The sequence below is a fragment of the Nycticebus coucang genome, chromosome 12 (genome assembly GCF_027406575.1).
Source record: "Nycticebus coucang isolate mNycCou1 chromosome 12, mNycCou1.pri, whole genome shotgun sequence".
Lineage (NCBI taxonomy): Eukaryota > Metazoa > Chordata > Mammalia > Primates > Lorisidae > Nycticebus > Nycticebus coucang.
In genome coordinates, this window is record NC_069791.1 from 43,352,827 (window position 1) to 43,641,184 (window position 288,358).

Consider the following 288,358-nt stretch of genomic DNA (forward strand, 5'->3'; position numbering starts at 1 on the left):
TTCATTGGTGATGTTGCAAAGAAACTGGCAGAGATATGGGATGACACTGCTGCGATGACAAGCAGCCTTGTGAAAAGAAGGCTGCAAAGCTGAAGGGAAACTACAAAAAGGATATTGCTACATGCCAAGCTAAAGGAAAGCCTCATGCAGATAAAAAGGAAGTTGTCAAGGCTGAAAACAGCAAGAAAAAGGAGGAAGAGGAGGAGGAGGAAAAAATGATGATAATGTATAAGCTGGTTCTAGTGCAGTTTTGTTTGTTTGTTTGGGGGATTGCCTATAAAGCATTTAACTGCCTTATATACAAAGAGGGTCACAAGAATTTTCAGGAAGAGTAAGCTGACAAGGAAAGAAGCAGAAATTAGCTGTCCTGGCCCATGAACTTGCACAAAGAGATTGGAGCAGAAAATTGAATTATAGCTTGAGGGTTTAGTTGATGTATAATTTGCTACAAAGTTGAAAATTAGAAGTCCATGGACCACATTCAATCTGAAAACGTTTTATTTTCATTTTCTGCTTTGGTCTAGAGCAATATTTCTCAACCTTTTTATCTCACAGCACATTTAAATTATGTTGATCATAAAAAGAAGAGTAAAACGAATATAGTTACTGTGCTTTAAACTTCTTTCAAAATTAATTCAATTAATGATCTTCAAAAATTTTTCTGGGCGCACATAAGATCCTCTCACAGCACAACAGCGTGCCACAACACACTGGTTGAAAATCACTGGTCTATAGATTGATAAATTTAGGTGACATATTTTTGGCAAGAATACTTCATAGAAGGGTATTCGACCAGGACATCTGTCCAATACACTTTCACGTCCATTCTTTTCATGCAACTTCCTTCCCAATTCTCTGTGGCCAACCCCAAGAAGAACAAGAGTTACACCCCTGGGGAACTAAAGGCGTTAACAGGAAATACGGAGGAAGGAAAGCTTGTCCTAACACACATGGCTTAGCTAGCCATAGCATCATTTTCAATGATCTTATTTTCCCTGACCCTTATTATTGGCTAATATGATCTGAATGTTTATGTGCCCTTGAAATTAATATGTTGAAATTATAACCTCCAAGGTGATGGCTTTAGAAAGCCAGACCTTTAGGAGGAGATTATATCACACGAGTGGAACCCTCAGGAATGTGATTATTGTCCTTTTTATAAAAGAAACTGCAGAGAGCTCTTTCACTCCTTCCACCCTAAGAAGGCATAGCGTGAAGCTCACATCTGTGACCCAGGCAGTACACCTTCGCTGGACACCAAGTCTGTTTGCACTTTGATCTAGGACACTCCTGTCTCCAGAACTGTGAGAAATAAGTTTTCATTGTTTTAAGCATGTAGTTACAGCAGGCAGAAAGACTAAGACAGGGACAGGAAGGACTCTAGAGCTCCACATAAGGACAATCTACTCATCTTTTTTTTATAGAGAGGAAAACAAGCTTATTTTTATAGTTACATTTATTAAAGACAAATGTCACCTTCAGTGCATTTCCTGCCTATTGGTGTCACAAAATGTAGGAAAAAATTAAAGAATTAATAAGGAGACAATGATATTAGAGAAGTGGTTCTCACACTTTTCACTTGGTGGTGACTCACAACCCACCTCCATACCACCACAGAAGAAACCCTGACATTTTATATCCAAGTGCATGCCATAAAAAGAGAAAGAAAAGAATCTGTGTTTTATTCACAACATTTCTGTAATCCCCAATAGTTCATGACCTGGAATTGGGGGGAAAGTGCATTAGACTAGCTAGACTAAGGGTTTAACAAGAAATTAAGGAGATGGAGTAATAATGATCACATACCTTGGTTGAGAATTACTTTTTATGTTTAAATCCAAACCAGTTTTTTCCTTCAGCTATAGCATCACATAAAGGTAATTGGAATCAAAAGACTTGAGTTTTAATTCCCTCTTAACCACTTTCAACTAAAAGACCATGGCCGTGTCCCTAGTCTTTTCTGCGACTCCTCTATGAAACAGGGACAATGCCACTAAGTTCGCAGAGTTGCTACAGAGGTCACAGGAGCAAAGGAATGTGAAAGTTCTTGGTATTAAATAAGCAAATGCTTGTTTTAGGTTCCAGGGGGGTGTGCTCTAAAGCCCTTTTGCCTGAAGAAATCAAAGTAAACTCGAGCAGTTTTCTCAGTCACTTTAGTGTGTGCACCATCCCCTGACAAATTCCCGCTTCTGGTGTTGCAGGCAGTCTGGTGGGACTATGAGAAGTACTAGGCAAAAACATTCTCAGTGTGAATCTCAGTCCTCTCAGAGTGAGATGATTCTTGGATAAAGAAACTGTGGAAATTGACACAAATGACCAGGTCAGATTATATAAATTTCCTGCCTTACAAAGAGTAACTGAAAACCAGTAAAATGGTTTAAGTTTTCACTGGTTTATTCCTCTGAGTGGATGCATCTCACTTATCATTTGTTTTAATTATTCCTGATGTGTTGCCTATCACATCACAAGCTTCTTCAAAGGGAAAGGAATAAGCAGTTGTCATAACAACAAAGCTCTTCATTACCCTGGGAACCTTCGACAGCTTTATTTAAAATGAAGGAGAAAAAAGAACCCTAACCAATTAGCTTTATCAGTCTGATTCATGTTCTTCTTAAACTGATAACTGTTTCCTGAAGAACTTACAATTTGATGGGGAATGTGTCATGAATATTTATGTTAACATAAAACTCGGAGAAAAATTGGCAAGCTAATTATCACTTGGAAGGTGTTTCTGGTCAAATTTCTGCCCAGTGATCCATTTGATTTTTTTTAATGACTTTTATTAAACAAATCAAAGAATTAGTGGGACTTTTGCCAACATCTATCCATTGGTTCAAGAACAGCAATGAGATCTATCTAGGTTTAAACTTTAAAGCCAAGGTTTTACCCTCACTAATTTGATTTGTGTTAACTTTTCTTTCAGTTAAACCGGAAATGTGCCTGCCTGCCTTCCACCCTTCCTTCTCTGTGCCAGAGATACAGTGGCGGTCCCTGGACAGTTTTAATTCTGCCCTTCTCTGCAGAATTAAAAAAGCAGATGTTTTCTTCTGGCTGAAGGAGATAAGACTGAGAAGTAATTATTGTTCAGGTCCCAAATCCCACAGGTGTTTTCATTCCTGCCGTGTGACCACAGGAAAAATAAATAGTAAATCTGAGAGGGTCTGGTTGGGGTGCTCTTCAAGTTCAGATTTAACACCAAATGACTGAATATCTCCTGCAAGTGAAAAATTATGGAAGAGACAGCAAACTTTTTCTGTAAAAATCCAGATATTAAATATTTTTTACTTTGTAGGAGATAAGGTCTCTGTTGAACCTCCTCACCTCATTGTTGACTGAAGCAGCCAAATCAATCTGTAAACCAAAAGACCTGACCAAGTTCTTGTTCAACCATAGTTTGCTCACCCTAAAGGGTTCCTAAGAAATTAGATACCCACTACATAAATTGTTTAAATAAATACTAATGAACACTTGGATAGCATGTTCACAAAGGATTTTCACATGTATTATTTCATTTAATCCTGAAATGGGGATTAATCTAAGAGGTAAGCATTACCATTTTCTTATCTTACACACAAGAAAATTAGACTTAAGGTGTTCAGATAATTCCTTTGGTTTTCAAGAGGAAAGAGCTGATCTCCTGATTTCAGGTTCAATGCCCATTCCACCACAAACCCAGCTGCCCATAAACAATGTTCATTATACAGATCAAAATGAAATAAACATAAATGATAATTTCTATAGGTATAGTGAGTGGTCAGAAAAGTGAAAAGAAGAAAAATCCATCAACACTCTTCAAGCTCCGTTGAGTCCCCCCATGACATTAACTCAAGCATTAGACTAAGCTATAAGTAACCAGAAAGCCAGAAAATTCTGTCTCCTGGGTCCCAGGGTTGCTTCAAGAATTAACCTTAGAGGCCTAGTTCACTCTCAACTGTCTGTGTTCCTAAACTGAAAGCAACAAAGACTTCAGCAATTGTTTGGGGTCAAAGAAGGAAATCACCTAGAAAGGATCTGCTCTGAAATGGATTCAGGAGCGGTTATGGATCAGGCTTGGAACATACCTAGACTCTACATATAGGTGAGATTCCTCCATTACCAAAAAAAAAAAAAAAATGTGCAGGCAACACTCACTTAATTATGACAACTCTACACAATCAGAATATTGCATTAGGAAACACAGATGCACCATCTGTTAAAGAAACACAATTTAGCTGATTTTTTTTTCATTAGGCTTTATTTAGCCTTGCAAATATTAACTCTATATTGTTTGACTCAAATAAAAGTATCAAAAAATATTGTTGATAAGGCATGTGTAAATGATATCATCCACCTGTAATTCAATTTACTCTACAAGCATTCTACTAAGTGACTCCTAAGTGTCAGGCATAACTCTGCTTTCAATGAGCTAATACTTCTAGCAAATAAGAATAAAACACCCATATAAGTGAATGTGATACAAGGTAGAATTAATTTGGGAAAGGACTTAGTATTACCTGGATACAGAGATAGAAGAGAAAGACAATGGAGGTTTCCTGAAGAAAGGTGCCTTAGTCTCTTGGAATGTTATAAAAATGCCATAGATTGGGTGACTTACAAACAACAGAAATGTATTTCTGATAATTCTAGAAAGTCTAAGATTAAAGCATCAGCAGAGTCAATATCTGGTAAGAGCCTACATCCTCATAAACAACCATCTTCTCACTGTAACCTTACAGATGGAAGGGATGCCAGGACTTTCTGGTGTCTCTATTATAAGGGCACTAATCCCATTCCTGAAGGCTCCACCCTCATGATCTAATAATCTTCAAAGATTTCACCTCCTAATGCAATCACCTTGGGAGTTAAGATTTCAGCATATGAATTTGAGGAGGACAGAAACATTCAGACCATAGCAAAGAGGGTCATAAGAATTTTCAGGAAGAGTAAGTTGACAGGAAAAGAAGCAGAAATTAGCTGTCCTGGCCCATGAACTTGCACAGATTGGAACAGAAAATTGAATTATAGCTTGAGGGTTTAGCTGATGTATAGTTTGCCACAAAATTTAAAATTAAAAGTCCATGGACCACATTCAGTCTGAAAACTTTTTATTTTCTTTTTCTGTTTGAAGTTAAAAAAAGAAAAAAACTATGTAATCAATTGCCAACATTAAAAAGATTTTTACCTGAGAGTTAGATTTATAACTCCTCTTAAAGAACTGAATGATCTAGCAACCAGGTCTGCCATTGTCACATCAATAAGGGCTGTGTAGAGGTCATAGGAAAGAAAAAATGGGCTATTTTTCTGGCCCCTTCAGACCTATTATGCCTATTTATGTTACCTACATGACCTCTGTAGGCATTTGAGTTTGTAACAATTAATTCAAAAGAAATACATGAAGCCGGGCGTTGTGGCGGGCGCCTGTGGTCCCAGCTACTCGGGAGGCTGAGGCAAGAGAATCGCTTAAGCCCAGGAATTGGAGGTTGCTGTGAGCTGTGTGAGGCCATGGCACTCTACCGAGGGCCATAAAGTGAGACTCTGTCTCTAAAAAAAAAAAAGAAAAGAAATACATGAGATATCTCCTAAGATAAGGTAAGAGAGCTTGAAACAATTTCAATATGATTAGGAGGGTCCTGACAATTGTCCTACTTTAAAAATAAGTGACCAATTATTAAGTAATAAGCCATGAATTACTAAAACTGGAAAAGTAGATCGAATCACCTATGCTGTGGAGAAGATAATTGAGTTGCCTGGAAGCCAAAAATTATGAATTTGATTCAGTAAACAATGGTGAGCAATCAATGGTTTTTGCACAGAAAAGTAATATAACTGGAGCTAATTTTGGCTTTTTAAAAAAAGTTAATTCTGACTAAAATAAATTGTAAAACGTATATGCTTTGTTTCAGCAAGTAAACAGGTTCTTTTATGAACTATGTTGGAACTAAATGTACCATAAAGTACATTTATATTTTGATCTATAACTTGGATGACTTCAATTTGAATCATTTGTCCCATAACTTTCTTTTTTCAGTTTTCTGCATGAATTTCAAAACCCTTCCCATAAGCTCAAGCATAAATATATGTGGAACCACAGTCATTAAAATATTCCAGTTATATAAGTTTTATGTTTGACTATAACTTTGCTTTTCTTTACGTCATTTAAATGCAATTATTTTCAAATGGAAAATAATTCATGTTGAATATATTCTAAATCTCATTTATAAACAAAACACGATCATTTCAGAACACTTACATTCAAAAATTTTACTCATTTGCTGTTGACTTTCTTGAACTTCACTGTAAAATGCCAAAATGCCAGTTGATCACATTAAGGAATTTAAAGTTTTTTCTTACATAACATTTATATATGCATAGTCAGCCTTTTGAGTAAATAGTATGTTTAGTGAAGACTATTTTTATACTATATTTAAAGCATTTACATTTCTTTTATATATTCATATAACAATTTCACTGATATATGGCTTGTAACAAATAGTTATCTTTTTCCAAAGTGAAAAAGGTAATTTTAAGGGTCCTCCTGATGATAAATTAGTCCAAGATCTAATTTCATTTCTAAGAAACAATGTCACTGGATGAGCACAACTCACCCTTTAGCTATTTTTTTTTAATTCCTTTTTCCATTCTATTACCTTTCTCTCCTAAGGTTATTAGTCACCTCTCCATTTAAGATATTAGCATATTTATAAAAATTATAAGCCCTGAACTTGGGCTATTGGCCAAGAATAAATCCAGCAACAACTACTAGTTAGCTATCAGCAAGGGATATTTTTCATTTCTATTAGTCTTATATTGCCACTAAAACCATTTGTTTTTAGAACTATAGTCTACTTAGTTTATTACAAATGAGCTTGAATTTGATGATTGTATGAGAATTGCACTTAGTACTATTTCCTTGATAGGACTTGCCTGATGACAAATTTTAAAATAATCTCTTTAAAATGATCTTACTTAAGCCAACAAATGCTTCTCCTTCATGATAGGATTACAAAGAAAACTATAATTATTTTAATAGCCTTTGGGTTTATGTAAGAATATTCCCATATATGCATGTATTTAGGTGGTGATTGTACCACTCATATCTCACAAGCCAATCTGGCAGGTAATTACGTTGACTTGTGCTTTTGTGTTTGAAACTCTGTTGTTTTTCAATATCTTGATTGCATTGAAATCTTGAGATTGCATGTTTCATTGAAGAGCTATCAACAGACTTGCTTATATTCTTCCAGATACGCAGTGTGATTTTTTTGTTCTGTTTTCTACCTAAAGTCATATTACTGTAGTAACCAACCCAGCAAAAGGACCCCTAAAGGCCACTAACTGTCTCAACACTCCCCCCACTTGGGTTAATTCCTCAAACAGGTTTCAGAACAGAACAAGGAAGTTCCCTGAGTTCCCAAGAACTCCTAGCAACAGGGAACAATGGTAGAACTTATCCCAACCCCCTAGCAATGATTGAACAATGGTGAAAAAATTACCTACACAAAGTTCCCAGGCTACTGTATCTCCCAAATTTGTCCCCATGCCAGCTGCCACGATACAACCCCCTGACTCGCTGCAACCAGTACCAAGCCCTCCCCCCCCACCCCCCAGCCAATTCTGTAACCCCATGCCTGGGCTAACTAACTGCCACGTCTTTTGTTTTTGCTTGCTTGCATGGCAACAAAAAAGGTATAAAAGGCAACCTGCTTTTCTCTTCAGGGGCCGTTCGCCTTTGGGCAGCGACCCACCTGCGCAGGTGCAATAAATCACCATCTGATTTATCCTAAAGTGGGGTCCGAGTTTTTCTTTCCAGGTGGCAAGCACTTACAACATTATCCCCTCACATTATATGTTCATCTGAATTTGTTGCCCATTTTCATTCTCATCCATTTAGCACTACTCATTTCCAAGTTTTCCCTTCTCTATGAATGTCTGTGTTTTATATTCACTCCTTTTTATCAAACAAATAAAACTTGTTTTATTCATGATTTTGAATAATCCTTTCTGTATCTTTAGTCAGCAAATTTTCTTTTCACATTTTGTGCTCAAACACACACAACAGAAATTTGGTGATGAGTTTTGAACATTCCTCTAACAAAGCATTGAGTCAAATTCCAAATATGTTACTGATACTGTATTTTTCCTATGTAGTCACTTCTATCTCTAATTCTTGATCAAGGTGTTAAGTTCCTCTGGCAACTTGGGAATTAGGTGATTTCTACATCTGCATTATCTAGAGAGTAAAGCTATCTCTACATGAAAGAAAAAAATAGAAAGCCCTGAATTATTCACAGCATAATAGTTGATAGTGTGATATGCTAAATTTATAAAGAAATACCATTGATCACATATCATCAACAGCCTTGGTACACATCTTTGGTACCCACTCAACTACTATATGTAAGATTTTATGCCTTCTCTCCTCAAATAGACTCTAAATGCTTGAGAATGTGGTGTGTGTGTGTGCGTGTGCACGCACATGCACACTTCTTGGAATTTTCTACAGCTTCTCATACCACACAGTGTACATAATAGAAGCTTAGAAATATGTGGAAAAGAAAATATGGATATACACTGAGGCAGGAGGATTGCTCAAGCTTAGTAGTTCGAGGCCACCCTGAGCAAGTGTGAGACCCTGTCTCTACAAAAAGAAAGTAGAGCAGGAAAAGAGGAAGAAATAGGCAATAGGAAAAAGAGCCCTTGAACAACACCAGGATAAAAAAAGCAGGGATCCAGACTTTCTAATCAGCCCAATAATTCACTTGTCACTACAAAGGAAGGGGAGGGTAGTAGGAGAGGTAGGATGATCATACTATCCAATGCTTTTTGGAAGAAAAATCAGTGCTATTGCAGAAAAAAGAAAATTATCAGCTTTTAGAGGCTGAGATAAACATAAAATATAAAGTATAGTTAGAGATAGCTGATGTTGGATATTCAGCACATTTTTCATAGTCAAAACACAGCAGGGACTCAACACCCATTTGCAGAATCTGTTGATAGCAATATCTCATAATTTGAATGAACTTGATCATTTGTCTATCACTGTGCAGAGGGCTTTGTGGACTGCCTAGTTTGAAAAACTCATTAAATTTGCACGTACATAGGTGAGTAATCATTCATTTTATAGGAATACTTATTTAACGTATGTGATCACCTCATTAAGTTCTTGCTATGTGATAAGTAATATTTTATTCCCCATCTACGCATTTATACAGATAAAGAAACTTAGGCAAAAAATGATGAGTAACTAAGCCATGATCTTACACTACCTAAGTGGCTGGGCAGAATTCAAAGCCAGGCATTCTAACCACAAAGCCTGCATTTAGGCCCTGCTCCAGAATCCCACAGACTCAGCTGCATAAGTACTATGCTTTATTAAGACAGAAATATGAAATTCTGTTTGCTTGCTCTGGTCCATGCTAGGCACCAGAATGTTAACTAAGAGTTGAGCTCCGTACAATATAACAATAGCCAAAAGAATGATGTGACTTTAGAGCTTCATGAAGAGATTCCTGGGAAATACCTGAATCCATACATAAGAAAAATAGCTATGTACATTGTACTGTTCCTAGGCCTAGAGACAGTGGTGATTACATACCAATCCCTCCTTGGAATTTAAGCCAGGTGAACAAAAGAAACGCTCTCTCTCTCTCTCTGTTTTGTCCTGGTCTCTGTTTTTCCACATGCTCTCCTGGTTCTACATTCCTGCACTCTAAGATGCTCTCTTTTTTTGTTTGTTTTTGAAAAGGACAAATTCTTGGTCTTTTCATTGACAAGTGTCCATAGTTGACTTTGGGTAACCCCTTTGTAAGTTTCCTTGGGGCTTTCCTCCTCTCAGACAATGCAAAGAGCTCTAGGTGCCTGCCTTCCTCACCTGTTCAGAGCAATCTGTCCTGCTAGAACCCTCTCTGCCAATTACTATCTCTTTGGCAGATAGGATCAAAGTGTAGATTTTAGAGTCCACACTCCCTTGCAATAAGAACAATTTCCTAGCTGGACAGCTCACACCTACCCTGTTTTCCCGAAAATAAGACATCCTCCAAAAATAAGACCTACTCACAGGAAAGATAAGATGTCCCCTGAAAATAAGACCTAGCACATCTTTGGGAGCACACCTTAAAATAAGACACTGTCTTATTTTCGGGGAAACAGGGTAGAATCCCAGTACTCTGGGAGGCCAAGGCAGGAGGATTGCTTGAGATCCGGAGTTTAAGACCAGCCTGAGCAAGTGTGAGACCCTGTCTCTACAGAAAGTAGAAAAATTAGCCAGGCGTGGTGACATGCACCCGTAGTCCCAGCTACTGGATAAGCTGAAGTAGAAGGATCACTTGAACCCAAAAGTTGGAGGTTGTAGTGAATTATAAGTTATGATGATGATGACCCTACTGCAATCTACTAGGGGCAAGAGAGTGACACTATGTCTAAAAAAAGCCCTAGCTTTTTAGCTTCCCATTTTGAAAATACATTTCCCAGTGTCTTGAGCCATGATACCCTCTGTCAGTCTATACCACATCCTACTGGAAACAGTGGTTCAGAGACATTGAGGTCTAATTATTTCATGCCCAGTACTGTGTGAGCTCTACTTTGGAATCCAGTTTTCCCATGGCCTTTAACACAAGCCTATGTTATTGTCTTTTTCCATCATTTTAGATTTCTCAGTATTGTGGTCCTGGGCCAGAGGTGTGGGGGGGAACCTAAGATAAATCAAAATTCTAAAATGAGGTACATAATACTATCAATCTCAGATGTGAATAATTTGGTGGATCTGCAGTGGTTCCAATCCTTTCATTCCTGAGACCATCCTTGATTACTCTTTGGGTTTTATAAAAATATGATGTCCTCCAAACACTTCGTTCTGAAATGAGTGAAGATCTCTGTGATCTGAACTAGAGAAGCTATTAACTTCATCCACAACAAAATTCTAAAACAACTTTTATGTTTTAGATTAGAAATGGTAGTGAACAAGATAGGCAACGAATGGCTCTTGCTGTCACGGAATTCACCTACGACTTTGTCACTAGTTAATATTAACTAACTATATTTGACAGGAAAAACATATGTTAGTTGTTTGGGGGAGGCCAATAAATTACATTCCTGTTTCCCAGTTGAATTAACAACACATTAGAGACAGAAAAGACAGACAGATGGAGATCAAACCAACAGCTTTAGTACTGTTAAAGCTAATCGGAGAATGTGGCTTTAGAACTGCCTTTATCACAGAATTTGAGAGACTTGTTTTCTTATTCACTGGTAAGGCTTGACAGCTACAGGCCATTCCCACTACAAACAGAGCCCCCTTTCGAACATGGCAGAGGGCTGATGAGATGCATGAATTCTGCGGACATGATCATTCCAAAAAAGAAAAGCTCAGAAGGGGCTCAGTCCAGCATGCTCAGTTTCTTCTCTTGAACTTACAAATCAGATAGCTGACATCAGAAGCTAGGAGTATTATTCCAGCAGAAATCTCATCATATGGGAATATGAGGCCACAGTAAGTATAAATTAAAATCGGAAAACAAATATAGAGTCAGGAAAAATGCATTTGTCTTTGGAAGACTAAAATTTATTGAGACTTTCACATACTTCTTTGTCGACAGGTTAATTAACACAGATTTCAAGAGTTTGCTGCATGCAATGGTTTCTGTAAATGGTCATAATACTAATGGCGACTTTCAGAAAGCAAAAATTGCAGAAGAAGCAAAGATATGTAGATTAGGAGACCCAAGCTTTCCATTCACATCTGAGTTAAAATAAATAGCAATTTAAAATACAGTCTGTGTAACAGTAAAGAGTAATTATGACAGTAATTGAGGGAAATAGTTTTAATGAAGCATTACATGTAGAGACAAGTTGTTTGAATAAGCCTATCATTGAAAATACAGTATCACCTTCTTGCAGGTTTGGGTTTATTAAGCCATTTTTGAATATAATCTAAGGAGAAACAAATGGCTTTCAACCATAACAACTAGAGTAATCATCAATAAGACCTCAAGTAACGCTGGAAGCTGACTCCCTCACTCGGGAAGCTGCCGCATATTCCAGCAAGTTACTCATATTCTAAAGCTGTTGCTTGTTAAAGAGATCAAGTCATACCATTGAGTCCCCCAATTTATTTAAATCTGTTATTTTATTTCAAGTGCTAATTGTCTCTCACAACAAACAGAGACTCCTCTCAGCTGCAATTATTGGCATTACAATAGATAATCAACAGGAAAGCCTGAAAGCGGAGAAGAGTTACCTTGGTTACAAACCTGAGATGCTTTTGATATTAGAGTTCTAGCCGTGTTTCTAAATTTCCTAAAATAATGCAAGAGCAAAGTGTTATGTTATTTTTTTTTTCTTTGTGGCCTATCCAAGTTACTTTTAACCAATACAGAGGCCTAGTCTTCTATGGATAGTTTTACAAGGTTTCTTCAATAAATAACCCTGCAAAGCAGAGCTTTCATTGAGAACATTTGTATATACATGTTCATGGACTTTCAGAATAATGAGAAGGAATCAGAGTTATTGTTTTGTGCTAGAGTAGCATATTATTATATTTGGTCCCTCCACGGTCATACGATGTAGCCATTACTCTACATTATACTCTCATCTCCCCTTTCTTAAAAGCAAATGGAAAAACAAATGACTTTATGGCCTATCACTATTTCAGTCCCCAAATGGCATATTCCCTCTTGAGTGCAGATTGAGTAGGGTTAGTCAGGCAGGCCAAAATGTAGACCTCTATAACAGGGCTCTGTTGGTAATTGTTTTGTTGCCTCCCCCATCTATTTAATAAATTGAAGTTTTAAAAAAAAACTAGGATGGTTATTCAGATAAGGATCCATTAATATAACTAGCAAGGTAGAAAGCACATAAGCAAATCCATGCTATACTTCACAGAACATCTCATTGTTTATCAGTATTAGTGGCCATAGGATCTTGACTCCTTCACTCATTGATTTTGGTTAGGGGAGATTCTTTGGCTTACTTTTGAAGTATCATGTTGCACCCCCAAATAACTTACATTTTGACTATGATCAGTGAAGATATCAGAAGTAGAAATGATAACTACGATTTATTAGGGCCTTAATGAACAACAAATTCTGTATTACAACTTTTTACAAATACTTAGTTCCCTTATTTACAACCTACAACATTCCAATGTCATATCTACAATGTATAACAATCCTGTCTTGTGGGGATTGTTATCCTTATTTTACAAATAAGGAAACTAAGTTTTACAATATGACTTGAAGGGATTTTGTAATGCAAAGGTTTTTACAAACAATGTAAATTTAAGAGCCAGAACACCTGAATTAAAATCCTAACTCTGCCGCTTAGGCCTGCATGATTATTGTCAAGTTACTTAACCTCTCTCTGTCAGTCTTTTTATCTATAAAATGAAGAAAATAAATAGGATTACAGTAAAAACTATGTGAATTAATATAGAGAGAGCATTTTAAACAGTGCAAGGCACATGGTAATTATCTAATGCTGATTCTTTAAATATTTGGAATACTGTATAATTTCTCTGAGTGATTATATTTTAATATCTTAATGTTTTGATTCTATTACTATAGTTATTTCTTGTATCTATAATAAGCTTAATAATTTTTATCAGAGCAATTGAAGATTATAAGTATGGGTATAAAGTATTTCTGTATAATGCTTGGCATAGTTGGATAGGCAATACAGATTATTAAATGTAGATGTGTATGATTGTGTTATTTGCGTACCTATTAACATTTGCAAATGGTTGTAGCCTTTCATTGTTAACATTGTTATCCAAAGCCATGAAGTATCTCAGTCAAAAGCTAATGCTATGCAAAGTGATGACAGGAATCCCTTCCCTTCTGTTGTCCCCTCTCCTATATTTTCCTCCCCGTGCCTCTCTGATTCCATTAGAATCCCCTTCCCTAAGTTTTCTTCTCTATAAAACATATTGTCAAATCTTTCCATTCATAATATATGTGCTGGTTAGTAAGCCACTGTCTTTCAGGTTGATATCCATCTCTTCCTACTCTAATGAGAGAGCTAGAAGCAAGACAAAAGTGTTTCTCCTCTATGAGGCACAAGCAACAGAGGAAAATATATAGAGAGAATAGGAACTTGCTTTTTATATGCAGTTGTTCAAAAATTGCCAGTAATAGCCTAGTGGTGGCAGTGATCCAGGTTCCCATTTTGTTTATTATTCCTTAGAGGCATCAGATGGGAGGGCTCTCTCATCTGCGCTCTGAGTCCTAATTTTCCTGGGGCTATTCCTCTGACTTTGGATATCAGAAGCAGCTGAACAACTCCCCCTATGGGGACGTCTGCATTCGAACTCTGTACAGACTCCTTCCAAACTTCTAGGTTCCGGTAACTCCAACCTCTTCCTTCTATTCCCCAGGCCCTGAGTGGTGCCTACTTCCTATAATTGCTATCTCTGTGCTACCTAAATGTTCACTTTTTCCTTTTTTCACTCTTCTAACACTTGTTTAACCAACTTTTTCTATTTTTTTAATTTCCTCTAGGTATTGCAATACCTAAGGAGGATTCTGATTTCTTATCTGACAAAAAACAGATCCAAAAATGCTATAAATAACTGTTTAAAAAATTATATTCTTAGAACATTTGCAAATATGTCAAGAAAAAGAGAATGAATGGGGAATTTTAGGTAACTTTCAAGAGATAGACAAGGGTTTGCAGGGGGTAGAAATAGTTTTCTCTGCACCCCATCCCACCCTCCCAAAATTTATACTCTACTTTGGGAGCCAGCTCTGCCCACAGCTTAAGATCCAACATTTCTTCTTACTTATCTTATGGAAGAATAATTAATAACCTTATTAATTAGGGGTTTATTGTATATTTATTGTAAAGAATTAGCCAGTTTCAAGTGATATGGTTTTAATGATTATATATGTAAACGTTTACAGTTTGTGGGTTTTATCTATTGCCCACCAGATTGAGTCAATACATTTATTTTCTGGCAACTCCCATATTCACTATCTAAGCTGTCTTACTTCGTTTTGGGTTGTGTTGCTGTAAAGGATTACCTAAGACTAGTTAATTTATAAAGAAAAGAGGTTTATTTGACTCACAGTTCTGCAGGCTGTATAAGATGCAAGGTGTCAGCATCTGCTTCTGGTGAGGGGTTCAGGGAGCTTCCACTGAGCCTGAGACCACAGGGAGCTGGTGTGTACAGAGATCACATGGTAAGAGAGAGAAGGGTGAGGTGTCAGGCTTTTTTTAACAACCAGCTCTTGCAGGAACTAATAGCATGAGAACTCACTTGATATGCCCCAACTCCCTATTGCCGAGAGCTTTCAATACTCCCTCTTTAAGACAGGAAGCTCAGCTGAAAGAGTTCAGTGCTAACTGCAAAATCCCAGCTTCTCCTTGTAAGGACTCCCCTTACCAGGTGTTGGCTCTTGTCAAGTTCCATTTTGCATTAAGGATTCCCTCACTTGTACTGCAAGCCCCTTATAAAAGGTTTCCACCCCTGCTTCTAGAGGTTGAGAGACTTTGAGGTGTGGGTCCACTCTTGACTGGCTAATCAATAAAGGACCCTTGCTTAATTTGGACTCAGTGTGCTGGCGTTTCTCTATTCCACTCACTTCAGGTATGACATTTGGAGGCCCCAGCAAGATTCGCCAGCCAGAGGGTCAGCCTCTCTGTGTAGCCCCCTGGAGAGGACAGGAATTATAGCGGAGGTGCCCCCTGGGACATTCCAGGGCTCCATTATTTCCTGAACTCCTCCTGATGGCTTCAGATGGACTCCTTCCAACTCCTTACCCATATTCAGGTCTTTCAACTTACTCTCAAGAGGTAATTGTCTGTGATGTTTGTTTGAGTCTGTGGGGTCTGTTTGAAATTGGTTTTTTTGGGGGGGGCCTTAGGGACCTCTGAGGGGGGACCACTAAACAGGAGCCTCAAGGGTTGGCCTGGCCTGGCCCTGGCCTGTCAGAGACCCTAGGATGCTAATGCCATCTAGACACAGGTGCTTTGGTCTTTGGGCCTCAGGGAAGTTTGGATGCAGAGGTGCAGGTGAAAGGGGAGCCTCAGGGGTTGGCTCTGAGGACAGGCCTGTAAACCTGTCCTCAGAGGCCTGTAAGATAGGTGCCTCAAGGAACCTGGCCTGTCTGTTAAGGCAGAAGCCTCAGGGGAGACTGGCCTGTCAGTACTCTCAGAGACATGTGTGTCGGTAGTACAACCCATCCTTAGAAACACTAGGACGCTGGTGGGGAACCTTGGTCTCAGATGCGCATTTGAGTTTGTTTCTTTTGTTTGGAATTGTGTGTGGTGTTTGTTTGAGGGACCTCTGAGGGCAGGCCACTGGACAGGAACCTTAGGAAATCTGGCCTAAGGCAGGAGCCTCAGGGGACCCTGGCCTGTCAGCTTGGTCTTTTTGGCCTTGGGAAGAGGCATAAATGAAAAGGGGTAGTCCATAAACCTGTAAGACTTGGCCTGTCTATCAAGGCAGGAACCTCAGCCTCAGATGCACACTTTAGATTTATATATATGTTTGTTCATAGTAACCATTGTTTCTTGGGAATTGGTGATGTGCCCATTTTTGTTTATTTGTCAAATCATGGGAACTTGACAAAGTATGTCTTTAACACCTCTACAGTGTATGCTGAAGAATTTTACAGCCAGCTTCTCAGATGACTAGGGAATTTGATTCTCCAAGAACTGACTCAAAGTCCTCTGTGAAGTTGAGTGGCCAAGCTTTAATATACAGTGGTGGTCAACAGGCTCCCGAGACCCAGCCTTGGTGACCACAGTACATCAGATGGTCACAGGAAAACCAGGTCATGCAGACCAATTCCCCTATATAGACCAGTGGTTGATTTGAGTCTGTAATCCCCCTCCCTGTTTGTAAGCGTACACAGTGGAATCTCTTTCTGTGGTCCTTCTCACCTGTCCCTGACCCCAAAAGGGTCAGCAGACCCTATTAGTCCTTGCCCTATCACGGGAAGAGGATTTGCCACCTCCTTACAATATAGGAGGGCTATCCTCTCCCACAGTCTCCTCAATGGGAGAAACTCCCTCAGCACTCCCACTGGAGTGCTCCTTCTGCTCCCCAGCTCTCACCCCTGGCATCTAACCTCAGGTCTCGCACAAACCCTGAGTCTAAAGGAGAGGCCTGGATCTTCCCCCTTTGGGAGCCACCTCACGGGAGGGAGCAGGAAGAAGACATTTGCCCCTTTCTTGTCTATGTCCCTTTTTCAACAGGGTTCAAACAGAAGCTAGAAAAGCCTTCTTGGCCAGTTTTGGGAATACTGGAGAGGAAGGTCAAAGGGAATTTAACAGAGTTTTTCTGGCAGAACAGCCAGATTGGGACCCCAATACCTTAGCAGGATCCCAGGCTCTAGAAGCTTTTTACCAGTCTCTTTTAATTGGCCTACGGGCAGCAGCCTGAAAACCTATAAATCTGCCAAAAACAACTGAGGTGGTCCAGGGCCCAGAGGAGTCACCTAGGACATATTTGGAGCCACTCAGAGAGTTCTTCCGAATCTACACCCTGTTTGACCCCTCAGTTCCAGAAAATGCCAGGGCCGTGAATTTAGCTTTTGTCTCTCAGTTAGCCCCAGATACCAGGAAGAAATTAAAGCTGGAAGAATTTGCTGGGATGGACTAAGAGTGAAGGACAGGAGAAAATGAGCAACTCCCTTGCCTGAGAAGATTGAAGCTAGAAAGAGACCAATGTGACTATTGCAGAAAGAGAGGCCATTGGAGAATTGAATGCCCAGAGCTTGGTGCTGACAGTAAGCCCATACAGAGGCAGAGACTCGGAATGAAGGGGCCAGGGCTCTCTTCCTTTAGGCCCCCAAGAGCCCATGGTGCAAGCCAAAGTGTGGGGGCCACTAAATTCCTGATGGATACATGGAGGGGTGGAGTGGTCTGTTTTACAGGAGCCAATGGGAGCTTTATCTGATGAGAAGATTCCCATCCAAGGAGCCACTGGGATCACCCATATGTGTCGGGTCACTCAACATCAAATGCAAGTGACCCACATGTTCCTGGTAATCCCACATTGCCCTTACCCCCTCATGGGCAGAGAAACTCTGGGCCACTATTTCATTCTCCCCAGAGGGAAGTGACATATTATTAGACCCAGGCCCCACTCCAATGCCTGAGTCCCCTCTCTACCAGTTACATTTCTCTTGTCCACTCCTTTATTAGAAGAGTACCTCCTACTAAATATTAATGGAAATGTGGCCAAAGCAGAAGCCACAGCCCTTGCACTATTAGCCCAACTACAAGCAGACTTTCCTCAAGTATGGGCAGAACCCAACTCCCACTAGACTGGCTGCCCATCATCCTACAACAAAACAGCAAGTCCAGGAATTCCTGGGGACAGTGGGTTACTGCCATTTATGGATCCAGGGTTTTGTTGAAATCACAAAGCCCTTGTATGCTGCCATTGCAGGCGATAGGCCCCTCCAATGGACTGACCAAGAGGATCAGGCATTTAAAGCTCTAAAGCAGGTGCTTGTAAAAGCCCCAGCTTTGGCTTTACTGGACGTCACTAAGCCATTCCACCTGTTTGTCCATGAAATCAGAGGCATTGCAAAAGGAGTGTTAATGCCGAATCTCAGATTGTGGAAATGTCCAATGGCTTATCTGTCTAAGCACCTTGGCCCAGTCGCTGCTGGGTGGCCAGGCTGCTCATGAACAATCACAGCCATAGCCCTGCTGGTGTGGGAGGTAGACAGATTGACTCTGGGATAGGACTTGATTTTGACAGTCCCTCACACAGTAGAGACCCTTCTTTAAGGGGCTTCAGGTCACTGGATGTCAAATACTGGACTGGCCCAATACCAGAGCCTACTGCTTGATCTGCCATGACTGAAATTTGCCCAGGCACAAAAAACAAATGATTATTTCTAAATATGGGCTACCTCTTTCAATTGGTTCACATAATGGGCTGGCTTTTGTTTCTACTTTGACCCAAGCAATTAGTAAAGCCCTAAGTATACAGTGGAACCTCCACTCTGCCTACTGGCCTCAAAGCTCAGGACAAGTAGAAAGAATGAATTTACCAAACTCATTAATGAGACTGGCGGAGAGTAAACAGAGCTCCTGCCCTTAGTAACTCTCAGAGCAAGGTATACTCCATGAAGAGCAGGTTTTAGTCCTTATGAAATCATGTATAAGAGACCACCTCTTCTGTGCCTCTCAAGAGACATAACTAACCATACTCTTTTAAAGTATCTCCAGTCCCTTTCCCAGATCCAGAGGGACATCCACCCCCATATTTGAGATACTTGGACTCCAGAGGGACCGAAAAGGACTCTGAAAGTGCTTTTCAGTCGGAAGATCAAGTTTATGTTAAATCATTCCAGAAAAAAGGCCTCACCCCAAAGTGGAAGGGTCCCTTCACCAGCATCCTCAGCACCCCCATGGCTGTGACAGTCCATGGTTTGTCAGCATGGGTATACCGCATCCAGGTGAAGAAGACCAAAGAACACAGCAGAGCTCAGTGGACAGCGGTCCCAGGAGAAAACCCTCTCAAGCTAAGACTGTTAAAATCTTGATTTCTTCCTGTACATGCTGGCCCAATATAGTTAATTATGCTGCCCAGGAGCCCCCTAAGACCAGTGGGGCCACTTGTACAATTGAACAACCCACTGTAACACCTCTGCCTTCTATTCTGTTAAGTATGTTAAATGGTATGCATCATCTTTAAATGAAACTTAACTAGATTTACCTTTTTTTCTTTTCTTAAATCATAGCTGTGTACATTAATGTGATCATGGGGCAACATACACTGGTTTTATAGACCATTTTACATATTTTCATTACACTGGTTAACATAGCCTTCCTGGCATTTTCTTAGTTATTGTGTTAAGACATTTATCTTCTACATTTGCTAAGTTTCACATGTACCCTTGCAAGATGCGCCGCAGGTGTAATCCCACCAATCACCCTCCCTCTGCGCATCCTCCCCCTCCCTCCCCTCCCATTCCCCCTTCCCTATATTCTTAGGTTATAACTGGGTTATAGCTTTCATATGAAAGCTATAAATTAGTTTCATAGTAGGCTGAGTACATTGGATACTTTTTCTTCCATTCTTGAGATACTTTACTAAGAAGAATATGTTCCAGCTTCATCCATGTAAACATGAAACAAGTAAAGTCTCCATCTTTCTTTAAGGCTGCATAATATTCCATGGTGTACATATACCACAATTTATTAATCCATTCGTGGATCAATGAGCACTTGGGCTTTTTCCAGGACTTAGCAATTATGAACTGGGCTGCAATAAACACTCTGGTACAAGTATCTTTGTTATAATGTGATTTTTGGTCTTCTGGGTATATACTTAGTAGAGGAATTATAGGATTGAATGGCAGGTCTATTTTTAGATCTCTAAGTGTTCTCCAAACATCTTTCCAAAAGGAATGTATTCATTTGCATTCCCACCAGCAGTGTAGAAGTGTTCCCTTTTCTCCACATCAACACCAACATCTCTGGTCTTGGGATTTTGTGATATGGGCTAAGATTATGGGAGTTAGATGATATCTCAGAGTAGCTTTAATTTGCATTTCTCTGATGATTAAGGATGATGAACATTTCTTCATATGTCTGTAGGCCATGCACCTGTCTTCTTCAGAAAAGTTTCTCTTCAAGTCCCTTGCCTAGCCTGCGATGGGATGACTTGTTCTTTTCTTGCTTATACGTTTGAATTCTCTGTGGATTCTGGTTATTAAACCTTTGTCGGAGACATAACCTGCAAATATCTTCTCCCATTCTGAGGGTTGTCTGCTTGCTTTACTTACTGTATTCTTGGCTGTGCAGAAGCTTTTTAGTTTGATCAGGTCCCAGTAGTGTATTTTTGAAGCTGCTTCAATTGCCCGGGGGGTCCTCCTCATAAAATATTTGCCCAGACTGATTTCTTCAAGAGTTTTCCCTGCACTCTCTTCTAGTACTTTTATAGTTTCACGTCTGAAGTTTAAATCTTTAATCCAGTGAGAGTGTATCTTAGTTAATGGTGAAAGGTGTGGGTCCAGTTTCAGTCTTCTACAGGTTGCCAGCCAGTTCACCCAGCACCATTTGTTAAATAGGGAATCTTTTCCCCACTGAATGTTTTTAATTGGCTTGTCAAAGATCAAATAAGGGTAAGTAGCTGGTTTCATCTCTTGGTTCTCTGTTTTGTTCCAGTCATCTACTGCTCTGTTTTTGTGCCAGTACCATGCTGTTTTGAACACTATCGATTTATAGTATAGTCTGAAGTCTGGTAGTGTGATTCCTCTTGCTTTGTTTTTATTTCTGAGTAATGTCTTGGCTATTCGAGGTTTTTTTCTGTTTCCATATAAAACAAAGTATTATTTTTTCGAGATCTTTAAAGTATGACAGTGGAGCTTTAATAGGGATTGCACTAAAATTGTATATTGCTTTGGATAATATGGACATTTTAACAATGTTGATTCTTCCCAGCCATGAGCATGGTATGTTTTTCCATTTGTTAACATTTTCAGCTTTCAGTCAGCATAAGGTTATTTAACGTCCATGTTTTTGTATGAGCATGCAGATTCCTGTTGTTACTGAGTCCAAATTTTATTCCATGGTGGTCCAAGAAGATGCAAGGAATAATTTCTATTCCTTTAAATTTACTGAGGTTAGACTTGTGACCTAAGATGTGTTTCTTGTAATATTCATTAAAGATTTTTTTTTAATTTCTGAGGAGTCTGTTGTTATTTTGTCCTTGTCATTTCTGATTGATGAAATTAGAGATTTTAATATTTTTTGACTGGTTAGGTTAGCCAAAGGTTTATCTATTTTATTGACCTTTTCAGAAAACCAACTTTTTGATTTATTCATCTGTCGTATAATTCCTTTGTTTTCAATTTAATTTAATTCTGCTCTAATTTTGGTTATTTCTTTTCTTCTACCGGATTTGGGGTTGGAATGTTCTTCCTTTTCCAGTTGCTTAAGATGACCTATGAACTTGTTAACTTCCTCTCTTTCCATTCTCTTGAGGAAGACTTGCAGTGCTATAAATTTCCCTCTTAGGACTGTCTTTGCAGTATCCCAGAGGTTCTGACAATTCGTGTCTTCATTGTCATTTTGTTATAAAAATTTGGCAGTTTCCTTCTTGATCTCATCTATAACCCAGCTATCATTCAGCATAAGGTTATTTAACTTCCATGTTTTTGTATGAGTATGCAGATTCCTGTTTTTACTGAGTTCAACTTTTATTCCATGGTGGTCTGAGAAGATGCAAGGAATAATTTCTATTCTTTTAAATTTACTGAGGTTAGACTTGTGACCTGAGATGTCATCGATTTTGGAGTATGTTCTGTGGGGTGATAAGAAGTATGTGTATTCAGTTTTGTTGGGATGACATGTTCTGTAGATGTCTGCTAAATCCAAATGTTGGGTGGTTAGGTTTTAATCTAAAATTTCTTTGCTCAGCTTCTTTTTTTTTTTTTTGTAGAGACAAAGTCTCACTCTATGGCCCTCGGTAGAGTGCCATGGCCTCACACAGCTCACAGCAACCTCCAACTCCTGGGCTTCAGCGATTCTCTTGCCTCAGCCTCCCAAGTAGCTGGGACTACAGGCACCCACCACAACGCCCGGCTATCTTTTGGTTGCAGTTTGGCCGGGGCTGGGTTTGAATCCGCCACCCTCGGCATATGGGGCCGGCACCCTACTGACTAAGCCACAGGCGCTGCCCATGCTCAGCTTCTTATTGGAGGATTGATCCAACACTGCCAAAGGAGTGTTGAAATCTCCGACTATTATGGAGCTGGAGGAAATCAAGTTTCTCATGTCTGTTAGAGTTTCTCTTATAAATTGAGGTGCATTCTGGTTGGGTGCATAGATACAAATAATTGAAATCTCATCATATTGAGTATTACCCTTAACAAATATGAAGTGACCATTCTTATCCTTCCTTAGTTTAGTTGGTTTAAAGCCTATGTGTCAGCAAATAGAATTGCAACGCCTGCTTTTTTCTGCCTACCGTTTGCCTGAAATATGGACGACCATCCTTTCACCCTGAGCCTATATTTATCTTTTAAGGTAAGATGTGACTCTTGTATGCAGCAATAATCTGGCCTGAGTTTTTGTATCCAGTCCGCTAACCTGTGCCTCTTTAGAGGACAGTTTAAGCCATTCACATTAATAGAGAATATTGATAAGTCTGGTAAAATTTTGGGTATCAAGTTTTTCAAAAGTCCAGTAGACATTTTTAATCCTTTCGCCACTGTGGAAATTGAAGTTTGATCAAAAGTTTCTGAGTGAGATTACTTTTGTGGTAGAGGATTGGGCTGGTCATTATGGAGGATAGGTCTGAGAATATCCTGAAGAGCTGGTTTGGTTATGGCAAATTTCTTCAACATATGAATGTCATTAAAGTATTTAATTTCTCCATCATAAATGAAACTCAGTTTAGCTGTATACAGGATCCGGGGTTGAAAGTTATTTTGTTTTAGGAGATTAAAAGTCAATGACCACCCTCTTCTGGGGTGAAAATTTTCAGCAGAGAGATCTGCAGTCATTCTAATAGTCTTCCCTTTATAGGTAATAGTTTTCTTATGTCTGGCAGCTTTGAGGATTTTCTCCTTCATATGAACTTTAGTGAAGTTAATTATTATGTACCTGTGGGAATCTCTTATTCGGGTTGAGTTGTGCTGGGGTTCTGAAGCTGTCTGCTATCTGAATTTCAGAATCTCTTGGCTTGTCTGAAAAATTATCTTTCATAATTTCATGGAGAAGGGGCCTCTGTGCCTTGCAAAGCCACTTCATTGCTTTCAGGGATTCCAATGAGGCAGATATTAGCCTTCTTGAATTATCCCAGAGCTCTCTGAGAGAATGATCCATTTTCGCTCTCCATTTCTCTTCCTTTTGAGAGTTTGGGAGCGTTCAAAAGCTCAATGTCAGAAATCCTTTCTTCTGCTTGCTCCACCCTGTTACTGAGGGATTCTACTGTATTTTTCAGATTTGAGGACTGCAAATTCTTGCTTCATTGTGTCAAAATCTTTGGTGGTTTTGTCTTTAAATTTGTTGAATTCTTGAGACAACTTTTGAATTTCTCCTCAAATTTCTAATTCCAACTTTTGTATTGCTCCTCAAATTTCTAATTCCAAATTATTCTCTATTCTATTAATCTTGTTTGCAATCCAAATTCTGAATCTGATTTCTGACATCTCGGCCATCTGTTTTTGAATGGGATCTTCAGTTACATCTGCCATATCTTTCCTTGGGGGGGGGGTGATCTATTCTGGTTATTCATGTTACCAGAGTTTTTCCACTGATTCCACCCCATGATTATTTATACTATTTGACTTTTCCCCTAGAGCTTTGTCAAGGACTCATACAGTGCTATGGCCTGAGAAACTGGGGACCTGTTTGGTGTGGTGGGGCTAAGTGGCTCTGTCTTGTTTTTAGCTGGTCTCTGTCTGACCCTAGTGAAACAGTTACTCTGGATTGAAGTCTCAGCTGTGAAGAAATACCAGCAATTAAGTCACCCTGCCCCCCACAGGCAACAATTGGAAAAGGAAAATCAAACCTTTCTACAACCACACACCCAGGGCACCACTTGGATAGTCCTTGGGTGATTGGCTCAGTTCAAAAGGTCCAAATCAATTGATTCAGTCAGCACCTGTCTCAGGTGGCAGAGTTTAAAAGGTCACTGGCAACTAGATCACAGTGGTCTGTTGATAACTCAAATATGACTTGCTCTGGTGCTCCGTGAGGTCAGGAGGACCCACCCAGCAAATAGATTAGTCTGGGAAGGTTGATGCCTCCTTCCCCACCTTGCACCTCTGTCACACCCAGTCACTGGTAACCCTGCAGGGCTGTGACCCAGTTGCTTCCAATGAGCAGATACTCCAGGAGTTTGCACCTGCCTGAATCACAAGGAAATCTATGTCTCCTCAGCCAGGCCACTGCTCTCTGCCTCTATCCGGCAGGAAGAGGTGAGGCCTGATAACCTCGGGTGCTTGATGGAGGCTGGGGGTGGGGATATGTGTATTCACTCAGTTCCAGCCCCACCCCTGATTGATGTTACTGACAGAACAGAACAACTTTGCAGATTTTGTTTCTGTCCCGGCTAAATTCCCCTGCAGAAGTGAAGCTGTGTTGAGTTCACAGAACCTGCAACTCAGGCCCTGTCTTTGCTGCTACAGGTTTGTATTCACAGCATGGTTAGCTGTCAGTTCTAGCCTCTTGCCTTCCTTTGCGTTGGCTAATTATCCCCTGGGGGCCGCGGACATCTTAGGCTCAGTAAAGCGGTCCTGGGAGTCATTTGGCACTGTGTGTGCATTTTCTAGTCCTGGTTTCCACCCAGGCCAGTACCTCCTCAGGCAAACCCTTTATTCATGGGGCCTGCATTTGCATCCCAGATCTGTTCTGCCAGTGGTTGCCACCTGAGAAGATGCCCAGCGTCCTCTGGTTGCCCAGAGACACAGGGGTGTGACTCCAGAATATCCAGGGGTGAGCCCTATTATTGCCAAAAACCACTGCTGCTCTGCCCCTCAGGGCACCATCGCTCTGGCGTGGTTCCCTCTCAGCCGACCGTCCTCTCCTCACTCTCATGCTGAAGAATCAGCACTGACCAGCTGCAGTCCAGGCCCTATCCACACCCCTCGAAAAATCACCCAAGAATCTGGACTCCTGGGAGACAGGCCTCCAGACCTCAGAGTGGAGGGGAGTGCTGGCAGCTCAGAACTGCAGGTAGAGAATATATACAGTTTTACACAGCTTTATGCCTGGTGTCATGGCACCCTAGTAAGGGAAGTAGGTCCAGTTTTTAGAGGGTCTCTCCCATGTAGTATAATGGGAGGACTTTTGGACTCTGCTCATTTGTTTATGGGGTACTCCGAACCATTCTCATGGGGTAGGGGACTCCTGTCTGCTTGGCGATGAATTTTGTACCTTTCATTTGTATCCTTGGGGTCACAGCTCACCTCAGCAGGGTTGATGTGTGTTCTTCAACCTTCTCTCTTGGCGCAGCTCTAATCTGCCAGGTTACTTGCTAAATTTCTGTCCTTTAGCTCTCTTTCTGGATGGGAGCCTCTGTGGAAAGCTGGCTTCCGTCAGCCATCTTGTCAAGATTCTAGATTTAGCTTTTGATTGTTGGTTATGTCTACAGCCCCAACCCCCATATAAAGTAGGGGTGGGCAAGCAAGACTCAGACCAAGAGTCCAGGGTTTGACTCAGACATAAGACCATGAGGGAATGTTATGCCACAACTCCATCTTGCTGGGTGATTTCAACACTCCCCCTTTAAGATAGGAAGCTCAGCTGAAAGAGTTTAGTAGTAACTGCAAAACCCCAGCTTCCCCTGGTAAGGATTCCCTTTACTGGGTGTTGGCTCTTGTCAAGTTCAGCTTGCATTAAGGATTCCCCCACCCCTACCGAAAGCCCCTTATAAAAGGTTTCCACCCATGCTTCTAGGGATTGAGAGATTTTGAGGCGTGAGCCACTCTTGGCCTGGCCAATTAATAAAGGACCCTTGCTTAATTTGGACTCAGTGTGCTAGCATTTCTCTATTCTACTCACTTCTGGTGTAACACACTCACTACCAAAGAATGGGCCCAAGCCATTTGTGAGTGCTACAACCCCATGACTCAAACACCTCCCACTAGGCCCACCTCTCAACACTGGGGATCAAATTTCAGCATGAGGTTTAGAGAGGACAAATACCCAAACTATAGCCTTTCAGTTAAGAAATCATCTCTGGTTATTTGTTTTACAAGTCCAACAATCATTACTAGCGGCAGTTTTGTGGACATTCCTGTCTATATGGAATCTCAAGCTGTGTTCCCATTCTACTCAGTTTCACCTCCATCTCTTGCTCTCATATCTACCTCACACTCCAGACACCAGGGCTACTTTCCCGGATGAGATTTCTTTATCACATTTTCTCCCTTTTGGGAGCCCTTAGACATTAGGATTTGCCCCTCTGCCCATGACCTTTAATATCATTTATGTATTCTCCAAGTTCTTTCCTCACAATCCTCCATTTGAGTCTACAGATTTCTGAACGATAGTCTGCCCACACCTCCTGATATGCACACCCTTGTATAATCTCCTTTCCTGGACTCTTCACTGGCCTTGTGTCTCATAGGTAATAAAACATAACAAGAAGTGACTCTTCTTAAGGTTTAAGCCTGTTCTCAGCCTAAACCTTAAGGAGGGCTGACAGCTTTCAGTCTTGCCCTGAGATGACATAAAGAGGGATGAAAGTCGACTGCCCCAGCTGAACCCAGCTTCCAGACATTCTGCCAGCTGAGTACTGCCACACAAGTAACCACTGGCAAGAATGGTGGGCAACCATCCAGGTAAGGCTAGCCCAACTTGCAAAATCATGAACACATAAAATTGTTTTATATTAAGCCACTAAGTTTGGGAATAACATCTCACAATAGCAATAAGTCACAGAAACATACACTAACTGACCCCAGATTTGGGCCTGCTTCCCCTAACATATGAGGCAACGAGCTTAGTCCTGCCATTCGAATCTGACCTGACCCACTAATATCTACAGCCTGTTATTGACACCACACATAGATACTGCTCTCCTACTTTTTTCGTCAATACATAGTGACTAATTTTGCCCCTTGGAATTTTGTATTTTGCTGTATATCCATTGCTATTTGTCAATTTTGTTACCAGTGTGAGATTTCCATCATCCTCGTTTAACGCATTTGTCTGGTCAGTTTTCCTCCCTCCCTGTATTTGTTAGTATTCTCTAGGGAAATACACCAATTAGATGTATATAGGCTTTGGAAAATGTTGTATAATATAGGTACTAGTTCCTCTTGAAAGGTTTGATAGAATTCAGATGTGAAGCCATCTGGTCCTGGACTTTTTTTTTTAGGGAGATTTCATATTGTTGATGCTATTTCAGTGGTTGATATAGGTCTATTCAAGGTTTCTAATTCTTTCTGGTTGAGTCTAAGAAGGTGGTGTACTTCCAGGTATTGGTCCATTTCCTTCAGATTTTCTTGTTTCTGGAAATAGAGATTTTTGTAGTAATCATTGAGGATTTTTTGAATTTCTGAAGTGTCTGGTATTTCTCCTTCATCTTTTCTGATAGACAATATTAGAGATTTTACTTTTCTGTTTCTGGTTAGGTTGGTAAAAGGTTTATCAATTTTGTTAATCTTTTAAAAAAACTAACTTTGTGTTTTGTTGATCTTCTGAATGATTCTTTTGTTCAATTTCATTTAATTCTGCCCTAATTTTGGTTATTTCTTTTCTTCAACTGGATTTGGGGTTGCACTGTTCTTATTTTTCCAGTTGCTTGAGATGATCCATTAATTTGGCTTCCTCTCTTTCTTTTTTCTTGATGAAGGCTTCCAATGCTATAAATTTCCCTCTTGGGACTGCCTTTGAGTATCCCACAGGTTTTGATAATTTGTGTCTTCATTGTCATTTTGTTCCAAAAATTTGGTGAGTTCCTTCTTAATCTCATCTTTGACCCAGCTATCATTCAGCCTAAGATTATTTAGCTTCCATGACTTTGTTTGAGTATGAAGAGTCATGTCACCCTGATCCCCAAACCAGGAAAGGATCCAACAAAGAAAGAAAATTATAGACTTATATCATTAATGAATATCAATGCAAAAATATTGAATAAGATTTTAGCAAATAGAATTCAACAACATCAAAAAAATTATACACTATGATCAAGTTGGTTTTAACAGGGATTGTTCAATATATGCAAATCAATAAATATAATACATCACATCAATAAAATAAAAAACAAAGACCATATGATTCTCTCAATTGACCCACAAAAAGCCTTTGATAATATTCAGCATCCTTTCATCATCAGAATTCTTAAGAAAATAGGCATAGAAGGAACATTACTTAAACTAATAGAGGCCATCTACAGCAAACCCACAGCCAATATCATATTGAATAGTGTAAAATTGAAAACATTTCCACTCTGATCAGGAACGAGGCAAGGATGCCCACTGTCTCCACTGTTATTCAACATAGTAATGAAAGTCTTAGACATCACAATCAGGCAAGAGAAGGTGATAAAGTGTATCCAAATAGGGTCAGAGGAGATCAAACTCTCACTCTTTGCTGATGATATGATACTACACCTGGAAAATCCCAGGGACTCAACTTCAAAACTCTTAGAAGTGATCAAGGAATACAGCAGCATCTCAGTATACAAAATCAAGACTTACAAGTCAGTAGCTTTTATATACGCCAACAATAGTCAAGCTAAAAAAACAATCAAGGACTCTATTCCTTTTACAATAGTGCCAAAGAAGATAAAATATTTGGGAATTTACCTAACAAAGGACATGAAAGACCTTTATGAGGAGAACTATGAAACTCTGAGAAAAGAAATAGCTGAAAATGTTAACAAATGGAAAAACATACCATGCGCATGGCTGGGAAGAATCGACATTGTTAAAATGTCCATACTACCCAGAGCAATTTACAGATTTAATGCAATCCCTATTAAAGCTCCACTGTCCTAAATAATACTTCATTTTATACAGAATCATAAAAAAACCTCAAATAGCCAAGACATTACTCAGAAATAAGAACAAATCAGGAGGTATCACATTACCAGACTTTAGGCTATACTATAAATCTACAGTGATTAAAACAGCATGGTACTGACACAAAAACAGAGCAGTAGATTTATGGAACAGAATAGAGAACCAAGAGATGAACCCCGCTACTTATCTCCATTTGATCTTTGACAAGCCTATCAAAAATATTCAGTGAGGGAAAGACTTCCTATTTAACAAATTGTGTTGGGTGAACTGGATGGCAAGCTGTAGAAGACTAAAACTGGACCCCCACCTTTCACCATTAACAAAAATTGATTCTCACTGGATAAAAGATTTAAACGTAAGACAAGAAACTATAAAAATACTAGAAGAGAGTACAAGGAAAACACCTGAAGAAATCAGCCTGGGAGAATATTTTATGAGGAGGACCCCCTGGGCAATTGAAGCAACACCAAAAATACATTACTGGGATCTGATCAAACTAAAAAGCTTTTGCACAGCCAAGAGCACAGTAAGTAAAATAAACAGACAACCTTCAGAATGGGAGAAGATTTTTGCAGGTTATGCTTCTAACAAAGGTCTGATAACTAGAATTTACAGAGAACTCAAACTAATCAATAAGAAAAGAATAAATAATCCTATTTCTATTTAGGCAAGAGACTTGAACAGAAACTTCTCTGATGAAGACAGGCGCATGGCCTATAAACACGTGAAAAAATGCTCATCATCCTTAATCATCAGAGAAATGCAAATCAAAACCACTTTGAGATATCATCTAACTCCAGTGAGATTAGCCTACATCAAAAAATCCCAAAACTACAGATGTTGGCAAGGATGCGGAGAGAAGGGAATGCTTCTACTCTGCTGGTAGGAATGCAAGCTAATACAACCTTTTTGCAAAGAAGTTTGGAGAACACTCAAGGAACTAAAAGTAGACCTATTTTTCGATCCTGCAATTCCTCTACTAGGTATATATCCAGATGATCAAAAATCATTTTACGACAAAGAAATTTGCACCAAAATGTTTATTGCAGCCCAATTCATAATAGCCAAGGCATGGAAACAGCCCAAATGCCCATCAACCCATGAATGGATTAACAAATTGTGGCATATGTACACCATGGAATACTATGCAGCCATAAAAAAGAAGACTTCACATCTTTTATGTTTACCTGGATGGAGCTGGAACATATTTTTCTTAGTAAAGTATCTCAAGAATGGGGAAAAAAGTATCCAATGTACTCAATACTACTATGAAATCAATATATAACCACCTACATACTCATACAAATGGCAAAACATAACTATAGTCCAAAAAGTAGAGGGGAAAAGGAGACAGAGGGGAGCCGAGGGGGGATATGGAAGGAGAGAGGGTATTCGGGGGCACCTCACCTAATATGCATGATGCAATGGTACATTTCAAAATTATTAAGAAAGGAGTATAATTGTGATGGATGTGTTACTTAGTTCAATGTAAGCATTTCACATTGTATATAGAAGCAGTACCCTGAACCCCATAAATGTATCAATGTACAAAGTTACGATTTAATTAAAAAACAATTTTTTAAAAAAGAAGTATATAGGCAACATATTATATGTTTTTTGTATATATAATATTATGTTCTGTTTCTCTGGAGAACCCTGACAAATACAGCAAGGAAAGAAAGAATATGTTGGTGGTTTATTATAAGGAACTGGCTCATCCTATTATGGAAGCTGACAAGTCCCAAAATCCACAGGGTGAGTATACAAGCTGGAGGCTCTGGAAGAACTAACGCTTCAGTTCAAGCCAGAAGATAGGAAAAGTGTCTCAGGCAGTCAGGCAGAGTTGTTCTCTCTCACTCCAAGGAGAGTCAGACTTTTTGTTCTATTCAAGACTTCACTGATTGAATGAGGCCCACTCTCATCAAGGAGGGCAATCTTCTTTACTCAGTCTCAGATTTAAAAGTTGATTTCATTTAAAAATGCCTTCACAGAAATACCCAGAATATTTGGCAGCCCGTGGTCTAGTCAAGTTGATACACAATTGATAAAATTAAACATCACACTTGCCAACAAGCTAAGTGATCAGTCAAAACCTCGTCCATGGTCAACTCAAATAGGTGTAATTGAGGAAGAGGACTTTGTGGTAACACAGGCTTCTATCAGAGCTCTGTCCTGCCTTGTGAGCTCCATTGCGTCTTTTCTACATGGGAGTTTTGTCCATCTGCTACCAGTTGCTGTGTCTTTCTGTGTTACTGGAATAGCTTCTTAGTCCCCAGGCCTCTGGGGAGTACAAGTCAGTAGCAAAGTACTGAGAAAACTTATAGGGAACTGGGAAATGTCTGAAGAAGAGTGGGCTAAGTAAGGAGGTACAAGGTAATCTTAATATGTGTGTTTTCCATATTTTTAAAAATGGACAGTGGCTTGGGCAGCACCTGCAGCTCAAAGGAGTAGGGCACCAGCCCCATATATCGGAGGTGGTGGGTTCAAACCTGGCCCCGGCCCAAACACCGCAAAAAAAATAAAAATAAAAAGGACAGTGGCTTTCTGTAAAAGTGTATGATTTTCCGGGGCGGCGCCTGTGGCTCAGTCGGTAGGGCGCCGGACCCATATGCCGAGGGTGGCGGGTTCAAACCCAGCCCTGGCCAAACTGCAACCAAAAAATAGCCGGGCGTTGTGGCAGGCGCCTGTAGTCCCAGCTACTCGGGAGGCTGAGGCAAGAGAATCGCTTAAGCCCAGGAGTTGGAGGTTGCTGTGAGCTGTGTGATGCCATGGCACTCTACTGAGGGCCATAAAGTGAGACTCCGTCTCTACAAAAAAAAAAGTGTATGATTTTCCCCCCAAGAGCTATACTAATTCAGCTGGGATACTTCTGGAAAAACTTAGATCACAAATCAGCAACATGGACTTCCTTTTCAGTAAGAGTTTTTTGATAATTCTTCCCTTTGTTATCTGAGTCCTGTCGATACTAAGTAAAATGTGGGGTCTAGTAGTACATAAAATTTTAAATTATTCAGGTTTGTCAATTATTGTATCTCCTTTCAAATCTCTTACCTTCCATACCCACTAACATCTCCGTCAAGAGTGTAGCTTTGAAAAGCGGAATTCCTAACGTGGGTGGGATCTTTTTAATCTTAAGGAGACATAGAAGCTAGGCTTAGCTGTGTGGTCAGCCAGTTGTTCTAAGAAGGGAAAGTAAATTGCCAGGCAAGTGAATGAGTCAGGGGAAGAGATGAAAACTAGGCAATTTTTTACTTGTAAGCTAACTTGCTTATACCTCTCTGGTGCTTCCAGAAAAGAATATGACAATAGTAATAAAAGTAAGGTTGGGGGATCATATAAGGATTTTAATTTTCTGTCCTACTCCTTCTATGGAAAATTGGAAGTTGACTTTAATGGATTGCTTGGTTCCTGAAGGAGGCAGATAATGTTTTCCAATCCAGTGTACAAATCTAACTGATCTCTCTTTATATGTTCTGTTCTCCTTTGCCTTTGAAAATGCTAATGTTGACAACATCATTTCCTTGTATATAGCTGAAAAGACAGAATTAAACAACTTTATCTGACCTGCCACAGGTGACACATATATGAGATGCCCTTTCAGAGTGATAGTGTCTCTTGACTCAAGTGCTGTCATGGATAGGAGGGGATATCACTAAGTCTGTCGTTGACCAGAGGCTGTAAAACACCCACAGTAAGACAAGCCAGGATAACTGCAGAAATGTGGAACATGACCTCTCAGTCCACATGGACCCTGCCCCTTACACTCCAAATATGTGTAGGAAGAAGGGAACTATAGAAAGTAAGGAGCAGAAGGCAGGAGATACACACTGAAGGCATTGACTCAGCACCCCACTAAGAAGAGCTGGAAATTAACACTGCATTAGGTACACTGAATTTGGGTGGCTTCCTTTTGAGATGCCAGAACTAAGGACCATTATTTGTCCGAGACTACCCATATCCTCTTAAAAAAATGCCAAACAAGCTCCTTTATGACTCCAGCTTTGACAGTTGATGTAGCCTTACAGGATTATTTCTCACTGCATTCACCTAACACCATCTTCCTCCTTCAGGGTTGCCTTATAGGATTATTTCTCATGGCATTCACCTAACACCATCTTCCCCTTCAAAACCCTGACTCCTACAACAAAGTGATGCATAAGAACTTTCCTGTACTCTTTCACCTTCTCATACCTTTGCACATGCTGATGCCTTTGTTTAGAACGTCCTTCTCTACTACTTTGCTCTTTTAAACTCAGACTGCCAGACTCACTGCCAATGCTCTGCTGCAGAAAGCCTGCCTCTCTCCAGTTTGTTCATGGGGTCTATGGTAGTCATTGCAATGGTTCCCAATGATCCTTGCCTCCTAATGTTTACACTGTTGTGGTCTCTGCTCACAGTGAATAAAGCTAACACCTGTGTAATCTATGGGAAATTATCAAATGTATGACTTTTGAGACCAGGTCACAATATAAGTAGCAAGTCTTAGCTTGCTCTCTCTTCAGTCACTTGCTTTGGGGGAAGCCAACTATCACTCTTGATACTATTCAATCATCCTTAAGGGAAGGGTCAACAACTGGCATCAACTTGCCAGCCACATGAGTGAGCCACCTTAGAAGCAAAAGCTCCAGCCCCAGTCAAGCCTTCAGATGATGGCACACCCAGCTGACAAGTTAATTGTACTCTCAGGAGAGATCACAAGCCAAAATTATTCAGCTAAGCTGCCCCTTCATTTCTGATTCACAGAAACTGTGTAAGATAATGTTTTTATCTGTTTTGTGTTGCTAATAGAATACCTGAGATGGGGTAATTTTGAAAGAAGAAGGATTTATTCAGTTCATGATTGCAATTGGGCACCTGCATCTGATGAGAGCCTCAGGCTGCTCCTACTTATGGTAGAAGGCAAAGGGGAGCCAGTTTGTACAGAGATCACATTCAAAAGAGGAAGCAAGACAGACAGGAGGGAGATGCCGGCTTGTATTTTAACAACTAGCTCTTGTAGGAACCAATAGAGTAAGTTCACACCCCTGAAGGAGGACATTAATCTATTCATAAAAGATTCTCTCTCGAGGCCCAAACACTTCCCATTAGGCCCCCCACCTTCAACATTGGGAATCAAATGCCAGCATGAGGTTGGAGAGGTCAAATACCAAACCAAAGCATATAATAAATATCTATTATTGTTTTAAGCTTCTAGGTTTTGGAGTAATTTGTCATGCAGCAATAGGTAGATACAGGGTCTGTCCTATATTTTCCTATAATACCCTATGTTTCCCTCTATGAAAACCTATTTTCATTGTTTGTTCTCTTGTTTGTCTCCACGAACCTAAGATTTTCTTGAGAGCAAAGACAGGTCAATTCATCTTAGAATTTATAGAGCTTCAGTGGTCCAGAGAAGCACTGTTCCTAATGGCTGTACAAGCTTCACACCTCCCCCAAAGGTGCCTGCCCAATGTACTGAAGCAAATAGAGGCTGAAATCCCAGATCTCAACTCAACAAAATTGAAGGCCTTGGTGAGAGATGCTGTCACAGGGAGAGAGAAGCACTCGTTTTGGGTTTTTTTTGTTTTTTTACACAAAAAACTTTACTCACTAAATTTTGTTAAATGGGCACCACCCTAATTGATTCACTATGTCAAGTCAAGGTTCACTCAGGAGACAGATCCATAAATAATAGAATAATTAATAATACCAGGGAATTGGAGGAACAGAGGGTTAGCTACTAAGAATAAAGGGAATTCTAAAAAATACAGGGCTAATAGACATAGGGAGCAGCCACTACCTGTAGGACTGAGGCAAAGACCCAAATAAAGATTAAATTAGACAGAAGATCTCTGCCTACCTTGACACAGGCTTTGTTGGGGGAAGAATGGCAGGATCCACTGAACGTCAGAGAAGTTTGCTAAGCTGAAGCTATAGCATAATTTTCTGGGAACCCTTTGGAGAGCCGGGGGAGATGCCAAAAGAGAAGTGCAAAAAGATAGCACACAGTAGGGCAGGAAGAGGGTCTGCCTTCTTCCCTCTGTGTTCCTTTCTCACCCTCTATTGACAAGCTCCACTTAGTGCCAATTGGTGAGGGGAACCTGCACCAGTATCTTTACCTGGACAATGAAGAGGGGATTTGCAGTTGAATGGATTGATAACTGTTAAAACATATAGCCATTAGCACTTTTACCAAGGCATTCTATGGCCCTGGTGGCTTTTTTTTTTTTTTTTTTGAGAAAATCATGAACACATAATTTGGTGGGTACCCGATGCTCAAGGGCTGTTCTTAGTCTACTTTGCTTGCTCTTGGCAACTGCTCAGCTCAGATGGCTGCTTTGCAGAGACAATTTGTGTTAGTATGATTTCTTAGTGATTTCTATTGACTGTGACCTGAAATTGAACTCCGTGGCCACTTGGCACGCCTGCTGTGTCTCACCTCAGAAGGATTTAACCTACATGGCAACTGTAGGTTAAATTAACATATTTATGTGTGTGTTTCTGTGAGGATTATGTGATTCACATGACATAGTTAGAATGTAATACATTTTACCTTATTATTGTTGTTTGTTGTTATTTTCTGAAGCCAGTTCCTGATGCCTGTAGGTTCAAGAACATAGACTGTCTGAAAAACGTCAATGCCATTCAGTATACTTCCTTATTTTATTAGATATTTCTCATTTTCTACATTAAAAATCTAGATATAGAATTCCATAGTTTTAGGGATAAAACTACTTAAATATTCCAGAATGAAAAAAATAGGAAGTTCAACTCTCTTAAGGAAACATCATTTTAGGCCACTCACATTAGTTCTGTACACTCTAGGAATAAATAAAAATTCTTTTGTGGTTGAAGAACAATGGAAAGTTTTTGGATTCCAAGGAAGAATGCAGAAAAATGAGACTTGGGCAATGGTCCTTAGGGCAATTGGCAGAACTGCTGTAGTGGAACTGGTCCATCAATTAGCTCCAGCAACCAGTTTCACTGGCTTTTCCATGTAATTGACTGGTTACTTGACCGTTGAGAAACGTTCTGGAATGTGGGCATTATTGAACAGAGCTAAACAATGTGCCCCATTAAAATGGATTGTTCGAAAGAAACAAGGCTCTGCCAGGAACTGGTTTTAAATAAATTGCCCCGTTTTGAATAGCAGAAGCTTTCTTCTCAAGTCTTCATTATTTGGAGTTATTTTACCATTTCTGAGATAGATATAATTGTCACCATTCTTTATCCCCGAAACAATTCTCTCGTCCATTTCTAAGCTTCTGTGTTGCATAGTTGACAATTATTCTAATTCTAGTCTGTCTCTTAATTCTTATTCTTCCTCTGAAATCTGACATTATACACTCTGTTTTAAAAATTTAGAAATTCCCCAGTTTGTCCTATAGAAGGGGAAACTGCATCTTTCCCTTTTTTGCTGGATTCGTGTCTCTACCCATCCACCTCCCTGGATTAACTTATCATTCACTTTGTACTGCCTTCTCCCTGTCAAGAAAAAAAAAAGCTATTTTTTTAGTCCTTTTTCTCTGTACTGTCACTTCAGATTCACAGTTGCTAAGTATTCCAGGAGCCCACCAGAGGGACTTTCTCATGGTGTGATTTGCAAACTTTGAAATAACACCCACCAGCAGAAGCACCATATGCTATGGAGTTACACAGTAAACTGACAGGAGCATCTCATTTGTCATTTGAAAATCATAAAATGTCAGTGATTTTCATACCCAGCAATTGCCTAAATGCCTCTCTGGTTAGCAGGGAGTAACATTTATGATAAATGCACATGAAAATATGAAATTTCATATTGTAATTCTGGAGGAATAATAATAGGAGAGCCAGTATTAAGATCTTCACAACTCCTTGAGCATATGGACAGACATATCAAGTTTCTATACTTACTTTATACCCTACATGTACATCTGTAGGGAATGGCTCTATCCATAAGGTTTATGGCATTTGGACTATTTGCATTCTAGAACACTGGTGATTCAAATGTACCTTTATATGATAAAATATAATACCAAAGAATATTTTTTAATCCAAGGCAAATTTAACATAAAACACAAGCTGTTTCCTTTGTGATTAATTTTTATTCAGCTGCACTTAGCTACAACCAAGCCAAGAGAGAAAACTACTTGGCAATTCTTCCTAATTAAAGGATGTTAATTGCTGCTAAATACTATCCACTTTCTATGTTATAAAGGTTCATCTAAATCAATGTTATTACAGTACTAAAGAAATTAATAATGATTTCTAATCTAGTAAGTGTGGCCAAACTACCCATTAGTTCATGCTTTAAAATGATGTCACAATGAAATCTCTGAATCGGCATTGTAGGAAGCCTGGAATCCTCAAGGCCTGCCTGGCGCACTTAGCACATCTTTCATGCATCAGACATAGACCCTGATGGTGTCTGTTCTCCGTAACTAAATGTGGATGATGTTATAGAAAGAGAAGCGGATATTATGTGAAGACCAAGAATGGAATATGCCAAGACTTTTCCTTTACTCTGAATTTTTCTTTGGCCAGTGTGGTCTCTCTGAATAGAGGGTGTTAAACTTGGTTGTGCACTATCTGTATTGCCAGTAAATCATGACCCATAGGGACAGGGAAACTAACATTTACTGACCCCCAGGTATTTTCCCATTCGATACAACATCCCTTCAAAGTTAAGCATAAATACCCCTTTTAAGACATGAGGATGCTGAGGTTAAGGGAAAATCACCAAGTTTACCCAGTAAATAAGTGGCAGAACTATACTAAAACATCATCTCTCTGCCTCCAGTGCATAAGTGCATTCCACTTGATGATGTTTCCTGTTTCATAAAGGAAATCAGGAAACCTCATTTTGCTTTATGATCCAATATTCTTCCTTCACTTATCACTTGTCCGCAAGTTCTGCTATGTGGACAGAGCCAATTTTGGTTGTCCACAGTCAATTTTGGCTCAAAAGGTGACGTGTCTCATAGTCCGTTTGTGCTGTTAAAACAAAATGTCTGAAACTGGGTCATTTATGAATAATAGAAATGTATTTCTCACAGTTCTAGAGACTGGGAAGTCCAAGATCAAGGTGCAGCCTTGTGTGTTCAGTAGCACCAGCTCTCTCTGCTTCTAAGACATTGCCTTGGGCTGTGTCCTCATGTGGTAGAAGGCAAAGGGCAAAAGGGGCCAACAGCTCCCTCACATCTCTTTCCTAAGGCTGTGCCCTCATGACTTAGTCACTTTCTTAAAGATCGCCACTCTTAATGTTATCACGTTGTTGATTAAGTTTCAACATATGAATTTTGGGGGACACATTAAGACCAGAGCATTTATAAAGGGAAGAGCTCTTAGCTTTTAGCTCTGCTATTGAAGGAAAGAGTAACCTGGGGAAGTCACTTCATGCCTCTGAACTTCAATTTCCTCATCTACAAAATGAATAATGACCCTAAGGGTCTCTTAAGATTATGGTGATCAAATGAGATCAAATGTGGTAGGAAAGAAGGTATTTAGAAAAACATAAATTGCAATTCAAGGCAAGATACTGTGGTCAAGTGCTGCACAGGTGAATGACTAGAGAGGGAGAGAAACTTGAACTCTTTATAATTCACAGATTGATGCTTATTCTTAGGTTTTTAAAATCTACCAATGGTATGGACAGTTGCATGATTGAGTATTTACAGTACTGAATACTTAAGAGTATGAACCCTGGGTTCAGACAGACAGACCAGAATTCAAATCTAGGCTCCTCCAGTTTCTGTTTGTTTGATCCTAAGTTACTTTGCCTGGCTTACCACCAGCATTTCATCTGAACATGAAGATTAAAGCACTAACCTTCTCGTATCCAGGGTGGGCTTCACAGACATGCAGCCTGTGCAGAAATACAAGTCCCTGTGCTCAGACAAGCATTACTCTAGTTGAATGCCCTGATTGAAATCTTAATAATTTTATCTTTGAACTTGTGTTTTGTAAATGAAGTTCAGTGTGAAAATGGGGCATGCACTGTGCATAGGGAGATGCAGTGTGGTCTGCCTTCATTCACTGTTACTCCACTAACACAGCATTGGGATGCCCATGAACAAGAACTCCAGCAGATCCACCATGAGTGGGAGGTCAGTGAGAGTCAAAGCAAGTTCCAGTTAAGCATGATACATCTGTAACTGCAATGAGGATTGACAGCCCGATGGTTCACTTTTTCCCTATAATCCAGAACTTATTCCAAATCAAGAAGGAAGTTAGTTGTATTCACAGAAACAAAAAAATACAAAGCACTCAATCAGATCCTTTACTACTTTTGTTACTTATGCTGGAAATGATGATATTGAAGGAAAGGGAAAGATAAGGAAACACATGGTTTCTCTTCTTTTCAGTTCTTCCTTACTCATTGGTAAATCAAAGGCAGAGGGCATTGGTAGAGAGTGTACCTCTCCAAAAGCTAAACAAAAGCTGGGCGGGATGGCTCACACCTTTAAACCTAGCACTCTGGAAGGCCAACGTGGGTGGATTACTAGAGCTCAGTCTGAGCAAGAGCAAGACCCCATCTCCACTAAAAAAATAGCTGGGCAGGCATTATTCGAGGATTACCCGAACCCAGGAGTTTGAGGTCTCTGTGAGCTATGATGTCCTGGCACTCTACCCAGGGCAACAGAATAAGACTCTGTCTCAAAAAAAAAAAAAAAAAGAAGGAGGAGGAGAAGGAGAAGAAGAAGTCGTTAAACAAAAATACTTGAGTGAGTTCTGTGCAGGACCTGGTAAAAGTGAGCCACTATTGTTGACTGTTTCTGAAGTTGTGTGCCATTGAAGTATTAAAAAGATGCAGTGGAGGGCAGAGGTAAAGAATACATGCTCTGGAATAAGACTGCTTGTATTCTGGTTTAAATGCACATCATTCCTTCTAACTGTCTGATCTTAGGCAGGTCATTGAACTATTCTGAATCCCAGAAAAATCACAGGGCAGTCATCATGGGATTGTTGTGGAGAAGCAGTGACTCGATGGGCCCAGACTAAATGACTATAGGATATGTAAATACTCATTAAATTTTTGCAACTATTAATTGTGTTGTTTTTATTGTTGGCATACAGATGAAATGAATTATAGCTCGGAGAAAGCAAGGAAGACTTTATAGAGGTAACGTTTGAGCTGTCTTTTACAAACTTCATGTTCATAAGTTGATAGAAATGAAAAGTCAGCCAAGCCATACAAGTGTCTTGAAAATACAGGTACCATTTACCAACTTTGACAGCCAGCCACACTTACCAGAACCATCTCCAGATTTCAAATAACTTTGACAGAATTATTTAGGCTAGGACGCTATTCTCTTTACATGTTGATTTATGCTCTTAGGAAGACCGTTATAAGAAAAAATAAAACTCTTTAAAAACACATAGTTGTCAGAAAGAATCCAAGATTCTCTCACTGGAAGTCTGCATAAGAGAACCTCTTAGCAAAATAAAATTGCCCCTAATGCGTGGGCACACACAGGAATCAATCAGCCCTTTCCTGCAGCTCTTGTCTGTTCATTTTATATAGTTGCCCGGTTTGACGAGAAATCCAGAGAAGGGTTGAGAACTGTTGTCAGCATAAAGATGGGAGAGAAGTGATGTACTAGGCTAATAAAAGGACTCACAAAGGTCCCTGAAGTCATAAATCCTTCCTGTAGCTTCTAAAATCTGTTTCTTTTGTAGGATTGCTATGATGGATCTTTGACAGAGTGCCCTTTCTTTCCTCTCCTCTGCATGTTGGAAACCCCGAGCTAAGTGCGTGGAGGGAAGACAAAATGCAACTTAACTCCTGCCTTAGTTGTTCTCCTCTTCCTTCAATGTGGTGATGTTCCAGCCTTGTCGATGGAGAAAAGGGCTCTGCTGCCTGGCCTCCCCACAGCCCTCGCCTGCCCAGGCTCACTTGCCCTCCCCATCCATTCTGGTGATTACCTCCTTTCCATACGCTAGGAGAACTACTTGATTCTCTTAGTATTAAGTAGATGGATTTCTTTTTTTCTTTCTTTCTTTCTTTTTTTTTTTAATTCAAGTTCTTCAGATAAATATGGCCTGGGAAATGTTGCAAATGATGCAGTGGGTTTTTGATTTACAACAATAGAGGACCCGGATCAGGGATTCCATAGAAAGGTCATCTTTGAGCATAAGTGATGTCCTTACACAGTGAGCTTCTGAATTTCCATGTTTGGGATAATCTGCTTTCCCACGCTTGGGAAATAGAAATTCATTTTTATATCAATTCAGGAAAAATACAATTAGGAAAATCAATTGATAAATGCCACTATAAAAATGTACTATTCAAAAGGAAATACCAATGTATTTTACTTATTGCTGTTTTTATTTAGCCATCTGTTACTGTTCCTTATACAGTCTCAATATGTCAAAGTTGTTGGTGATACAGAAGAACATAAGTGCTCTCCACTTAATAAAGATGTTTAAAACAAAAATTTTGCTGAAACAATTACATGATAAATCTATATTGTTTTCCCTTCAACTATCTATGGCAAGCTGTGTACTTATTCGCACTCTCCCATCCGTGCCCCCAAATGTTTGGGAGAATGTGGGTCCCTGCGTGTCATTTTCCTCTATCAGGACAGGGCCCAGAGTGAAAATTAAAAATTACATGGAGCAGAGCCATGGCTGACCTGCAGGCAGTGGGCACCTTCATTGCATGGGAAAGACTCATTCCCTAGGCCCCAAGAGTGAGGCAGGGCAGCCTTCAGAGCCTTTGGATAAACACAGTCTCATTACTTTACAGCATTTTTTCATCTTTTGTTTTCCTTACACAGTTGAGTCAACAGGTTATTCACCACATTTGGTACCAAACGATTCTGACAGTTTCAACAAATTAATTTTGCTCTCAGGGCATGACGATGACCACCACTGAGTCTTTGCCAGTGTTTCTGGGGCTGGTGGGACCCAGTGGGTATGTGGTGGAGGGATAGAATCAGGATAATTCTTCCAGGTTTCACGCTGCCCCAAGAGGGTTTTTACCTAGAGCTGCCTGAAGCACTTTAGGCAGAAGACAAATCAGGATTGTGGTCAAGAAGAGAAGCAAAGATTGCAGCCAAAATGGTGGTGCTAATGGCCAATGTCAGAATTATAAGATGCAAATAGTGGATTAAACAATTATGGAATTAAAAATTAGGGGGATCAGAATTGGGTAGAGACACTGAGTAAGAAGAGACTCAGAATTTGGAGCCTAAGACTGAAGGAAATTTACTGGTGAGAGAACATTTGAAGCATCCTTTTATTTTTTAATGGAGCCACAGAAGCCTGAAAATATTCTAAAAAAGTTCCTAAGGCTCTGGAGGAAGTTCCAAAATAGCAATTCCAAAAATGTTTGTATCAGTGACAAAGTGACATTGAAGTAAGTATATAACATCCCACGATGCCTCTTTGAGGAAAAAAAAGCACCTATTTGGGTGTGTGGATTGTGGCATATTTGTTAAACATCAGACATGTTACTTCTGAGTGACTCTTTAAATATGCAATATGTTCAGAAACAGGAAAAACCAACCTGGAGCACCTATGTGTTTTATTTCTTTGTTGCTAAAGGTCTTACGCTTTTCTTTGTTGTTTTTTTATCAAAACCCAGCATCTTCGTATTTGAAAATATTTATGTGTGTCTGAGAGGACAGCAGACTTGTGCATTGTCCTTTGAAATTTGTTTTCTATATTATTGCATTCTCACACATCTTTTTCCATGGGGCACAATGGCTCTGTTTTTCTTTATAACCATCAGTTCGCAAATCCACAGGGACTCTACATGGCCCGGCACATGAAACTTTTCTAGTTCTGAGTGATCTGAGGGGGGAAAAACTGTGTTAGCTTTATATCAGCAGACGAAACCATTGACTTTATTTGAAACTTTCTCAGTTCGACCCCACTAGGAGCGGTACCTCGGTTTGGTAGGTTACGGTAGGTGTGGTGACACATCTGATGGCTGTGATTCAAGTGACAGTCTAAGTTTCACCAGATAACTTTGAGATTTGGGCTAAGTTGTGCTGCCTTGTGGAATTTCAGTTTCTTCTCCCAGCGCTTCCTATGCACTTCACAAAGATGCGAATATTAACATCAAAGGGCTTTGAGCACTCCTGAAGAAAGACATGCCTCAAATACAAGGCATTAACTAACCTGAAAGGCTCCACTTCATGATTATCATATAAATTATCAGGAGGGTTTTACCAAGAGAGTAGTTACTTTGTACTAAATCCGGCTAAATGATGGAGAGGAAATGCACAGAAGAGACAGGAACTAACACAATGTCCTAAAGGTTTATCTACAGTAGCACTTCAACAGGGTGGGAATAAAGGTAGATCAATAAGTGAAGTGTGCAGAGCAGGTACTTTGCACTGTTGATGTGCTTCCTTTTAAGTTGCAGCATTTCTCATTTGATCATGGGCGTAGAGTTAAGTACAGAATACAAAAATTGATGGCAAAATGCTCAGTGTCGTTCTTTATCAGAAAAATGCAGATTAGAAATGCAATGAGATATCTACCCACCTAGCTGAATGGATAACATTTTAAAAGATTGGTATCACCAAAGGTTGGTGACTACATCTTCAATGAGAACACAAACAAATTGCTGACAGAAATTGTACAACTACTCTGGAAACCAGCATGGTAGTTCCTCATAAAGTTAAACATAACCTATGCAACGACTCTGGAATTCCATTTCAAGATGTTCGCTGAAAAAAAAAAATGAAAACAAAAATCCACAAAAAGTCTTGTAGAAGAATGGTCTTAGCAGATTTATTCATAATAGTCCTAGACTGGAAATAACCAAATAGCCAGCAACAGGTGAATAGATAAACAAACTGTGATATATTCATACAATAGAATACTGCTCAGCAAATATAAAAAAGAGAAAATTCCTGACATAGAAAAAATATAGACACATCTCACAGGCACTTTTTTTTTCTTTTCACTTCCTTTTTTTTTTTTTCAGCTCAATGTGAAGGTATTCACACAATATTCGAATCCATTAGGTAGAGCTCCCCCACCCCTTGTAGTTGTGTCCTATGCTCTAAAGGTGTGCCACCACCACCCCCCACCTCATGCCCATTAAGTGGAAGAACACCATTCTCCTCCTGCTCCCCTCTTCCTCATTTCCCCTCTCCACAACTTGAAGTGAATTGAGTTTTTCTCCTATGTGGGCCTATTTTACATCATCTACTGGCTTCATATTACCCTGTTTCCCCGAAAATAAGACCTACTTAAGGAAAGATAAGACATCCCCTGAAAATAAGACCTAGCGCATCTTTGGCAGCACACCTTAAAATAAGACACTGTCAGGGAAACAGGGTAGTATTGAATACATTGGGTATTTGTTTTTCCTTTCTTGCGATACTTTACTAAGAAGAATGTGTTTCAACTCCATTGAGGTTGATACACAAAATATAAAGTCTCCATCTTTTTGTGGTTGAATAGTATTCCACAGTATACATATACCACAGCTTGTTAATCCATGCTTGGGTTGGTGGGCATTTACATTGTTTCCACATCTTGGCAATTGTATATGGAGCTGCAATAAATAGTCTAGTGCAAATGTCTTTATGATAAAATGCTTTTTTTCTTCCATGTAGATGCCTAATAGTGGGATTGTAGGGTCAAATGAGAGATGTAATTTGAGTTCTTGAGGATTCTCCATATTTCTTTCCAAAGCAGTTGTATTAGTTTGCAGTCCCATCAACAGTGTAAAAGTGTTCCTCTCTCTTCACATCTGCACCAGCATCTGCAACTTGAGGACTTTGTGATGTGGGCAAATCTTATTGGGATTACTGATATCTCAGGGTTTTTTTGATTTGCATTTCTCTGACGATTAGGGACAATGAGCATTTTTTCATGTTTTTGCTAGCCATTCATCTGTCTTTCTCAGAGAATAGTCTATTCATGTCTCTTGCCCAGTGATAGATGGGTTTACTCTTTTTTCAATGATTAATTCGAGTTCTCTATCGATGCTAATTATCAAGTCTTTGTCAGATTCATAACATACAAATATCTTTTCCATTCTGAAGATTGTCTATTTGCTCTAATTGTTGTATCCTTAGTTGTGCAGAAGCTTTTCGTTTTATTTAAGTCTCATTTGTTTATTTTTGTTGTTGCAATTGCCACTGAAGTCTTCATAAAATCTTTTCCCAGGCTGACATCCTCAAGAGTTTTTTCTATACTTTCTTCTAGGATTTTTACCATTTCATGTCTTAAATTTAAATCTTTTATCCATCTTGAGTCAATTTTTGCAAGTGGTAAAAGGTATGGGTCCAGTTTCATTGTTTTACATGTGTTCTCCCAGCACCATTTATTGAATAGGGATTCTTTTCCCTAGTGTATGCCTTTGTTTGGTTTATCAAAGATCAGATACCAATAAGAGACTGGTTTCATCTCTTTGTTTTCTATTCAGTTCCATATGTCTATATCTCTATTTTTGTGTCAATACCATGATGTTTTGATCATTGTGGACTTACAATATAACCTAAGTTTTGGTAGAGTGATGCCCTTGGCTTTGTTTTAATACTAAGAATTGCCTTGGTTATTCAGGTTTTTTCTGGTTCCATACAAAATGAAGAACTCTTTTTCCAATTCTTCAAAGTATGATGTTGGTATTTTAATGGGGATTGCATTGAATCTGTAGATTGCTTTGAGTAGTATAGACATTTTGGAAATATTTATTCTTCTCAGCCAAAAGCATGATTTATTCTTCCACCTTTAATGTCTTCTGTTACTTCTTTTCTTAGGGTTTCATAATTCTCTTTGTAGAGGTCCTCCACCTCTTTTGTCAGGTATGTTCATTTACTTTGAAGCAACTGTGAAGGGCTTTATGTCTTTGATTAGCTTCTGAACTTGGCTGTTATTGGCATATATAAACACTACTGATTTGTGGACATTGATTTTATACCCTGAGATGTTATTGTATTTCTTGATTACTTCTAGGAGTCTTGTTGTTTAGTCTCTGGGGTTCTCTAAGTATAAGATCATATCATCAACAAAGAGTGAGAATTAAAAGTAAGTAATATCTCAATTAGAAATTCTCCCTCAGTCCTCTCTCTGAATTGTTTTTTGGGAAATTCATGACCAGTGGTCTCTGAATCATAAGGCAGTTCCAGTAGGGTATTTTTTATTTGGATTGGGACTTTTTGTCTGAATCTTATATATATACAAATAAAAATCTCCCAGCAAGGAATCAACTTCTCCATCACTGATGAGAATCTCATTTTGAGAAAGTTTAATGCAAAGAATATGTGAGAATATGAATGATACTAACAGGAAAGAGAAAGGGAAAATGAAAAGTTGGTATAGGTGGGGAAAGATAAGAGGGGGGAAAAAAATCCCTATTTGTGGTGATAGGCTTCTGGTTAGAAACGGATTAGGGAACTGGTAATTTATCTTTGCATGGAATTTGTACTGACTTTTTAATATTAATTTTTATTCAAAGATATGTGACAAAAGGCAAAGGTCTGAAAAAGGGCAGTTAAATATTTTACAGGTTGTCTAATACTGCCCCTTTTTGGGAAATAAAATCTGCATTCCTTCCCCAAGGCCAGTAACTGAAGTCACGAGAAAACGTTCTTTGCTATTTGTTTTATAGTTATCTTCAACTACAGAAGATGGCCCAACAGAATTGTCTGGATGAGGGTCTCAAGATCATCACTGCCAGAGATAAGGTCAATCAAAAACACCAGTGATAGTTAACAATAGCACAAAGTCATAACATGTGACATTGGCCAGGTAGACTGAGCCCAACCACCAAAACCCGCCTTTTAAAAAGCCCCATTTTTCTGCTTAAAGGCAGGATGGTGGTCTTTTGAAATGCTAGTATGCCTCCTCCTAATCTGCCCACAAATTAATAAACTTCTCTTCCCTTTTCCTCAAACCACTTGTCCTCATTCTTTGTTCCACTGATTTGGTCTCAGGGACAAGTACAGACTTTCTATACCATATATCAACCACAATTTATGCTGCTATTAGAAGAATTTAAAAATATAAACATAATATGCCTATATAAATGAGTAATATCATGTCCTCAAAATATAGAAAAATAAATGAAAAAATAAGAGTTATTATCTCCACAAAATTGTCTAAAGTTTATTGGCAGGAAAGAACCCAAACTCTGTAAAAATAACTTAAAGAGTTTTATTTTGAGCTGAATATGTGTGACAATGGTCCTGACAGCTATGGCCAAGAAGCCTTGAACAAGTGCTCTCTGTGGTTGGGTTACAGTTTGGTTTTTCACAAGATCTAACAACTAAGTTTGTGAACTCATCCTAGGAAAAGAGCAACATAACTCATTGTTGAATATCACTACAGTCACTTCAAAGTACTCCCCTGGGGAAGCTATGAACTAATGCCAAGGGCTAGTCCACCCTTCAAGCAATTTTGGAACTCTTTCTAGAATGGTCATCAGAGGTATTGTCATATTACCCTTGATGTCATGAATGTCATAAAAATGTCTTCCTTTCAATATTTCCTTTATCTTTGGGTAAAGAAAAATGTCCTTGGGGTCCAGATCAGGTGAGTAGGGAAAGTGTTCCAATGCAGTTATTTGTTTACTGGCCAAAAAGTCCCTTAGACAGTGCCATGCGAACTGGTGTGTTATCGTGATGGAAGAGCCACACTTTTCTCATGCCAAGATTTTCATGTAAGATATTCCTAGCTGTTTCTCTATCAATGTTTACTTGGTTTTTATGCTTCTCACAGTCAGCTGATAATTTTGACACACAATTTGATGAGTTTTTCCAATGTCTTCATCATTTCTGCTCATTACTGGCCTCCCTGACCTCTCTATATCAGTGACACTTTCTCTCCCCTCAGAAAATAATTTAATCTATTTGTACAATGCATTTTCTTCATGATATTATCCCATAAACTTGCACTAACATGTCCCTGATTTGATTTCCACTCTTGCCAAGTTTAACAAGAAACTTAATGCTTGTTTGTTGCTCTAATTCAAGCTCCAACAGTCTCAAGGTAGCACACTAAAATACACAACAACAATAATGAACAACACTCAGCAAGACATCACCACACATTAACATGAACATAGCTGTGAGACACTGATATATAAAGGTTATGAAATCTTATTGAGTTGTTTGTACAGTGTTGCCAACGTAAGTGCCATGGATAAGCTCTCTTAACACTGCTGTCTCCTGAGCCCTTGGGAAACAATACCAGTTGCAGATGTCTGGACCTTTTGGATTTTAGACTCTTACCTTCAGATATATGGCTGAAAGCTGTTCAGGCAAGTGTGCAATATTATTTGTGTGCCAAATTTGATAGAAAATAAAGGGCACATTGATTCTTTGATCAGCTTCCATCTCTCGAAATGCTGAACTCTCCATCTCATTGTAATTAAAAGTATAGAGGTTCAGTCTGGCCCCAGGCATTGGAGTGATTACCAAAACTGGCAAAACCAAAAACATGGGTATTTAGGTTGTTATCTATTGTTAAATCATTATAAACAATACCATAATAAGTCTTCATATACATTATTTATATCTTTAATATCCATTTGGTTATTTCCTTAGGATAAATTCCTACCACATGCAAGTAGACTTTGGGGCCAAAAGATGGGGTATTTGAAGGTTTTCTGTATATATTGCCTAAAGGCCCTCCTTAAAGTTTCTATCAATTTATGTTTTTACCATAAGAATGTTCATTCCCCACATTTGCCAACACTGAAAATGGCATACTGTTCTTTGTAACTTATGAAGAATTACATCTCTAGTGTGAATTGTAAGGATTCCCTGCTATAAAAACTCTAAAGGCTCTGCGTTATCTATAGCCACCATGCTCAAACATTTTGGTACCAGAACCCTTCAGGGTTTTAACAATTATTAAAGGCCCTAGGAAGCGAAAGAGCTTTTTTTTGTGGGTTATATTCAGTTCTCCCCCCGCAAAAAAAAACACCCAAAACTGCTAGTAAGACATGACATTGCTTTACATTTTTACAAAACTCTTTAATGACTGGCTTAAAAGGACACATTCTATTATAGTAGAAGCTGAAATATCGTATTTGCATCTGCATTTGATAAGTCACAGTCATTGACTCAAGAAAACTTAACTGCATACTCAGAACAATAGCACAGAAGTAAACAATTACTTAGTAATATTTGAATATAATTCTGGCTACCCCTGGAAGGTTGTTGAGGATGCCTAGAGAGGTCCAAACTATACTTTGAGAACCATAAAGCCCCCAAAATGAAGTCTAACTCTTTAGCGTGTCATGTATAATCCTTTCTTGATTCAACCTTAAACCTTCGATAATTATCTTCTCTGCCATGCTCCTTAAAACTATATGGAATTCTGACTGCTTCCCAAACATATCCTGTATTTTCAGTTCCATATGCTTTTGCACTTAACTATTTCTTTTTCGTAAGAATGTCTGCCCCTGGCTTCTATATAACTAATAAATAATAATCTTCTGCAAATTCTGAATAAATTGAGACAAAACAAAAAGGCAAACAGATAAAGAGAACCAAGTATCATCTTTATTATCATTAGAGCTGATTTTGAAGAATGTAGCTTACTACATAGGCAACAATGGTCTTCCTGATATTCTACCCTCATAACTTTACAAACCTCCCACCTAGTTTCAGGAAGTTTCAGACAGTTGCAATCCTCCCCAAATAGAGTCCCTTGGCCAATTATTAAATAAAATTTGTTTTTGAGACAGAGTCATATTCTGTCACCCTGGGTGGAATGCAGTGGTATCATCATGGCTCACAGCAACCTCAAACTGTTGGGCTAAAGAGATCCTACTGCCTCAGCCTCCTGATTAGCTGGGAGTACAGGCACCTGCCACAATGCCCAGCAAGATTTTTTTCTATTTTTATTAGAGACAGGATCTTACTCGTGCTCAGGCTGGTCTTGAACTCCTGAGTTCAAGCAATCCACTTGCCTCAGCCTCCCAGAGTACTAGCATTATAGGTGTGAGCCAAAATGCCAGGTGCATTTATTAAATTTTGATAGTGGAGAAAAGGCTCACTACCAAGAAGAGGGAGAAAGAAAAGACTTGAGCCACATACAAATTGCCCACTTCCTTATCCCTAGCCAACAAAGGACATCACTACATCTTCCCTGGGGAGGGGAGACAGGAATGGTATGCTAGTGGCCTCCCTTCATAGGTATGAAGCATATCTCCCACCCAAGCCCGTCCCCCATAGCACAACCAATATTCTCCCACCCAAAACCCTCCCCCCACAGCATAACCAATCAATATTCTTCACCTACAAAAATTCTTAGTCATACTGAAGAATTACCTGGTGTAGTATGAAACTTTAACTTTCTGATATATTCTCCCCTCTGTCCACATAGCATTTTTATATATAAATAAATTCAAATGTTATTAAGACTATTACATGCAAGGCACCAGGGATATAAATACAAACGAGATACTATTAATATTTCTGCTTTCAAAAACTTGGGGAAATGATATCTATGACAGCATCTCTGGTACAGCTCTCAGACTTTTAGTCCCTACATTTATTTTTTCAACAAATTTAGAAGTACCAAGTACACAGGTACCCTTATTCTTCCAGATAATTTATGCATGTCATAGCTCACTGCGACTTCAAACCTCTGGGCTCGAGTTCCTTGTGCCTCAGCCTTTACAGTAAGGACTACAGGCACACAGGATAATTTTTAAATTTTTTTTTCTCCTGGCCTCAAGGGCTCCTCCTGCCTCTATCTCCCAGAGTGCTAGAATTATAGGCATGAGCCACTGTGCCCAGTCTTCTACTCAACTTTCACCCTGCTCCTGAAATCTTTCTAAACTACTCTCATTTCCTATCAAGATCTAGACAGGCCAAACTTACTAGTAATTATCCCCTAAACCAAACAATTCATTTTTTATCCTTCCTATTTCTATAGTAATTTTATACCTGGGTAGATGCCTTTGAGACTTTGTGTGTTTTGTATTTATAGCTATAATGGTAGAAACCTGCAGTATCACAGCTCATTATATGAGGATTTGGAATAACATGGGCCGAATCCCAGACCCTAAAACCCAGCAGTAAATATAATAAAAGTCTGATAGAACATGTTTAACCTAGAAGGAGGGCATTGTTTCTGTCCCTTAACAGCTCATTATCAAGATTCTCCTTCATTGCTATTTCTTCCCCTGTCCACGGCAGCCTACAGATTTCTTGAGAACATGATCATTGGCTAGATGGTTAGATTAAACGACTTTTGGGGGTATGTTTTTACCCCCTGGAATTCTCTAATTCTGCTGAGTTTCCTTTTCTTAGAAGTATGGCACAAAGGCATCATCTCACCACAGTGCCCAGCTCATAGTTGGTCACAGTAGTTAAAGCACAGACACAAGAGCCTAGAATAGCCTGCCTCAAATCCTGACTATATATGTAACCTTAAGACAAATTAATTTCTTTATGCTTCCAACAACTCACCAGCAAAATAATGATAATCATACCTAACTCACAGGCTTGTTGTGAAGACCAAATAGTTAATATATAAAGAACTCAGAACAGTGCCCATGACATATAAAATGTACAATAAATTATCAATAACTAGTTGGGAAATACATGTCCAAGGAATTCTGCAATCCCATGAACTCTCAGTAACTTACAATACACATTTAATAGGCACTCAGGAAATGCAGGAAACTGTTCTTGCGTCTGAATTTTATAGATCTTATCCAAACCTTTTCAATACTTGTCTTAGCAAAATAAAAAGGGTTTTTAAATTAGAAAGGCAGTTAGTCTTTTTTGAGTACTAATTCTTAGCATAAATATCAGGTATATACATGTTGAATTTACCAACTGAAATCCTGTTGTAAGACCATGTTTGCATAATTATATATTTGAAAATATTCATATCCATTTTTTTGAAGCTCAAATCAAGCATTTATATAACTGTAATATCTATTCTTTGCAAAACCTTGCTCTAGGTGTGTCAAATGTTCTAATCAGTACACCAGATATAGACACTGACTACAGGTTAAAAGACATAATCTAATAACATATTAAGTAATTCCATAAACCCTGGAAAGGGAAATTTTCAATAATAGAATGTCTTAAGCAGTGGGTAAATTTGGCACATTTGATATTAAGTCAGTTTAAAAGCATTAAAACACATTTCAAAGATTTCAAACATGCAATTTTTTTTTGCGCCACTCAGAACACAAACAACTCTTACAAAAAAGATATATATGTTTTTAATCTATCAAAACATGCAGTTTAATGAATAAAGATGGTTTTCTCAAACCATTTTCCATACATTTGTAACTCATCCAGCAAGTTTTAGAAGTCTGAAATTAGAAAAGCCATTGATAAAATATACCATTCCTCACTCCACAAATTAAAATGTATCAAACTTCAGGTGTGTTTATTTATGAAAACTCCTCTAAAAATACGTTTCACATATTTACTTTGGAAGTTTATTCACTAATAAAGCTGTACTTTCGTCTACCTGGATGGCACTGATCTTTATGTATCATCTGAATTGGTCTCATTTTACAATCAGACCTCCTCTGTATCCAAAGGAATAATTATTGTTTAAATTAACTTAACACATAAACCTGAAGCACCCACTCTTTGTAAGATACAGATAATCTGCTGGGTATAGATGACCTGACAAGGTTCTGCACTTACAAATGGACTCCCAAGGCTCCTTACGAGGAATATTTATAATTAACTAAATTAATAATTCAGGAACTAATTTCTTCTGCCCATGTAAACAAGCCCACATAGCAGAAGCGGTTGGTTGGCACAGTGTGTTTACACTCATGGCTTGTGTCATTGTCTATATGGTCACTTATGCTCAGCATTACTTTTTTTTTTTTTTTGCAGTTTTTGGTTGGGGCTGGATTTGAACCCGTCACCTCCGGCATATGGGGCCGGTGCCCTACTCCTTTGAGCCACATGCACCACCCCGCTCAGCATCACTTTTGTCTTAACTTTTTTATTCGATATTGTGAGTCTGTGTGTACCCTTATGACCATGCTTCTACAAGCAAAGTCCCCTGCAAGTCTAGGAACCTACAGCAGAGAGAAAGGTGATCACAATGGAAATCAAAGTAGAAATAAGTGTTTAGAGAAAGGCTAGTTGCCACCATTCATTGAGAAAGCATTAGGCTTTAGTCACTCAACTGTTGGAACATTATAAAGGGTAAAGTGAGAATACTGGATCATGTGAAAGGCAGTGCTTCAATGAAAGCATCAATTATTACTAAGCAGTGTAGTGGATTAATTACTAAACTGGAAAAGCTGTAACTGTTGGTTTGGTTAGAAGATCACAATAAGCATAATATTCCTATTAGCCTAGAGTTGTTGCAACATTAGGTGTTAGTTAACCTTTGCTATTCTTTTTTAAATTTCTCCTATCTCCTATCTAAACTATTGCATGAGTTTGTTTTTTGTGTACTGTTTATTTGAATTTTTAAAAAGAGTACAAGTTTCTATAGCTTATTGTTACAGTACAGAGGTATTATTATTACAGTATTTATACTGCTATTACCTTATACGCACTGTTCATCAGGGATCTGAGTTACATAAAAAAATGACTTAAATATGGTCTCAGGAGCTTAACTCATCCATAACATGGGACCACCTGTAGCTGGCAGCTTTAAGAGGTACAAAGCTGGTTACGATAGGCTCACCCCTCAGAGTTCCCACTCAGGGTGGGCAGGAAGGCAATGCAGATGAATACTGAGTACAGGACTATCTGCTCTGCCTCCAAACAAATAACAGACCTAGTGTGCCATAATGATGGAGTAAGAACACGCAGGCAACCAGACCTTGTCCCAGGCCACCCGCACCTGAAGTGTTTGCTACTGACCCACAATTCCTTATTCTGCACTCTCCTAATGAAAAACCTGGCTATCCACCCCAGGCTTATGCCTTTGTTGACCCAGTTGGAGACTCTCACTCAGATTTTTCTCGACTGGACTACCAGACTTGCCGAATTCCAGGTTAGCAACCCTTCTGCCAGCTCTTCCAGCTCTGCTTCTGTAAGACAGACACTACTGATCTCAGATCCTTCCCACCCTGTTTCCCCCTGCCCTCCACCAAAGGGGAATCAGAAAAAGACACAAGGCAATCATTTTATTATAAAAATGATAGAAATAATGATAGAAACCAGTTGTCATAGTTAAATCAGCAAAGCGAGAAATGGCATCTGATTTTGAATCTTCTTTTCTAATATTGCATAGTGACAAGCTTAAAGGATACCTGGTAGGTAAAACTGGAGAAGAATGTTTATACAGATGAAAAGATTATGTTTATATTACCAAAATAGTGTGACTTTCCACTTACTTTATAGTGTCATCATGGTGGTAGAGAGAATAACAGGAATTGTTAGGACAGCTTCTACATGGCAGGCTCTTTCCAAATCCAGCTTTATTATTCCCCTCCACATTCTAAAGGGGAAGATAAGTTTTATCTAAGGGAGTGGTGCTGAATAATAACAGATGCCTCAGGCACTGCAGCTTCACCTCCCCATTTTTTAGCACTTTAGGTTTTAGAACTGCTGTTGCTTTTACTGTTTCAAAGTGAATCAGAATTTATATTCATTCCAAACATAACTCTTCCTATTCAAATGTAACATTATACAAATTCTAACTCCTTGGCCTCAAAAAAAGGCAGATCAAAGTAGGTGGCATACCACTGGAAGACAAGCCCAGAACTATGGATCAATGGGGATAGGTACATAAGCTGGCAGCAGAAGTGTCCCTGAATCTAGTCTAGCTTCAAAGGGAAACAGGAGAAGTGAGGCTGAAAGAAAAATTGTACAGCAACCCAATATTTTCAGGAAACAGCCTGTCATTGAAACAAGGGCAGAAAATAGGAAAGCATTGTGAGTAGTCCTAAAGGTACTTATCTCTGGTAGTTAGGGAGAATTGATGTCAAAAGAATTCAGTCAAACACAAAATCCTGTGTCATAAAGAACTTATGTGTCTGTGAACAACAAGAATTCCTACTAGCCTAGAACAGGAACAGAAGTGCACTTATTCCTCACATAGTTCTTTGACAGTAGCTGATCTAGAAAAAACTTATCTCATTGAAAAATGAATATCCATGCTAAACTACTAAGAGAAAATAAAAGAGGAGTTAAATAGGGTGAAAAAATGGAAGACAAAGAGTATTCACCAGGAAATATGTTTCCACAAAGCAGATAAAACTTTGGGCCAAACATAAGGCCATAAACTTAAACAACCTAAACAATGCTACTATATCTATAAAACAAGAGTTCACATCAAATATACAAGAGCTCAAAGAAGATAATGCCAGACAACAGGAAAGAAAATATGATTTGGTAGAGCCCAGAAAACAAACATTTCATTAACAGCAACTAGATTGTGCTGAAAACATGGAAAGAAACAAGGATGATAGGAATGGAAAAGAGTGCAAAATGGGCCTCTTTGCCTACTTGCTCTGGCAATGGAGGTCCCTTCACTATGATGAACGCATCTGCATCCTGCTTTGTAAACATTCTTTCTCTGTAAATCTACCTTTCTCTTCCTCAATAAATTTTGTTCCATGCTTGCCTTAAAAAAAAAAGAAAGAAAGAAAGAAAAGAGTGCAAAATGAAGAAGAAAAAAATATAGCTAGGCAGGACACATAAAAACACTATAATATATGCAATAGCTGGCTTCCTAAAAGAGGTTAAAACATAGTAATAAAAAAGAAAGGTAAAGATACATTCCAAAATAACTTTCAGAAATATGTTATGAGTCTATAGACTGAGAGGGCTCACTGAACCCCAGAAAAACTGACACAAAATATTCAGCCCTGAATCATGTCACTGGAAGGTCACTGGAATTGAAAAAAAAAGTTCTGTTGTGCATTGAGGCAAAAAGCTTGAGTTAGAATGCTACTTCTCATAGCAATGTTCGATGTTAGAAGCAGAGGTGCTCATAGCAACGTTCAATGTTAGAAGCAGAGGTGTCTGATCCAACAACTGTACAAAGCCAAATAATCACTAAGGTGTAAAGATAATAAACATTTTTGTACTTGAAAAAACTCAAGGAATATAGTCCCAAAGCTCTTCTTGAGGAAACTATTAGAGGCCTAATTTATTTATTTATTTATTTTGAGACATTGTCTCATTATGTTGCCCTCGGTAGAGTGCCGTGGCATCACAGCAACCTCAAACTCTTGGGCTTAAGCAATCTCTTGCCTTAGTCTCCCAAGTAGCTGGAACTATAGGTGCCCACCACAACACTTGGCTATTGGAGGCCAAATCTTGAAAGGAGATAAATGGTGTCATGAGTATTGACTCCATCTAACTTTAGGACTAAAACAATTGTGGAGATTATGGTCACAACAGAAAAATGTTATAAATTCCAATGATGTACAAACAATATAGAAAAGGTTTGGAAGTGAAATGGTACAGCAGGGAATAGAAAAATCATTAAAGCTGATAAATCATGTAATAGAGCTGTAAGTACATTACAAAGTCTAAAGAATATAAAAATTATATCACCATCAAGAATCAGGTGAACTTGGAAGATGAAAGGGAGAATGTATTAATCTCTTCATACTCTCAGTAGGAATTCAATAGATAGCTGTTTAGAAGTTTATGTATTGGGGAGAAAGGACATAGTCATACATTGCTGATCCAAGTAAAATCCTCTTTAAACAGCACTCTGTAAGACTTCTCTGGACCTGCTATATGGGACCAAGAAGGAAGGGAAACTGCAGAGTTCTGCTTTAGAGATTAACTGCAAATGGAAATCCAACGAGGATTTCCATTATCACCCATTATCTTTTGACTACTATGTGCCCCCCTCAAAAAACAGAGCCACAACCTGCTTTCCCAACTTCCTTTGTAATTAGAGTACATGTTATGTGACTGAGGTTCTACCAATTAGAAACAACCACACAGGAATTTGATACCCAGGAGAGCAATGTGAAGAATCCATCTTTGGCCACAGTGATTAATCCACCTTCCAAGGACAGCAAAGATAAAGGAATGAAATGCCCAGAGGCATAACCAGTGAGTTTTCACTAGACCAGTTCTAGAGTGGCCTGGGCATTCTTCTTAGCTGGCTGCCTCTATTTCTGACTACCTGGTCTTTTTTCTTTTTTATTTTTTTGTGGTTTTTGGCCGGGGCTGGGTTTGAACCCACACCTGGTCCTTTTGTAAGACATCTGATATGCTTACTAAATATCTTTTCTGCTTTAACAAGGTAGAAGACAGTTCTGTTGCTTGCAAATCAAAGCCATGTCTATGTACAGGGTAGTCCTGGTAATGCAAACACTTAAAAACCAGTAAAACAAATTCCAGGCATCCTTCAGTGTCAAGACACTGTTCACATAATACCTTTAAAATAAGAAGCCAAGTAGTTGTGAACCATGCCTTCCCTTAGAACATCTTTTCTAAATGTAAGTTTTTAAGAATGGGCTCTGTTAAAATATGTCTTGGTTTTAAGTAGACATCATTATATCTGAATCGCCAAAAGTTAAAGCAGTCCAAACTGGAAAAATTAAATACAGCTGACTCTTACTATCTCGGCTTGCCGAAATCCTTTGGAGATTTTATGGATAATGATTCTAAACTCGTCCAAAATGTTTACTCTAGGCTCCAAAGCTTCCTTTTAAGCCCAGAGTGAAACCAAGTTCATCACCTACTGTGACAAGATTAAAGGGTAATGTCATTTCTATTGTTTCCAGTCCTGTTCTTGGCTATGAAAAGCAGCAAAATACACATTCATCCTGGAGATTCATGATAAAGAACTGCAGCGGGTAGATTTTACTGCTTAGTGACTGCATTAACTTTGAATGTAGGTATTGAGTACAGGGTTTTTCTCTGCAGTGGTTCCCAAAGTGTGGTTCCCGAATCATAGCATCAGCCTCACCCGGGAATTTGTTGGATATACAAATTCTTGGGCTCTACCAAGCTATTGAATGGGAAACTCTGGGGGTGGGACTCAGAATTCTATTTTATAGAACTCTCCTAGTGAGTCTGATATATCGGAAAGTTTGAGAACCACTTTCTTTGGTGGTACAACCAACCACTCCAATCAAAAGAGGATCTACTTCTGAGAAGGAATCAGGAAGACAGACCTTCTTTTTTTTTTTTTTTTTTTTTTAACTGTCGCCCTGGGTAGAGTGCCCTGGCATCACAGCCCATAGCAACCTCCAACTCCTGGGCTCAAGCGATTCTCTTGCCTCTGCCTTCCAAGTAGCTGGGACTACAGGTACCCACCACAATGCCTGGCTATTTTTTGGTTGCAGCCATCATTGTTGTTTGGCAGGCCCAGGCTGGATTCGAACCCACCAGCTCAGGTGTATGGGGCTGGCGCCTTAGCCACTTGAGCCACAGGCATCGAGCCCAGACCTTCTTAATAACACACTCTAGAACATTAAGGGTGTCCCTCCTTAGAACTACCCTAACTTCACCTGCAGGATAAATTCATTTCTTCTTCCACAGAGGAGATACAGGACTCTGGGTACTAAAATCTAACATAGAAATAACTTTTCCTGGGATTGTCAGACATTATGTACCTTTCAATCTCCTCCTCAGGATAGATAACCCCAGGTCCTTTTATCTTTATTTATAATCACTCTTAAAACTCTTCATCATCCTTGCTAACCTCCCAAATAAAATATTAACCATATTTTACTGTTCAAATAAATCAAAAACTTTCTCTGTCCTTGAACCATAGAAATGAATGCCACACAATATAGAGTTCTTATATACTATCTTTTACAATATAAGATGTACTTCTAACAAAACCCTAAATTTTAGTCCTGTCCTTCCTAGATATTCTGATTCTACCTCCTTACCTCTGTTCTTTATCTTAAAAAAAAGTTTTAGTTCATTGTAAGGTCACTAAGTATTTCACATATATTGAATTAAACATTCTGATCCTCCTTTGCCCTATTAAGTATGAATTGACCAGATGGATATTCCTCTGACTCTCTTTTGAGCAGGTTTTGGTTAATTAAAAATGATTATTTTTATTACATATTTTATATATCAGCCAGATGTTACCTGTGGTCATTTCTAAAAAGGATCATTTGGTGGTGGTTATAAAATACATATTTTCCGTGGGAGGCAAAACCCCTGAGTGCAATCACAAAAATAAATGGAGAAGTGATTTCACCTCATACCTTTTTCCTAGTACTAAATGGGCATAGCATTTCATTTCCTTTGAAGGTAGAATTTATTCAAATTCTGTCTTCTTTATATCTATGCACCCTGGACATATATATGTTATGTAAAAAAAAAAATTTTGTCAGGTTGATGGATGGAAAAATATTGTTGGTTTCCCTCTGTATTAGAAGCGTGAGTTAATTTTTCCAAAGAAACTGATTAGGTTTCTCTAGCTTGGATTTACATAAGATGCATATGGATGACATAGCAAATTGTTCTGCTCAATCAGGACTGAGGCTGTATCATACTGCTCTGAGGATACACTTGCAGGTATCTGTAATAGTCCCCACTTTTTCACAGGTGTCCTTTGAAGATACTTTTCATGTGAACAAATTTGTCTGAATTTTCCATTAACGGTGAAATAATCCAGAATGGAGTAAAAATACTGTAATTATGACACGGTTTTGCGATTACACAAGTTATTTTCTCTCCATGTATACACAAATTAGAATTCAAACAAAAAAAAATTCCATTCTAAAGGTCACTCCAAATTCTAACAGATGAAATAAACCATATACCACACTTCACTTAGGCTGGATTGAGATGGCTGGTCTCAACACACACTAATTAGAAGACTCTTAGAGACAAAAGTGAATCTCAAGTTCGCATGCTGACAAACATAATTAGGTATGGCAAAGTGCAAAAACAAGCAAGAAATATTCAGTTTGGAAGACCTGGCTGTGTTTTGTAAAATATTTCATTATATGGTGGGGATATGAATTCTGGCCTCAGCCCTGACTTTCTATGTGACCTTGTACAAGTCACTTCTCCACATTGAGTTTCCTTTATCATGTAAAAGAAAGATAGGATTGAACTAGATATCCTCTAAAACCTCTTTATGCCCTTCTATCCCATGATTGTTTTTAAAATAACTTTAAGGCCTAATATGTTTCACTGAACAACTACAACAACTGGGGGAAAAGGGAGGTTGCTTTTATTAACTTAAAAGCTTTAAACACAGAACACAGCAACTCATTTTCTGATTGTATAAAGCATCTGCTCCCAATGTTCTGAAGTACACAAATTTGCTTGTAGGGAATCAGTCACCTCAGAAATGACCCCTTCCTCTTATGTTTTCATAGCAATCAACATTAACGCAAGTGCTCTTATTAAAGTCATCTGGGTTACATTTGATTTCAAGAGCCAGGTGAGGAGGAGCAGACATTCTTGATGAAGAGCCCCACAGTCCTTGGAATAAATTGTCTCCCAAAATATAGCATTACTTACCTTTAGATCAGGCCACGCTCATCAGTCCCTAACAGATTTGAGGGACTCACCAGTTTTAATTTCCTATGTGAATTTATAATTGTCCGCAGAGGTCAATTTCAGTGGATGCTTCATATAAATTAAAATTGAAGATAATGATGCCTGTTCACTTGATCAACTAAAATGACCAGCTGGGTTTAATGGGAGGAAAACAGAAATCCCTGTGAAATTGGAAGAGCTTCAAAGGTGATAGAACGTAATTATTTTTCTGCAATGTTTCTTCTCCAGAGGTGACTGGCCACTATCCTGAGGTGGGCACCTGGGCCACCATATTATGAAGTTGGATAAAACATTCAGAGCCACTGACCATATCCAAAGGCACAAGTCAACCTCAGCATTCTGCTAAAGGATTTGGGGAAAATGCAGTATTTCTTTTCCATTTTTATTTTAATCATTTCATTCATAGTAAAAGAAGTGCTCTGAGGAACTTGCTGAATTGAATTCCAAGAGGCAAGTTCTGATTTAGCTTGGTACAAAGTTTTGTTTTCTCTTTTTTGCCATAAAACACTTGCTTGAAGTTGTTCTAATTATCCTTAGGGTAATGTAAATTTAGGTCTGAAAAGGATCTTTTTATTTTTTTTTAAGAGTCTCACTCTGTTGCCCTGTCGTCCTGTGGCATCATCATAGCTCACAGCAACCTCAAACTTTTGGGCTCAAGAGATCCTCTTGTCCCAGTCTCCCCAGATGATGGGACTACAGGCATGCACCACCACACTGGGCTAATTTTTGTATTTTTAGTAGAGATGGGGGTTTTGCCTTTGTTCAGGCTCGTCTCGAACCCTTGAGCTCAAGCAACCCACCTGCCTTGCCTTCCAGAGTGTTAGGATTACAGGTGTGAGCCACTACTCTCAGCCTAGGTCTCAAAATCTTCCTATCACCAACCCCTTCATTTACAGATAAAGAAACTAAGGTCAAGAGACGTCAACTGACTGGACCACGGAGTCAAAGTCAGAGGAGAAAAAGACAGAGGGTGGGCTGGAATTTAGCAGATGAGAAGATGAAACCAAATTGATGCTGAGTCCAGGGTTTTTGCTTATGAGTAAATGGCGAGTCATGTGGAGTGGGGGTTGGGGTGAGGTAACAATAGGAACAAAAAAGACTGTCAATGAAAATTGCCATTTAAGCAAACATAGGATTTATAATGAGGTAGAGGAGCTAGTAAGCAAAAAAGCTGGAGGAGGTAGGCTGGGAGAGATGGAGCAGAGGCAGGAGCAGACCACAGGCAGATGACTATCCCCCCAGCCACCAGTGAGCTGTTTATGTGCGCCTGTGTGTGCTGAGGGGCAGCTGTACACAGGCATCACTGCACAGGCATGATGTACAGAGGTGCTTTATTTGGGATAAATACCCAAGGAATCTACTAGAGAGAGTCAGAAAGTCATGGATTTAAAACCTCTTTTTATGTTTAATGAAAGAATTTTTCAAAATGTATTGTTAAAATTTAAAGTGTTTTTTTAAAAATATAAACAACCACAAGGACTTTATTTTTAAAATTCCAAGTTTCATGTAACTAAGTCAGAACTTTCATTAGTGAAACAATTAATAGAAGAACATATCCATTGCAAAAATAAAAGATGAATTTCATGGTAGGAAATTAGTGCTGAATCAGTGACTTCTGAAGTCGTTAGAGCAGCAGTTCAGGAGATGTTGCATTTTCTCTGCTACGACACGCTATGTGGGCAGTCTAACATTTTTCCCCCTTAGAATTTGATGTTGTTAAAGTTGCCATTAACATTTTACTCAGTTTCTTGGAAAAACCTTCACAACGTTAATAGTGCAGTTCTCATAATCAAGACCATTCCAGATATGCCTGAAGTGGGCAGCACGTGTGGATTACCTTAAGGTTTTTTCTTTCATTCTTTAAGTTCAATGGCAGTTTTAAAGGAGAAAATGTCAGTTACCTATTCCCCTCTTTTTAAATTAAATAATCTTAGCAGTCATGTAGCGAAATAATTTCTAAACGTTGTTACAAAGGGCTTTTCTGGAACTGGCTGCTAACTTAAGACATTGGAAGATCATGATAAGCCGCGTATCTTCCAGTCACATGGTGGTAAATCTGTAAGAAAAATCAGAGTTTAGTTAATAATTATTCTATAATTACACATATCAGTTAATAATTATACTACCACATAATAATTAATAATTGTAATGAACATTTTAGCAAAAAGCCTCACTGGAATGCACGGTGGAGGTCTACTTAAAGGAAGGCAGAGGGTCGGGTAGAATGAGGTCAATCAGATTTTTCAATTTCTTTCCCCAAAACACTTGTCAATTTCTTCCAAAGAACCCGATTATGGCTCACCTGCCTCTCGATGTCTGAAAGCAGAGTGCTGGCACCTATTCGAAAGAGTTCTGGCTTCAGCCACTCATCCCCCAGTTCCTCCTTTACAAGAGACAGCCAAGCCAGGGAATCCTTGGCAGTGCGGATGCCACCTGCTGGTTTAAAACCTACCTAAAAGGGAAAGTAGAGAACAGAATAATCTTCATTGTCATTAGATTGCTTTCAAAAAAATGGTACCATGTTTATACAGACTCTCTTTTCTAAACTTCAACAAGCAAAAGAGCTTAGATCAGTGACGCACATACCTTCACACTACAAAATAACTTTACAAGATGTCTGGAAGAATAACCCTTATCAACATTTCTCTTACTGGAAGGTCATGAGCCTCAACCACTCTAGACTATAGCTGTGAACCTGGAATAAATAGGAAAGCAGATCACAAAAGCCCTTTCATTCTACATTTCTATAAGTAAGCCAGCATGGCCATCTTTCAGCCTTTATCCTGCAGTTCAAGACAAAAGAGTACATGTATATTCAAGGTAAGAGGACAGATTCAGTGAGGCCATAGGTCACCTCAACCAAACAGGCAGGGATCCAGCAAGGAGAGTTGACAGTTGTTTTAATCAACTGCAGGGACTTTTTTCTTAAGTTCTAGGCGCACAGTCTAACAGAGCAGTCAGACCAATTACATAAGGATGGTAGAAAAAGAGCAGAAGGGCTCTTCATACTCTAGTAGTCTATATGGGTTGACCACGACATAGCCCAATTGAGCCAATATCCGATGTTTATGAATGATGCCCCCGGATCCATTAGGAAAGAAAAAATAGGTACTACATATAGTAAAGCCCTGATTATCTAGACTCACATGTTTCAGGAATTTGACTACTCAATAGAGAATCTGTAAGTAAGAGTGGTCTAAACAACATTCCAAACCCCAGCATTCGCATTTTATCACTTAGAGCTATTCATTTGGCTATACCAGCAGGAGGTGATTGCTAACAGAACATCAGAGAAGGGAGACAATAAATGAATAGTCTTATTATCATGAATAATCCGAACTCTGCCATTCCCTGCTCATGTCACAGCTGCTCAATGGTCAAGTCCTGCCAATCCCCTCTCCTTAACTTATGGTCTCTCATAGGAACACTTTCTACATACATTTTGGTTTTCTTTTGAGACAGAGTCTTGCTCTGTCACACAGCTAGACTGCAGTGGTGTCATCACAGCTCAATACCACCTCAAATTCCTTGGATCAAGCAATCCTCTTGCCTTGGTCTCTCAGTAGATAGGACTGCAGGTTCCACCATACCAGGCTAATTTTTCTATTTTTTTACAGAGATAAGATCTTGCTCTTGCTGAGGCTAGTCTTAAACTCCTAGCCTTAAGCAGTCCTCACATCTCGGCCTCTCGAAGTGCGTGGATTACAGGTGTGAGCCACTGTACCTGGCCTACTTTTACTTCTGTTTCAGTTCATAGGAGCATTTCTGTCAATTAAGTAATGTTTCGAATAGATTTTCTATATAGTTCAGTTTATGTCAGCATGTCTATTTGACAATGTTTCCAAAGAGAGGTTTTAGTATCTTTTTTTTTTTTAAGAGAGAGAATATGGAAAACATAAATCTGCAATGAAATCAGTTATGAAATATTAAATCTCTGCTTCTCAGGAGTGACACTAATCATGATCTGGAAGGCAGCCTATCACATTTTAAAACACCCTTAATCAATGATATAGAAACTTTACAGGCTAAGGGCTGTCCAGGCAACTTGTCAATAACCCAAAAATCCGTACCTGTTTTGCAGATATACACACAGATCCTCCTTGTTTGAAGTCTAAGCATGATTAAATGAGTATGATTTCACTTGTACCCATCTTTTTCTTAAGAAGACTAGGATGGACTTATTTATTAGCCGAGGAAAGAGTCAATACAATTGAAAAGAAAGGACTGAAAGATGCAGAATGTGCCCCTTTCTGTTCTCTGGTCTGGAACATTGAGCACTTTAAACTTTCACTTAAATTCTTTGCCTGTCATTTTAAGAACTCTTCTGGGAAGGCACTTGCTCATTTTAGTACTCCTAGCATTTAACATAGGTTAACATGGCATCTGGTTAAGTACTCAATAAATGTTTGCTGAGAACAAAACAGAATTGGCTCCCCAATGGTGAGTGTGAACCTGACAATAGAGTTGATGAAACACAGATGCCTGAAGACAACCTCAGATGCGGAACAGCCAGGGATGGGACCTGGACATCTGTTAAGTACAAAAGGTTTACATCTGATTTCAACATTCTTTGAGGGGGAGAACCAGGGTCTAATGAACAGTTATAGTCTCAATCAAGGCCCACAGATAAATTTCTCATTTTTACAGCTTTATATAAAAAAAAATGTTTTCTAAACTTATTTGGAATATTGCAGAAAGTCTATCAAGTAGAGAGCTTGCTCAACTTGGATCACTTGCCATGTGTAGGTCATAGAAGATATTTATCCTATCTGTAGTTAAGATGAGAAGTTATTCTAAGAAAGACAATTCTGGATGGAGTTTATTTCTTCTCATAAACCAGGTTATTCCCAAAGGTCTCTTAATTCAAAATAAACTGAGGCTACAGTCACATATACAATCATCACACCCTTGGCAAAGGATTAAAGGTCTTTTGGGGGGTATCTATTCAGCAAAAATCAAAAGATGAGTTTTAAAAGATGCCCCTCAAAAAGGGAAAGTGTCATTAAACACACAAATCCATGCACGACTTTTCTCTCTAATGATGTAAAAAAATCCTTTGAGATAATTTGCAGCTAAACAAGCAACTTGAAGTGAAAAGGAAAATCCAAACTCATTTTTAAAAAAGCACCTCATACACATTTTTCCTTTTAACTTCATGTTTCGAAAATATGTATTATTTTTCAAAAAGCTGACAAAATCTAGCATATACCCTCCTCAGCTTAACAGTCTTCCAAAGAGCACATCCAGCTGCCATAAAACGCAAAAATGGATATTTAATTCAAGAGCTATATAACGTCTAGCTACCTTTTCCCTGCTGTTTCACAGCATTTCATTATTTTGTTTAATAAGTTCATCTCCTCGAGAATTTTCTCTTCACCTCATATTATTAAAAGTAATAAGTTTTTCTGGACTGGGGGTTTCCCAACAGAAAAACCAATTTATGTGTGTCCTTCAATAATGACAGGAAAAGATTATTTCCCATTATATTGCATACTTTTCATATCACCACCACAGCTTATCATTCAATAAATGTTACTCTGCAATTCTTTCCATTTCTCAAGGAAGTTTAATTTCTGCATTAACCTGTTTTCACTGGCCAATGCCTTGCCAGAAAGCCTCTGTGTTACAGCAGAATTAGTTCGTTAAAGAACCCATTTAGGAATCTCTTGTCAGTGATAAAATTGTCTTCGGTTAATAAAAGGACATAAGGCAAGTTTACATCTTGATCATACATACTCACTCCGACACTCACACTCACTTTCTGCTAATCGCACATTTTTCTCCATAAATGTGTTCTTCTATAATGAAAGGCAAATGAAACATTTATCTTAATAAAGGTAACGCATTCACACCTTCTGCATATAAAGACAGTTATCGTGGCTGTAACTAGTATTATAAATAACATTATCTTTACCCTGAAGAAAGATTTGCTGGAAATAATATACCTTGTTTCCAGTTTTCCAGAAGAAATCTCTAATGGCCCGTAGCATTACTATAGCTACCGGGAAGGTGGCATTTACTGTTTCTTTTCCAGTAGAGGTCTTAATAAAATCTGATCCTAAAACAAAAGAAAGAAAAACTCTGTGTTAATTAAAAATTTATTTTTTATACTTTTGAGTCAGTGGTAGAAGTGAGTTGTGTACATGTTTTTCCCGAGGAACATAGCCTTACTTTTCATTAATTATTTGAAAAACTAGAACTCAAATCTCCCTTTAAAATAATTCTGTCCACACATTTTCCCCCTTACTATCAGATGAATTATATTAGGTACCAAATATATTCTCACTGACCTCTGGTACTCTCGCCTCCAAATTTCCACACTGCCAATTAAAATCAACTTGGTTTATTTGCTGTATAACTATGCCCCGTGCTTAATATTATATATCATGACACTTTACTAAAAACTGCCTACTCATTTTCTCCACACTTTCTCAGGTTTTATAAAAAGTATACAGAACAGTTGCAACAAAACAAGAATCACCATTAGCTGATTTCTATTGCACTGATCATTATTAAAAAAGCACTGTCTTTCATCTACATTAGGATTTTTATGAAAGACACCCATGCTATTTTATATCTCACAAATATTTTAAATGGTCTTCCCTTGAATATATCTTAAACCTATTAATGTAGTTTAACAGAATAGCACAAAGAGACAAAGAAATGGTATTAATAGTTGAGATTCATTAAGTGCTATGCAGTATAAACCTAGGTACATTACAAGTTATTAATTCAATCAATCCTTACAACAACTGTCTGAGTTAAGCACCAATATGGTCTCTATTTTAATTTCAAAGTATTAAGGGGGTACAAATGTTTTGCAATCAATCTGTGAAGCTCGAGTCACAGCTGGAAGCGTGCTCATCACACAAATAGTGTTCACTGTACCCATCAGAAAGGTTTTTCCCACCCCTCCTCCCCTTCCCCCCTGCTTGATCTCCACTAAGTTTTACATTCTTCTATGCACATCTACGCTCACTGTTACCTCCAGTTTAGTGATCTCCATTTTTAAAGAGAGAAACTGAGGCACAGAAAAGTTAAGTGACTTTTCTGGAGGTCACAAAGTAAGTGGGGGAGATAGAATTTTAACCAAAGCAATCTTGTTTAACCCATATGTTATAGTGATTCTAAGAAACTTACCTAGGGTCACACAGTCAGTCATATAGCCAAATAGAAAAACCATCCTAGGTACATGGTTACCCAGTCCTGAAATATTTAAAGTGTGGACCATGCACAAATAGAATTGGCATTGCAAAGGAGTTTGTTAAAAATGTAAACATGGCCAGGAGCAATGGCTCATACCTATAATCCCTTTTGAAGGCCACGACAGGACGATCACTTGAGGCCAGGAGTTTAAGACCAGCCTGGGCAATATAGCAAGACCTCTTCTCCACAAAAAATAAATTAGCCAGGTGTGCTGGTATGTGCCTGTAGTGCTCACTACTTAGAAGGCTGAAACAGGAGGATCGCTTGGGTCCAGGAGTTGGAGGGTGCAGTGACCTACAATGCTGCACTCTAGCTTGGGTGACAAAGTGAGATCCTATCTCTTAAACCATTTTTTTTAAAAAAAATGCAGACTTGCAGGCCCTACAGCAGACCAACTGAATTAGAATCTAACATAAGCAAAGGCATATGCTAAGTTCGTTAATAAATGAATGAATAAATGAACTGTAGAACTGATGCTTGCCACCTGCAAAATCAGAAATAAGACAAAGAAAAGAGATTAAATCCTCCATACAGAAGTAAGAAGGTAAGGGAAACATCCCAAAAGAATTCATGAGACCAAGAGGTGTTTTCCTAATATGAGACATCTTTCAAGTCATTAGAAGGCTTTTAGGATATCGTCTAAATTATTTTAAGCATTTTGAAAAAGAAGATCGTTAAGACAGAGGACCAAGACCACATTTGGAGATCAAGAAGAAAAGGCATGGTCACTTTAAAAAATTACACCACAGCCAAACTCTTTTGGATGAGATTTAAAGGATGGAGACTCTCCTCCTAATGCACATGTATCTGGGAGAGTAGAGCAGAAATACCTGCCATGATAGCAAAGTGGCCCATATGTTATTTGTTTTCTTGTCTAACTGTATTGTTTATGGGCATGTGCTTTCTCTTTCTTATACACTTCATTATCCCCAAGCATGACACACAGGAGAAACTCAACAAATTATTTTTGATGGCTGGTCACAGCTATCAAGAAAAAGCAAACTACAATATTTTCCAACTTTAGTTGACTAATGAGGAACAGAAAACAATTTTGCATCTCATTACAGTCCCAGTAAAATACTGGGCAGGTGACGGGTGGCTCAGAACAAAATACTGTTTTATTTATTTATTTTGAAATAAAATTTTTAGAACAGATTTAGGTTTATAGAAAAATTGCACAGAAAATACAGTTTCCATATGCCCCATACCCAGTTTTCTCTATTATTACCAATTTACATGAGTATGGTACATTTGTTACAATTAAGGAACCAATGCTGATATATTATTATTAACCAAAGTCTATACTTTATCTAGATTTCCTTAGGTTTACTCAGTATCTAATCCCATCCAGGATTACAATTATCATGTCTCCATAGATTCTTCTCAGGTGTGACAGCTTCTCAGATTTTCCTTATTTTGATGACCTTGACAGTTTTCAAAGTACTGACCTGGTATTTTGTGGAATGTCCCTCAACTGGGATTTGTCAAAAATTTTTCTCGTTACTAGACTGAGGTTTTGGGCTTTGGGAGGAAAATCAGAGAGGTAATGTGCATTTAGGGCCCATCTAGATAATCCGGAGTAATCAACTGATTCTAATATCCTTAACAATTACATCTGTAATGATGTAATTTTTTCCAAATAAGATAACATTCACAGGTTCCAGAGATTAGGATGGGAATCTATCTTTGGGAGTCATTATCGGCCATTATTGGAACACCACACTTCCCTGTCTGTACCATTTATTTCCTTGTCTAGCTAAGAATTTCAGTACATGTTGGAGAGCAGTGGTAAGAGAGAACCTTGTTTTGTTCTTAAAGGGATCTCAGGGGAAAAGCATTCAGTTTTTCACCATTAAGTATGTTAGCTGAACTATTTTTTGCAGATATTCTTTATTAAGTTGACATTCCCCTCTCTTCCTAGTTTGCTGAGAATCTTTATTATGAATGGATCTCACTTAGTTGTGACATAATTCTTTTTATACATTGTTGAACTCATTCTGCTAATGTTTTATTAAGCACTTTTCCATCTGTGCTCATGAAAAATGTTGGTCTATAAGTTTTCTTTCTTGCAGTGTTGTTATCTGACTTTGAAATTAGAGTAAGGGCAGCCTCAAAAAAACAAACCTTTTCTCTCTTACTTTCTCCACAGAAACTGTGGAGAATTGGTATTAGTTCTTTCTTAAATGTTTTGCGAAATTCAATGAAATCATCTAGAGCTGATGATTCCTTTTCAAAGGTGTCATTTTCTTTAATTATTTGTTAAATTACTAAATAAAGAATAAAGTACTTTATGTTTTAAAATTAATATATTTTATAAAACACATAAATGTATATTTACTTAATTTGTAGAAATATATTACATACATAAAATAATCACATAAAATACTTTATATTAATAAAGAAAATTAAACTTAAAACGATTTCTCTAATAGATACAGGGCTATTCAGACTATTTCTCTTTTTAAGTTTTGGCTGTTTATGTCTTTCAAGGAATTGATCCATTTCATCTAAGTTATCAAACGTGTGGGCATGGAGTTGTTCCTATACACCTTTATTATTCTTTTAATATCCATGGGAACAGTAGGTGACCTTTTTTTTCATTTCTGATGTGGATGATTTGTGTCTTCTCTCTTTTATTCTGAGTTAGCCTCACTAGAGATTTGGCAACTGTATTGATCTTTTCAAAGCCACAGCTTTTAGCATATTAAATTTCTTTTCTCTATTTCTTTTTCGTTTTCAATTTCATTAATTCTGTTCTACTTTCTATTTTTTTCCTTTGGTTTGTTGTACGCTTAAATTGCTCTTCTTTTTCTGCTTTCCTAAAGTGAAAGCTGATATTTAGATGATTCTTTTCTAACATGTGTATCACTGCTATACCTTTCCTTCTAAGCACTGGTTTCTCAGCATCCTACAAATTTTGATGTTGTACTTTTATCCTTATTTAATTCAAAGTATTTTTTAAATTTCTCACGAGACTCTTTGACCCATGTGTCATTTAGAGTGTGTTGTTTAATTTCTACACACTTCGGGGTCTTTCTGCTATTGATTTCTAGTTTAGTTTCATTGTCCTGAGAATTATACTTTCTATAATTTCTTATCTGTTAAATTTATTAAGGTGTGTTTTATGGACCACCAGTGGCGTATGTTGGTTAATATTCCACATAAACTTGAATATGTATTCTGCTATTGTTGGATGTGAACTAGATCATGTTGAATGATAGTGCTGTTTAAATCAACTATATTTTTACTGGTATTCTGTCTACTCAGTTATCAACTCCTAAAAGAGGGGTTTTGGAATTTCCAGCTATAACAGATTTGTCTATTTCTCTTTTCAGCTCTGTCAAATTTTGATGCTGTATTGCTAGGTGCATGCGTATTCAGGAGCTTTTTGTCTTCTTAGAGAAATGACCTCTTTATATATTATTCTTTTTTCTGAACAATGTTCTTTTTTTCTAAAGTCTGTTTTGTCTGAAATTAGTACAGCTACCCTGGCTTTATTTTGATTTCTCTTAGCATAGTGTATCTTTCTCTATGCTTTTACTTTCAACCTTCTGAGTAGTGTCAGTTTTTTATAGACAACAGACAGTAGAATCTTGTTTTTAATAATCTCTATCATTTAATCGGTATATTTAGACTATTACATTAAAGGTGATTATCAATTTAGTTGGATTCATGTCTAGCATTTTTGTAACTTGTATTAGCTGCATTTTTTCCTTAATTGTTATACCCTTTTCTGCCTTCTCTTACTTTTATGATCATTTTCTATGATTTTATCTCATCATATCAATTATCCTTATTTTGCATAATTTTTAGTGATTGCACTGGAGTGTTCAATACACAATTTTAACTAATCTAAGTCCACCTTCAAATAACACTATGCCAGTACACAGGTAACTGCGAGAACCTTTTTAAAAAGTATTCCTAATTCCTTACTTCTGTCCCTTATATTTTTGTCATTCATTTCATTTATTTATATGGTGTAATCACCCAATAACCTGTTTTATTATTACTTTAAACTGGTATCTTTTAGATCAATTAAGAAAGAAAAATAATTTATTGTTACTCTTCATTTATTCCTTTTCTGAGGCTCTTCCTTTTTCTATGTAGGTCAAAGCTTCTAATCTATATCATTTACCTTCTTCCTGAAGAACTTCCTTTAACTTTTTCTCTTTTTTTGAGTCAGAGTCTCTCACTCAATCACCCTGGGATTGAGTGTTATGGTGGCATAGCTCACAGCAACCTCAAACTCTTGGGCTCAAGTGATCCTCTTGCCTCAGCCTCCTGAGTAGCTGGGACTACAGGTGCATGTAGAGATGGGGTCTCGCTTTGCTCAGGCTGGTCTCAAACTCCTGAGTTCAGGTAATCCACTGCCTCGGCCTCCCAGAGTGCTAGAATTATAGGCATGAACCACCATGCCCGGCTCCTTTAGCATTTCTTATAGACCAGATATTCTGGCAATGATGTCCCTCAGTTTTTCAAATTTCAAGGCTACTTTCACTGGATATATAATTCTACATTGTTGGTTTTGATCCTTAAACACATATTTTTCTCCACTCATTTCTTGCTAACATGGTTTCTGATGAGAAGTCCATGGTAATTATTTTCTTTTTCTTCTATACGTCAGGTGTTTTGTTTTGTTTTTTTGGAGCTAGAGTTTCACTCTCACTGTGTTGCCCAGGCTAGAAGGCTATGGCCTCAGCCTAGCTCACAGCAACCTCAAATTGTTGGCATAGACTCTCTCCAAGAAGGCATTTTAGGATAGTCAAGAGTAAACTTGGAAGACAAAAACAAGGATACTATAGAAATTTAAGGACCGTGACACCTATAGCTATAGCAAACATCAAACACAGCTCAACTCCAAGCCAGATTAACATAAAACCTCACAAGGAAGGCCTGTTTCTTTCAGTTCATGTTACCCAATATTTTGGGGCGGGGGGAGACAGAGTCTCACTTTGTTACCCTTAGTAGAGTGCCATGGCATCATAGCTTACAGCAACCTCAAACTCTTGGGTTCAAGTGAACCTCTTGCCTCAGCCTCCAGAGTAATTAGGACCATAGGTCCTACCACTACTGACGCTAAATTTTTTATTTTTAGTAGAGATAAGGTCTCATTCTTGCTCAGACTGATCTTGAAATCCTGAGCTCAAAGTATCCTCCCACTTTGGCCCCCCAGAGTGCTAGGATCACAGGTGGTAATAGTATGGTGGTGCCCAGCCTTTGGTGTAGGTTTTCTATGTATTTACCCTACTTGGTATTCTCTGATCTTCCTGGATCTGCAGCTTGGTGTTAATTTTGAAAATTCTTGGCCATTCAAATATGTTGTCTGCTCTATTCTCTCTTTCTTCTTCTTCTAATATTCCAATCATACACGTGTGACATCTTTTGAAATGGTCCCAGGGTTTATGGACATTCCAGTGGGATTTGTTTGTTTCCTCTCTACATTTCAGTTTAGGAAGTTTCTATTAATCCATCTTCATGCTGACTGGTTTCTTTCTTTCTCTTTTTTTTTTTGCAGTTTTTGGCTGGGGCTGGGTTTGAACCCGCCACCTCCGGCATATGGGGCCGGCACCCTACCCCTTTGACCCCCTGACTGGTTTCTTTTCCCTCTTGTGTATCCATGGTCCCATCAACTGATTTATTTAAATCACTTATTTAAAATTCTCTGCTGCGGGTGGCGCCTGTGGCTCAAGGAGTAGGGCACCGGTCCCATATGCCGGACGTGGCAGGTTCAAACCCAGCCCCGGCCAAAAAAAAAAACCACACACACACAAAAAAAATTCTCTGCCAGATAAATTCAGTACCTATGTCATGTTTGAATTTGGTTCTGATGCTTACTTTCTTTATATACACTTTTTTTGTTGTTGATGTTTTCTTTCCTCTTAACATCCACTGTAATTTTTTGTTAAAAACCACTCATGAAGGCCAGGTGTGGTGGCTCTCGCCTGTAATCCCAGCACTCTGGGAGGCTGAGGTGGGTGCATTGCCTGAGCCAGATTGAGACCCTGTCTCTAAAAAATAGCTGGACATTGTGGCAGGAGCCTGTAGTCCCAGCTACTTGGGAGGCTGAGGCAAGAGAATCGCTTGAGCCCAAGAGTTTGAGGTTGCTGTGAGCTATGACGCCAGAGCACTCTACTGAGGGTGACAAAGTAAGACTGTCTCCAAAAAAAAAAAAAGAAAAAAAGAAAAGAAAAGAAAACCACTCATGATATATTGGGTAACACGAACTGAAATAAACAGGCCTTCCTTGTGAGGTTTTATGTTAATCTGGTTCAGAGTTGAACTGTGTTTAATGTTTGCTGTAGCTATAGGTGTCAAAGTCATTAAATTTCTATAGTATCCTTGTTTTTGTCTCCCAAGTTTATTCTTGACTATCCTAAAATGCCTTCTTAGAGACAGCTTATGTCTTTTAGTTCTGTCAGCTGTAACCCACAGTTATCATCCTGAAGCCATGTTAGTATGGTGGTAACAGACAAGGGAGGAGAAGTATTTTACAATCTCATTCCATCATCTTGTGATTAAATCTTAAATCTTTTACCAGGCCTATGTCCCTGGGCATAACCTTCACAAATGCTTCTTAGCTTTTCTGCCCCACTTTGGTGAGACAGGAAGACTAGAGGGAAAATGCCTTTCTCCCAAGTGGAGTAAGACTCTGGTAAAGTCTTTTGCCCTGGAGAGTAGGCTTTGTTTTAGAGAACACTCTGGGCAAATTATTATCTTTCCCTGCCTCTGCCAGAGGCAGGAAAAGACTTTCCTTAGCTCTTTAGTGTGATAACCTGGTGGGTGGAGTTCCCGGAAGTAAACCAAAAATTATAGGAACCACTCTCAGCCTCCAGTCATTTGTGAAAATTACCATTTAAGTGTTCCCACTTGGTTTTTTTCTTTCAGAGGCTGGGGTGGGGTGGGGAAGCTCCAGGTAAGCAGATCTCAGTTGTGACTTTCAGGATTCAAATGTCTCCAGATTTGAAGGTCAAAGTTTGCTTTGTGACCTCAGTTACTGGATAGGCCTAAGAAAAGTCACTGATTTTTAGTTTATTCAGCTTTTTCTAAGGACAGGCGCAACAACTTTCAGCATCATTACATGTCCAAGTTGAAACTAGAAGTCTTTAAATATTAAGCCAAGCCTGTATTATTTAGAAATCAGGAGTGGAAATAAGAATACATGTATGTTTAAGGTGTTTTGGATGTATGTAAATATCCCTCAGGAAACCATCATAGAGGGTTTGAACCTGTGACTGTGACTGTAACTATCCCTCAGGAAACCATCATAGAGAGTTTGAACCTACAAACGTTGTCTGGGCACTGTCCTTTAGACAACATGAGGTCTGTGTTGTAAGACACTGAGCAAGTGTTGTAAGATGCCAGAGTTAGTGTCTGTTTTGAATGTGTTGAGGAAGAACAATTAAGAATCAGAGATCATATAAAAGATGGATCAAGCATGCAGGCACTAGTTATTTCTTTAAATTCAAGAATAAGATCTAGCTTTGATTATACAAAATAGTTTAGAAAGAACATTAGTACTTGACTTCTGTGAATAGAGCAATGGATTTTCCAATGGGACGAAGTAGGCACACACTTTTGTTTTACTTCTCGTTTTAATATTGTTTCCTTGCCCTTCTGCTAAAACAAAATTACCTTTGAGAAATAAATACTGGGCGGTGCCTGTGGCTCAAGGAGTAGGGCGCCAGTCCCATATGCCAGAGGTGGCAGGTTCAAACCCAGCCCCGGCCAAAAAAAAAACAAAAAACCACACACACACACAAAAAGAGAGAAATAAATACTACATTTCAAATTACCAACACCACAGAGCACTATTGAGTCTTCTCATAGCTCATGTAAATCCAACATTAACCAAGCTTACCTCTGCTCAGCTTGGGGGAAAAAAACCTTATGAGAAAATACCTCAAATTAACACAGCTATCCACACAGATGCTCCTTCATCAGTGTCCACAATTTCAATGAAAACGACTAAACTAGGAGATGAAAGACCTGAAGAAGTCAAAGTAACACATTAAATAGACTAATATTCAACTGATTAGTAGAAATTATAATTAATAATAAATTTATAGCATTATATTAAATTGTATTTTTTTTTAATTTTCCTAATTTGAAATCTTTAGCACAATACTTTTTTTGTGGTCTAAACCAACTCAAAGCTTTCCTAAGGCCTATAATTACAAGTCTCCATGGTACAGTTTCATTAAAAACTTTCATTAAACAACAGCTGCCCTTGTATATGGTCTTCTAATCAATTTGGTCAAACAGAATGACTTCTAATCAGCTGTTGATAAAAATAGAAGATGAAATTTTAATTCTAATAGATTAACCACAAACTCAAGACAGTCTTCAAAATCCATCTAGCTCTATTCTCCAGTGGATTTAATGACTATTCAGCAACTCATTACTAAATAGAACAAGATGAACATTTTCCAGTTCATTAAAGAAATGTACTATGTATTTTTGCATTGTCCTTATGATTCGTTACAGGGAGTCTTAATTACAAGATAATGGATAATGGTTATTAAATGCAGACTGCAGTAATGAAGCTCTATTCATTTGCGAACCTCAGAGACTGCAAAGAGAGGAAAATAAAATTACTAGCTTCAAAAGATTAACGGATCAAATTATTATTCAATTTTGAAAATCTCATTCAGACTTCATAGAAACAAGAAGAGATTAAAAACTAGTATTAAGACCAAAGTAGCACATTTAAAAAAATAATAATATCTTAAGGCTATTACTGCATAATAAGCTTCAAATGTGATTATTAGAAAAACACACAGGCAACAATGGGAAAACATACATTTTTATTTCTTGAACAAATCTTATTTATGATATAAATAAGTCACTGTTAAGATCTTAAAAAGGGTCCCGGTGAACATGGAAGATATATGCTACTGTACTAGGAGAGGGCAGCACATGGAAGGTATTATTAACATTTTATACCTCACTAATGAAAAATAGGATTTAAAATCAACTGCTGCTTGAGAAAGCTTGTCAGTAAGTGGAATTCACGCCAATCCTATAATAAGAGCTTCTGGGCACATTATTCATTACCACCATGTTTTCTATTGCTCTCTAAGAAATTACCAATTAAAGTTAGCAAGAGAACTTTGTGTGGTGATTCTGACACGAATTCATACCTGCAATCTGCACTGGGACGCTTTTAAAAAAAAATAGAGTGTATAAAATTAGGAAGCCTCAAATTAAAACAGAGTCTTCAGTATTACATTCTTTTGCTTAAAATAGGCTTGAAAATAATTTGGGGGGAAATAATAAAGATCCAGTGTTATGGTTGAAGAACTGGCCACAATAAAGAAGGAAACAGGAAGTCCCTTTGGAAGAATCGGTGTGGTGCTAATGCTCAACCTGGAGACAATTATTCCACAAAGACACGCTTACATGATCCACGAGTGATAGCTCTGCATGTGAAAAGAGGGGAAAGAGGAAGAAAGGAAAACATCAGAAGGAAAGAAAAACAGGAAAAAAAATGATAATAAAAACTCCTGCTCCCAGTTCTTTTGTTCAATCTGAGCTACAGAAATCTTCTCTGTCAGTCTAGTCCAGGCGTCCTCAAACTGAGGCCTGCGGGCCACATGAAGTGGTGTGAATTGTATCTGTTCCTGTTTTGTTTTTTACTTCAAAATGAGATATGTGCAGTGTGCACAGGAATTTGTTCATAGTTTTTTTTTTTTTTTTTAACTATAGTCCGGCCCTCCAACGGTCTGAGGGACAGTGAACTGGCCTCCTGTTTAAAAAGTTTGAGGACGCCTGCTCTAGTCCATGGTGTTAGTAGGGCAACAGAGTATCATCATTAAGCAATGAGACACGTTCAGTTCCAATGGCAATCAGAAAGCAATCACAATTTCAGGGGTCAGAAAATATCTCCAGTCCCTCAAGAGTAAGATTAGCTCATGACAACCACATTCCTTGAAGTTGCCTTCCCCTCAATAAAAATAAAAACATGACCATTTAAATTCATGTAAAATGGTGTGACTCAAATGGAATTCAAGGTGAGGACCTGGACTACATAATCCTTGGTTATTGACAGTAATGTCTCCGGGAGAACATTCTCAACAATTATGCTAACCACTCAAACATATGTGGTAGAATTACTGGATACAAACAAGAGTCCTTGAGTTATATCAATATGTCACAAGTTCTCTTTTACTTTTAAAAACTTAGATTATTCAAAATGTATTTCAGATCTGTAGTAATGCTGGAAATGAGTTAAGAATCAAAACAACTTCTATCTTAGAGTAGATTTAAACTGTTAATCACTCAAATAACTCTAATTTGTTGTGAGTTCTTTTAAAAAAATTTGGAAAGAAGAAAAGGATTATTTAATCCAAATATTTCTAAGGCCATGTGGTCAGCATTTTGAACTAAGAGGCAAACTGAGAAACACAATGTCTCCTAAATCTGTATCTTCACTAATGTGTGATACTGTATTAGTTTTCCCCAGGATGTCTGCAGATATCTACATGGAGTTAATAGCCCAAATATGAGCACTCAGAAACAATGCTACACTGCTTAGTTCTCACCTCCACCCTCTCTTCAAGGAAGGCTTATGGAAAGAGAATTATGGGTGAGTGAGCCTAGAAGATGTGTAATCAAAGCAAAGGGCTCTGCAATCCCCCAGTTGGTGATGGCTGCATAACTTTGTGGGTTTGCTGAAAACCCCTGAACTGTACCCTTTAAAGTGGTAACTTTATTGTACATGAATCATATCTCAATTTAAAAACAAAAGGAAGCGAGTTCATGAGGGAGAAAGGAGAAGAAAAAGAAAAACTACCTACCATTTAGTAAAAGTAACTTTTAAATTATCAATTAGCTATCAAATGACAAGTGTTGTACCTTTACCCGCTTTCCTGAACTCACATTTTAAGGCTATTCCTAGTCATCTCTGTAAATATTTTCCCATTAGCTTCCAAACATGACATCCATCCTCTAGGCCTCTTTTTTTTTTTTTTTTTTAAGTTTTTGGCAGTGGCTGGGTTTGAACCCACCACCTCCGGTATATGGGGCCAGTGCCATAGGCACCGACCCCGGGCCTCTTCTCTAACTATCTAAATGTAGCTGATCATTGGTCTAAAAACAGCTGTGGTTACCCACCGACGAAGCTTCACTTGGTAAAGAAGGTTGACCAAATGAACAACATTCATATTGAAGAATTAAACTACCTAAAGGATTAATTTTGAAGAAAAACACTTTACGACATTTATAATAATAGTTCCTTAAAGAGATTTTTAAACAGTGGGAACCAGGTCAATGACACCAGCTGGTACTCACTGACTCTGCCCTGTGAAGAGCGTAGGGCTGCACTGCACTGTCCACTTATGCATGTGGCCGCTGAGGGCCTTGGAATGTGGTTAGTCCAAACTGAGCCCTGCTATCTGAGTGTGAAATACACACAGGGTTTGGAAGTCTTAGTACAAAAAGAGAGAATGTAAAACAATCCAATAATTTTAATATTACACATTGAAATGACATATTATAGATTTATTGGGTTAAATAAAATATATTATTAAAATTACTATTTCATCTGTCTCTCTTTTTTTTTTTTTTTGTGGTTTTTGGCCGGGGCTGGGTTTGAACCCGCCACCTCCGGCATATGGGACCGGCGCCCTACTCCTTGAGCCATAGGCGCTGCCTCATCTGTCTCTTTTTACTTGATTAATGTGGCTACTACAAAATTTTAAGTTACGTATCTCAACTAGAAAGCACTGGTCTAGGGCTTCAATGAGACACCAAAATATGTAATCACTCTTGCGTAGGCTAATGATTTGACACCCTTTTACACCACTATCCTTTAAAATGGTGGCTTGAAACTTGAGAAAAAAAGGCTAATTCTGCTTAAAAGTAGAGCAGAGTAAGAAGATCCCAAGTGACAGCACTTGACTATTTTCTCTTGTCCAAATAATTCAGCTCTGCTCCCATATTGGAATACTTCACTCGGCAAAATAAAAGCTCTATAATTAACTCAACCTATCCTCCTTAGAAAGCAGAGAATACCTGTTTAGGGAACTTGAGAGTATATCCCTGGAATGCCTTACATCTAATCCCTAGTGACAGACAGCAGAGGAATTTCAGTAAATACAATTTTTTCCCTGTCTTGAACATGTTCATGGTTTCAATGCCTCTTGGAGATTAGCACACTGGGAAACTGCCCAGTTAGCTGGCCCCTTAATCCTGTTCTGGAACTGGCCTTGCTTTCAGCTCTCAAACTTACAGGGATAACTCTAAAACTACACTTATAAACTCATGACTGTGTATGACTTGTGCTCACATCTGAGTGCTCAACCCCACCACCCTCCTTCCAAGCCTACAACCTCCATTCAGGTAATATTTACTGGGCACCTCCTACGTGCCAGTACTGTTCTAGAACCTGGGGACCCAGGAGTGCACAAGACAAGGCTAAAGGTAGGAAACTCTGCACCTTTAGGGGAAATATCGACTCAAAGTTATACGTGTTTTCTCTTGGTCTGACCACCCAATTTATAAAAAATCTTTTTCTCTCACCATCTGTATTACCCTCTCATTTTCAGAAAGCCAGTGGCACTGCTGAGAAGGAAAAAAAAATGAGATTCATGGCAAGTACTCTATACTGAAAAAATGCCAGAAATACCCACCAGCATTATTTTTATACACATAAAATCATTTGGATAAAATGTCAAAGTGTGTTAAACTTAATATAAAATGAAAACATCTATCTATAAATCTAATTACTGATGCCAAATGCCTCAAAATCAAAATGCTTCTCCTTATTGGACAACCCCTAACCCAGAACTAATTAATGTAGGCATTTACTGCTGGGCAGATGTTCTCTCATTAATATCATTGTTTTCAAGTCATATTATCTTAAAATGACACAACTGTATATAACACCTTCTTTTGCTTTTGCCGTGAAGGAAGAGGGAGACAGAATCTCAATATAAAGTACATGTTGAGCCTCATATCTGAAGATCTGAAATCTGAAACTTTTTGAGTGTTGACATAACTTCCAAAAGAAATGTTCGTGGGAGCATTTTGGGGTTCACATTTTCACATCTGGGATGTTCAACCGGGTATAAGGCAAATATTCCCAAATTCAAAAAAAACATCCAAAGTCCAAAACATTTCTGGTCCCAAGCATTTCAGATAAGGGTTATACAATCTGTTAAATATGATTTGGTATCACTCTACTTTGGCAAAGAGGAGGAAAATGAAGAAATATTTCAACAAAATAACAAGCTAGATATGCTTTAAACAACTGATTTCATTTTGATTGTACTTTCTATTGTCACCAGCCAGTTTGGAATATATAGTATATATTATAGTATATAGTAACATTAAAAGTCAGGTGGAATCTATTAACTTGAGAGAAAATTACTCAAATTGAAGAAATAGCTGCTTAAAATGGATTTAGAAATACATTTTACTGAACAAAGCAAGCTAGAAAATTAGGCTACTTTATCAGGATTAGAAAGTGCTATGAATTTTAAACACAAAGCTTTTAAAAACAATGCAGAACATATTTGAGATTATCATACCTCAATGTCATCATAAATCTTTTTTTTCAACAATTGATAAGTATGTAGAGTTTCTCTCTACAGTGACCTGCCTTTCATAAAAGAAGTTGTGTTAATTTTTCTGCAGGGAGTTTTATCTCCAGGTGATTATTTCACTGTACTTGGAGACTCACATGCTTCCCATTAGCAGATCTATAGATGGGTGAACTTTGCAAAGGCTCTGAATGGAAAGCACTTACCATGTGGAGCTGGGGTTGGCCATCTGGGTTACTACAGTTACCACTTACCAACCACTTACAAAGACAATACTGGCTCTCTCCTTCTGTTCACAAACAATTTTCAAGTTAAAATTCAGTCTCTATTTTTCAACTAGTCACACCTGCATTTTTATCTTTATTCCTTGTCACTCAGACACCCCGGAGACCTTGATTCCTCACCAAAAGAGATATACGCTGACAAAGGAGAAAGCTACAGAGCCCAGAAAACCTCATTTGTGTGTAAAGGTACAATCAGAAAAGGTCACCATGAACTTTTGCCAGGTCATGTTGTATATCACTGGGATATTAGAATTGTTCACAGATTCCCGAAGACACGCGAAGCAAGGAGAAGGCAGGGGAAAGAGGTTTATGAACTGGGTAGGAGAAACGGTCCTGACCTAGACTCTGCAAAAATCATGGACTAATACTGAACGTACCTGCAAGCTGGATCCATTTTGCATGTTCACTAAAAAGCATTGAGAATCTCCCTAGATGTTACCCACATTTTTTTCAAGGCATTGCCTTGCCCATGACTATCTATGCACATATGCTATATTTCTGTCACAGAAGAGGGCTATGGGTTCTTTTTCTAAAACTCTTAAAAGAAATTACATACAACCATATGGCAATCATGTACATTTCAGACGAATAGGATACGCTACATACTTAACACGGAGGTTTTATCTGTCTCTCACAGAACTTCCTATTACAAAACTAATAGGTCTGATTCATTTTTAGATTTCTTCCCAGCAGAAAATGGAATATAAATAGTATCTTAACATGTATACTGTCAAAGTTAGGCTTTTTTGCCTACCTTTACCCTCCCTTTAAACTGGAATTTTAAATTTTGGATACACAGTTGATGTTTTTAATGCTCCACCTGTATAATTGCTTTGAATATGGCATTTATTTTCTCCCCTAAAGAACATCTTAGAGTCCCCAATGTTGTAGATATGATTTCTCCCATATATTTCTGGGGCGTTATTAAATGTCAAAATCAAAATGAATACATGGGTAACTTAAAAATATAAAACCTTAGTGAAGAAAAAAATTCAGCTGTTAAATTTATTATCAAAATGGAAACTTCACAATGATAACTTACAAAGTAAAAAGGTATTTGAAAAACTGGGCTAGGACAGTTAACAGTTCCATCTCATGCAGGAGATCTGTTTACTTGGGCCTTTGTCACAAAAAACACAAATTTATACAAGAAGAAGGTTTTCTGGGTTGACACGGCCTAATTTCTTATATTTAGTGCATGGAAAGTAGACAAGAAGATTTTTACGTACGAGGATCTAAAACGCAGTGTATGTTAATATGGGATGAACAGACAGGGCTGGTATGAGCGTGCCACTTGGCATCACTAAACCTGCTGAAAATGTAAAACCATTGGATTTCCACTCTCTGGGATGTGAACTTACCCTAGTATTTCATTGTTTTCTTCCGCTACTCACCTAAAGCACCTTACTCACCTTAATTCTGATGGTGCTGCGTGTCCAACAGTAAGAGAAGGAGGAGGAATAGAATAGGCCCTACACACCTCCCACGCCTACCTCCATTTAATCCTCACATAATCCTCTTATTCTCTCCATTCACCAAAGAAGAAACTGGGGTTTAGACAGACTGAGAAATGCTTCTAACACCATAGCTTGTATGTGTCAAGAATGGAATCTAGATACATTTTTCTAACTCAAAGCATAGGCTTTTAACCACTACACATTTCTGCTTCTTAAACTAGACTAGTTATTGTTTTGCAGAAATACTCTCTTACCTTATCAACTTCATAGTACTCTGTACTTTCTCTCCCTGCAAAATTTGACTTAGCCCAGTTCAACTGTTTCCTTCAGTATGAAATGGCACGGTCATTGCTTTTTTCCTGCTTTGAATATAAATGTGATGACCGTGGCCGGAGCTGTAGCAGCCAACTTCTGACCACAAGAGAAATGAATGCCAAGAGAGTAACAGAGACACCAATCCTGACACTGATGAAGAACCAACAGCAGTGACTGGCTATGCCTCCAGACTTCTTCTTATATAACGAAAAAAACAATTAAGCCACTCATGTCAAGTTCTGTGCCACCTGGAGCAACACTCAATCCTGACCAATGCACAGTCCCCAGTTTGTTTATTTTTGCCCTGCTGATCCAGAAATCCAATGATGCGTGGCATTAGTTTATCAGGGACTTTGATCACACTTTACAACCATGGACACAAAGTTAGCGTGCGCGCACAAACACACACACTAGCTGAGACCCCTACAGCACCCCTAGCTCTGCCTATCGGGGCCCCTAATTCTTCACGCCATTTACACTGGGCAATCAGACAGGAGTCAAAGTCCAACTAAATCAGATGTGGAAAGAAAAGTAGCAGGTGAGAAGGGATTTGAGAAAACAGTTAGGATTTCTTAGGAGAAGCTAAAAGTCAAGAGTGGTAGGATTTTGTTGGAGAGGCAACCATCTAAAGACTAAAGAATGAAGCATCTATACACCAATCTGTCTGAACATGTTACTGAAGAAACAGAGAAAAAGGAGCTTTGTCAGCAATGAACAGAGAATATAAGCAGCTCTAACAATAACAGAAAACACAGGAAGTGAATTGGAGAAGATACTTGACCTGGATAAGCTCAGAAATTTTTCTACGTGCCTGCCCCTCAGTCCCCACCATAGTGAGCTCTCTGGTTACAAACATTCTCTGAGGGCTGTGCCTGCCTCACTCACCATCTTCATTTTGACCATACAGCCTGCACAGTGCTCTGTGGATAGGATAAACTCAATAAACACTTACAAAATCCAAATGAATTCTGTATTAGGCAGGCTTTAATAATAAATAATGTCCACAAAGAACATCACAAAAATTCTTTGATGCTTCTACAGCTGCAGTTGCCTACCTGTATAAATAAATGGGTTCATTTAATTATTTTCTCTAATAATCACTTATCCAGCACTTACCATGTGTCAGGCGCTATTCTAAGAGCTTTATAAATAAACTGACAAATCTTAAAAAATAAAAGTAGTAATGGGCGGTGCCTGTGGCTCAGTGGGTAGGGCGTTGGCCCCATATACAGGTGGTGGCGGGTTCAAACCTGGCCCTGGCCAAACTGCAACAAAAAAATAGCTGGGCATTGTGGCGGGCGCCTGTAGTCCCAGCTACTCGGGAGGCTGAGGCAAGAGAATTGCCTAAGTCCAGGAGTTGGAGGTTGCTGTGAGCTGTGATGCTACAGCACTCCAGCAAAGGTGATAAAGTGAGATTCTGTCTCTAAAACAAACAAATAAATAAATAAATAAAATAAAAGCAGTGACATGACACTTCAGGCTCTTAGGAAGACATCCTGTTGAGAAAGCCGGGGAGTAAAGGGGGCAAAGACATACTTTCAAGGCTAAAGTAGTCAAGAAGGAATATCCAGAAATTCCCCAGTTCTGAGGACCTTTCCTTGACCTATTCTGTCCCCCTGGAGACATCTGTGAATAACTGCTATATTCTGGGCTGTGTGCCCAGCAATGATAAAAGCCTCAGTCTCTGGCTGGATGCTGCTCCATTCTGAGAGATGGTCCAAAGTGCCTCAGTGGAGGGGGTCGGCGAAGAGGTACGGTCAGGATGCAGTGACAGGCTCGGAATCCCTGCGGGGTATCACGTGAGGAAGGGACCGAGGTTTCATCTCCAGATGGCAGAGCTAAGGAGCCCAGCATGGAGAAAGGGCAGTTTACTTCCAGCACACGCTAGATGAGGGCTGCTCACCAGCTGACTGGTAACCTTCAGGTTTTGTTTTCTGGATTTCAGCCTTAGGTTCAGTCAGTTTAATTGAACAAATGTGTACTAAATTTTTTCTGCTCTCTTCTTTTTCAGCTATTTACTCAGAACACTAACACAAACTCTCCCAAATGGCAACACATTTTTCAGACTAAAGAGACATTTTCTTTTTCCTTGAGGAATTTCTGATTTTAGCTGGACAGATGTCCTGACTTCCTTCCATGGGGTGGGGGAAAGGGGACAGGGTGAGGAGGAGACTGCAAACTCTGATCTCAACTCAATGGAGTTTTTTTCTTTCTTAATTGAATATATTCACCAAGTCTACATTTAGTTCTCTTTATCTATCAACCAGTATTCCACAAATATTGTTACTTTGCCATACTTGAAATGAGTATGGTGTTATGCACTTAAACAAAAATATACATGCAAGCTTTCAGGGTCTTATAAATGCGTGTGCACTGTGGATGGCTTACGGGGGTATACATCATGCAGTATTCCCCAAAGTTGTATGACCCCTTTGTCAGAGTTCTCACTGAAATTCTGGTTAACAGAACATGACTCAGAAATCACAGTTTTAGCTGAAAACAGTTCCAAAACACACTATCTTTCATCATTGATTTGGTTGAAGGCAAGGCTGGTCTTTAGAAAAACCTTTTCAATTCTAACACTACATTTCTAGTATTGCAAATCATTCAAGGGCATGTGCCGTCGAGTGCATTATGTTGACTAGTTTTGAAGTAGACTGCATGAAGAGAAAGAAAACTTAATCTTTTAAACTTCTAAACTGCCTTTTAGCAAAATTTAATTGGAACTCTATAGGGCAGAAAACCAAATCCTCAGTTATTCTGTTTTTTCCTTAGTTATTCATAGATTCTAGTTCTTAAAATACATTCATAAATCCCATTAATATATCAAAAGTTTTCTAACTCCTTGCACTAAGAAACACACATACACAGGTGATCATTATAAATCAATGGTTCCTATCCTTGATTTTAGAAACACCCAAGGCACCTCTAATTTATAGTAGGATTTTAATTCTTAAAAAAACTTACTAATAAACACAATCTTAGTTAAAGAATGTAACAAAGAATTGAACTCCATTAGTCATTTGTCATCACTGTAGAAAAAAGTACATCTACAAACATGCTCTTGCTCTTAAGACAATATACCATTTAATAGGTTAAACTGATTACTCATAGAAACTCAGGAAGGTGGCCAGTCCTCTTCTTTCTTATGATAATACTGGGATCATCTTTTCCTCATTAGTTTCAACTTTTTTCAGTGCATTAACAAAAATTGAGAATTGTGGCATTTAAAAGTAATCTTTTATTAAGGATTCCAGAAAGCATGAGATTTCCAGATTTATAAATCAAAGGAAAAAAAAAAACAACAAGATTTAGTGGAGGACTATGGTTACTAGGGAGTGGTTAGGGTTTGGTGTGGTTTTGCTACTGCAGTGGTGCCCTTTGCCTTATGGGGGAATTATGTGTGCTTTTAATTTTTTCTTTGTATATATTTGTATCTGGAGGATTTGTTTGCAAATCTGGAAATCTGGATTGAAATCATCTGCATATATGAAACGGCTATTTCACAGCTGACTACAAAGATGAACTGACGTTATTCTCTACCTTTAATTATTAAATTAAGCAGTTTAATAATGTAATTCTCTAACTCAGAAATAGACTGCATTCCAAAAGTTTGTAAATTCCTGGCTGGTTGGAAATCAGAAAATACTTATCCAGTATGGATTTCCAACCAGCCAAGAATTTGCATCTGACGAGGGTACATGTGAAATTTACTAAATGTAGAATATAAATGTCTTAACACAGTAACTAAAAAAATGCCGTGAAGGCTCTGTTAACCAATTTGATGAAAATATTTCAAATTGTATATAAAACCAAGACATTGTACCCCATGATTGCATTAATGTACACAGCTATGATTTAATTAAAAAAAAAAAAAAAAGAAAAAATATTTATCCAGACTCCTTGTGGTAGTAAATCTCAGGCCAGACCAGAGTAGCACGTACCCTAACTGAACCCAATGTATAGCCCTCCCAGCCTCTCCTGAGCATTCTGCTTAATTGCGTTTTCTTAGGAAATAGGAGGAGGCCAGGACACATCTGACTGTCCATCTCTACAGCCTCTATCACCTGCCAGGTTGGAGATGGACTTGCTCTGGTCTTTAAATCATCAAAGGAGTTTAAATCGGAATAAGGATTCTCAAGATGGCAAAGAAAGGCTAGGTAACCATGGGGGGGAGAGGAGTGATGGAAGCTGGGAGCTCCCTGGGCACTTTTTATTCATGAGCCAGTGACACTCTTCTACCTGGCACTCCCACCAACCACACACTCTTCTGGGTTTCTTCCAACAGCCCTACAGTCTGCTTCCTCTGCACTGCCACTGAGCAGTTGTTTTCAGCTGCCTCCAATAGCAGACAAATAAAATCTTACAGCTTTCCTCCTCTGTAAGACACTCAGCCCTTAGGCACGGGAGCAAAGTGTCTCTTCCTAAAGTCTAGCTTTGCTTTCCTCATTTAGAACTCATTAGTTGTGGGTGGAACTGGATTCCCCTCAAATTCATATACTGAAGTCTGAATCTCCAGTACGTCGGACTGTAACCCTATTTGGAAACACGGTTGGTTGCTGCAGATGTAATTAGTCAAGACGAGGTCACACTGGAGTTGAGTAGGTCCCTAATCTGACTAGCGTCCCTATTAAAAGAACACTATGTGAAAATGAAGGCAGAGATTGGGTGATGCTTCCACCAGCCAAGAAATATCAAAGATTGCCAGCAATCCTCCGGGGAGAAGCATGGAACTTCTTCCTCACAGCCCTCAGAAGGAGCTAACTCTGCTGACACCCAGGGCTCAGATTTCTAGCCTGCAGAACTCTGGGACAATACATTTCTGTTGTTTCAGCCACCTAGTTTGTGGTAATAAGGGGCAAGGGATAAGGGGTGGGTCTGGAAGAGGTCAGGTCATTTGTATGTCAGAACGTTTCCAAATTCAACTCTTCATGGCATTTTAGCATAGAGCTGGGACAAGGTAGGGGACTGAAAGAGATGAGAGGAGGGGCTCAGTGTCCATAGCACAGTGGTTACAGCGCCAGCCACATACACTGAGGCTGGCGGGTCCAAACCCAGCCCTGGCCTGCTAAACAACAATGACAACTGCAACAAAAAATAGTCAGGTATTGTGGCGGGTGTCTGTAGTCCCAGCTACTTCAGAGGCTGAGGCAAGAAAATCGCTTAAGCTCAAGAGTTTGAGGTTGCTGTTAGCTGTGACAACACAGCACTCTATTGAGGGCAACAAAGTGAGACTCTGCCTCCCCCAAACCCCCCCAAAAAAAAGAGACGAGAGGAGGAAGCAAGATGCAGCCAAGAAACTGGCACTAGGCCTGTAAGAGCCACATTGTAGAGCAGAATTCTTCAACCTTTTTCATCTCACAGCACACTTGAACCTACAGTAAAACTTCCACAGCACACTTAAATTATGTTGATCAAAACAAAAAAAGAATAAAGAATATACTTACTATGGTGGCGCCCGTAGCTCACTGAGTAGGGTGCAGGCCACATACACTGAGGCCAGCAGGTTCAAGCCCGGCCCCTGGCCAGCTAAACAACAACAAAAATAGCCAGGCCTTGTGGTGGACACCTGTAGTCCCAGCTACTCAGGAGGCTGAGGCTAGAGAATCGCTTAAGCCCAAGAGTTGGAGGTTGCTGTGAGGACAGCACTCTACTGAGGGTGACATAGTGAGACTCTGCCTCAAAGAAAAGAACAAATATATATTTACTATGCTTTGAACTTCTTTTGAAAATAATTTAATTAATGATCTTTAAAAAATGTTGCAGCCCACCTAAGACCCTCTCATAGCACACCAGTGTGCCGCAGCACAGTTGTTGAAAATCACTGTTGCAGAGGAAGGGAAGAACAGCAGTCCAGCTCTATCAAAGGGATAGTTCAGGAGAGAGTGAGGGAAAAGTCAGAGACGCAGGTAGCAACTTAGCTAAGAAAATAACCAGAGATGTGCAGCGTGGTAACCACAGTTAGCACCACTGTAATCACTATACTATTTACTTGGAGTTTGCTGAAAGTGGATCTCAAATGCTCTCACCACAAAGAACAAACAGAAGGTACTAGGCGAGGAGACATATGTTGATTAGCTTGACTGTAGTAATCATCTCACAATGTACATCAGTGGCTCACCCCTGTAATACTAGAACTTTGGGAGGCTGAGGTGGGAGGATCTCTTGGTCAGGAGTTCAAGATCAGGCTGGAAAAGATAGCAGGGTCCCATCTCTACAAAAAATTAAAATAAAAAATATTTTAAAAAATTAGCCAGGTGTGTGGGCAGCGCCTGTGGCTCAAAGGAGCAGGGCACAGGCCTCATATACCAGAGGTGGCGGGTTCAAACCCGCCCTGGCCAAAAACTGCAAAAAAAAAAAAATGGAAAAAAGAAAATTAGCCAGGTGTTGTGGTACATACCTTAGTCTCGGCTACTTGAGAGCTGAGGCAGGAGAACTGCCTGAGCCCAGGAGTTTGTGGTTGCTGTGAGCTATGATGATGCAACTATACTCTAGCCTGAGCAACAGTGTGAAATCTTGCCTCAAAAAACCCCACAAAAGACAAAGAATACATTGTATATAATTCTTATTAATAAAAATTAAAACTTTAAAAAATAAAGAAGGAAAGAAAGAAAAAAATCCCACAGGGCAACTCAGAGGAGCTCTGAGTTCTCTGTCAAAGTTCTAATTAGTTCCTGTTCACATATAAAAGGTGCATCTAACTGAAGGTTATGTATATTTTGGCTTCTACCTGGTTTTTCTTTATCCTAATTTCTCTAGCAAACAACTTAGAGTTGAAGAATAGCCTTGCTGTTACAGAGTGCCTGGTAACCATTATCCTAATTTTATTTGATTGGACCTTATTTAGGGCACTAAGGAAAGCAATATTTTATCTGAAAAGTCCACACCGAGGTTTCCTTTCTAAGCTCTCAGAACACTTGAACTTTCAACGAAGTCTCTTCTGGCTCTGGCGAGTGGGAGATGGAGTGTTCATTCAGGCCTTGGCACTTTCCCAACTCATTATCTCATGTTCCTCAGCAAATTTTTCCTCTGATATCATTTGCTCTATTCTTATCCTTCTTCAGGTGCACTTTCCCTCAACGTACAAACACTGTTACTATCATCTAATAGTTATAAACTCAGGGAGGCCGTTCAGAAATTGGCAGGTTCCAGTAATCCCAGATATGTCTGGAGTATAGACAGGGCATATACAACATGTGCAGAACATGTCACACAAGTCAGCAAAATTACAGCTCCACAAAAGTCTGTGTTTTTCTGTCTTTGTTACTGAGCACAAATGTCTTTCTGGTCTCTGTGTGAGTGACTCTCTTCTCAGAGTCGATCGTCTTGAATAAAACACCGAACTTTGGCTCGGCGCAAGTGGCACAGTGGTTACGGCACCAGCCACATACACCGAGGGTGGCAGGTTCGAACCCGGCCCAGGCCAGCTAAACAACAATGCCAACTGCAACAACAACAAAAATATCCAGGCGTTATGGTGGGCGCCTATAGTCCCAGCTACTTGGGAGGCTGAGGCAAGAAAATTGCTTGGGCCCAAGAGTTTGAGGTTGCTGTGAGCTGTGATGCCACAGCACTCTGCCAAGGGCAATCTCACATAGTGAGATTCTGTCCCCACCCCCCCACAAAAACCACTGAACTTTTCTCCTCTATCCCTGAAGGAATGACCAGAGAAAACAGTTATTGGGAAGGGGTAGGTTTAACTGAAACGTATACTCAATCATAAAGAAGTACCTGATCACCTCCTGGGAGTCTGAATTTTAACAAGCAGTGCAGGAAGAAACGTAGGATCAGCTCTGCCTCTTACAGACAGCAAAGGAAAATGAGACGTGTACTTCAAAAATAATTTCAGCAGAAAATGTATGTTTAATAACCACTCAATTTAGAAAACACCAACTATAATGAAAATGTCTCAGAGCAGTTTTAAGGATTTCTATTTTATATTTTTGAGAGGCCTCGTAACATCGAACACTATAAAATAAGAACACAGAAGAAGCAACACAAGAAAAATCTGCTTTTTAATCATCTCAGTTATCTAATCTACAATCCTGGTAAAAACCACAATGACGGATACAACTGTAGGCATCGTTATAAACTCTGAGGTAACACAGAAATGCTTTTTCTTTTTATTAAAAAATAAACAGGGATATTTTAATTATTCACTAGAATGTTAATATCAGGCCAGTGTGATAGCAGCCACCATTCTAAAACAGCCTTGTGCCACTCTGCGTGACTTGGATCATCTAGACTCTTTCCCATTTCTTTGACTATTCAGTGTCTCCTCTGCTGTCCCTGCCCAATTTAGCAGCTTTTTAACACAGGAAACTTACTTTCCATGCCCTAGTTGGTAATAAATTTTTTACCAAAAGCATATCATAACACTCATTCTTCGGTCACCAGCAAAGCATCGTCCCAATAATTCAAGAAAAAGCATGAATTTCCTTTTCCTCCTGAAGCACCAAAGCTACTGTATTATTTCTCCATTTTGATTTATATGCTTTGTCTTGCTAATGTTTTCTAAACAGAAAAATAGCCTCCTTTCTTTTACCTTCAATAGCCTTAATCAAATTCCTTAAAAACATTGTCTTTTTTTTTTTCTTATACAAAAACAGAAAAAGTAGAAGCAAAGCAAAGCAGTGAGTCTATGCTACATTTTGCACTGAGCCAAGGGCAGAATGAACGGTTGGAGGTCTTACAAAGGGAAGCAGAGGCTCTGGTTCCTGTCCTGGGAAAAAGCCTCACTTCTCTTAAATCCCTTCCCCTAACAAGGTTGGTCTGCCTCCTCCCTCCCCTACTCATCATGCTATCATTCATCAGGTACTATCAATTTTGCCCCATTTAGATGCACCCCCTGCCCTTCGTTCCTCTCTAGCCCCACTGTTCAGCCTCAGTTTTACTTCTCCTTACGGTCAGCAAGGTCATCACAGCCTAAAGACACTGCCTGAAGTGAAAACCTGGTCATTGCTCCACCACTACAGACTGTCCAGGGATAAGTGAAAGGTATGAGGGGCCAGCACAGATGATCAGGCCAGGTTTAATGAAAGGTATAGAGACCCACTTGGGCAGTGCAAAGAGCGTGTCTGTGCCAGGGGACAGTTAGAGACTGTTTTATATGGGGCCGGAGGGGGCTGGCCAAATTTCACAGCTTGTCCAGAGGGCTTTGGTGAATTAGGGTCCTTTGGCTCAAACTTCCTGGGGAGATGGAACTAAGTACTTTTGTTTTACACAAATGTGAGTGGAATTATAGAGAATTACGCTAGCATACTGAGTCCAATTGAGTTTTAGGGTCCTTTATTAACTGGCACTGAGAGGGGATTCGGACCCAAAAAAGCTCTTGGCCCAGACAAGCAGGGGAGCAGGGCTTTTTTTAACTTGTGCTTTCGGGGGGTGGGGGGGGAGTGTGTTCTAAAAGTGAAGTGGTTATAGAACTGGGATTTGCAAAATTAGAGTCTATAGGGAAGGGGTAAGGAGAGCATGTGTTATATGGAGACTGGGAATTTTCAAGGTCTTGCAACTCTAAACTTTTTGTTTCTGTAGGGTGTACTTGCTCAGGGGCCTATAACAATATGCGAGGAGAGGGGCAGTGGGGGCTGCAAAGTTTTAAACCATGTACAAGATGGAGTCAGCTGGTAGGAAATGGAGTTAGTCAGGCTTCATGCTTTGTGTCCTTTGCCTTAGGAGAGGAGAAGGAGAAGAGAGAAGGGTTCCTGTGTGGCTGCGTTAGGCCCCCCAACAGTAAGAATGTTGCGATAATCTTTGTCCCCAATGCCTGACACACAGTGGACTTCCCTCATAAATCCTGACTGAACAAATGGATAAACTAATCACTCACTCATCAAGCTAAAAACTTTCCATACCTCTGAGAGATTAAGGACCGAAAATGGGCAGGGGTCAGAGAGGTCCCCCTTGTTCCCCTTCATCTCATCAAAACAAGAGTCCGTCTAGTTGGGAGTAGGTTGATGGGGTGTATCTTGGCCCCCCAGGGGGCTTCTCCCCATCCCGGGTTCTCAACACCAAAATGAGAGGTTATCCCCAGACATGAATGAAAGGAAGAGCAGTCTAGATTCTCTGTGGGCAAGGTGGCTTTTATTCACTCTGCTGCAAGTGGGCTGAGTCCGCATGTGGGGTAAGGTTGGGTGGGAATATAAGAGTTCGGAGGGGTAGGGATTGGCGTATTCATTCCTTCTTGGGCTGGATGTTCTTTCCCAGGAAGGACGGTTCTATTTGGGCAGGTCCCTATATTTGGCCCTATCAACCTCTAAACAGGCAACCCAAATCCTTAGCATGGCATCAAATTCCAAGTTACTCCCTAACTTAATCCCCCACCTCTCCTGACCCTTCTCCATTTACTCACCGCCAGATCAACCTCCTCCCCATAACAAATTCCTTTACATCTGTGTATAAAAGAGCCAGAGCTTCTCTGCCTAAGACACCTGCTGCTGCATCTCCACCTAAGACTCCTATCCAAATGCCGACTGCCTTGTGAATTCTTCTACGACTCCTCCAGAGGGTTAGCCTCCTTCCTTTAGTACCTGGAAAGATTGTCCCCAGGGTTCCTGCTTTCTCAACAGGGCAAATCAGAAACTATTTTCACTTTCTTACCACACTAGGAGATAATGTCATTTTTTAAAGGGCAGGAGCTATGTAGTACTTTTCTCCCTCCATTCTCTCTTCTTATCCTTCTCCAATGCCTAGAATAGCATCTGATAAATATTATGTCTTTATTAAATACTTACTACATAAGCCTACTCAAGGGGTAAAAATATCCCCTGGCACTGAAATGGTAGAGAACCTTGGCTGCTCCCCTCTGTACTACTCTCTTCCCCTCTCCCACAATTCCTCAGTCTCCACTCCAGCCTTCACTACCCTCAATCCCTCATTTCCTTCCATTTCTTGGCATAGTTTAGACTTGGGTAACTTCCTACTCAAATCCTAACTCTAAAAGGTTAAAAATAAAAGAAGGGGAAACCTCCATACAACTATAAAGACAGAAGGATCAAAATACATTCTTAGAGACCTAAATTAAAAATATAAGTTTATGTCCTATTGATACACGATTCCCCCATTCAGGACTGGACAGGGATTCTCCCATTCTCTAGACCCAGGTGAACTCAGAAATCAGACCCCCATTTCCAGAAACAAAAAGGCTGCCTTTTCCAGAACACACCCTCTGGGTTCTAACAAGATCATGAACAAAGCAGCCTGAGATGTTTTTGGGGTGGTTCCACCTTGAGTAGGAAGCATACACCCCAATCCCTTCCCTGAGACAAAAAACCGCAAAGGCCTAATAACCTTGCCCTAGGGGAGGGACTGCATTCAATTTTTCCACCTACCAAATCCTAGCCAAAATGTAATCCTCCAAATAATATATACGCCTAGACAAAGGACCCAGGAGAGAGACTTCCGACTTGGGTCTTCCCGTTTGCCAGAAGCTCTAGTACTTTTTTACTCCTTCTGTGTTCCTTTCCGTCTAATAAAATCCTTTCTTACCACTGATCTGTGGTGCATGGGTTCATTCTTCAAATCCCGGAGCCCAAGGACCTACTGAAGAAGAAATTCCAGTAACACTTAGAAAAACCCAGTTGTATGTGCTAGTGGGGACTATAGAACTACTGGTGCAAGGCTAAATTTCAGTTATTCTGTGTGCTGAACCTAGAAGTTGGCCTAGAAACCACACAATCACTGACAATCTTATTTATCTGGTAATACAGATTCAATGTTCCGAATAAGCACTTTGTGAAGTAAATTACTAACAAAATAATTGGTTTGTTGACTGTGGACTATCTATGATAAACTTTCCCTTCCCCTGCATTTCAAATTCTTTCTCTAAATAATTTCTAAACTGCAAGTGTGAAAGACTGACTTGTGCCTTAATCCTGGAAAGCTAGATTCCGGATCAGAGGTTCTCATTCCTGCCCACAGTTAGAAACACTTGGGGAAGTTTTAAAAAGTACTTTTTAAAAAGCACTGACTACTTTAGTTCTATTCAAGACCCACTGGAGTTAGAATCACAGGTAGAAGAATCTTTTCAACAGTTTATTTAAAAAGCTGTTCAGGAAACTCTATAACGTGTGGGCCAGAATGAGAACCCAGGCCACCCATTAGACTTCCGTTTTGACTTCAGTTATTTGCCCGTGGGCAAACTCCTTGTGTATCTGACCTTTCTGAATCCTCTCAGGTTTTGTCACCTATCAAATGAAAGGTTTGAGGGTAACGCAGCTTCTTTATGCTTTAGAAGCCTTACAGTTTTCTAAGCCTTTGTAACTTCTGTGAGTTAACTTCTGAATGTTTATTTGCTCTGTTTCTCTTGGCTTCTCTGACAAAGCACAAATAACATGGAAAGAGTAAGGAATCGGTAAAGCCCTTCTAGTGTCTTAGACAAAAGGAGTTGCAGGTAAAAAGTCTCAATTTGAAAAGTATGTTTCCCACATATCTAACTAGCTCCTGGGAAGACTAAAAGTGATATATACAACCGCTGAATTTTACAGGTTCTTTTAGAGCCATGTTAAAATTTTAAGAAAGAGAAAAATGTTCCAGCTGTATTTCCCTCCCTCAGATACGCAGTTTCCTCATTCTAGCAATGACTTTCATGCATAAGCTTCCATTAAAGCCAGGCTGCAGAATAGGCTGATGATTCCAATAATGCCCCCTCACTAGTCTTTTCCCCAAATAGCTTGCTGAGCGATTTAACACATAGAGCCCCTACCGTCTTTATTCTAGTGATGCCAACACAATCTTAGTCTTGCTTCAACCATCTTTTCTCTCAGTTAACACATCTTTCCAAATTAAAAAAAAAAAAAAATTATTTTCATTTATTTGGCTTATAAAGTAAACCTAGAAATCTGAAAATATTTTTCTTTTAAGAAAGCAAATAAAGAAATATCTGCCCACGGAGAAGAAAAGAGAACACAGGAGAATCATCGCTCGCTCCGTTTTATAATATTATGGTACACTGTGTAGTCTTGTGTCAGTATTTATTATCAGTCATTTAGTTTATGATAGAGAATAACTTTTGATTACTGATGCTTGTAGTATTAGTCACTCTGTCTCAGACTGTTTGAAGATCTGTATTTTTATTACAAAGTCCAATAAAAATAAAGTGAAAAACCCATAGGTCCCCAAACTGATTCCTGGCTTGTGCTGTATGTCACTCTTTTCCAATCTAAAAAAGTATTTCCTTCCACTGTTAGTCTCTGTCTCTTGCTCATAAGCAAATTTATCTCCTAATGCCTCATGCTTTATTTCAGCCATTAATCTCCCATTGAGAACCTTACAGAATGCTTTTTGCAGATAAAAATATTTAATATCTACTAGATTTCCCCTATCCACAAAACCATCCAACATTGCTTACAGGGAAAAATCAATCTTCTGTGCCTGAATTCAAGTTTACTGGTTTAACTCAAAATATTTTTCTCTAACTTGTTCAGATCTTCTTAATAGAAAATGATGGAACCACAGAGCATGAACCCTATTTTGCCTTGCTATGAGTTGAACTGTGTTCCCCAAAAAGATATGTCAAAATCCCATCCCCCAGAATCTCAGCAAGTGACCTTATTTAGAAACAGGTGTCTGCAGATATAATTAGTTTGGATAAGGTCACACTGAGGAAGGTGGCCCATTATCTCATTGGTATCCTTCTAGGAAGAGAGGAGAGACACAGACAGACATACACAGAGGGCCATGTTGTGAGAAATTTGGAGGGAGGGATCTGCAAGCCAAGGAATGCCAAGTACTGCCAGCAAACAGCAGAAGCTAGAGGAGACAAGAAAGGATTCCTGCCTGCAGGCTTCAGAGGGGGCCTCCTGGATTGTAGGCTTCCAGTTGCTAGAACCAGGAAAATAAACTTCTGGTTTTTTTAAAAAGTACTAGTTTGCACTATTTTGTTACAACATACTTCTCTTTTTCCATTATTTCTGTATTTTGAAGCCCTGTCTATACTGGATTATAATCTGCCCTGAAGTTTCAAACGCACACCCAACTGTGTGTGTCTGAGTGTACAAAATGTTTTTCTTTTCTATTACATAGGATCCCATCAACCCTGAAGCAAAAGGCATCTCTAATGGTTGTGGAGTATCACATGCCTAATGTTAGCTCCATTTGGTTGTTATTCAGGCTCTGCTTAGAATCTCTCTTCCCTTTGGATGTGGCCTTGTCCGATTTCCAGATGACTTGGACTTTGACAAAATTCTTCCTTATAATAACTAGGCCAAAATCCATCTCCCCATGACTTCTAAAAGTTGGCCGCAGTCCTACTACCTTGGGCTAAGAAAGAAATATGCTTCTGGCTCGGCACCTGTGGCTCAAGTGGCTAAGGTGCCAGCCACATAGACCTGAGCTGGCGGGTTTGAATCCAGCCTGGGCCCGCCAAACAACAATGACGGCTACAACCAAAAAATATCCGGGTGTTGTGGCAGGTGCCTGTAGTCCCGCTACTTGGGAGGTGGAGGCAGGAGAATCGCTTGAGCCCAGGAGATGGAGGTTGCTGTGAGCTGTGATGCCACAGCACTCTACCCAGGGCGAGAGCTTGAGGCTCTGTCTCAAAAAAAAAAAAAAAAATATATATGCTTCTTTCTCAGGAAGATGCTACAAGTATTTGAAAACAGTATTACTACCCAATGACCTTCCTTTTCCTAAATTAGATGTCTGATTTCTTGCCAACTCCTCATCACAAAAATGTTTCAATTTCCTTCATTCTATGCTGTGACTTCCCTCCAAATATGTTCCAACAATATTTCCATTCTCCCACAGCCTTCCATCTGACCTATTCTGCTCCTTGATGCTCAGATTGTTCTCAGCTTTGTCATCTTTCCTATGCCTTCATACATGGAAAAAAGACAGGGTCACTTTCACTGTCATTCCCTAGCTGTTCTCTCAGCACTCTAGGTAAGTATCTGGTGGGGAAAAAAAACCCCAAGAACTCTAGTACAGAATTCAAGCAGCAATCCTAAGTCCTGATCCTGTTACTTTTTTAAGGACATCGTTACGGGGGCATCAGCAGAGTAAGTACACACACACACACACACACACACACACGACAGTGGAAGATCCCTAAAAAGAGACCCTTCAGCTTTGGGCACCTTACCTTTTCCTTTCAACAAGGATTCACTGTGGGACTCTCATGGGTCGAGCCTTGGGCTTGCTTTCATTTTTCTCTTTCACATTGATTCCACATCTATCACCCCCTACACCTGCAAACACTCTGTCTACTGTGTTCCTTCTCTTGTCCTTAATAGTACAGTGCACCATGACATTTCATTCAGGGACTCTAGAAACACATCCGAGCCTCCAGAGGTTAAACATGCCTATATATACCATCTAACACACCGACCAATCACAGGGTGGAGGGCAGCCTTATGCAAAAACAAAACCATGGAATTTGGAGTCAAGAGTCCATCAGAACCTGCCACTTAATATATGTGGTCTTGGTCTGGCTGCTTAACTTCTGAGCTACAGTTTTCATTTATTAAAAGATAATAATGAGATGACTCTCTTACCTCCTGCTCAGGATTACTGCAAGAAGAATTTGTAAATTAGCAACTCACAATTCAATAAATATTTATGTCAAGTATCCACCTGGTACAATGTACTGAAAGATCTATTTAAATACTTCAATTTCCTAGCATTTTAAGAGCTCACTAATAGATCAACAACTACTTGGCATAGATATTAACAAATAAATAATTAAAAGTTATAGTGTTAGGAATTACAGACAAAGGAATAACAGAATCTCAGATACATGAACAAGTATCTGCACATCTAGGATCTATGTCATGTACCAGAATTTCACTTAGAAAGGAAAATCAAATCCCTTGATGTTTAATGGGAAAATAAAGCTTTATTAAAAAGTTGATTTTTCTTTTTTCTGAAGAAAAAAATAAGTTGATTTTTCTGTGTATTGTTTACAAATATAGCCAAATATATCCCCATAAAGATACTCCTGATACCTGAATCCACCAATCAACATTTCCTAGGTACTTCGTGTGCACTAGTCTTTACATCCATCAAGTTCTCTAGGCAAGTTAACTCTGGAGGAGGCAGTTATGTGATTTTGGAATAAACTGGGTTACATTTTTTTATAATTTCAAACAGTAAAATTTTATACAAACTAGTATATACCACATAGAAAAGAAGCTTGTAAGCTCTTCCTTTTCTTTTTTTCCATAAGCCCAGCCATGAAGCAGAAAACATTTTATGTTTAAGTACATCATATACTTAACCTGTTCTTTAAAAGGATATGTATATACCAAAATGCACCACTGATGTTCCTACACTGCCGGGAAGGCAGAAAATATGATACTTCTTTCCTTGACAGAGCTCTTTGTTTTTTATTCAATAAAGGATGCTGGGGGTGGGGGGTAAATTTTCTCAAATTTTTGCTTGGGGACCTGAATTTAAATTTACTCCATGGATGAAATGGCAAGGTAATTAGTTTTTACCCTATAAGTAGTTAAATTTCTAGTGCTAGTTTAAGGAGCTGAAAATAAATTTATACTTTAAATCCTTTAAGTCTTAACCCGGTATAAATCTATGGTCTTATGCTTTCCTGAGTGATAAACTTTTAGTTGCAGCAAACCTTTTCATAAACTAAATGCTTTTCCTATGAAAGGCAAAATTTTATTAAAAAAAGAAAAAAAACAAAACCCAAGCTGGAACACCACAGGAGTCTAGATATGCCATCTGGATCGATATTCTGAGTATACAAAGATTTGCAGCCTAAGACGAAGGATTCAGTGTGACTTGTGACAATCTTCAGAAAAATAAATCTATGTTGTCATTTACTCTATCATTTGATGAATATTCAAATTTTCAAAAACATTTTTTTAAACCTATATCACTTTGCTATTAATCATTGCTTTTTTTTTTTTAGGATTTTGGCTTCCTTTAGCCATAGCAAGATTCCTGCTATTTTTCTCCCTTTATTTGTCTTTTAATGGCTTCTTTTATATTTTCTCTTATTTTTCTGCTTCATGTCATTGTTTCCATATTACTCTGATCTTATTAGACTGAATTTTGAATATTCCCTCCCCTGGTCCCTACCTTTTTCATTTTGGATTTCCTCTATATTGCAAAATTCTAGCCAAGTTCAAAACTCATTTTGCATTCCTTCAAGGTCTCCTTTCCACAAGCCCCATGTTTTTGTGTTAGCACACTTCCCACAGATCTTCATCAGCAATTCAAACCTGATGACATTATGATTGCATCTTTAGTGCTTTTCTACTCCAACCTTATTTATCATGCCTGCATTATTTCCAAAGATAAGGTCTAGAATAACTTCAGAGCGGAGCTTGTTAGCTGTTGCATGTGTGCGAACATTCCACCGCTACAGAAAGATAAAGCCAGTTTTCTACATCCTGCCATTATTCTTAATGTGTGCACTTGCAGCGCCGAAATCCCTTAACAGTAGATTGACCTGCTTTAGGCATCTCTTTTCTGTTAGTATGCTTCCCTATCTTGCTTCCTATCACCTTGTTCTTGTATTGTTCGATGAAAAAAAATATGGCTCGTTTTTTTCCTTCCCTGATTATATTTCCTTCAAATTGTTTAGTCCTATTTTACCTCCTCATTTATTTGTATTTCTCTCACTATATCTCTACTATAGTAAATAGAACATCCAATTTTATTGGACCAAAAATCCAAAGCAAAACGTTCTCCCCGGTTGTTCCTTCTCTCCATATCCAACTCCAAATTCTTACAAAACTTCAATATTCTTGCATCACCTAAAAAAAGTCCTTCAAAATATAGTCTCCTTGCCAAGGGTATAAGTTATATATCTTTTTGTCCAACTAAAATAAAACTTTGCTCTCTAAAATAACATGTTCAAACTCTACAAGGCTGTGGCACATCTGGGAAAATGCATCTAGATTTTCAAAGTTCACTTGGCATCTTCTTGCTTTTCCTTAGCTTTTTTTTCTCATTCATTCATTCATTTATTTGTTATTTTTTTTATGCTCTATGAGATGCCAGCCATACAAGTAATCACAGAAGAATAAAGACAAGAAGGATGCAGTCCTTAACCTTAGGAGAGCTCATAGTTTTGCAAAAAACTCTGACAATGAAACAATTGACGATTATATGTGCACTAGATGACAAATGAATACTGGTATTTACAGCTGCTCTAGGAGTACAACAGTATGATCAATTAATTCTGCCTCTAGATGATCAATGGGAGGTTTGACAGAGTATGAAAATATTTAAATCTTTAAAAATGACAGAGGAGGGGAAGGTTATCACAGACAGGAAGTGATATAACAAAGATGGAAATACCTGGAATGTTCCAAGTATCAACAATGACCATATAGAACAGGAGCTAAAAGACCTTTTTGACTATTACTCTAATTTTATCTTGTAAGAATACCTTTTAGTGAAGATTAAGTATAAATATCCACAAAAGCCTTAAAAGAATCTCTTAGTAAATGCTAGAGATATTTTAGCTACTATTGTAGTTGGGTTACAGATTATAGCACATATTTTTCATATATTCAACATGTTTTCTTTTTTTTTTTTGGTTCTTGGTTTGGTTCTAGATAATTGTGGCTGCTGAGTAAGTCACCTTTAGTTAGAAGATAATTTAATTTGAAAAAGGGAGGGAAAAGGGAAAAAGGAAGGGGGATTAGTGTGCTTCCACCTAATGGACACAATATAAGGGTATATGGCACACCTCTTGGGTGTGGAACAACACCTACAATAGGGACTTTACCTAAAAAATGCAAACATCATAATCCAATTGTTTGTACCCTCATATTAATCTGAAAAACAAAAAAATTAGATACACACACACACACAAAAGATATTCTACTTGGATACATGTCTGAAGAGCTAACGTGGCTGCTATAGCTTCCAGAGTAAAAACATTAGGAAAGATAGTAAATAAACATGGCTAAGAAGTGTACCATAAAAATAAAATTAACTGGCAGGGTGGACCATGATGACGGACAGGACAGACGTGTATCCCACCTCTCCCAAGTCATCAGGTGAGAGGAAGCGGAGTCTGGACCTTTTCCCCACGTGGATTACTGGTGTGGACAGACATCTGGAGACACGCAGCAAATTGGCAGACTGCTGTATATGAGGTGTAATTTAAAACCCCGGACTCTGTTGTGGAGATTTTCCCTGTTTGGCTGTGCTGGCCGGCAGGGCCCTGCCTCATGGAGGACAGCAGTTTGCAATTCCTGGCAAAACCGAACTGACGAAAATTTATTCCTGAGCAGAGTTTGGCACCCAAAAGATGAACCACTCAGAATCACAAGGAACTAAGCAGCCCAATGGAAAATTGAAAGGAAGAGATCCCGCCCGGGAAACAGACATTTTGAATTGTCCGAAATGGCGGGCACCTTCCCCCAGAACAACAGGAGTGATTAAATAGACCGGACCATTCCTGGTGGAGAATACTGGTGCAGGCTGGCAGTTCAGGCTGCGCGGCGAACAGGTGGGTGGCTGAACTCAAAATTCCAGACTCAAAAGTGACACTCTGAGCCACAAAACTGAGTACAAGGTTTCTGTGTACTGCAGCTGCGGGGGCAGCAACCCAGCAGCAGCCAGCACCCTCCCCCGCAGCCGATTGCAGTTGCCAGTTTACAGGAGAACACGGGAGCAGAGTGGAAAGATTCGTGAACCATGGACTCCTGCATTGAGTTGGGAGGTCGGATAGGAGTACTGTCTAGAACAGAGCAGCTGTGGTTGCACAACAATTAGGTAAAAAAACTTTTACAGAAACTCCAAAACAGCGATCTGCCAGGTAGGTTGGTTACGGTGGTAACAGTATAAACTGTGAATCAGGTATAAGCCTGGGAACCACTCACAGCGCCACCTGGTGTGCAGAAAGTATACTGCATTATAAATATATTCCTACAAAAGGTGATCTCTACATCATATATATACACATGTATATTTCTACATATATACAAGAATAATATTTTTATGCTTGGTGCCTTTTTTCTCATCATTTTCTTGGAGGAACTATGGTTAATTTTTATTATTTTTCTGTATTTTTTTATTTTTATTTTTTCTATTTTTAATTTTTTCTTTCTTCTTTTTTAACTTCTTTATAAACACCACTTTTTTTGTCTCACTTCGCTCTTCGTCTTCTTCCCTTCCTATAGTTTCTGAGAGTGCTAACATCAGATGTCTAGCAGGTTTTTTGTTTGTTCATTTTGTATGTACGTTTTTTACCCCTTTTTCTCAATTATTTTCTGATTATCATTATTTTTATTGTAGTTGGTTTTTTTTTGTTGTTGTTGTTCTCAGTATGTCTATGTGTTTCTGATTGTTTGTGCATCTGTGGGCTTGTGTGTCTGGTAGCCTTTTTATCTGTTTATTTGCTCATTTGGTCTCAATGAGTTTGGTGTTTCGACCTGCAATTCTGAGCTCCTAACACTCCCTCCACTCTCACTCTGAGGTCTAGAGACCTGTCCCCCAGGAGTCCAGATTCTTAAGTGATTTCTCGAGGGGTGTGGACAGGCCCTGGACTGCAGCTGGTCAGTGCTGATTCTGCAGCACGGGAGTGAGGAGACGACAGTCGGCTGAGAGGGAACCATACCGGAGCAGCAGTGCCCTGAGGCGCAGAGCAGCAGCCATTTTTGGCAACAATACGGTCCACCCATGGATATTCCAAAGCCACAACCCCTGTCTCCCTGGGCAACCAGAGGAGGCTGGGCATCTTCTCAGATGGCAACCACTGCGGAACAGATCTGGGACTGAAACACAGGCCTCATGAGTACAGGGTTTGCATGTGGCAGTACCAGCCTGGGTGGAACGCGGGGATAGAAAATGCACGCGCAGAGCCGGGAAATTCCCAGGGCGGAACTGACCCAGAGGACTGCTTTACTGAGCCTAAGATGCATCCGGCCTTTAGGGGATCATCAGACTACAGACAAAGGAAGGCAGGAGGCTAGAGCTAACCGTGCTATGAATACAAACCTGCAGGAGTAAAGACAGGGCCTGAGGCACAGGTTCTGGGAACTCTAAACAGCTTCTCTTCTGCAGAGGAATTTAGCAGGGACAGAAACAAATTCCCACAAAGTTATTCTGTTCTGTCAGTAACATCAATCAGGGGTGGGGCTAGAACTGAGTGAACACCCCCCAGCCTCCATCAAGCCCTGAGGTTGTCAGGCCTAACCATCCCCTGCTGGATAGAAGCAGAGAGCAGTGGCCTGGCTTAGCAGATACAGATTTCCTTCTGATTCAGGTAGGTGCAAACCCCTGGAGTCTCTGCTCACGGGAGCCAACTGAGTCACAGCCCTGCGGGGCTATCAGTGACTGGGTGTGATAGAGGTGCAAGGTGGGGAAGGAGGCATCAACCTTCCCAGACTACTCTATTTGCTGGGTGGATCCTCCTGACTTCACGGAGCACAGGAACAAGTCATATTTGAGTTGTCAACAGACCCCTGCGATCCAGTTGCCAGAGACCTTTGAAAACTCTCACATCTGAGACAGGTACTGACTGAGACAATTGATTTGGACCTTTGAACCGAGTCAATCACCCGAGGACTATCCAAGTGGGTGTGTGGTTCCCAAGGACTATCCAAGAGGGTGTGTGGTTGAAGGAAGATTTGATTTTCCTTTTCCAATTGTTGCCTGTCGGGGGGTGGGGTGACTTAATTGTTGGTATTTCTCCACAGCTAAGACTTCAACCCAGAGTAACTGTTTCACTAGGGTCGAATAGAGACCAGCTGAAAACAAGACAGAACCACTTAGCCCCACCATACCAAATAGGTCCCCAGTTTCTCAGGCCGTAACACTGTACGGGTCCTCAACAAAGCTCCAGGGGAAAAGTCAAATGGTGTAAAATAATCATGGGGCGGAATCAGCGGAAAAACTCTGGTAACATGAATAACCAGAATAGATAAACCCCTCCAAGAAAAGATATGGCAGATGTAACTGAAGATCCCATTCAGAAATAGAAGGCCGAGATGTCAGAAATCAAATTCAGAATTTGGATTGCAAACGAGATTAACAGAATGGAGGAAAACTTGGAAGCAGAAATTTGAAGAGCAATTCAAAAGTCAGAATTAGAAATTTGAGGAGAAATTCAAAAGTTGTCTCAAGAATTCAATGAATTCAAAGACAAAACCACCAAAGATTTTGATGCACTGAAGCAAGAATTTGCAGCCCTCAAAGATCTGAAAAATACAGTAGAATTCCCTCAGTAACAGAGTGGAGCAAGCAGAAGAAAGGATTTCTGACATTGAAGACAAAGCCTTTGAACACTCCAAAACTCTCAAAGAGGAAGAGAAATGGAGAGCAAAAACAGATCATTCTCTCAGCTCTGGGATAATTCGAAGAAGGCTAATATCTGCCTCATTGGAATCCCTGAAAGTGATGAAGTGGCCTCACAAGGAACAGAGGCCCTACTCCACGAAATTATGAAAGAGAATTTTCGAGACATGTCAAGAGATTCTGAAATTCAGATAGCAGAACCCCAGCATGACTCAATCTGAATAAGACATCCACCAGGGATATCATAATTAACTTCACTAGTGTTAATATGAAAGAGAAAATTCAGAAAGCACCCAGACATAAGAAATCCATTACCTACAAAGGGAAGAATATTGGAATGACTGCAGATCTCTCTGCTGAAACTTTTCAAGCCAGAAGAGGGTGGTCATCGACTTTTAATCACCTAAAACAAAATAACTTTCAACCCCGGATCCTGTACCCAGCTAAACTGAGTTTCATTTATGATGGAGAAATTAAATACTTTAATGACATTCATATGTTGAAGAAATTTGCCATAACCAAACCAGCTCTTCAGTATATTTTCAGACCTATAGTCCATAATAACCAGCCCAATCCTCTACCACAAAAACAAACTCACTCAAAAACTTCTGAACAAACTCCAACTTCCACAGTGGCGAAAAGATTAAAAGTGCCCACTGGACTTTCAAAAATTCGATACCCCAGATTTTGCCAGACTTATCAATATTCTCCATTAATGTGAATGGCTTAAACTGTCCTCTAAAGAGGCACTGGTCAGCTGACTGGATACAAAAACTTAGGCCAGATATTTGCTGCATACAAGAGTCACATTTTACCTTAAAAGATAAATATAGACTCAGGGTCAAAGGATGGTCATCCATATTTCAGACAAATGGTAGCCAGAAAAAAGCAGGCGTTGCAATTCTATTTGCAGACTCAATGGGCTTTAAACCACCAAAAGTAAGGAAGGATAAGAATGGTCACTCCATATTTGTTAAGGGTAATACTCAATATGATGAGATTTCAATTATTAATATTTATGCACCCAACCAGAATGTGCCTCAATTTATAAGAGAAACTCTAACGGACATGAGCAACTTGATTTCCTCCAGCTCCATAACAGTCAGAGATGTCAACACTGCTTTGGCAGTGTTGGGTAGATCCTCCAATAAGAAGCTGAGCAAAGAAATTTTAGATTTAAACCTAACCATCCAACATTTGGACTTAGCAGACATCTATAGAACATTTCATCCCAACAAAACTGAATAAAGATACTTCTCATCAGCCCACAAAACATACTCCAAAATTGATCACATCTTAGGTCACAAGTCTAACCTCAGTAAATTTAAAGGAATAGAAATTATTCCATGCATCTTCTCGGACCACCGTGGAATAAAAGCTGAACTCAGTAACAACAAGAACATGCATACTCATACAAAAACATGGAAGTTAAATAAACTTATGCTGAATGATAGCTGGGTCAGAAATGAGATTAAGAAGGAAATTGCTAAATTTTTGGAACAAAACGACAATGAAGACATGAATTATCAGAACCTCTGGGATACCGCAAAGACAGTCCCAAGAGGGAAATTTATAGCACTGCAAGCCTTCCTCAAGAGAACGGAAAGAAAGGACGTTAACAACTTAATGGGACATCTCAAGCAACTGGAAAAGGAAGAACATTCAAACCCCAAACCCAGTAGAAGAAAAGAAATGACCAAAATTAGAGCAGAATTAAATGAAATTGAAAACAAAAGAATTATAAAACAGATTAATAAATAAAGAAGTTGTTTTTTGAAAAGGTCAATAAAATAGATAAACCTTTGGCTAACCTAACCAGGAAAAAAAGAGTAAAATCTCTAATGTCAACAATCAGAAACAACAAAGATGAAATACCAACAGACTCTTTAGATATTAAAAAAATTCTTAATGAATATTACAAGAAACATTATTCTCAGAAATATGAAAATCTGAAGGAAATTGACCAATACTTGGAAGCACGTCACCTTCCAAGACTTAGCCAGAATCAAGTGGAAATGTTGAACAGGCCCATATCAAGTTCTGAAATAGCATCAACCATATGAAAACTCCCTAAAAACAAAAGCCTGGGACCAGATGGCGACACGTCAGAATTCTACCAAACCTTTAAAGAGGAACTAGTACCTATATTACTCAACCTGTCCCAAAATGTAGAAAAACAAGGAAGACTACCCAACACGTTCTATGAAGCAAACATCATCCTGATGCCCAAACCAGAAAAGACCCAACAAGAAAAGAAAATCATGGACCAATATCACTAATGAATATAGATGCAAAAATATTCAACAAGATCCTAACAAACAGAATCCAGCAACACATCAAACAAATTATACATCATGACCAAGTCGGTTTTATCCCAGGGTCTCAGGCTGGTTCAATATATGTAAATCTATAAGTATAATTCAGCGCATAAACAAATTAAAAAACAAAGACCATATAATTCTCTCAATTGATGAAGAAAAAGCTTTTGATAACATCCAGCATCCCTTCATGACCAGAACACTTAAGAAAATTGGTATAGAAGGGACATTTCTTAAACTGATAGAGGCCATCTACAGCAAACCCACAGCCAGTATCGTTTTGAATGGAGTTAAACTGAAATCATTTCCACTCAGATCAGGAACCAGACAAGGCTGCCCATTGTCTCCACTGCTCTTTAACATTGTAATGGAAGTTTTAGCCATCGCAATTAGTGAAGAAAAGGCGATCAAGGGTATCCTATATAGGGTCAGAAGAGATCAAACTTTTGCTCTTTGCAGATTATATGATTGTGTATCTGGAAAACACCAGGGATTTTACTACAAAACTCTTAGATGTGATCAAGGAATACAGCAGTGTCTCAGGTTACAAAATCAACATTCATAAATCGGTAGCCTTTATATATACCAACAATAGTCAAGCTGAATAAAACAGTTAAGGACTCTATTCCGTTTACAGCAGTGCCAAAGAACATGAAATATTTGGGAGTTTATCTAACAAAGGACATGAAAGATCTCTACAAAGTGAACTATGAAACTTTAAGAAGAGAAATAGCTGAAAACGTTAACAAATGGAAAAACATACCATGCTCATGGCTGGGAAGAATCAACATTGTTAAAATGTCCATACTACCCAAAGCAATATACAGTTTTAATGCAATCCATATTAAAGCTCCACTGTCATACTTTAAAGATCTTGAAAAAATAATACTTCGTTTTATATGGAATCAGAAAAAACCTTGAATAGCCAAGACATTACTCAGAAATAAAAACAAAGCAGGAGGAATCATGCTACCAGACCTCAGACTATACTATAAATGGATAGTGATCAAAACAGCATGGTACTGGCACAAAAACAGAGAAGTAGATGCCGGAACAGAATAGAGAACCAAAAGATGAACCAGCTACTTACCATTATTTGATCTTTGACAAGCCAATTAAAAACATCCAGTGGGGAAAAGATTCCCTATTTACAAATGGTGCTGGGTAAACTGGCTGGCAACCTTGTAGAAGACTGAAACTGGACCCACACCTTTCACCATGAACTAAGATAGACTCTCACTGGATTAAAGATTTAAACTTAAGACATGAAACTATAAAAATACTAGAAGAGAGTGCAGGGAAAACCCTTGAAGAAATTGGTCTGGGTGAGTATTTTATGAGGAGGACCCCCTGGGCAATTGAAGCAGCTTCAAAAATACACTACTGGGACCTGATCAAACTAAAAAGCTTCTGCACAGCCTAGAACACAGTAAGTAAAGCAAGCAGACAGCCCTCAGAATGGGAGAAGATATTTGCAGGTTATGTCTCCGACAAAGGTTTAATAACCAGAATCCACAGAGAACTCAAATGTATAAGCAAGAAAAGAACAAATGATCCCATAGCAGGCTGGGCAAGGGACTTAAAGAGAAACTTCTCTGAAGAAGACAGGTGCACAGCCTACAGACATCTGAAAAAATGCTCATCATCTTCAATCATCAGAGAAATACAAATCAAAACTACCTAGAGATACCATCTAACTCCAGTAAGATTAGCCCATATCACAAAATCCCAAGACCAGAGATGTTGGCGTGGATGTGGAGAAAAGGAAACACTTCTACACTGCTGGTGGGAATGCAAATTAATACATTCTTTTTGGAAAGATGTTTGGAGAAAACTTAAGAGATCTAAAAATAGTTCTGCCATTCAATCCTATAATTCCTCTACTAGGTATATACCCAGAAGACCAAAAATCACATTGTAACAAAGATATTTGCACCAGAATGTTTATTGCAGCCCAATTCACAATTGCTAAGTCCTGGAAAAAGCCCAAGTGCCCATCGATCCACAAATGGATTAATAAATTGTGGTATATGTACACCATGGAATATTATGCAGCCTTAAAGAAAGGTGGAGACTTTACCTCTTTCATGTTTACATGGATGGAGCTGGAACATATTCTTCTTAGTAGAGTATCTCAAAAATCAAAGAAAAAGTATCCAATGTACTCAGCCCTACTATGAAAGTAATTTATGGCTTTCATATGAAAGCTATAACTCAGTTATAACCTAAGAATATGGGGAAGGGGGAGAGGGAGGGGAGGGAGGGGGAAGATGGGGAGAGGGAGGGTGATTGGTGAGATCACCTGCGGTGCATCTTACAAGGTTACACGTGAAACTAGTAAATGTAGAATATAATTGTCTTAATACAATAACTAAGAAAATGCCATGAAGGCTATGTTAAGCAGTGTGATGAAAATGTGTCAAACTGTTTATAAGACCAGTGTGTAGTGCCCCATGATTGCATTAATGTACACAGCTATGATTTAATATTAATAAAAATACAAAATAAAATAAAATTAACTGGATCATATCTAATTATGATTCACAATCTGATTGTTTTATACTTTTCTTTTTGAAGACAGAGATGAAAGTTAGAAAAAACAACTTCATATCTGAGATTGACTGAATAATTCTACTACTATAGTAAGCAGTGGAATCAGTACAGAAAGAAATACAGCTCAATACCATGAACCAGTTACAGCTACAAGTGTTTCTGCAAAGTTACATTCTAAATAATACCTTGTAAGAATCTGGGAAAAAAGATCCAATTGTGTTTCTTTATTACTAAGATAGAACGGGGTAGGATAGTATACTAATACTTTTTAATAACTCACAAAGTACTATTTTATAATGCATTCGTAAATATTACTGCATTCGAATTGATAATCCAATTAATTTACTTGCTCTAAGTGATGAAATGTGCAAGGAAGAATAAATCTCTGGTCTTCTTACTCATATGACTATGCTCCCTCCTTTAAAAATATTTTGGAAGATTTCTAAATAAGATTAAACCAACTAATGGTTTAGTTGACCAAAAATGTAAACACCGTGGTTAACAGAGTTTTTACTTACAATGAGGTATAATGTCAGACTAACATAATTAGATATCTCTGCCTACTTTCTCTTCAAAGAATTGTTTTTGCCATAGTCTGCATGGCTATCAAAATTATAAAAAATTATTATGAATGTAAATGATAAACTCCTTTACTTTGAGACTTCTGATGCTAAATTAATGGGAAAACAAAAGCAGTGAAGAATTGCAGACATAACAAAATAAATGTTATCAGATAGGACCTCTTACTATAAATAACCAGAAAACTGAACAAAATTATTTTCAGACACTGGAAAATTGTAAGCTCAAGATATAGACCCTGAGTTAATCCATATATATAAATTAGCAGATAAGGACTTATTATCTTATTTATTAAGATAATCAGATATTAATAATCTTATTTATTATTTTTATTTATTTATTTTGAGTAGAGTGCCTTGCCATCACAGCTCACAGCAACCTCAAATTCTTGGGCTTAAGTAATTCTCTTGCCTCAGCCTCCCCAGTAGCTGGGACTACAGGCACCCGCCACAACACCCAACTATTTTTTTGTGGCTGTTGTCATTGTTGTTTAGCAGGCCCAGGCTGGGTTCAAACCCACTTGCTTTGGTGTATGTGGCCAATGCTCTAACCACTGAACTACGGGCACCAAGCCAGATAAGGACTTTAAATCAGCTACCATAGGTATTTTCAAGGACTTACAGGAAAACAGAAACTCAATAAGCAAAAAGTTAAGAATTTTGAGTAGAGAAATAAAAATTATAAAAGAGAAGTAGAAATTTTAAAAGTAAAAATTTACAGTAGCATAAATTCATTGTGAAAGCAAAAATGAGATAGGATATTACAGTCAAAGAACTTGAAGGACAATCCAGGTAAATTAACCAATCAAAAGAAAGGAGGAAAAAAAAGATTATAAATAAAATAAAAGGACCTTAATAGACTATGGAATAATATCCAATAGTCTAACATTTACATACCTGGGGTCCTAGAAGGAAAGAGAGAATGGGGTAGAAAAGATATTTGAAAAAATAGTTTTTAGATATCCTACACTGGTAGATAATATGATCCCATGGATACAAGAAGCTCAGCAAATGCTAAGCAGGATAAATATAAAGAAAAGCGTATCTAGGCACATCATGGTCCAATTAGTGGGAAAAAAACATAAAAAGAAAACACCAACTGACCACAGACAGAGTAAGACATTGAATATACAGAAACAGAAGAAATGGAATTCCAAGGAAAACAATGACATTTAAATGCTGAAATAAGAAAAAAATTGTTAACCCTAAATTCCATATTCAGTAAACTATTCTTGACATATGGGGGTGAAATAAAGACATTTTCAGATGAACAAAACTGGAAAGAATTTGTCACCAGCAGACTTACACAGCAAAAAATACCCATGGAAGTTTTCCAGTCTGAATTATACAAGACAGAAACTCAGATTTACAGAAAGGAATAAAGATAAAAATGATATATGTATGAGAAAATATAAAATACTAGCTTATCTTAGTTTTTTCTTATTTTATATTTCCTTAAGAGACAAATGAATGTTGAAACAAAAATTACATCATTGTAATATGGGGTTTATAATATATGTAGAAGAACATTAAAATCATAGAAAAGACCAATAAGGGTATAAATAAAATTACTGTAAGGTTCTTACGCTTGTGATATATGACATATAAAGTGAAACATTAATTCTCAGTAGACTGTAACAAATTAAATGTCCATATTATAATTGTTAAAGTAACTACTTAAAAATTACAAAGAAATTTAGATAAAAAGCCAGAAGAAATAAATGCTACAAAACAGCTGATGAATCCAAAAGTGGTAAGAAAAGAGAAACAAAAAATAGATCGAAACATAAGAAAAAAATTGCAAGATGACAGACTTAACTCCTACCAGATCAATGTAAATGAATAAAACACTAATTAAAAAGCAGAGAGTGTCACAACAGATTAAAAAAAAGAACGCCTACAAAGATAAATGTATACCCACAAATGAGTTGAAAATAAAAGGATAGAAAAAAGATACAGCATGCAAATGGTAAACACAGAAAGCTGGTGCGGCTAGATGAACATTAGAAAAACTGGACATTCAGACAAGGACCAGTACCAGTGATAAAGAGGGCATTTTGTAATGATAAGTGTGCTTCAAAAAGGAAAACAATAATCTTGAAAGTATATATACCTAATAAGAGAACACCAAAATAACATGAATACTGACAAAAGGGTAAGTAGACAAATCCACAATCATAGTTAAGAGATTTTAACTCCCTCTCGGTTAATAAATATAACTAGTAGATTATAAAGATAAAACTAGATTTGAGATACTATCAAAAAATTTGATATAACATCTGCACTAACATATGTAAATACATATTCTTTTAAGTATACACTTGAAGCATATGCTTAAATAGTACCATAAAATGAGCTGTGAAACAACTTATTAATTTGAAAAGGCAAAAGATTCTCACATGGAATATTCCCTGAGCAGAATAGAATTTTAAGTTATAGATCAACAACAGTATATCTAGAAGAACACAAAAATATTTAGTTGGCTTGGCACCTATAGCATAGAGGTTATGGCACCAGCCACATACACCGAGTCCTGCAGGTTCAAACCCAGCCTGGGCCAGCTAAATAACAATGACAATTGCAACAAAAAATAGCTTGGCATTGTGGCGGGCATCTTTAGTCCCAGCTACTTGGGAGGCTGAGGCAAGAGAATCACTTAAGCCCAAGAGTTTGAGGTTTCTGTGAGCTGTGACACTACAGCACTCTACTGAGGGCCGCATAGAGAGACTCTTGTCTCAAAAAAAAATAAAATAAAATAAACATCTCATTCTAAATAATGCTCTAAATAATACTCCATATAACAAGAGAAATCACAAGGAAAATTAGAAAACATCTTTAACTGAAAAATATTGGAAAAAAAACAAAGCAAAAGTTGGCTCTTTAAAAAATTGCAAACCCCTTGCAAGACTTTCTTGAAGCAGAAGCCGAGAAGGAAGAAAGGAGGAGAACAACAATAACTGGAAAGAAAATAAAAGTGACCAATATAAGACACAAGGAATGAGATACAACTACAGATACTACAGATATCAGAATAAGAGAAACATAAACAATGTTATGCCAATAATTTCAACAATATCTTTATTCTTCAGGGAAGGCAAAGAAAAGCCATAAAACAGTACATATAATACGATTAGATGATGCTCTACAACTGGCAAAACGAATGAATGCTTACGAAATCAGATCGACAGTCATACCTGGGGCAGCAGGTGAAAAGAGTGGAATTGTCTACAAAGGGATACAAAGGATATTTCTAGAGTGATGGAAATGTTCTACTTCTTCTTTTTTTTTTTTACTTGATGATGTGGTTTTAATTGTACTCTTTCCCCAAAAAAGCATCTTCTTTCCAAGTTAAAATAAAAAAGACAAGGCATGATGGCCTCTGTTCCCTGAAGGGGACAGTGATCTTGGTGCTGGCGGAGGCTATCTGGGCTTCTTTCCAGGCCTGCTTGGATGGTCCCAGCACTGAGGCACACCCGGTGCAAGGCAGGTTGTCCTCTCCAGAACCCCCTGGGCCTAATCCCAACCCCTTTGGAAAGGCTGAGCTTCTGTCGTCCTTTGGATGTGGGCAGCCACCTGGATGCGCACAGCCACTCAGGTGGACACGATGCCACTCTTCTCACCTTTGTCCTTGAGGAACTTGGCCATGCTGGAGAAGTACTTCTGGTTGGCCTCGGCCATGTTCTTCTCTGCTGCTTGTGGGTTCATAATCTCCAAGGCCTACAGCCGGGTGAAGGACACACTAGGGGCTGCCCCCAAGAACGGATGCGGTGGACTTCTCACCATACAAACACTCCGCTTCTGCAGGGTACGCTGCAGTGTCTTAGAGTTCCCAGCCTTGGTAGTCTCAGCTGTACATGCCCACTCCCTGACTTGCCCACGTGGCCCAGGATGAAGCCCAGGTCTTCCTGGTAGGCGTCCTCCTCAATCTCTGTGAAGCTCATGCAGTTGGCCTATGTCCAGATCTCTGTCAAGCCCAGCTGCTCCTTCATCTTGCCATACCTGCAGCCACCTCGCTTCTATGGCTGGCCATCCAGGGGTGCAGGCAATAGCTTCACTTGCTGCACAGGCAGCGGCTCCTGCCACTTGTCAAATTCGTGCTCTATCTCATCCTTCAGTTTGTAGCTCACCTTCCCCTCTGTGCTTTCATGAAAACTGTCCACGCGGGCTGCCAATTTCTGCCTGAGATCCAGAGGCAGCGACTGCACAATGATAGATGTAGCTGGTGTGGGGCAGCTCAGAGGTAGATGAGAAGCCAGGCAGTGTCTTGCGCTGGGTGCCAAGAAGCATTCTGTTGCAGGCGGGCATCTTGGAGAGGTTGGTCAGGCTGCCAGCCACACCCATGATCTTGGCAGCTGTGGACTCCCCAATAATGATGGACAGGTTGGGCACAATGAAGGATATGCAGGACTCCACTAACTAGTAGATGTGGTGCTTTGAGGCATTCAGCTCCAGCGCCATGTTGCAGGCCTCCTTCAGTGGCTCCAGCTCCTCTTCTGACAGCTGGTGCCTCAGTGGTTAAGGCAGTGACACTGACAACCATGACAGTGGCATTGGTCAGGATATGCTGCAGGTTCTCGTTGTTCTTGCATTTGCCCAGGCATTGCCCTATTCCTTGACTGTATGGATGTAATCCAGCGCATTGGGGACCAAGGACTACAGCTTAGGAAACTCTTCAAGTACTTACCCGGGATAAACTTACAGATGATGTTCAGCTCATTCTCCATCTCCAGTCAGGTCATTGGCGTTGACAACTGAGCCAGTCCTCTGGGGCTGCCTCCACTGGCCCCATCACTTCTGAAGCTTTGGCTTGCTTGCTGATATACTCCTCAATCGTCATCATAATCTCAGCAAACATCTTGCTGTCCCCTATCTTGGCAATGCTCTTGACTGAATCCCCAGAAAGATCCAGTTGTGTCTCCTGCACATCCTCAATTGCCGGCTCCTCTTCTTCCTCCCTATAGCTTCCTCTTCTTCCTTCTCTTCTGCCTCTTCTAGGTCAGATAAGAGTTCTTCTGACAGACATGTCTCAAGGCCTCTTCTCTGCCAGCACAGGACGGTTTCTATGAAATAAGCTTCCTGAGAGCGGTTGTGGCTTCTTGATGATGTGCCACACTTTGAGACAAAGCTACTCTCTGACTGGCCCACGCCATGTGCGCTCCTGGCCACGTTTGGAACAACTTTACCGGTGTCTACCTCTTGGCAAAGAAGCCATAAGCAGGAAAGAGGACTGGCAGCTTACTGGACTCACGGCCCTGGATGGACTGAGCCTGCTAAGCAGAGAACCGAGTGATGAGACAAGCATATAGATGGTGATAACTCAGACAATTGGTGGTGGGCTTAGAAGAGAAAACAAGGCCTTTAAGTAGGGACTGGGGTAAAAATGGGGGGTGGAAGGAAAGGAAAGAAGTGTTCTACTTCTTGATTAGAGGAGTGGTTACAGGTATATACAAACAGTCAAACCCATCACAGTGTACACTTAACACCTGAATTTTACTGAATGAACATATACCTCATGAAGTTTATATTTTAAAAAGTCAATGAAAAAAACCACAGAAGTGAGAACCAATGTGATTTCATCTATTTATTTATAATTTTTTTTTTTTTTTTTTTGAGACAGAATCTTACTCTGTTGCCTTCAGTAGAGTTCTATGGCATCATAGCTCACAGCAACCTCAAACTTTTGGGCTCAAGCAATTCCCTTGCCTCAGCCTCCCAAGTAGCTGGGACTACAGACACACACAACAACGCCCAGCTATTTTTTAGAGATGGGTTCTCACTCTTGCTCAGGCTGGTCTAAAACTCGTGAGCTAAAGCATTCCACCCGCCTCAGGCCCCCAAGTGCTGGGATTACAGGTGTGAGCCACCACGCCCAGCATCAAGGTGATGTTAATCAGAAATTTTAAAATTATTTTTGCTGGTGATTACTTTGTGAGAATTACATACAAAAATGGAAAAAGAATTTGGGGGCAAGACACAATTATAAGAGAGACTTTACCTAACAAATGCAATCAGTGTAACCTGGTATCTTGTACCCTCGATGAATTCTCAACAATAAAAAAAAAAAAATGAAAAAAAGAATATTAAAAATATTTAAAAATTTTAAAAGTTCCTCAAAAAATACTTCAATTCTATTTTGTACTTTCTTAGAATAAGAAGTATAAACTATGTGATCAAGGAGTATAGCATCATTTCAGGATACAAAATTAATACCCACAAATCAGTAGCCTTCATATATGCCAACAATCATCAAGCTGAAAATAAAATCAAAGACTATTCCTTTTACAATAGCACCAAAGAAGATGAAATACCTGGGAATATATCTAACACAAGACGTGAAAGATCTCTATGAAGAGAATTATGAAACTTTGAGAAAGGAAATAGTAGAAGATGTCAACAAATGGAAGAACATACCATGCTCCTGGCCGGGAAGAGTCAACACAGTTAAAATGTCCATATTACCCAAAGCAATATATAGATGTAAAGGAATCTCCATCAAAGAAACAATGTCATACTTTAAAAACTTGAAAAAACAGTACTTCGATTCATATGGAACCAGAAAGAACCCCAAATAGCAAATACAGTTCTTAGGAATAAAAATAAATCTGGAGGCATCACATTGACAGATTTCAGGTTATACTACAAGGCTATAGCTACAGTGATCAAACCTCACCATAGTCCTGGCACAAAAATAGAGATGTAGATCTATGGACTAGGATAGAGAATCTAAAGATGAACCCAACCACATATTGTCATTTAATCCTCAATAAGCCTAACAAAAACATGCACTGGGGAAAAGAATCCTTATTTAACAAATGGTGCTGAGAAAACTGGTTATCCACATGTAGAAGACTGAAACTGGACATGCACCTCTCACCACGGACAAAAATTGATTCTTATTGAATAAAATATTTAAATTTAAGACACGAAACCAAAAAAATCTAGAGGAGAGTGTGGGGAAACACTTGAAGATACTGGCCTGGGAAAAAACTTTATGAGGAAGACTTCCCCCCCACACCCAGCAATTGCAGCAACACTAAAACTAAATAACTGGGATTTGATCAAGCTACAAAGCTTTTGTGAAGCTAAGGGTACCACAAACAAAGCAAACAGACAGCCTTTGGAATGGGAAAAGATTCTTGCATGTTATGAATCTGACAAAGGCCTGATAACTAGAATGTACAGAGAACTCAAATTAAATAAGAAGAAAAGTTCAAATGACCCCCTCTACAAGTGGGCAAGAGATTTGAACAGAAACTTCTCCAAGGATAACAGACGAATGGCCAACAAACACATGAAAAAATGCTCATAATCTTTAATCATCAGAGAAATGCAAATCAAAAACATTCTAAGATACTACCTAACCCCAGCAAGATTAGCCCACGTCACAAACTCCCAAAATACCAGATGCTGGCATGGATGTGGAGAAAAGGGAACACTTTTACACTGCTGGTGGGATCGCAAGCTAATACAGCCCTTTTGGAGAAGAGTATGGAGAATCCTCAAAGATCTAAAAGTAGACCTTCCATTTGATCCTGCAATCCCATCAGTAGGTATCTACCCAGAAGAACAAAACTCATTACCACAAAGACATTTGCACTAGAATGTTTATTGAGGCTCAATTCATAATTGCCAAGTCATGGAAGCAGCCTAAGTGCCCATCAATCCACAAATGGATCAACAAACTATGGCATATGTATACCATGGAATACTGTTCAGCCAATAAAAAGATGGAGACTTTACATCTTTTACATTTACCTGGATGGAGTTGAAATACATTTTTCTTAAAGTATCACAAGAATGAAAAAGTAAATATCCAATGTACTCCACACTAATATGAAATCAACATATAAACAATTATGAGCTCATAAGAACACTAAAACACTAATATAGTCTAGTTCAGGGGTAGAGGGAAGCAAGAAGGGGGAGAGGGGAGGATGACTGGCAGAAGGAGGGAGGGCAGAGGAGGGATCTCACCTAATGTGAGGGTATATAACATGCCACCTAGATGAGGGGTTCTTCTAGAAATGGAACTTTCCTTTGGAAGTGAGAACAATGTAACCTAAAAATTGTACCCTTATGTTAATTTGGAAGAAAAAATAAAGAAATATAAACTGTGAGTAAGAAGTAGGCAGGATGCTTCATATATTATACTTCCCAAAGGCTGTGTCTTTTTTTTTTTTTTTTGAGACAGTCTCAAGCTGTTGCCCTGGGTGGAGTGCTGTGGCATCATAGCTCACAGCAACCTCCAACTCTTCAGCTCAAGTGATCCTCCTGCCTCAGTTTTTCTATTTTTAGTACAGACAGGGTCTTGCTTTTGCTCAGGCTGGTTTTAAACTCATGAGCTCAAGCACTCCACCTGCCTCGGCCTCTATGAGTGCTAGGATTACAGGCAAGAGCCACCACGCCCGGCCAAGACTGTGTCTTTTTATTTATGATAAAATCTAGCACAGTGCCCTGGCAGTAAACAGCTGTTTAACAGCTGTTACAACTGAAAAAGCAAGCACTAACAAGATGACACCTGTGCTGACCCCAAAGATGTAAAGGAGTTACTTGGGCAAAGGGCATTCCAGGCAGATTCAAAAGCTTCCACAGCGCCATCTGCAGGGAACTTCAAGTAATGCTACACGGCTGGAGAATGCATTGTAAGGGAAAATGAGACAGCAGAGGCACAGGCAAGGGTCTCAGGAAGGACCTTTTAAAAAATAAGGATTAAGGGATTTATACTTTATCTCAAAGATGAGGGGAAGCCACTGAAGGATTTTAACTGAGCAGGACCACAACCAAATTAGCACCTTTACAAGATCATTTTGGCCATAGGGTGGCCAATGGCTTGCAGGGACACCTGCTGATAGAAATCACGTGGAGGGCAACGGTCCTAGGAGGAGCACTCAGGATGGAGGAAGATATATCAGACACAGGAAAGAGGTCTTGCAAGAACTCTCAAGACTTGTTCAGTGATTTTTGTAAAGGTGAGAAAAAGAAGGAATCAAATATGACTCCTGGGTTTCAAACTTCAATGTCTAAAAGGATGGACCTGCTGTTAGTAGAGATAAAGAATACATCAACTTACATTTGAAAGTTGATACTGCACTAAATTTTTAAAAATTAATACAAACAAAAGAAGAGGCTGCCTCAGATAGTAGAGATACATATCTCTGAGAAAAATATCAAAATCTTAAATTCACAGAAAGGAGTAAGAGTTAAAGAAAATCCTGTCTAACATATGTTGATGAATGAATAATCAAAGAATAAAACAGAAGGCAATTCACTAACAAGAGAGCCATCTACTGCCTTGTAAGAATAGTGCAGCAATGAAATGTCACAAAAAATGTAGAAGATGACTTGTTGACCCGTACACATTATACATGTATTCACAAAATATGTGTCACCTCATACAAAAAGATGCCAAGCAGTTAGCACTTTTAATAACAGCTAAATGCTTTCGCTTACTCATTTCTCCTAAAAACATCAATATAAAACATCATTTGAATATAAAACACTTACCTGCCATCATTGCTATCATACTGGCTTTGTAGACATTAGTAAGAGATCCAAGTTCTCCTGTGGCTAATATGGTTTTCAGATGAACCTCGCCACAGGCTTTGCGAAACTGACGAATCTCATCATACAGGGCTGGGAAGAAAATGATTGAGGAGGTTACAAAGCAAGCGAGTGATAACATAACTTGGCAGCCGTTTAGAGCTGGTGGAACCCACTTCAGATTTAGGAAACATAAAACACTTGTCACTTTCTAAAAATCACCCCAATTTAATATTGCCTAGAGCATTCTGTCGCAGTTCACATTCTGTTATAAGGAATACTTACTTTGTTACCATGAAACTGTTTCTAAGCCCTGGCCTGAGGTCCAGAGTCATGGAGCTTTTTAAATATCATTATAATGACATGCAAATTATAAATAATTTCTGCCTTTTCCAAATGATAGTTATGTATAAGAAAAACCAAACTTAGCTACCATATGTATAGTGGTATGCTACTTTGCAAAGTAATGAAAAGTCCTTATTAATTCCATTCAATATGTAATAAATTCTTTTGTTGGAATATAAAGCAGACTTTTCTTGAGAGCTCTGCTAATGATAATAAAGACATCAACAGCTTGCCCTGCTACCTACCAGACTATGTGTCTACATATCCCGATGAAAAAATGTTGAGCCTGGGCAGGTAGTGTTAAAGACGTGCACAAAGCCAACTGTAGAGGGGTTCCGAAGTGCAGCCTTGAGTCTATGAAGCTCTGAACCCCTGACCCCAGACCCAGGTACCATTCTGGCTTTCTAGGGCACCACATAGCACCCAGAGCATCCTGATTGAAAATACACACACAAAGCACAACATAAAATTGAGGGGAGAAACATTTCATATTCAATAGGATCTTAGTAAACTAGTAAAACCAATATAATGAGCATTACATTTTTGAAAACTAGATCTAAACAGTCCTTTGTCAGTGATTCCAGTGGATTTGGCCTTTACCCCGTATCAGGCTGGCTATGCCACTTACTGAACTGAGACTATGGTCGTACTGTAGGGACCAAGGCTTTTTCTTTCCTTTGTATGTCTGTGTCTTTCATAGAAAGTAGTTTTATAAGCATGTGAACTAAATTCAAATCAGAGAAACATTTATAATAAGGATTAGGCCAAACAATTTTTAATGCTAAGATGAGAGTTCTATAATTCATAGGTATACTAAAGTATACATAAAAGACTAAATATTAGGGGTGGCACCTATGGCTCAAAGGAGTAGGGCACTGGCCCCATATAGCAGAGGGGGCGGGTTCAAACCCAGCCCCGGCCAAAAACTGCAAAAAAGAAAAAACAAAAACAAAAAAAACCCCTAAATTTTAGTCTTAAGCAAACTCAGTCAAAATCATAAAAATTATAACTAACAAAATAAAATTTGCCTCTGGAATCCTAGAAAACCAAATTTAACTTTAAGCTAAAAGTGAAAATTGAATATAAATAGAAGCAAATATTCTATTCCAAGATGCTTGTTGAGAGTTTGTTGCCTCCGAGAGATGGTACCCACAAAAGGTTCTGCAAGAAATGATTGTCTATATTCACAAATCCGTAAAAATAGGCAGTTTTGAGTATTAGAAATGAGTTGAGATGCCACATTGCCTAAAATACCCTAGCCATCTACCTAACCTGGGAGAAAATCATCTTATCTATACTTCAAATATGACAACCTGTGTAAGAATGTTAGAAACATCTACAGACTATGTAGCAATAACAATTTATATTCACCTAACTCAGAGAATGAATCTTGGACAATCCTTGAGTTACTGAAATCTAAAAAAAGAAAATTGTTCTCTAAGAAAAAATGACCAAGAAACCTCCTGGTCTAAAAATTCCAGAATGCTAATCTAGCATTAACCTGAGATTTAATTAATGATTTTCTTCCACAATACAGTATTGTCATTAAACACAGGCAAATGTAGATTTAAAAACCCAACTCCATCACTTCCTATGGGATCTTAGGCAAGTTATTTCCCTCAGCCTCATTTCTGTCCCTAAAGTGTCAATAATAACATTTACTTTACAAAGTTATTATGAGGATTAGAAGAGAATACATACATACATACATATATATATATAGCACTTGCCTGATATATGCACTCAAAAAATTAATCACTATTATTAAGTTTAGAATTCTAGCACAGTGAGTTTCTATAGGTGTTGTGTGATAAAAGTCAAATCTTTTTTTTGAGACAGAGTCTTATTTTGTCACCCTTGGTAGAGTGCTGTGGCATCACAGCTCAAAACAACCTCAAATTCCTAGGCTCAAGCGATTCTCTTGTCTCAGCCTCCAAAGTAGCTGGGACGACAGGCACCTGCCACAACACGCGGTTATTTTTAGAGACAAGGTCTTGCTCTGACTCAGATTGGTCTTGAACCTGTGAGCTCAGGCAATCCACCCACTCTGGCCTCCCAGAGTGCTAGAATTACAGGTGTGAGCTATTGTGCCCGCCTTATTTCATGGCCTGAACCAACTCATCATACCAAACCAAAACTTTGTTGTATGGATTAGTGCTTATAATCAGTGAGCCATCAGATAAGATCTGAAAATATTTTATTACAGCACTTGGTAAGTGAATTTTGATCTATAAAACAAATTCCTGAAACACTGATTACCACCATATTTATGAAAAAAACTACCACCCTTTTTCTAAAGAGTACTACCTTTTGATACCCAGTGAATTTCTTTAAGTACAGTCAAAATTAACAAGGGAAAAAACCAAATCTATCTTATGACTCAGCCACTTACCAGCCATGTGGAAGATATGCTCTTTATCCATGACCCAAACAGAATGAACCAAAACTGGCCATTTAGAGCTTAACCAGGTTTAACAAATACGCAACCAATGCCTTCTGATTCTTTAACTGCCAATTTCTAAAACCATTTCACTGACCTATTTCGCCACATAACAGGATCAAGTTTTTCTGAGAAAAATCTTAATCTTTACTGTCCAAAAAGTACTTATTTCAAAGTCCAAAAGTACTTATCTCATTCTGTCACCATCCTGCCTGGAATATACCAGAACAATTAAATCAAAAAGCTTACCAAATCCAGTCCGTTCATGCATGTGACCTGGGTTCCATCAGGGGATTACTTCTACCCAGGCCTTTAAATCTTAGAGTGATGCAAAGATGAAGAAACACTTAGAGATTTTCTCTATTACTGTAGCATCAACAACAGTTGCAGTTCTAAAAGCCCAGCAGCCAGCTACCAACCAACAGCACAGTACCTGGGCTGGCCAGAGGCAGCAGCAACCACGGTGGCCTTGCGACCAAACTTCCTGTGGCACAATCTGACTATATCCTCTGTGCCTCCATCTCTCTTAGTCCGCCTGCTTGTCTTACGGAACCCCTGGTTCTCTGGGCTTCCTACTTACTGAGCTACGTTATGTTCCCCTAATACATCTCCTTTCAGCTTAACTTAATCAGAATTTCTTTCATTAGTTTGCAACTCATCAATATTTACTGAGGAAGTCTGGTATAGTGGAACAACAGGGTGGGTTGCCTTGATCACCTGGGTTCATACCTAAGCTTTACCAAATTAGTGGTAAATTAATTTGTTGTTTGATTTGGGCAAGTTACCTAACTCTTAACCTTTGTCTTAAGTTCCTCATTTATAAAATGGGAGTAATAGAAGTACATACACTTCACAGAGTCAGCTATTCTGAGCACTAAATAGGTTAATACATATAAAGTGGTAATAATGGTATCGAGCGCATAGTTAATGCTCCAGGAATGTTGGCAACTTGTCTTTCCAGTTGTTGGCGGAGTGGTGGTGGTGATGTTGTCACTGCTATCCCCCAGAGCTAGGCTCAGCATGCAGAGGGGCTTAACAAAGCAGAGGACATGGTATGATCTCTTTCTTAAAAAACATAAAAACCAAACCTCTTTGGTACACTAGAAGAGCAGTCTAGGGGAAAAGTTTACAATGTATCACAAACAATTTTGTTTTTAAACTCAGAACCCATGCTCCTTTGACTTGCAGGGACTCTTGAGATAAGACAGTTTTTGCTACTTACTAGTTATGTAAACATTTAGGAATTACTCAATTTCTCCAAGCCTAATTACTTAGGGAGGCTCCATTTGCTCACAAACTTCTGTGAAGATTAAATACTACATTGGCTAGAAAAGAGGCAGGCATAGAGTAAGCATTTAATGATTCAATACTAATTTTCTGTATTTCTGCTTATTATACTTCCAGAAATGCAAAAACAACTTTTAAAACACGACAAAGCAAGTGCTGTTCTCATACTTGTGAAAGCACAATTAGAATTTGCAGATCTTACATATAAGAAAAAATAGACCACTTTACTCCAAGGTGAGCCATGGAAATCACAAAGAAGCACTATCAGTGTTTAGGTAGTTTTGATATTGACCTTAACAATACAATGAGAGATACCTTGGAAACTAGATAGATTATACATACAAATCAAAGTAACATGATACCTGAAATATAACCCAGTTAATATTAAATTACATCCTTTAACAACTGACACTTTCCTTTCAATATAAATGAGCAAGTCAAGGTTAAAACGAATGGGCAGATTTCCCCTATGTTAGCAGGAAAGGACAGCAGCAGGGTATGGATTTATATGATTGTTGGACTAAACATGTGAAGGAAGTTACAAGTGAACTAGTAAGTTAAAGATCCCCATTTCAAAAAATTCTTCATGAGGAACAGTTACTCAAAAGAATGAGCAATCCCTTAAGTTTTCAAAGTTTCTTCCTTTAAAAATGCTCAACATGTTTTCTGCATACTATTTAACTATCCCTTGTGAGGTATTTATTTGGCAGTTCCTTCCACATTTCAGACATGAAAAGTGAAATGCGGAAAGATGAATGACTTGCTCAAAATCTTATCGTGGGTGGTGCCTGTGGCTCAGTGAGTAGGGCGCCGGCCCCATATACTGAGGGTGGCGGGTTCAAACCCAGTCCTGGCCGAACTGCAACAACAAACAAAAATAGCCGGGCGTTGTGGCGGGCGCCTGTAGTCCCAGCTGCTCGGGAGGCTGAGGCAAGAGAATCGCGTAAGCCCTAGAACTAGAGGTTGCTGTGAGTCCTGTGACTTCATGGCACTCTACCGAGGGCGGTTAAGTGAGACTCTGTCTCTACAAAAAACAACAACAACAACAACAAAAATCTTTTCGTGAATCAGTGGTAGACCAGAGAGGAGAATTCGCATCTTCGGCTGTGGAATAAAATTTGTTTCCCCAAACTTTCTTGCCTCTGTCCCAGCACATACTCACACACATGAAACTTCTTATTCTTAAGAAGATAAAACCAAGTATTTGCAGTGGAGTTATCAAAACTTGGAACTTTAAACATGTCAATGCCCATCTAATTGAAGCTACTCACTTGGCAGCTGGGCATTATCATTCTAGGATCTGGTTTCCATTCTTCTAGGGAAAAAAATGTGTACAATGAAAAGTCTCAAGGTAATTCAAAACCTTAAGATACTTACTTTTACACAATTTAATATGCTAAAAATTATCTACAAATTGCTTCGTTAGCATTCTAGATGGGAACAGAACAAGGTCTTCATGTTGTGGCAAAGTGTGTACAGTTTGAATCAGAAATTTTTAGCCCTTGCCTGGCCACTAATTAGCTATGTTACTTGGGAGGAAAGTTACTGTACCTCCCCAAGCCTCATTTTTCTCCTCAAGATTAGGTAGGAGAGCTTTACTTTTACAGCCCAAACGCTTCTCAAATTCTGGAAATAAATACAAAAGTAATTATTTAAATGACCATGAAGTCAGTGATCTAACTCTTACTTTCTCCTCAGATCCGCCTTTAATAATAAGCACATATAAAATGAAGATATATTTTTATTTACTCTAAAGGCTTAAATTGTCATAACTAAGACCAAATAGCCTCTTGTTGTTGCCCTAGAAGGACGATTTGAATTCTGTTTGGGGGAGCTCTCAGCCAGGGAGGAGGGGCAGCAGAGTACCCTCAGCCATATCCTGCCACGAAGCGGGAAGGACACATGGGACCGGCATGTCACTGGGGCCTGGGCAAACTCTTGGCAGGTATAATGCCAGATCAGGGGTGTAAGGAAGTGAGGTGGGGCTTGCAGTAGAACCTGCCAGGGAAAGTGAGGCACCCCCTTGACAGTGAATACTTTATGGGCACAGCAGTAGTACTGGGCCAGAGAGACAGGGACCTAGAGACTGTCATGTAAAAGGCAATAGCTCAAATAGGCATATATTGATCAGAAAGATGAATACACTCAAGATAAAGGGACAATAGGAATAAGATTTCTCATTGACAAGAAAGAGGGGTCTAAATATGGAAAGAAGGAAGTTGAGATTAGATCACACCATGTTGGATCGCAATAGAGGTTATCAGTGTGAACTCATTGGTTCTAAGAGAGATAGGTGGATGGTTTAATGAAGAAACAAATGTAGACATGTGTGTGTGTGTATGTGTATGCGTGTGCTATGTCTATGTCTACATTCATGTATTTCCTAAATCTGCTTGCTGAGAGAGCCTGGAAACAATAATATCCCAATAGAAATGAGTATACCCAGTACCCTGATCTTGGTTTCTAAATACAATTCATCAATAAAGGGAACCAGAACTCTTTGGAAAGATGACTGCTCCCAGTGCTAAAGTAGAGAACTCATATAGATAAACATGAAATATAAAAACAAAGATGTGCTCAAAGCATGACAGGAACATTATAACGTCATAGGAGCCAGTTTGAAGCAGCACCCACTAACCAAATTTGAGATAATTTGATTATCAAAATATTCAAATTGAGTAAAATAGGAATTATGAGTCCTTATGAATAGAAAAGAAGGAAAGAGGGGGGAAGAGAGAGAGCGAGGGAGGAAAGGAAGAGAAGGTAATGCCAACTAATAAGTATATAAGAAATGATGGAGGCTTGGCACCTGTAGCACAGTGGTTACAGTGCCAGCCACATGCACCAAGGCTGCCAGGTTCGAACCCCGCCCGGGCCTGTTAAAACAACAATGCCAACTACAACAACAACAACAAAATAGCCGGGTGTTGTGGTGGGCACCTGTAGTCCCAGCTACTTGGGAGGCCGAGGCAAGAGAATCGCTTAAGCCTACGAGTTTAAGGTTACTGTGAGCTGTGATGCCAAGCACTCTACCAAGGGTGACATAGTGAGACTCTGTCTCAAAAAAAAAAAAAAAAAGAAGAAGAAGAAGAGGAAATGATGGAATCAGTAAATCACCACCTGGCAATTATCAGAGTAATAAGCAAAGAATTATCAGTGGATGCTAAAACAGTGAATACAAGTTAGATGAGGTACAGGATATTAACATAGTTTCAAAATATCTCCACTCATAATCTGTGTTAATTACTTACTAACATGCAAAATGCTTATTAAATTGACAATGGAGAAACTTGGCAGAAAACACCTTAACCAAGTAAAGAGTGACATCACCAATAGCGGGACAAACTTACAGGGTGTTAAACAGTGCACTGAGAAGAGCAGAGAAATCTGGGGCATGCTGCCAAAAATGTATAGCCTGAACTGAATCATGGAAAAACATCAAACAACCCCAAATTAAACAATTTTATAAAATAACAGGCCTGTAAGCTTAAAGACAAGGAAGCCCAAGGACTGTTCCAGATTGAAGCATACTAGAGACGATGTAACAAATGATCCTAGACTTAATGAAAAGCACTACTGGAACAATCTACAAAATAGGAACAATGTGTAGATTTAGGGGTAGTACAGTATCAGTGTTAATTTCCAGATTTTGATGGTGTACTGTGGCTTGGTACAAAGTGTCCTCTTTTTTGTTTGTTTTTTCTCTTATTCTGTTTTATTGGGAAACACACTGAAGTGTTTAAGAATTAATGGGTCAAAAGGTCTGCAATTTAATCTCAAATTGATCAGAAAAAAATTATGCATCTACATGATATATATATGTACATATGTGTGTATTATATATCACATATCTATGTACTCACACAGAATAAGAATAAATCAAAAAAGGAAATGGGGTCGAATTTTATAATTGGGGAATTTGAGAGATGAGTAAACTGCAGTTTGTGTATTAATTTTACAACTTTTATGTAAGTTTAAAACTATTCAAAAGTAAAAGTTAAAAAGATATGTTTGATATGTTACTGTAATGTGATTGGCATCCAGGTATTTTTCTTATGGGAAGGACTTTGAGACTATCAACCACTCTGTGGTTTTTAAAACTAAAACAATGTAATTATGTACGGTACATGTTATTTTGTAACTTGCTTCTCCCCCCCCAATATATCACAACATCCTTCCATATTAAATATAGGCCTACAACTCAATTTTTAATTGTGCAATCTCCTATAACAAGGACATAAAATCATTTTATTATTGGATATTCAAGGATTCAGACTCTTTGCTATCACAAATACTTCAGTAAATGTTCTCATAGTTAAATCTTCACAAACATCACGACCTTATTCCTAAAGCCTTTATTAATTTTTCTGTTTATGCACTCGCTCATCTGTAATACATGTTCATTGATAAAAATTCAAACATTTCAAAAACTGGAAATTTCCTACTTAGTTAAAAAAAGAAAGAACAATTCCTGCCATGTACCAGAGAAATAATGTGGAAGACAAATTATAAAAGATGCCTGACAAATGCAAATGGAATTCCAACACCACGACTGCAAATTAGTCAGAATAATGCAAAATTTAACAAAACACACAGCAGAGAAGTGGCTGACATAGTGATATCACATTAAAAACCTATTAATAAATATTTTGACTTATAATGAGGTTTTCAGGAGTATGAAAGTGGGTGTACTAGAGACCCTGGATACATTTCATTGGGGATATTTAATCAATATAGTGGCACAATCAGTAAAGGACTTGTCTCCTGTCTCCCCATGTCCCTTCTGCTACTGGCACATGGATGGGACTGACCTCCACCTGCCATTTCCGGCTGAAAAATGAGTGAGTTTATAACAGTAGAGTGTTCACTGGCTGGAACTCAGACTTGGCCATACTAGGAAAGGGTTGTGTGCACCAGAATGTAGATCCAACGGGCAGAGAAGAAGTGAAGGGGTCACACTGCACCTGTTTGAAACAGGATCCAAAACAAGTTGACAACTGTCTCCACCTTCTGTAACACTGCCCCATAAGTGATATAGCATCTCTATCTATAGCTTATATCTATCTATAGCTTTCTACTTTTCTCTATTTAATATACAAAATTGTTTCTTGTTTTTCTCTAGGTTCTACCTAAAAGGAAAGTATATTCTTAATCTTTAAGCAGCTGGCAATCTGTTAGGTTTTCTGGAAAAACACTGTTCTAGACATTAAAACAACTATGTTAGTAAAGCTTTCACATATAGAATTATGATTTAAAGACTACATTTCCTATCTAAAAGTCATGAAGTAGATTTCTTTTTATATTTCATGCTATTCAAAGGCACTTAAAAGATAATTGTTAAGGAACGTATCTAAGCAATTATTTTTTGAGTATCAAAAAGATGTTCAACACTACACAAGAATGGCCTGAAAATAACTCTTCAGATAATTATATGTACAGCAAAACACTTAATATAAAATTGTACAGTAACCTTTTAAACTAAAAAAGTCACAAAATGTTCAAGAACACAGTTTCATCCACCAAAGCAACTAATTAATCTTGCAAGATTACAACAGAAATGAGCTATACCACCAAGTAGTAAAATAACCTACAAGAGATAAAACATACACATTTTTGTCAATAGTATTTGATGTTTTGAAGAATCATAGCATAAAAATAAAAATAAAAACATACAGCTGTCATAACTATCTCCAGAATTTCTCTGTTACAAATGATCCCCCAAACAGAGAAATGACAGATTATAGATTATGTGATTTCTCCTTCCCAAAGTGCCCATAGAGTAAGAGATTGCTTTTCTAATAAGTTAATATGATTAACAAGCTCTACAAAAGGAACAAAAATACCAATTTCTTTTCAGAGATGTTCTTAATACCAACTTTACTGTGTAAAAAATAAGCAATTAAAACAAAACCAGGTTATTGCCTAGATTCAAGATTTTAGGATCCACATCATACAAAAAGAATGAAAATATTGTGGTTTGGCCACTAATATTTCATTCTCTGACCCTAAAACTCTTGATAGTTTTAGGAGGTATGTACTTCATAAACCAAGTAAACAAGCAAAGGAAGTAAAAAGTCTGTGAGGCTTTGGATCCAGCAGGCAAACCACACTTCTAATTGTACACTGAACACACATGGAGAACGTGAGAGACGAGGCCAGCCCCCTCTGGAGCCATGGTGGCTTGTGTACCACAGGACGTGTAGAATGAGTCTCCTAGCAGAGCCTAAACTCAAGAAACCAGGGGGACAGGGCCTTTGCGTGCCACACCTTCTGGGGGCAAGACATGATTGCAAGAGGGACTTTACCTAACAAATGCAATCAGTGTAACCTGGCTTATTGTACCTTCAATGAATCCCCAACAATAAAAAAAAAAAAAAAAAGAAACCAGGTTCCTAAATAAGGCAGAAGCTGATAGCATATCCTTGTCACTGGCAAATATATTAGGTAAATATATGCAACAGAGAGAGGCCATTTTAAAAAGTTAAAAGAACACCTCTGTATATTCACAGAGCACAGAATGCATTTAATTTTTAAAACATGCCCAAAAAAGGCCGGGTGGGTGGCTCATGCCTGTAATCCCAGCCTTTGGGAGGCCAAGGTGGGTGGATTCCCTGAGCTCACAGGTTTGAGACTAACCTGAACAAGAGTGAGACCCTGTCTCTAAAAGTAGCCTGGCATTTTGGCGGGCACCTGTAGTCCCAGCTACTTGGGAGGCTGAGGCAAGAGAATCGCTTAAGCTCAGGAGTTTGAGGTTGCTGTGAGCTATGATACCACAGCACTCTACTGAGGGTTACAAAGTGAGACTCTGCTATCTTAAAAAAAAAAAAAAAGCTCCTAAAAGGCCAAGCACAGTGGCTCACACCTATAATAGCACTCTGTAGGCTGAGGTGGGTGGATTGCCTGAGCTCAGCAGTTGGAGACCAGCCTAAGCAAGAACAACACTCTGCCTCTAAAACTAGCCAGGCATTGTGGTGGGTGCCTGTAGTCCCAGATACTCAGAAAACTGAGGCAAGAGGATCACTGGAGCCCAAGAGTTTGAAGTTGCTATGAGCTATGAGGCCACGGCACTCTACCAAAGCTGACAAAGTGAGACTGTCTAAAAAATAAATAAAGAAAGAACTGTTTAAGGAAAGCAACTTAGATGACAACTTCAATATCACCATAAAGAAATACTGTATTACTTGTACAGATCATGGGACTAATATCCACTGAGAATGAAAAACACTAAACCTAAAATCATGGGTCAAGGCAGTGCTAAAGAATTAGAAGACTCATTAAGTCCTATCCCCTCATTTGTACCTTATTTAAATGGAGGCAGAGAGAAGTGAAGTGTTTGCCCAAGGACTAGGTATAAATTACCAAAATCACAACCTGGAATCTTTAAACTTCCACTTAACTCACTTAAGGCCTGTACTGTGTGGTTACTGTCCTTGAAAACAGACTATAACCATCATCAGAAGGAGAAGGAAGATGAGGTGACAGGAGAGGCAAAATTGCAGCTGGCGTGGAGGACTTCATCCGGGCCAGGTGAAAGGATGATTATTTCCTCTGTATTATCTAAATTCATCCCTATTATAATCCTGTGAGGTAGGTGTCTTTATCCCCATTTTACATAGAAAGACAGCACAGAGAAGTACCAACCTGTCCAAGAGCAAGGAGTTATGAATGGTATAGCCGGGACTCCAAGCAAGCTGTGTCTAAAGTAGAACTCTACTCCCACTCTTCCAGCTTCGCTGGTGCTACCCTTCCTGCTGACTCCACAGCCTATGCATGCTGGGCTTGTTCTGGGTCTCACTGTGACACCAGCAATGGTTGGCCCACCCAAATTCATGGGAATTAAATCCTTTTAACAGATGTTTTTCTAGAACAGCTAGTTAGATTTCTCCAAATTTTGTCAAGATTCATTGACTGGGAATGTTTACTTACATGAAAATAACGGATGAAAAGCAAATGGTTTTAGTAGGAAAAAGAATATGAGTTCTGGAGTCAGGCAGACCCAGGTTCTGGTATTCAGGAGGTTTGATGATCTTCAGCCTAAGTGATGTAACTGAAATCAGCCAGGTGGTGAAACTTCCAAAAGAGAGTCTGCAGAGGTTGAGAAGTCACACTGGGACAGAACCGAGGACCATGCACGCTTCAGAGGTGACAGAGGCGGCAGAGAAGTTTACAAAGAAGACACAGGAGTTATGAGGAACAAAGGAAAATCTCAGAAATGTGGTCACCAAAGTGATGACAAGACAGTGTTTGCAAAAGGAAGGAATAGTCCACTGTGTAAATGTTGCTGACCGGTAAAGCAAAATAAATAACTGAGGAATATCCCCTGGGCAGAATGAAATGGAAGGTCATCAGTATCTTGGCTCAAATGTGTTGCTAAGACAAACAGTATGACTCTTTCAATAATTTTAATCAAAAAGATATGAAGGGAAGACTTGGCTGGGGATGGAAGGGAATGTTGGCCTTTTGCTTTAAATGGCTAAAAAAAGCTAAGTTGTTTAAATGCCTAATAGAACTGAGCTCATAGGGAGAGGCTACAGATACAGGAGAAAAAATGGCCAATAAATGGAGTCAGGCTTCTCAAAATGCAGGTGCTGAGAGCCATGACACAGAAAGACTGAATTTGGGAGGAAGAAAAAAAGAAGGAAGCAAAGCAAAGCAGACCTGATACAGAGACCTTGGAAGAATTCCTGTCTGATGGTTTTTATTTTCTCTGAGAAGTAACAGGTACGTCATTTGGTAACGGTCAAGGAGGGAAGAGTTAGAAGTGTGAGGCAAATAGGGATTTTACATGGTTAACAAGAAGACTCCAGGGACAGGAATGTGAGATCCTTTCGGTCTCCTCTTTAAGTTCATATCCTAAACCGGAGCTTGTGATAAATGGGTAGGCCAGGTTTAAAAAATGGGATTTCTTCCTACCACCTACCCTGCAAATCTCAGTACACAGGGCAAAAAGCCCCGGATTTGAAAATGTAATAACCTGATAGACATTGCCATCAGCAAGCCTAAGAAATTAATGTTAGGCCTATTATTTTAGTAAAAATAACATTGAAAAATACAGTATGTAATCAAATTGAGAATCAAAATTAAGACAAAATACTGCAATGCAAAAAGTCCTATGTGCACTGCAGGTTTCTATTATATTTGGAATTAAATTTCTACTATCAAATTGTTCCTTTTCAATTTGTTTTTGGTCAAGAGGTTATTAACGCTATAAAAAAGAGTTAATAGAAAAGTATGGTTTAGGACAAAGATGTGTTGTTATTATATTTTGCATAAATGCCTATTATTAGGAAATTATCAGTTCTTAAAAACAACCATTCCTACTTCATTAAGGGACAGTCAATTACATAAAAACCTACCTCCTATTGTATTTTATTTTGCAATTAGCAGTAAAATATAAACTATATTTCTACATCTACAACTGCTTAATAAAAGATACAAGTTATAATACAAACTATATTGCTCTATCTATAATTGCTTAATAAAAGACATAAAGGACATACAGGGGTTTATCCAACTAAATCATATAAAGCTTGTTTCTAGATTTGTTTTAAATATTATGCTCACTTTTTCTTCTTATTCTAGGTTTAAATCTTAACTGAAATCTGTGGGTAAAAGCAGATAAGCAAAATTAATACAGAGGGACAGGAATATCTATTTAAAATAAACCTTTTAAGTAAGACTGCAAATGGCCAAAACACACACGAACAATAATAAGAAAAGAACTACAAAGTAAAAGTACAAAATGATATTTGTGAACTGTCAGGAATTTAAATTTGGCAATAATTATAAATGCTGATAAGTACTGGGGGGCTGGAGGAGGAAACAATGGGGATATATAGAACATAACTAATCTTCCAAGCTAAAATGTACCTTTCCCAGCTTCACTTGCAGCCCAGTCTGCCATGTAACTCAGCTCAGGCCAATAAGCAAAGGTGCTGTGAGACTTTCACATAGGACAAGCCCTTCCTTCCTATCATCTGGAAAATACCTAAAGGCTGCAGCTTCAGAAGTCATCTCAGATAGTGAGGTGCCCTTGTGCACGACAGCAGGGCCACAGGCTTTGGAACTGAAAGATAAAAGTAGCCCAGGTCTCCAGGAACTTTGCAGGGCCATCACACACCCCTGACATACCTATATCTGGACTTCATATAAGAGAATAAATCCTTGATTATTTAAACTATTGGCTGAATATTTGCTACTTCATAACCAAAAGTGATTCATAATTGATAAACAATGGAAATAAGCTTTACAAATAGATAAAAGTCTTTACAGGTAAACACAGATGGATAGAAAGAAACACAGAAAGCTATCCATGAGATACTCGCCTCGTCCAATAAGCAGGTGAAGGAAAAATATATTAAGTATAATCCAATTTCTTATTAAAACTTTAAAACAGGGTGAGGACAGCATGTGTGTATATATGAAGCCTGGGAAGTGAAGCACTCAGTGTTGCCAGGGATTATTTCTGAGGGGTGAGATCATTATATCTACTTCCCTTATGACTAGTGGGAATTTTTAACAGTGAGTAAAGATAGCCTCCAGAATTAGAATACAATATGCCTTTTATTTGCTATACACATATTGAAAGAGCCAGTATTTTATCTTGGCTTTAACTTGTGATTTCATTAAAATTTTTTAGCTAAACAACTTGTTATAATGACTTTTTTTGAAAAACAAAATAGTAATTATTTTAGCTATCAATGATTTCATCTTTAGTAAACAAAATACATTTATGATTTAGGTCAACTCTATTTGATTCTTTAATATCTACTTATCAAAACAATAGATTGTTACTGGAATAGGCAATGTCTTATTGTAATCTGGTATGATAGTGAATCATTAATCTGAATGGTGAATATGAAATTATATTCATGGCTATGAAGATACGAGGAGTAAAATCAAAATTAGCAGAATTATTAATAAAGCCAAATCCTCAAAGGCCACAAAAAATAACATAAAAAAGATGTTTACTCCAACATATTAAACTTTGCTTAAGAGACTTGCCTAGAGTGAGTCAGTGGTTCTCTACCTTCCTAACGCCACAACCCTTTAATACAGTCCAAAGGGGTTGCGAGCCACAGGTTGAGAACCACTGGATTAACATAACCGTATAGAATAGTAGTAACTTTTCCCTTCTAAAGGAAAACCATATCAGTAAAAGCAATTTTTTAAAAAAAGTTTATGAATTTATTACATGGAAATAATTATTCACCTAAGCACCCAAAGTGTTCTAAAAAGTTCATTCAGGAAAACAACTGCCAGACGTAGGAGAGGCAGAAGGATCCACAACCCTAGCCACCCTCTGATCTAGTGACTTGTAACCTGGAACGGTGACCTACAAACACAGTGCCTGTTCTCAGGTCCCCACCACGGGATTCAAGGAAGAATGGCAACTCCCTCTTAGGCAAGGCACAGACCTACCTTCCCACTGGCCTGTCAGCACCAAGCTCCTGTTAATTACTACGTCGATTTCTGTGGCTCCGTCTTCCACAGCCAATCTGATTTCTTCTAATCGTGTTTTTAAATGAGTCTGTCCAGCTGGAAAGCCAGTGGCCACTAGTGGAGGGAAGGAAGGGAGGGAGGAAGAGAGGAAAAAACACATTAGGTCAGGTTAGTAGCTCAACAAAGAATTTCAGAGCAAAAAGAAAGCCAACATTTGGAGACCAAAACAAAAATGACAGTTAATAACACCACATATGATATGTATAACCTAAGTGTGAAGAAAGAGAATGCTCTCTCTTCTTGTATTGATATTACCACAAATATTAATACTATATTCGCTGGAAGACCTGAAATTAAGTTGCTGTAGAGAAGCTCATGAGGGGACACTAAGTAACCAGCACTTAAGACAGTATCTTGTCAGTGGTAGTCATAAAATAGTAGTTGTAATTCTGTCTTGATGAACACTAGTTATCCAGCACACTAGTTCTGGATCTCCTAATTAATTTTTCTTATCTTGATCTACTCATTCAAGAACTTCTTTAGCTGGTAACCAAATGGTAATATGTGTTTCTCCCACTGCCTATCTTATAACAACCAGCCAGGTAGATGAGAATAAAAGAGAATTCAGGAGGTAGAGACATCTAATTAGTACACAAAATTGAGGTAGGGCTTAATTAGGGAGAGCAGAGCCAAATGAAAAGGACAGGAAAATGAAATTACGTGTATTACGTGTAACACATTTTACATGTACAACATTAATTCTACCCTTCTTTCTAAAGCTAACCTAATGTGTTTCCTTTTTTTTTTTTTGAGACAGTCTCAAGCTGTTGCCCTGGGTAGAGTGTCTTGGCATCATCATAGCTCACAGCAACCTCCCAACTCTTGGGCTCAAGCGATCCTCTTGCCTCAGTTTGTGGGTTGTTTTTTTTTTTTTCTATTTTTAGTAGGGATGGGGTCTCGCTTTTTCTCAGGCTGGTCTTGAACTCATGAGCTCAAGCTATCCACCTGCCTCGGCCTCCCAGAGTGCTAGGATTACAGGTGTGAACCACTGCGCCTGGCTCAACTATGTTTTTTGATGTTGTTAAATTCCTTGGGTCTGCTACCTTAGAGGAAAGCATGTTTCCCTGTTGAATAAAGGAAAAACTGAACTGATGAGGGCTGATGAAAAATTGGGGTCTATAAAGGTATAGCTCCAAATACTTTGGGAATCCTCACATGTAGACTGCATATAAATACTACATAATATGTTTTAATGAATCTCTAATAAAATAAATTATTGATCTTTATAGACTGATTTTTTTAAGCACCAAGATAACCTTGTAACTTCTTTTAAAACTAGAATCTCGGCTGAGTGCAGTGGCTCACACCTACTTTCCTAGCGCGCTGGGAGAGGCTCAGGTACGAGAACTCTTTGTGCTCTGGAGTTTGAAACCAGCCTGAGCAAAAGCGATGTCTCCAAATGTTGGCTTTCTTTTTGCTCTGAAATTCTTTGTTGCGCTACTAACCTGACCTAAATATTTCACCAAAAATAGAAAAATTAGCCAGACATGGTGGCATATGCTACTCGCAAGGCTGAGGCAGGAGGATTACTTGACCCCTTCCTAGAGATCGAGGTTGCAGTGAGCTATGATGATATGACACCACTGCACTCTAGCTAGGGTAACAGAGAGACCCTGTGTCCTGTTTCCCTCCCTCCCAAAACCCCTACAATCCAATGTTGTGCCTATCCATCAATCCATACATCTATATACATACACAGACCCATGTAACAGTTACTAAACTGAAGCTTAAACTTACTTGCCATGAAGCTGATCGTGCCAGACCTTTCAGTGTCTTCCCAATCATCAGGATAAAGCCCAAACGCCCCAGCACGGCATGGATCCCCTGCGCAATCAGGCCCCGATCTCTCCCTCCAGCTTCAACTCCTGCAGCTCCCCTTTTGCCCCGGCTTTGAAGCCCACAATTACAAATCTCTTTCAGTTCCCTGCACATGCTTCTCTACGTGCACACATGCTAGAACCCTGTCTACAACCCACTGCCTACCTTACCAATATTGTGAACTTCTCATCTTTTAAGACCCAATGAATTATCTCCACAATGATGCTTTCTGCACGGTTCTATATTCTTGGGACTTAAGGTAACATCTGTTACTTACTAAAACATTAATAAATACTAAAATCATGAATAAATACAACTAGTTAAATATATTAAACTACTTTAAATCATACTATAAAATTATATGCAAAACTTCCTGGTGTCTGAATTGAAGAACCAAAACCTGTTTAAAAAAAAAAATAACAAAAGCCACAACAAATTTTACCTGATGCCACAGGGATATCACAGCCTGCAGCCTTGAGTGCTCTGATGGCATCACACACCCGGGCAGGATAAACACACACAGCAGCCGTAGTAATGCCTATGAGAAAGAAATCGCAATGGCCTATACTGTACATAAAGTTCAGCTCACACAATACGCTTTAAACTATTATTTATACGACAACATTGGCAGAAATCAAATGAGAGAAAAAAACAATTCCCCCACGAAGCCACAACAAATTAAAAAGTTTTTACTTTCCACATCGCCGTCTAGTTCTTGACAACATGGATTATTTTCTCATTGTCACCATCATCAGAACAATTCTGATCTTCTGATCCACTCTTTGAGATTAACATAATACTATTTTTGGCGGCGCCTGTGGCTCAGTCGGTAAGGCGCCGGCCCCATATACCGAGGGTGGTGGGTTCAAACCAGGCCCCAGCTGAGCTGCAACCAAAAAATAGCTGGGCGTTGTGGTGGGCACCTGTAGTCCCAGCTACTAGGGAGGCTGAGGCAAGAGAATCGCTTAAGCCCAGGAGTTGGAGGTTGCTGTGAGCTGTGTGACGCCATGGCACTCTACCGAGGGCCATAAAGTGAGACTCTGTCTCTACAAAAAAAAACATAATACTATTTTTTAAAATGCCTAACCAATAAACTTGGTGGTCATGACTCATTAAAAAGACTTCTTTTTAGGTAGATAACAAAACCCAGTTTTGTTTCAGGTAGATAATAAAACCTAGCATTCAAACAGGGCAGTTTGAAGAAAGGACCAGTTTGAAGGAGGACAGAAGAAGAAAAATGAAAGTTAAAGTTAAAGGGTGGTACAGAAAAATAACATTTAACTAATACTACTCTATAGTTTACTCAATACTAGCTCTTTGGCAAGGAATAATAAAATCTGAAGCTGGAAATCTTCATTTTAAGGAATAAGCTCTTAAAAATAAAAAAAAAATAAAAAAACTATTATAAAGCAAAGCAATATCATAACGTCTTACACAAAGTTGTTACTTTTAAGTGCCCTAAGGGGGGGAGGGTATTGCCAGCTTGAAAGAAACAAATACCTTTCCAAAGCTGTAGAGTTGTTTCAGTCTATAAGCTATCTACAAATTATTTGGGATAAAATACCTGCCTTGGGCCAGTTCATCTCTCTAGCTGCACTCACGGTAGATGGGCACTCAGGAGCCATGAAATGTCCCCCCATGGAAAGTGGGTTTGGCTCCCAAAACCAACCCAGCAAGTAACAAGACACGCCTTCTTAGAAATGCCACTTAGCCTCGCAGGGCTTGGTTTCTTTAGTTAGAAAATAAGGGGGTCAGTTCTCACAGGTCTCCTCCATCTATAAATGCTAAGATTCTAAACTTAAGGCAACTCTAGAAAGTCCTTTCTTTCATGTGTACAAAGGAAGTGAATATCACTGTTTGAGAGATCTAACCTCATATATAGGCCATACAATATTTCTGATTTGCATTTTATTTTCAAAAGTATTTCATTTACTCACAGAAAATACTTTATGTATGAGATGTGATTATTAAGTAATGAGACTGGCTTTTTCAAATGTAGCTGGGGAATCAGAATCAATATTTTAGAGTCACTAGATTAAAAAAAAAAAAGACAACTTCCAAAACTAAAAGAATTGAAAAGAAATATAAAGGCAGTCTCTACTGGCAACTTTAATCCATGGGTGGGAAGAACTGACCTAAAAACAAGACTCAGACTCTCTTCCTGCTGTTTTTCAAGGAAGAATCACAATTATTTGTCTATGTACATAGAACACAGGTTTCTATCTTGATTTTTATCACTGCTATCATTTAAGCAGCTCAGTTGTCTTAGATTTAGTAATTAGTGTGATAAACAGGTAAACATCAGATAGATTACACACAACAAACATTACCTTTATCGTGCATATTTAAAGCTTTTAAGAGATCTTCCCTGATCGGATGTTTGGCTTTATAACAGAGCCTTTGAACATTGGAAGACGTGTCATCTCCTGAAAGTGTAGTAAGATCAATAAAGGTAACAGCTTTCAGGAGCCAAGCAGCCTGTTTGAAGGAAAGTACAAACAAGGTAATTGTTTTTAAAAAGTAATCTCTAACCGAGTTAGTAGGCAATCATTACATATGTGTGGGTACTAGTATCTAAATTTACACTGTCTTAAGGTATATTCTGATACATATTAAAAGCATTGCTCAAGAGTCACTGACAAGATGACTTTATCCAGAATAAAAGAGTAGCCTTCAATATTTTTTTTCTCCCACAGATATCCCAAATTGGAACCCCTCTTAGATCAAGTCTCCCACTTCTGACTTCCCCACCTCACCGGCCCTGGCTGTCCCAAGGTGGGAGAACCAGGAAAGAAGATTTCTATTTTACATTTTATTTCCTATCCTGGATTCTAGGATGAGGTATTATTTTTTTAAAAAGTCTCCAAGTACATGCCCATTCAAATGAATTTCCTCTTATCTTTTCAATCAGAACACTTCCAAAAATGAGCAAAATATAAAACATCCCTCCAAAAGATTTAATCACAATATTCTGCCTCACTTGTGAAATGAACTCTGAATTCCTTTTAGTCTGGCATAGCATGGTTGGGATACACTGAAGAATATGCTGCCCAAAAGGACTCTGAGAAACATCATTTCTGGGATTTTGAAAAAGTGCTTCATGAAAAGTAATAGTAAGGTAAACATGATAATGAGAAAAAGGTCAGCTCTTACACCTAAGGGCCTCGGGAGTGGACACACCAGGTTTAGATGTTAGGGTTTTTAAATTAAAATAGAAGACAACCAAAGAAGGCATGTCTAAGAAGCTGAATAAATGTGTTGAGAAAATATGCCATTTAATTCACTCATGAATAAAGATGCCTCAAATTCATTTGCGGTTTTGCCACTCAAGAGTGATAAGATTTTTAACTTGTTTGGATAAATGTGTTATCTTTCTCCAACCCATCATCATCATATATGAATTATTAAAATAAGTCATGGGCAGCTGCAATCTTTTAAGTTTAGATACGTCTTGAGCGAAATTCAATACTGTGGCCTTGAGGGAAGAGACCACGCATTGAAAAATACGGGGACAGAATGCCCAAGAAGAACCCTTACTTGCCACTCCTTTTTCACAGTTCTGCGAGCCTGGATTTGTTCTGCGCGCCTCAGAACTGCAGGATGATTCACTTGTATTTTGGAGATCCAGCTGAGGTCTAAAGGGGAAGGAAACAACACTTTTTGAAACTTTAAAGTTTTATTAAATTTAGTCACCTATTTTTACATAGTCCTTGAAAGGATACATTTATCATTTGCCATCAACGCTCTTTTAAAGTTTATTTCTTTTTCACACGACTATAATACAAATAAATAACCTTGTTGAAGGAAGCCCGTCATCAAAAAGCCTACTTCAAGTAAAATCAAGTACATTTGGAACCATAAGAACCTGTATTGATTCCTAACACAGACATGGGTAAAAATGAGGAGGGGGAAACGTGTGTTTCCCCGCACCACGGACCTCACTTCTGACAGCAAAGACTTATTTGTGAGTGTCTAACCCAGGAGAGAAAATGATTAATAAATACTTAAGTGAATTAATGTCCAGACTTAAAGGAATCGTTGATCACTACCCCCTTGCTGACAAGATTAATATCCACTAGATGCTAAGAGGATACAGCTCATTCTTTCTCCAAAGGAGAATAATTCAAAATGTTTTAGAAATAACAACATTAGTGTAACAGAAGTTAGAAAAAAGGAAAGGAAAAACAAGCTGTTCAAAGTTTCAGAAACATCTTTGGTGCTTTTGTTTGGCAATGTTCTCGCCTACCTTGATCTGCCCTCTCTTCTCTTCTGAGTAACTGTAATTTCTACTTTAAGACCCAGTCTAAACGTTAACTCATGTGAAAACACTGTCAGATGCCCAGACAGAACTAACATTTGGATATATGTCTATTATAGAACTTGTATTTAATTCATCCAGGAGTCATGATGGAATTATTCCTTGTACTTACTATTTTGTGAGACATGATGTTATTGTGTTTGAATGTCTAACACCACAGTGTCTGGTGCCCATGTATTTCAACTTCATCCATCCATATCTTATAACATAGGTGGCCTCACAGCAAATTAGGCATGTACACATTTTCCTTTTGTAACTAAGCTCTTTTCTACACCTCTCTGGCAACTCCATGTTTTTGCAGAACATCTTAAAAGATGGCTGTGGAAAAGGCTCCCCATTAGAAAATTGTTCCAATTGCACAACTCTTTTTAATGTAATGGGAGAAACTGCTGACCACATACTGTATCCTGTAATAATACAAATAATAATAAAGTATTTGCATTCACCACAAAGGTAAGACCACCAAGAAAACAAATGCTTCTAAAAGACATTCTTTCTCTCATTTCCATTTGATGCTTCTTAAAGGTATCAATAACATATTAATGGTGTAGAAATTTTAAGTGAGATTCCAAAGTGATTAAAATGATATTCTTATTTAAATATCAATGAAGAAGGAATAGAGTTTTGCTGCTTTTTTCCTCTCTAATTAAATTATTTTCTTAGCTGAAATCACTTAACAAAACAGATTTTTAACATTTCCATCCATCTGCTCCTGCTCCTAAAAGACATTGTATGTTTTCCTGCTTCCTTGCTGAGCCAACTTCACAGAGAAAGTGGGAGTGTGGGGTCAGGCTAATGAAGCCTCTTCTTTGAGACTGATTTTGTTCTAGTAGAGCCCAAGGGAATCAAATCAGACAGACACATTAGACTCAACCCCATTTATGTAAGACCTATAAGAACCTCCCTCTGTCCAAACATAGGGGAGACTCTTAATAGTGATTAGGTTCATGATCAATATTATTTCAAGCAGATAGGAAAAATGAGTGAAGCATAGGTTGCATGAACTATCAAGCTCACCACCAAGTAACTATTGAGTGATCAAAAAGAAGGCCTTTCACTCGCTGGGGAGAGGCCTGAAGGGGTCAGATGACATTCCCCTTCTGTCTGATCCATACCCTCCACCATTGCCACCATTGGAAACACTAGTACTCTGCTGGGAAGGTCTCAGGCAAACCAAGACCTTTCACCATCTGGCATCCTCATCCTCCATGTGCCCATCCTCTCCCTGGCCCCAACTCCAGGGACAGCCTTCCCAAACTACTGGCCAGTCCCTGATACATCATGTCATGTTCTGTCTCTGGACCTGTGCACTCTGTTTGTTCCTTCACCTAGGAATTTCCTTCCTTACCTGTCCCGTAGAGTGAACTTCTGCTTCCCCTTTAAGACTCAATTCAAATGTCACTTTCTCTGCGAGCCTCCCTGGAACCTCACAGGTTGAGACACTGCTACGCTTCTTTGTGCGTCCATGCAACCTTGCAGTCTACTTTTGGTGCAGACCCCTTCAGTAAGAATGGCACTGATGTGTCTAAATGTTCATAGCTCCAACAGATGTTAAAGACTCCATGCAAAATACCTGACACGTGGGTGCCATTCAACAAATAGGCTGTTTCCCAAAGACCAGAAATGATCTAATTCTGGGCAATTCTTTTTTAATTGCTTCTGATTAGAGAGGACTTTTGGATCTCCAAAATAAAAGTTGGGACTGAAGCATGAATGAGATGTTTGAGGACATTCACCTTAAAAACCAATTTTTAGCACAATTTCCACCAAAGGGTAGGAACTGCAAGGCCTGCTCTCATACTTCTCGGACATCACTTGCCAGAGGTCCTTGAAAACCATCTATTGGAGAATGTAATAGGACTACTTCTCTCACAATAACAGCCACACCTGCTAAAAATATCATTAGCAGCCATAAAATCATCCAGCCCCATATTTAACCTAGCCACAAAGTTTGCTTTTGTGACCTCCCATGGCAATGAATTATGTAAGTGACTATCTCATTTTATTAGCACTTAATTTGCTACTCTTTAATTTCATCCAGTAACCCTTGTTCTCACATTATGGGGTCTGGGGAAAAGAAAGAACTGATTGGCCTTTGTTATGTCCTTCATAATTTTTAATACTTTATTCAAGTACTCTTTAGCGTCTCCCCTCCAGGAGAAGTGGTTCTAATGCACACAATCTCATCAGAACCATAGAATCTTCTTATGGGGTCAGGAAAGGTTTCAAGTATACATGCCTTCGGGGAGAACAGCCATGAAGCCATGACTGAAAGACAGTAATGATTTTTTTTCCTAAAACTCTCCAAAGAAGAAAATCCTACCATTTCTTACCATGTCTCTTTGGTGGCTTTCAGGCCCTTCTGTTGGTTAAAAATTTGTTCTCAAATGCTTTCCTCACAATTTATTATTATTATTTTCCTGTTTGAGTCTCAGTGGAGACAGAGATCCTTTTCCCTGCAAATCTGTTTAGCCTTTCTATCACTTCTGTTTGTATTTTTACATATATTCCTGTATTTTTCATAATGTTCCTAAAATATGTAATACCAAGTAATAACCCTATGAAAAGAGGCACATCTTGTGTTTTGATTTTACCTTTATTTCCAGTGGACCAAAATAAATCATGATGCCTTATTAGAGAACTCCCCCCACATAAAAAAAAAAAAATTGGGGGAAAATGAGAGAGATTAAACTTCCCTTGGTTTTTCTTGATTCCTTGTGGGTTTTTATATTTAACTAGACTACCCAAATTTGTTTCCAAGTGTTATCTTCTAAGTAGTCATTCACTGATAAGTAATAATATATTTTAATAACAGTATATTACTGAGAATAATTATTGTATCACCTAATTGTCTATTACTGCTGTATCATTTTTAATACTAATTTATAACCTCTCAAGGATCAGCCACTCCCTCCCATATGTGTAGGTGTCAAGCACAAAAACAGTTGCTCAAGGCCCCTAAAGGCAGCTCACACCTACAATCCTAGCACTCTGGGAGGCTGAAGTGGGAGGATCACTTGAGCTCAGGAGTTCAAGACCAGGCTGAGCAAAAGCAGACCCTGTCTCTACTAAAAATAGAAAAAACTAGCTAGGCATTGTGGCGGGAGCCTGTTGCTTCAGCTACTTGGGAGGCTAAGAAAAGGAAATCACTTGAGCCCAAGAGTTTGAGGTTGCTGTCAACTATGACATCATGGCACTCTATGCAGGGGAGACACAGTGAGACTCTATACCAAAAAAAAAGGATGGGGGTGGGGGGTGCAGTGCCCATAGCTCAGTGGGTAGGGCGCCGGCCACATACACTGAGGCTGGAGGGTTTGAACCTGGCCTGGGCCTGCTAAAGCAACAATAACAACTGCAACAAAAAAATGCCTGGGCCTTGTGGTGGGCACCTGCAGTTCCAGCCAGTTGGGAGGCTGAGGCAAGAGAATTGCTTAAGGCCAAGAGTTTAAGGTTGCTGTGAGCTGTGACACAGCACTCTACTGAGGGTGACATAGTGAGACTCTGTCTCGAGAAAAAAAAAAAGATAGAATTACTCAGTAAATGCTTTTGTGCCTTTCATCATGGTGAATTTATTATTTCAGATGTTGAAATTAATAAAGTATCACTTGATCATGTCTGGTCTTTCAACTTTTCCCTTGAAAAGGGTTAGGTTGGCTAGAAAAAAAGATTCTAAATGTCAATACGTGCCCGATACAACCAAGCCCATAAGACAATCAATTTATACAAATGATCAGACTGAACTTCACCTTTCCCAACCCAAACTGAGACTATCCCAAAAGGCCCAGTCTTATCAGCAGGTGGGATCTAGAATTAGTCTTCTTCCCAAAGTCTAGAATCCAACAAACACAGGTGAAAATCCTAGGGCATTGTTGCGACCCACTGGGCATTAGCCAACTCTTCCAATTGCTTAAGTCTAATCCTTAGAATCCAAACAGATGTTCTAGAAACCAAGACGTCAATAACCTGACAACATATATTGCCATAGCCAAGAGAGCCTTGCTATAATGACACATTTCCCCACTGCCACTCTGCCCCAATCTCATCCCACATACACTCACCTAGCAGACTATTCTTCAGGATATCAATCCAAGTCTAGTTGACTAATAAGTTTACTATGTGCTCTGAAAAACTGCTTGCTGGCACCAAGCTGAAGGCCAGCTCGGTCTCCTAATTTGTTGCCTCTACCAGTCTCATCTGTTCACTGCTCATACCCTTCCTCCTGGCTGTGGTTTCTGTCTTGCATTCAAAGCGAAAAGGGTTACAACTCTCTTTCAAAACATGTCAACACAGTAGAAGATAGTCTGAGCTCGTATTTTCACATCTTTCTTTTTACTTTATGTAATACATACACTAGAAAATTCACAATTACTCCGTGTCTCACATTGTTTCTGTAAGGCAGCACTAGTCTAGACTTTATGCTGTAGGTGATCTGGAGTCCCTGAAGATTTCCAAACAAGGATACAACAGAGTTAAAGAAGGATTTTTCTAAAAATCAGCATACAGAATATGTTCCATCAAAATACTTAAATAAGTATACAAATCCAAATCTGAAAAGATATTTATGGTAGTGCTGTTGCACAGGACACCAGATCTATGCCTAGTATAATAATTCAAAACATATCCATAATATAGAACATAATTCAACCATTAAAAGCATGAGCTCCATCAGTATGTACTGCCATGGAAATCTGATTATGATATGTTTCTCAGTAAAAATAAGTAATCTGCATAGTGGTATGACTTTCTAATTAAAAATGTATACAGAAACAAAAACAATATAAAACACACATCTATTGGCATATGTGGAAAAAAATGAAGACAATATTCCAAATTGAAAGAAGTATTTCTCTTCAGAGGTAGGATTATGTGAGATTTCCACTTTCCTATGTTACATGTATGCCCATAATACTTAAAAATTTCTACATATTACCTTATTAAGCTGGAAAAAATATATAAACTGAAGTCTTGAATGAGAAGGAATTGCCAGCAGCAGCGTGCATTACAGACAGAAGGAGAGGCAGACTGCAGCAGGTCAGCCGGTAAGGCAGATGACACTGTGGTCCAGGCACCAGCACTACACAACATCTCCTTGGAGCACTATCACTGCTCCAAACCCTTCATGACCAATCTTTGGCCAATGAGCTCTTCCAAAAATCCAGCCTGACGCGTTGTACAGCGTCAGGCAGAAATGATAATGTAAGAATGTCCTTTCACTATCCCCACAGAAAAGATCCAGAAAAGGTTAGCACCACAGGCTATGCACTAGAACCTCCCTATTACATTACTCCTATACATATATAAAACCAATACATCTGGGAAGATGGGCTCATACTTTACGGCAGTGTTTTTCAACCTTTTTTTATATCACAGCATACTTTATAATAAAACTTCTGTGGCATACTTAATTTATGTTGATCAAAAAAGAGTAAAAAAAAAAAAGGAATATATTTACAGGGCTTTGACCTTCTTTCTAAAATAATTAAATATCTTTAAAGTTTTTCAAGGCACACCTGTGTCCCAGAGCACAGTTGAAAATTACTACTTTAGAGCCTGCTCTGGCCCACTGGGGGCTGTCCCCTTCCCCTCGCATGGGGAGTCTATATGGCCAAGGGTGCAGACTATCCCAGGGTCTGCATTCCCCTCTAGTCCAAGGTACACAGGACTCTGGAATTCCTATACCAAATGACTCCAGGCTTGCTTATAGAGTCTCTAGGGAACTTAAGATCTGAGACAGATAAGGCACTAAAAAGGTCTCAGGGAATTTGATAAATGTAATGCTATGAATTACATTCTTTTTTTTTTTTTTTTGAGACAGAGTCTCACTCTGTTGCCATGGGTAGAGTGCTGTGGCGTCATAGCTTACAGCAACCTCAAACTCTTGGGCTCAAGTGATCCTCTTGCTTCAGTTTTTCATTTTTAATAGACATGAGGTCATGCTATTCCTCAGGCTAATCTCGAACTGTAAGCTCAAGCAGTCCAATTGCTTTAGTCTCCCAGAGTGCTATTATAGGAGTGAGCCACAGTTCCCAGCCTCTGAATTACATTCTTTCATTCAACTAATAGATAATGAGTACCCATTACTCATAATGGTACATAATGAGTACATAATGCCAGGCACTGCCCTATACTCTAAGGCTTCCGCAATGAATGAAAAAATGAAATCCTTACTCTCAGAGTTTCTTCTAATGAAAAGAGAATATAAACACACTGCATAAATATCTATTGAAGATATTATATAATATACATAGACTGCAGTGAAAGTCACACAGGATAAGCCACGATGCAGGATGGGCCTGGGCCAGGACAGTGGGATAAGAAAACATTTCAGCAGAGCCCCAAGCGTGCAATGAGGCAGTCACCCAGGAAAACAGCATTCTAGGCAGAAAGAAGGGCACATACTTGGTCCTTAAGGTAAGAGGGAACAAGTAACATCTAAGGCAACCCAGAGGGACCCAGTGCATCAGAGGGGAACAAGACCAGGTAGGGGAGGGATAGAGATAAAGTCAGAGAGGAAGGGAAGGGCCAGATCATATAATAAAATGTTTTCCAAAATAAGGGTTATAACCCATGGATATGTCATGAAATCAATTTTGTCAGTTGCAAGCAGGATTTAAAAAAAAAAAAAAAAGAACAAACAGAGGGTAGAAAATACTCAGAGTACACAGCATGTAATACCTGTACCTGTAAGGGTCATTTATGGAAGTTCCATTTCATTTCTGCGTATATAGGCACGTACTATGTGGCCATATAAAATACACTGCATATCATGAGGTGTGGCCGAGGCTTGAAAGGTCCTTAATAAATTTTTTCACCATGGAAGAAGATTCAGGTACGAGATGGTCTTTTAGAGGTGGGCCCTGCAAGACACTGGTGAGGTTGAGGCAGAGACAGGGTCATGGTCATCAGTCCACCGACCACAGCATTTCTATACTGTCTTTAAAATTTGCCTTCAAACAGATGAGGGCGACTCGATCTCTGATGCTACTATTCCTAACTAGAGAGTGAAAAGTCAAACAAAAGTTGACATTCCCAAAGCACAAAATTTAAGGAAGAGCTTCCTCAGTTCACCACCCCTAAATAGTCTCAGATTATTCTCTGTGTTGAAGGGTTCACAGATTAGAACTATCAGGGCTGAGCTTTCTGTCCCCTCTCCCCAACCACTCCATGCTCTAAGTGACTGCCGGAGCAGAATTCCACAGCTCCTCCAAATATAGTCCAAGTGCTAAGCTGTTGATCCTCCCTAGAGTGACCACCTCTTCCTGAGGTGCCCACCACAGGCCCAGTCCATCTATGTTAGCGCTTGTCCAGCATATTTAATTTCTTAGCAAAGTCAAAATAAATCAGGATGGCTTTGGTGGACTCCAGCTTCTGCCAAGGTCTCCAGGAATGTCTCACAGCATGTAAGAGGCGGGTGCAGTGAATAGAATTACGTTACCAAGTGATTCACGCTGAAAGAAAGACCATGACTTGACTCTTTTCCCTACCCTTCCACATCATAACAAAATTAGCACTCTCAGCATGCTGGGCATTCACGATCACTGAGGGTACTCAAAATACTTCTGCCTAGAAACAGCTAAATCCGATCAGTCTTGGGAGTATTTAATGCTGCTGTGTCTCTGTAGCCATTCGATACAGAAGCCAGTTGCACCCCAGCCTGAGCCCAGGCATGCAAGGGAGATAAATGCACCAATCAGTAGAATGAATGAGTCCCTACTGGAGGTTAGATGAACATTCAATATATGTGGGAAATCAATTCTCTAGACCCCCTGCACAGTGCAGAAAGAAGACTGAAAATATACTCTGGATATCTAAAACTATAGTAGAACCTCCACAGTGACCATCTTCCCACACTGACCACCTCCTTAAATTGACCCAATTTTCATAGACCAGCAATGCAACTGATGTACAGATCAGTACAGCAGACCTATTTCCTTATGTTGACCCCCTTCTTGTATAGACCAGTTTGTTATAGTCCCTTCGTCCCCTGGATGGTCAACTTACAAAGGTTCAACTGTATTTCTTTTGAGTTTTGTTTTCTTTTTTGAGACAGAGTCTCACTCTGTACCCCTGGGTGGAGGTGCCATGGTATCAGCCTGGCTCACTATAACCTCAAACTCCTGGGTTCAAATGATCGTCCTGCCTCAGCCTACTGAGCAGCTGGGATTATAGTCTCTATTTTTAGTAGAGACTGAGTCTTGCCCTTGCTCACACTGGTCTCAAACTCCTGAGCTCAAGCAATTCACTGGCCTTGGCCTCACAGAGTACTAGGATTATAGCCTTGAGCCATTGAGCCCTGCCTGTATTTACTTTGGATCAGGCTTTTTAATTCTATAAAACAAGAGAACAACAACAACAAACTGACCAGCAACAATAACCTCAAAAAATGTGTCTTTAATGAATTTTTAATTCTGAATTCCCTCCCATCTCTCAGGAAAATTGATTATATATAATTTGCACAAAATGTTTTTCAACACCTACCACATGCCATGGAAACCAAAGAGATCGCCAACTACAAGATGACCTAAATCTGCTAAAAAGCATCAGAATCTACTTAAAAATTACCAGTTATGTTAAGAAGCCTAGGCTCAAAGGTGGCAATTTAACTCATCCTCAGAAGATAACAACTACATAAAACGCTGAAGCATAACCTACAATTAGGTAAATGACTACTTAAGTGACCTTTCTAAATATTATTCACTTTTACATCCAAATTTCTAGTGCATGGATAAGAAGTAAAGGAGTAGTCATTAAGTTGTTGGCTTCATTAGCAGAAGTTCACAAAGTACTAGAAAATATCAGTTTAATATCAGAATCACAGATACTCCAAACATAAAATCAGATAAATTAATACAAATATTGGACTTCTTTTTTTTTTTTGAGACAGAGTTTCACTTTGCCACCCTTGCTTGGTAGAGTGCCATGGCATCACACTGCTCACAGCAACCTCCAGCTCTTAGGCTTAGGCGATTCTCTTGCCTCAGCCTCCCAAGTAGCTGGGATTACAGATGCCCGCCACAACGCCTGGCTATTTTTTTTGTTGCAGTTTGGCCGGGGCCAGATTTGAACCCACCAACCTCAGTATATGGGGCTGGCGCCCTACTCACTGAGCTACAGGCGCCGCCCTTGGACTGTTTTTTTAAATTTGATTTTATCAAATCAAAGAAAATGTTTGGAAATCTGTTGAAGGTAACACATCTGACATTAGTTTGACTGCCATTATAAATTCAGTTAACAAGGTTACATGGAACTTATAATTATTAAATTCTGCAGTGATAACATGGATACAAATTTTGTTGAAGTATAGTATCAAGATAAAATGAATGTTCTTATTAAATTAAGAAACTTATGGAGCAGAAATATGACTGAAGCAATGGATCTCATTGTGGTTGATACATAATTTATAATTTCATCCAAATAAGATTCCATAGTCTAAGAATTAAAGTACAAACTGTGGTTGTCAAATTTTAAATATTTTATATACACATCGAATAAATGAACTACTTGATCTGAGATGATGTGAGAAAACAGATGTTAAAGTAAAAGTAAATACACCTTCATGGCAATATGCACTCTCTCTCTCTTTACAGGTCATCATCACTTTAATACTATAAACATCCAACTGGCAAGAACTCATGTGTCAGTCGATCTAAGCTGATGTCTGCTGGTCTCAACCTATCTTCTAAATAAGAGTTATAAATGTTGACTTCATTTTCTTTTTTCAAAATCAGTTGAAAATCTTTTTTAAAAATAATATATTAAATAAAACATCAAAAGCCTCTGCTTTTTGAAACTTTTAGTGAACTACAATTAGGGCTGACAATAATTGATGCCAGTATTGCCAAGAGAAAAACACTGAATTCTTTCTCTACAAAAGAATGGAATTGAACAAATTAAATGATGAGATTTCAACTCATGTAGAGAAATTAATTTTAAAATCCTTAAGTTGCACTTTGGACTGTCTCAACTTACTTGTTTTGACTATCTATTGTTGCATAACCAACCACCACGAAACAACCATGTTTTTATTCCCCTGACAGGTTGACAGGGGCTCAGCTGAGTGGTTGTGCTGCTGCTCACACTTAAGATCTGTGTTGCTGTCTGCAATCAGATGGAAACTAGGGCTGGAAATGCACAGTGATTTCACTGATATGTCTGGTGTCTTAGAGGGAGGGGGTGGCTGGAAGACTGGGCTGTGCTGGGACACTTAGGTCTCCTTCTCTCTGTCCAGGTAGTCCCAGAACCTCTCCAACTGCCTTCTCCAAAAAGGTAGCTAAATTCCTTCAAAGGCAGCTCAGAGTTCCCAAAAGCATAAAAGCAGTTTTCAGATCATCAGTTCTACCACATTCTATCACTGTGAGTCACAGACCAGCCCAGAGTTGCTGCAGTAGGGGGCTACACCAGGGCATCGATACCAGAGATCTGGTCCATCCTTGGAGACTAGCTACCACAAGCTCTTATTTTAAATTGAAGAAGTTTATGTTTTATACTGGAAAGAAATGAAACTGAGAAGGCCTCTAATTTTAAAGTATTTACATTTAGCAAAGCATGCAAAGGAATGATAAAGACATCTTAATTGACAAGCTTTGTCTTATAAAAATATTTATTCTTGTGCCTCAGAATGGAGGCAACAATATATTAGCTGTGAACTATTTGTGGTAAAATATTCTGCATTTCAGGCTTGGTGCCCATAGCACAGTGGGTACAGCACCAGCCACATACACCCAGGCTGGCGGGTTCAAACCCAGCCTGGGCCAGCTAAAGAATAATGACAAATGCAACAAAAAATAGCTGGCATTGTGGCAGGTGCCTGTAGTCCCAGCTACTTGGGAGGCTGAGGCAAGAGAATCGCCTAAGCCCAAGAGTTAGAGGTTGCTGTGAGCTGTGACGCCACAGCAGTCTACCCAGAGTAACAAAGTGATACTCTGTCTAAAAAAAATTATTCTACATTTCAATAAAAAAAAAAAAAGAAAATTGAGAATATCCTCCAGTTACAGAATGTGCTAAGCTTACCATATTTTCTCAATTAAAAATATGTTCCATGGATAAGAATCAATGGAAGCTGTCAAGAATTTTAAATTTAATAAACATAAAATGTAACTTTGACATATTAGAGACTGATACAGCTGAGAAGCTAATTAAAGCAGAGTAATAATTCAACTTATATTGTTTTATAATGCCAAGATAATTAATGTGAATACTTTTTTGGCTTTAATGTATATGAATATCTTTTCATTTTAGAATAAATTTTGTTTAAATGGAAATATTTTCTCTTAAAAAGAAGATCAACAAATAAAATAAAAGCAATTTGTCAATCAACAAATACAGGGTGGCTATAAAGTTCATGGGCAATTTAATGAACTTTATGGCCACTCTGTAATTTTAACTGTATATTTTTATGTATTTTTAGTGCCCCCCCTTTTACTGTCATATGTATCTAGTTTGTATGCTAAGTTACTCTATCAAATATCCAATTCAATGTCACTTCTAAGCAACTTTCCTTAGCTGCTCAATCACTAAGTCTTCCATAGTGAAGTTTAACAGAGCCTCAATGAAGTTTAACAGAGCAATATTACCACTCTTACTGCCATCTACAAAAATTTAGATGTTTACTATATATCAGGCACTGGCACATAAACTAGTAGGTATGTTGTGGTTGTTGAATTGTCTACTCAGATGTTGCTAACAAGAGACTAAAGCTTCCCCATAGCAAAGGGATTTAGACAACTTCATTAATACATCAAATTTCCACAACCCCAAGTCCAGCTCCCCATCACTCTCCTTAACCCATACATAGCAAGTGATCTATAAATACTTGATGAATCAATGATGAAAACACATAACTTAATTAAAAAGAAAGCTTAAAGTCTGAGGAAGCCTTGAAACACCAGAACAAAAGTAGTACCATAGCCATTTGCTTAACCAAGATTCATTTAATGACAACTATTTGATAAGAAAATGTATGAAGAAAGGGACATCTGGGGGGCAAGGGAAAAGGATTCAAAAAAAGCAAAGATTGTAGAGTTAAGTCTTAGTACCAAAGGAGAAGAGAGAAGAAAATGTGTGATTTAACAATGTAAAGAATCAAATTAAAGCAAACTACATTATTTTGCAACCCTTAATGAAATAATTGATATAAGCAAACATTAGTCATAGGAGTGAAACATAATGGGTGAAAAGTTCAAAGGCAAATAGGTGTTCACGTGATGTGAGAGTATCAACTCATACATGCCGCGCAGGTCAAGGCGGGGGAGTGAACTATATGATTATCAGATGTGGCTGCAATCTCCTTAAACAAATGATCGAAACTAGTATTACTTAACATGGAATAACCGGACACTTATTATGCACCACATCACTTATGAAGTACTCTTACCAGAACTCTTTAATCTGAATCTAATCAACTTTTAGATATAACTTCCAAAATAAAGGAAATACAGAAAATGGAGAAGTAAGTTAAATAACATCATGAGGAAATAATCAGATAAAGCCAGAAGGTAAGACATTCTACAGGTTAGATAACCCAATATCATCAAACTCATGACATTAAAAAGGGGATTCTACTCTTGATTAAAGGGGACAAATGTAACAACTGAACATGACTGGGTCCTTATTTAGATACTGGCTTGAACAAAGTAGCTATAAAATGGATTTGGGGGGAAATGAGGAAATTTAAATATAGACTCAATATTAGATGATATCATGGAATTATTTCAAATTTGGTTACTGTGACAATGACATTATGGTATTGTAAGAAAACGTCTTTATTAAAGGGGCAAACCTTTTTATGTTTATGAATGAAATGTCATGATATCTATAAACTAAGATATTGCAGGAAAAACTGACACTAACAGTAATTGTTAACAAGTGTTAAGTCATGATTGCTATTATGATTGTTCTTTATATGAGTTCTATTATTCTGAATGCTTAAAATCTTTAGTAATGAGAAGAAACGACCTACTAAGGCGAATGAAAATAAACAGCATAAATAAGGGAAAGTGTGCTAGCCAGCCTCCAAAACGACCCCCATGACTCTCCCCTCTGGTATTTGTGCCCCTTCCATAGTGCATAGGGCTGATCCACGTGACCAATAAGATACTATGGAAGTATGAGTGTGTGACTTCCAACACATTGTGGTTTTTGCCTTACCATCTTAGATCACTGTGGGGAAAGCCAGGTGCTATGTCCTAAGGACACGCAAGCAGCCCTAGGGGGATGTCCACGTGGCAAAGAGCAGAAGCCTCTCACAAGTTCCCAGCACTAAGCTGCCAAACATGAGGGTGAGCTACTTTAGAAATAGTTCCTCCAGCCCCAGTCAACCCTTCAGGTGACTGCTGCCTGGACTAGTAACTTGACTGTGACCTCACAAGAGTCCATAAGCCAGAGCCACTCAGCTAAGCCACTCTCCAATTTTTGACCCAGAGAAATGGTATGATAAAAAAACCACTTACTATAGTTTTAGGCCACTAGGTTTTGGAGTAATTTATTACACAGCAATAAATAACACATAGAAATGAATATAAAAAGATTACAGTAGCAAATTGCTTCAGAAAGTATAAAATTCCCAAACTTTAAAATGTAAATATTTAACACTATACTAATAAAAATGTATAAATCAAATTACACTGAAAGCTCCTTGTAGATATGTACAAACCAGCCTATCCATTTGAGACTAGTACACTTTATTCTGTGGGGGGTGGGGGTCTATATACTGTATAAAATATGCAGACTAAATTTCTTTTTAAAAATTATATTGAAGGAGGAGAGGAGCAAGATGGTGGCCAAGTAACAGCTTCTTTGCAATCGGGCGTGGGGAGACTGGGGAGAGAAGACTCCAGGCATCTCTGGCTGATGGGATCTGCCCAGAAACATCCCTTTGGGGACACAGGGAGACAGCGAGAGACTTCTGGACCCCATGAGGAGGACAAAAGCAGTGGAGAACTGGCAAGTGCAATTGTTTGGTGGGAGGCCGCCCGCAGCTGTAACTATAGCAGCAGCAAGACTGCAGATAGAAAAGGCCTTATCTGCGGGCTATTTTGTTTTTTTGGACTGGGGCACTGGGTTCAACTACCTTTGGAGAGCTTGGACAAGAGTGCAGATGACCTTAAGTGTTGTCTAGAACCCTGGAGTGAACCGCTGAGCCATATTAGAGCTAATATTCTTTAGCTGTGGGCCGCCCACACAGCCACTGTGGGAGAACTGCCCCTGCAGGCTCCACCCTCAGGGTCACAGAGTGAGGATCAGGCTGGGAGACCTTGGGTGCATAATCTAGTGACTGAGCAGCCCAAAGGTGGGGACTGAGATACAGCAGAAGAGCAGACATTTCAGTGTTTGGCAGCAACAGGACTGCCTTACAACCTTGGCCCTTAGAGGCATAGAGTGAGACTGGTTTTGGCACACTGGGTAAGCAGGCAGCCACTTCAGCAGAGATCCAGCAACAAGTACTTTCCTGGGAAAGCTTCTGGTTAGCCATGGTTAACAGTTAAAAATGTCTTTTAAGCGGGCTGAGGAGGGATTTAGACTGTCAACACTGCAGAATTTGAGAAATCAGCAGAGGCCTCCAATCTCCATCTCATACAGCTGTATCAGCATTGTGATTAACATCTCACACCCCAGAAGATCACCTATTGCCCAGACAATATTCAGCAAGATATAGATATAGCATAGTTTTGGGTTTGTTTCGGTTTTCTTAATTTCAAAATTTTCTCTCTAGATTTTTTTTTTCATTTTCTTCTTTCTTCATTTTTCTAGTTTAAATATAATTTTCCGAGGGGACAAACACAAGATGGCTGACTAAAGACAGCTTTCCACAGAAGCTCCCATCCAGAAGGAGGGTTAAAGGATAGAAATTTAGCAAGTAACCTGGTGGATTAGAGCTGCACCAAGAGAAAAGGTCAAAGAATGCACATCAACCCCGCTGAGGCGAGCTGCAACCCCAAGGATACAAACAAAAGGTACAAAATCCATCACCAAATGGACAGGAGTCCCCTCCTCCATGAGAATGGCTTGGAGTGCCCCACAAACAAATGAGCAGAGATCAAAGGTCCTCCCACTATACTCCATGGGAGAGACACTCTAAAAACTGGACCTATCTCCCCTACTAGGGTGCCATGGCGCTTTCCTGCCAGGCATAAACCTGTATAAAACTGAATATATTCTCTACCTGCAATTCTGAGCTCCCAGCAATCCCCTCCACTCTCACTCTGAGGTCTGGAGGCCTGTCACATTCTTGGGTGATTTCTCGAGGGATGTGGACAGGGCCTAGACTGCTGGTCAGTGCTGATTCTGCAGCACAGGAGTGAGGAGAGGATGGCTGGCTGAGAGGGAAGCACACTGGAGCAGCGGTGCCCCGAGGCACAGAGCAGCAGCCATTTTTGGCAACAATAGGGCTCAACCCCGGATATTCCATAGTCACACCCCCTGTCTCTCTGGGCAACCAGAGGAGGCTGGGCATCTTCTCAGGTGGCAACCACTGCGGAACAGATATGGGACAGAAACTCAGGCCCCATGAGTAAAGGGTTTGCCTGAGGCAGAACCGGCCTGGGTGGAGCAAGAGGACTGGGAAATGCACGCACAGAGCTGGAAGATTTCCAGGGCGGGGCCGACCCAGAAGACCGCTTTACTGAGCCTAAGACGCACCCAGCCCCCAGGGGACCATCAGCTTAAACAAAGGAGGGCAGGGAGAGGCTGGATCTGACAGGTAACTGTGCTGTGAATACAAACAGCTGAGACCATACAGCAGCACAGACAGGGCCTGAGGCACAGGTGCTGAGAACTCAAAACAGCTTCTCTTCTGCAGGGGAATTTAGCAGGGACAGAAACAAATTCCCGCAAAGTTGTTCTGTTCTGTCAGTAAAATCAATCAGGGGCAGTGCTGGAACTGAGTGAACACCCCCCAGCCTCCATCAAGCGCCTGAGGTTGTCAAGTCTCACCTGCCCCTGGTGGATAGAGGCAGAGAGCAGCAACCTGGCTGAGCAGACACAGACTTCCTTGTGATTCAGGCAGGTGCAAACCCCTGGAGTATCTGCTCATTGGAAGCAACTGGGTCACCACACTGCAGGGTTATCAGTGACTGGGTGTGACAGAGGTACAAGGTGGGGAAGGAGGCATCAACCTTCCCAGACTAATCTATTTGCTGGCTTGGTCCTCCTGACTTCACGGAGCACCAGAGCAAGTCATATTTGAGTTGTCACCAGACCCCTGCGATCCAGTTGCCAGAGACTGTTTAAACTCTCCCACCTGAGACAGGTGCTGAATGAGACAATTGATTTAGACCTTTGAACTGAGTCAATCGACCGAGGACTATCCAAGTGGGTGAGTGATCGAAGGAAGGTTTGATTTTCCTTTTCCAATTGCTACCTGTGGGAGGAGAGTTGACGTAATTGCTGGTATTTTGCCACAGCTGAGACTTCAACCCAGAGTAACTGTTTGACTAGGGTCGGACAGAGACCAGCTGAAAACAAGACAGAGCCACTTAGCCTCACCACACCAAACAGATCCTCAGTATCTCAGGCCGTAGCACTGTACGTGTTTCAACAATTTAACGAATTCAAAGACAAAACCACCAAAGATTCTGATGCACTGAAGCAAGAATTTGCAGCCCTCAAAGATCTGAAAAATACAGTAGAATTCCCTCAGTAACAGAGTGGAGCAAGCAGAAGAAAGGATTTCTGACATTGAAGACAAAGCCTTTGAACACTCCAAAACTCTCAAAGAGGAAGAGAAATGGAGAGCAAAAACAGATCATTCTCTCAGCTCTGGGATAATTCGAAGAAGGCTAATATCTGCCTCATTGGAATCCCTGAAAGTGATGAAGTGGCCTCGCAAGGAACAGAGGCCCTACTCCATGAAATTATGAAAGAGAATTTTCGAGACATGTCAAGAGATTCTGAAATTCAGATAGCAGAACCCCAGCATGACTCAATCTGAATAAGACATCCACCAGGGATATCATAATTAACTTCACTAGTGTTAATATGAAAGAGAAAATTCAGAAAGCACCCAGACATAAGAAATCCATTACCTACAAAGGGAAGAATATTTGAATGACTGCAGATCTCTCTGCTGAAACTTTTCAAGCCAGAAGAGGGTGGTCATCGACTTTTAATCACCTAAAACAAAATAACTTTCAACCCCGGATCCTGTACCCAGCTAAACTGAGTTTCATTTATGATGGAGAAATTAAATACTTTAATGACATTCATATGTTGAAGAAATTTGCCATAACCAAACCAGCTCTTCAGTATATTTTCAGACCTATAGTCCATAATAACCAGCCCAATCCTCTACCACAAAAACAAACTCACTCAGAAACTTCTGAACAAACTCCAACTTCCACAGTGGCGAAAAGATTAAAAGTGTCCACTGGACTTTCAAAAATTCGATACCCCAGATTTTGCCAGACTTATCAATATTCTCCATTAATGTGAATGGCTTAAACTGTCCTCTAAAGAGGCACAGGTTAGCTGACTGGATACAAAAACTTAGGCCAGATATTTGCTGCATACAAGAGTCACATTTTACCTTAAAAGATAAATATAGACTCAGGGTCAAAGGATGGTCATCCATATTTCAGACAAATGGTAGCCAGAAAAAAGCAGGCATTGCAATTCTATTTGCAGACTCAATGGGCTTTAAACCACCAAAAGTAAGGAAGGATAAGAATGGTCACTCCATATTTGTTAAGGGTAATACTCAATATGATGAGATTTCAATTATTAATATTTATGCACCCAACCAGAATGCGCCTCAATTTATAAGAGAAACTCTAACGGACATGAGCAACTTGATTTCCTCCAGCTCCATAACAGTCAGAGATGTCAACACTGCTTTGGCAGTGTTGGGTAGATCCTCCAATAAGAAGCTGAGCAAAGAAATTTTAGATTTAAACCTAACCATCCAACATCTGGACTTAGCAGACATCTATAGAACATTTCATCCCAACAAAACTGAATAAAGATACTTCTCATCAGCCCACAAAACATACTCCAAAATTGATCACATCTTAGGTCACAAGTCCGACCTCAGTAAATTTAAAGGAATAGAAATTATTCCATGCATCTTCTCGGACCACCGTGGAATAAAAGCTGAACTCAGTAACAACAAGAACATGCATACTCATACAAAAACATGGAAGTTAAATAAACTTATGCTGAATGATAGCTGGGTCAGAAATGAGATTAAGAAGGAAATTGCTAAATTTTTGGAACAAAACGACAATGAAGACATGAATTATCAGAACCTCTGGGATACCGCAAAGACAGTCCTAAGAGGGAAATTTATAGCACTGCAAGCCTTCCTCAAGAGAACGGAAAGAAAGGACGTTAACAACTTAATGGGACATCTCAAGCAACTGGAAAAGGAAGAACATTCAAACCCCAAACCCAGTAGAAGAAAAGAAATGACCAAAATTAGAGCAGAATTAAATGAAATTGAAAACAAAAGAATTATAAAACAGATTAATAATTCGAAGAAGGTTAATATCTGCCTCATTGTAATCCCTAAAAGTGATGAAGTGGCTTCACAAGGCACAGAGGCCCTTCTCCATGAAATTATGAAAGAAAATGATCCAGAAATGCCAAGAGATTCTGAAATTCAGAGTGCAGAAAGTTTCAGGACCCTAGCACAACTCAACCCGAATAAGACATCCACCAGGCATATCATAATTAACTTCACTAAAGTTAATATGAAGGAGAAGATTCTGAAAGCAGCCAAACGTAAGAAATCCATTACCTACAAAGGGAAGAATATTAGAATAACTGCAGATCTCTCTGCTGAAACTTTTCAAGCCCGAAGAGGGTGGTCATCAACTTTTAATCTCCTAAAACAAAATAACTTTCAACCCCAGATCCTGGATCCAGCTAAACTGAGTTTCATTTATGATGCAGAAATTCAATACTTTAATGACATTCATATGTTGAAGAAATTTGCCACACCCAAACCAGCTCTTCAGGATATTCTCAGACCTATCTTCCATAATGACCAGCCCAATCCTCCACCACAAAAGTAAACTCACTCAGAAACTTTTGATCAAACTCCAACTTCCACAGTTGCAAAAGGATTAAAAATGTCCACCGGACTCTCTAAAGGCTTATCAATATTCTCAATTAATGCGAATGGTTTAAATTGTCCTCTTAAGAGGCACAGTTGGCTGACTGGATACAAAAACTCAAGCCAGATATCTGCTGCATACAAGAGTTGCATCTTACATTAAAAGACAAATATAGACTCAAGGTGAAGGGATGGTCATCTATACTCCAGGCAAATGGAAAGCAGAAAAAAGCAGATGTTGCAATCCTATTCGCAGATGCAATAGGCTTTAAACCAACCAAAATAAGGAAGGATAAGGATGGACACTTCATATTTGTTAAGGGTAATACTCAATATGATGAGATTTCAATTATTCATATTTATGCATCCAACCAGAATGCATCTCAATTTATAAAAGAAACTCTAACAGACATGAGCAATATGATTTCCTCCAGCTCTATAATAGTTGGAGATTTCAACAATCCTTTGGCAGTGTTAGATAGATACTCCAATAAGAAGCTGAGCAAAGAAATTTTAGATTTAAACCCAACCATCCAACATTTACATTTACCAGACATTTACAGAACATTTCATCCCAACAAAACTGAATACACATACTTCTCATCAGCCCATGGAACATACTCCAAAAATCGATCACATCTTAGGTCACAAGTCTAATCTCAGTAAATTTAAAGTAACAGAAATTATTCCATGCATCTTCTTGGACCACCATGGAATAAAAGTTGAACACAATAACAACAGGAATCTGCATAATCACAAAAAAACATGGAAGTTAAATAACCTTATGCTGAATGATAGCTGGGTCAGAGAAGAGATTAAGAAGGAAATTGCCAAATTTTTGGAACAAAACAACAACGAAGACACGAATTCTCAGAACCTCCGAGATACCACAAAGGCAATCCTAAGAGGGAAATTTATAGCACTGCAAGCCTTCCTCAAGAGAACGGAAAGAGAGGAAGTTAACAACTTAATGGGACATCTCAAGCAACTGGAAAAGGAAGAACATTCCAACCCCAAACCTAGTAGAAGAAAAGAAATAACCAAAATTAGAGTAGAATTAAATGAAATTGAAAAATAAGGAATTATACAACAGATCAATAAATCAAAAAGTTGGTTTTTTGAAAAGGTCAATAAAATACATAAACCTTTGCTAACCTAACCAGGAAAAAAAGAGAAAAATCTCTAATTTCATCAATCAGAAATGACAGATGAAATAACAACAGACTCCTCAGAAATTCAAAAAACCCTTAATGAATATTACAAGAAACTTTATTCTCAGAAATATGAAAATCTGAAGGAAATTGACCAATACTTGGAAGCACGTCACCTTCCAAGACTTAGCCAGAAATCAAGTGGAAATGTAGAACAGGCCAATATCAAGTTCTGAAATAGCATCAACCATATGAAATCTCCCTAAAAAGAAAAGCCCAGAACCAGAAGGCTTCACGTCAGAATTCTACCAAACCTTTAAAGAGGAACTAGTACCTATATTACTCAACCTGTTGCAAACTATAGAAAAAGAAGGAAGACTACCCAACACGATCTATGAAGTAAACATCATCCTGATCCCCAAACCAGGAAAGGACCCTATAAGAAAAGAAAATTATAGACCAATATCACTAATGAATATAGATGCAAAAATATTCAACAAGATCCTAATAAACAGAATCCAGCAACACATCAAACAAATTATACATCATGACCAAGTTGGTTTTATCCCAGGGTCTCAAGGCTGGTTCAATATACGTAAATCTATAGGTATAAATCAGCACACAAACAAATTAAAAAACAAAGACCATATGATTCTCTCAATTGATGCAGAAAAAGCTTTTGATAATATCCAGCATCACTTCATTTTCCGAACACTTAAGAAAATTGGTATAGAAGGGACATTTCTTAAACTGATAGAGACCATCTACAGCAAACCCACAGCCAATATCATATTGAATGGAGTTAAATTGCAATCATTTCCACTCAGATCAGGAAATAGACAAGGCTGCCCATTGTCTCCACTGCTCTTTAACATTGTAATGGAAGTTTTAGCCATCGCAATTAGGGAAGAAAAGGTGATCAAGGGTATCCATATAGGGTCAGAAGAGATCAAACTATTGCTCTTCGCAGATGATATGATTGTATATCTGGAAAACACCAGGGATTCTACTACAAAACTCTCAGAAGTGATCAAGGAATACAGCAGCGTCTCAGTTTACAAAATCAATATCTATAAATCGGTAGCCTTTATATATACCAACAATAGTCAAGCTGAAAAAACAGTGAAGGATTCTATTCCATTCACAGTAGTGCCAAAGAAGATGAAATATTTGGGAGTTTAACTGATCAAACTAAAAAGCTTCTGCACAGCCAAGAACACAGCAAGTAAAGAAAGCACACAGTCCTCAGAATGGGAGAAGATATTTGCAGGTTATGTCTCTGACAAAGGTTTAATAACCAGAATCCACAGAGAACTCAAACATATAAGCAAGAAAAGAACAAGTGATCCCATCACAGGCTGGGCAAGGGAATTGAAGAGAAATTTCTCTGAAGAAGACAGGTGCACGGCCTACAGACACATGAAAAAATGTTCATCATCTTTAATCATCAGAGAAATGCAAATCAAAACACCTAGAGATACCATCTAACTCCAGTAAGATTAGCCCATATCACAAAATCCCAAGACCAAGGATGTTGGCGTGGATGTGGAGAAATAGGGAACACTTCTACACTGCTGGTGGGAATGCAAATTAATACATTCCTTTTGGAAAGATGTTTGGAGAACACTTAGAGATCTAAAAATAGATGTGCCATTTAATCCTATAATTCCTCTACTAGGCATATACCCAGAAGACCAAAAATCACATCATAACAAAGATATTTGTACCAGAATGTTTATTGCAGCCCAATTCATAATTGCTAAGTCATGGAAAAAGCCCAAGTGCCCATCGATCCACGAATGGATTAATAAATTGTGGTATATGTACACCATGGAATATTATGCAGCCTTAAAAAAAGATGGAGACTTTACCTCTTTCATGTTTACATGGACAGAGCTAGAACATATTCTTCTTAGTAAAGTATCTCAAGACTAGAAGAAAAAGTATCCAATGTACTCAGCCCTACTATGAAACTAATTTATGGCTTTCATATGAAAGCTATAACCCAGTTATAACCTAAGAATATGGGGAAAGGGGAGAGGAAGGGGAGGTGAGAGGGAGGATGGGCGGAGGGAGGGTGATTGGTGGGATTATACCTGCGGTGCATCTTACAAGGGTACATGTGTAACTTAGGAAATGTAGAATATAAATGTCTTAACACAATAACTAAGAAAATGCCAGAAAGGCCATGTTAACCAGTGTGATGAAAATGTGTCAAATGGTCTAAAAAAACAGTGTTTGGTGCCCCATGATCACATTAATGTACACATCTATGATTTAATAAAATAAAAATAAATAAAAATAATTTTCCTTTGTTGCCTTCATTAACAATTAGAACTTCATTTTTGCTAGTGTCTCTGCCCATATTATTTGGTTTTCCCCCCAATTTTATCCCATAAGGTTTTTTGTTTGTTCGGTTTGGTTTGATTTATAATATTTTTGTCTTTTCTTTCTACTTGGTGGAGGTAGGATACTGTATCTGAACAGGATTGCAAAGAGCTGCTCACCTCATGGGAATTGCCAACACAGCACCCCCAGAGGTTGGGGTTTTTTTATGGTTGTGTCAAAGTACCCTACTGAATACCTGTATTACTCCTGTCTCCCTCTTTCTGTGGCTTTCTTCTTTTTGTCAATATTCCCTTTTACTCACCCCCTCTCTTTTTCTCTTTTTTCTTTTTCTTTTTTTTAAATCTGTTTTTCCTTCTGCTCTTCAATCTTCTCATCCTTCTGGTCCTGTACCAAAAGGACTCAGCAAAACACTACGCCACAGGCACAGTAACTTAAAGAGCAAGAAGAAGTGAAAGGAAAATTAGGGAAAAGAAACAGATAAAAGAAAACATTCATGAGGAAGAATCAGAAGAAAAATCCTGGCAACATGAAAAAACAGTCTAGAGCAATCCCCCAAAGAGATCATGAGGTAGCTACTGCAGAGGATTCCACCTATAAGGAAATGTTAGAAATGACAGAAAGGGAATTTAAAATACAGATGATGAAAACAATGAAGGAAATTGCTGAGAAAGTGGGAAATAACCAAAAAATAATGAAGGAAATTGCTGAGAAAATGAAAAATAACCAAAAGGAAATCTAAAAAAAGAATCGAATAAGAGATTAATGATATGAAGAATGTAGAAAGGATATAGCAGAGCTGAAGGAATTGAAGCAGTCAATTAGGAAACTTAAAGATGCAATAGAAAAAAGTATCAACAACAGATTAGACCAAGAAGAAGAAAGAATCTGAGAGGTAGAGGACAAAGCTCTTGAAATATCTCAGATAGTTAAAGAGGCAGAAAAGAAGAGAGAAAGTAGAATGTTCACTGACAGAATTATGGGACTTTATGAAACATTCAAACATATGAGTTATCAGTATCCAAGAAGAATTCCCCAGAGGAATGGAAGCCATACTAGAGAATATAATAAATGAAAATTTCCCAAATATCACCAAAGATTCTGACATATTCCTTTCAGAGAGATATTGGACCCCAGGTCGCCTCAACTCTAATAGAGCTTCTCCAAGACACATTGTGATGATCCTGTCCAAAGTCACGACAAAAGAAAAGATTCTGCAAGCTGCCAGGAGTAAGTGCCAGTTGATCTACAGGGGCAAATCCATCAGGGTGACCACGGACTTCTCTAATGAAACTTTTCAAGCCAAAAGACAATGATCATCTATCTTTAATCTACTTAAACAGAACACTTTCCAGCCCAGAATTCTATCCTGCTATGCCAAACTTTAAAATTGACAGAAATCAAATCTTTTACTGATATGCAAACATTAAGGAAATTTGCCATAACCAGACAAGCTCTACAGGAAATACTTCAACCTGTTCTACACACTGACCATCACAACAGACCACCAGCAAAGCAAGCACCCAGAAATTAAAGGACAGAACCTAGCTTCTACAATGATACAAAAGAAAAAACTGGGTGGCGCCTATGGCTCAAGGAGTAGGGTACCGGTCCCATATGCTGCAGATGGTGGGTTCAAACCCAGCCCCGACCAAAAAAACCACACCAAAAAAAAAAAAAAAAAAAAAGACAAAACTAAGAAATGACTTTCACAAAATAGGATGAATAGAATGCTACCACACTTATTAATTATCTCAATAAACGTTAATAGCTTGGGGCGGCACCTGTGGCTCAGTCAGTAAGGCGCCGGCCCCATATACCGAGGGTGGTGGGTTCAAACCTGGCCCCGGCTGAACTGCAACCAAAAAATAGCTGGGCGTTGTGGTGGGCGCCTGTAGTCCCAGCTACTTGGGAGGCTGAGGCAAGAGAATCGCTTAAGCCCAGGAGTTGGAGGTTGCTGTGAGCTGTGTGATGCCATGGCACTCTACCCAGGGCCATAAAGTGAGACTCTGTCTCTACAAAAAAAAAAAAACAAAAAAAAAAACGTTAATAGCTTGAATTCCCCACTGAAGAGGCATAGACTGGCTGATTGGATTAAAAAACACAAGCCACCCATTTGCTGTCTGCAGGAAACACACCTAGCCTCAAAAGACAAATTAAAACTCAGAGTTAAGGGTTGGAAGACAATTTTTCAGGCAAACAGAATTCAGAAGAAAAGAGGGGTTGCAATTTTATTTTCAGATACATGTAGATTTAAACCAACTGAAGTCAAAAAAGATAAAGATGGTCACATCATATTGGTCAAGAGAAAAATACAAGAAGAAGACATTTCAATTCTAAATATTTATGCACCCAACTTAAATGCTCCCAGTTTCTTGAAACAGACCTTACTCAGTCTGAGCAATTTGATATCCTGTAACACCATAATAACAGGAGGCGTTAACACTCCTCTCACAGAGCTGGACAGATCCTCTAAAAAGAAATTAAACAAAGATATAAGGGACTTAAATGAGACCCTAGAACAACTGTGCTTGACAGACGCATATAGAACACTCCATCCCAAAGATAAAGAATATACATTCTTCTCATCTCCCCATGGAACATTCTCCAAAATTGATCATATTCTAGGACACAAAACAAACCTCAACAGAATCGAAAGAATTGAAATTTTACCTTGCATCTTCTCAGACCACAAGGCACTAAAAGTGGAACTCAACTCCAACAAAAATGTTCAACCCCACACAAAGGCATGGAAATTAAACAACCTTCTGTTGAATGACAGTTGGGTGCAGAAGATATAAAAAAGGAAATCATTAACTTCCTTGAACATAACAACAATGAAGATACAGGCTACCAAAACCTGTGGGATACAGGAAAAGCAGTCCGGAGAGGAAAATTTATTGCTTTAGATGCCTACATTTCAAAAACAGAAAGAGAGTGCACTAACAAACTCTCAAGCCATCTTATGGAATTGGAAAAAGAACAACAATCTAAGCTTAAACCCAGCCAAAGAAAAGAAATATCCAAAATTAAATCAGAGATTAATTAAATTGAAAACAAAAGAATCATTCAGAAAATTAATGAAACAAGGAGTCGGGTTTGTTTGTTTTTTTTTTAGACAGACACTCATTTTGTCACCCTGGTAGAGTGCCATGGCGTCACAGCTCACAGGAATCTCAAACTCTTGGGCTTAAGCGATTTTCTTGTCTCAGCCTCCCAAGTAACTGGGACTACAGGCTCCCACCACAATGCCTGGCTATTTTTTGTTGCGGTTGTCATTGCTATTTAGCTGGCCCAGGCCGGGTTCAAGCCCACCGGCCTCGGTGTATGTGGCTGGCGCTATAACCACTGTGCAATGGGCACTGAACCAAGGAGTTGGTTTTCTGAAAAAATAAATAAAATAGATAAACCTTTGGCCAGACTAACTAGAAATAGAAAAGTAAAATCTCTAGTAACCTCAATCAGAAATGATAAAGGGGAAATAACAACTGATGCCACAGAGATACAAGGGATTATCTCTAATAACTACCAGAAACTCTATGCCCAGAAATTTGACAATGTGAAGGAAATAGATCAATATTTGGAATCACACCCTCTCCCTAGCCTTAGACAAGAAGAAATAGATCTCCTAAACAGACCAATGTCAAGCACTGAGATCAAAGAGACAATAAACACTGGCCCCATATACCAAGGGTGGGGAGTTCAAACCCTGCCCCAGCCGAACTGCAACAAAAAAATAGCTGGGCGTTGTGGCGGGCACCTGTAGTCCCAACTGCTCGGGAGGCTGAGGCAGGAGAATCATGGAAGCCCTACAGCTGGAGGTTGCTGTGAGTCCTGTGACGTCATGGCACTGTACTGAGGGCGGTAAAGTGAGACTCTGTCTCTACAAAAAATAAAAATAAAAAATAAAAAAAAATCTCCCAACCAAATAATGCCCTGGTCTGGATGGCTTCACAACAGAATTGTATCAAACCTTCGAAGAAGAGCTTATTCCCATACTGCAGAAATTATTCCAAAAAATTAAGGAGGAAGGAATCTTCCCCAACACGTTCTATGAAGCAAACATCACCCTGATACCAAAACCAGGAAAAGACCCAACTAAAAAGGAGAACTTCAAACCAATTTCACTCATGAATATAGATGCAAAAATTCTCAACAAAACCCTAGCCAATAGATTACAGCTTATCATCAAAAAAAAGTCATACATCATGATCAAGTAGGTTTCATCCCAGGGATGCAAGGCTGGTTTAACATACGCAAGTCCATAAACATTATCCACCGTATTAACAGAAGCAAAAACAAAGACCATATGATCCTCTCAATAGATGCAGAAAAAGCATTCGATAAAACCCAGCATACTTTTTTAATTAGAACATTGAAGAGTATAGGCATAGCTGGCACATTTCTTAAACTGATCGAAGGTATCTATGACAAATCCGCAGCTAATATTTTACCGAATGGACTAAAACTGAAAGCTTTTCCACTTAGAACTGGAACCACAGAAGGTTGTCCTCTGTCACCTTTACTATTAAACATAGTGCTGGAAGTTCTAGCCAATACAATTAGGCAAAACAGAGAAATAAAGGGCATCCAAATGGCAGCAGAGAAGGTCAAACTCTCCCTCTTTGCTGACGATATGATGTTATACTTAGGGAACCCCAAAGACTCAACCATGAGACTACCGAACGTCTTCGAAAAATACAGTAATGTCTCAGGATATAAAATCAATGTTCACAAGTCAGTAGCCTTTGTATACGCCAATAACAGCCAAGATGAGAAGCTAATTAAGGACACAACTCTCTTCACCTTAGCTTCGAAGAAAATGGAATACCTAGGAATATACCTAACGAAGGAGGTGAAGGACATCTATAAAGAAAATTATGAAACTCTAAGAAAGGAAATGGCAGAGGATATTAACAAATAGAAGAACATACCATGCTCATGGCTGGGAAGAATCAACTCTGTTAAAATGTCCATACTTCCCAAAGCAATCTACCGATTCAATGCCATCCCTATTAAAATACCAACATTATACTTTTAAGAACTGGAAAAAATGATTCTGTGGTTTGTATGGAACCAGAAAAAACCCTATATAGTTAAGGCGGTTCTTAGTAATAAAAACAAAGCCAGGGGCATCAGTATACCAGATTTTAGGCTGTACTACAAGGCCATAGTAGTCAAAACAGCGTGGTACTGGCACAAAAATAAAGACATAGACATTTGGAATCCAATAGAAAACCAGGAAATGAAACTAACGTCTTATAACCATCTAATCTTCGATAAAACAAACAAGAACATACACTGGGAGAAAGAGTCCCTGTTCAATAAATGGTGCTGGGAGAACTGGATAGCAAACAGACAACCTACACAATAGGAAAGGATATTTGCATATTTTGAATCAGACAAAAGTTTGATAACTAGTCTATAGAGAACTCAAATTAATCCACATGAAAAAAGCCAACAATCCTATGTATCAATGGGGAAAAGAGATGAACAGAACCTTCTCTAAAGAAGACAGATGAATGGCTAACATATGAAAAAATGCTCATCATCCCTAATTATTAGAGAAATACAAATCAAAACCACCCTGAGGTATCATCTAACCCCAGCGAGAATGGCCCACATCACAAAATCTCAAAGCTGCAGATGCTGGCGTGGATGTGGAGTGAAAGGAACACTTTTACTCTCCCGGTGTGACCGTAAACTAATACAACTTTTTGGGAAGGAAGTATGGAGAACCCTCAAAGAACTCAAGCTAGACCTCCCATTTGATCCTGCAATCCCATTACTGGGCATCTACCCAAAAGGAAAAAACTCCTTTTATCATAAGGACACTTGCACTAGACTGTTTAATTTGGAAACAGCCTAAATGCCCTTCAACCCAGGAATGGATTAACAAGCTGTGGTACACCATGGAATACTAATCAGCCATTAAAAAAATGGAGACTTTACAGCTTCTGTATTAACCTGGATGGAAGTGGAACACATTATTCTTAGTAAAGCATCACAAGAATGGAGAAGCATGAATCCTGTGTATTCAATTTTGATATGAGGACAATTAATGACATGGTGGGGGTGGGGGAAGGGGAAAGCAGAGAGAGAGAAAGAGAGATGGGGTGGGGGAAAGAAAGAACAAAGAGAGGGAAGGAGGGAGTGGGGTGGGGTCTTGGTGTGTGACACACCCTTTGGGGGCAAGGCACAATTGTAAGAGGGACTTTACCTAACAAATGCAATCAGTGTAACCTGGTTGCTGTACCCTCAATGAATCCCCAACAATAAAAAAAAAAAAAAAAAATTATAGTGAAACCTTAAGACAGTACAGTAATGAATGTCTATCTTTAAATTCAGCTCAATTTATTGAGAATTCTAACATATTTTTAGCTTTTCAAAATATCTTCAGTTTTCTGTCCATCAATTGTTTTTCTAAACTCTCCTCCAAAGAGTTTTGTTAGCTTTGAAAAGGTCATTTGCTATAATAAATCTGGTGTCAACCAATGAGTGACCTCTCTAGGAAATGAATAGCAGATTTTCACTCAAATTCTTTTCTTGCTATTGTTTAAATATGTTTAAATCTATTTTTTTTAAAGGCGGTATTTTTTATTCTGTTGGCATTTTCCTTAAACTCTTAGGGGAAGCATTATCAAAAGATTTTTCAGAAACTAAGTACTTTTACCAGCTTCCCAGTATGAAGCACTTCTTTAAGTCTTACAAAGAACTCTTAACCTGCCAGGTTGGGACTATATAGTTTTCCTCAGCAATCCACATATCAAAGCTGTTTGAGAAATGTCACTTCTTTTCTTGAATTGAGAAGTGAATGAAAAGGGCAGTTAAAATATCCAAAGGTTTTCCACCTATTTTGTTTCTAATTTATTATCATTCCCAGTAAGTGTATTGTGAAACTTCAACAGCAGAATGCCAACACATCCAAACCCACAGACCACCTAATGAGGCCTACTATTGTGCTGCCAGGAATGGAAATTTGTAGGGAGATGCAAGGTATCAGCACCTGGTCCACAGCCCTGACTTGGAGAAAAGGAATTCCAGGCTCTGGTTCTATGATATGGGTCACCACTGGATTTGGAGTTGGAAACCATTGACTTTGCTGTCATACAATGTTTTATCCTACTACAACTGGTTTGATATTGCAGGCTTTTTCTGATTGACTTAACCATCAGATTTGAAGGCCATCACTGCTAAAGAAAGAACTGGCCAACTTGGTCTGGCAGTTGTCATTTAATCCAGTTGAGCAGTGGTACCAAACAGAGGGCATGACAATGCAGAACAAGGCAGGAGATTGGGTCCTAGTGCTAACTCTCATTACGTGAAGACGAGAGTGGCCAGGGAAGATTTCAACAAGCCAACTTGCCGTGACAGATAAGTAGAAATTGACTGGGAGTTGAGGAGAAGACAGACATTTCAAACATTAAGTATACTATGAACGAAGACCAATTCAGAAACAGTTACGGCCTGTTTCTAGAACAATAAGAATGGCAAAAAGTTGTGTTTAGGAGTAAAGAGATGATAGCACAGCTACAGTGGTATCGGATTACAAAGCATCCTGAAATTCAGACAGAAAACTCTAGACCTAAAATACTGGGGACCACATTAATTGATTGGTGTAAAATATAGAATTAATTAAAGAAGATATTATAGCCAAATTTCTGCCAATTTTGTATAATGAACATTTACTTATTCGAAAATCTGGGAGGAAAAAATTAATGACATAGAAACCAAGAGAAAAAACCACCGAAAACAGAGGATCAGTTTACAATATCTAAGAAACAGACAATAAAGAAAATGAAAATCAGATGTGGAGAAAAAGAACCCCTGTCCATTGCTGATGGGAATGTAAATTAGTACAGCCATTAGGGAAACAGTATAGAGGTTCCTCAAAAAATTAAAAATAGAACTACCATATGATCCAGCAATTCCACTACTGCATCTATAGCCAAGGAAAGTAAAAACAGTATGTTCAAGAGATACTCACATTCCTACATTCACTGAAACATAATTCATAATAATCAAGATATGAACGGCCGGGCATGGTGGCTTACACTTGTAAGTAATCCTAGCACTCTGGGAGGCCAAGGCAGGTGGACAGCTTGAGCTCATGAGTTCAAGACCAGCCTGAGCAAAAGCGAGACCCTGTCTCTACTAAAAATAGAAGAAAAAAAAAAAAACAAAAAACAGCTGAGGCAAGAGGATTGCTTGCACCCAAGAGTTAGAGGTTGCTGTGAGCTATGATGCCACAGCGCTCTACCCACTGTGACAGCTTGAGACTGTCTAAAAAAAAAAAACAAAACAAAACCATATGAAATCAACCTCAGTATCCATCAGCACTTGAATGGATAAAGAAAATAATGGAAATATTAATCAGCCTTGGCTGGGCATGGTGGCTCACACCTGTAGTCCTAGCACTGTGGGAGGCCGAGGTGGGTAGACTGCTTGAGGTCAGAACTTTGAGACCAGCCTAAGCAAGAGCAAGAATCCATCGCTACTATAAATAGAAAAATTAGCTGCGTCTGGTGGTGGGTGCTTGTAATCAATGGGTATAAACTAAAACTTAAAAATTAAGAATAGTAGGGTGGCGTCTGTGGCTCAAAGGAGTAAACCCAGCCACGGCCAGAAACTGCAAAAAAAAAAAAAAAAAAAAAAAATAGTAGTAAAGGCATGTTATTTAGAAATAAAGGTATATATTAGAAATAACTGTGCCTGGGAGAATGAATTGTGAACATAGAAGAGTAGAACCAGGCTTGGTGCCTGTGGCTCAAGCGGCTCAGGGGCAACAGCTTGAGGCTCTGTCTCAAAAAAAAGGAGAAGAACCAGGGCTTGCTCTATTAATTCTTACAGACATGTCTTTTTAAAGGATATATATATATTTTTAATAATATATCTATTTTATCAATGAAAATCAAAACATTTTGAAAGATTAAAAAAGCATTCTATAATTAATCAAAAGGAACATTAGCAGCCTCCATGCTGTACAGGGTGGACATAAAGTTCATGTGCAATTTAAATTAGCTTACTATTAAATCACACACAAACTTTATGTCCACGCTATAATACAGAGGGGTGGGAAAGCACTGTTTATAATTCTTTGTTGTCTCAAAGGGATCCTGTGAAAAGTTCAACTGACCAAAAATTCAGTGAAGAGTTGGAGTCTAAACCCAAGATCGAAAATAAGACCCAATTTCATTCAAGTGTTTATAACAATCTGATATTTGTAAACTATTATCTAGCTTCAGTAATTCCCCAGAAAGATTTGCTGCCAGGCTTGTATTTACCACTATGAGTCACTGAATATCTTCTAAAAATGATCTAAACTCGGGCGGCGCCTGTGGCTCAAGGAGTAGGGCGCCGGTCCCATATGTTGGAGGTGGCGGGTTCAAACCCAGCCCCGGCCAAAAACCACAAAACAAACAAACAAACAAAAAAAAATGATCTAAACTCCATGCTGCTATTTTTATCTTTCCCTTCTATTTCTAATTTAATTTAATTTCCAAAAAGTAGCCTTTTCCAAATTTGCTCTTTTCTTTCATTAGAATGGTTATGGTTCGAATGTCCCCTCCAAAATGCATTGGAGGGGACATTATAACAATAATATGATTGTTATTGCAGAAGGGTTGAGAGGCGGGACCTTTCAGAGGTGAGTAGATCACCTCTTAAATTAAGCAATACCCTTATTGTGAAAGTGGGCTCCTGAAAGGAAGATGAGCTCAGCCCCTTTGGTGCTCTCTCACCATATGATGCCAACCAGCATGTCATGACGTAGCAACTTGTCCCTGAGTCTTGGAGTTCCCAGCCTCTAGAACTGTAAGAAAGAAATTTCTTTTCTTTATAAAATTACCCAGTCTTTGGTATTGTGTTATAGCAGAAGAAAACAGACTAATATCGATGTATATATACTCCTAAAAGATGCAGCTTCTCTTTTCTTATAGACCGCCAGGATTTACATTATGACTAAAGTCTCGCCCCATATGCTAGACCCTTTGCTTTGTAAGGATAGGAGGAAAAAACCCTCAAAAGGAAGAAGACAAAAAGTCCTTTAACGTTTTCTTTTACACTCCACCTAGACTACCTTTTGCTTTATGAAATGAACTCAGTCTATCAGCCTAAATCAAGTACTGATTCTTCGGCCTCTATCTATGCTTGTCACCGTACCAGAAAAAGTTAGAGATCTCCGTGGGATCACGCATGCTTGCCAAATTTGGAAAACATAGACACATGCCCCCATTTACGTACTCAATGCTGTGAGTTAATCCTTGTACTAGCAATACTGCCATCTAAAATCAGTTCTTTCATGCTTTTCAATCAAATTAACATCTTAAATAAATCTTGTGGACAAAAGTTTTCATATCACAAGACATTTTACTGACAAGATCCTGATTGTACTACTATGTGGGTATATGCTTTGCCTTAGTCCCATAGTGTTGCTACAAAATAACTGAGGTTGGGTAATTTATAAAGAAAAGAAGTTTACATGGCTCATGGTTCTGCAGGCTGAGTTTAAGATGTGGTGCTCCATCCTTACACAGCAAAAGGTCAAGGGGAAGAAGACACAGGCAAAGGGGCGTGGGCAGGTGCAGAGATCTCACCGCGAAAGAATAGGCAAGAGAAGAAAAACCAAAGATATCAGGGTCTTCTTAACAGCCCACTCTAGTGGGAACTAATCTATTTGGAGAGAGCAAGAACTCACTTACTCACTTACCTGGAGGGCATTCATCTACCCAGAAAGGATCCACCTCCTGGACCCAAACACCTGTCACCAAGCCCCACCTCTCAATGCTGCCACATTGGGAATCAACTTTCAACTTCAGTTTTGATCGGGACAAATCACATCCCCCCAAACCATGGTGTGCTCTCATGTAGACACACCGCAAGAGATTTATTAAACCACATTTAGATTTCCAAATACGTACTCGGGTAAAACTTCAGATGAAAGTTTCCCTAAGTCCCTAAATGTTCAGAAAGAATCATTAGACCTTAGAGAAATTCATCAAGAAGCTGGATAACTTTGGCCCCCTGTTGGGTAAAGAGTCAACTCTCAGTCCTTTGAGCAGGATCATTTAATCAATGATTCTAGGAGCGAAGAGCTTCAGAGAAAAATCTACTTAACTCTTTCCTTTCAAGGAGAGACTTCTCTCTCTCAGTGAGAGAACTGATGAAGGGCTTTCTTAAATTAAAACTTTGGATTGTTCCAAAATGCCTTGTTATTTATTGAATTCATACTATCAGTCAACAGAAAATATTATTCATACAGCTGCTACCTATGCTGATGTTGGAGAGTCTGCAAGGATACTTGTGTACTAAAAGAGACCTGCATCCAACTAATCCTGAGAAAACATCTTAAATATTATGTATATCTCCATAATAGAACAAACTAAAATGAAAAGTAAAACTATTTCATTTAAAATTTTAAAAATATGTTAAGCTCAAAAAAAAAAAAGAAAGAAAAGAAATATAGTAGAAAATATATTACTAAATATAGTAATGGAATTTAAAGGTTATATATTAACTGTACCCATTTTTCTAGAAACCTATTCCCCCATTACCACACATGAGTACTCACTTTCCTGCTTTACCACACATTATTCCACTTAAATCTCACTGCAAGAAAAATGACTGAAGTCATTTTATAACTTACTATGAATTTAAGGTAATATATGATTTCTCCCAGGACGTTTGAGTTTTACCTCTAAGGTAAGATACAGTAAATTATGAATAACACATTTTAGGAGGAATGTTAACTTCATTTGCTAAAGTTTATGAGTTCATATTACTCCTGATACCCATCCTTTTGGGTATTTTTTAAATGACCTACTGAGAATCACTACCTCTTTGCTATCAAAATGTATACTCTTCAATTTTGAATCCAATGTCTATTTTGGCCAAAAGAAAAAAAAAAGGATAAGCTCATGAACATTAATATCTGATTACTTACCTAAAATAGTCACAGGATGGTACTAATGATACTTATTGAACAAACACCCACTCTAGTATAGCTATTATTTTTCAAAGATAATAATCAAAAAGAACTTGGGATGGATAAATTCCCCCTGGGGAAAATAAAAACAGTAATTACAACCTTTAATCACATTTCCATGAAGGAAAGCAATGACTATAAAGTACTGAATACATAAGTAGTTTCAACTCAACTCCCAGCACATCCCAGCACAGGATGGGGCTCCAGCTACACCATTTGATTTCTCCCCCACGGGCTCATGTAATACTCCGGTAAGCAAATACCCTTGTTTACCATCAGTTACTCTTTGGCTTTAAGGTCAGAGTTTTGCACAATTCCTATTGATATGGGATTCCCCCAGTCAGGGCTGGATGCCCCCATTCTCTGGGCCCAGGTGAGCTCAGGAATCAGACCCCCATTTCCACAGGCACAAACAGGCTACCTTTTCCAGGCCACACCCTCTGGGATCTAGCAAGGTCATGAACAAAGCAGCCTGAAACACTTCGCGTAGTTCCACCTTGAGTAGGGAGCACACACCCTAATCCCTTCCCTGAGATAACATTGCCCTATTCAGGAGGGACTATATTTCACTCATTTGATAATGCACTCATTATCTTTAAAAAGATGATTTTCCACCTACCAAGTCCTGGCCAAAATGTGATATATACCCCTAGACCAGCGGTCACGACCCACAGGAACTGCATTAAAGGGCTGCAGCATTAGGAAGGTTGAGAACCACTGCCCTGGACAAAGGGCCCATGTGAGAGATTTCCAACTTAGGTCTCCCCCTTTGCCAGAAGCTCTGGTGCTTTTCATTCTTTCTGTATTCCTTTCTGTCTAATAAAATCCTATCTTACCACTGATCTGTGGTCCGTGGGTTCATTCTTCAAATCCCCCAGACCAAGGACCTACTGAAGAAGAAATTCTGATATCACTATTATGTTATGTGTAAAAGGAAGAGTAGTTCTTACTGTGGCTCACTATAGTGTCATGTCAACTGCTCTATGTACCATGTATACTATCGCACTTAATCTTCACAATTACTGTAGGCCCTAGCTTTCATCCACCACTTTCTTTTCTTTCTTTCTTTTTTTTGAGAAAGAGTCTCACTATGTCGCCCTGGGTAGAGTGCCATGGCATCACAGCTCACAGCAACCTCAAACTCTTGGGCTTAAGCAATTCTCTCACCTCAGCCTCCCCAGTAGCTAGGACAACAGGCGCCCCCTACAATGCCCAGCTATTTTTTTTGTTGCAGTTGTCATTGGTGTTCTAGCTGGCCTGGGCTGGGTTAGAACCAGCCAGCCTCGGTGCTAGGTAGAACTGGCCCCCTACCTACTGAGCTATGGGCACCACCCTCACCACATTTTTCTTTTTTTAGGTATACAAATTTGAAAATCATAAAAGAATCAGAATTTGAATCCCACTCAGTCTGACTTCAAAAAGGAAGCTATACTTGATTAAATGTACTTATTTGCAGAAAATTTCAATATAGAACTACATAACCTAATTCTTGAACTGAGATAAGAGATCAACCTTTGAAAATAAAGTGAGCTAAGTTTTGAAAGAAAACTTCTAGAAGATGTGTTCTGTGGCTACTTATACATATTATACATCTTTTATTATCTTCTCATTGCTCTTTGATTTGCAGAAATAGTCAAATGCTCTCCAGATCCCTGCTTCCCCAGTCTCATGCTCTGAGTAATGCCTTTATTTGTACTTAAATATGTACTTACACACATACTTGGGCAGAAGGAGCTTGGGATGTAGGTGTACCTCTTTAACAGCAGGCATCTAACATGTGCTAAAATAACTCTTGAGTATAAGCAGACAGGGCTTGAGCTGGTATTGTCTCTCAAAACAAACAAACCCCCCTACATTATGGAGCACAGTGATTGCCAACACTGTCTAGGAGTATCTGTTCCAAACTGATTTAGAGTGGAAACCACCACCTGCTGGGCATGGATTCAAGCACCGCCTCCCACACTACCCCATCGCCTTCTGCAGTTTCTCCTCAGGAAGAAGTTCCTTTGTGGCACAGGTTTTGACAAGGCAGCTGGTTTTCCCAGTGCTTTCAAATGACAAGACATCAAAAACCTTAAAGCACCATCATCCCTCCTTTAAAAGAGAAGTCATTAGACGCGCACATGCAGAAGTCAGTCTGCGTTAGCGCTGCGGTAACTCTGCGGCCTGAGGCTGGCGGTAAACACCGCCCGGCGGCGCACCGCAGGGACACGGCCTCCGCCGCCCGCTCCGCTGACCCCGGCCAACCCCAGGCCCGGGCGCCGCGCACGTGACTGAGCAGCGCTGGGAAGGCGCTGGCTCCCGTCCAATTCTCACTGAGAACCCCGCTCCTGTCTGCAGGGCAGGATTTAAAAGGTACAGATGTGGAAGGCTGAGAAAAGTACTTAAGGTCAAGTGTACAAACACAGAGTGGACAGAAGTCAAAATGGCAAGAATTCAGCGACAGCAAGAAGGTTCCCCACAACTACATATTCCCTTTGGTTAAAAATTTCAAATGGCACAAATGAAGTGTCGTTCCTTGGTACCAATTAAAATGGCCTTTCCCAGGAAAAGTGGCTCTTTATACCGTCAGTCTTTCTTTCACATGTTAGTGGGAACTGAATTAGCTACTATTCCCCCAGATAGCTTGTAATAGGGGAAAGGCACCCTCAAAGTAGACACCTCAGGGGTGGAGAAAGCACCGACTGCAAGAGGCTGGTGCACCCAGAGGCAAACTTTACATATTAAAGAGCTGAATTTTAAAGTAATCCTCTTTGTTTCTTGTTTAAAATCTCTAAAGAGGAATAATGAACAAGAAATTTTAAATCTGTTAATTAAAATAACAGATTATCTACAGATTTCTTATCTACCTTCATTTTGGTCTACCAATTAAGATAGGTATACGCTCTGCTTTAGTCCATTTAGGTAATTGGAGATGTTGGTCAAAGGGTACAAAGTTTTAGTTGGATAGCAAGAATGGGGGATGGCAAACTAATACGGTCTCTTTAGAAAGAAGTATGGATTTGGGGACAACACACGATTGCAAGAGGGACTTTGCCTAACAAATGCAATCAGTGTAACCTGGTTTCTTGTACCCTCAATGAATCCCCAACAATAAAAAAAAAAAAAAGAAGTATGGAGAATGCTCAAAGAACTAAATGTAGACAATCCCATTACTAGGTATTTACCCAGAAGAAAATATCATTTTACCATAAAGAAGAATAAGTTTCTGAGATCTACTGCCCAACATGGTGACTATAATTAATAATAATGTATTCTCTACTTCAAAATTGCTCAGACTAGATCTCAAAGATTCTCAACACAAAAAAATAAGTATGTGAGGTGACAGATGTTAATCATTCCATATTGTATTCATATATCAAAATACCACACTGTACCCCGTTAACATATACAATTATATGTTAATTAATTTTTTTTACTATTGTTGAGCCAAAAAACAGATTCACTGAAATCACGTTTGCAATGGAAACATAAATTAACTTCCAGTTCATTTGGTAACTGTTCTTCCAGGGTTCCTAACCACTATTGCATTTCAGACCGGTCTATACATAACCCAGGTAATCTGTGCTATATTTTGAATTCCTAATAACGACAACAAAAAAAAAGCCTAAAAAGAACAGATAAGTAGTAGCTGGTCATATATGGAACATAAAGGTTATATGCATAATAAAACATATTTAAGTACTGTATATAAAGAGGCAGTATAGTTTTCAGATTGAGAGCAAAGTCCAGAGTCACATAGATCAGAGCTGAATCCCAACTCACATTCTCTTGCTGGCTATACATATGACTATGGCTAATTCAGTTGCCTTACCTCTCAAAATATCAGCTTCCTTACTTGTAAAATCAGGATAGAAACAGGATAGGAAGAGTAAAGTATAGGATAATGCACATACTTGGCAATGCCTTACATATTCTAAGTACTCGGTAAATATTAACTTTCATTATAATATTTGTATTAGCATTACTGTCCTCCTACGGGTAAGAACATTTTCCTTTTAAAATCTTTTTAAGTTCATCAATTTTAAGAAAATCAATTATATTGTGACATAATTACTTGATTATCATGTGATAATGTTGATAATGATCAAGTAATTCTGTAATAATATATTGTTTTTCTAGAGGTACATATCAAAGTATTAGGGGAAAATGGCATGATGTCATACATTTGCCCTAAAATATTGTAGCAAAAAAGGGGGACTAGTAAAACATACAATACTGATTACTGCTGAATGTAGGGGACAGGTATATGAGTTCATCACACTAGTCTCCCTGCTCCTATGTTTGAAAACCTTCATAGGTAAAAGACTAACACAAATCTACTCATTTATCCACATATTTTTATTAAGAACCTTCCAAGAGGACATGAATTCGAGGCAGCTTCTCCCACTCTCCCAACAAGACATCTGAGGGATTAAAAATTCCTTTCTTCATCAGCAACCCTCCTTGTCTCAGTAACTGGATCTTTGTGCAACAAGCAACTGGACCTAGACTGAGACCCCATTATGGTTTTGACAACAGGACTGTTAATTTTCACACATAATTTATCTTTCAGCATTTGATAATCCCTAACGTGGTTATCACTGTATTTCCCTTGTCGTAATTCAAGAGTTTTAAAACAGCCTGAATTATTAACTTTCCAAGTCAACTGGCAGAGAGACGTCCATTATCTTGCACTCCCCCCAACTGTCCTTAATAGATAATTGAGGTGGGTGGACACTGTACATAAATTTAAAGAACTACAACATGCAACAATGTCCACATAATACTTGGAACTAAAAAACTATCAAAGTGTTCACTCAGCTGTTCTAAATATAATTCTCAAATTGGTTTTTACATTTGGCTAAAATTTAGTGCTGGGCTTGGTCAAAAAAGAATTCTGGACACTTTTTAAAAAAAAACATCTCTGGGAGATTAATTTAGAACCGGTGGCATGAGATAATTAAGGCATGCACCAACCTTACCTTTCTAGCATGTTGCCAAGAACCAAAGTTTTCTTTTTTTTTTTTTAAAGAAAAAGGTCTTTGAAAGGCAGGCTGAAAAAATACTACCAAAAGACTGGACAACAAAAAAATAATAATGAAAACATCAGTCTCAGGGTGATCTAACATTTCTCACTTAATACAGTAACTTTCCCAGGTAGGCCTTAGATCCATTTTACATACAAGCAAACTGAAGCTCAGAGATTAAATTATTTGTTCAAGGTCACACCCACTATACCTATGGGGCTAAAATAGAAACACAGATATTTATGACTCCAAAGCCTACGTTATTTCTAGAAAGTTGCATATATAATCATTCGCATGAAACCCATATTTGCTTAATTCAATTATTTGACTTGTAATTTTAACAAAATTTGACATTTCTATTCCCAGTCTTGAAAATTCCTAACCTCCTTCTCATACTTCTAAGTGCATTGTTTGGCTGTCCCCACTAACTCAATTATCTCCTTTGAGTAAAGATAGAGAATATTAATAATTTGATTAAGTAAGATTACATTTTTTTTTTTTTTTTTTTGCAGGTGTTTGGCCAGGGCTGGGTTTGAACCTGCCACCTCCAGCATATGGGGCCAGTGCCCTACTCCTTTAAGCCAAAGGCGCCACCCCAGATTATATATTTTTTTATAAAATGAAGGAACATTCTAAAGGAACCAAATAAAATAGCAATCTAAAAAGATAAATACAGCGGAGCAAGATGGCAGCCAAGTAACAGCTTCCTTGCATCTGGGCACCGTGAGTCTGGGGATATAGGACTCCAGGCATCTCTGGCTGGTGGGATCTGCCTATCATCACCCCTGAGAGGATACAGGGAGTCAGCGAGAGACTTCTGGACCCCAAGAGGAGGACTAAAACAGTGGAAAACCGGCAAGTGGTCGCGTGTGTTCAATCCGTCTAAACCCGCCGCAACTGTAAGTTCAGTAGCAGCGAGACTGCAAACCAGAAAGGCCTTACCTGTGAACTGTTTTGGTGTCTTTGGACTTGGCACTCAGCTCAACTGCCTTGGGGAGAGCCTGAGCAGGAGTGCGGAGAACTTTGGCCTTTGTCTAGGGCCCCAGTCTGAGCCGCTGAGCCAGATGGAGCTAATAGTGTTTAGCTCTGGGTCACAGGCAGACATTGTGACCGATCTGCCCCGGCAAGCTCCACCCTCAGGGTCGCGGAGCTGGAATTGGGTGGGAGCTGGTAACCCAGCAACCAAGTAGCCTAAGGGTGGGGTCTGAGCCGCCTTGCAGCCCTAACCCTCGGGGGCAGAGGGAGACCAGTTTTGACACACAGGGTAAGTGGATAGCCACTTCAGCAGTGATTCCAGCGACAAGCACTTCCCTGAGAAAGCTTCTGCTCAGCAAGTGAACAAGTTCAAAGTGCCTTTTAAGTGGGCTGAAGAGAGATTTAGGGTGTCTACCTGCTGGGGTTTGAGAAACTAGCAGCCTCCAGTCGTATCAGAACTGTGATTAACATCTCATACCCCAGAAGACCACGTGTTGCCCAGACAATATTCAATAACATATACATACTGTTTTCTTTTTGGTTGTGTTTTTTTTTTTTTTTTGCTTTGGTTGTTTTTTCTGTTTATTTTGATGTTGTGGATTGTTGTTCTGTTCTTTAAGTTCAACCTTTTCCATACAGATCCTTTTTCTTTCTCAATTTCTCTAGTTTAATTATAATTTCCCATTGCTGCCTATTTCAATAATTAGAACTTCATTTTTGCCAGTGTTTCTACTGCTATTATTTGGTTTCTCCAGCCAATTTTATCCCGTAAAGTTTTCTGTTTGCTTGTTTTGGTTTGATTTATAGCATTTTTGTCTTTCCTCTCTACTTGGTGGAGGTGGGGTACTGTGTCTGATCAGGTTAGCAAAGAGCTGCTGACCTCAAGGGAACCACCCACTGGGCACCCCCAGAAAGTGGTTTTTTTTTTTTAAGGTTGTATCAAAGTACCCTACTATACACCTATATTGCTCTGTCTCCCTCTTTCTGTGCCTCTCTTCTTTTTGTCAATATTCCTTTTACCCACCCCCTCTCCTTTCTCTATTTTTCTTTTTTTTTTTCTTATCACTCGGTCCTCCATTCTTTCATCCCTTTTTTGCTCTTAAACCTTCTCACCCTTCTGGTCCTGTAACCCTTAGTCCACAGGCACGAGAACTTAAAGAGCAAGAGGAAGTGAAAGGAAAATTAGGGCAAGGAAACAGATAAAAGAAATCACCCATGAGGAAGAATCAGCAGAAAACTCCAGGCAACATGAAGAACCACTCCAGAACAACCCCACCAAGGGACCATGAGGTAGCTACTGCAGAGGATTCCACCTATACAGAAATGTTAGGAATGACAGAAAGGGAATTTAGAATACACATGTTGAAAACAATGAAAGAAATGATGGAAACAATGAAGGAAACTGCTAATAAAGTGGAAAATAACCAAAAGGAAATCCAAAAAAAGAATCAAATCAGAGATGAACGATATGAAGAATATAAAAAGGATATAGCAGAGCTGAAGGAAATGAAACAGTCAATCAGGGAACTTAAACATGCAATGGAAAGTATCAGCAACAGGTTAGACCATGCAGAAGAAAGAATTTCAGAGGTAGAAGACAAAGTTTTTGAGATAACTCAGATAGTAAAAGAGGCAGAAAAGAAGAGAGAGGAAGCAGAACGTTCACTATCAGAATTATGGGACTTTATGAAGCGTTCCAACATACGAGTTATAGGAATTCCAGAAGGGGAAGAAGAATGCCCCAGAGGAATGGAAGCCATACTACAGAATATTATAAAAGAAAATTTCCCAAATATCACCAAAGATTCTGACACACTGCTTTCAGAGGGCTATCGGACCCCAGGTCGCCTCAACTCTAACCGAGCGTCTCCAAGACACATTGTGATGAACCTGTCCAAAGTCAAGACAAAAGAAAAGATTCTGCAAGCTGCCAGGAGTAAGCGCCAGTTGACCTACAGGGGCAAATCCATCAGAGTGACCGCAGACTTCTCTAATGAAACTTTCCAAGCAAGAAGACAATGGTCATCTACCTTTAATCTACTTAAACAGAACAATTTCCAGCCCAGAATTCTGTACCCTGCTAAGCTAAGCCTCAAAATTGACGGAGAAATCAAATCATTTACGGATATACAAACATTGAGGAAATTCCCCACAACAAGACCAGCTCTACAGGAAATACTTCAACCTGTTCTGCACACTGACCACCACAATGGATCAGCAGCAAAGTAAGAACTCAGAAATTAAAGGACAGAACCAAACCTCCACACTGATGCAAAAGATAAAACTAAGCAATGGACTCTCACAAAATAAGACGAATAGAATACTACCACACTTATCAATTATCTCAATAAATGTTAATGGCTTGAATTCCCCACTGAAGAGACATAGATTGGTTGACTGGGTTAAAAAACACAAGCCATCCATTTGCTGTCTGCAAGAAACACACCTGGCTTCAAAAGACAAATTCAAGCTCCGAGTCAAGGGTTGGAAGACAATTTTTCAGGCAAATGGAATTCAGAAGAAAAGAGGAGTTGCAATCTTATTTTCAGATACATGTGGATTTAAAGCAACTAAAGTCAAAAAAGACAAAGATGGTCACTTTATATTGGTCAAGGGAAAAATACAACAAGAAGACATTTCAATTCTAAATATCTATGCACCCAATTTAAATGCTCCCAGATTCTTGAAACAGACCTTACTCAGTCTGAGCAATATGATATACGATAATACCATAATAACAGGGGACCTTAACACTCCTCTTACAGAGCTGGACAGATCCTCTAAACAGAAATTAAACAAGGATATAAGAGACTTAAATGAGACCCTAGAACAACTGTGCTTGATAGACGCATATAGAACACTCCATCCCAAAGATAAAGAATATACATTCTTCTCATCACCCCATTGAACATTCTCCAAAATTGATCATATCCTGGGACACAAAACAAATATCAACAGAATCAAAAGAATTGAAATTTTACCTTGTATCTTCTCAGACCATAAGGCACTAACGGTGGAACTCAACTCTAACAAAAATGCTCGACCCTACCCAAAGGCATGGAAACTAAACAATCTTCTGTTGAACAACGGATGGGTGAAGGAAGAAATAAAACAGGAAATCATTAACTTCCTTGAGCATAACAACAATGAAGGCACAAGCTACCAAAACCTGTGGGATACTGCAAAAGCAGTTTTGAGAGGAAAATTCATCGCTTTAGATGCCTACATTCGAAAAACAGAAAGAGAGCACATCAACAATCTCACAAGAGATCTTATGGAATTGGAAAAAGAAGAACAATCTAAGCCTAAACTCAGTAGAATAAAAGAAATATCCAAAATCAAATCAGAGATCAATGAAATTGAAAACAAAAGAATCATTCAGAAAATTAATGAAACAAGGAGTTGGTTTTTTGAAAAAATAAATAAAATAGATAAACCATTGGCCAGACTAACGAGGAATAGAAAAGTAAAATCTCTAGTAACCTCAATCAGAAATGATAAAGGGGAAGTAACAACTGATCCCACAGAGATACAAGAGATCATCTCTGAATACTACCAGAAACTCTATGCCCAGAAATTTGACAATGTGAAAGAAATGGATCAATATTTGGAATCACACCCTCTCCCTAGACTCAGACAGGAAGAAATAGAGCTCCTGAACTGACCAATTTCAAGCACTGAGATCAAAGAAACAATAAAAAAGCTTCCAACCAAAAAATGCCCTGGTCCAGATGGCTTCACTCCAGAATTCTATCAAACCTTCAAGGAAGAGCTTATTCCTGTACTGCAGAAATTATTCCAAAAAATTGAGGAAGAAGGAATCTTCCCGAACACATTCTATGAAGCAAACATCACCCTGATACCAAAACCAGGAAAAGACCCAAACAAAAAGGAGAATTTCAGACCAATCTCACTCATGAACATAGACACAAAAATTCTCAACAAAATCCTAGCCAATAGATTACAGCTTATCATCAAAAAAGTCATTCATCATGATCAAGTAGGCTTCATCCCAGGGATGCAAGGCTGGTTTAACATACGCAAGTCTATAAACGTTATCCACCATATTAACAGAGGCAAAAATAAAGATCACATGATCCTCTCAGTAGATGCAGAAAAAGCATTTGATAAAATCCAGCATCCTTTTCTAATTAGAACACTGAAGAGTATAGGCATAGGTGGCACATTTCTAAAACTGATTGAAGCTATCTATGACAAACCCACAGCCAATATTTTACTGAATGGAGTAAAACTCAAAGCTTTTCCTCTTAGAACTGGAACCAGACAAGGTTGTCCTCTGTCACCTTTACTATTCAACGTAGTGCTGGAAGTTCTAGCCAATACAATTAGGCAAGACAAGGAAATAAAGGGAATCCAAATGGGAGCAGAGGAGGTCAAACTCTCCCTCTTTGCTGACGACATGATCTTATACTTAGAGAACCCCAAAGACTCAACCACAAGACTCCTAGAAGTCATCAAAAAATACAGTAATGTTTCAGGATACAAAATCAATGTCCACAAGTCAGTAGCCTTTGTGTACACCAATAACAGTCAAGATGAGAAGCTAATTAAGGACACAACTCCCTTCACCATAGTTTCAAAGAAAATGAAATACCTAGGAGTATACCTAACGAAGGAGGTGAAGGACCTCTATAAAGAAAACTATGAAATCCTCAGAAAGGAAATAGCAGAGGATATTAACAAATGGAAGAACATACCATGCTCATGGATGGGAAGAATCAACATTGTTAAAATGTCTATACTTCCCAAAGCAATCTACCTATTCAATGCCATTCCTATCAAAATAGCAACATTGTACTTTCAAGATTTGGAAAAAATGATTCTGCGTTTTGTATGGAACCGGAAAAAACCCCGTATAGCTAAGGCAGTTCTCTGTAACAAAAATAAAGCTGGGGGCATCAGCATACCAGATTTTAGTCTGTACTACAAAGCCATAGTACTCAAGACAGCATGGTACTGGCACAAAAACAGAGACATAGACACTTGGAATCGAATTGAAAACCAAGAAATGAAACTAACATCTTACAACCACCTAATCTTTGATAAACCGAACAAGAACATACCTTGGGGGAAAGACTCCCTATTCAATAAATGGTGTTGGGAGAACTGGATGTCTACATGTAAAAGACTGAAACTGGACCCACACCTTTCCCCACTCACAAAAATTGATTCAAGATGGATAAAGGACTTAAACTTAAGGCATGAAACAATAAAAATCCTCAAAGAAAGCATAGGCAAAACACTGGAAGATATTGGCCTGGGGAAAGACTTCATGAAGAAGACTGCCATGGCAATTGCAACAACAACAAAAATAAACAAATGGGAGTTCATTAAACTGAAAAGCTTCTGTACAGCTAAGGACACAATAACCAAAGAGACAACCTACACAATGGGAAAGGATATTTGCATATTTTCAATCAGACAAAAGCTTGATAACTAGGATCTATAGAGAACTCAAATTAATCCACCTGAAAAAAGCCAACAATCCCTTATATCAATGGGCAAGAGACATGAATAGAACTTTCTCTAAAGACGACAGACGAATGGCTAACAAACACATGAAAACATGTTCATCATCTCTATATATTAGAGAAATGCAAATCAAAACAACTCTGAGATATCATCTAACCCCAGTGAGAATGGCCCACATCACAAAATCTCAAAACTGCAGATGCTGGCGTGGATGTGGAGAGAAGGGAACACTTTTACACTGCTGGTGGGACTGCAAACTAGTACAACCTTTCTGGAAGGAAGTATGGAGAAACCTCAAAGCACTCAAGCTAGACCTCCCATTTGATCCTGCAATCCCATTACTGGGCATCTACCCAGAAGGAAAAAAATCCTTTTATCATAAGGACACTTGTACTAGACTGTTTATTGCAGCTCAATTTACAATCACCAAAATGTGGAAACAGCCTAAATGCCCACCAACCCAGGAATGGATTAACAAGCTGTGGTATATGTATACCATGGAATACTATTCAGCCATTAAAAAAAATGGAGACTTTACATCCTTCGTATTAACCTGGATGGACGTGGGAGACATTATTCTTAGTAAAGCATCACAAGAATGGAGAAGCATGAATCCTATGTACTCAATTTTGATATGAGGACAATTAATGACAATTATGGTTATGGGGGGAGAAACAGAAAGAGGGAAGGAGGGAGGTGGGTGGGGCCTTGGTGTGTGTCACACTTTATGGGGGCAAGACATGATTGCAAGAGGGACTTTACCTAACAATTGCAATCAGTGTAACCTGGCTTATTGTACCCTCAATGAATCCCCAACAATGAAAAAAAAAAAAGATAAATACAACTGGTTCTATTTGAATAAACAAGAAGTGGTTTAACCATATACTCTCCTAGGGTAGATAAGAAAGCCCACAGGTAAAGAAATCAGCTATGAAGCTGCCATTGTGATTTAGGTAAGATAAAATGAGCCACCTCGCCTAACAACAGAAGAAAAGAGGAAGAGGTGAATCCACAAGATCTTTTTATGGAAGAAACAGTAAGACTGTAATCAACAGTCTGCCCTGTGGAAGCACAAATACAAAATAAAAGGTTCTAACATAAAGATGCATTAAATCAAGGTGTATATTCATTAAACACCTAGAGAAAAGGAAAAGACATAATAATGTATCTAATCATCAGGGGGCTGGGGAGGTGGGGTACACTGATTCCTGAAACTTAGAGCCTTGAAAGCCAGGGAAAATTGTGCTGGCCAGAGAAGGAAGGTAAGGGTCTGAACTGGAAGCAGAGGGAACACTACAGACCTATAGTTCCACTGAAGGTTCATTTTAAGGAACCATCAGAAGAAATAAGGAAGTTCAGAAGTGGGAGGATTCTCAGAGATCACATATCCACTATTTTTTAGGGTAGTTTTATATGTCCAGCAAAAATTAAGCAAAAGGTACAGAGATTTCCTACATGTGTGTGGCCCTCTCCCACACATGTGTAGCCTTCCCCTTGTCAACATCTCCCCCACCTCGCCACCCCCAAGTGGTACAAATGTTCCAGCTAATGAGCCTACACTGTCATGTGTCTGTTTTATAGATTTGGAAAGTACAAGCCAGTGCAGTGACATCCCCTGCCCAAGTTCCCACAGCCAGATGCTGTCAGAACTACAACTAAAGTGCCTGGGTCTCCATCCTGCAACCTTCTCAGATAAACCGTAAAGCCTGTGAAACATCAATGGCCAGGTAGTGATTACTTGACACTAACTCCACAAGGTGCCTAATTTCAAATCGGGCTATAAAAAGTAACTGTTGTCAAGCACCAAAATGACTCCACTTCTAGGATGCAGAGAGAATTCTGCTTTGTTTGGAGACCATCTTCAAAATTATCAGCATCAATGCCCATTTCCTGGACTTTACATGTTAATCGCAGTGTCCCAAAACTTCCGTATGTTACATTAATTACTAGCTGAATGCTACACCTAGTCATTCATCTGCTGGGTGAAAGTGTGATTTTTTTTGTTTTCTTCCTGGAGACAGATCTATGAAAGTGGTTTCTGGAGAAAAGCCATATTAGATCTTTGCCTAGCTCAAAAGATTTCCCATGGTAGTTTTAAGTGATAATCCAAAGGTTAATAAATACAATGTTGACTGGTTAATCATTTCAAACAGGACAACTGCATATGCTGATGATAAGCAAAATCTGATTTCCTTGACAAGAGTTAGGCAGTGCACTTCCTCAGAGATACTGTAAAGTTTGTTAAGAGAAGCTTCTCAAGAGTAGGCTTTTATATCTTTCACAAGGACACAGATATTTATGCGTTCACAGTAGGCATTCTACATACACAGGATGAATGAATGACTGAGATCATGATAACAATTGCCTCCTGGAGAGTCAAAAGTTTTTTAAAAAAGGAAAATAAACTCTGATTATAAAGACATAAAACTGAAATACATTTCTTGTATCTTCTTTGGAAAATTATTAAAGTAACTTAAATCTCTCCCTACCTACTAAAGAAAAAAATAAAAATCTCCCTCTAAATACTACCCTATACCCAGCTTGAGCTTCTTCACCAAATACAAATATTGTCACAACCTACTTACTTCTTCTTGAGTTTACAGTACAAACTTAATTCATAAGCTCCCAGGAAACATGAGTATGTTCTTTTTTTCTACCAAGAAGTTAACTGAATTACTCTTTCTGGTAGATTCATCTTTAAACTAATGGGAATAGGGTCTGTACTCTATAGTTTCTGAGACCATGGAGAAGATACTCTCTTGTCAATTTCCCAAATCATCATGAAGAACACCGTTTGATAATATTTTTTCCACCAGCCATTGGCATCATCTGAGTTAAATGTGCTCCTTTTCAGATACGGTGCACTTTTCAGATACATGCATTTACTTAACCACCTCCCTTCCTAATTTTTCTACTATACCTTCACATGTATTTTAACATATTTTTTCAGTTATCTCAATCAGAAAATAAACGGCTAATTTCTCCCATGTTTGTTTACAAAAATTTGCTTATCAGATATGAAAATATGATATAGAAAGATAATAAGATGAAGGTAAAAATGACAGAGATTTGTCAAAAGATAATATACAGCAATCAAAGATTCTCTATGGATCTGGCACTACTCTACAGCCCACTATCTGCGTTTCAATCTGCAACATTCAGAAGAACCATCTGGGAGCCTGTGAAAATGCAGACTCCTGGGCTTTGTCCCATCATACGAACAATTAAAGCTATTGTGGAACTCAGAAATCTGTATTTTTAACAACCGTCTTAGGTGATTCTGATGCAGGGTCAGAGCCCAGCCAAGCTCATAGAAAACTAGCAGGAAAGCGGGTAATGCAAGGTATTAGAATAATGTTTCAGCATCGAGAGACGGAGAGACGATGCCTCTCAATCCCAGTGCTGCCTCTTACTAGTCATGTGACCACAGACTTAACTTCCCTCCATTTTAGTTTAAGCAACTGCAGCAGAGGGGGGTTCAGACTGATGGCTAAGATGCATTGCTAGGAAAGTCTGTGATACGAAAACCAAATAGGAGAGGTAGCTTTATAAACATGAACACTATTATTTCCCCAGTATTTGAAATATTCATAAAAAGTAATGTTTATTCAAGGATTTCTACATCAGAGATAAGGAGTCTCAAATTGTACCTTAAGGGTGCCAAGTAACCTAGTTCAAGGTCAAATTTTAGACGTTTGAATGAAATCTCACACACAGATAGACCGACACGCCCTCCTCTGAACCTATGAGGCAAAAGCATGCCCATTAGGTGTTTAGTTGAAAAGCTTATCTCAATCTAGATTATGAGAACAGTTAATCTGTATTTTTCCAGACTTTAAAGACCATAATCTTAACATTATTACTCATATCCCAAAAAAACCAAGGCACCAGATAGGTTGTACCTTTTGGGGAAGGAATTACCAGTGGTTACTCTTCCCCAGACCTTGCTTTGGGAGAGGAAGGTCTCACTATACAAAGAGAGCCAGAAGTTGGAGCCTGAGAGTCCTCAGCATTTTAAAAATCTGTGTAGTTTGCAGGAGCTGAGATTAAACATTTATCCTTCTCTTGCAACCACTTTGGTTTCCAGGGAACTCACTGGTACAGCTGAGGCAGGCTGAGGAGAGGTACATTCGGAGACACACACAACACACACCAATGTTAACTGAAATATTTCAAAGTGCCTTTTTATGTCTTTAACTCAAAGATGAACACATTTCAAGGTGACCCGATCCTCAAGTGACAGACAGTGTTTTAAAACGGCCAGAGCTCTCCACTTAAACAATTTCTAGTGACATGTTTAAACTGCATCCTCCAGGGCTCTATCTACTGTCTCATTTACTAGTCTTTCTTTACTGGCAGCAGTATCCTAGTTTGAATGAGTGCTTGAAGTTTGTCTTTCTTTCTAATAATTAAAATCCACAGGGCTTAGATGCTTTAAAAAAAAGGTTTTTCAACTTAGCAAGGAATTTTAATTATTTAATTATATAACAAACCCAAATTATGACTTTATAGTTTTTTCTATTTATCACAAGAGTATCAGAATAATAAAAGATAGCCACATCATTTATGCTTACAACCAAAAGGTAAAAGACTTCTAAGGTAAAATCAAAGTTAACGTGCATAAAAGGTGCCCCATTTAAAATCTAAAATGTACATAATGATGTAGACTCTGCATGCATTTCATAGCTAGACTATGAAGGCGTTTTTCACTTTCTTCACTAAAATATTACTCTCAGCCATCAGAGTATAAGAAGATTACATTTGAAATCTGAAAATTGAGTTCCTATATTTAATGAAACATGCCAAGCTGCTTTTCCTTGGTGTCTTTGCAGAAACTGCTGTCAGAAATATCCTTTCCAAAAAAAATCTCCTCCAGACTGTCTATGAATTCATCTTTATCTTTCCAATCCCGGCGTGTTGCTGTTGTTATTTTCATCATATTCTATGTAATGATGTACATGAACATCTCCTTTAGTGGACCATAAACTCTAGGAAAGCAGAGACTGGGTCAGGCTCACTTTGGAATCCTAGCCATCATCATGAGCAACAAGTAACAAGTGCCAAAAACAGTGGGCACTCCACATAACGGTTTTTCAAATATCTTTTGTATGTATTTATAATTTCTGTTCCCGAACAACTGTCTAAACTTTGAGGTGGAGATGAGGGAGGAAGTAAAGCATGCAGGCATGTGAGCCAGGTTGGGAGGCCTGCATCTTTATGGCCAAGATTGGGGCGTGGGGGCACAAACAGCAAAGGGGTTGCCAGACATGGAGACTCAAGGCACAGACAGGGTAAGGAGGGTATTTATGTGGAGAGGCAGCTTGGCACAGAGTGCCACAGGCCAATGCCAAGGCTAAGGTGGGCAGGGGCCTGCTGTCAGGAGCTGGACGCAGGCAGGACGAGGAAGCCACCCTCTTAGAAGGGATGCCCAGGTCAGGGTGTCAAGAGCCTGAGAACAATGAGAAGAATGTTCTGCTGGGGCTGGGGGAAGTCCAGCCCGACATAAGGAGTATTACAAACATGGGGGCCGGGAGGTGCCTGTGGCTCAGTGAGTAGGGCGCCGGCCCCATATGCCAAGGGTGGTGGGTTCAGACCCAGCCCCGGCCAAACTGCAAAAAAAAAGAGACTATGATGCCTACAACTTAAAAAACAAAATCATTCTTGGGCGGTGTCTGTGGCTCAAGGAGTAGGGCGCAGGTCCCATATGTCGGAGGTGGCGGGTTCAAACCCAGCCCCGGCCAAAAAATCACAAAAAAAAAAATAAATAAATAAAAAAACATGGGGAAGGTGAGAACTGGAGTAAAAGCCGTGGTATTGGACCAGAACTGAAGGTAACAGTGTGAACTCAGAGTTGACATCATATAGGTACAGACAGATGAGAGGTAGCACAGAAGGGAATGTGTGTGTGTGTATAGTACATGCATTTTCAGCTCTGCTCACTAAGGGACTTAGGAGCAGAGACACTCTGGTCACACGAGCATACCTCGTGCTCAGATCTTAGCTTCCAAATATCGTTATCCTCTACAAAAAATGCTCCTTGGCCGGGCGCGGTGGCTTACTCCTGTAATCCTAGCACACTGGGAGGCCGAGGTGGGTGGACTGCTGAGCTCACAGGTTCAAAACCCGCCTGAGCCAGAGAGAGACCCTGTCTCTAAAAAGTAGCCAGGCATTGTGGCAGGCACATGTAATTCCAGTTACTTAGGAGGCTGAGGCAAGAGAATAAACTGAACCTAAGAGTTTGAGGTTGCTGTGAGCTGTGACACCATGGAGCTCTACCCAGGGTGACATAGTGAGATTCTTGTCTCAAACAAAAAAAGAAGAAGAAATGCTCCTTGAGAAGTAGCTGACTCCAGGACTAGAAAAGGGAAATTATAAAATAAGCCAGAAATACCATGTTGAGTCAGAAAGTAAAGAATTATTTTAAAAATAATTGACGGGGAGAAGTTGGTGAAAGGGCATGTCGGAAAGAAAGAGAAGCCAGTTTTAAGGGGCTGCAAAATCTGAAACAATTTGAATATTAAGGTAAATAATAATAGTAACAATTATAATTCATTGGGAAAATAGGAGAGCTCAAAAGGGTACAAATATCAATAAAAAATACAAATAAATAAAAAGCTTGCAGAGAAACAGGATACTTAAGTAGTTTCAAAGTGCCTCTACATAAAATATATACTAGTTACAAAAGTAAATAGGTAATCTGACAGTGAAGAATTCTGGCCACCCCACCTTAACCATGTGATCAAAGAATCATCAATTAGAAAAATCAAAATGTGTATTACTCATAGGATGCAAAAGACAGCATCATTTCTTGCCAAAGATGCATAACCTAAATCTAACCATGAAAACACAATAGCAAACAGAAACTGAGGAACATTCTATAAAATAACTGGCCTGTATGCTTTAAAAAAAATCCTGCAAGTCAATGAAAGATTGAGAAATTATATCAGACGAGAAGACTAAAGAGGCCAGGTGCAGGGGCTCATGCCTGTAATCATCGCACTCTGAGAGTTTGAGGCAGAGGATTGCTTGAGTTCAGGAGTTTGGGACTAGCCTAAGCAAGAACAAAACTCTGTCTCTGAGCTTCGTGGTGCACACCTACCAGCTACCCGCAAGGTAGTATCAGCTACCTGGGAGGCTGAGGCAGGAGCATCGCTTGAGCCCAGAAGTTTGAGGTTGCAGTGAGCTATGGTTATGCCATTGCACTCTAGCCAGGGTGACAAAGTGAGACATTGCCTTAAAAAGAGAGAGAGAGAGAGAGAGAACTATGGGAGGTAAACAAGCTGAATTCCTCAAACTCGGGGTAAATTGCCCAGTCAGCGGAATGTCTACATGACTATCCCTGCGTGGGGAAATCAGCAGTGCAGGCAGCTGAGATGTCTGAGGAGATGAGACTCGCTCTCTCACCTCTCTTCCCATTACACCCTTATCCGGCCACTTCAGATGTTCCATTACCCTATGTCCTTGCTTACCCTTTACTCAGCCTTCCTGGGGGCTCTAACGTCCCCTCTCATTCTTAACCTTGGGTGTTGACCACTGACTGCTGTGCATTACTGCACATATACTCTGTTAAGTACTCAATAAAAGGATTGACCCCAGGAAGCAGGACAGGGGCTGTATTGTTTTCATGCTGCCACCAGGCAGACGGAACACTGTCTACCCCTACAGGCTTCCTGGTTTTATGCACTAAGTTTGGTGTAAGTTTGTGACTTTCCCTAATGCCATCCCTTGCTGACCACTGACCCAGGCTGGGGCCACTAGACGCCCAACAGATAACTGAAGAAATGTGACAACTACAGGCAATGTGTCATAATGAACTGGATCACTCTAAAATAAAGAACATTATTTGAACAACTGGCTAAAATTGAATGAGGTTTGCAGATGAGATGTTATTAAACCGGTTATCAATGTTGATAGTTGTTCCTTCCGCTACTCAGGAAGCCAAGTAGCACAGGAGTTCTATGCTGCAGTGAGCTATGATAGTGCCACTGCACTCCAACCTGGGTGACAGAGAGTGACCCTATTCTCTATTGATCCACAAGAAAAAAACCAACAATCCCATATATCAATGGGGAAGAGAGATGAATAGAATCTTCCCTAAAGACGACAGACGAATGGCTAGCAAACGTATGAAAAAATGCCCATCATCCCTAATTATTAGAGAAATGCAAATTAAAACCACCCAGAGATATCACCTAACCCCATCGAGAATGGCCTATATCACAAAATCTCAAAACTGCAGATGCTGGCGTGGATGTGGAGAGAAAGGAACACTTTTACACTGTTGGTAGGACTGCAAACTAATACAACCTTTTTGGAAGGAAGTATGGAGAAACCTTAAAGAACTCAACCTAGACCTCCCATTTGATCCTGCAATCCCATTACTGGGCATCTATCCAGAAGGAAAAAAAAAAAAAAAAAAAACTTCTTATTATAAAGACACTTTATTATTTATTAGGCTGTTTATCGCAGCCCAATTTACAATTGCCAAAATGTGGAAACAACCTACATGTCCTTCAACCCAGGAATGGATTGGTAAGCTCTGGTATGTGTATACCATGGAATATTATTCAGCCATAAAAAAATGGAGATTTTGCAGCATTTGTACTGACCTGGATGGAGGTGGAACACATTATTCTTGGTGAAGCATAACAGGAAGGGAGAAGTATTCAACTTTGATATGAAGACAATTAATGACAATTAATGACACGGTGGGGCATGGGGGAAGGGGAGACCTGACAGACAAGAAGGGAAGGGGGTGAGGGAAAGGAAAATTAAAAAAAAAACAACAACAGAAAAGATAGGAAAATAGTGACTAATTCTTACATAAATTGGATTTACTTTTGATCAAAGTACATTACTTAAACATTAATTTTTAATTCAACTTGTTTATGTTATTTAGGATATTGCATCCTCATTTATAAGTGACATATGTTTGTAATTTTCCCTTTATAATAATATATTTTCTCCAATTTTAATATCAGGTGTACCCAGATTAAGTAGAATGATTTTGAAGTATTTCTTCTTTTTCTATTGTCTATAAGATTTGGCATGATCTGTTTTTCGAAATTATCTTTTACTTTTATTTATAAATATTAGTTGTCTATTTTTTGAGACTTAAACAAAAATAAGTTAACTGATGACTCTATACTGAATCTTTAAGCATTCTATAATAGACATACTCTTATTTGACAATGTGAATGTGACTTTCTTTGCATCATCCTTATTATTATTATTGCTTAATATTTCGATGTAGCAGTTGTCTGATTCCTTTTCTGAATGTATTTATGTTTGTTTGTTCTTTACAAGGTTTTTCTTTATAGTCCTTATCTTAAACATTGTTATTGTTATTAAATTTTAAGCCTTTTTAATTTTGTGAAGGCGAAAAAATGGAAACCTAATAAATGTATATGTAAAAAAAAAGAAGAAAAAATTTAATTTTTATTTATTTATTTATTTTTAGAGATTTTTTTTTTTGGTCTGGCTATGTTGCCCAGACTGGAGTACAGTGGCTATTCACAGGTGCGATCCCACTACTGATCAGCACGGGAGTTTTGATCTGCTCCATTTCTGACCTAGGTCAGTTAACCTCTCCTTAGGCAACCTGGTGGCCCCCCGCTCCTGGGAGGTCACCATATTGATGCTGAGCTTAGTGTGGACACCCGATAGGCATACTGCACTACAGCCCGGAACTCCTGGACTCAAGCAATCCTCCTGTCTCAGCCTCCCAGTAGCTAGGACTACCAGTGCACACCACCACATCTAGCAGAAAAATTTTAATTAAAAAAATATGTATCAGTGTTAATGCTCTCCCTTTTATGGCTATATCAGTGGAACCTCATGTGATTCAATTATTTTCTCAAATAGTTCAGAGAGAAAGGTCTTTGTATTGCACTTAGAACATTCCTAAAAGTTGAAATGATTTCAAAGTTTAAAAAAAAAAAAAAGGTATGGGGGCAGCGCCTGTGGCTCAGTTAGCAGGGCGCCGGCCCCATATACCGAGGGTGGCGGGTTCAAACCCAGCCCCGGCCAAACTGCAACAAAAAAATAGCCGGGCGTTGTGGCGGGCGCCTGTAGTCCCAGCTACTCGGGAGGCTGAGGCAGGAGAATCGCCTAAGCCCAGGAGTTGGAGGTTGCTGTGAGCTGTGTGACACCACGGCACTCTACCAAGGGCAATAAAGTGAAACTCTGTCTCTACAAAAAAAAAAAAAAAAAAAGGTATGGCAAACAAGAACTTTTTTACACTGATTGCATTTGTTAGGTAAAGTCCCTCTTAGCAAAAAAGAACTTTTACGCTGGTTTATAATCAATGCTCCATGAAGGGTAATAACTTCATCATTATAAAAATCATAATTAAATAAAAAAATTATTTTCATATTACAGTATCTTTCCTAGTACATGGTAAATGTCTTTCTCTATATCTAGAACATTATATATATATGAGAAAGAAAGAGAAAGACAGACACACTGCTTCTGCTGTAACAACACTTGTACTGTTTCAGTTCTGCTAGGGTCCCTGATTTAATTTACTGGAAAGGCAGTACTACAGGATGAAGGTAAGTATAAAATGGAGAAAAATGTACCTCAAGGCAGCTCTGGTGTGAAGCTAAAGGTGAAGAACTTATAATCAGAAGTCCTACATTTGAGTCATGACCTCAGCTTTAACTAGCTCTGAGACACTGAGCAAGTGATTTATGCTTTCTGAACCTTAGTTTTCTCGTCCATGAAATGAAAATAAAAATGCTTACCATGAAGGATTCCTGGAAGAATTTAAAAAGGTAATGTTTGTAAGAGTACTCTATTAAACCTAAGGAAATAAATAAATGAATAAATAAATATATTTTTTATATGTGTATATATGTTAAGGATTAAGAAGAAAAATACTAGATTCAGACAAAAAACCCCACATTAACTTATAATAGTGCAGTAATCAATTTTAATGTTTAAAAAATGTTACCTTAACTCCTATTGGAAAATTCCCTACAGAAATCTTAAAAATTTAAAATTCTCTCTTACTATCTGAGCTAAAAGAGCTAGAGTCAAATTTTCACAGGCCACCTAGTAAAGAATTAAGTTACTTTATGTTTTTTTTTTTTTTATTTAAGTAGGGATTTACTTTTGTAACTCAAAGATGGACTTTAATGGCCCCTATCTGGATAACAATAATACTAAACAGAGATCCTTGAAAGGTGCTATTAGGTCATTTCTCACTTGAAATCCATAGACTCCTTAAACTGTCTGACTTGTTTACAACTAAAGAGATTCTAGTTCTTTTTCTCAGTAAACTACTAAAAGCTCTAGATTTAGAAATCCAAGACAAAAAAAAAAAAAAGAAAAATCACACTAAATCAATAAAGGAAAATTATCGAATATTTCATTATTTCTATGTAATTTTTTTTTACCTAAAAAGCCAGATGAGATGGCAGGTGCCTATAGTCCCAGCTACTCCAGAGGCTGAGGCAGGAGGATGGCTTGAGCCTAGGAGTCTGAGAGCTCTACTCTGATAACTCTGAGGTCACAACCTGGGATGCTCATCAGCACATGAGCACTTCTCTGTAAAGCAGTCCCAGAGGAAGGCTGGGATAACATATCATTCCTTAAAACTTCACTGATACCTGCACCTACTCTCATACTCCACCAGTTTGGCCTCTTCCATTCTCCCTTAGGATGAACCACATCTCTGAAACTAAATGCAATGGCTAAAACTGTGAATTATGGTAAACAAACAATTGCCATTCACATACAAACAGGAAATCAAACCTTTTTGCATTGTCTCATTTAGTCTTCACAACTGACCTGTGGGGAGATATAATGATCCTCATTTTACAGATGAGCAAACTGAGGTATAGGAAGTTTTTTGTTTGTTTGTTTTTGAGGCAGAGTCTCACTATGTAACCCTCAGTAGAGTGCTGTAGCGTCACAGTTCACAGCAACCTCAAACTCTTGGGCTTTAGTACTCTTTAAAGAGTAACATTAAAATTATTCACCCGTTATCAACTTGACTTCTCTGGCATTACTGAATTGCCAGCAACAGACACTGTGTGGTGGACTGAGCATACAATATTAGCACCAGACCACCTGGGCCAAAATTTCGTCTCTGCCACATTAGCTGCACCTAACTGGCTTGTGGCAAGTTACTTAAAACTTCCTTTACCTTGGCTCGGCGCTCGTAGTACAGTGGTTACGGCGCCAGCCACATACACCAAAGGTTTTGGGCTTGATCCTGGCACGGGCCACCAAAACAACAATGACAACTGCAATAAAAAATAGCCAAACAGTGTGGTGGGCGCCTGTAGTCCCAGCTACTTGGGAGGCTGAGGCAAGAGGATCACTAAAGCCCAAGAGTTTGAGGTTGCTGTGAACTGTGACGCTACAGCACTCTACTGAGGGTGACACTATGAGACATAGTGAGACTCTGCCTCAAAAACAAACAAACAAACAAAAAACTTCCTATACCTCAGTTTGCTCATCTGTAAAATGAGGATCATTATATCTCCCCACAGGTCAGTTGTGAAGACTAAATGAGACCATGCAAAAAGCATGCAGCATGGCGCCTTGCAGGTAGCTAGAGCTCTATGTTAACCACTACCATACCCAGCACCTCAGCACAGTGTCTGGCTCACGGCAAGTTTTAAATAAACTGAAAAACTATTGTGCAATCATCATCGATCTCACCTATCTTTAAGAGTTAAAATTCCATTCCAACAATAACTTTGCACTGGAAAGTCACCATCACTCAGAGCAGAAGCCTTCTATATCCAAAGTATGCCTTAGCAAGAGTAGCAGACATGAACTCCCTATATTTCTAATTCATATCTGAGTAAATTCTTTTAATGTAAGAAAAAGATTATAATGCAAGATCAGAACAATCTGTGATCACAACCCATTTAAGGAGCAGAGTAGGTCATCTAATTTCTTATACAAAAATAAATGGAAATAACTGCATATCGCATCTTGCAATTATATTAATTGTAGCTTTGGCTTGATGCCCAGCTTTTTTTAATGTTTTATTTATTTATTTTTTTTAGACAGAGTCTCACTCAGTCACTCTGTGGTTGAGTGCCATGGCATCACAACTCACACCACCCTCAAATTCTTGGGCTCAAGAGATCCTGTTGCTTCAGCCTCCTAAATAGCTGGAACTGCAGGATCCCACCATGATGCCTGGCTATTTTTAGAGACAAGGTCTCACCCTTGCTCAGGCCAGTCTTGAACTCCTGAACTCAAGCAAACCACCTGCCTCAGCCTCCCAGAATGCTAGGATTATAGTTGTGAGCTACTACACCCAGCCTGACTCTCAGCTCTTGAACCACACCTCGCTTTGTTAAGCCAGCGACCATCTATCTAGTCCAACTTACATCCCTAGGAAACGGGACACTACTACTCTGTATAGAATTGCTACTCAATAACTACTGAGGAATAAATATGCTACTTAAAATACAAAATCGTATCATGCTTGTTGGTTCAGCAACTAGACAGAGCTGATCTCTTTCATCCATGCTTTAAACCAATAAACAGCCCTTTCTGTTTGCTTTGATTTGGACTACAGGAAGAACATTTACAGAGCAAAATAGTCCTTACATTCACCAGTAATAGTGATCCCTCATGATTCCAATTGTAAATATATGCCTAAAATAGTATCTTGTCACCTCAGTACAGGAAATCCACAGAATTGTCCCCATCTCCTCCCCTTAAAGATCATTTTTTATTTACTTTCTTCCTGTTTTTCAGATATCTTTGAAATTTTCCTTTTTGCACACAGTTTTCAGATACACAGATACAGAGCAGGGAGATCCTCAGAAGTCACCTAATGTAACACCTCCGTTTTCCAGATGCCTCCAAAGATAACCACATGTGAAAGGAAGTCACACTATCTACACCCTGGAGATATTTTTAAAGACCAAAATGACAAAACTGAATCATAATGATATTCAGAAACATGAAAAAGATGCCATGCTTATCAGCATCTCTACATGCCCAGGGGTCCAGGTGGACTGCCCAGATCCCCCTTTTCAACATCTGTGTGCCTTCTGTGTGCCAAACACTGCTCTTGGTACCTGACACACACCAGCAAACAAAGAAAGATTACTGCTCATGTGGCACCTACACTTCAGCAAAAATTAATAGTAGTCTAAGAAAACAGAGAGGAAAATTTATACCTTGTAATAGATCACATAGGGTGTAATAAGAACAGAAGCACTCCATTGTACCTTACAGACTACGAGGCCAGTGGTTCTCAGACTTGGGTGTGCTTCAGTATTACTCAGAGGACTTTTTAAAACTTATTTGTTCCCTATTTGGAAAACGTTTTTCACACATCCAAATGCCATGCTAAAAGAATATTTTCCTTGAAGGGTTTTTAACCATGAGGATCAAGTTTAGTCTCAGAAGAACTCTATTTTTTTTTTTAAAGTCTAATGAGCTAGGAGTATATACAGGACAGTAAGATATAAAGAACAGTGATTGGACTAGTAATCTTTTATGTACTGAATGAATTTTTATTTTTTAATTTTTTTTTTAATTTTTTAATTTTTTTTCTTGTAGAGACGGAGTCTCCCTTTACCACCCTTGGTAGAGTGCCATGATGCCACACGGCTCACAGCAACCTCTAGCTCTTGGGCTTCAGCGATTCTCCTGCCTCAGCCTCCCTAGCAGCTGGGACTACAGGCGCCCGCCACAAAGCCTGGCTATTTTTTGGTTGCAGTTCAGCCAGGGCTGGGTTCGAACCCGCCACCCTCGGTATATGGGACTGGCGCCCTACTCACTGAGCCACAGGCGCCACCCCTAAATGAATTTTTATAATAAACATGAAATATTTTTGTTACATGCATACAAAAAGTTAAACTTCATTTAAGAATTAGTATCTATTAAAAAGTCTTTAAATTAGAAAACTATAAAAAGTCATTAATTTATATACTGCATAAATTAATACTGAATGACTGTCTTCCCTAGTACATAATTCAAATAACTCATTTTAGCATCTTAGATTAAACCCGTTTGGATTAAGGATTAATAACAGTGAGGGGAAAAACACCAGATTTTAACAAAGAAAATAATAAAACCAAAACTATAATTATTTCGATAACTGAATAAAAATCGTATTTATTATTATTCCACAGGGCAATTGTTTTTCTCTATACTGTTACTTTTCAACCCATGAATGGAAGTGATTCTAATTATTCAAGACAAAGAAATCAAAAACTGGTTTAATTCTATTTCTTGAAAGAAAAATAAAACACTTTTAAGCTTTGGAAAATTATGGCACACCTTCTACATACACACCATCACACAGCCACATATCCCCAACAGTACTAAGGTAAAACACACCACTCCATCTGTGTCCACCATCTTCAAGGATCTTCCAGTGTTGGAAATAGCCCTTCATTTACTAACATCCATGTTCCAGAGATAGGACTAGAGTTTAATCTGCTGTAGGACAGTGACTAAAACAAATCAACTAGATGAGGAAATCAATTGTCTAAGTAAAGACAGATTTACTCTCTCACTATTGAACTAAAATTCCAGAAACTCTTCAAGTCTGCACTGTTTAATTAGAACACTTTGTTGTGTTACATACAACTTATAGCTAGTTCCTCAAAATTAGCTTCTAAAAACAACTACAGATATATGCTAAAATTAACCAGGTGCCCACAAGGTACCGAGCACTTTACATGTATCTGCTCATTTAATTTCTAAACCACCTATGAGGTAAGCACCACTATAATCACCATTTTACAGATAAAGAAATTTAAGCACAGTCATTGATTTGCTCAAAGTCACAAGGGTAAGAAACTAAAGATTCAGGATACAAAGACATTCAAGATATACTACTTAAACTGGGATCTTAACACTCGGTTTGAGCATATTTTTGCTGTTTGAATTACAAATGTTTCGCATTTTAGGAAATCTGGACCAACTTTTATTGTCAGTAGTATCTGATGAATAATAAGATGAAAAACGGTGAACTAATATTAATCTTTGTACATCTAAAATCACACTATACTTTTAGCACTCACAGACCTGACAACTTGACCAGCGCGGCCACTCTGGGGATACAGGTGTGGTAAAGTTATCTACAGAAATCCAGCAGTAAAACGCAAGGGGAGAAATAAAGTTTTTATCTGGTTTTGTTGGGTGCAGGGGCGGGGGTAGGGGGTTAGCAGCCAGGGAGCTAGAGTGAACGAATAGGTTGAAGACGAAACGCTAATCCTTTCCCATTCCCTCCGCTTACAAAAATAAAGCTTGATGGCAAAGGCAGGCGGCGTCGCTGTGCCCAAGAATTACATCTCTCGGGTTCTCTCGGGTTCGGGTTCTGTTTAGGGCGGGTGCGGACCCAAGGCCACAGCTCTTCGTGCGGGCAACCCCCCTCCCCCGCCAGGGACCCACGGTCAGAGCCCTGGCGGTGCGAGACGTAGCGGAGAGAGGAGAAGGAGACCAGCGGGCCCCTTACCGAGCTCGGTGCCCCCAGGGTGCACGGACATGGCGCAAGCCGCTCCGGAGCCGCCCGCAGCCGGCACCCACCTCACCCCTGCGCCGTCCCTTCCTCCTTCCGGCCGGCCCGCGGCGCCCGCGCTCGCCCCGCCCCCGGCCCGCTCCGGGGCGGAACTGCTGGCCCGCCACGCGCTCGGACCCTTGGCCGGAGCCTCTCGGATCCTGCCGCTCCTCCCCAGTCCGCAAGGTACGGAACTGGAACGCTAACTGGCTCCGGAAATAAGGCCGGCACCAGTTTGAAAATGCTTACGTTGCCAATTGCACTGCAAGAAAACAAAATTTTTAACTGTTAAGATTAGATAACTAGCGGGAAGAGAATCCCTCCCACTTCTGTCCAAGCGCGGAGCTCTGCAGCCTCAGACCTGAAATGTCAGCAATGATCCACAGCCTTATATGATCATAAAATCAAGGACGTCAGAGCACACTAGAAATTTGGACTTCACGGAGAGAAGTAGCTATGAAGCGCAAGGGCTTCATAAGAGTGAGAAGACCTGGCTTCTCAGTCTATCTGTTGCAGTAATTAAATGTGGTAGGGGGCAAGTCAACGGCCTTTCTGAGTTTCGTTTTCCCCAGCTGCAAAGATGATCGTGACAATCTTGGATCACTAAAATTCTATGATTCTGTGATACTAAGATTTACTTCGGTCTGACTTCCGTGTGACAAAGAGGATAAAATCATCCAGAATCACTCCACAGCCTCAATATAGTCAACTCATCTGCACTTAATTAAAAGCACCTCTGAAAGAAAGTTTTTTTTTTTTTTTTTTTTTGAGACAGTCTCAATCTGTCGCCCTGGCGTCATCAGAGCCCACAGCAACCTCCAACTCTAGGGCTCAAGTGATCCTCTTGCCTCAGTTTTTCTATTTTTAATAGAGACGGGGGTTTCACTCTTGCTTAAGCTGGTCTCAAACTCTTGAGCTCAAGCAATCCACCAGCCTCATCCTCCCAGAGTACTAGGATTATAGGCATGAGCCACCACATCAGCCTAAAGTAAACGTGTTGTTATGGCTTGGCTACCTTGAGCCAGCTAATAGTGCTAAGCGCTTTCAGATGTTTGATAGCATTTGACTTTAAGAACAATCCTACCATCTATGTATTGTATGTCCATTGCTATACACAGACACCTTGCAAAGTTGTGTGTACACCTAGTATATAACAGGGCACATAGTAGATGCTCAATAAATGGGTGCTATTAATAATATTGTCAGGTTCACAGAATAATTATTGAGCTATTATGAATGGGAAATGTAATTCTTGTTTTATTCCTCTACACTGAGCTGATTCTTAGCCTTGTCTACACACAGCTACTGTTTAATGTTTTGGATGTGTCTAGAGCCTATTCATACATATAATGGCATTTTTCTTTATTTTTATTTAAACCCTAAGAAAGAGAAAAGCAGGCCCTGAAAACCGAGAGCTGGCCTAAAGATCATAACTAGGCTATGCTATACCCTAGTGGAATATAAACAACTTTATAGATCACGAACAGCAGCTGAGGTCACTGTGACCATAATGTATCAATAAAAACAAGACTATGCATAATTATATCTGATAAATGCCATAAAAACATGAATATTGTCCAAACATACCCCTGTCAGGTTCATTAACTGACATGAATATTGTCCAAACATACCCGTCAGGTTCATAACTTTCATTTCTTTACCCATTAGTTGTAGTCTCACTCCATTCTTCTTGTGTTTTAGTTAAGAATGAAGATAACCAGCTCAGGGCCTGTAGCTCAAGTGGCTAAGAAGCCAGCCACATACACCAAAGCTGGTGGGATCGAATCCAACCTCCAACTCCTGGACTTAAGCAATTCTCTTGCCTCAGCATCCCAAGTGGCTGGGACTACTGGCGCCTGCCACAGTGCCTGGCTATTTTTTGGTTGTAGTTGTCATTTTTTTTTGAGGCTCTGTCTCAAAAAAAGAGAGAGAGAGAATGAAGATACTCTAACATAGAATTATCACCATTTCCTGCCAGCATCCAATCCAGAGGAAGGCCTCACTTCTTTGAACCCTCTTCAAATCACCTACAAGCCCATATCCTATGTCTTTTCTAACACCCTCTTACGGAAACACTTCACATTTCCCTGTGGTTAAGCATTATCCTTTGTCACAAGTCAATAAACCCAGCTTTGTCCAACTACATGTGTATTCTTTGTGATCTTTGGCTAAAGTTCATTGACATACCTAAAAGATACAAAGGCAACGAATGAAATTCTATTTTTAGGGGTAGGTATAACTCCAACCCAGATTCCACTTATTATGTAAATTTATTAAAACAAAAAAGCTGTGATATCCTAACTTAGCTGGAAAAAAAATGGATCAAGGCAGCCTCATAAAGCAAACATGTCAGCAACATATCTGACAAGAACTTCTCAGGACCATTTCTAAAATTTACCTGTTGCACAATACTAATCTAGGAGTAATCTATGCCAGTGATTTTCTAACTGGTGTCCCATGAGGGGATCTTAAGTGTGCCACAAAAATTTTTAAAGATCATTATTTTCAAAAGTTCAAAGCACAGTAAGTATATTCTTTTCTATAATTTATTTTGATCAACATGATTTAAGTGTGCCACGGAAGTTTAACTACAGGTTCAAGTGTGTCATGAGATAAAAAAAGATGGAAAAACACTGATCTATGTAGTTTAAAAGTATGTTAAGTTGGTGGCATTCAGAGATAGTGGGGGTAGTATGTAAAAAAAATGAGTTTCTGGCTCGGCACCTGTAGCTCAGTGAGTAGGGCATTGGCCACATATACCAAGGCTGGCAGGTTCAAGCCTGGCCCGGGCCTGATAAACAACAATGACAACTGCAACCAAAAAATAGCCGGGTATTGTGGCAGGCACCTGTAGTCCCAGCTACTTGGTTGGCTGAGGCAAGAGAATTGCTTAAACCCAAGAGTTTGAAGTTGCTGTTAACTATGATGCCAAGGCACTCTACCAAAGGCAGAGACTGTGTCTCTAAAAAAAAAAAAGTGTTTCTTTAATGGAGAAATGTTCCCAATTTTCACTTTGTGAAAGTTTCTTTTAAATTTATTGACTTCTGAAGTATCCCTAAGGCAAGGCCTCTCTAAGAAAGATCTTAAGAACACTGTTATCGCCTAATAGCTTTTTTCGAAAGCAGATTTTAGACTGCATCACAGCCCTATAGAATCAGAATCTCCAGGACCCGTTTGAATGTATATTTGTAACAAGTTCCCTCAAATGATGTTTATGTAAAAAAAAACAACCCATCAACCTAGAAGCAGAGAAGAGTAAGCTATGCAGACCATTCTGGAGCCATAGCCCAAAGTGGCTCTTACAAGAGTAAAATTGTCTTTAAGGCATAATAATACAGAATGCCAAAAAATGTTTACACATTTTAAGAAAGGAAAAAACTATTAAATTTGTAAGGCTGAAGTCATGTTTTACTTCTACAATTACAGAGGTGTTCAACATGACTTGTGTTTTTCTTTTGTTACCAGTATATACCGTTATAGTTTTTCACCCCTGTACGTAAATTTGGTATGCCATTCCTGTTTATGTTTAAGACAAATTTTAAATTGCCAGATAAATTACTTATCTTCCCACCCTCCTCACTCCTTCAATTAAAATTAAAGCTCTGAAATATATGTTTGCCTTGAAGCTTCTAAGAATCTACCTGTCCAGGAAAATAGGAGTAATACAAATGTTAATTTCCAAAACGCCTGGACCATTTGTTGGGTTTGCACAGGGTTTTAATGGAGTACTTGGCACACAGTAGGCTATGAATATTTGCTAGATAAATGAATGAATATTGCTGTCTTTGCCACTTTTCTTATAGTGCCTATTGTTTTATGCCCCTAGTCCAACTTAATTTGATGTAGTCTCTATGATTTTTAAGGGTGATATTCACAGGATCATTAGGAAAATAACCATTTAAGACTATGGATTGTCAGCCAAGTATTTCTAGGTTAGATGGGGAGAAGTGGGATGACTCAGGAAAAGTGTGAATATTAGAGTCAAATATTTCAGAACTGGAAGGAAACTTACAGAACACCTTATTCCTAGTTCTTGGTAAAATGAAAAAAATAATTATCCTGAGTCTTTTATGAAGCTAACTTATCCAATATAAAGAACAGTCCTTCATTCTGAGACAATGTTGTTCACTTTATTTTGTGAAGATTGTGATGGTGGATAGTTTCTTCTTCTTTTTAGCCGTCTTGGCAAGATAAAAAACAAACTATTCTGTCACCCATATACACACTTTTTTTTAAAGTCTATTGGCCATGAAACCCAAAAGTTGGGAATCACTGATACAATATGTATTACTGATATTAAATGCTTCCTATGAATTGCCTTTACATCAATTATTTGATAATAAAAAAAAACTGTATTTCCCCCCCAAAAAAAATCTACATATGGGGCGGTGCCTGTAGCTCAGTGGGTAGGGTGCCGGCCACATACACCAAGGCTGGTAGGTTCAAACCCAGCCTAGGCCAGCTAAAACAACAATGACAACTACAACAACAACAAAATGGCCGGGTGTTGTGGCAGGCACCTGTACTCCCAGCTACTTGGGAGGCTGAGGGAAGGGAATCACTTAAACCCAAGAGTTGGAGGTTGCTGTGAGCTGTGACGCCACAGCACTCTACCCAGGGCAACAGCTTGAGACTCTGTCTTTAAAAAAAAAAAAAAATCTATGTATGAAAACTATTTCCTATCTGTACAAATAAACTCAGGCTCAGAGAGCTACACATGGTAGCCTCACACCTATAATCCTAGCACTTTGGGAGGCTGAGGCCAGAGGATCACTTCATGACAGGAGTTCAAGACTGGTCTGAATAATACAGCAAGACTCCATCTCTACAAAAAAATAAAAGAAAAAAAAAACAAAGGTCAGAGATAGTCATCTGTAAGAGCTATTGGATGGCTTAAAACCTAAGCAATATAACCCTACAGACCACAAACTTACGGCTCCCTCCTGTCTCTTGGAAATCAAACTTATTAGACAAGCTCCTTAGCCTTTCTGAAATTCAGGGGTATTACCTATCTCATTGAGTTTTTAATGTTAAAAAGTAACATATTTTAACATAAAAAGTCTAACATAAGGCACTTAATACTACTTCTATAGTCATCCTTAAACTAAAAGCAGTTATTTTCCACTTGACCAGGTTTCACTCTCTCATTAAAGTGATTCAACCTATGAAGTGCTATTACTGTTCATTAGCTATCCTACAGATGCATACTTAGGTCTATTTCTAAAGGCAAATCTGTTAAGATACCTCATTTCTCCAGGAGTTCTACTGATCTAAAGTCACAATGATGTAGGTGACACTATGTCACAATGACAATTGTGACAAGTATACATTTCTATAGATAAGCAAAGCAAAGCTAAGCCTCTTTCTGAGAATCTTCTTGCTCTAATTTTTTTTATTTTTTCAGGTATCTCCTGAGTGTAAGAGACCAACACACACAGAAATGTATATAATAAACTAATAGAAAATACTTAACATATTAAAAAGGTGTAAAAGAAAAGTATATAGCATTTTCCCTTGATCTTTTTCAATCTCTTCTGAAAAATTATAACCATTTTCTTCTCACCTTGTTCTCAAAGAAAAGGCAGCTAAATTAATATTTCTATTAAGCAACTACTACAAATTGTAACCTGTACGTTAATATATATTGTGGTACATCTTTACTATGCTATTTTGTAGCCATCAAAAAGAACATGTTGTACTTAATTTTACTGACAAGAGAAATGAATGACCACACTTCAATCCCGGTTTCCTGGAAGAAATCTCTAGATGACAGAGAATTAATGATTCATAAAAAGGTAAATTACTAATATGAGGTAGGAATTTGGGATACAACAATTTACTTACTGGGCATTAGGACCTATAGAGGAGATGCTGGAGGATGAAACCAAGTGAAAGCTGGATTCCTTCTAGTCTCACACCAGCTGATGTCCATGAATTTACTGGAGAGGCAAGGTCTCTGAGTAGGTTCCTGCCATGTTTGACTTTTCAATGAAGAGGACAGCCTGCTGTATGTGGGATAACTAGAAAATAGTCTTGCTGGTCTGACATAATTTGGTGCTAAATTGGGCTTGATTCAACACTCACACCATACCTAACCACCTTTGTAGGCAAAGGGAGTATGGATGAAGACAAAAAATATACAAGATAATTTCATATAGTATTAACAACTATGCATAAAATAGGACAAAACAGTGATAAGAGAAAGGATACAGAAGGGCTTGAGGATTAGATCACATGGAAGGGTTAGCCATGAATATTTTCAAACATTTGGTCAGCCAAATCATAGCAACAACTTGATATAATGGGAAGCCATTACAGCTTCTATCACGGAAATCGATCTCTTCAAATCCTAACCCTTTCCACTGTGCAACAGACAGATAAGTCGGGGACTAGTTGAGGGAGGGAGAGGCAAGAAGGAACCATTAGGAAGGCACTGAAATCATCTAAGGGAAAAATAAAGGCAGCCTAGCCTAAGGTGGTAACAATGGAAACAAGGCAAAGTGCAAGTGAGAAGAACTCAAACAACTTACATAGAGCCTCCATCTACAGATTAGAGGAGAGGCAATGACTTCCATGCCCTTCAGTTTGAATGAGTATAGGCAGTTTCAGTTACTGGAATGAGGAACAAGTTGAGGGAGAAAGAGTTAATTGAAAAATCAAGATTTATGTTAGATAGATTATGAGAGGCATATTAAAGGTTAAGGTAAAGCACTCACAAAGTGTTCAGAGAGGCAGGTTGGAAAGACAATTTAGAAGGTTATCAGAAGATACTGAATGCCATAATACTAGGCAAATTTTCTTCCTTTGGAGAGAGTAGAGCTAGAAAGGATAGCCCAGATCTGAGGTCAAAAAGAAAAGAACCATTAAATATAGGAGCAGTATAGTAAGGTAGAAAGAAAACCACGAATGTGGTTTTATAGAAGAAAAAAAAAGAAAGAAAAACCCATATATATATCAAAAACGAAGTACTGCTGAAGATTTATTAAGATGAGGAAGTGACCACTGGATTATAAACATACAGGGCATTAGAAACTGGCAAACACAATTTCAATAGATACTTGAATTTTTCCTTAAATTCTGCTCCAGGAATCTACTATTACAAAGTGTGGTAGGCAGACTAAGGGCCCCCAAAGGTGTCTATATCCTAATGTCTGTAACCAACAAATGTTATCTTACATGGCAAAAGAGACTTGCAGATGTGATTAAAATAAGGACCTTGAATTAGGAGGATTACAGATTACCCAGGCAGGCCCAGTGAAACCATAAACCTCTTTCTAAGTATAAAAGACCAGCAGGATGCTCAGAGGCAGAAGCTGGAAAATGGCTGCCAGTGGATGTGAAAATACAGGAACCAATCATGAGCCAGGGAATGCAGCTGGTTTCTAGAAGCTACAAAAGGTGAGGAAAAAGATTGTCTTCTAGAGACTCCAGAAGGAACTCAGCTCTGTTGACACTTTCATCTTAGCCCAGCAAGAGTATTTCAGACTTCTGAACTCCCCAACTATAATAAATTTGTTTTGATTTAAGCCACGAATTTATGGTAATTTGTTACAGCAGCAATAGGAAACTAATATACACAAAGGACTGTTATCTGTACAGGGTCTTCAGACTTTTATGAAATTTAAGTAGAAGAAATTCCCTTGGTTCATAAATTTCATAAATAACAAACAACTTCATGATTCCAATCCAGTACATGTAAAACTCAACTTTATTTAGGGTAAGTCAGACTCTACAATACTGCTACAAAGTAGAAGATAAGGCGTATAACAAGCTGACATAAAAACATCCTAGGAGAGCCTAGGAGGATCACCAGTTGGCTCGCCCATAACATACTTCTCCTGACCCTCAAAGGTTGCCATAGCCTACAGTGTTTTCTTTAGGTTATCACAAATCCTCAAACACATGTATTAATCTTATTCTTTGGTTGGTTCTTACTTCCTTTAAGCAAAGTTACCAAGGGTAATTCACAAGATCGGGAGAGAGAAAACTAGTTGACAGAGAAGTTATTCATTGCTCTGAAGTATTTCCAAATTACTAGTTTAATGTCCCCTCCACAATTAAAAATACAAATTACAAGTCTAAATTCAGGTGATCTAATTTACTAGAAGCATGGTGAAAGGGCGTTTTAAATATCACCCAAACTTAAAAGATGAAGTAAAAGAAAATTACACACTTCTTAAAACAACGCAGGTTTACACTTACTCATAAAATCATTTACATTTATTGGTACACACACACACGTCCAAAAGTGCACACATGTGCACTTTAACGGTCACTTAATTTAAAAAATAGATTTTTAAGGTGTGGTAAGATTTTCAGTAATTTTTCTGCTTTGTTTCTGCTAATTTCGGTTGCTTTATTTTTTCCTTATAACTAGTTTAAAAAAGCAAGTCAAGGTTTGGTGCCCATAGCACAGTGGTTATGGCGCCAGCCACATACACTGAGGCTGGTGGGTTTGAACCTGGCCTAGGCCTGCTAAACAACAATGACAAATGCAACAAAAAATAGCTGGGCCTTGTGGCAGGTGCCTGTAGTCCCAGCTACTTGAGAGGCTGAAGCAAGAGAATCTCTTAAACCCAAGAGCTGGAGGTTGCTGTGAGCTGTAACACCACAGCACTCTACCAAGGGCAACATAGTGAGACTCTGTCTCCCAAAAAAAAAAAAAAAAAGGCAAGTCAAGCATTTCTTTTTTTAAGAGTCTCACTTTGTCACCCTCAGTAGAGTACTATGCAGTCACAGCTCACAGCAACCTCCAGCTCTTGGGCATAGATTCTCTTGCCTCAGCCTCCCCAGTAGCTGGAACTACAGGCACCCACCACAATGCCCGGCTATCTTTTTGTTGCAGTTTGGTCAGGGGCAGGTTTGAACCCACCACCTTCGGTATACGGGGCTGGCGCCCTACTCACTGAGCCACAGGCACCGCCCCAAGTCAAGCATTTCTATTCAATCTGAAAGGAGGAGAGGTAAATACAACACTAGTAAAGGACATGAAAATTTCAAAAATTCAATGTAAGTAACTGAATTTCAAAATTAGGAAATGTTTACTAGAGATTCTTTAATCAAGCCGTCTTTTGCTGTGGTTATGATGTAAAAAAACTACATGGCTATTTTCATTTATAAAACTCAAATCTATCAGTTTTTCCCAAAAACACAAACATTGTTTTGTTTTAAAGGCATTTTATTTAGACAACTAAAAACAATTAGATGTTCAGAAGCAGTGTACAATGAAAGAGAAATCAAACCCGTTACTTTATCATGTATTCCCTCTTCTTTATGACTAAAGCAAAAAACAACAAAAAAAGGCATTCTGCTTTAATGGAAAAGTCAGAAAAATAAGTCAATATATTTTTCTTCTCCATAATAACATAAACAGCTACAAGAAATCTAACTGTAATATGAGAAATTGGATGTTGGCTTGCACACATTCATTTTTAAAAAGACAACAGGCCATCATACAAGAGCATAACTCCACCTGCATTCATCTGATACTCTTGAGTTTTCACTTACAGGTAACGCCAAGTTAGTTGTTCCAACACTGGAGCTATTCGTATATTCCCCATTATTTATGTCTGTGTTTTCCTTAAGCAGAGAGTAACTCTGGAAGGCTGATGCTTTTCTCTGTTTGTTTACTTTAGTCCATAAGTTGTATACTATCTGTGGCACATGCTTGATGCTCAGGCCTTAACTTCAGGAGTTGAAGAATAGATGGAATCTGAATTCTCTGAAGCAATTTCTTCTGCAAGACAGAAAGCCATATCAATTTAATAAAGGAAAGAAGCAAATCTACATTTTCTGTGTGATAAAAAAAATTTAAAGCAGACTGGGATGAAGGGGGAGAAGAAGACAACCACCACGGCACTTGCCATTAATGGCCAGACACATGCCACTGAAAAAGGAAGAAAAGAATTCACGTGCTAGAGCCACTAAATTCTTTTACACTATAACTTAACCTCCAACGGTCCTCTCTTCTGGGCTTAATTTCTAATGATTTTAGTTATCCAATAAACATGGAATAAAAGTGATGTATCTGTTTGTTATTTAAATCCTACTATTTAATACTATTCAAATCAAACCATTAAACATCAAACATTGTTTTAGCAAAATGGGGTTAATGATAAAAATATTATAGAAAGGTCTAATTGGAAGAATGGTAAACCCCTTTCTAATGTCCTAAAAAATCATCATACCCAGTTTCTCATGCTAGCAATCTGAAATGTTCCTTGTTATACCCACATTAAAATTACCAAACTTTATCAAGTCTACCACTAAAGACTCACAAGTCCATCTTTTCTCCTTGACATTCCCTTATCCAAAACTACATGATCACTCATCTGGACTACAATGTACCCTGCCTGGTCTGTGTTCACTTTTATCCCCAGTCCAGTTCTTTCTACACACTATAGCCAAGGCAATCTGTAAAAACTTAAAAATTATTGTTATTCCTCTGTTTAAAATTTTAAGATTTCTCACTGCTCTTAGTATAAAACATTCAAAGTCCTAATATTGCTAATGAAGCCCTCTAATGATCTGGCTTCTTTCTGCAGCCTCCTCTGCCCTTGCCCTTTAACCCGGAAGCACAGTGAACTTCCCTTAGTTCTTCATATGCTGTGGTCCTTTCTGTGTATGAGCCTTAGGAAATATGTTTTTTTCTTCTGCTACAGAATCTTCCATCCTGTGCCTACCAATACAACCTCCTCCTCCATACTCACCTAAGCACTCCTGTTGATCCTCAGGTCCTGATTTAAATATCATTTCCCCAGGAAACTTTCCCCAAATAACTCTTAAAATTCCAACAATTTGTTTCAGCATGTTTCCTAAGACTCTAAACTCTGTAAGAGTAACCACATCAGTCATATCTATACTCTATCTCAGTGTTTACTCTATGTAGGAGCATTTGAATATTTATGTTATAAATATGCATTTATATAAACATTAACATTTAAACTTCCCATTTTGTAAATATGTCCGTATTTAATAAATTTTCAATGAGTAAAACTCATGTCCACGTCAACTGTAAATCCCCCCACATTCTTAAATACTCATTAGTATTTACCTAGCTCTTCTTCTGTTGCCTCTGAAAAACCAATCTTTGGCTTTGCCAAGTCACCACTATCTTCTTCTACAAAAAGAAACAGAATGACAATTTATTATATGACTAACAGTATAATAATTTCTGGTATTCAATAAAGAGTAAGATAAGATTATTCTAAGCCATGAGGTACAAAGCACAACAGAACAGTTCTTTTAAATAATTACAATTCTAAAATAGTATGTTTTTCTTCAAAAATTACCTTTAGGTTCATACTATAACTACTACGAAGTAGTATTTTTAATTAAAAATAGGCCTACCTCATTGGTAAGGTTAAGTGAGTAATACTATTCAGTGATTAGATACATTTCCTTATAAATTCTTTAACTGCCCTCTAGCAAATTTTGAATTAGGTCCATTCCATTCACCAAATGAGCTTTTGTAAAAATTTAGGAACAAAATAGATTGCACAACAAAAAAAGTTAAACAAACAAAAGAACAGAGGCCAGTTTGCAATCATGGGCTTCTCTTTCTTTAGCCCAAAATATAAAATTTAAAATCTATAGGAGACAGAAACCTTGAAACAAAATTAATAATGAAAAGTAACTGAAAGACCATGCATTTTTTAAAATTAGGTAACTGAATAAAAATTCTTACCAGGAAGCACACATTTCCAGAGGCCATATGTTTTTCCTACCACAGTTTGCCATAATCTCAATGTTCCATCTTCAGAACCACTGGCATAGAGCTCTCCATCAGGACTAAATCTCACACAGTGAATAGGACCAAAGTGTCCTTTGTAGGATTCTGGAAAAAAAAGAAGAGGACTATTAAAAAATTTAATACCTAACAATCAGTTTAAGTACTGATATGTTGCATATTATTGAGAAAATGCAAAATTCTTAAGTACAAAACAAGTGTATCTAATTAAAAATAAGGTAATCCTCATCCACAAAGTGGTATGGTGTCTGACATTTCTGTAAGATTATCCTTTCCAAATCTAACATCCATTCTAGTTTCAGATTGTCTCTCTAAAAAAATGATGCTTCGTGTTTCATTAAGGATGGAGAAAAGGGAGTAAATGAAAATCCCATAAATTCTACAGAAAGTAGACCTAAAATCTATCAGTTCAATCTCAATTTGCATATCCTAAACTTATTGCCTGTTTAATATTTAAACAAGGCGTCCATTCTTATGACCATAGAGAGCCACCAGATGGAGCTCTTTTATATACTTGCTTCTTAATTTCCTAAAGTCCACTAGTCATTCTGTTACACAGAAAGTTGAGATACAGGATCAAGACTGATCCTTAAATATTTTAACCTATGGAACTTACTGAGAAAATGTACAGATCAAGGACTGTTGTTCTGTTTAAGTCACACCCTTATTTATGAACCTTTCTCATTTACTTCGCAATATGACATTGCCCTTTTATTTCTCAAAGCTCTTTCCTCAACCAATGTTTCTGTTCTACTCCCTGCCCCAACTGGAGAATAGAAAAGTTTTAAGAGTAGAAAGAACATTAGATGTGGGAAAGAGAATGGCGTGGCATATCTGGTATTCACAAACTGTGTCCTGAGATAACAGGCAAATAAATCAGATCTCTCATCTTGAAAAAGAATAAGACATGTGATAAAAATATTCTAAAACTTTGAAACTACCATTAAATAAAAACAATGGAAAAGAATCTCTTAAAAGTCATTTATATTTGAAAAATAAAGACTGATGCATAAGCAATTAAAGTATTCTATAGGGTCCATTCACCAAAGTTCAATTTATACAACCCAAATCTATCAGTTTTCCCCAAAAAACAAAACAAAAAATTTTGCTCTTTGTGTGTAATTCTAGCAAGCTTACTTCTGTGGGTGGTAAAACAGAAAAGCTAGAAACAAAAACAACAGTAGCAGCTTATAGACAAAATAAATTACAAAGCTAATATACTTTCGCACTAAAAGTTAAAATTATTTGAGAAGGCTAAAACTAGACATTGAGAACCACATGTAAGTAACTACACAACATAACTGGTCCATTATACAGTTAGCATATACACTACTTTCAAATTAATCCTACATCCTTTTCCCTTTACTAAGGACAATTATCATGAAAATGTAAGAAAACTCAAACCTCCCAAAAAAGCATAACATAAAGACAAAAATAACTTTCCAAATTCAGATTCCTAAAGGTATCCCTGTAATATGCTATAGTTACCGACTCCCCCAGACCCTCCCCAAAGGATTGGAGAACCTGGGGCCGTATGCCTTCAAAGATTATTCTTTTTTAAATGCAGAAGGTAAGAAAACCTTTCTGTGAGGCTAAAGGATTTATGTAAAATTCGGATTTAGCCAAAACATTAAAAACCAGGAAGGTGGATGGGCACCCCATAAGCTCAGTGGTTAAGGTGCCAGCCACATGGCACCAGCGCTAATGAATTCGAACCCAGCCCTAGCCTGCTAAAACAAAAACAAAACAAATAGTCAGGCATTATGGTGGGTGCCTACAGTCCTAGCTACTAGGGAGACTGAGGCAAGAGAATCTTGAGCCCAAGAGTTTGAGGTTGCTGTGAGCTATGATGCCAAAGCCCCCTCCCAAAGGCTACAAAGTAAGACTTTGTCTCAATAAAAAAAAAAAAAAAAAAAGAATCAGGAAGGCCACAAGTTTCCCCACTCATGGAAGGAAGAAAGGTGGCCAGGTAAAGGGAGTTATACACTGCACCACACTTAAGGACAAAATCTTCTTGTATCTGTTTAATATGTGATTTTGATATGACTGGCCCTCACCATTGAAGCCTAAATATCAATGCGCCATAGTATAAAAACAACACCAACATAATGAGCCTCATTTTAAAAAAGTGGAAAAAATGAGCTCAGCAGGATTTGTCTGTAGGTCTATAAAAGTCTCTCTCCAAAAGGAATAAGACTTATTTCCTTTTTCTTTTCTTTTTTTTTTTTTTTTGAGGCTGAGGCTTTATTTTGGAAAAAGCAAATTGGTTTTTAGTTGGGGATAAACGTAAGAGGGGGGTAACCCAGGTGGTAAACTCCCCAGAAGAATGAGCTGAGGGATGGGGCTGAGCCTCAGGTGGGTCTCCTGTTCCATGTGCTCCCCCACAGGCTCTGTGGCAGCCTTGTGAGAGGGTAGTTTGGAGGGGCCGCAGTGGCAGCTCACTTGGGCAGGACATCAGAGGACTTAGACACCAGCTTCCCATCTCGGGTCTCAATCTTCTTCACAACCACAGCCCTGGAGCTGGTGCGGCTGAAGGAGCAGAGCCAAAGCCGGTCTGGAAGGAGCTCAGACCATAGCTGAGGCCAGGACTTGTGAGGCCCCCATAAGCCAAGCTCAGGCCACCTGAGTAGCCACTGGTGGTCTTCGTGTGGATACTCATGTTCTGCATCCCCGACGCCAGCCAGCTCTCCTTGCCCTCCAGCAGCTTGTGGTAGGTGGCAATCTCCACATCCAGGGCCAGCTTGACATTCATCAGATCCTGGTATTCACACAGCTGCTGAGCCATGTCCTGCTTGGCCTGATGCAGGGCAGCCTCCAGCTGGGCCAGCTTGGCGTTGGCATCCTTAACAGCCAGCTCCCCACGCTGCTCGGCATCCGTGATGGAGGCCTCCAGGGAAGCCCTCTGGCCTTTGAGAGCTTCGATCTCCTTCTGGAGCCGGCTGATGTTGAGATTCATGTCGGAGATCTCCGTCTTCGTGCGCCACAGGTCATCCCCGTGCTTCCCAGCCTGCACCTGCAGCTCCTCGTGCTTGGTCTGGTTCACGCTCTCAGCCTCAGCCCGGTTGCGGTTGGCGATCTCCTCGTACTGGGCGAGGACCTCAGCAGTGATGCTGTCCACGTCCAGGGAGTGGCTGTTGTCCATGGACAGGACCACAGATGTGTCCGAGATCTGGGACTGCAGCTCACGGATCTCCTCTTCATACAGCTGCCTGAGGAAGTTGATTTCGTCAGTCAGCCCTTCCAGGCGGGACTCAAGCTCCACCTTGTTCATGTATGCTTCATCCACACCCTTCTTGATGAGGACAAATTCATTCTCCATCTCTGTACGCTTATTGATCTCCTCCTCATACTTATTCTTGAAGTCCTCCACCAGCCCTTGCATGTTGCCAAGCTCTGCCTCCAGCTTCAGCTTCTCCTGGCCCAGTGTATCCAGCTGTCACCAAAGGTTGTTGATGTAGCTTTCACACATGCTGTCCATGTTGCTGCGAGCCGTCTTCTGCTGCTGTAGGAGGTTCCACTTGGTCTCCAGCATCTTGTTCTGCGGCTCCAGGAAGCGCACCTTGTCGATGAAGGAGGCAAACTTGTTGAGGGTCTTGATCTCCTCCTTCTCCCGGGTGCACACGGCCTGAATGTTGGGGTCCACCTCCAGGTTGAGCCGGCTCAGCAGGCTCTGGTTCACTGTGATGGCTGTGATGCCCCCCATACCTCCAGCCCGGCGTAGCCTCCACCCAGACCCAGGCTGGTGCCCAGGCCACTCTGGAAGCTGCTGCTGCCCACCCAAGAGAAGCTCGAGGAGCTGATGCAGGCACCGGGCCCACTGCTGTATGAGCGGCTGCTGAAGGCCCGTGAGGCAGAGCTGGACACCTTGTAGGACTACTGGGTAACCCTGATGGACATGGTGAAGCCTAGAGTAGAGGCAGGTGGGCCAAACCAGAGATTCGAGGAGGTGCGAAAATCTGCTTCTAGATCTTTACTTTTTCATTTATAAGCACCAACCTTTAGTCAGTTGAAAAATTTGCTTTCAATGTGTTATACATAACTGAGGTGTTGCTTAATAGAACATCTGATAAAGGTAACCACATCATTATAAGGCAGGAAAAAAAGGACAACTCACCTAATTCTTCTCCACTATTATAATCATACTTATAAAGTTTAAAATCTTCACCACCTGCAACAAGAAATTCTTTCTCAGGATGAAGTGATGCAGAATTGATGGTTGCAGGAGCCTCAAAGGATTTAATTGGGTCCAAACTAGAAAAAAAATTAAATAGTATATATTTACAAATTTTTAATATTATAAAAATACTAAGAAATAATGAGTTATATTTAAACTGTTCCTAATTTCTGAAACTCAGGAGCAAAGAAATATTCATTTAGTCAAACAGTGATATAAAAGAACTCTGACTAATGTTAACAAAAAAAGTTCAGGGTGGCACCTGTGGCTCAAGTAGTAGGGCGCTGGTCCCATATGCCGAGGGTAGTGGGTTCAAACCCAGCCCTGGCCAAAAAACCGCCAAAAAAAAAAAAAAAAAAAAAAATTCAGAAGGGTACTATACCCTAATGAAGCTCATCTCAGGAATACAAAGACATTTTCATATGAGGTATATCCCCATTTTATGTACCGAACACCCCCCAGTACATAAATATGTTGGCTAACTAAAACACTATAGATAGTATATTGGAGATTTCTACTTTTAAATAAATTTCATCAGTATGGTTTGATTTTTCTACAAGCACACACTATATTTATGAACAAAAAGAGGTTTTACAGTAGGTAATTAGTTACTTTAATATAAAGGATTGCTATTCCAAATTGCTGAGAGTTTAAATTCAGCAATAAGATAAACTTTCAATGTCATAAAACATAAAACTGATGAAAACAACTAAGTTTTTGCTATCAGGCAGTAAAATAATAACTAAGTTTAAAACTGCAGTTTTACTATAATAAAAATCAATGCATATTAATAGTGTGACCTCAAAATCAATTACACCAAAGTTTGGACACCAGCTCTTTTTCAGTTAAACCCTAAAATAACAAAAAGGTCTCCAATACAAAACATTATAGTATTCCAGTTCCTAAGTGCAGCCCTCCTGTTCCCATTATCATATAATTTAAAACATGAAAATTAAAGTCAGTCATGACTTATACAGGATCACCGCAGAGCAACTTGCTGGTTATGTTAAACAATAAACGTTAAATGTTAAAATATTTTCAACATGTAAACCAGTAAACCTTTGCTACCAAAATGTGACTTGAGGCAATGGCCTACAGCAAGGCTGCATGTTGCCTAATTCCAGGAGCGAGCATTAATCAGATGTACAATTTGATGACTATGGGCAATCATGATTTATTATTATCAATTCATTGTAAGTGTGTGAACTCCTGTACATTCTTAATTGGTCTTCTCTAATTTTAGTGCCTTCTTAAAAGTGAAGCTTAGCTCTCCAAATAGTCCCTTAAACAAAAGGTTAGGACTGTGGGGCACTGTAATGTGATATAATCTTTACAGAAATCAATTAAGTGCCATGTTTAACTAAGAACTTCAAATTCATTCCTACTTATATGATTCTATTCTAAAGAAAGACATATACCATAACACAGCAGTGCTAAAACGGGGAAACTGACAGATAATTTAGTACAACCTATAATGTAATATGGTATATCAAGTAAAAATGTTTTTCTAAGAAGTTTTAATGGCTAAGAATTTTTGTTTTTGAGACAGTCTTGCTCTGTGTCCCTGGCTATAATGCAGTGGGATCATCACAACTTACTGCAACCTCCAACTCCTCAACTCAAACAATTCTCCTGCCTCAGCTTCCTGAGTAGCTAGGACCACAGGCATGTGCCACAATGCCCAGCTAATTTTTTTCTGGTTTAGTAGAGACAGAATCTTGCTCTTGCTCAGGCTCACACTCAAACTCGTGAGTTTAAGCAATCCCCCCTGCCTCTGCCTCCCAGAGTGGTAGGATTATAGGTGTGAGCTGCCACATCTGCCTGGCTAAAAAACATATTTAAATTAAAAACAAAAATTTGGAGGGGGTGAGGGAAAGGAAAAGAAAAAAAGAAAAGAAAAGAAAATGGTGACTAATTCTCACATAAATTAGATTTAATTTTGACCAAAGTACATTACTTAAACATTAATTTTTAATTCAACTTGTTAATATGTTGTTTAGGATACTGCATCCTCATTTATAAGTGAAATATGTTTGTAATTTCCCCTTTATAATATTTCCTCCAATTTTAATATCAGGTGTACCCAGATCAAGTAGAATGATTTTGAAGTATTTCTTCTTTTTCTACTGTCTATAAGATTTGGTATGATCTGTTTTTTGAAATTATCTTTTACTTTTATTTATAAATATTAGTTGTCTATTTTTTGAGACTTAAAAAAAAATAAGAAGTTAACTGATAACTCCATACTGAATCTCAAGAGTCAAAGCATTCTATAATAGACATACTCTTATTTGACAGTGTGAATGTTACTTTCTTTGCATCATCATCATTATTGCTTAATATTTCGATGTAGCAATTGTCTGATTCCTTTTCTGATTGTATTTATGTTCGTTCATTCTTTACAAAGTTTTTGTTTCTAGCCCTTATCTTAAACATTGTTATTGTTATGAAATTTTAAGTCTTTTAATTTGTGAAGGCAAAAAACGGAAACCTAATAAACACATGTATATGTTAAAAAAAAAAAAAATCAAAATTTGGCCAGGCACGGTGGATTGTGTGAACACAGGAATTTGAGGTTGCTGTGAGCTACGGTGATGCCAGAGCACTCTAGCCCATGCAACAAATTGAGACTGTCTCAAGAACAAAGTCACACACGTGCACAAACACACACACACACACACACAAAGGCTTAAAAAATATTTTAAATAAATAAAATAAAAATTGTATTTCTTATGGTCCTAGTACTTAAAGAAAAAACAAATACTGAATAGTAATAATTTGTTACTATTTAATAATAATTAAAGAAAAAACATCAACCATATACATAAACAAAAAAAGACTAGCAAAAAATACAGCTACCATTAGCATTCTGTCATCTATGATTATAACATTGTGGGTAATATTTTTTCTTTCTTTTTTTTTTTTTTGATACAGAGTCTCACTCCGTGGCCCTGGGTAGTACCATGGAGTCATAGCTCACAGCAACCTCAAATGCCTGGGCTCAAGTGACCCTCCTGCCTCAGCCTCCCGAGTAGCTGGTAACACAGGCACCTGCCATGACGCCCGGCTAGTTCTTTTTATTTTTAGTAGAGATAGGGTCTCACTCTTGCTCAGGTTGGTCTCAAACTTCTGAGCACAAGTAATCTGTCCGCCTCAGCCTCCCAAAGTGCTAGCATTAGAGGCATGAGCCACCATGTCCAGCTTATTTTTTCAATTATGTTATTATTTTCCAATTTTTCTCCAACAGCACTTTCTATATTTATAGTCAGAAAACTTAAGTCTGCTTTTAAAAAAATTGATTAGATCTACACATACTTGGGAACAGAGATAAAATCATTACTTCTCCAAAATTTTGACATTAAAATTAATAGGAAAATCAAAATCAGTGATTATATGTATAGCAAAGAACAGTATTTACAGCACCAATTTTGTGGGTTCTTTTACCTTAAAAAAAATGAAATACCTTTCAACATATGCCTTCCAATTTTTAAGTACTCTTATGGTCCTTTGCTACTCCAAAAAGAAAATGAAGTTATTTCTTGGACATACCTTACTGCACTATGGAAAGCAATAGATCGTCCATAAGTTATAACCAAAATCTCTCCCTCAGGAATATATTCCATACTACTAACAGACATATTAAAATTTAGAGATTTCACTTCTGTCATAGTAGCATGATCCCAGAGTCTGCAAAAAGAAAAAAAAAGGTGACATTTACTCACTTATGAAAATTACATCTGCAATTTAACCAATGAAAGAGTGAATAATCAGAACTATACAAAAACATTGATTCCACGTCACAAATTACAGATTATAAAGAGAAATTTTGGGTTTCTATATACAATGTCAAATTATGTATTACCTTATGAGCCAAATAAACTTTACTGTCTAATATACTTCCCATTTAACTTGGCAAAACGATGTGACTAAGACACTTAAATTGTAATGTAGTCAATTTCAGCACTGCTTTACTTAATAGTTCTTACACTGTGCTTTTTGGAGACTGCTGAGAGCTATGTACCTTTCCACGGAAAAATTCATTAGGTATCAGCACACAAATCTTTGTATAGAGCTTCACGGGCCTCACGCTCCCCTTTTAGCCAGGCTGTCAACAGATCTTAGATTAAGAACACCCACTTATAAAGGTGTCCATTGTTTTAATTTTCTTTTGATTTCTGCTGTCTGTATATATACGTTGAGTATCCCTTATTCAAAATACTTGAGGCCAGAAGTATCTGCATTTCAAATTTCTTCGAGTTTTGGAATATTTACGTTATATACTTACTGGTTAAGCATCCCTAATCTGAAAATCTACAATCTGAAATGCGCCAGTGAGCATTTCCTTTGAGCATCATGACAGCACTTAAAAAGTTTCAGATCTTGGAGCATTTCAGATTTTGGAATTTTGGAATTTTGGATTAGGGACACTCAACCTGTAATAGAAATAGATCCAAATAAATGTGCCTATGTGCAACTTAAGTTTTAATGTTCAGACTTTTCCCCCACCTAATAGTTATAAAAAATATTTAAAATACAAGCTCTAAGGTAAAATATCTTTCATATTTAAATTATTAAGAATAAAAATTACTTACCGAACAGTTTTATCGTCAGCTGAAAGAATCTGTTTATCGTCACTGCACCATAGAGCCTTTTTAATACCAGAGGTGTGACCACTAATTTCCTTAGGTTCTTCAGATGAAACAATTTAAAATATATCTGTTAATATTTGATTTTTTTAAACTAAGCAATATTAGAACACTTTAAATATATAAAAAGGAAAAATAACACATCTTACATCAGACTGCAACTTCTCAAAGCCCAGCACCTTCACTTGATGATTATACAGAATATATTTAGTTTTTCTATATTGGGACAAAAAATTATCTACATGATCTGGAACCCAAGAACTATGATGTTTGCTGTATGTAGCTGAGTGAATGTACCACTCACTCTCCCAGGCCAACTTTCTATACAACTAATAACATTCAAAAGCATTACTGTTCCACAATGAAATAAAAGACTAACCAATGTGGTAGAATTTAGTAAGAACATGGATCCAGGAAATGAGACAAGTCTATACCAATTCTAGTATATTTTCCTAACTCTGAGACCTCCGTCCAAATTACTGTTGTGTAGTAACTAACGGGAAAATAGGAGAAAATAAGGGCTGGAAGGAAAAAAAGGGAAATAGAAAGCGGTACAGAAATTCCTGGGAATGTTTCTACATTGAGAGAAAAGCATTAAAAAATAAATAAATAAAAAGATCCTATCTCTGAAGGAGATCACCCTCCCAAAAGACTAAAATTCCTCATTGTTATCTCTGCGCAAAAGTAGATGTTGCAGCCAATGCCATTCAACACTACTTTGACCTCTGGACAATTTTAACTTTTTGAAAACTACATTTTGTCACCTGCAAAATCAAATTACAACAGTTACAAATGAGAATATGTATCTACAGTGTTTAACATAGTGTCTGACATGAGTAAACTTCAGCAAATTGTGATCCTTTCTAATGTCAATACAGTGGAAGAGCAACTTTTAAAATGTTTACTCTAGCCTTGAACTACCTGGCTTTGTTGGATATAAAACTACCTTACTTTGTTCACTCATAAAGTAAGATCACAGTACTTTGCTACATTTTGACATAAAATACCAAAAAAAGAATGCAGAAAAAATTTCTAGGTGAGAATCAAAAAATCTGTAAATGGCCAGGTGACGTGGCTCACACCTGTGATCTTAACTCTGGGAGGCTGAGGCAGGAGGATAGCTTAGGCTCAGGAGATAAGAGACCAGCTTGAACAAGAGTGAGACCTTATTTCTATTAAAAACAGAAAAATTGGGTGGCGCCTGTGGCTCAGTCGGTAAGGCGCCGACCCCATATACCGAGGGTGGTGGGTTCAAACCCGGCCCCGGCTGAAATGCAACCAAAAAATAGCCGGGCGTTGTGGCGGGCGCCTGTAGTCCCAGCTACTTGGGAGGCTGAGGCAAGAGAATCGCTTAAGCCCAGGAGTTGGAGGTTGCTGTGAGCTGTATGATGCCACGGCACTCTACCAAGGGCCATAAAGTGAAACTCTATCTCTACAAAAAAAAAAAAAAAAAAAAAATCAGAAAAATTAGCTGTTTGTTCTGGCAGGTGCCTATAGTTCCAGCTACTTGGCAGGCTGAGGCAGGAGGATGGCTTGAGCCCAGGAGTTTCAGTTTAAAAGATGTGATGATGCCACTGTACTCTAGCTAGAGCAAGAAAGCAAGACTCTGTCTTAAAAAAAAAAAAAACTTTAAATGCAGTTTCTTTCCTTGCCTGAGCAACACATTCAGAAATGGAAGATAACTCCAGAGTAATTGCTTAATTTCCAATGTAGTTTTTCCTCTCTTACTACTCTTTTAAATGTTGTAGATTTATGAGTAGATAATTGCGATACAAAATTTAAAAGATATCAACTAATATATAAAAATAAAATTCTGTTTCTCATGTGTTGGTACCCTTTTGAGTGTCTATACATAGATAGAAAGAAAGAGAGAAAGAGCAGCGCATTCACACACCTGAGAAATCATTTAAATACTGCAAAATAAAGGTGAATGCATAGAATAGGGAAGAGAAGACACCTACAACTTCTCTATGAAGAGAGAGAATTCATAAATTGACAGATTTCACTACCAAAATTTTTCAGATGTATATACCATGAGACCCTATTAACAAAATTTAAAACCAATTGACAAATTAGAACGCAATAAAGAACCTTTAAAAGCAAGTAAGAGGCTAAGTGTGGTGGCTCACGCCTGTAATCCTAGCACTCTTGGAGGTTGAGGTGCATGGATTGCCTGAGCTCATGGGTTCAAGACCAGCCTGAGCAAGATCAAGACCCCATCTCTAAAAATAGCTGGGCATTGTGGCGGGTGCCTCTAGTCCCAGCTACTTGGGAGGCTGATGCAAAGAGAATCGCTTATGCGCAAAAATTTGAGATTGCTGTGAGCTGTGACACTACAGTACTTTACCAAGGGTGACATAGTGAGACTGTCTCAAAAAAAAAAAAAAAAAGAAAGAATCTGATTAATTCACTTGTGATACATCTATAGGATAGAGAACCATAAAGCCATTACAAATAATTCACAAAACATTTAGTGATATAAAAAAATTATCACTGAAAATCCTAAAAAATTATTTTGAATCGCTAATACATTCAACATGGTTCAAAAATCTAAATATACATACATACGGAGAATTCTCATTATCAACTTCTACAGATAACCACTCTTTCTTTTTTTTTTTTTTGTGGTTTTTGGCCAGGGGTGGGTTTGAACCCGCCACCTCTGGCATATGGGACCGGCGCCCTACTCCTTGAGCCACAGGTGCCACCTGATAACCACTCTTTCTTACCAAAAGGTAGTAAGTACTATTCTGCACCCTTTTTAAACTTAACATTATGATAAAAATTTACCATAACAAAATTTTTAGATTAAGTAAACAATCTGGTATTAAAAAGAATATCTACACAGAAAGTGAAAAGACTGGAAGGATATGAACCAAAAACTAATGGATTATGCTTTAATTTTTTTCTTTGTAACCACCTTTATTTTCCAAATCTAAATCCTGAATATGAAATCTTTTACTCAGTTAAAGTTATTTAAATTAAAAGAAAAATAAAACCACAAACTGATACATCATAAATCACACTCACCTGCTTCAGGTCTGTTCAAATCATATATGCGTAATAGTTTATCTTGTCCCCCAGTTAACAAATAATTACTATCCTGAAAATACAAATATATAAAATAATAATAAGTTAACCTTTTTAATAGCTACCTCCTCTTTAAAACTTCTTTCATACCAAATAAAATTCAAATATAGCTCACAGACATCATAAAGAGATGTAATACATAACCAATGACTTCTGCAGAAGATGCTATGAATAACTAACTGTCCTTCTCATAACTGCCAAGCCCTTTAAACTTCCCAGTTCAAAAATGTTACATTATACTATTTACATAAGAACTCTCCCATTTTACCCTGATCTTGCTCCCTTATCTCCTGAGAAGCCGGTTTTGATGATCTCAAATTTATTTTCTCTCTTCTGAAAACAGTTGGGAAAGGACCACAACAACAATTTAACTCCCTAAAATAAATTTCATTTTCTGATACCTGTGTGAAATCCACAGTCTTGACAATGTGTTTATGAGCCAGGGTCATCAATTCATCTCCTGAGACAGCATCCCACACTTTGCTAAAAGTAAAAAAATAAAATTAAGAGGATAAATATTACTCAATAATAATACATTAATATGTAAGTGGTAAATCTGATTACCAAAAAACTCAGACACATGAAATTTTACCATAAGTAGAGTATAAATTTCCTTTATCTCTAATATTCCTCACAGACTTCAGTAGATATAAAACATTTTACAATTTTTAGCATATGCCATTTTTTCCTCTATTTTTAACTCATATGCAAAACAAAAAAATGAAAAGTAAGAAATCTTTAAAACTGGCTGGTCATGTCACGCCTATAATCCTAGCACTCTGGGAGGCCAAAGGGGGGGAGGTTTTGGAGACCAGCCTAAGTACAGTAAAACCCCTGTTTCCACTAAAATAGGAAAACTAGCCAGGCAGGCACCTGTAGTCCCAAGCTACTTGTGAAGCTGAGGCAAGAGGACTGCTTGAGCCCAAAAAGTTGAGTTGCTGTTAACGCCATGGGATTCTACTGAGGGTGAGAAAGTGAGACTCTGTCTCATAAACACACACACACACACACACCCTGATATAGGTTACACCACAGCACTCAACCACAGGGTGACTGAGTGATACTCTGTCTCAAGAAAAAAAAAAAAAAATCTTTAAAAAATTTACTGGAGAATGAAAAGCAGCCTGATATAGGTTATATAAAATTTTAAATCAAGACAGTGGAGAAAATTTTCTCTCCATCTCTTCCTCAAAATGGACTCAAATTTTCAAATCCCAGTCCAATTAACTTTTTCCAAAATACCAGGCTATGATTATATAATGCTAACACTGAAGATTTTAATGTATAAATTACATTTATTTTCCTTTACCCACCCTACTACAAAATATATGGTGGTGGTTTTATACACACACGTGCATGTATATTTTAGGGGTAAACTGCTTAAACAACATTTCACAAAAGTATTTCAAGGGGTTCTCCAAATTTAAAAAAAAAAAAAAAAAACTTAAAGAAAAAGAAAACATTAAGAACTGCTAAGAGAAGGAAGCTATGCTCCATAGAGATTTCTAATTTAATGTAACTAACATTTATTTTTGGGAACACAGCAAGCAATAAAACAGGAAAGGAAAAAAGGTGGACAAAAGCCACCTTCCTTTTGTTTATTCAACAAACACATGATATATATATCAAAAATATATAATTTAATGCAACAATACAAATGGAAGAGAAAAAATATCCTGCAGGTCTCTGCCTTAGTAGAGAAGAACTGAACTGGAATGGGAAAGACTACAGCACATTTCCCATGCATTAAACAGTACATTTTCAAAAATACAACTAGGCCAGGCATGGTGGCTCACACCTGTAACACTTGCACTCTGGGAGGTAGAGGCAGGTGAATTGCGTGAGCTCACAGGTTTGAGACCAGCCTGAACAAAAAAGCAAGCCCATCTCTGGAAAGAGCCAGGAGTTGTGGCAGGCACCTGTAATCCCAGCTACTCAGGAGGCTGAGGTAAGAGAATCGCTTGAACCCAAGGGTTTGAGGATGCTGTGAGCCATAACACCATGGCATTCTACTGAGGGTGACAAAGTGAGACTCTGTCTCATAAACACACACACACACAAAGGACAAGTTCATAGAGCTATAAAGCCTCAAAAATACACGTATTAATTAAGCCACATAAATTTGGAAAATATAAGCAATGGAGCTAGATGTCTTAGAGAGCAAGTAGAAATACATCAGGGGAAAAGAAAGGAAAGCTATTCTAGACAAGCATTAATAACATGTACAATGGTTAATAAATATGAAAGATCATCTAACAAGAATAAATATTGATGATATAATATCAAACCTTGCACATTATATATAGGTCATATGAATGGTTCAATAAATATGTTCTGAGAGAAATGTCAACTATGAGTAACATTGCTACTAAAATCAAGTGTTTCTCTTTACACAGGAAACCTGCTGCAGTCTCTCCCATTCAAATTCAACTCTCTGGCCCCAACCTACTTTCCCAATCGTATTTTGTATTATTTATCTAAATCTAGCCACACCAGATTATAAACCATCCTCAAATAATCCATGTATTTTTAGAACAAAATATGTCCTTGTTCATATTGTTCTCTTAAGTGTGTATTTTATATTGTTAGCTATCAAAGTTCCACTTATCCTCAGAGCTCATTTAAAATAATTTCTTTTCATTAAACCTTTTATCTATCCCCACTTCTAAAAACCAAACATTTCTTTTTATTCTTCCACAGAACTCAGCTTATACTGACTACTGTGTTTAATTTTGTTTTCTTTTTGTGCGTACATACATTTATTCTTAATCGCAGGGAAATACATTACATGGCTGTAATAAGAGTTGTCAAGAATCAGGATGACAAAGGGCATCAAAAGTGAACAAGATGTCAAATGTCCTAAAATTACTATCCTAGTTATTCATGAGAACTCTGGACAATGTCCACTGAATGGCTCATTTTCAAGTATATTAAATAACTTTCTAAAAGCTACTTAAAATCTTAAAATTCTGCTTTGATTGTGTCCATTTACTATTGAAAAGAGAGAATTGGAGTGACCAAAGTAACAGTAACCAGAGAGCTACTATATCTGTGTCTTTTTTTTCTATTTAGAAACACCACTAAAATAGAGGCATGACATTTTCTGACAGAGCATGTACTAACTCTGGCATATTTCCACTATTCATCATAAGAGTCCTAAAAAAGCTCTAAAAAGAATGTGAAGTAATCTAAATGTTTTCTAGTATATTATTCAATCTTCAGGCAAGAATCTCACAAAACTAGCTGTTTTCAGGACTCAAACCAAGCTTTTAAGAGTCCTAAAAAAGCTCTAAAAAGAATGTGAAATAATCTAAATGTTTTCTAGTATATTATTCAATCTTCAGGCAAGAATCTCACAAAACTAGCTGGTTTCAGGACTCAAACCAAGACAAGTGAACTATCATTAACAATATTCTTTCAGCAGCTAACCCTAAAACATTTTATTTTCTGCGCAATTCATTAAGTACTTGTCACCCCCCCGAACTACTATTATCTATGATATCCCCAGTATCTTGCACATAATAATCAATACTGTCTGACACTTTTCATACCCCGAGAATGGACTTACATAAGTCTCAAAAGAGGAGCTGCTTAACTTACTTAAAGCTTTAACAAGACAACTGACCTATTTTAGTATTTTAAAAAATGGCTTGGCTACTTTAACATGTTGACCAAGTCATCTAGAAGAAGATAATAATATCTTTGATTTATCAAGACCTTTATTCAGAGAAAAGTCAGATCTTTCTATTGACTTTTCTTTTTTTTAGATTTTAATTTTTATTTTATTTTTTTGCTGTTGCAGTTTGGCTGGGGCCAGGTTCGAACCCACCACCCTCAGTATATGGGGCCAGCGCCACACTCACTGAGCCACAGGCGCCGCCCTATATTGACTTTTCTAAGAAACAAAAACTGACCATATATTTTGATCAGCTATAGATTCCTGGGCCCAACCCCAGATATACTTAAGCATTCTCTGGAACAAAGCATAGCAATCTTCTACACTTTGGTTCTCTCCCCAGATGATTTTGATGGGAGGAAAGAGGAAGTACAGAGAAGAGCATCATGTAGAGTAATGTAAATGTTAGCATTATATGTGACTGAATGCAACTGCCCGAATTACAGGAACAAAATCCACTTCTAGACGACCACACCATAAGTGAATTTTCTAAGAAACATAACAGAGCAAAAAATTGTGTTCCTAAAAATTATTTATACCATCTATGACTAACCAGGTAAGAAGGGGAGAACTACTCCTTAGTTGGACCAAGTTCCATCATAGTAAGCCCCATAAAGGTCATTAGGGAAGAATAACCACACATGAACATTCACATCCACACTCCACAGATATAGAAGAAACAAGGGGCTAAGTCTCAGTTTCCACTGATTAAGTACCTACTATGTAACAGACATCATGTTAGACTCCAGAAATACAGTGGAGAAAGATCTCTCTGTTCTAATAATCTCATGGATCTTAATCCTTTACAGATATGAGAGCTGAGGTTTAAGAAATAAGCTACGATCAAACTAGAAATACACAGCATAGTTAGCACGTGAACCCAAGCCTGCCCAATGCCTATGCTCGGCACATCTTTTCCACTTTATCACAGCACTAGAGCCTCAAATGCAGGAAAAAAAAATAATCTTCATTCTTGAGATTTAAATCTACTCAATATTCCTTGCAAGAAACCAAATCATTTTATGATTTTTAGCCTTAGATGTTTCAAAATAACATGTATGATTGTGGTCTTGCGGTAGTGCTAATAGTGTTGGTAGTAGCTATCATTGTTACCTTACATATGTAACTCTTACATAGCTCTTAACTTTCGGGAAATGTTCTAAGTATTTGACACATATTAACTTATTTAATATTTGCAACCAATCTATGAGGTAAGTACTATAAGAGAAAATAGGTTAAATAAAGTAATTGAGGCCAAAGAGACATTAAATGATAAAGCCAGGATTCAAATACAGGCCATCTACCTCCAGTGTTCAAGCGTTAAATACCACTGGTAAATATAGACACTGAGAACTGAAATGTTAAAAAAGCACAAAAATACCAGGGAATACCTATCCACAGGATGTCTCCAAATGTGTGAGTTTGTTTCATTAGTAATACTCGGAAAGTGACCTAAACAAAGATAACTGTTCTTCTGGCAGCAAGATAGATAACAAACTGTCATTTTCAAGACTATGTTAAGTATTGAAAGAGCCATATTTTCTGGCACCTTTCTCTCTCCTTATTTCAAAGTGATTATCACATGAACAGTAGTAATTTCTGCCTACTGCACTTTCTTTTGCTGAGGGCTGGGAATATAATTTGCCCAAATGTACAAAGTCCTTTAGACTTTATGAGACAGGGCACCCTTCCTAAGAAGGTTTTGCACCAGTTTCTTAAGGATGAAAGTAAGACCACCAACCAGGTGATGACAAAGCATGCTGCTTATATAATTCACACTGTTAGGGCCAGATAAGAATAGAATTGACGTTAACGAAAAAAAAAAAAGTGTCTTTCCAGAACTATAACCCAAAAGCTTATCTCTTTCAATGCTAATGCCTGCAATATCTAAAATCTTGTTACATTTATAACTTAATTATATTTAAGGTATCACTTTACTAAATATAAACTTATCACCACTAGACCAGGACCTAATTACCAAAACAAAATTTTTAAAATCTGCTTACCTAATATCTGAAATCTGAAGTTGCATAGATTAATACCAAGGTTTTACATTCATTATAAAATTAGTAACAGTCATTCCTAACAACAATGTTTCTACTGAACTGATCAAAAAACTGACTTTAAAGGAGCAGTAGGAAAAAAAGAACCCTAAACACCTGGTAATCAGACATACATACACATTCTAGAAGCAAAATCAAGATCTATAAGTCACTCATCCTTTATCCTCTACTTTTAGAAAATTTCTGCAAGTTATTTATTTGACAAATATAAGGTACCAAATAAACAGGGACACTAAATATAAGACATATATAAAGTATATAAAAGTATTAACTTTTCAGCACTCCACAGTTAAGTCCCAAGGTTTAAGAATCACTGTTCCTTCCTGTTTCCACCTCCATAATTAGCATTTTGTCACATTGTAAGTTAGTGCACATGCTGGCATCCAAGCAACTTTTGACCAGAAAATTATTTATATGAAAGAACTTTCAAAGCAGTTTATTTTACCAGTATTTTCTACCACTGTGGCAGGGCAAAGCAAGAAGCCTTACAATGGTTATGCATGACACAATAGCAATCTGTTCAGCAGGAACACAGAAAAAAAAGTTCAGACTTCCATTTGTAACTTTTCTTACCTGATCTTCACTCACCATTTCAAATTTAAACCCATGTAAGAATTACTACCTCTTTCTCTATTTTACTATTTTTATTTTTAAATTTACATACAGTAAAACTCACTGTTTTATACATGTATTTCAACAAGCAGTAAGAGCGCAGTCATGTATCCATCCCCACAATCAAACTGCCTTCATTATTTCATACTAAAATTGGTATGTTTAATTTGCTCAAAACAAAGCAACACACATTGCTCATTAATGTGAAATTCTTCTAAAAAAAAAAAAAGAGAGAGAATACGTTAACTCTCTACACTCTCAAGTACCCTAAAGTCTATGTATGTACAAGAGCCTCTGACATTGCCTTCATTAGTTTAAACACTAAAGTGTCTACTAAGTCACTAACACAGGTAGAACCTAGAAATACCAAGACTTATAAAATATGATACATTACTGAAAAAGAAAAGAGAGTCACTACAAGTCAGTTTAGTTAGATATGCAAAAGCCAAAAGTAAGGTGTATTCTGGCAACAGTAAGTTTAGTGTTAACTATAGAGTTTATGATCTGCAGTGTCCAGAAGATTATGTAGATGAACTAGGATGAGGCCAAACTGTAAAGTGCAAACAACTGAAATTTAGTTTTTAGGTTACTGATTTTACGGATGCACATCAGGATCACCCACAGGAACATCAGGGAAAACAGGGGAAAAAAAAGATAAAGAGTACTTCATTCCCAGACCAATTAAATCAGAATTTCTGGAACACACGCATTTGAATATTTAAAAGCTTTGCAGGTCATTCTAATGCATACCAAGGGTCATGAACCACTAAAATGTCAAAAGCAAGATATGAAGATTAGTTAAGTCACAAGATGAAATGTGTTTTTAGGAAAACACCTGGCACCAATATGGAACAGGAATAAAAGGGAAAGAGATTGATGGTAGTGAGTTACTAACAACCCTGAGCTAAGGCAGTGGCATATACATGGAGAAACATTAGAGTCAAGAAACATTTTGCTGTTTGAATAAAAAAAAAAGATGATAATCTATAGTAATGGAAAATCAAGAATAACGTAGATTTCAATCTTTAAAAACTTAGAAAATAATTAACTGAGTTTAGGACACAATGAATTTTTTTTCCCCACAATGAGTTTTGAAGGACAATTAAGGAAAATGGTGAAATAAAAATCTGGACTCATGAATGTATGATATCACTAAGGCATGCGTACAGAAGAGTATTTGTAAAAGAAATCATCAGTGTTTATTATTTGGACTGCGTGTTAATAATGCAGACTCACAGGTCGCAAGTCAAGACAAAGAATAAGTCCTTTCCGCCTCTGAAATTTTTGAGAACCACTGAAGACAAAAGCAGTACAGACGATCAGGACGGAATGTGGGTGACATCAAACATCACATGTTATAAACGGTAGCCACTGAGTCAGAATTTTATGAGTATCTAAGGCTGAAGTTTTTGATTATTTCAAAACACAATCCACTGTAAACATGGAAGTTAGTCATTGGGGTTACACTTACGCTGTGAAATCTGCAGCTGCTGTAGCTGCTTTGGTGGCATCCTTATTCAATGTTGCACCCCAAACAGCACCTTTATGACCCAAAAATGTTCCAATCCAGTCTCCTGTATCTCCCTGGCGTAGCATAGGTTTACCATCTAAAAATTTTTTTACAAACATATTATGTAAACATACCATGTAGTACTTAAAATCTAAAATTCAAACATACAATGATTATGTTAAATGACAAAGTGGATAAATGCCCCCCTCCCAACTACTCCCACTCACTAGGATCACTAAGAAATGTCCAGAAATAAATTAAGTAAAAAGCTGAACTGATCATTACTCTAAAAAAAATCTGTGATTCGGTAGGACTATTCGAATGCGTCAAAATAATCTAGTTTTGAGTCTTATTTTGGACAAACATCTTAACCTAAAAATCTCAGTTTCCCATTTGAAAAATAAGGTTAATACCACAAAAGAATACCCAGCGAGGTTAAAAACTGATGTCTTCGTAAAGGTATAGCGTGGCGCGGCCTAATTTCTCCTTTCCCCAAATCGCTGGAAGATACTTCAGTGTTTGCTGCCTGGAACATAGGCAAGTACAGTACTGCTCCAGAAACAGCAATAAAAATTAGCAGAGGCCTCAGTTGGGCTAATATTCAGCCTTCCCACAGGAATCAGAAGGCCTCTCTCCACTCCAGCTGCGGATTCCCTAACACTTCTCCTTTCCCCACCAGACCAATGTTGGCCCGCATCTCAAGCCTAAGGTCCCGCCACCCCTTCCGCCCCGGGCAGCACAGGTCTCAATCCCTTTCGGCCCAGCTCTAGCAGTCGGGGACTCTGATCAGCGGCCTTGCTCACCTTTGCAAGCGCTGATTAAGAAATACCCATAAGGCGTGATGCCACTGAAGGCCAGATCAACCACGGGCCGCGTGTGGCCGGAGCAAGTGAGCGGTGTCTGCCTCATTGCCATGGCGGCGACCGGATTGGGGAGCGGAGGGTCGTCGTCGTCTTTTCTCTCCGCAGCTGCAGCGCCTCAGGCTCCTCAAGGCCCCCGCCCTGACACCGGGGCTGGGCCGGGAAATCAGGGAAAGGAGGCCAATCCGGCGGCAAGGAGGTCAGGAGGGGGTTAGGGAGGGGTCAGGGAGTGAGCCACCGGTGAGCCACCGTAGCCGAGGGAGGGTAAGGGAGGGAGGGAGGAAAAGTAGGGGAGGGGGAGAACAGGAGAACCGGGCAGCCGCGACCCGCACTCTCCACACCGGTATCGGCAGGAAGTGACGACGCAAACGACGCAGAGCGTCTGCCGGAAATGACGATAGGCGGGAGGGCAGGTTCGCGGAGTAGAGTAGACTTAACGGAGAAGGATAGGAACGCGGAGGCGAGAGTCTTTGGCCGCTAGGGCACGTGGCGGTGGCATCCCCCCGCTGCGAACCGGGTCTAGTGGCGCTCCAGTCTGGGCACCTCGTGCTGAGCACTGACCGGTTGGGAAGCCCTTGCTCTTCGGTGGAACGGGACGACTTCCCACTTCCTGTAAACCCCGGGACCTCGCGGCTGCTGTGTAAGCAAATGCGCTAAGCCGCCCAGCGGTGCTCGGCTTCCGAACATCATAGAGAGAAACTGGAGCTATCCCCCTGGCATCCTAAACCAGCAAATATTGTCAAACAACTTTCTGGCAATTTTTTCTTATTAAAACTATCCACGCAGCTTCTCTGGGGTTGCGTATAAGTAATACCCTAGGGAAAGTAATTTCCCCAGTCGTCCCTTCTGCTGGGTAACTTTCCTGATGAGTATTGCTAGAGTTTTAGGCGTGAGTGTTATGTAACTTTAATTGGAATTAAATGCATGTTACCTTCCCCTTGGATCACTTCGCAGGACTCTAGAATAGTAGACCCCACGTTTTTTTTAATATGAAATACCTGAATCAATAAAGTTTGAGCCCACATACTAAATATATGGGCAATAACTTGCAAATTACATGCATGTACATTACAATACATAGACCAAAAAGGAAATACTAAAAGAATCTAAAAACTAAATATACACAAGTTTTCCTAAGTAGGAATGGCTCTTTTTCTGTGTTTTGGTCACTACTTTATACTCAAGGGCAGGAAATCTTAGTATATACTAATATGTAACCAATACAAATGTCTGTGAATGTTTAACTTTTTGCAGCAAATGCCAATTATCCTTCAAGATTCAAGTTCAATAACTTGAATGGGCGTTTGAAATGTGTCTTCATTCTTTTTCCTTAGCACTTGTTCATTCACTTAAAGTACAGCACTGATTCTGTTTGTTTTTCATTATCTGGCCTTCTACTACTTTGAGCCAAACTCACCTTACCAATTCTCTCTCTCACACACACCCCAATCACACTTAAATTTATAAGCTTCTTAATGGCAATGGTTATGGCTTTGTCATTTGTACTAGTGCCAGAAAGTGAATGGTATTTAGTAAATTCTCAAGAAATGACTATTTACTGATTAAATAGATTTCTATATTACTGATGAAGATAAGTGAATGAAAGATACGTTAAAGCAATACAATCGGTCAGTTAAATATTTGTTCATTTATGTTTGTTGATGTAGATAAGAATGTCATTGATAACTATGATACCTACTTTGGTGCTAAAGAATGTATGGATTTCTGCTCATTTGGATTCTGAGTTCTAAAGTATTATGTATCATGACCGATTGTGTGAGCTTCAAAGTCAGCTTAATATGATAAGATAGATGAATGCAATTAATATGACTAATATTACAAGACTAAAGGAGAATCTCATGCTAAACTGTGTATAAACAGTTCTCTTAGACATTAGATATAGAAGGGATTTTTTTTTAACCTGATACAATATCTGAACCACCACACCTAGTAGTAAAACACCAAAACATTCCCTATTAGGCTAGGTACAAAATAACTACTCCCACTTCACTAAAGCATTGTATTAGATAATCAGGTGCCAACAAAAGGCATAAATGTTGAAAAAAAGTTATAAATCTATGATTATTTACTGGGATTATATAAAAAAAAGAATCTAAATTACTGGAATTAGTAAGAGAGTTTAGCAAGATTACTGGATTTTTTTTTTTTTTTTAAGAAATGGGCTCTTCCTATGTTGCCCAGACTGGAGTGCAATGGCTAGGTTACTGGATTTAAAAAAAAAAAAAAAACAGTGAAAGCAATCACGTCTCTATACATAAGCAACAACAGAAAATGTAATGTTAAAATATGCTGTATAAAGCAACATAGGAACAAATCTAACAAAGTATGTTTCCCAGCAAGAAAAAACTGGCACACTATAATGTAGAGACACTGTGGACATTTTAATGAAGAGATCATTTACTAAGGTGTGGTCAAGATCAAAAGCAGTAATAGGGAATGGTGAGGAACTCCTAAAAGAAGATGGGGTCAGACCCGAATGAGCAACTGAATGGGAGCAGTATTTGACTCTGAATTCACAGAGAGAGCTGTGGCTTCAGGAGGAGGGCATAGAACAAGAGCTGCAGTAGTTAGTAGAGGAGCACGGCTGCTGCCAACTGTCATCAGCCCAGCAGTGGGTAAGTGGAGGAATGAAGATCTGCTTAGATCTTCTGCCCGTGCTTCCTGTTGCCCAAACCTAGCCAGAGACCAGAAAAGAACCCTTTGATGCAGTCCATAAATGTTAACATTCTAAGACATGAAACATAGTGCAGAAGGAAGTGAGACATGGTTAATTAAATGAAGAGTATTTAACATAATGTCCAAGACTATGGAGAATGACACATTTTGTTAAAAGTTATAAATGGCATAAAAATAAATGGAAAATGGACATACTGTGTTTGGGAGTTTAGAAGATTCAGTATTAGAAAAATGTCAGTGTTCTGTTAAGGGCTGAATTGTGTCCTCCCCTACTCCACCTAGATTCATCTTGAAGTTATAACCCCCAATGCCTCAGAATGTTACTATTTGGAGATAGAATCTTTACAGAGATAAGCAAGATAAAATCAGGTCATCAGAGTGGGCCCTAACCCAATCAGACAATTGTCCTTGTGAGAAGAGGATAGGACATAGACAAATAATACAAATCAAGGAATGACAAGGTAAGGACACAGCAAGACGATGGCTCTCTGCAAGCCAAGGATAAAAGCCTTAGAAGAAACAGATATGCTGATACCTTGATGTTAGACATGTAGCCTCTAGAACTGTGAGAAAATAAACTTCTATTACTTAAGCCACCAAGTCCATAGAATTTTGTTATGGCAGACCTAGAAAACGAATACATCCCTAAATTGATTTACAGACTCAATACAATTCTAAACAAAACTTCCAATTGTTTTTCTGGTGCTTTTTTTTTTTTAACCAATTTTTAAAATTTTGTTGTTGTTGGAGACAGGGTCTTGCCTTGTTGCCCTGACTAGAGTGCAGTGGTGCCAATGTACTTCACTCCAACCTCCAACTCCTAGGCTCAAGTGATTCTCCTGCCTTAACCTCCCAGGTAGCTGGGACTAAAGGCATATGCCACACCTGGATAACGTTTTTTGTTTATGGTACACACAGGGTCTTGCTCTTGCTTAGGCTAGTCTTGAACTCCAGAGCTCAGACAAATCTCATAGAGCAACTGTGGCCTCCCAGACTGCTAGAATTACAGGCATGAGCGGCCACACCTGGCCCTGTCAACTGTTTCTAAATAAAACATTTCATGCTGATGTTAGTGTATGTATAGAAAATCAAAAGGCCAAAAATATCTAAGACACTCTGGAAGAAGAAAAACAAGGGAAAAGGGCGGCACCTGTGGCTCAAAGGAGTAGGGCGCTGGCCCCATATACCAGAGTGACAGGTTCAAACCCAGCACCGACCAAAAGACTGCAAAAAGAAAGGAAAAATAAAGGGAAAGACTTCTCTCTCTAGAAATCAAGCATATTAGGAAGTTGTAATAGATATTTTGGCAATGACACATGGGTAAACATACAGAAAACAGATTAAATATATAGAGAAAAATCTAATTAGTGATAAAGCTGTACTGTGGATGGAGGGGGAAAGAATAATTTCAGTATCTAGTGCTGGGCAAAAACGATTATATATTTTAAAATGAGTGAAATTAGATACCTACTTCAAAGAGTACACACTAAAGTATGAAATATTTCACAATTTGAAAGTCAAAAGTATAAAATATGTAGAAGATGACAAAAGAGAATGCCTTCATGATCTCCAAATAAATATTTTATGAAATAAAGCTCCAAGTGTGTAAACCAGAGATTGGTAAGTCTGACTACAGCAAAGTTAAAAAATTCTCTTGCAAAATAGCAAAAAGTTGAAATGGACAAAAATACTTGAAACACGTGTATAAGTCAAGAATTACCATGATAGCAAAGTCAAAAGCAGCAATATAAACAAATAAAAAAGATACTACACACCAGTATCTTCTATGGACATTGATGTAATAATCCTCAACAAAATATTAGCAAACTAAATTAAGCAGCATATTAAATAATTACACACCATGACAAATGAAACTTATTTCTGGAATTTAAGAATGGCTCAATATACACATTTAATTGATAAAATGGCTCAGTATGCACATTTAATTGATAAAACACACTACATTAACAGAATAAAGAGAAATCACCACTATTATCTAAACAGGTTTTCAAAAAGCATTTGACAAAACTTGTTATCCTTTCAGTTAAAAAAATAAATACTAAACTAGGAAAAGAAAGAAACTGCCTCAACATAATAAAAGCCATCTATGAAAAACCCACAGCAAATATCATACACAAGGATAAAAATCTGAAGCTTTTCTGCTAAGATCAGGAATTAGGCAAAGATTGCTTGCATTCACTTATGTTCAACATCGTACCAGAATATTATACCCAGAGCTATTAGACAAGGAAAATAGAAAGTATCTAAATTGGACAGGAGGGAATAAAATTATTTCTCCTCACAGATGACATGATCTTACATGTAAAAAAACTCTAAAATTTAGGAAGTAAATACTTCACAAAAAAGTTGTTAAACTTAACAAAATTAGCAATGTAGTAGGAAACAAATTCAACACACAAAAATAACTTACATTTCTATACACTAACAATGCACAATCTGAAAAGGAAAGTAAGAAAACTATTCTACTTACAAAAGCATCAAAAAAAATAAAAAGAAGCAGGGCAGTGCCTGTGGCTCAAGGAGTAGGGCGCCGGCCCCATATACCAGAGGTGGTGGGTTCAAACCCAGCCCTGGCCAAATACTGCAAAAAAAAAAGAAAAGAAAGAAAGAAACATAGCTGATTAATAAAAAAAGGAAGAAAATTGCTATAAACTTAGGAATTAACCAAAAGGGTAAAAGACTTATATAATGAAAATTATAAAGCATTGCTCAAAGAAATTAAAGAAGTATATTAAATGAAAAGACATTTCATGCTCATAGATAAGAATAGAAGACTTAATAATGTTAAGATGTCACTACTACCCAATGTACAGATTTAATGCAATTCCTGTTAAAATCCCAATGATGTTTTTTGCAGAAACAGAATAATTTCTTTTAAAATTCATATGGAATGTCAAGGAATTCTAAATAGTCAAAGCAATCTTGAAAATGAAGAACAAAGCTGAAGGACTCACAGTTCCTGATTTTAAAACTTACTACAAAGTAATAATAACCAAAACAGTGTGGTATCAATTGGCATAAAGACAGAAATGCAGACCAATGGAATATAAATCAGAGCCCAGAAGTAAACTGTCTCAAATGATTTTTAACAAGAGAGCCAAGACCATTTAATAGGGGAAAGGACAGTATCTTCAACAAACGATGCTGGGGAAGCTAGATAGCCACCTGTAAGGTATCGTACCAAAGGTACAGAAAACAGAAGAAAAAATTAAGTGGATTTCATGAAAAAGTTTAAACATTATGTATCAAAAAGCACTATCAATTTAGTAAAAATATAACACAGAATAGGAAAAAGTATTTGTAAATCATATATCTAAAAAGGGACTGATGTCTTGAATACCATGTTTATAGGGAACTTCTAAAACTTAACAAGAATAACGAAAAACAACTGGATGCAAAAAATGGGCAAAAGCCTTGAATACACATTTTTCTAAAGAAGATATACAAATGACCAATAAGAAAATGAAAAGATGCTCAACATCACTAATCTTTAGGGAGATGCAAATCAAAATTACGTTGAGAAAAGTACCTCTTGTCCATAAAAAAAAAAAAAGTGTTTACCTAGTCACTCATTAAAGGGCATCTGGGTTGTTACCAGTTTTTCACTATCATGAATAAAACTAGTATAAACATTCAAATACAGGTTTTGCCTCTTGATGGAGCAGGAACATATTCTTCTTAGTAAAGTATCTCAAGAATGGAAGAGAAAGTACCCAATGTACTCAGCCCTACTATGAGACTAATTTAGGGTTTTCACATGAAAGCTATAACCCAGTTAACAACCTAAGAATAGGGGGAAAGGGGAAAGGGAGGGGAGGGAGGGGGAAGATGGGTAGAGGGAAGGGGATTGGTGGGATTACACCAGCGGTGCATCTTACAAGGGTATATGTGAAACTTGGTAAATGGTCTGTGAAGCTAGTGAATGATGCCCCATGATCATATCAATGTACACAGCTATGATTCAATAAAAAAAAAAAGAACAAATACAGGTTTTGTGTGAATGTAAATTTCCATTTCTTCTGATACATGCCAAAAATGCAACAGCTGGCTGATATTGTACCTATAGGAAGGCAAGAGTTAAGACTGGCACATTGGATTATTAAAATGTGGTTAGCTGGAAGACTTCATACCATTATTAATGAAGGTGGAGAGATGAAGGAAACAGAAATTGTCAGCTGATGCCTTGATCTCTGGTTTAAACAACTTGATAATTGTGTTGCTGTTTAATAAGATATGGAATACTGAAAGAAGAGCAGTTTGGGCAAAGAATATTATACATATGACAGCCTATTCATCATCGGTACTTACCTGCTTTCCAGGCATCATACACTTGAGTGTATACTGCAGATACTCCCTTGTTTCTGTTTTGACTCGCTTCATTATATTTCCAGTTAGGTAGAGGTTTTGCTTGATATGTGGTACAAATTATTGCTCTTTTCTTTTTATGGCTTCTAGGTTTTATGCCATCCTTAGAAAGGTGTTTCGTACTTTTAGGTTACAAAAATATCTATGCATTTTTCTTTTAACTTTGTGGTTTGCTTTAGCATTTAAATTTTTGCTGGTATCTACATTTATATAACAGATCAATCTAAAAGACCAACCTCTTGCGGATAACAACTGCAGATTCAGGACAAATATAAAAATCAATACCTTGAGGGTACTAGGGAACAACTAAAACCAGACCAACTCGAAAGTGATTTTCCCACTTTTTGTTTTTTGTTTTTGAGACAGAGTCTCACTCTGTCACCCAGGCTAGAGTGCAGTGGCATCAACATAGCTCACAGCAACCTCAGACTCCTGGATTCAAGCAATCCTCCTGAGTAGCTGGAACTATTGGTGCCTGCCACAATGCCAGGCTAATTTTTCTGGTTTTAGTAGAGATGGGATCTCACTTTTCTCAGGCTGGTGTCAAACTCCTGAGCTCAAGAGATCCTCCCGCCTTTGCCTCCCAGAGTGCTGGGATTACAGGCATGAGCCACCAGGCCCGGCCTCGTGACAGCCCTTACTGACAGCCATTATTTTAGTGTGTCTTCCACTTTAGTATCAAATTATTTATTTTTATTTTGTGGATCAGATAATGTCAGCTCATTATCTCAAATTCCTCAAAAGTTATCCATGTCAGTGGAGTTAATAGGCACACTCAGGGTTCTGGATCTGATGTCTACACACCTCTCCAACTATTACTTCTTCTCCCAACAACCGGAACTGAACTATAAACTTCTAACTTCATTTTCCAACAGCATTGAGCTACATATAATTGCCGGAACAAACGATATACTGTTACCTATCCATGCATACCCTTATTTTATTCCTTCCTGTGAAGGGAACCTCTCTTAAGTGTTAGCAAACTTTAATCACATAGTTAAATGCTGGTAATGTAATGTTAATATTTTTAAAACACTTCAAAACTCTGAATATTTTTGAATATTCATATTCATATTGAATATGTGAATGCATACAAAAAGGGTTGAAGAAAATTTACTAAAATGTTAGTAGTCATCTCTGGGTCAAAGGGTTATAGTTTATTTTTTCTCTATGTTTTACTATAGTTTAAAATTTTTCTACAATACCATGCATTTATAGCACTATAATCAGAAAAAAAAAATGACATTGAAAACATCATTTGCATATTGTGAAAACAACTGGAATTCCTGAATTAAGATAGCAGCGTTATATTAATAAAAGAGGATAGTCAATACTCAAGTGGGATTGTTTGTAAAAAATATTTAAAAAATTGTAAAAGTAGGGTATTAAAGAATACTAACATTTGCTTAAACAAGTTTTTATATAAACTCTCCTACACAAAAGATATTTTTCATTCAGCCACTAGATGGCAATCTCTTCCCATGTATTGCCCTACTTACAACTTGCTGAAGCACCTTTGTAGGGCTTGTGCTTAATTTACACAAATATTTAATTTTTCAACTAACAAAATATATTACACTGTTTATAGTAGAAGGCACTTCAATGCACACTAAACAAACTGTAGGTTTTATTATCTAAAATTTAAATCAATTTTCTTATAAATTATATTTCACATTTGTGATCTTAACCAGTTCTATTCAAATTAGCCCCAATTTACTACTTGAAAGGTGGTGGAAATTCCATTTGCTTTAAATTTCCTTTTGCTTTTACTTCTGATTTAGACCTTTAGGCTTGCTCTTGATGCCTACAGGAATTACTTTGTAATGCTGCTTTTTTAAGGTTGAGGAGGGACACTGCCACCCTCCTCTGATACATACCAACTCCGCAGTGGCAGAGAACTCAGAATTGGGATTCATGGAGAGTCAAACCAAACCAGACTTCCCAAGGTCAGAGGGTGGGAAGAGAAAGGATTTTCCTAGGGGGTGTGTCCTGATGGCACATGTTCATGTCAGAATGATGCTGAATCTTGTCTGAAATAACATATTCAGAGATATCAATAAATAGTCTAAGATTTTAGAGGATAATAGATCCTTCATAATTTAAAAAAAAACTGTTATCATTTTTTTTACCACTGTTTGCTTATAAGATATTACAGGCATCAAAGGAATCTCAGATTTCCAGAGTTTTCTTTTTCTCTATTTCTTTCTTTCCAAAGTCTGATTGCTTGTCAAAAAAATGATTCCTCTTTATGTTTAAGTTGGATGATGACACATCTGCCTGGCATTACATTTCTAACCGACAATAAACAGTATTCAGGGAATGAGTCAAATCTGGTAAACTCAGGACTGTTTTTCTCCCAGATCAACTGAGCCTTTTGCTTTTGAACACATGAGGTGCATTTCTCCCATCCAAGTACTAACCAGGCCTGACCCTGCTTAGCTTCTGAGGTCAGACGAGATCGGGCGTGTTCAGGGTGGTATGGCCGTAGACGTGAGGTGCATTTCTAATGTCTACATTTTTAGGCTGAACCTTACATTCAAGGGTAATTACTACACATTAGAGAATATATAAGCACACAGTAAGTTTTCATAATTTCTGATTAAAAAATACACATTTTTAAGATTTCTGGAGTACTCCAAAAGCTCACTGAAGAAGAAAAGTTGAAATTATTTATACTTTCCCCACCCAGCCAACAAATCCAACCAATAAGTGCTTACAAGGTTTTGTATCTAAAAAAAGTAAGTCTAATATCGCTGCATTCATATCATTTTTCCCTAATGAAATTTTATGATTTGTAGTTCTATTGCTATTGCAAATGATTTTAATGATAGTAACCAAAAAATACAGCTTTTGGTGCTAAACTAGATGTCCAACCTCTATTTAAAAACAAACCGTGTTTGTAAATGGTTCACGTTTTATCTTTTTTGTGTTATGTTCAGGGTTAAATTTTTTCCTAATTTATGTTAACACCAAGGGCTACAAATGAACTGTAAAGTATGAGAATGTAGCTACTTGACTGAATCGATCTTTCTTAGGATAACAGAAACTCTGGAAGCTTTTCTTGCTATTCCACGCTTTTCTGAGGGGCCTCAGCAAGTTAATTACCTTCTTTGTGTGCTTAATCCTCTTAGAGCACAGCCCTCATCACTTCTGTATGCTGTGTCATTCTGTGAAGATGAATGTTTCTCTTTATCCTCTGTATATAGAAATGAAAAAAGAAAGAATTAAATGAAAGAACAAGAAGCCTAAGTTTTGCATCAAGTTAAGAAATACGGGTTCAATATCGGGAGCATTGTGTCTGCTCAGTCCTTTAATATATTTCTGAGCATAATTTTAATTTAAAATTGGATGATTGGAAGTCAATGTTCAAATTGTTTGCTTTTTAATTATTTTCTTCATCTATTCAAACAAACCAACAAACCTAAAAATAGCACCATCTGTGCCAGTAATTGCTACTTCACGTGAGCATAACATGAATTTCAGAATGACAAATAGGAGTATAAATTTCTCTTCAAAATATTTTGTATTAATACATTCAAAGAACATTTGTGGAGCACCGAGATAGATGAATCAGACACAGGCTTTGCTAAGGGTCTCGTGAAGGAGTCAGAAAAATATATAATTAAAGCATAGTAATAATTGTTTGTTGAATGCTGCTATGTTCCGCATGGCATTTTAGAGATTGAGGATAGAGCTGTGAACGACACATAAACACACGAAAATTTCCACTTTTTTTTTTTTTTTTTGATAGAGTCTTATTCTGTTGCCCTGGGGTTAAGTGCCTTAGCACCGTCAAAGCTCACAGCAACTGTGCTTTGACAAAAAGGAAAAGGAGCAGGGACATGCCGCTATAATCCCAACACTTGGGAGGCCAAGGCAGGAGGATCACTCTTGAGGCCAGGAGTTGGAGACTGTAATAAACTGTGATGATGCCACTGTACTTTAGCCTGAACAACAGAGCAAGATCCTGTCAAGGACAGAAGGAAGGAGGGAAGAAGGGATGGGAGGGAGGGAAGAAGGCAGGGAGGGAAAAAAAAATAGTTCATGGCAACCTCTAACTCTTGAGTTCAAGTGATTCTCATGCCTCAGCTTTCCAAGAAACTGGAACTACAGGCACCCACCGCAACACCTAGCTAGTTTTCTCTGTTTTAGTAGAGATGGGGTCACACTCTTGCTCAGGCTGGTCCCAGACTCCTGACTTCAAGTGATTCTCCTGCCTTGGCCTCCCAGAGTGCTAGGATTACAGGTGTGAGCCCCAGCACCCGGCCCAAAATTTCCACTTTCATGGAGTTCACATCTTAGTGGACGCAGACAGATGGTAAATAAATAGTCAAATAATATACATGATGTAGCACATAGTGATGAGTGGTGTGAGGAAATAACAGGGCATAGGGAGTATCATTGATGAAGTCACATTTTAGCAAAGTCCTGTCGAAAATGAGAGGATAGCATGCAGATATTTCCATTGAGAACATTTCAGGGGAAAGCAACCATAAGGAGGCCACCAGGGCTTCAGTAGAGTGACTGAAGTAGAGACTGTTAGGAGGCAAAATGAGAAAGGTAAGGGGGCCCAGATCTAGGTCCTCGTGAGCTTTATAAGCACTTTGGCTTTCACTCTGAGTAAGATGAAAAACCCACTAAAGACTTTTGAACAAAAGAGTGAGATGGGCGGCGCCTGTGGCTCAGTGAGTAGGGCGCCGGCCCCATATACCGAAGGTGGCGGGTTCTAAACCCAGTCCCGGCCAAACTGCAACAAAAAAATAGCCGGGCGTTGTGGCAGGTGCCTGTAGTCCCAGCTGCTTGGGAGGCTGAGGCAAGAGAATTGCGTAAGCCCAAGAGTTAGAGGTTGCTGTGAGCCGTGTGACGCCACGGCACTCTACCCGAGGGCAGTACAGTGAGACTCTGTCTCTACAAAAAAAAAAAAAAAAGAGTGAGATGATCTGAGTGTAACACAGGTACCCAAGTTAGGAGGATATTAATAATCCACAGCAGAGATGACAGAAATCTGGACCAGAATGGTAGCAGAGGGGGTGATGAGAGGTGGTCAAATTCTCTATTATGTTTTGAGGGGAAAGCTGGAAATATGTGGATAAATTGGATGTGGGTTGTGAGTCAAGCGTTTGAGTCAGAGTAACAATATTTGGAATGACAAACTGAATTGATACATTTATATTACAGCATAGACCATGTAACTTCTTTGACACCAAGGTCATAGATTTATGCCAAAAATTTTTTATTTCCTGTCCAAGCCCTATTCTGTGCTATACTCCAAACCATTGGCTGGGATCCCTGTAATCTTCAATCAGAAAAAGTACAAGAAAACCTTGTTTTGAAATGATTATCAGGGTTCCATAATCTCTCCACCAAAGACTCCACCAGATATTTTGGATCGGTTTAAGGTACCAGGTCACTTGTCAGACCCTGAAACATGTAGGAAAACCTCCACAGTTGACCACCTCCCTATATTGACCACCTCCTTAAGTTGACCTAATTTTCATAGAGCCGACATGCGTCACATGTACTCAATAGAAGTTCCTTACATTGACCACTTCTGGCTGTTGACCAGTTTGTTACAGTCCCTTGGGTGATCAACTTTCATAGGTCCTACTGTATTTGTAAATGAATGAAGAAGATCCCCATCAATTACATTTCTTAAAGGTCACATAAATGTTTGCATCGTTCAAATGGTACAAAGTCCTTGCTGTTTTCTAGTGAGCCTGTGGAAGACAATTGACAGACCCTTCCATGTAAGCAAACCTTGTCTAACCATCCAGGCATTACTGAGGCTTCACTGTTTCGATCATGGCTGCAGCAGCTGTTCAAGGCTTTCCTTCTCGTGGTTAGCAAATTCATCTGGGCTTGTATTGTCAGGTGGGGCTCTGTATGAACACGGATAGCTGGAGATGACAGAGGCAAAGGAAGTGAGGCACAGAGTGACACTCATTCCTAATGTTCCTGAATGTCACCCAGTATCACCTTTCTAAAGGTTCAAAAGCCATCACCAACTTGACTAGTTCTTTACGCAGTGGACCCTGTGACACATCTCTTGTGTCATGATACATTTAAGAAATACTTTCTGAGTACTTAAATTGATACTCACTGTCCTAGGGCTATAGTTTGAGTGGTGAACAAGGATACCTAACATTTTACTTCATTACCATGGTACCTTGGACATTATGTCCAATGAGACAAACAATAAACAGGGCATATGCTAATTAAATAATTTCAAAAGTGATAAAAGCTGTGAAAGAAATAAAATAAGACCATGTGATAGAGTTACTTTGGTGTTGGGGGGTATGGTGCAGGTGGAGAGGTTTCTTTAGATGGAGAGAAGAATGAGAAGAAACCTGTTGTCTGAACTTAATAAACATTGATATAAAGTCCAGGGTGCATAAACCTGGTGTTAGGTATTGGGAAGTGTGTCCTGAGAAAAAAATATAAGATGAAAAAATATAAGATTAGGTTCCTTGGAACCTAATCTCCAATGAGGAAGCCAGACATAACAAGCACATATTAATAACCAAAATTCATAGAAGTGTTACAAGAAATGGATAAATGAAGTGCTGAAGTTGTACATAAAGAGAGGAATAGTTTTCATTAAATTATCTGGAACAATTTGGGAGATGGTTGTGGGAATAATAGTAATGGCTCAGAGTCCTCAAGTGCTGTGTGTCAGCCATAGTGCAAACAGAATTTAAAGGAGCTCTCTCAGTTAATCCTGCCAACCCTAAAAGGTACATACTACTAATCATCTCCATTTCACAATAAATAAGGGAGCTGAGATTTGAGCCCAGCTACGGATGGACCTATGCAGATCTGAGTATGGAAATAAGATAATTGTTTTGTTAGCTGCGTTCTTCTCTTTTCCAACTCACTATTTTGGTGTTATGTATCAACTTAACAACTCAAGCCATGTCAGTGTTTTTTTTTGTTTTTTTTTTTGGCCGGGGCCGGATTTGAACCCACCATTTCCAGTATATGGGGCTGGCACCCTACTACTTGAGCCACAGGCCCTGCCCTAGCCATGTCATTTTTATTCATGATGTCATTCTCAAAGCTTAGGCACATAATAAAAACATTTAAAACTATGAGAGAAATCTTACAGCTTATCAAACTTAAGAATGAATGTACAGGTTTTAAAACAATGTTTATTACATATATTTTGATATACTATAATTTTATTTATTTCATCTGAAATTCATATCATAATGTAAATGAATATGTATGGATAAAAAGGAAAAGTTAATCCATTTAAAAATTCTTCTTAGACCATTAGGCTAAGAACAGCAAATCTATAAACCCACAGAATCAACAAAGGATCCAGGTCATGCTAATGCATAGAATTGAGGATTCTTACTAGAAATTTGATGTGTGAGTTTCAAATCTGTGGAAATGCTTTCTTGGGAAAACAAGATGATGTATAATTTGTATTTAGAAGGAAATAACAAAATAACTTTTTTTCTCTTTTCTTTTGTCGTTTATGAAGTAGCAATACTTTTGTGACCCTGGAAATGTAGGAATGTCACATGTTGATTTATTTGTTATTTTCTGCCTGTGATAGATGACAAAAGATCCTAAAAGTTACATTCTGCCATATTTTAGGTAGAGACGCTGAGTTAAAGAAAAGACAGTACCACATTTTGAAAATGAGACATTGAGGGCGGCGCTGTGGCTCAGTCGGTAAGGCGCTGGCCCCATATACCCAGGGTGGTGGGTTCAAACCCGGCCCCGGCTGAACTGCAACCAAAAAAATAGCCGGGCATTGTGGCGGGCACCTGTAGTCCCAGCTACTCAGGAGGCTGAGGCAAGAGAATCGCTTAAGCCCAGGAGTTGGAGGTTGCTGTGAGCTGTGTGATGCCACGGCACTCTACCGAGGGCCATAAAGTGAGACTCTGTCTCTACAAAAAAAAAAAAAAAGAAAGAAAGAAAAAAGAAAATGAGACATTGAGTTTTAATTTTAAGGGTCACTGGCTTAAGTTTCCTAAGGTACTCAATGTAATTCTTTCTAACCATTTAAAATTTATGTTTTAACAAAAATAAATTGAGGAGCACAGTTCATATTCTAGGAAATTGATGCCCACTTCTAAAAATTGGCCATCTCAGCAGAAAGGATGTAAACCAAGTAAGATTATTTATTTGACCAATTCACTTATGTAAGATTTATTCTTTGAAGCTATGTTGGGGAGTTTTTATTTGTTTGCTTTACTTTCTTCCTTCTTCAAAAGCTGGGGGGATAAAAGATGACACACTGGCTAACAGCAGTGTAGATCTGTCAGCAGTTAACGTGGGACTGCATTGGGAATGCATACGCACTTCAGATTTCATACTATTGTCTGGGAAATGAAAGCAATTTCCTACTATCTTTAAACATCTAGGCAGAGAGAGACAAAAAATTGCACTGATTAGAATTGGAGAGACATATGGGTTGTCATTTGGGTTATGTGGATGATCCAGAATTAACCTCCACAAAGTGACTTGATGCTTCAGCACTGCAGCAGATTGTGTGTGTGTGTGTGTGTGTGTGTTTTAAATACAATTGCAATGGTATCTCCTACCCATATGTTCTTCTATAACATTGCCACTATCCAAGAGGTAAAGTACATATCCCTTTTTCTTAAATTGGGGCCAGCCATTGTGACTACTTCACATAAGGTAAGATCATAGAAACATAGTGCATATTCCCCCGCACCCCCCTTGGCATGTTCACTATTGAAGCAGTGACCAGAAAGTGAAGAAGCCCAAGAAGTCCATGGAGGGACCCAGGTGAAGAGGAACTGAGTCCCCAGCACCTGTTATGGGGAACTGAGTCCCCAGCACCTGTTATGAGCTCCCAGCTGCTTGCCAACAGCAACTTGCTGGGTACCAGAGTGAGCCATAGTGAAAGAAGACCCTCCTGCCTCGAGTTTAGCCACCCTAGCTGAGCCCTGCCCAGATTGCAGCTTTGTGAGCAAAGTAGGTGATTGTTGCTATTTTAAGCCCCTATGTTATGACATGGTTTGTTACGAGACAATAAATAACTGATATAGTGACCGAAATTTATATGAGGACACGACTTTGGAGAAGAACATTCCATTTAGTCCCTGCAAATGGCACCCAATGAATATCAAGGAATTAAGTACTTCCTACGAGATATTATTGGAATCCCAACATTTTGACAATATTAAAATGTTAAAGAATTTTTAGCCATATTTTAAAACCCTCCACATTCATGTAAAAGATAATGGAAGATACAGAAGAAAACAAATCATTTTAACTGAGAGAGGTATATGAGAAAAGACCTAGTAAAAAGCTTTCAAGGAAGCCTGGTATTTGAGGGTTATATAGAAGAGAAGTCAGCAAAGTAGGTGTTAAAAAAAACCAAAACTGTGAAGTAGCAGAGTGATTTGATTTGTGGAACTTAAGAATCCAAGGAAAGAGAGTATTTGAAAGGTGAGGTGTCTGAGTTGGTTATATTAGGTCATTAAATCTGAACTATCCCAATTGGAATCAAAAGTATAGTTTATTGTATCTCAAACAAAAAGCAGTTCAATTGATCAAACTATGCACCTAAACTATGGACACAGTTCTGCCCTCCTAACAGTAGCTTGTGTATGCCAGCCGTGAAGACACTGGAGAGTGAGTGGTGAGATAATTGCAACAGGTGTTTTCCACGGCTTTTTAGAATTGAGACTTTTTCCTCACAAGAATTAGTTCAAAGCCTGGATGAAGTGGTGGTTGGTTGGTGCAAGGTGTGGTGAATACGGTGGATGACAGACACTTTCCAAGTCCAGCCTCTGTAGGGTGAGCAGCATTGTTTGTGTGACATTTGGGTCAAGTGTTGTCTTGTAAAGGACTGGGCTATCTCTATGGACAATCTCAGCTGTTCAGTTCTCTTTTCTAGATCACAAGCATCCAAATGAAGTCATCCACCTGGTTTCAGTAAACAACCACTATAATCAACTGACCAGGTTTCATGAAGCTGCAGTGGATAATACCAGCACTGGGCCACCAAACAGACACCATTAGCTTTCTTTTTTTTTTTTTTATGAATATTTGGTTTTGGACTATATTTTGTCATTTCATCTTTGATCCAAAAATTTCATCTTTGTCCCAAACACTCGTGACTGTCAAAAAGAATTCATTTTCCCATCACACATAACTAGCATAGAAATGGTTTGCCTTTATGTCGTGACAGCAAAGAAAGGCAAGCTTTGAGACAATTTCTCGTCTGATGCTCATTTAGTTCACGTGGAACTCATCTATCCCACTTCTTTACTTTGCCAATTTGTTTTAAATGGTCCAATATTGTTGGAATAGTAATGTCAAATCTGGCTGTTAATTTGCATCTGGGTTGAGATGGCTTTGCTTCCACTACAGCTTTCAGCTCATCCTGTCACCCATGTGGCTCATTTTCAAGATCAAAATTGCCAGAATGGCACTTCTCAAACCTGACATACTGTGCGTTCATTCGCCATATCCTTCCCAAACACTTTGTTACATTTTGAGCTGTCTGCACAGCATTGGTTCTACAACAGAACTCATATTCAAAAATAGCACAAATTTTTTACATATATCCATGGCTTCACAAAAATTGCTCTTAAAAAAGTTTTGAAAGATAATCACAAGCCAAAATATGTTTTGAAAGACTGAGATATACCTTCACAATAAAAACAAAATAAGAAGTGTCAAAGAAAACATCACAGACATTTTCAGCTGACAAACTTACTACTTAAGGACATCAGACATTTCATCCTTAATAACCTAATATTGTATTATTGGTAGAAGTGAGAATTTAAAATTGAGGTCTTGTGTAGATATAATAAATTGCTATAATAAAGATAAAATCAAATCGATTTTATATATGAGGAATGTAAAAAACTAACACACATACCTACCCTTTAAAAGTTTGCAAATATATTTGAGAAAGTAATTCACGCATAACAGCACAGCAGTAATACAGAGAATATGATGTAATATATGAGAGTTCAAAGACAATAATTACCTAAGCACAGTGGTTGGAGGTGGGACTTACATGGAGGAGTTAGTGTGGCAAAGAACAGGACAGGCACAGAAAGATGGGTATGTGTACAACATCCACATATATAGAGATGACAACCAGAGCCTTGGGTGCTCTTACCAACTCCAAGGATCATTATAATGGTACAAAGAATAAACATTTTCAAGGAATTGAAGGGAGTTCACCCAATGGGAAGATCTTTGCAGACTTGGCAGACTTCTGGTTGAGTAGCTAAAGAAATAAGAAAGACCTGGAAAGAATTGAAACATGAAATACTACAAAGAAGTAATTCACAATATCCAAAGGTATTCTGAATTAGTAAGAGATGCATTATTTCTAGAAAGCGTTAGTTTAAGCATTTCAATGTCAAATGTGCTCATTAATGATTCTATAGCTAGTAAACCATCAAATTTGAAAAGTACCAGACCAAATATTTAATCTTTATTCATATGAAAGTTTTATATGATCCAAACTTTCCACATAATAATTCAACCCTTTGTTTTCATTGTACATTTAAAAGTTTTTGCAATTTTTCTAGCCAGCCTTATTCCTAACTTTCCATTTATCTTAACTGTAAAAAAGAAAAAAATATCAGAGAATATTAATTTTTGTAAGTTTAGCATTTTCCCAAGTGTTCAATTCTCTTTTCTAGATGTCAGAACTAATCTTATCATCCTCAAATTTAGCTAGGGTCTGGGCTCTAATCCCGTGATTTCTCTGGCTAAGGAAACGCCAAACCATTGGCTACCTTTCAAAAGATCAACAGATGTTCCTGTTAACATTATTTGTTAGTCTCCTGAGTCAAAAGGCATCCAATGGGGGCAGAATTAACAACACATTAGATTTCTTAACCACATCTTACTGCAACAGAGAATGTAAACAACTCCTAAGAATGGGAAGAAACAAAAGTCCTTTAAGGCTTATTCATACAATATTTTCTTTAAAGTTATGTTCTAACATCTAAAGAGGTACCCCACCAAATCTCTATGCCCAAAGCCTCCATTCTCATCTTACATTGGTTTTTACAAGACTCACATCAGTAAACTTGAAAATTATAACTCCCTCAATGATTTATATGATAACGTAATCATTGCATTGAGTAAGCCATTTTGTTTCAGTTAATTCTAAGTCAGACCTTTGGAAACAATGGTGTAAGAGAAAATACATTATTTTCTTCCTATAGTCAAAAACCCTTTGGTGTTCTCTAAACTTATTATAATAGGCCGTAGTATGTGGTCAGTCAGACAGCGGGTTTTATTGGTCTACATTTTAATCTATCTTAATTATGAAAGACACATATTATTTCATAACTCTGGGATATTTCTCAAAGGTTAAATATACCCAACCACTAGAATTTCTTATACCTATACCATCTTTTACATTTGATCTTTTTCAATATAAACGCAGAACATCCTCACTTAAAAGTATAACTTACTAAACATAATTTTATAATTAACGATTAATTTAATAGTTTCAAATTGCTCTAATGATTCAAGCCTTATGTGCAAAATTCTAATCGTATAAGATGGCATACAGAATATAGATGACCTCTTTTCAAGTAACTATTGTGTTAATCCGGGTGCTCTGAGACGCGGATGTTAAAACGGCATTAAATGTTCAAAGATTCCCTGCGGGGGTGGGGAACCTGTGGCCTCAAGGCCATATGTGGCCCTCCAGATCCTCAAATGTGGCCCCTTGACAGAATCTAAACTTCGCAGGACAAATCTTCTTTATTAAAAAGATTTGTTTTGTAAAATTTTGATTCAGTCAGAAGGCCACACTCAAGGACCCAGAAGGCCACAGTTTCCTCACCCTTGCAGAGACTGTGTTAAAAACAAAACAAAACTAAAAAACGGGGAAAGAGAACTAGAGAAGGCCGGGAGGCAGGTCAGACCGTGGTGCAAGTCTGAGCCCAGGCGAAGGAGACAGGAAGAGAAGATGGGGGAGAAGCAGAGTTGGGCAGCAGCCTTCTGCAACACAGGGCAGCCAACGAGAGGCCTGCAAAGCTCCTAGTGAATTCCGGAGCCAAAGCAGACTAACAAAGAAATTCTTTGTCTTCTTGAAAACTGATCTGCCTCACTATTTCCATTGCAATTAGTCACTGGCAAGAAGCTGCCTATGGGATGCACGTCCACAGGTCAAATGCCAAGGTGAGTTTGAAGTCCAATTCCCGTGGTCCTCAGTTAACGTATTTTCTCTGTGGTAGGAATTGTGGGGCATATTCTCACGGTTACCCCAACCACCAAATCCGCATCTCTAAACTAAGCCTCCTTTCTAATTTCTGCTCCAAAGCTGTGAGTGGCCTACGACAGTCTGAATGACCTGCTGACACCTCTATTTCAGTGATTCAGTGCATTCCAAAATGAGCAGGCTAGCTGTCAGTTCTCTCCTAATTCAGACGAGATTGGGCACGTTCAGGGTCGTATGGCCGTAGACAATTCTCTCCTAATGCAGGTCACCATTCTTGCAAATGCCATGGGCAAGTTTCGTTGTTTTTTTTTTTTTCAGAGTCTCACTTTGTCGCCCTCAGTAGAGTGCCGCTGCATCACAGCTCACAGCAACCTCCAACTCTTGGGCTTAGGCGATTGTCTTGCCTCAGCCTCCCAAGTAGCTGGGACTATAGGTGCCCACCACAACGCCCGGCTATTTTTTTGTTGCAGTTTGGCCAGGGCTGGGTTTGAACCTGCCACCCTCAGTATATGGGGCCGGCACCCTACTCACTGAGCCACAGGCACTGCCTGCCATGGGCAAGTTTGACCATGTCTCTCCTTTGCCTTCTAGATCCAAATAACTAATGAGTTCTGTTAATTCAGTCTCTTCCCACCTTTTCCTTCTGCCCCTTCCAGGGACACTCAACGTTCCTCCTCTCCTCAGTCTGTCATGACCTCTGTGGTATATAATTTGCCCTTTTGATCTCTCTACAGGTGTCCTTACCTCCCAGCTCTCTCCTCACTAATTTGCTTAAAATGCCATTGCCTGTTCATGTTTTGTGAAGGGCAGCCTTGATTACATCATTATTATTATTATTAATTTATTTATTTATTTTTGCAGTTTTTGGCCGGGGCTGGGTTTGAACCTGCCACCTCTGGCTTATGGAACCAGTGCCCTACTCCTTTGAGCCACAGGCACCACCCCATTATTATTATTTTTTTAAACCTTTAATGTCTCACGATTTCTTATAAAATGGACTTCCGTATATAGTCCGTCATATGGGGCTTCCATTTTACATCCCAAAATTCCTTTTACAGGCACTGATTTTAGTCTTCCTGAGTTGCAGAAGAAACACAATTATGCCCTGAACTTTCCTGCATTCAAGAAATTTCCTCAGAGACTTGCTTTTATTTTCTCAGTCGGTCCTGTGTGTGCCGTGTCCAAACCATCCACTGCAGCCCAGCTCGAATGTTACTGTGGGATCTTGCACCAAATCCCCTCACTGGAATTACTCTATTAGCTGACATTTGCTGGTGTATCGCCTCCGCCTCCAGTTTGTAATGAAATTTGTGTTATGGGAATAGGAACAAATACACGTTATCAAACACGTATTGAAAATTGGTTTTGGAAGGGAAAAATGTATGATTTGGTTCATGGAAATACTGAATACTGTAATCCAGCAGGAAGGCATGTGTCCTGAATATGCAAAATTTATCACCTTTGACCATGATAGAAAATACACAATTCAAAAGAAATGTTTTGTTGTTACTGAACACAAATACATAGCAGGCAGCTACCCAGCAAATTTACTGGCAATTGGAGATCACATAATATCGTCAAGCAAACGCCACTACACTATTTCTGTGACTACTTTAACTCCAATGCCAAGCCACAGTACAAAATAAGTGTGGCTGAATTATCGCATAGATTTCATTAAAAACCAGAACAAAATAGAAAGCACAAAGGTGAACACATTTCAACAACCTATTTATGCATGAAGCGAGAATCTGTTGAATATCAGTACTCAGGAAAAATCAGTAAAGGCCTAAATGTATTAGCTGGTACATTACGTTCCAGCAATGCCTTTGTTGCATTCAGATATATTTGTTAGTAATAAACTGAAATATGAAATGTTCAAAGAACAGCACACACTCAGCTTTGCAATCTGTGGTTTTTTATGTTTGTTAACAAAGATGCCAGTAGGATGCAAAGACCTAAAGTATGATTTCGTTTCCCTCTTCTGAATCCCTACACGCAGTCCCATACATCTCTTGGCTGCTGCATGCACCCATTTCACCACTTGAACCTGATATTGTATCTCCCCCGAATGCCCCTGGACTGCAGGTTTGTGAGGGTAGGCTGTGTACTGGTGCAATTTTATATCTTTACATTATTTATGAATGAAAGAAATGGGACTGACTGCAGTTGGGACAAATAGAAGGAAAAGCAGAGATTAGTGGGGCAGACAAGGGAGAAAAGAGAACTGTAGGCTGATGAGCATATGAGAAGGGCATCAAAGTGAGGGAAGTATGTTCTGCACGTGGAGGAACTGTGAGAAAAGAGGCCAGTAGAGGTAGTACGAGCCAGATCAGGGAGATTTGACATGTCATGCTAAAGAGTTTGGCTTTTGTTTGGGGGCAGTGGGATCACCCAAGAAAATGAAATGATGAGACTTGTATTTTAGATCATCTGGCGGAGCAGACATTGGCTGAGAGTGTGAGGAGGGATAGACATTTTGAGGGTGGGAGCAGGGAGACCAATTAAGAAGAGTCTGTTCAGTGTTACTGACAACATGTGATTGTGATTAGGATTCATTCTAAAGCCAAAGCAATGGGTATGAGGCAAAGGGAAGAGATCTGATAAAATCTGGAAGCTTTATGCAATAAGACTTGGCAATTTACTCTGCACAGGCAATGAAAGAGAACAAGTACAGGCGAGCTTGCGGATGCTTGAGTGGAGGGGCCGTGACGGTGGTGCTTCAGGACCTGAGAGAGAAAAAGGATGAAGCAAATAGAAGAAACTTATTCAAGAGATGGCTGGAGAAGGAAGAGTGTGTTGTTTATAATACTGTATTTTAACTGCACTTTATCTTCCCATAGCTTGAGGCATTATTCTTCCCTCCTAATCATTTTTCTCAAGCTTTCAAAATTTCTTAATAGCTATACTACATGTGGAGGACCTGTTCCAGAATCTTCTATTTTTTTTCCCCATATAGTAAGGCCCCTTGATCTGGTGTACATTCCGTGTGTGTGTGTGTGTGTTTTATTCTACAAAGTCCATCCCCATTCCCTCCATCTCAGATATAAAATTTAGAGAAAAACTAGTCAGGATCATCCTAATAAGAAATGATTTGTCGACATCTAATGATAGTGTCTTGGACATTCCAGAATGCTCAAAGGGCAACACTTTTTCTATATTCTTTGTATCAAATCATGAACTAGGCTTTTTAGCAAGCATTAGTATACACTTTACAAAATTCAATTTATAGATTCCTAAGTACTATCAGAATTTCTAAAGCTATCATTTGCATATGCAAAAAGTACTATGACCCTTAAACAACAATGAATTTCTAACGGGTTCAGTGGCTCATAGCTGTAATCCTAGCATTTTGGGAGGCCAAGGCAGGCGGATTTCTTGAGCCCAGGAGTTCAAGACCACCCTCAGGAAGAGCAAGACCCTGACTCTACTAAAAATAGAAAACTAGCTGGGCATTGTGGCGAGCACCTCCTACTCTGGAGGCTGAGGCAAGAGGATCACTTGAGCCCAAGAATTTGAGGTTGCTCTGAGCTATGTCACCACGGCACTCTACCGAGGTTAACAGAGTAAGATTCTGTCTCAAAACAAACAAACAAACAGAGAGAAAAATTAATCTCTACATTTTAAAAGCATATTATCCTTTAGAACAGAGAGTTATTTCTAAGGGCAGATCAAGAGGTTTGAACAACAGATATAGTTGATGTTTAAATGATAAAAAACAAAGTAGAAAACAGTCTTATTTAATGGAAGAGTGAGCTATTTTTTCCATTTAAAAGCAAATGTATCTCCTTCAAAAAATCAAATGTTAATTATGTTAAGCTCACAACCAACATAAAACAGATCACTGCCTCAAAAACTTTATTTTACAAAGAGTAAATTTATCTCCATGGCGGTCATAAATAAATTTTTTACATGAGTAAAAACTGCTGGCTCAAGCTTGTAATCCTAGCCAAGGATTGAAGAATGCCAAGGCAAGAGGATCACTTGTGGCCCAGACCTTGAGACCAGCCTGAGGAATACAGCAAGACCCTGTCTCTACAAGACATATGAAAAAATGCCAGGCACGGTGGTACATGTCTCTAATCCTAGCACTCTGGGAGGGCGTGGAGGGTGGATCATCTGAGCTCAAGAATTTGAGACCACCCTGAACACAACCAAGACCTGGTCTCCACTAAAGATCAAAAAACTAGCTAGGTGTTGTGATGGGCACCTGTAGTCCTAGCTTCCTGGGAGAGTGAGGCAAGAGGATCGCTTGAGCCTATGAGTTTGAAGTTGCTATGACCTATGATGTCATAGCACTCTACCCAGGGCAACAGAGTAGAACTCTGTCTCTAATAATAATAATAATAATATAATAATAGAAGAAGAAAGAAAAGAAAAATTAGCTGGATGCAGTGATACATATTTGTAGTCCCACCTTCTTGCAAGACTAAGGCAGAAGGATAACTTGAGCCCAGGAGTTTGAGGTCGCAATGCGTTATGAAGATGCCACTATACTCTAGATGGGGAGAAAAAGTGAAACCCTGTCTCAAAAACAACAACAAACCCCTGGGACATCCCACTGTACCCTGCCTCTTACCAGCACAAAATTGAGGGAAAAATTACCTTTTTTCATTACCCAAACATGTTTCTAATAAAAAAGAATTCTTTCCTTTAGAAGATACCTTTCTATAATGCTCAAAAGTCAATTGTAACCCTATTGAATAAATCAGCCTGTAGCATACTGAATCTTTCTTCACTGTTGAAGAAGAAATCTGAATGCACCTGTTTTAATCATAATGTTTGGAATCCTGAAATGGTCAATATCACTATGAATTTTAAAGCCCAATGGACTAAAATGGCCAACAAACATGTTTGTGGGAGGGTTTTTTTGTTTGTTTGTTTGAGACAGAGTCTCACTCTGTTGCCCAGGCTAGAGTGCAGTGGGGTTAGCCTAGTTCGTAGCAACCTCAAACTCCTGGGCTCAAGTGATCCTCCTGCCTCAGCCTTCCAAGTAACTAGGACTACAGGTATACCCAGGTAATTTTTTCTATTTTTGGAAGAGACAGGGTCTCACCCTTGCTTGGGCTGGTCCCACACTCCTGAGCACAAGGCATTCTCCCACGACCTCCCAGAGTGTTATGATTATAGGCATGAACCACTAGGCCCGGCCCAAGAATCATTTATTTTTACAAATGATATGAAACTATCTCTGTGGTCACACAAACGGATCTCAAATAGTACCAATTTGAAGCATAACTTTTCTTGAAGGATAAAGTGAGAATCTTCAAGCTGTAGGAGGATTTCTAAATTTCAGATAGCATATGCTTATTTTGGAATGTATCCCAAAACCTCAGAACTGATGTGCAAATGCTCTATGATACACAGGCCAGAATTTAAGCCTTTGAATTCTCAACACAGAGATCATTTTATATACCTGACAAACAAATTAATAGCCGCCAAGTTTTATGAGTCAGTCATGAGAGAATTTGTTGAAACTATACCCATGATCTCAGTATCCTTGGACTTTAGTAAGTAAAAGGCTGGGCAGTTGGAAAAATAGCAAATTGTAGAATCATTTAAAATGTGAAATATGGGTGAGGTGTAGGGGCTCATGCTTGTAATCCTAGCACTCTGGGACGCTGAGGCGGGAGGATCCCTTAAGCTTAGGAGTTCAAGACCAGCCTGAGCAAGAGCCAGACCTCATCTGTACTAAAATAGAAAAATTATCTGGGCATTGATGTAGGTGCCTGCAGTCCCAGCTGTTTGTGAAGCTGAGGCAGGAGAATCACTTGAGCCCAGGAGTTTGAGGTTGCTGGCCTCAAATTACTGCCACAGTACTCTAGCCTGGTAACAAAGTGCGACTCTATCTTTAAAAAAAAAAAAAAAAAGGCAGCGCCTGTAGCTCAGAGGAGTAGGTCACCTGCTCCATATGCTGGAGGTGGTGGGTTCAAGCCCAGCCCCGACCAAAAACTGCAAAAAAAAAAAAAAGTTAATATGACATTTCTACCTTTTAAGGATGAGGATAGTGACCTAAATATTCTTTATTACAATTCCACCACATGCAGGTAAAGTTCACTGACTTTTATTCCCTTTTTTTAATTTTCAGATTATCACAGATGTCATGTCCAAGGCATAGTTTGTTAGTGCTGTATTTCAACAGATTACTCCATAGTATTTTTCACTTGTTCTCTGTGGTGAATACTTTTTCTTACAAATGTTGCCTGATCACTTCGACAGTGATGAAAGAAATTCTGTATTCCAGAGGCTTCATAAAGTTTCCACAAATATTTATCATCTTCTATATTCCACGCATTGTATTTTCACGATTAATTGAAATGACTCAACTTATATCTATTAAAAATACGAGAAGTGTATTTGTTTTCTTCTATTGTGTAACAAATGAACCAAATTGCCACAAATTTAACAACTTAGAACACCACTCATTTAGCAGCTCCCTGTTTTGTGGGTCAGAAATCTGGGCACGGTCTGCCTGGATTCTTTGCTCAGGGTCTCAGATAGCTAAAATGAAAGTGTCTCATCTGGACCTCCAGGTCCTTTTCTAAGCAGAATCCAGTTCCTGTAGTTCTAGAGATGAGCCTGCATTTCCTTGCCCAGGCCTGCTTTTAACTCACAGAGACTTCATGCATTCTTTGCCCTAAAGCAGCCCTCCACCTCCCCAACCCCAGCTTCAAAGCCAGCAGTGGAGAATCTCCCTTGTGTTGAATGCTCCTCCCACTTCACGTCTCTCAAGGAAGGTCCCAGTTCCTTTTGAAGGCTTGCCTGATTAGGTTAGACCAACCTAGGATAATCTGTTCGTCCTAAGGTCTACTGATTTGAGAACTTAATTGCTTATGAAAAAAATCCTTTCACAATAAAACCTAGATTAGCTTTTGATGGCATAACTGGGAGTAGATGTGTGTACACCGGAGGGTGGGGAATCTTGGGGTCATCTTTGAATTCTCCCTGTTGCAGCTTCACAAGTCTGCAATCAAAGTGTTGGTGAAGCTGTGTTCTCATACAGAGGCTTGACTGGGGAAAGATCTGCTTCCAAACTCGATGACAGAATTCATGTCCTCGTGGTTCTGTATCTGAGGACCTTGGCACCAATTCTGAAAGTCATCACTGCTCTCCGCCACGTATGCATATCCACATGTTCACAACATAGTTGTTTGCTTCTTGAAGGCCACATGAGAGCCTCTTTCTCCCATCTGCTCAGACTGGATCCTATGTGATGTAATCAAATCACAAGAATGACATCCTCTCTCACCTTTGCAGTGTTCTATAGGTTTAGAGCAACTTACAGTTCCCATCCCACATTTAAGGGAAAGAGGTCATACCAGGACATGATGCCCTGAGCGTCGCCTTACGTCTATCACAAAAATCTATGCTCACAATAACTGTGAAAGAAGTTCATATCAAAGAGTTTTCAGGGTTTTTTTTTAAGAGTTCAGTGAAGAGGATATTTGTCTGAGGGCAATGTTAGGTATGCTGAGTGTGGAAAACTTGCCATCAGGATGTCAACCCAATGGTTAAAAGGGTATCTGTCTTCAAACTTCAGATCTGATATCATATTGCCTGAGGTTGAATGCCAGCTCTGTCATGAATTAACTGTGCAGCCTTACTTCTGTGTGACTCAGCTTCCTCCTCTGTGAAATGAAGATGATAGTATTCCACTCAAGAGTCAACATGAGGATAAAGGACATGCTGTTGAAAGTGAAGCCTCACATACAGTGCCATAAACATTAGGCATATATATTTTTTGAGACAGAGTCTCACTTTGTCCCCCTCAGTAGAATGCTGTGGCATCATAGCTCACAGCAACCCCAAACTCTTAGGTTCAAGCGATTCTCTTGCCACAGCCTCCCAAGGAGCTATGAGTACAGGCACCCACTACAGTGTGTGTCTATTTTTAGAGATGGGGTCTCCCTCTGGCTCAGACTGGTAAATTGTGAGCTCAGGCAATCCACCCACCTCGGCCTCCCTGAGTGCTGGGATTACAGGCACGAGCCACCATGCCTGGCCTAATATTAGGCATTTTTTTTTACTATTCCTTATTTTCCTCTTGATGACTTATATTGTATCTTTCATTCATGAATTTCCCTAAGTTTATTCTTAAACCTATGCATATTTATGTATTTTTCATTTTTATATTATATATGTTTTAACACTTCTGTTAAGGAATAATTTATTTTTGGAAAATCTTGCATGTTTAATGTATACAATTTGATGAAATCAGACATGTGCATATGCACTTGATACCATCACCACAGTCAAAGTAAAAACATCTTCATCACTTCCAAAAGTTTCTTTGTGTGTGTGTGTGTGTGTGCACATGCGTGATAAGAACACTTAACGTGATCTCTACTCTCTTAATTTTTTTTTTTTTTTTTTTTTTTGTAGAGACAGAGTCTCACTTTATTACCCTCGGTAGAGTGCCGTGGCCTCACACGGCTCACAGCAACCTTCAACTCCTGGGCTTAGGCGATTCTCCTGCCTCAGCCTCCCAAGTAGCTGGGACTACAGGCGCCCGCCACAACGCCCGGCTAATTTTTTGTTGCAGTTTGGCTGGGGCTGGGTTTGAACCCGCCACTCTCCGTATATGGGGCCGGTGCCCTGCTCACTGAGCCACAGGTGCCGCCCCACTCTCTTAATTTTTTAAGTGCACAATACGATATTGTTCAATGTAGACACTATGTTATACAAGAGAACTTTAGGATGTATCATCTCTCATACCTGAAACTTTGTGCTCTTTGAGGAGCAACTCCTATTTCCCCTTCTCCCTGCCCCTGGCAACCATCATTCTTTTCTTTGCTTCTATGAATTTGATTACTTTAGATACCTCACCCAAGCAGTATCACGCAATATTTGTACTCCTATGAGCAACATCATGTCTTCCAGGTTTATTCCTGATAGTATTTTTCTTGATTTGAGGATTTTAGGATATCCTATCCAGTTTTTTCAACTTTAAGAGTTTCTGTTTGCTACTCTCCATGGATTTGGTGAAGTAGTTCACATTTATTCTATGTTCACGTATCATGATGTTGACTATACTTTCTCAAACATTTTTCATTTCTAGAAATTAATAAGTTTCTTGAAGGGAGGGAAACAATGGAAATTTCCTTTAATGTATTTGAATTATACGTCTTACTCTTTAGCTGAGTTAGAGTTGAAGGATAGCTCTTTCTTCCTCTCCCTCTTTCAATGTGCATGTATATGCGTGTGCGTGTGTGTATATGTATGTGTGTCTATGTATATATATATATATATCTACACACACACACAGTAGAACCTCCATAGTTAACCAGCTCCCTACATTCACCATCTCTTTAAATTTTCCTTTTTCATAGACTGGACATGCACCACATGTACATATCAGCACAGTAAGCCTAGCTCCTTATGTTGACCACCAGTTTGTTACAGTTCCTTGGGTGGTGAACTCACAGAGGTTATACTGTGTGTGTATATATACACACAAGGTCTGACAATTAAGTTGTGAACTTACCACTGACCGCTTACAGTGGCAGCACTGCACACACCACTTGGTACACACAAGGTCTGACAATTAAGTTCATGAACTTACCACTGACTGCTTACAGTGGCAGCACTGCACACACCACTTGGTACACACAAGGTCTGACAATTAAGTTCGTGAACTTACCACTGACCGCTTACAGTGGCAGCACTGACACACCACTTGGTAAGGTTTCATAACCATAGCGTATTAGTGTCTCTCAGTTGTGTTCATGTTGATGTGTGGCACTGTCTTCCTGAGTGGTGTTCATTATTGTTGTGTGCTTTTGTGTGCCATTGCATGAACATTGGAGCTTGAATCAGGGCAACAAAACATTCATAAATTCCTTGTTAAACTTGGTAAGAGTGGAACTGAAATCAGGGACATGTCAGTCCAAGCTAATGGGGCTAATGCCATGAAGAAAATGTCAATGTACAAATGGATTAAACGTTTTTCTGAGGGGAGAGAAAGCATCACTGAGGAAGAGAGCTCAGGGAGGCCAGGAATGAGCAGAATGGATGAAAACATTGCACAAATTGTGCAATCAAAATTCCTATACTGACTAGAAGAATCACAGCAGACCAAAGAAACATCAATAGAGAAACAGTTAACAAGGTCTTAACTGAGAATCTTGGCCAACACCTCGGGGCTCTTGCATCATGACAGTGCACCACCTCACACAGCACTGTTTGGGAGGAAGTTTTTAGCCAGTAAACAAATAACTGTGTTGGAACAACCTCCCTATTCACCTGATCTGGCCCCCAGTGAATTTTTCTTTACCTTAAGATAAAAGAAATATTGAAGAGAAAGATATTTTTATGACAGTCAGGACATCAAGAGTAATATGATGACAGTTTTGATGGCCATTCCAGAAAAAGAATTCCAAAACTGCTTTGAAGGGTGGGCCAGGTGCTGGTGTTGGTGCATAGTGTCTCAAGGGTAGTATTTCAGAGGTGACCATAGTGACATTCAGCAATGAGGTATGTAGCACTTTCCCAGGATGAGTTTGTGAACTTAATTATCAGACCTTGTATGTATATAGTTTGTAGTGCTAAGAAAGGAGCAATATCCCAGGAATTTACATGATCTGCAGGTTGGAGGGAAATTAACTCAAAATTTACTGAATTAAGTTCAGTAGCACCAGCTTTGTGCTATATCAAGCTCTATACAGAAACAAAAATGAGATAAGCCTCATTTCCTATTCCGGGGCTTATAGTGTTGCTAGGGGAACAGAGCTCATACATATTAGTCAGATATATTATAAGATGCCATGGGATTGCATCAAAATTAGTTAAACCACTACAAAGATATAAGAGATATGGAAATTCAAAAGAGGAAGGATAGGTTGGGGAGGGCTTGTTAGAAAGGCTTGAGATAGGTTTGGGTTATAGGTGGTATTTGGAGAGATAGAGAGAAATGTAATGAAAGGGACATTCAAGGATGGGAACATAATTTTGCTTTTAGGACTGATTCTAACCTGTTCATAAGACAGCAAGAAGGCTAAAATGATCTGTGTTAGGGAGAGAGTTGTAAAGCGTTTACTTAATCTAATCCTTTTGAGGCTGTCATTGTTCTCCTTTTCTCCAGTAGATCTTAGGGCAAAGTGGGTTAACATTTCCATTTGGGAAGGCTGGGCACAGTGGTTCATGCCTGTAATCCTAGCACTCTGTGAGGCCAAGGCAGGTGTGAGGCCAAGGCAGGTGGGTGGCTTGAGCTCAGGAGTTAGACAGAAACCAGCCTAAGCAAGAGAAACACTATCTCTACTAAAATTAGAAAAATGAGCTGGGTGTTATGACAGGAGCCTCTAGTCACAGCTATTTGGGAGGCTGAGGTAAGAGGATCTCTTGAGCCAAAGAGTTGGAGGTTGCTTTGAGCTGTGATGATAATATCATGGCACTCTACCTAAAGTGACAAAAATGAGACTTTATCTCAAAAAAAAAAAAAACCAAAACATTTGAAGCATATAAAAAACAAAATGCCAAGATATAAAGTGTGATCAAGTGCAAGGCACCAACAAAGGATCCAGTTTTCTAGTTCTTTTGTTTATTTTAAACAGAAAATCCTACCATGAATTATTTCAGTATTTTATAACCTTTAAAAATTGTGGCTAAGCTTATATGGAATTGCAAATGAGATACAACAAAACAAGATATCAATTTCCCATCTAATTAACAGACATGACAAAGTATAAGATGCTCTATTTTGTCTCACAATTATGTATACTGAAAAAGTGCATTTGGACCACACTTTCTTTGATTCCCCATAATAACTCTACGAATAAAAAGCGTGATTTATACATTGCCACATTGTAATGTCATACCTTATCTACAAAGTTATATTTCACTATATGGAATGGGAGAATGTATCTTAAGTGCCTATTTATAAATTGCATTAAATCCTAGAAGGCAATATTATTAGTTGAGAAAGCTAGTAATTGAATGTTATTAACATAATTCAATCATCTATGACCTTATTATTTTTCGAAATCTCTCATGAACCAATTTTCTGCAATGAGCTATTACAGTGAGTCGAAAGATTGAAATTCTCATAAGCTGAAATATAGCGTCTTCTGACTATACATTCTTTGTCTAGTAAATACAAGCTCATCTTGTGTGCATGAAGTAGGACATCACACTTTTTTCCCCCAGCTATTTTAGTACGTCTTGAATGTATTTTCTTTCTAACTTTAAAAAAAAAAAAAATTGTGCTCATAAATTCTCTCTGAGCTCCTGAAAGCCACAGTGAATGCTGCCTTCGGAGAATCTAGTCTGTAGATAGCCCTGGGATCAATATTGATTGTGACATTAAATAAATGGGTTTGATCTTCTCTTTTAAACACTCAAGGCTAGAAGTAATGCAATCTGCAGGTGACAGAAAAATAGACACAGGGGTAGGAAATCCAGGCTTACATCTCGTTGTACAAAAAAAAAACAGAGTAATTATCATTTGAAACCTCTGTCTATTCTTGTGTCAGAAAGGAGGGAGGGATAGGGCCTCTCCTATTCACTTTATTATTATTACTGTATTTTGAGACAGAGTCTCACTATGTCACTCTTGGTAGGGTGCTGTGGTGTCACAGCTCACAGCAACCTCAAACTCTTGGGCTTAAGTGGTTCTCTTGCCTCAGCCTCCCCAGTAGATGGTACTACATGCGTCTGCCACAACCCCCAGCTATTTTGTTGTTGTCATTGTTATTGTTTTTTAGCAGGCCCTGGCCAGTTCAAACCCGCCAGCCCCAGTGTATGTGGCCAGCACCCTTACCACTGAGGTACAGGTGCTGAGCAACACTTTAAATATACCTAGACTCCGTATATCTGAGGGCTTCCAGGTTTTTTGGCGAAAGTTGTACACTGCCCAAGGGCACGTACAAGTGTGTTCAAACTCAGCTTTCGCTTAGCTTACCAATTTGTATCCCTTCCTAAGCCATTATATGTTTGAGTAAAGAAGCATTTTTTCCTCTTGCTCATAAAGGTTCCATATGGACTGCCTCTGTTCCTATTTAAGACTATCTTGCTGGCTCCCAAAGCAAGTATGTTAACTGTGCCTGGAGAACCTCGAACCACGATAATAGATGTCTGTTTTATTTTTATTTCAGATTAATATAAAGGTACAAACTATACCAGGTTACATTGTTTCACTTGCTAGGGAAAGTCCAAGTTGTAGTTGAGCCCTTCATCAGATGTGTCATGTACCTTGACATTGTGCCCATTAGGTGAGAACTTACCAATCCCTTTCTCTCCTCCCTTTCTCCTCCTCTCGAATTTGTGTTTTTCTCTCGTGTGGGTATATAGTTATTCACCTACTGGTTTCATATTAGCATTGAGTACACTGGTTACTCACTTTTCCATTCTTGTGATACTTTGCTAAGGAGACTATTTCTTCAATTCCATCCAGGAAAAATATGGAAGGATTCAGGAATTTGCATGTCATCCTTGCACAGGGACGGTGCTAATCTCCTCTGTATCCTTCCAATTTTAGGATATGTGCTGCTGAAGTGAGCCCCGTAACGCGTCTTTACTCTGCCTACTCGAGTTAGAAGTGTGAATCCCATCCTGTGTGGAGACTATGTGAAGAAGAAAAACACTCTCAATTCAAGTTGAAGACAATTTTCAACTCCCATTCTATACGGAAGAAAAGAAAACGTACTCCAACTTTGTGAAAGGCTATTGTTTATGTTAATTTTCCATTCGTGTGTAAAATTTTTTAAAAGGAATACAATGTCATTACTTCCTTGTCTGAACTTTTATCCCCTGCTATGTGGTTCTCCTGTATAACTCCCAAACACACTTTATCATTCTGTAGTTGACATTTTCATTCAAACTTGGAAATATCTCCTTTACCTTCTCTGCCCTTCAAAATGTATCCCCTCATCATTACTATCATTTTTCAAAGCATGGGAGAAATTCCATCTGATCCAAGAACTATTTTATTTTTCTCTCTACAATGCCCACAGTATGCCTCCACCCTGTCTGTTCCTATCAGTAACACGCAATCAGGCTAATATATTAGCCCAGGCTGTGTAGCAAAGACCACACAAACCAGAGCATCATGGGGTGTCATGGGGGGGTGCCCAGCAGCCTCTGAAGGAAGAGAGATTGGAAGAAGAGGCAGTGGCCAGCAGCAGTGGCATCAGGGCAGTCGTGGACATGAGGAGATGAGGCATTTGTCATAAGGAACAGTACTGCTCCAGTCTGCAGGCTCCTGGCAGAGACTACTGCCCCATTCACAGTGCCCATGGGCCAATGATAGTAGTTCCTGAGTCTCTCTGATATGGCCTGGGAAGAGAAAGGATGTCAGGCTAGCTAGGGGAAGTGCTTTTACCTGGTGTGCATACTCATCCTGTTATTCTGTAACTCATCATCCCTTGATTGCTTGTCTCAGGCTGACAGTTGGGGAATCCTATACGCCACCAACATGCCCAAATTGCCTTTGTGCAACTCTGCTGTCCCCTCAGACTATTTCCTGCTTATTTTATGGTAGATATACATCCTTCCCCCACCTCCATGCTCCCTGTTTCTGGCACAATATTATTCCTTTTCCCTAATAGCAGGATTAGTCTTTGAGTCTGGGGATAAGTTGCATCAAATGGGTCTACTTGTAAGTAGATCTGGAAGCTGGAAACCAAACAAAATACGCCAAGCCACTGGATCCACTTTTTTGGAAATAATGTGCTTAGGATTTCTCTGGTGTCTTTGCTTGTATTAGCCCTTCTGCCTTAATTTTCCTTCTCTCTTGACCTATTCAAATCAAACCCAATCTGGCTCGGCACCCATAGCTCAGTGGTTACGGTGCCAGTCACATATACCGAGGCTGGTGGGTTCGAATCCCGCCTGGGCCAGCTAAACAATGATAACTGCAACCAAAAAAAAAAAAAATAGCCAGGCATTGTGGTGGGCACCTGTAGTCCCAGCTACTTGGGAGGGTGAGGCAAGAGAATTGCTTAAGCCCAAGAGTTTGAAGTTGCTGTGAGCTGTGACACCATAGCACTCTACCAAGGGTAATGTAGTATGACTCTGTCTCAAAAAAATTTTTTTTGTTAAATATTTCCTGAAATGTGAGTTTTTTGCTTCCTCTTGCTGTGTATCTTACAAACTTGGAAGCAGCCCAAGGTGGATGGAGCATGGGGTACAGGGAGGATGGCCAAGTCTGGGAGGAGCAAGTTAGAGTCTAGAGGTTGGAGCCACAGACGGAGTGAGTTGGAAGTAGGTCAGGACCTAAGAATCAGTGCCACAACTGTGGATATAAACAGGGCATTGAGGCCAATGGTGAAGAACCAGTGGATGATTTAGGGATGAACATGGAGCAAAGCATGTTGGAGCATTTTCTGAAGTTCATGTCTAGCTCTAGATGAAAGTTTTCTGTTTCCTAAAGAATTAGTGATTGTAAACTCAGAATTTACAGCCCTGAGTTTGTACTTCTTTTATGACGCTCATCATGCAGCCTGTTGAAAGTGTTCATTTCCCTTTCTAGTCTGTAGGCTTCTTAAGGTCAGAGACTTGATTGCTTCCCTCCTGTTCATATTGCCTCACACCTGTTGAGATTGAGAACGCCAAGACCATCTGGAGAGAGTTATAGCAATCATTTGGAGAGTCAAGACCCAAGATCAAGAGGGAGTGGACAAAAGTGTGCTTAGAGGTAAAACAGCTCTAAGTTGAGGACTGAATATATAGGGATGCCGAGTTAAGGACTGAGCATGGGGGATAATAATTTATTTATTCACCCAACATTTATTAATAATTCAGACTTTCCCAAACACTTAGCTAGGCATGATTATATAAATATACTTAAAGAATACGAAATAGTCTTTACTATGAAGGATCTTCAGTCTTCAGCAGTGGTGGCAGACCAGTAAAGGGATGATTGCAACATACAGTAAATGTAGAAAGAATATTCAAGAAAGTGAGTATGGCTAGCAATGGTACAAAATGCTTAAAATGTGAGGACAAAAGAAATAATTTTATTTTCCTGTTGTGAGAAGATTAATCTTTTTTTTTGAGACAGAGTCTTACTATATTGCCCTTACTATATAGGTTGCTATGAGCTGTGCCATGTAGAGTGCCATGGTCTCACAGCTCACAGCAACCTCCAACTCTTGAGCCTAAGCAATTCTCCTGCCTCAACCTCCCAAGTAGCTGGGACTCCAGGTGCCCAGCACAATGCCTATCTATTTTTTGTTGCAGTTGTCATTGTTGTTTAGCTGGCTTGGGCCAGGTTTGAACCCGCCAGCCTTGGTGTATGTGGCTGGCACCGTAACCACTGTGCTACGGGCACTGAGCCAAGATTGATCATCTTTAAATTTTGTTTTCGCCATTCTTCTGAGTGAAGCATCACAGGTATGGGGAAGCAAACACACATGTTGCTCAGTATTAAATTGGAATTGATTAACCGACACTTAAGTGCACATATGAAAGTAAATCTCAATGAAAATCCAGCTGGGCTGAGGAGAGAGGAAGGGATGGGTAAATTCACATGGCAGTGCACACTACCCGGGTGAAGGGCACACTTATAACTTTGACTCAATCTATACAAAAACAAAGTATGTAAACAAAATACGTGTACCCCTAATATTCTGAATTAATAATAATAATTCCGTTTCAGAGATTAAGTGGAGCAAATCTGCATAACTGTTTGTTATACTGGTTATGTGAGGATGTAGGAAATACACACACATTTTATTAAGTCTTGCATTGTTACTAGGTAAACATCTGCTAGGAAAATCACATTCCTTTTCTCCGAAGGGAATTATTTTTTCAGCCCAATATAATGATCTGAATAATCTAAATGATTTCTTTGACATCCATTTATAAAGATAAGATTTTAATGGCCACATTAGTTCAAATCCCAAAGCTCCAGAATCCTCTGTGAGTGAATTGTTTGGAGATTGAGTGGTAGTGAAAAAGTGTAATAAGGTTATCTTCAGGATCCCATTTTATTCTCTCCCTTTTTTTTTTTTTTTTTTGCAGTTTTTGGCCGGGACGTGTTTGAACTCGCCACCTCTGATATATGGGGCCAGCGCCCTACTCCTTTGTATTCTTTCCTTATAGCAAAGTGCTTTTCATCTTCAAAATAGTTTCCAGCATCTAGAGAGGATTATTTAGGAAGATCATTTTGAGGCGATCACCATTCTTAAAGGTTTGGATTAAACACTGATGATCCATTTTGCTCACAGAAGTTTGTTCCAGTGTTCCCTGCACTCCTGGCTGCAGCTTACAGCGTCACAGTATGTGAAATGAAAGGGATGCTTTCCGTTGAAACAAATTCTACAACTTCTCACCAGGAAAAGAAAAAAAAAAGGGCTGCCTTTCCATAAATTACCAAGTATTTAGAAAGGTGTGGAGCCTTCATGGAAAAAAGGATTGCAACATATCGAGAAACAATGAACCAGTTACAGAGAATTAACACTGGCCACATGTTGCTAAGAGATTATGCATCCCTGATTATGGGAAAGTACACAGCACTCCCACTGGTGCCCAGCACCTGTCCTGCAAAGGACACTGTGTAATTCTGTAATATATAAATAAAAGACAATTCTATTGAAAGGGATCACTCTTCAGAGGTGTTTTGTGTTATTTTTTTTTTTTCTTTTTTTTTTTTATTGTTGGGGATTCATTGAGGGTACAATAAGCCAGTTACACTGATTGCAATTGTTAGGTAAAGTCCCTCTTGCAATCATGTCTTGCCCCCATAAAGTGTGACACACACTAAGGCCCCACCCCCCTCCCTCCCTCTCTCTTTCTGCTTCCCCCCCCCCATAACCTTAATTGTCATTAATTGTCCTCATATCAAGATTGAGTACATAGGATTCATGCTTCTCCATTCTTGTGATGCTTTACTAAGAATAATGTCTTCCACTTCCATCCAGGTTAATACGAAGGATGTAAAGTCTCCATTTTTTTTAATGGCTGAATAGTATTCCATGGTATACATATACCACAGCTTGTTAATCCATTCCTGGGTTGGTGGGCATTTAGGCTGTTTCCACATTTTGGCGATTGTAAATTGAGCTGCAATAAACAGTCTAGTACAAGTGTCCTTATGATAAAAGGATTTTTTTCCTTCTGGGTAGATGCCCAGTAATGGGATTGCAGGATCGAATGGGAGGTCTAGGTTGAGTGCTTTGAGGTTTCTCCATACTTCCTTCCAGAAAGGTTGTACTAGTTTGCAGTCCCACCAGCAGTGTAAAAGTGTTCCCTTCTCTCCACATCCACGCCAGCATCTGCAGTTTTGAGATTTTGTGATGTGGGCCATTCTCTCTGGGGTTAGATGATATCTCAGGGATGTTTTGATTTGCATTTCTCTAATATATAGAGATGATGAACATTTTTTCATGTGTTTGTTAGCCATTCGTCTGTCGTCTTTAGAGAAAGTTCTATTCATGTCTCTTGCCCATTGATATAAGGGATTGTTGGCTTTTTTCATGTGGATTAATTTGAGTTCTCTATAGATCCTGGTTATCAAGCTTTTGTCTGATTGAAAATATGCAAATATCCTTTCCCATTGTGTGGGTTGTCTCTTTGCTTTGGTTATCGTCACCTTAGCTGTACAGAAGCTTTTCAGTTTAATGAAGTCCCATTTGTTTATTTTTGTTGTTGTTGCAATTGCCATGGCAGTCTTCTTCATGAAGTCTTCCCCCAGGCCAATATCTTCCAGTGTTTCTCCTATGCTTTCTTTGAGGATTTTTATTGCTTCGTGCCTTAAATTTAAGTCCTTTATCCATCTTGAATCAATTTTTGTGAGTGGGGAAAGGTGTGGGTCCAGTTTCAGTCTTTTACACGCAGACATCCAATTCTCCCAACACCATTTATTGAATAGGGAGTCTTTCCCCCAAGGTAAGTTCTTGTTTGGTTTATCGAAGATTAGGTGGTTGTAAGATGTTAGTTTCATTTCTTGGTGTTCAATTTGATTCCAAGTGTCTATGTCTCTGTTTTTGTGCCAGTACCATGCTGTCTTGAGCACTATGGCTTTGTAGTACAGACTAAAATCTGGTATGCTGATGCCCCCAGCTTTATTTTTGTTACTAAGAACTGCCTTAGCTATACGGGGTTTTTTCCGGTTCCATACAAAACGCAGAATCATTTTTTCCAAATCTTGAAAGTACGATGTAGGTACTTTGATAGGAATGGCATTGAATAGGTAGATTGCTTTGGGAAGTATAGACATTTTAACAATGTTGATTCTTCCCATCCATGAGCATGGTATGTTCTTCCATTTGTTAATATCCTCTGCTATTTCCTTTCTGAGGAGTTCATAGTTTTCTTTATAGAGGTCCTTCACCTCCTTCGTTAGGTATATTCCTAGGTATTTCATTTTCTTTGAAACTATGGTGAAGGGAGTTGTGTCCTTAATTAGCTTCTCCTCTTGACTGTTATTGGTGTATACAAAGGCTACTGACTTGTGGACATTGATTTTATATCCTGAAACATTACTGTATTTTTTGATGACTTCTAGTAGTCTTGTGGTTGAGTCTTTGGGGTTCTCTAAGTATAAGATCATGTCGTCAGCAAAGAGGGAGAGTTTGACCTCCTCTGCTCCCATTTGGATTCCCTTTATTTCCTTGTCTTGCCTAATTGTATTGGCTAGAACTTCCAGCACTATGTTGAATAGTAAAGGTGACAGAGGACAACCTTGTCTGGTTCCAGTTCTAAGAGGAAAAGCTTTCAGTTTTACTCCATTCAGTAAAATATTGGCTGTGGGTTTGTCATAGATAGCTTCAATCAGTTTTAGAAATGTGCCACCTATGCCTATACTCTTCAGTGTTCTAATTAGAAAAGGATGCTGGATTTTATCAAATGCTTTTTCTGCATCTATTGAGAGGATCATGTGATCTTTATTTTTGCCTCTGTTAATATGGTGGATAACGTTTATGGACTTGCGTATGTTGAACCAGCCTTGCATCCCTGGGATGAAGCCTGCTTGATCATGATGAATGACTTTTTTGATGATAAGCTGTAATCTATTGGCTAGGATTTTGTTGAGAATTTTTCCATCTATATTCATGAGTGAGATTGGTCTGAAATTCTCCTTTTTGTTTGGGTCTTTTCCTGGTTTTGGTATCAGGGTGATGTTTGCTTCATAGAATGTGTTGGGGAAGATTCCTTCTTCCTCAATTTTTTGGAATAATTTCTGCAGTACAGGAATAAGCTCTTCCTTGAAGGTTTGATAGAATTCTGGAGTGAAGCCATCTGGACCAGGGCATTTTTTAGTTGGAAGCTTTTTTATTGTTTCTTTGATCTCAGTGCTTGAAATTGGTCTGTTCAGGAGGTCTATTTCTTCCTGGCCAAGTCTAGGGAGAGGGTGTGATTCCAAATATTGATCCATTTCCTTCACATTGTCAAATTTCTGGGCACACAGTTTCTGGTAGTATTCAGAGATGATCTCTTGTATCTCTGTGGGATCAGTTGTTATTTCCCCTTTATCATTTCTGATTGAGGTTACTAGAGATTTTACTTTTCTATTTCTAGTTAGTCTGGCCAATGGTTTATCTATTTTATTTATTTTTTCAAAAAACCAACTCCTTGTTTCATTAATTTTCTGAATGATTCTTTTGTTTTCAATTTCTTTGATCTCTGATTTGATTTTGGAGATTTCTTTTCTTCTACTGAGTTTAGGCTTAGATTGTTCTTCTTTTTCCAATTCCATAAGGTCTCTTGTGAGATTGTTGATGTGCTCTCTGTCTGTTTTTCGAATGTAGGCATCTAAAGCGATGAATTTTCCTCTCAAAACTGCTTTTGCAGTATCCCACAGGTTTTGGTAGCTTGTGTCTTCATTGTTGTTATGCTTAAGGAAGTTAGTGATTTCCTGTTTGATTTCTTCCTGCACCCATCTGTTATTCAACAGAAGATTGTTTAATTTCCATGCCTTTGGATGGGGTCGAGCATTTTTGTTAGAGTTGAGTTCCACCTTTAGTGCCTTATGGTCTGAAAAGATACAAGGTAAAATTTCAATTCTTTTGATTCTGTTGATATTTGTTTTGTGTCCCAGGATATGATCAATTTTGGAGAATGTTCCATGGGGTGATGAGAAGAATGTATATTCTTTATCTTTGGGGTGGAGTGTTCTATATGCGTCTATCAAGCATAATTGTTCTAGGGTCTCATTTAAATCTCTTATATCTTTGTTTAATTTCTGTTTAGAGGATCTGTCCAGCTCTGTAAGAGGTGTGTTAAAGTCCCCTGTTATGATGGTATTATCAGATATCATATTGCTCAGACTGAGTAAGGTCTGTTTCAAGAATCTGGGAGCATTTAAATTTGGTGCATAGATATTTAGAATTGAAATGTCTTCTTGTTGTAGTTTTCCCTTGACCAATATAAAGTGACCATCTTTGTCTTTTTTGACTTTAGTTGCTTTAAATCCACATGTATCTGAAAATAAGATTGCAACTCCTCTTTTCTTCTGAATTCCATTTGCCTGAAAAATTGTCTTCCAACCCTTGACTCGGAGCTTTAATTTGTCTTTTGAAGCCAGGTGTGTTTCTTGCAGACAGCAAATGGATGGCTTGTGTTTTTTAATCCAGTCAGCCAATCTATGTCTCTTCAGTGGGGAATTCAAGCCATTAACATTTATGGAGATAATTGATAAGTGTGGTAGTATTCTATTCGTCTTATTTGGTGAGAGTCCATTGCTTAGTTTTATCTTTTGCATCAGTGTGGAGGTTAGGTTCTGTCCTTTGATTTCTGAGTTCTTACTTTGCTGCTGATCCATTGTGGTGGTCAGTGTGCAGAACAGGTTGAAGTATTCCCTGTAGAGCTGGTCTTGTTGTGGTGAATTTCCTCAATGTTTGTATATCCGTAAATGATTTGATTTCTCCATCAATTTTGAAGCTTAGCTTAGCAGGGTACAGAATTCTGGGCTGAAAATTGTTCTGTTTAAGTAGATTAAAGGTAGATGACCATTGTCTTCTTGCTTGGAAAGTTTCATTAGAGAAGTCTGAGGTCACTCTGATGGATTTGCCCCTGTAGGTCAACTGGCGCTTACTCCTGGCAGCTTGCAGAATCTTTTCTTTTGTCTTGACTTTGGACAGGTTCATCACAATGTGTCTTGGAGAAGCTCGGTTAGAGTTGAGGCGACCTGGGGTCCGATAGCCCTCTGAAAGCAGTGTGTCAGAATCTTTGGTGATGTTTGGGAAATTTTCTTTTATAATATTCTCTAGTATGGCTTCCATTCCTCTGGGGCATTCTTCTTCCCCTTCTGGAATTCCTATAACTCGTATGTTGGAACGTTTCATAAAGTCCCATAATTCTGACAGTGAACGTTCTGCTTTCTCTCTCTTCTTTTCTGCCTCTTTTACTATCTGAGTTATCTCAAAAACTTTGTCTTCTACCTCTGAAATTCTTTCTTCTGCATGGTCTAACCTGTTGCTGATACTTTCCATTGCATCTTTAAGTTCCCTGATTGACTGTTTCATTTCCTTCAGCTCTGCTATATCCTTTTTATATTCTTCATATCGTTCATCTCTGATTTGATTCTGTTTTTGGATTTCCTTTTGGTTATTTTCCACTTTATTAGCAGTTTCCTTCATTGTTTCCATCATTTCTTTCATTGTTTTCAACATGTGTATTCTAAATTCCCTTTCTGTCATTCCTAACATTTCTGTATAGGTGGAATCCTCTGCAGTAGCTACCTCATGGTCCCTTGGCGGGGTTGTTCTGGACTGGTTCTTCATGTTGCCTGGAGTTTTCTGCTGATTCTTCCTCATGAGTGATTTCTTTTATCTGTTTCCTTGCCCTAATTTTCCTTTCACTTCCTCTTGCTCTTTAAGTTCTTGTGCCTGTGGACTAAGGGTTACAGGACCAGAAAGGTGAGAAGGTTGAAGAGCAAAAAAGGGATGAAAGAAAGGAGGACCGAGTGATAAGAAAAAAAAGAAAGATAGAGAAAGGAGAGGGGGTAGGGATAAGGAATATTGACAAAAAGAAGAGAGGCACAGAAAGAGGGAGACAGGGCAATATAGGTGTACAGTAGGGTACTTTGACACAACCTTAAAAAACCCCACCTTCTGGTTTTGGGTGCCCAGTTGGGTGGTTCCCTTGAGGTCAGCAGCTCTTTGCTAACCTGGTCAGACACAGTACCCCACCTCCACCAAGTAGAGAGGAAAGACAAAAATGCTATAAATCAAACTAAAACAAGCAAACAGAAAACTTTATGGCGATAAAATTGGGTGAAAAACCAAGTGATAGCGGTAGAAACACTAGCAAAAATGAAGTTGTAGTTATTAAAAAAGGCAGCAATGGGAAATTATAATTAAACTAGAAAAATTGAGAAAGAAAAAGGGATCTGTATGGAAAAGATTGAAATTAAGAAAGAAAAGAACATCAACAACGTCAAAATAAACAAACAAAAAAACCCAACCAAACAAAAAAAAAAGAAAAAAAAATACACAACCAAAAACAAAGCAGTTTGTATATGTTGTTGAATATTGTCTGGGCAACACGTGGTCTTTTGGGGTATGAGATGTTAGTCACAGTTCTGATACGACTGGAGGCTGCTGATTTCTCAAACCCCAGCAGGTAGACACCCTAAATCTCTCTTCAGCCCACTTAAAAGGCACTTTGAACTTGTAAACTTGCTGAGCAGAAGCTTTCCCAGCTTTCTGGCTGGAATCACTGCTGAAGTGGCTATCCACTTACTCAGTGTGCCAAAACCGGTCTCACTCTGCCCCTGAGGGTTAGGGCTGCAAGGCGGCTCAGACCCCACCCTTAGGCTACTTGGTTGCTGGGTTACCAGCTCCCACCCGTTTCTAGCTCTGCGACCCTGAGGGCGGAGCTTGCCGGGGCAGATCACTGACAATGGATCCGTGTGACCCACCGCCAAACACTATTAGCTCCGTCTGGCTCAGCGGCTCAGCGGCTCAGTCTGGGGCCCCAGACAACGGCCAAAGTTCTCCGCACTCCCGCTCAGGCCTTCCCCAAGGCAGTTCAACTCAGTGCCAAGTCCAAGGACATCAAAAGAGTTCACAGGTAAGGCCTTTCTGGTTTGCAGTCTCACTGCTACTGAACTTACAGTTGTGGGCGGGTTTAGACGGGTTGAACACACGCGACCACTTGCCGGTTTTCCACTGTTTTAGTCCTCCTCTTGGGGTCCAGAAGTCTCTCGCTGACTCCCTGTATCCTCATAGGAGTGATGATAGGTAGTTCCCACCAGCCAGAGATGCCTGGAGTCCTATCTCCCCAGACTCACGGTGCCCAGATGCAAGGAAGTTGTTACTCGGCTGCCATCTTGCTCCGCCCATCTGTTTTGTGTTATTAATAAACTAATTATAGACACAAGTGAGAGGATTATCTCTGATGTCTTAGAGGGCCTGGGATCAATGCCTTCCTTAGAGAGAAGCACAGAATTGCTTATTTTAACAAAGTTTTTGAGTTGGACCCTGGTGTGGGTACACTGAAAAGTTAATGATGAAAGATCTTCTTTGTTCTTATTATTGGTATTAGTTTCATAAAATGGCTATTTTTGAAATTAAATAAATGAATTAAAAACTGTATGTAATCTTGTGCAATTATGATTTTGATGCTTTTTTCAGATATTCCTTGGTAATCGACTAATATATGATTTGACAAGTATTCAGAGATGAGAGGCATTTCCATTAACTTCATTTTACTTAAGTTTGAACAGTGAACTCCTACCACACACCTGTTCGGTAATACATAACATGCCATGTGATTTTGAAAGTACAGGTTGACTAATTTAGTATTCATAAATGAGGTTAATAGTAAGTTAAACCAAATTTAAATATTTTTTAAGTAAAGAGTTTATTTAACAAATTGAATGACCCCTTTTTCCAGGTGCTGTTCTAAGTGCTGGGAATGGAGCTGTCAGGAACTGTGAATGGTCTGAGATTTTACTCTACTTTCAGGCTAATAGTCTAGCCTGCTAACTGGGACACAGACATTGGCAAAAGATACAAGATTCTTGAGTCAGAGACAGAGGGCTTTGTTACTCATGGCACAGCAGCAGCATGAGCTTCACATTTACTTCACATTGGCATCAACTTCCCATGACTTCCTCCCTCCCCGCAATTCCATGGAGATGACACAGTGGAGCCTATAGGGAAGCCTGTGGTCTCACTGGAGAGAGGGACACTGTGCTTAGACAATCACTTTCAAATGAACAGTAACAAGTCAGTTCTTTGCCTAGGGGAAGGTGGTACCTCATTCCTGCAAATGTAACCCTCAAGAACGGTTGAGATAAAGATCGGTGAGAGCTTGATTTCTTGGTATACCCAGCAAGACTGCACAGGGACCATTAGTGCCCATTGGAGAATGTCTCTCCCTACCAGAGCCCTGGGGCCTTGCCCTCACAGAGCTGGCCAAGAAATTTCATCCTACGCTGTTTTACTCCTCCCAAACTATTGTAAACAAACACTACCTTGAAGTCTGCATTGGCCTCTTCCTCATTTTCAGTTTTTGTGCTCTCTTCGTTGCTATTTACACCTTCCTTGTTAAGTCTCAGGCATTAGTCACATTTTGCAGGCATCCCAGGAGCCACACTGCTATCATAAAGGCTAGACTGAGTTCCTAAGGACATACTTAGGTAATTTCCTCAAAGCCTGACTACCTATTCCGGACGGTCAGTCTGGTACTTCTGCCTAAAGTCACTGCCTCATTTAGACCTAAAGACTCGGGCCATTCCATTTGAGCCCAGACCATGATTTAGTCCAGGTCACACTGAGCCAGGCTTTAAGACTCTGGGCATCTGTGTCTGCTGTGTTCAGCCAGCTGTTACGTAGTTGAGGTAGGAGTGGGCTGTCTTCCTCATCTCTTTATTTCTTTCTATCCTCAGCTCTAGTTTTTATAGCATGATCATGCATGAACATTTTTTTGAGGAATGACCGATATTATAAAAAGACAGGTTTGTCTGCCTTAGAGTTTGTTCCATTCTGAGGATTCTGAGATGCCCTGGAATACTTCTGGGAAGGAGTGTAAGCAGTCAGCCATCCACCTGTCCTCTCTCAAGATAGAGCTAGCACATTATGGGGTGGAGGCCCCCACCATGACCAACAACAAGTGTGGGAAGATAAAAGCGAAAGAAGTGAGGATTCTTATAAAAAAGGGGACTCAAAGGAACTGTATGAGGCTTATTCTTCATTCTCAAGTGAGATGATATGACATAAAAGTAAAGGAACGTTTTGCACTATTCTCCAGATTCCCATTGTGTTCATTCTAGTAAAGGATTGTGTCTGAATGCTGTTCCAGGTACCACTGGGCACAATGGCTGGGTTACCCTGTGTGTCATTATTTTGGTGGTAAGGAGAATGGCAAAGAAGTAGGAGAGAGGGAGCAAAATTAGAAGGAAATAGAAATGGAAGAGATTGTGGCTGTGTAGCAATAGTCCATTTATATGTATGACAATGCGTGTGAAGGAGAATGCCTGTGATACACGGTTTAAGGTAGTAGCGTTTTGTATGTGTATGTATGTATACACATGTATATATGAAAGACATAACTAGCTGATGGTATATTAGCTCCAAGATATGTGGTTTTAAAAAGCTGAAGGCATCATTTCCTTGCTAGTTCCATTATGTCGTGTAGAAATACGTTCTGTGTGGGAAAGAAAAATGTTATGTAGGCAAAGGGATTTGTCTGAGAAAGACACAGTCTTCAGAAGAGACTTAAAGTCTATGACTAAATTAGAGAAATGAATGACATTTCAAATGCAATCTCCTTGTTAGGTTATGTTAGAGAAAATTTATGTTACTGACAAGCCAAAGAAGGAAGCATTTGTATGCTACTGACAGTTGGTACCATATGTGTGTAGAAATGAACTTCAATGTGAGGGGAAAAAAGAAAAAGGAAAACGGGAAGATTAGAAGATGATAGACAGAAAATGAAAAGAAAAAATGAAATATAGTATTTAGCTGTATGTAATATTTCCTAAATATCATTGTTTTATTTTTTGTTTTTATTTTTTTTTTTAGACAAAGTCTCATTCAGTCATGCTGAGTAGAGTGTTGTGGTGTCATTGTAGCTCACAGCATCTTCCAACTCTTAGGTTTGAGTGATCCTCCTGATGCAGGCTCTGGAGTAGCTGGGACTACAGGCATGAGCCACCACACCCAGCTAGTTTTCCTGTTTTTGGTAGAAACAAGGTCTTGCTCTTGTTCAGGCTGGTCTCAAACTTCTGAGCTCACGCAATCCACCTGCCTAGGCCTCCCGTAGTGATAGGATTACAGGCGGCAGCCCCTGCGCCCAACCTAAATATTATCATTTTACATTCTTGAGAATGGATATGTGCTGACACAGTGTTTGGAATTTCAGACCAAGCACTCAGGTTTACTTTAGGTTAAAATCATTACCCCAGACTTGGGTTTACAGCTCACCTCTGTTATGACAAATCAATTCTTTGCATCCCAGAGTATAGGGGTATAAATAGATCATACTGGAGTCCTTCTAATTTCAGAATAAAATGGCAATGTTATGAAAGCCCACGGATGTGACACTGTAGTCAGAACTGTAACTATTGGGTGAATCGATGGTTTGGACAAAGAGTTTCAAGCAAAGAACATGACTAAGTACTGTGATGAGTTAACTAAATAAAGGAAATCTAAACATTTCTCATAATGGAATTAATTTTTATGCAATCTCTCATAGATGCCCAGTTTCTTAAGAAATGGCCTTTTTTTTTTTTTTTTTTAATGAGCCACCTTTTGGATTCATTCAAGGCCTCTGCTTTCCCCTGCTTCACTGGCTGAAGCTGGCTGCCTTGGCAATGCAATTTGACTATACAGCTTGCAATGAGGTAGGCTTTGGACCTCTGGTTGGAGGAATTCCCTCCCAGAAACTAGAGAAATTCAAGAGGGATTAGAGAACTGTGAGTCATACTTGGCCAACACCAAACAGTGTTGCTGGGAAGGTGGGCTTTAGAGGCCAAGCTATGAGGGAAATTAAGTGAAAGTCTACATGATCCAGCATTGGAGATTATTTCTCTAACATATACTAAGCTCAAACAGGCTTTCAATAAATAATTAATGAACTCATTGATTATATTCTTCCTTAAGTAGTTTATATCTCCATGAATTGTAGACATTAAAACTGGATTTGGCATGTTGATGTCATTATCATTTATGTATTACAACACCGAGCAAATAAGCATGTAACTTCGTTGGTAAAATATACATTTTTTTAATGATGGGAAGAGAAAGAAATATTAGAAATGACCCTGTCATTAAGGGCTTACACCCTGGGACACAGACATATTCATAGAGAGAGAGAATAATGCAAGCAGCAACTAGATCAGTTCCGAACACAATTTTTCGACTCTCTCCAGAGGCTTCAAAGGCAAAGCTTTACCCCTTTGAGCTCGTTTCTCTTTTCCTTCATCCCTCTTCTATCATCTCTTTACCCCATTCAATCTTAGGTGTTGAGTTGAAACGTTTAGATTATTTAGAAGTTCTCACAATAATTTATTAATCATTTGAGACACACAGTGTTTATAGTAACTGTGGGCCAGGTACAAACTCAGAGGGGTGGTTGCTGCTGGGCCTCCTACAGAAAGAGCAGGGTCCTGATCACTAGGCAGATGTAAGAGGGATGGATATTACGGGAAAGAAAAAGAGCCTGGACAGACCATGAGTGAGGACTGAATGGGTTGAAGTGAGTAGGGAGCTTTCGGAAAGAAAATCTCTCTCTTTTTTTTTTTGAGACAGAGTCTCAGCTGTCACCCTGGATAGAGTGGCATGGCGTCACAGCTCACAGAAACCTCAAACTCTTGGGCTTAAGCAATTATCTCTTCTCATCCTCCCAAGTAGCTGGGACTACAGGTGCCTGCCGCAATGCCTGGCTATGTTTTGGTTGTAGTTGTCATTGTTTGGCAGGCTCAGGCTGGATTTGAACCCTCCAGCTCCCGTGTATGTGGCTGGCACCCTAGCCGCTGAGCTACAGGCACGGAGCCAGGAAAAGAAAATCTCTTATAGAGATAAGGGACAGTGGGCAGATTGTTAAAGGTCCTTAATAGGAACTTAACTTCATCTCTAAGCAATGAGATATCAATACATAAGAGTGTAATTTATAATAAATAAGTTTTGAAAAGAATTTGAGATTGATGTACAGGGTAGATTGATGATGTGATGAAACAAGAGACAGACTATGCAGTGGCTAGAAATAAATTTAATAATCATCTTATTAAATAATTCCATTTCTGATCGTGTGTGTGATTATGTATTGGTAGTGGAGAGCATGGAAGGTAGGCAGAGTGGTTTCCTGACGTCACAATCGAATTAATAGCAGAGACAGACTGTGGAACGAAGGTCTCCTGACTCACAATGTAGGACTAGGTTCCCCGTATCACTCTTAGAAATCTATTGCAAAACCCATGAGCTAACAAATGACTGCCGGAACTAGGTACTGCCATTTGAAATCCAGATGAAAACGACAGTTGAGAGGTAGTATAAAGTAGGAATCATATAAAAATGTGATTAGTAATTGAATCTGTAATTGTTTCCTGTTGCTGCTCTAACAAATTACCACAAATACAATGGCTTTGAACAACACAAGCTTATTTGTTAGGCTACAATCAAGGTGTCAGTAAGGCTGCCTTCCTTCCGGAGGCTCTGTGGGGAAGATTATCTCCTTGCCTTTTCCAGGTTCTGGAGACTGCCTGCATCCCTTGACTCAGGCCTCCTTCCCTCCTTAAACCCAGAAATGTCCTATTGAGTCTTCCTGAGTCTACATCACTCTGGCACTGACTCTTCTGTCCCTGTCCTTCACACTTCAAGGATCTGGGTGGTTACCCTGGGACTGCCATACAATCTACAATAATTTTCTTTCTTTAAGGTCAGTGGATTAGCAGCTATAATTCCCTCTTGCCATGTAACATAGCATATTCGTGTGTTCCAGAGATTAGGACATGGACATCTTTGGAGGAAGGTAAGAAGGTTATTATTCTGCCCACCATAGAGAGAATATATTGAGATAAAATAAATCAAAGATAACTCCAAACATTTAAAACTGGGAAACTGTAAAGGCAAGGGTCCAAATGACAGAAATAAGGAAGCTGAGAGGGGAAACTGATATGGGGACAAATCATCTTGACAAATGTTGAGCTTTAATAATGGTTTTATATTCAGATGAACTTTCCCAACAGGAAATATCAAGAACTCAGGATTAGAAGTGTTGCTGTTTAGCTAGTGTTAATCACTACTATGGTAAGACCTTTTCCATGCTCTTCTATACATATAAGATCGTTTGCTATGTGTCACAATGACTCATATTATGATTGATATGACTTACATTTCCAGAATTTAGTTATTTTGCCTTTGAAATGATTTTTTCATAGGCACACAGTTTTATTTTATATTCAAAAAGCTAAAATAATGGCTGTATGTGGTTCTCATAGCACCAATGTTTCATCTGCACAACTTCAAATGACAACCTTTTAGCAGGTACAGTATTCAAAGTCTAAAAGCAATTTTTAAAAATAAACAAAATCATAGCAGTTGGCCACAATTCAAAACATTTGCAGATAGTTGCACATATCACAAACAGGTACCACTGTGAGTTAGTCCAAATAACATTCCAGAGCCAATGCTGACATCTTATCATTTTGAGAAATTTATTTCTCCAGTATTCTGCTTCACAAATTTAATCTGTGATTAGTCAATGTAATGCTGGTAAGGTACAAGAAAAAACAGCAAGACAGCGAGGCTTACATGATATAGTAACTAAAGCAGTATTGTATTGACACAAGAAAAGGCAGAGAATAAATAATTCCAAAACACAAAAATCTGTATAGATAACTTGCTATATAACAGCTATAAATCAGTAGGC

General features: G+C 38.8%; 2 protein-coding genes, 1 non-coding gene and 2 pseudogenes across 5 annotated transcripts; all 5 read right to left on the reverse strand.

Moving 5' to 3' along the window:
* Nucleotides 1-62,234: 62,234 nt before the first annotated feature.
* DERA (deoxyribose-phosphate aldolase) lies at nt 62,235-205,530 on the reverse strand. Of its 2 annotated transcripts, XM_053558084.1 has the most exons (9): nt 204,918-205,524; nt 141,685-141,782; nt 140,478-140,625; nt 138,590-138,685; nt 136,249-136,383; nt 120,720-120,848; nt 66,697-66,809; nt 63,054-63,203; nt 62,235-62,807 (listed from the first exon to the last, which is right to left on the reverse strand). In XM_053558084.1, exons 1-9 carry the CDS (start codon nt 204,946-204,948, stop codon nt 62,751-62,753), a joined length of 957 nt encoding a protein of 318 aa, XP_053414059.1. In that variant the 5' UTR covers nt 204,949-205,524; the 3' UTR covers nt 62,235-62,750. The 2 variants fall into 2 exon arrangements, with proteins under 2 accessions (XP_053414059.1, XP_053414060.1); XM_053558085.1 differs by lacking the exon at nt 120,720-120,848 and having other exon boundaries at nt 204,918-205,530.
* LOC128562773 (U4/U6 small nuclear ribonucleoprotein Prp31-like) lies at nt 114,769-116,151 on the reverse strand (annotated as a pseudogene).
* An 8,589-nt stretch (nt 205,531-214,119) lies between the features above and the next one.
* On the reverse strand, nt 214,120-237,735 carry STRAP (serine/threonine kinase receptor associated protein). Its single transcript, XM_053558087.1, has 10 exons — nt 237,283-237,735; nt 236,441-236,576; nt 229,020-229,101; nt 228,559-228,631; nt 225,475-225,571; nt 224,432-224,569; nt 220,823-220,959; nt 216,646-216,795; nt 216,013-216,078; nt 214,120-214,695 (listed from the first exon to the last, which is right to left on the reverse strand). Exons 1-10 carry the CDS (start codon nt 237,392-237,394, stop codon nt 214,634-214,636), a joined length of 1,053 nt encoding a protein of 350 aa, XP_053414062.1. The 5' UTR covers nt 237,395-237,735; the 3' UTR covers nt 214,120-214,633.
* LOC128562774 (keratin, type II cytoskeletal 8-like) lies at nt 218,957-220,620 on the reverse strand (annotated as a pseudogene). Its single transcript, XR_008373497.1, has one exon. The product of XR_008373497.1 is annotated as a keratin, type II cytoskeletal 8-like (transcript).
* Nucleotides 237,736-270,993: 33,258 nt separating the features above from the next.
* Nucleotides 270,994-271,100, reverse strand: LOC128562906 (U6 spliceosomal RNA). Its single transcript, XR_008373604.1, has one exon. It is a non-coding gene; the product is annotated as a U6 spliceosomal RNA (small nuclear RNA).
* Nucleotides 271,101-288,358: the final 17,258 nt, after the last annotated feature.

Excerpts from the sequence above, each read along its gene's own strand:
- DERA (XM_053558084.1), bottom strand. The coding sequence starts at position 204,948 with ATGTCCGTGCACCCTGGGGGCACCGAGCTCG. Across the intron at positions 138,686-140,477 it reads TTTAAATATGCACGATAAAG|GCATTACTACGGCTGCTGTG; the intron begins GTAATGTTTGTT and ends TCTTTCTCATAG. Across the intron at positions 63,204-66,696 it reads TCTGGAAAACTGGAAACAAG|GTAGGTTTTAAACCAGCAGG; the intron begins GTATATTATTTC and ends TTTCCCTTTTAG.
- STRAP (XM_053558087.1), bottom strand. The coding sequence starts at position 237,394 with ATGGCAATGAGGCAGACACCGCTCACTTGCTCCGGCCACACGCGGCCC. Across the intron at positions 236,577-237,282 it reads CTTAATCAGCGCTTGCAAAG|ATGGTAAACCTATGCTACGC; the intron begins GTGAGCAAGGCC and ends AAAAATTTTTAG. Across the intron at positions 216,796-220,822 it reads TAATAGTGGAGAAGAATTAG|AATCCTACAAAGGACACTTT; the intron begins GTGAGTTGTCCT and ends TTTTTTTTCCAG.